We start from the raw sequence: 247,844 nt of genomic DNA, 5'->3' as shown, positions 1-247,844 counted from the left end.
CAAACCTGTTTTAAATCCCAAAGCCCAAATCACACATTGCCGAGGGGACCTCAACCAGACACCGTCATTTTAGACCCGGCTCTTTGGTCACCCTAGAACATCTTTCAGCCAGCATCCCGATTAGAATCTTGAGCCCACCTAATCTACCTAATCTGACTTCCTCCCTGACTTCTTCCCCAAACCAAGGTCTTCGAGCCATAAATTTAGTCTACATTTTCAGCCCCATTCAGCTTTATGTTTCCTCTATCTGAAGTATCTCCCCACATGCTTTCCCACCCAGAAAGACTTCCCTCCGGGCCTCCTAGTTGTTGATAACCACCACACTCGTGGTCACTATACCATATTCATCAAAGGATTCAGTACAAGATTCACAATCTTTCTGACTACATGCAGTCCTCCCAGCAATTTATAGCACTCTTGGCTGGGCCCAATATGCTCCAGCCACATGGCCTCTTTGTGTTCATCTTTGCATTAGCTGTTCCTTCTGCTTGGAATTCTCTCTCCCCGATGTTCACATGACTGCCTTTTTTTTTTCGTTTTTTGATCATTTAGAACTAAGCTTAAATGTCACCTCCCTCTCCCTGACCACTCAAGCTGTAGACACCTAGTTCTTATCCCATTGTGTTGGAGGAATTTATCGAGGAGGTGACCACTGGTTGACCTGAGCGCTGGAGCCGGCAATGGGTATCTCTGCACCCCTTCCCCTGTCTTTGGAATGTATGCTCTGCCCAATGTTCCCACGGCCAGAGCCATTTCAGGGACACAGCCTTGAGAGAGTAAAATGTTGTTGAGACCATCTGGACTGAACACATGACTAAACCCAGCTAAAGCCTCTATATAAATTTTTAAGATTCCAGTTGGTGGGTGCAGAGATCTACTCATCTTTCAGCTGTCCAAGACAAGCCTTGTATGTAAATTCCCTTGCTTGTTAAATCTGCCACCTACCAATCTGGGGCAGTCTGCCTCTATCTTTGGTCTCTCCATGCTCTCCATGTACAGGGGCCAATTTGTGAGCCAACATATTGCCTATTTGAATTCTCTGCATAGCACTTACAGACCCGTAATCTTTTTTCTAATCTTGGGGCCAGGTGTGTTTTGGAATTCAGATTTTTTTTTTAATTTTACAAAGGAAGACCTACTCTATATTACATAACTCTATATACTGCATATACTCTATACTACATAACTACTGAGAAAGGTCTAGAGCATCACTTACAATTAAACATTAATATTTCTAGAATGAAAAGTGTGAACATTATTAACATTGAGTGTGAATCAAAACTATAGACAGCCTCACATTACTTCAGGTCAGGTTTTGTCACCTAATGGGTTTGGGCTCCAAAGTATGCTTTTCAGAACTTTTGTGTCATGGAATTGTGCCTCAAGGCTTTTGAGCCTTGTCTAACCCAGTCTTATTTGTGTGTGCGTGCATGTGTGTGTTGTGTAGTTCTCTCCCTGCTAGAAGGTAAGCCCCACAGCGGCAGGATGTTGTCTTACTGGTTCACCACTTGGCTACCCAATCCCCAAAGCACTGCCTAGCATGTACTAGACACTCAATACTGATGAATGAATTGATCAATCAGTCAATCAGTCAATCAATCAAACAATCTTGGGAGAATATTGGGGCCCAGCTTCATGATTCCTTCATCTGCTTAACTCCAGGGACCTTCACCTCCTCTTGATTTTAACCACTTCTGTCTAGGCGACATTATTAACCTTGCCATGCCCTGGAATGACTCCCTCACTTCCCTGGCATCTACACACCACCATCTCTCACTCTGAACATGTTGTCCCAGTCATTTTGGCTCTCCTCCCTTCCACACTTCTTTTATCTCCTTGAACCCTGTTATTCCATGGGTCTTTCCATTTTCTTTCCACCTAGCAGCCTCTTCCTACTTTTCTTCTGGCCAGTGTAGACCCTCTCTCGTTCCCCTTCTCTCTTTAACCACTCTTGCTGGCACCCTCCAACCATTTGTCCCTTGACATCCTACTAATTCAACTTCTTCACTTTTCAGCACAGACTCTGAAGCCAGAAGGCCTGGGTTTGAATCTCAATTCCATCATTTACTAGCTGAATGACCTTGGGCAAGTTACTTAACTATTGTGCCTCAGTCTCCTCTTTCATAAAATGGGTATAATCAAAGCACCTATCTTGTAGAGTTGTTAGGAATAAACGAGTGAATGACTATATAAGAAAAAAGGGTACTCAGAGCAGTACCTGGCCTTTAGCAAGAGCTATGTAAATGTTAGCTATTGTTACTCTTCAGAGCAGTGTCTCTTAGCCTTTTTTAGGCTGTGAAAACCTCTGGCAGTCTGGTGAAGTCTAAGGAATCCCTTCGCAGAATAATGCATGCATTAGATAGGATATAAAAATAGGATTACAAAAGAAATATAATTACCAAAATAAAAAGAAACACATCTGTAATGTAGTAATATATGTGCTTCTTTATTTATACATTAAATCCCAAGCTCTATCAACAGGTCTCATGACTACCATGACTTCAAAATAGTGATGTTCTTTCAAGAGATCTGTAACAACTCTGATATGCTATGAAAATCTGATTTCCACTGGTAACAAAGCCACAGGTACTGCTAATACTATTGTAGTTTGTTACATCCCCTAGAAGGACATACTACACCTTGTGTTGATGATAGTGAAAATAAAGATGTAATTTCCCCCCATCCAAGTCCATGGGCTGCTTGAATTCTCCCTACCGTCTCTGAAAGGGCTGTGGACCCCGGGTTAAGAACTCCTGTGTTTAGAGCAAATGGAGGCCATTAAGTGAACACTTCCTCTCTCATCACCTCCAATAATGTCTCTACCCACACTATCCATCCTTTCCTTGGGTCTCAGAGGAGAGAGGTCCTGCTTGGGCCTTGCCCTTCCCACTGGGCTCTGGGTCCCAGCCCCTCCCATTTGCTTGGGTGTTTGTGCCATTGAGCATCCTCTCTCTTTATTGTACACAACTCTGTCTCAAGATCATTAGAAAATAGGGAACTGAGCAAACCCAACTTTTGCACACAACAGATAATCATCACTTTTGGGGTACGTGGGCGAGAAGTGAGCAAAGGAGCATGTCACCAGAACCAGCAACATCCAGCATTATCTCACAATCCCCAGGGGGTATTAACCCTACCAGGAGATGAGAGAAAAACAAAGGTGGTTTTGCCCCTGGGAGATAAAAACCACAAGATAACCCGTTTAACCCTTGTAGGTACCTGCCATTACCCCTGCAAAGACAGAGCTGCACTGGCTCCAGCTGACTCCGAGGTGGCATTGGAAAATATAAAGGATCCCAAATGATGAGTGTGGGGAGCATCCAAATGTGTGCCTGTTGGGGCACAATTTGAATAAATGGTTTAAATTCTGAAGGTGTGTGTGGAACATGAGAATGTGGCTAGCATCTGAGAGTGTGCTGAGGATGCATGCTGGCTGAGTGTTTACCATTTGAATAAATGCAACTAATGTCTGAATGAACTTGTGTGATTCCAGCCTAAGTTCATCATGACTTTACCATTGCCCAAATCGACAGCCATTGTTTAGCCTTGGTATAATCAGAACTTTCTGGCTGCATTTTGCCATGTTTGATCACTTCCTCTTCCTAGAACCCCCCCTCCCCTTGGTTTCCATGACACCTAACTCTCCTGGTTCTTCCTACTTCCCTGACTGTTCCTTTTGGTCTTCTCCCTGCACCCCCTTTTCTTCTGCACCCTGTCTCTGGGGAGCTCAACCGTCTCTTAGTTTTGATACTGCCTCTCTGCTGAGGATTTCCCAATCTCTGCCTCCAGCTCACCTTCTCCACTGAACTTCAGAATGAGGTAGCCAATCATATGCTGGCCCCCTACACCAGATGTCCCTCAGGCATCTACAACACATGTCCTAAACTAAACTCAATCATTGCCCCTTAAAACTTCTTTATCTCAGCTGGTAGTAATATCATCTCTCCAGGCACACAAGCTAGATCTTGGGACTGATGCCCTCTTCATTCTTTCTAATCAGTTACCAGATCCTGTTGATTTAACTCCTGCATACTTCTTGAATCTGGCACCTCCTCTTTCCTAGCTTCCAATTATCACCACCCCAAATCTCTTGTCTGTACTATTGCAACTGGTCAGATCTCACAATTATCCCACTTAAAAGGATCCTTCAAGAAGCCAGCAGAAGCCTCTTTCTAAAACTCAAATTTTGGGGGCGCCTGGGTGGCTCAGTCATTAAGCGTCTGCCTTCGGCTCAGGTCATGATCTCAGGGTCCTGGGATCGAGCCCCGCATCAGGCTCCCTGATCAGCCGGGAGCCTGCTTCTCCCTCTCCCGCTCCCCCTTCTTGTGTTCCCTCTCTAGCTGTCTCTCTCTCTGTGTCAAATAAATAAATAAATAAATAATAAATAAATAATCTTTAAAAAAATAAAAAAATAAATAAAACTCAAATTTTATTATGTTATCATCCTTGTGTTAAACCCTTTCAGTGGTTTCCCCTTGTTTTCGGTGCTCTCCATAGTCTGCTACCTGCTGTCTGACTTCAGTCTGTATAACACTGTACTTTCCAGCAACAATGCACTACTTGATGATGAAATTTGGAAGTTTTTGGGTTTGTGAGTGAATGGCCAAGAAAGAATTCTTGAGAAATTTTTGGTGCAAAAAGGCGATTTTATTATAACATGGGGACAGGACCTGTGGGCAAAAAGAGCTGCACTGGGATTGTGAGGAGTGACTGATTATATAGTTTTTAATTAGTGGGGGTTAGGGATAGCATAAGTCTTGAAGGAATTTGGAAGCAAGGCTTTCAGGACCTTGAGTGGCTAGCTGCTGTTAAGATAAGGTTACTTTTAGAAGACATACAAATGGCCAACAGACACGTGAAAAAATGTTCCACATCACTCAGCATCAGGGAAATACAAATCAAAACCACAATGAGATACCACCTCACACTAGTCAGAATGGCTAAAATTAACAAGTCAGGAAACAACAAATGTTGGCAAGGATGTGGAGAAAGGAGAAACCTCTTACACTGCTGGTGGGAATGCAAGCTGGTGCAGCCCCTCTGGAAAACAGTATGGAGGTTCCTCAGAAAGTTGAAAATAGAGATACCCTATGACCCAGCAATTGCACTACTAGATATTTACCCAAAGGATACAAACATAGTGATCCGAAGGGGCACCTGCAACCCAATGTTTAAGCAGCAAAGTCCACAATAGCCAAACTATGGAAAGAGTCCAGATGTCCATCAACAGACGAATGGATAAAGATGTGGTATATATATATATATACACAAACACACACACACACACACACACACACACATACAATATTTAAAAAAAGAAGGCTTACCATTTGCAATGACGCGGATGGAACTAGAGGGTATTATGCTAAGCGAAATAAGTCAATCAGAGAAAGACAATTATCATATGATTTCACTCATATGTGGAATTTAAGAAACAAAACAGAGGATCATAGGGGAAGGGGGGGAAAATAAAATAAGGCAAAATCAGAGAGGGAGACAAACCATAAGAGACTCTTAGCTATAGGAAGCAAACTGAGGGTTGCTGGAAGGGTGGTGGGTGGAGGGATGGAGTAACTGGGTGATGGGCATTAAGGAGGGCACGTGATGTAATGAGCACTGGGTGTTATATGCAACTGATGACTCACTGAACTCTACCTCTGAAACTAATAATACACTATATGTTAATTAATTGAATTTAAATAAAATAAAAATTTTAAAAGATAAGGTTATTTTAGTCTTTAATAAAATGGAAACATTAAGGCACTAAGGCAGCCATGAGTTCCTTGAGTAAGGTCACGCTCTGTATGTTTCTGGTATCTATCAGTGGGATGTAAGCTGTAAGGAGATTTAATTTAAGCTACATTTCTCTTGCCTTTGTTTCCCTCATCAATACCACCCACAGTAGTGCTGTTGCCAGATGAGATACAGGGTGCTCAGTAATTAAATTTGAATTCGGATGAACAAATAATTTTTAGTATAAGTATCTACCATGCAATACTTGGGACATACTTATATTAAAATTATTTGTTACTCATCTGAAATTCATATCTGAGTGGGTATCCTGTATTTTCCTTTGCTAAATCTGGCAACCCTACCCCACAGATAACACCCAAGATACCACTGGCGAGATACCCCTTATCAGGCTCCCACAGTTCTGTATGACCACCTCTGAACCAATACTTACCCTCCTGAGAGAACAGGGATCTCTTCCTCTTTTTTTTTTAAGATTTTATTTGTTTATTTGAGAGAGAGAGAGAGCAAGATCAGGGGAGCAGAGGGAGAGGGAGAAGCAGGCTTCCCGCTGAGCAGGGAGCCCGACGTGGAGCTCGATCCCAGGACCCCGGGATCATGACCCAACCGGAAGGCAGACGCTCAATCATCTGAGCCACCCAGGCTCCCCTCTTCCTCTTTTTTTTTTTAAAGAGTTATTTGTTTATTAGAGAGAGAGAGAGAGAGAGCATGCACGAGTAGGGAGAGGAGCGTAATGCATAAGTGTTGGAAATCATCTTGAAGGGTTGAGCCAGATAGCCTTACTGGGTACATCAAGTTTTTTTTTTTTTTTAAGTTTGATAGACAACAAAATACGAAATTTAAAACAATTATACAAAACAGAAGTAACATAATTTCAAACTGTGTGATGGTTCTACATCAAGACACTAGGTCTGAAAGTAGCCAGCTGAAATATCTATTGGCACTTATTCCAACTTAGGGGAGAAAGTTTCTCTTTATGAAGGCAAACCCAGAGTCATGTATGCCTCCTGGACATCTCTGCTTAAAGTGGCCATGAACACGGGATAGTGAATACTGCAAGAGCACACTGAAAAAATTAACTGAGTGTATTTGGGAAGATACAGTGCAAGTATAAACATGAAGCAACACCTGATGAACTTTTTGCAAAACAGCAAAACTTCAAAGACATTTTAAAACAGTATTATTAGAGGCACTTGGGTGGCTCAGTCGGTTAAGTGTCTGCCTTTGGCTCAGGTCATGATCCCAGAATCCTGGGATGGAGCCCCGCGTCGGGATCCCTACTCAGTGGGGGAGCCTACTTCTCCCTTTCCCTCTGTCCCTCTCCCCTGCTCGTGCTCTCTCTCTCTCTCTCTCCCAAATAAATAAGATCTTTTATAATTAAGAAAATAAAAATAAAACAATATTGCTATCTCAAAGAACTGTTTGGAACCAAACGTGCTATTGATAATATAGTCTGTAAGTTTGCAAATTCAGAGGCCATGCATTTGGATAAGAATCCAAAGTCAGTTAATAGTTCAGATGAAAGAAAGACTTTTGTGAATTCTGAACCTCCTAACCCTTTAGAAAAAGCAACTGAAAATTAACTTGTCCTGGGATCATAATGAGTTTGTTTCTGAAAGGCCATAATCAAAAGAAGAGGTTTCCTCCTTTCACAAGGGCTTGGGAAATGCAGACAAGGGCTTTGTCTTTCCACAGAAAAGAGAGAGGCAACAGTGAGAAAAAGGTATACAGGCGTAGTCTGGTCATCTTGGGAAAGCGGTCTCATCAGATGTCATCTCCTTCAATTCCAGGAAATCTTTACTTTCAGGTCACCAGATGGTGTGCAGGTCAAGGTTTGGTGCTTTGTTCAGATGCATCACATGAATCTAAGTGTCTATTCCCTGGAGTTTGGCAGCATAAGGGTTGGTTTGAAGTTCCCCATAAGGGCCTTTTCAGCGAGGTTGAAGAGTCTTTCTGGAGGTGCCTTTCCAACATATGAAATCTCCAGGTTGCAAGGTGTGATGCTTAAGGTTATCATTTCCCAAGAGTGCACTGTGAAAAAATTGCTCTAGCAAAGCACAGTTTTTTTTTTTTAAAGATTTTATTTATTTATTTGACAGAGAGAGACACAGCGAAAGAGGGAACACAAGCAGGGGGAGTGGGAGAGGGAGAAGCAGGCTTCCCGCGGAGCAGGGAGCCCGACGCGGGGCTCGATCCCAGGACCCCGGGAACATGACCTGAGCCGAAGGCAGACGCTTAACGACTGAGCCACCCAGGCGCCCCAAAGCACAGTTATTTTTAACAGAAGCAATTAGGCCTTCACAAAATGACAGTACCAATGACAGTGCTTTTGGCCAAAGTATTTGGAGGGTTGCTACAACTCATGCCAATTGAGTCTTAATAGTGACACTAGTTCATGTGACTAACTGAAGACTAGGGATGATAATGCACAGTGAAAGCAAACAGCACACACTTGTTGAAGCACCTGACCAGTAAAATGGGTTCCCTGATCACTCTGAAGTTAGAGAGGGGTTCCTCAGGTAGGGATAATCATTTCTCACAGAAGCAGCAGTGGCCTGTCTACAAGAGAAAGCTTTAGTCCAGTGAGAAAACATGCAAACCCTGACTAAAACATATTGATATCCATGAGATGGGGAAGCGGTATGAAATCCATTTGTATGAACAACTTTCCCTGATTTTTTTTTTTTTTTTGCACTGACGTAGTGTATGAGACCCTCCTCCCCACCCCCAGGCTACTTTTGACGTTGCAATACGCAGCGGGGTTTTAGCAGCTGGAAACCAGAAGGAGCATAGGAAGCCCCCGCCTCCCTCTCCTATGTGTCTTACCCCTGCGTGCTCTTCCTGGATAGCACCAGTCTCCCCAGCTGCGAGGTGAGACAGGACGGGAAAGAGGTCAGCGCCCCGGCTGCTTGCCCTCTGGCCTCTGGCGGGGCTTGGAGAGTTCAGCAAATGCCCCCTCACGTTCCTATGGCAGACACTGGGGAATGAAGGGCTGGCTGTGGGCCTGTTCCTGCGCTCAGGCAACATCCTGGAAAGCAGGGCCTCGTGGGGAAGAAACGTGGTTGCCAAGCCTCAACCAGTGACTGGATTTTTCAGCCGGTGTTTGCCACCTCTCAACCTCCCTTCAAACTCTACCACAAAGGCTGTGTCCTTGAAGGCCTCATCCTAGTTGGCAATAAGGCAAGGAAGGGGCTGAACAAGAGCACTCGCACAGGTGCTGTCCCGACAGCCCCTTCCCTCCCCTGTCTTCCCCCGGCTGCTCACACAGCAGCGCTGATGGCTCAGCCATCGGGCACACACACCCTTCCCTAGGCCCTCTTCACCACCACCAGCTCCCCCACTGCAGTCTCAGTGGTGACCACCAAAGAACACAATCTCCAAGCAACTTGGCATCCAGTTTATACTGAGCCTTACCCCTGTGTGGGTCAATAACAGTGTTCCCATGAGACCTTCTTAGCACTTAGGAATATGAGCTGGTCAGGAGGCAGGGGAAAATGGGCTTCTTCTCCAGGAACCTGGTCAAAAGTTAGCTTTACCCCCAGAAACTCTAAATACTGTCTGAGCACTCACTCTGCAGAGCTCGGCTCGGAAACGTGCAATCAGAACTCTTTGGTGACATTCAACGAAAAGGCAACATCTTGACTAGGCAGATACACTCCAGGGGAAAGAGCAAAACAGAAGGCGTGAACAAGGGGAAAAGACAGAGAAGACACTGAAAAGAAACAGGCCAAAGGGCAGGGCAGACAGGAACAGAAAACCTGGACCACAATGCAAAACACCAGCTCAGGCCAGTGCTCCACCTTCTCTATTCATTCCAGAAATATTAGCCTGGAGCAAGGGGGAGGGGAGGAGTAGGAGCAGTGTTTGGTAACAAAAATAGAAGGTTGGGTGAGAAAATAGGAGACAGGAGATGGCATTCTGATGAGCATGAAGTGACCGGGGCAATGACCAGCAAGATAGGAGGCACCTAGGGACCCCGTGAGGCACCAACTCCACAGCCCCGTGTTTCTAACGGAGAAGCCAGGGTCTGACCACCTTCACCTGCCCTGTCTGCAGCAGCACCTCTGGCTCAGACAGTGAGCAATAGAGAGTACATCCCACTTCATCTATACCTTCAGGAGTGAGCTCTGCAAATAAGTTCACCTTGGGGTTTAGGGCACTGGGCAGGACTCCGGCCTCCAAGTAGCTGATGAGTCCCCTCAGGGCCTATAAGAATCGGTCTGCCAGCATATCTGGACAGTCAGCCTCCTCCTGGGCCAAGGGGAAGATGATGTTGGTGAGCTGGCTGGCAGTGAGGTGGCCCAGAGCCCGAGTGGACTTGCATATGGCCTTGAGGATCTTGAGGCACAGAGACTGGCAGCCTAAATCGTCCTGGTCTAAAGCCCGTAGGTGTGCCCTCTCTGCAGGACCCTGGCTCAGCCACCGTAGGTTGCCATACGGTGCTAGCTGGTGTGGTCTGGCTACCAAGACGGTGTCGCCAAGAGTCCCTGATGGCAGGAAGTCAATGACAAGATCCCTGTCACGCTCATACTGCACTTCCAAAGTCAGGGCTTCTGGGGGTGGTGCTGGTCGGATCACATTAAGAAGTTTCTCCTCCAGGGACACGCAGAGTCGTGACTTCTTCAAGTCTACCTGGCCCTTCCCGGCCAATGGCTTGGGCCGGGGCGGGAAGAATGTACCCGTGTCAAAGGCTGAGGAGTCTGTGAGAAGGGTCTGCAGGGACCGGCTCAGGCCTGTCTTCGTGTCCTTATTCAGCAATGGGGGGCCGAGGGGGGGAGGGGAAGCCCATCCAGTTCCGTTCTTCCCAGCTCCTTCCCCCCCTCCAATGGCTTAGGCGGGTGGGGCTTAGGGGTACCGATTGCCCTATCGTACATCTGCTTAACTGCCAACATGGCCGCTCCACCCACCCCCAGCACCAGCCGGTCACTTGGAGAGCACAAAATCAATGGCTGTGCCAATGCCATTGTCATCCTTCTTGCCTTTGCGCTCACCAGAGCCTGCTCTCGCTCACGGGAGATGGAGGCAAGACAGAAGTCTCCATCAGTGTAGCGAAGCTCTAGACCCTGGCGCAGCAGGGCCCAGTAGAGACTGAGCACCACCTCTCAGCTCCGCTGGGGTATGGGGGACAGGCAGGGGCTGGGCGTCAAGCCACGGACTGCGCATGCGCGCGCACGCACGTGCACTACCACTCCTCAGGATTCGCCTTTCGCCCGGTACTTCTCCCGGGGTCACCCACCAACATGGCCCCTTCACTTCCGGGATACGACGTTGCGCATGGAGTTGAGGGGAGGGACTCAACTTTCCCTGAATTATACCTTGGACAGGTGGGACAGATGATAGAGGCACTTTTTGCAGATTTATTAAACTTTTCCCACCAACACTAGTTCATGAATGCCATCGTTTCCTCAAAAGACCCAATGGTTTGATGCATATATAGTGGAAATTTTAGAATTTCTGGTAGGGCTGGATTGGTGTTTGGCACAAACCAGAGTTCTCTCTTTTTTATCAAGCCAACAATTACTAGATTTCCAATGTTGTTTTTTTCCTCTCTGGGGCAAATTCTTGGGTGTCTTTTAGTCAATTTTTCCAAAATCATATGGCAGAATATTCCCTTAGACCAGAGGTTTGGCTATTGGTTTCCTTGAGAGTAGCAATTTTGGAGGAAATGTCAGTGAGGTGGTTTACTTTGGCTTCCAGAAAGTCAAGTCTGGAATGCCCAGGAACCTTAACAACAGCTAGAGCTGCCCACAAAAGTATGGCAAGCTAATAAATCTGGGGCATAGAAGCCATTTTTAAGTTCATCCCCATTGGAGGTAAGGCAGTCTCATTGTTTCCATAACATTCCAAAGTCACGAGCTACCCCAAAAGCATACCAACTATCAGTATAAATGTTTGCAGTTTTACCTTTGGCTAAGGTACAAACTCTTGTGAGGGTATAATTCAGCCTATTGGGCTGAAGTAACCAAAATGTAAAGGTGCTATTTCAATGACTTTGAAAAGGAAATATGCAGTAGCATACCTAGCACAATATTTACCATTTTTATCCTTTAAGTAAGAAGCATCAGTAAACCATGAAAAATCTGCATTGGTCACGAGTTTCCTGTAGTGTCATGGAGAGTCAAAAGGTAATCTGTCAATGTCAAGCAGTTATGAGGGGTTTCACCTAGGTCCAGTTGTAGCCCTTATTCTGAGATCGGATGCCCTAAGTATCTAACCTGAGCTTGAACGAACTAATTTTTCTTTGGAGACTTTATGTCCCTTTAAGGCCAAAAGTTTTTTTTTTTTTTACCTTGGAATTTTAATTATGTACATAAATAGCAACATGAGAAGGAGGGATTCTAAGGCTGGACATTATCTCTAGGTGAAAGGATTTTCGAATAGTCCACTTGTAGTATGGCATCACCCAAGATAACAAAGAAGCCTAGTATAGTTTTTCCTGAAGAAGAAAGCCAATTTACTACATTCAGTACTGACTTCTCTGCCATTTTTCTGTAGAAATATTGGTTTACTGCATGGAGTTTCCAATATTTACCTGTAACTGATTAAAATGGGCACAGCAGGGACGCCTGGGTGACTCAGTTGGTTAGGTGTCCGACTCTTTTTCTTTTTTTTAAGATTTTTATTTATTTATCAGAGAGAGAGAGAGAGAGCACAAGCAGGGGATGCGGCAGGCAGAGGGAGAAGCAGGCTTCCCACTGAGCAAGGAGCCTGATACGGTACTCGATCCCAGGACCCCGGGATCATGACCTGAGCCAAAGGCAGACACTTAACCAGCTGAGCCACCCAGGTGTCCCATGGGCATCCGACTCTTGATCTCAGCTCAGGTCTTGATCTCAGGGTCGTGAGTTCAAGCCCCGCATTAGGCTCCATGAAAAAAAATGAGCAGAGCATGGAGCATTCTATTAATTTCCAGGTGAATTCTTCACACTTCCTGGCTTTTGAAAGTTCTTCTTCCACAAATCTATGACTATGTATCCTCGTAAACCCCAGTCATATAATTTCTCCCTACTGACCTGGACAAATACGATGGCTTGTTGTGGATAATAAACAGAGGCAGCTACTCCCATGAACCCAGGGGGATACACCAGCTTCCTTATTCTTGAACCTCTAGCCAAAAGAAGTCCAACAATGCCAGCAAAACCAATAACACCAAGTCTTGGGAAAAAATCCAGGAGGTACATTTTGGAGATATTCATAGCTAACTCCTATTGAACCAAGCTCAGCATCTTGAGCTTAGTTTGAGTTGACACCAACTTGTATATGGCTCACAGTAATGTTGGAGGTGTGAGATGCTTTCATCAAGTTGGGTCCTTGGCTCCCCCACATATTTAGATTGACCCTCGGGAATGGACTAGAATGAAAGCTCATTAACCCTCACGGAAGTTGTGTGAGGTGAGTCCTTTTTAGATGATGCATAGACTCAAGGTGAGCAGACTCAGACTGGCTGGCCCCCAGACCTGAATTGCCTTAAACATGTTGCTAGCAGAGGTGGCTCTGGCGGGGTCCAAGGCCAAAAGTGTTAACAGGTGGATGCTGTCCCCTGCGAAGAGGTTTGAGTAAGGGAGCAGAGAGGCAAATCATCTATGTATTATAACAAGGTAGAGCCTGCAGAAAACTATATTGGGGCGCCTGGGTGGCTCAGATGGTTGAGCGTCTGCCTTTGGCTCGGGTCATGATCCCAGGGTCCCGGGATCGAGCCCCACGTCTGGCTCCTGACTCGGCGAGGAGCCTGCTTCTCCCTCGCCCTCTGCCTCTCCCCTGCTCATGCTCTCTCTCTCTCTCTGTATCTCTCTGTTTCAAATGAATAGATAGAATCTTTAAAAAAAAAAAAAAAAGAAAACTTTATATCATCCAAATGAGCTTTTAAAGTTTGTGAAAAGTAAGGACTCTGTAAAACCCTGGGACAGATGTACACCTATTAAGGTGTATTGCCATTCCTCCCGAGTGAAGGCAAAAAGATATTGGCTATCCTTATCATTTGGAATACTAAAAATGCAATGATAGATCAGTTACAGTGAATAATTTGCTTTCATTGGGAATGGATGTTAACAGCACATGGGGGTTAGGAACAACAGGGTGCTGAGGGATGACAGTATTATTTATTGTTCAGAGGTTCTGAACAAACCTCCATCCTTGGCCATTGGGTTTTCTCACAGGTAAAATAGGATTGTTACAGGTACTAGTGCAGGGGATAATGAGGCCCTGAGCCTTGTAATCTTCTATTATGGGCTTGATGCCCTGAAGGGCTTCTTTATTTATAGGGCATTAATTATGGAAAGAGGTTTTGAGGGATCTATTTGAATCTTGATGGGAGGTGCAGTGTGGATTCCACCAACATCAGTTGAGACTTTTGCCCATAAAGAGGATAATAGCTGATCCAATAGAAACAAATGATCAGTGTCCCTGGGCTCACCCTATAGTGGCATCAGAGACAGAACAAATAAAAGATGTCAAACAATCATTTAATTCCCCAAGTTGACTATTTTGATTACTACTGTCAAATTCTAGAATTATTTCCCCCCAACTGGGAGAAATTCTGGCATGATACTTTTCTAAGAAATATCAGCTCAATAAATGAATAGGGGCAGAGTAATGAAGGAGAAAAAGGATCAGTAGCTCTCAAAGGACCTAGACAAAAGGGATTAGGTTCAGAGACAGGAACTTGTTGAAGTTTATTAGAGATCTCCACTATTTGAGCTGTTTTAGGACTCCAAGGCAGGGGCTGCTTTTATAGCAGTGGGATTAAGCACCGAGGCTATAGCTCTGGTGTCAATAAGGACAAAGATTCAGTCCCAATCTGGAGAATGGTTTCTCTAGGCCAATTAAGAGGGAAGATTGAGATGAGCCTTGTAGTTCCTCAGAGCCCCAGTCACTGGGAATTAAGAAGACATTGGAAAGACTGACAGAGGGCGCCTGGGTGGCTCAGTTGTTAAGCGTCTGCCTTCGGCTCAGGTCATGATCCCAGGGTCCTGGGATCGAGTGCCACATCGGGCTCCCTGCTCGGCGGGAGGCCTGCTTCTCCCTCTCCCACTCCCCCTGCTTGTGTTCCTGCTCTCGCTACCTCTCTCTCTGTCAAATAAATAAATAAAATCTTTAAAAAAAAAAAAAAAGAAAGAAAGACTGACAGAAGGTGGAGGACAGAAAGTGCCTGGAGCACTTAAAGTTGTAACAATCTTTCTTTTTTTAAAAAAAGATTTTATTTATCTGACAGAGGTAGACACAGCGAGAGAGGGAACACAAGCAGGGGGAGTGGGAGAGGGAGAAGCAGGCTTCCCGCTGAGCAGGGAGCCTGATGCCGGGCTTGATGCCAGGACCCTGGGATCATGACCTGAGCCGAGGGCAGATGCTTAACGACTGAGCCACCCAGGCGCCTGTAACAATCTTTCTTTTTAATAAGAACATTATCTTGAATGTCTGGCTCTTTGCAATAATAACAGAAACTCGAAAGTTTTTGGTTTTGTTTAAGAGCCTTCATTTGCCAGAGTTGAAAATTGAGAATCGTAGCAGTCTTTCTTTTAGGTGACTCACCTAGGATGCAAGCAAGCTGGTTTGCCATATTAACTAAATCTGGAGTAGGCAGTTTCCCATTCTGTCCTGTTCCTTTTAACTAAAAGAGGAAGAGCCCAGTTCAGCCTGTTAATAAACGTAGAGTTAAATGCCACCCAGTGGATTCAACATATAAAGGAAGACCAGAATATTCTTAAAAAAAAAAAGATTTGGGGGCACCTGAGTGGCTCAGTCGTTAAGCATCTGCCTTGGGCTCAGGTCATGGTCCCAGGGTCCTAGGATTGAGCCCCGCATCGGGCTCCCTGCTCCGTGGGAAGCCTGCTTCTTCCTCTCCCAGTCCCCCTGCTTGTGTTCCCTCTCTCGCTGTGTCCCTCTCTGTCAAATAAATAAATAAAATCTTCAAAAAAATAAATAAAATAAATTTTAAAAAAAGATTTTATTTATTTGAGAGAGAGTGGGAGAAGGGGCAGAGGGAGAAGCAGACTCCCTGCAGAGCAGGGAGCTGGACTCAGGACTCGATCCCAGGCCCCTGAGATTATGATCTGAGCCAAAGGCAGACATTTAACTAACAAGCCTCCCAGGTGCCCAGACCAGAATATTCTTAAAGGACAATTTGGAATTCATTGTAATAGTCATGAACAGTTTCAAGCTTTTGTGTATAAGGCTGAATTTTGTTCCAATCAATATACTTGGGAAAAGTTCCTGTAACTGCTCGGTGGAGATTTCCAGCGAGTGTTCTAGCATCTTGACAAAAGTTAGTGGTTTGTTTCTCTAAATCCCCTTCGGGATGACCCATTGTGGCTAGTTTCATCCAATGTTTGGCTTGGTCCTCACCAACAAACATGTGGACTATTGATAGAAACCTGACAAACCAGGCTGATAAGTTTGAATAGCTATGTTAAATTCTTTGGCAAACTTATGGGCGTCCTCAGTCACTTTAGGAAATTCTTTATGGCTCACAATTTGGACCTAATCCAGGCAACATAATTTGAGGTTTATTTAGATCCTCAGAAGACTTAACTTTGAAAAGGTAGGTTTCAATAGGTTCAAGAGAGGAGCAAGAGGGGAAAGATTCAGAGGAAAAGGAAAGTTCAGCAGATAGAATAGAGGAAAATGGAGCCAGATGCAGGGACTGAGCATAAGGTGGCTACCATGTATCTGCAGGTATCAAAGAAAATGGGGGAAGGGAAAAAGAGACCTCGGAAGCCATTTTGGCTTCTTTCAATGGTTTTCCTCAGTTAATTTAGAAATAGTCTTTTGCAGAGACAAACTTAGAATCCTGAAAACATCTGGAAGCCTCAGGTACCACTTAAAATAGGCATTCCGTTTCTTCTTTTCCTCCTTTTTGCCCTTTAAAAAAATTTATTTCTTTTTAGGAACTGCAGCTTTCTGATTTAATTGAGGAAGCAAGTTTGGGGAGATCAAAAGCTCAAGATAATGTTCATTAAAGTTTTAAATTTCTTTGGTTAAGTCAGTCCACTGACTTATGAACGTGCATGTGGAGGAACCATAGTTTTTAAACATAAACCCAGCCAGAGTCTCAGTAGGGAGGAGCGCTCTCAAAGCATTTTGATAACTGGAATCCCATTTCTTAGAGGTTTTTCTCTAGAGCAAAGAGACAATTCCTCAACAGCACACTTTTGAGACGTACAGCCTGGTTCCAGAAGGATCAGGCCAAAGGTCAGCACAATTCCAGTAGGAAAGGCCCAGTTCCAGAGGAATTGGAACAAAGGCCAGCACAGTTCCAAAAAGAACAGTTCCAACCAGAACAGTCCCATCCCAAAATAGAGTTTGTCCAAAGTCCTACACATTTCAAACTGGCACCAGTTCCAACAGGAACAGTCTGGTTCCAAACAGGACTGAGACTAAAGGTCAGCACAGTTCCACCAGGACAAATGAGTACTGCCAGAGATTTAAAAACAACAACAAACAAGGCCTTAAATAGATCCTGAATAAATTCTGGAGAGCTCAGACACAAAGCATCCAGCTAGCAAACCAGGAGAAAACTTACTTTCAAAACCTCAGGGTCTGCAAGAAAGCAGTGAGCCCAATGGGCTCTGTGCATATAGATACCTATTTGCTCACTAGCCTTGGAGTTGTGGCGGGGAGGGTGTGTCTTCTCTGGATACCCTTTGGGGCCACCAAGTAATGTTAAACTTAAAAATAAAACTCTCAGGGGGTGCCTGGGTGTCTCAGTCGGCTGAGCCCACAACTCTTGGTTTCAGCTCCAGTAGTGATCTCAAGATAGAGACCTGGGTCAGCTCTGCACTCTGTGCAGAATCTGCTTATCCCTCTCTCTCCCCCTGCTGGTGCTCTCTCTCTAAAATAAGAATAAATAAAATCTTCAAACAAATAAAACTCTCAGTTATTTTACCAGCGAACCTCTCCTTGGTTTTCCAGACTGGCCTATGGTTTTGTCTTAGCTTGCTTGTTTTAGATTGTAATTCTCAGCTATTCCTTAAGAAATCCATTTTTTTTGCTGGGGGAGGAAGGAAAGAGGATGTGGACAGCTTGAAGGAAAGGCAGAGAAGCAAGCAGGTAGGAATGAAGGCTAGAAACAAGGAGCCAGCTGGCACCAGAGAAGTAGAGCCAGGCGGCAGGGGCCAGGAACCAGAGAAGGGAGGCTCTGGCAACGTGGGCGAGACCATTCTTCTCCCTCAAGGGGTGCCACACCGCCTCTCCTCCTAATGCAGGCAGCGCAGAAGCCCCCCACCCTCATGGGCAGAGGCACGCACGGGGCTTGGCCCTCTCTGGGCCTCCTAGCTCTCCAGCCTGGGAGTTTTGATGTGGGAAACAAAGGCAGAAGAAAAATTATTCAATTTCCTTACTACCTACAGCCCACTGACAAGTCCTTGAAACAGGTAGAGTGACATTCCTCTAGGGACTCAACTGCCTCAGTGTTGACACTTTGTTAAGGGAAAAGGGCAATCCTAGCCGAAACCTCCCCCCCCCCCCCCCCCCCCCCCGTCCCCCGCCAGGATCCTGTAAGCCTACTTTAATAAAAATTCTTTTGGAAACTTCCCTTATCTCTAACCCACCCCTCCCCCAAGATACATGTTGGCAGCCCACTGATATACATCTGAAGGGTCTCATGACTAAGGTTTTATTAGATGGTAATAAATGACCTTTTCCTTTTTTATTTTTTTTAAAGATTTATTTATTTATTTATTTATTTGACAGAGACAGAGGGAGCAGGAACACAAACAGGGGGAGTGGGAGAGGGAGAAGCAGGCTTCCCGCGGAGCAAGGAGCCCGATGCGGGGCTCTATCCCAGGACCCTGGGATCATGACCTGAGCCGAAGGCAGACGCTTAACGACTGAGCCACCCAAGCGCCCCTAAATGACCTTTTCCTAACAATAGCTAGCCCCCCCCAAGGTCCTGAAAACCTGGCTTCCAAAATATCTTAGAGACTTATGCTAACCCCAACCCCCTTCCAACTTGAAAGTATATAAATGGGCCACTTCTCATGACACCAGTGCAGCTCTTTCTGCCCACGGGTCCTGTCCCCGTGCTTTAATAACATCACCTTTTTGCACCAAAGATGTCTCAAGAATTCTTTCTTGGCTGTAGGCTTCGAACCCTAACGTCTTTCCTACATCAGTTTGACTAATTTCTCCAACTCCCCCAGCCCCCGAATTGGGTGGACTAGGGAAAGATTCTGATAATCCCCTCCCCTCCACAACTGGTGGAGTTTAATAAAGACTTAGAACAGAATAAATAACTGTGGGGGAGATGAGTCAGCCTGGTTGGGGCAGCAGCACCCAGAAGTGAGGGGCCCATAGCGTGGGGGTGCCCATTCCGGGTGGGAGGATTTAGAGGAAGTGTCTGTAGTAAGTCTTGACCACGCACCCACTAAAGGGGCATGCGTGGGACACGGGTTGTCTTCATCTCCCAGCCTCAATTTCCTCTTCTGTGAAATGGGAATATGAATACTCATTTGCTTTATCTGAGCCTACTATGTCTGCCATAAAAGGTGGTCGGTGAGTAGTAATGATCATCCTTACTGCTGTGCCTTCTACCTTAGTCCACTTACGCCATGTGAGACTGTCCCAATGGTGGGAGTGTGGGGCACAGTGAGGAGACCCTGATCCGTCATCACAGGGAGCCCAAAGGTGGCTCAGGCCCTCAAAAGGCCTGAGGGAAACTAAAAGTTCGGGTGAAGGGGCTTGGGCAGGCGGCAAATTCCTTTTTTATTTCTGCGACTTCCAGGTGGGGAAAGACGCCCGCTGTGGGACCAAGCATTGTATGGCGACCTACAGGCTGCACCCCCTCTAAGCAAAGTCACCTTAGATTCACTGTCCTTGTCACTTACTCATTTTATTAGAGGGACTGCTAGCTAAACGGAAGGATTCATACCAAGACTCCAATACGGGGCCCTCCTATAGACCTGAATTAGTGTGGGAAGACAAGACCCAGGGAGAAGAAGAAGGGCGGCAGGGGGCTCGGAGACGCACCAGTTCAGCTTGGCACGGCCACGCTCTCCCGCAGCGCCTTGCCTGCTGGAGGGGCGCGCGGCATCCGCGCATGCGCTCTCCGCCCTCCGACCGGGCCTTCCCAAGGGGTCGGGCCGTACTCGGTGGCGGTGCAGTCCGCGCATGCCTATCCCGCTCTCATCAAGTTCCCGGTGGAGTTGGGGGAGTCCCCTGTGGAGCTGGCGGGGCGATTGAGTGGGAGGACCGTAGCCCAGCCCATAGTGGGCGGCTGTTAGGGGATTTGGACGAAGGGGTGTGTGACAGCGACACGTTACAGACGGCGGAAGAGTTAAGTGCGGCCGCCAAGGGCGGTTTAAGCTGGCGCAGAGTGCTCGGAGGTAGAAGGGCACTTGGGGTTGCTTTTTTCGCCTGGATTGCACTTTGCAGTTCCCTGGAGGAGAGCGGAAACCAGAGGACTGAAAGGAGTGAGTGTGTGAAACCCCGGAGGAAACACCTCTGGATCCCGCCCTTACATCTCCAGGCCCTAGAAGGGACCCAGTCAAGTCTGGTCGCCCCCAGGTCAGCCTCCCCGGCAGAAAATCTAAATTTGGACAGTAACTGCGCTGCACCCCACCCCTAGTCTTCCAGGAAGTTCCAGGGCCCCGCCCCACACCCTGGGGGACTCTAAATAAAAAAGGGGGTTCCCTGAGGGCGGGGCAGGGTTGAAAGACCTGCGATGGAGCCGCCTCTGTGGCCTGGGAAGAACCCCTGCTTCCTCATCCGCCACTGGGCCTGAGGAAGACGCCAGACGGGCCTGGCAAGCGCCCAGAGAGTGACCTCAGACCACTGATCAGGAAGTGAAGCCTGAAGGAGGTGCGCAGAAACCCAGTGTGAGACTAAGTTAATGATTCTGATGCCAGACCCTTGTACAGAAAGGGAAAAGAGCCATTGGCTTCTCCAGCTGCAGGTGCAAAGTAACAGAGGCGTCGGAGACCTGAAAGCCCAATGCTTTTTATGAATGAGGATCCCGAGGTCCAGTCATACCATCTAACACTTGTATGCGCTGGGTCAGGCTCTGTTGTGAGTGTATTTACTCTGTTAATCCTCACAACAATCCTACGAGGTAGGTATTACAATCACCCCCAGTTTACAGATGAAGAAAGTAAGTCCTGGAAAGTTAAGCCTCTTTGCAAAGTCACATACTAGTAGAGAGCAAAGCAGGACCTCACAGTCAGGCAGTCAGACTCCAGAGTCGGCCCTTTTACGAGCACAAGCTTATATTGCTCTGGGTGAGATCACGTAAGAGAAACCCAGTAGAAGGTGAAGATTGGAAATCATTTTCTGAGCACCTGCTCTCACACTATTGTGTTTCTCTCACCTTATTTCAATCTTTCCAACAACTCTGGAAGGAAGGAAGTGGAGGAAACTGAGGCAGAGAGGTTCTGTATCCTGCCCAGGTCACGTAGATAGTAGCTGAATCAAGTTGATGAAGCAACTTGACTCCGGTAACAAATTAGTTAACCAAGACAACTGATGAGACTAAAATCTAGTTCTCCTGTCTCTCAATCTTGGGGCCTTTTTACTACATGCATTTTATTTTATTTTATTTATTTATTTATTTTTTAAAGATTTTATTTATTGGTGGTGCCTGGGTGGCTCAGTCGTTAAGCTCTGCCTTCAGCTCAGGTCATGATCCCAGGGGTCCTGGGATCGAGCCCCGCATCGGGCTCCCTGCTCCGCGGGAGGCCTGCTTCTCCCTCTGCCGCTCCCCTTGCTTGTGTTCCCTCTCTCCCTGCCTCTAAGATTTTATTTATTTATTTGACAGAGAGAGAGAGAGACAGCTAGAGAGGGAACACAAGCAGGGGGAGTGGGAGAGGGAGAAGCAGGCTCCTGGCCGAGCAGGGAGCCCGATGCGGGGCTCGATCCCAGGACCCTGGGATCATGACCTGAGCCGAAGGCAGACGCTTAACGACTGAGCCACCCAGGAGCCCCTACTACATGCATTTTAACAAACATTTATTTGTTCATTCAGCCAATGTGTGTCGGGCCAGGTGTTCTTGCAGGCACTGAGGATTCAGCAGTGACCAAAACGGACGTGGTCCCTGGTCCTTGAGTCTCTGAGGGAGGGTGAAGGTGGAGGGTGTCAACGACAAGCAAAACTGGATATTAGTTAAAGCAGTGAAAACACATTTTATTCAGTAACTGCTGCCAGTAGGGGAAAGAGCTGAGCTCTGTTCCAATTTGTGCAGGAGTGACTGGGTATTTTATTTCATTTTTTAAAGATTTATTTATTTATTTCAGTGAGAGAGAGAGAGTGGGTGAGAGGGGGCGGGAGGGGACGGGCAGAGGGAGAGGGAAAGCAGACTCCCTGCTGAGCGGGGAGCCCTACATGGGGCTCTGTCTCCGGACCCTGAGATCACGACCTGAGCCGAAACCAAGAGTTGGACGCTCAACTGACTGCGCCACCCAGGCACCCCGTGACTGGGTATTTTAAAGGGAGGATGAGAGAGGAGAGGGCAGGGGCTCAAGTAGAGTCAGGGAGGTGAAAAATGACAAAAATCGGGTAAGAAGTTTAGTCTGTATAAAAGCAATTAGGCCTGCTGTGTCTGCTAGGGGGCACTTACGGAAGTTAGGATGCTCTCCTCCCACAGAGACTGGGAGGTAGAGGCCCTAGCCTTTCTTATGATTACATTTCAAAGGAATGGCTCTCAGGTCCTTAAGAAATCACTTTCTGAGTTGTAGTAGATACATATACATCTCAAAGGGACAGGAAGAATTCACAGTTGTAAGCCATTTTTAGCAACTGCTCTAAGAAAGGGGGGTCATGGGCTCACCATCAGGCCCTGGCTAGAGCAAATGGGAAATTCTTTTGACAGTCCTGAGCTTTTTCAGACAGGAACTCAAAAAAGGGCTGGGCCAGTTCAGCTTGCAGCCTTAGGCTGCTAGAAGCCAAGCCAAAATTTCGTCAAATCCTTTAGTGTGGGGTAGGGGGAGTGGGAGTGTTTGAATGGAGGGTTTGTGCGGAAAGTTTTTGCAGTTCTCAAGGGAGATGGAACTGATAACAAACACGTAGAGAAGACTTTCAGGTAGTGACGATATTGAAGACCTGGGAGACCTGGAGAAGGAATTTACTCTATTGGTGAACTGAGAACCCAGATATGCCAAGGTCTGGGAAGGAAAGCAATCTGGAGGGAAGAGCAAGTGAAAAGACCCGGGGCGCAGGTAACACACAGTGAACGCAGCAAATCAGGGCAGGGCTGGGGAGAGTTGGATAATTAAGTCTGAGGTCTTGGGGACAGTCAGGGGCCAAATCACTAGTATTTATGTGCCAGCAGGCCCCCAGTGAGGTCACACAAATATTTACTGTACAGGACACCTTGTACTGAGGGAATGAGGACAGGAATCTCAAAGTTAACCTTTTCTGTGGTCACCCAGCTGTGCAGGGCTGCATCAGCCAGGAGAGAGGGGTGCCTTTTTCTAATAAGCACAAGCTGGCCACACTGTGAGCAGGAGGGGTGGTCTGCCCAGAAGGGCACCTTTGTCTAAACAGAATGAAGGTACTAGCCAGGCAAGCTGTGGCTTGTGTGCCAGGCGCCAAGCTAGTAGTTGCCAGGGTAGCAGACCGGGTGTAAGGTTATTGAAAAAGCTGAAGCATCTAAGCAGCTGTCTTCAAAAACAAAACAAAACAGAACAGTGCCATGAACAATGAATGTACGTTACCTGATTACAGGGCCCATAGTGGTAGTCCAGTGGGCGTGTTCAACCCCTCCATGGAGAAACAGCAGTGAGGACCGAACAGGGGAGAGTGTGATGCATCCGGGTACTCACTGATACTTGAGCGTGACTTCATTCAGGTGACTGAGCCCCTCTGTTTTTTTTTTTTTTAAAGATTTTATTTATTTATTTGACAGAGAGAGACACAGCGAGAGAGGGAACACAAGCAGGGGGAGTGGGAGAGGGAGAAGCAGGCCTCCCGCTGAGCGGGGAGCCCGATGTGGGGCTCTATCCCAGGACCCTGGGATCATGACCCAAGCCGAAGGCAGATGCTTAACGACTGAGCCACCCAGGCGCCCCGACTGAGCCCCTCTTGCCCCCTGCTGCATCCCCTTCCCTCTCCCCCTTCAGGCTCTTTCTGGGTCTCTCTTTCCCATTCCTTTTGTTTATTTCAACAGAATTGAGCATTCGTTACTTGGTACAGTGCATGCAAAAAATGTCCTCACTGATGTCTCCAAAATCAGGTAGAGGACACAGACACATTTTTCTAGATTTATGGAGTTACTAATTTATACATTTCTATCTTATGTAAAGGATTTGAAGTGGCTGTCAATTCCAAGATTTGTGTTTTCCTGCCACTATACTAAGGTGGACAATAGAATGAACCTAGGGCAAGATGATAAGAATCCCTTTTTATTTATTTCGCTTTATTTTTTTAAAGACTTTATTTTTAAGTAATCTCTACACCCAACGTGGGGCTCGAACTCACAACCCCCAAGATCAAGAGTTGCAGACTTCCAACTGAGCCAGCCAGGTGCCCCTATTTATTTTGCTTTAAAATGTTTATATTGGATACTTATGTTGGATATAGTTATTTTATTATCTTCTTTTCAAGTGTGCAGAAAGGCAGATGTTAATAAAAAACATCCCCGGTTTCATCAGATCTTCATGTTTCAGCATGTTTACTTCAGATTTTATTTTTTATTTTTAATTTATGTTTTATTTTTTAAAAGATTTTATTTATTTATTTTAGAGAGAGAGAGAGACAACATGAGCGGGAGGGGGAGAGGAAGAGAGAGAATTTCAAGCAGACTCCACGCTGAGCGTGGACCCCGACGTGGGGCTCGATCCCAGGATCCTGAGATCAGGACCTGAGCTGAAACCAAGAGTCAGAAGCTCAACTGACTGCGCCCCCGGGCACCCCCAGATTTGATTTTTTAAGAGATTATTTATTTATTTATTTGACACAGAGAGTTGTGGGGGGAGAGAGCACACAAGCAGGGCAGAGTGGTAGGCAGAGGGAGAGGGAGAAGCAGGCTCCCCGCTGAGCGAGGATCCTGATGTGGGGCTCGATCCCAGGACCCCGGGATCACGACCCGAGCCAAAGGCAGACGCTTAACCGACTGAGCCACCCAGGCGTCCCCAGATTTGATTTTTTAAGCAGAGAGCATTAACAAAGCAGTTGAACCCCCCTCTGCAATTCCCTCAGGTGCATCCCCTTTCCTTCCCCAGTTACCATTATTCTGAATCTGGAGTTCATCATGCTCATGCATGTTTTGTTCTCCAACTTGATGTGAATGCATCCATAAATGTTTCATAGTATTTTGTAAACACAATAGAGTCTTGTTTTGTGCCAGCGGTGTTAACACTGTATGGCCCCCATGTTGGTAGCAAAGTTCCAGAATTCTCGATATTTACATGGTGCTCGCCAGCACCCAAAGGACTTTAGGGTCCGTTATTTCCTGTGATTCTCACATACGCCTCCTGAGGAGGCAGACCAAGTGTTATGATCCCCATTTGACTCAAGAAGAAACGAAGATGGAGAGTGAAGGGACTTGCCCCAGGACCGCAAAGGGCAAAGGCCCAGGCTTACTAATTCCTAGCTCAGTGCACTTTCCACTACCCAGTTGCCATCCGGCTGATAATGTGAGTTGTGTCGTCAAGACAGTGTGAGCGACCAGAGAGCAGCAAGTGGGAGGGGGAGGAGAGGAGCGTGGAGATGAGGATAGGAAGGAAAGGTAGACAGGGGAGGAAGAAATAAAAGGGCAGAGCCGACGGAGGGAGCTGTATGGCTTCAAATCTACCAGTGATTCTCACTGTTGGCCACTCTTTGGGATCGCCTGGGAGCATCAGAAAACAATGATGCCTGGGACCCACCCCCAGATCTAATGTAATGGGCCTGCAGGGCGGCCTGAGCTGCAGGATGTCGAAAAGCTCCTCAGCTGGTTTTGAATGTATAGCCGAGGCTTTGAACCATTGCCTAGGCAAAGCAATTTATCAGGCAGTGAGTTGGTTGAGGAGGCGGTACTCAAAGACTGGTTTATTAACATTAATAAGATCTTAGACCTCAAAGCCTGGCTTGATAATGGGATGTAAATAAGGTATTGAGATCTTAGCCCTAGATTCTATGGAAAGAAATGGGCTAAAATGAAAGAGGTAATAATCCAGTTTCCTCAGTGCTGTTCATACTAGGCTTAGGCTATTGTGTTCAGTTACCAGGCTTTAACTTGAAGGGGAGACCAGCAATTTTCACACTGAATACCAGTAACCCCCTACAGAGTAATAGCATTCAGCAAACGTTCTCTAAGTACTTCCTTTATGCAAGGTCTGTGCTGCAGGGAAGTAAGAGAGATGGAAAAATCACAATTCTTGCTCTCAAGAAACAGACTCACAGGCAACCCAGGCAAATACAAGACAATTAACATAATGTGCTGAGTGCCAGTGATAAATCTAAAGTGCTAGGGAACAGAGGACAGAGAGAGGAGTCTTGGGGAGACTGGCAGAGGGGCTCAGAGTGAGCTTTGTAGGAGTGCTGCCCGAGCTGAGTCTTGAAGGGTGAGTAGGAGTTTGTTGAGGGCATTGTTGAGGCTGGGGGTTGGGGAGAGCACATGCAAAGGCTTAGGCGTAAGTGTGGTTGCGGAAGGGCAAATTGGTATGGTAGAAGCACCGGGAATAAACGTGTGGTGGAACAGAAGCGGGTGATGAGGCCGGAAATGTGGGCCTGTTCGGGTTTTACCCTGTAGGCATCAGGGAATCATCAAAGAGAAGATTAGAACGAGGAGGTCCTCATGGAGGAGAGGGCATCTAAATTAAGGCTTGGAAATGATAGAAACTCAAGAGGCAGAGATGTGGGGTGGAGAAGGCTTCCCAAGCGGGGCGGGGGGCAGTGTGGATGCAGGAATGAGCCTGATGTGTGTCAGCGCATCGAGGGGACCAATAATCTGATACAAATGAGTGAAACCATCTGGAGCGCTTTTTAAAAATATCCATGCCTGGGATCCAATGCCCCCCCTTCCCCAGAGCCCCAGTGATTCTGATTTATGTGGTCTGGGGGTGGGACCCAGGCATCAGTATTTTTTTTTTGAAATTCGTATGGTTGTTAATTACACGGAAATGGTTGACAAATACACTAGATGTGTGAGCCAGTTCATCACCCCGCTTTCTTTCTTTTTTTTTTTTAAAGCTTTTCATTTTAATTCCAGTATAGTTAACATACAGTGTTATATTAGTTTCAGGCGTACAATATGGTGATTCAACAATTCTATACGTGACTCAGTGCTCATGGTGGTAAGTGTGCTCTTTAATCCCCACTACCTATTTCACCCATCCCCCCACCCACCTCCCCTCTGGTAACCATCAGCTTGTTCTCTATAGTTAAGAGTCTGTTTCTTGGTTTCTCTCTCTCTCTCTTTTTTCCCTTTGTTCATTTGTTTCTTAAATTCCACATAGAATTGAAATCATATGGTATTTGTCTTTCTCTGACTTATTTCACTTAGTATTATAGTCTCTAGATCCATCCATGTTGTTGCAATTGGCAAGGTTTCATTCTTTTTGATGGCTGGATAATATATTCCATTGTATATATATGTGCCACTTCCTTATCCATTCATCTATCGGTGAACACTTGGGCTACTTCCATAATTTGGCTATTGTAAATAATGCTGCTATAAACATAGGGGGTACATGTAAACCTTTGCATTAGTGTTTTTGTATTCTTTGGGTAAATACCCAGTAGTGCAATTACTGGATTGTAGGGTAGTTCTATTTTTAACTATTTGAGGAACCTCCATACTGTCTTCCACAGAGGCTGCACCAGTTTGCATTCCCACCCACAGTGCACAGGTGTTCCTTGTTCTCCACATCCTCACCAACACCTGTTGTTTCTTGTGTTTTTGATGTTAGCCATTCTGACAGGTGTGAGGTGATATCTCCTTGTAGTTTTGATTTGCATTTCCCTGATGATGAGTGATGTTGAACATTTTTTCATGTGTCTGTTGACCATCTGGATGTCTTCTTTGGGGAAATGTCTGTTCCTGTCCTCTGCCTATTTTTTAGTTGGACTATTTGTTTTTTGGGTGTTGAGTTGTATAAGTTCTTTATATTTTTTGGATACTAACCCTTTACTGGATATGTCCTTTGCAAATATCTTCTCCCATTCAGTAGGTTGTCTTTTAGTTTTGTTGATTGTTTCCTTTGTTGCACAGAAGATTTTATTTTGGTGTAGTCCCACTAGTTTATTTTTGCTTTTGTTTCCCTGCCTCAGGAGACATATCTAGAAAGATGATGCTATGGCCAATGTAAGAGAAATTACTGCCTATGTTTTCTTCTAGGATTTTTATGGTTTCAGGTCTCCCGTTTAGGTCTTTAATCCGTTTTGAGTTTATTTTTGTGTATGGTGTAAGAAAGTGGTCCAGTTTCATTCTTTTGCATGTTACTGTCCAGTTTTCCCAACACCATTTATTGAAGAGACTGTCTTTTTCCCATTGTATAGTCTTGCCTCCTTTGTCAAAGATTAATGGACCATATAATTGTAGGTTTATTTTTGGGTTTTCCATTCCATTCTATTGATCTATGTATCTATTTTTGTGTCAGCACCATGCTGTTTTGGTTACTACAGCTTTGTAATATAGCTTGAAGTCTGGAATTGTGATGCCTCCAGCTTTGTTTTTCTTTTTCAGGATTGCTTTGGCTCTTGGGGGGCTCTTCTGTGTTTCCATACAAATGTTAGGATTGTTGTTCTGGTCCTGTAAAAAATGCTGTTGGTATTTTGATAGGGATTGCATTAAGTGTGTAGATTGCTTTTGGTAGTATGGACATTTTAACAATATTCGTTCTTCCAAGCCATGAGCATGGACTGTCTTTCCATTTCTTTGTGTCACTTTCAATTTCTCTCATCAATGTCTTAGAGTTTTCAGAATATAGGTTTTTCACCTCTTTGGTTAAGTATATTGCTAAGTATTTTATTATTTTTGGTGTAATTGTAAATGGGATTGCTTTCTTATTTTCTCTTTCTGCTGCTTCATTATAGTGTGTAGAAATGTGACAGATTTCTGTGCATTGATCTTGTATCCTGTGACTTTACTGAATTCACTTATCAGTTCTAATAGTTTTTGGTGGAGTCTTTAGGTTTTTCTATATATAGTATCATGTCATCTGCAAAGAGTATTTTTTCAGTATTTTTTAAACGGTCTTCCAGGTGATCCTACTATGCAGCTGGGCTTGAGAACCATAGGGAGCTGTTCAGTATACGGATGGAAAGTTAGTCTAGAGCCAGATAACAGAGATGATAAATTAGCTAATGTTTATTGAATGTTAACTATGTGCCAGACACTTTATGTGTATTAATCCATTTAATCCTCACAACCCTGTGAGTATAGGTACTATTATCCTTATGCTGCAGATGAGGAAACATGAATTTGACCAAAGTCTTGTATACTAAAAGAAGTGTCAGGCAGTCTGGCTTCAAAGCATATCCTAGAAGGACTTGTATTCCAGGCCAAAGAACTTGGGTTTTCTTCTGTAACTATCTTTATTAGTTTAGTGTGTATCCGTCCAGAATATCTTTATGCATATACAAGCAATACAAATGTACACTCCCCCCTCTCTTATGCAAAAGGTAGCATGCTAGATATACAGCATTGCATCTTGCTTTATTAACAAAATATCCTAGAAATCTATACATATCACTACACAGACAGCTTCCTCATTCTTTTTTTGCAGCTTCTTAACATTTGTCTGTGTTCATGTACCATAATTTACTTAATCTTGGGTTGTTTCCAGTTTCTAACTATAAAAATGCTGTAATAAATAATCTTGTATGTGCATCGTTTTGCATAGCCACAGAAATGGAATTACTGGGTCAAGGGTATATGTGCATTTGTAATTTCAATAGATATTGCCAAATTGTCCTCCATAGGTCTTGTACTATTTACCATTCGTACCTGCAGCATATGACAGTATGTTGGCACTTTTTTTTATGAAACAAGTTTTACTAATTATTTTATTATATTTTATTTTAGAGAGAGAGAGCGGGGGGAGGGGCAGGGAGAGAGAGAAAATCTTAAGCAGGCTCCACACCCAGCCCAGAGCCCAAGGCGGGGCTCGATCCCCGACCCTGAGATCCTGACCTGAGCTGAAATCAAGAGTTGGACATTTAACTGACTGAGCCACCCAGGCACCCCTTATTTTATTGTTTAAAGTATCAAAATTATTAATATATTGAACTTATTTTTTACCAAGTAACTTTTTGAATCCTACTTTTTTCTTCTTTCTTGCCTCTTCTTTTTTTTTAAAAAAGATTTTATTTTTAAGTACGCTCTACACCCAACATGGGGCTCGAACTTACAACCCTGAGATCAAGAGTTGCGTGCTCTATGGACCAAGCCAGCCAGGAACCCCTTAAAGGTCAATGAAATAGGAAAACTCCTAGTAGGACTGGTTGGGGGGTGGGGGTGGAGTGAGAATTCAAATTACTAACACCAGGAGTAAAAATTAGGAGTAAAGGAAAGAAGAAGCTCCACGTAAAAGTGAGGGAGAACAGAAGCCCCAATACCTCCAAAAGCCAGCTCCCACAGTTTTGAGCTCTTTACAAAAACAGAAGAGGGAGCTATAGAGCCATGAAGTTAGAAAAGTTTTCTTGAACCATGCCTCCCTTCTAAACATTCAAGAAAATTAATTCCATATAAAAGAATGGAGGTCAAATCTCGTGTAAAGTTATCGTAAGAAGAAAGAGGATAAGGAGCAGAATAACGTCCCTATAGGCAATGAGAGAATGCCAGAAAGACGTGCCTATAAAACAAATGAAAACTCCATCTTAGTATTTCCAAATGAGCTAAGAGATTAAGAAATGATGCAAGATATGAAAGAACAGCATAAATCAGAATGAGAAAAATTCAGAAATGAGATAATAGAATTCAAGAAAGAATTAGAAACAAACCAAAATTATTTCTTTTTTTTAAAAAAAGATTTTATTTATTCATTTGAGAGGGAGAGAGCACAAGCAGGGGGAGGGGCAAAGGGAGAGGGAGAAGCAGACTCCCCGCTGAGCAGGGAGCCCGATGCGGGGTTCAATCCCAGGACCCCGAGATCATGACCTGAGCCAAAGGCAGATGTTTAACCATCCGAGCCACCCAGGCACCCCAACTAAACAAAATTATTTCAGAAATGACTAAACTAGAAGGACCACCAGAGCAAAGAAACACAACAGATAATGGCTTAAGAGAAATACACGAAAAGGAGGAAAGTTTTATTTTATTTTATTTTTAAGTAATCTCTACACCCAATGTGGGCTCAAACCCACAGCCCTGAGATCAAGAGTCACATGCTCCACTAACTGAGCCAGCCTCCAAAGCCCTCCCCCCTCCTTTTTTAAATTGAAAAGGAGGAGAGGCACCTGGGTGACTCAGTTGGTTAAGCATCTGACCTGGGCTCAAGTCATGATCCCAGGGTCCTGGGATCGAGCCCTCCGTGGGGCTTCGCGCTCAGTGGGGCATCTGCTTGAGATTCTCTTCCTCTTCCTCTGCCCCTCTGCCACCTTGCACTCTCTCTTTCTCTCAAATAAATACATCTTTAAAAAAATAAATTGAAAGAAGGAAAGCTTTTTTTTTTTAATATTTATTTATTTGACACAGAGAGAGCACAAGCAGGGGGAGCGGCAGGCAGAGGGAGAAGCAGACTCCCTGCTGAGCAGGGACCCCCGATGCGGGACTTGATCCCAGGACCCTGGGATCATTACCTGAGCTGAAGGCAGACGCTTAACCAACTGAGCCACCCAGGCGCCCAAGAAGGAAAGCTTTTAAGATAAAAAATAAATGAAAAGACGTTTGGTTTCAACCTGGACATGTCAAGAACTGCAGAAAAAAACTCCCATCTTTACAAGAAAGATAGGAGCAAATAGATGACTGTGTAAACTCATCAGAGAACTGAGATCACAGGAGAGATGGCTATCCTGAAATCTGGAGAGAAACAAGTTGCCTGCAGGGAGACATAGGACCAGAGCATTTGCTCACCTGGGTAGGAAGCCACTGGATGCTCTGGATGCTATGTGAGCTAAGAAGAACATTAAACTAGAAGTTTTGACAAATTGCTGGAGACCAATTGGAAGGAGAGTGTGAAGCTTGTGGAGTGAGTGCAGGCTTTTACTCCAGGAACTCCACTAGGGTCTCACAAGAAGGATAACGCAGAATCCAGAGAAAGCTCCCTCCCTGCCCCCAGAGCTGGAGGAGGGAGACAACAGCCACAAGGCCAGACCGCCTAGACTGTATCCTTTATCTGTAGGGGGCAGTGTGAGGCTTCTCTTTGGTCCCTCAAATAGCCTAGTATGAGAGCTCATAGTTCTTTGGGGGATCTGTGTCCTAGAGTTTGGGGTCTGTGAACTGTTTGGGGTTCTGTTTCCCAGTATGTGAAGACTTTGAGTATTTTGGGTCTATGCTTCTAGATATTTGGGGTTGCTGAGATATTTGGGGTTGCTGACCCATGGCATGAGGTTCTGGATGTGTTTGGGAGTCTGTGTCACAAATGTAAGGTCACTGAGATGTTTGTGCTTCTTTGTCCCGGGCTGTGAACTCCTGGGGATGTTTGGGGATCTGAGTTTCAGAATGCCTCAGGTTATGAGGCTTCTGAAACCTTGGGGGGTTTTACTTCTCAAAGTGTGACATCTCATACTTCCTAGTATGTGCAATCTCTGAGCTGGTTTACTTTTGACTGTAGCATGAATTCTCTGAAGTCTTTGAGTCTGTTTCCATTATTGTGAAGTACTTGATATTTTGAGGGTCAGCATCCCTCACTGTAAACATCTCTGAATGTTCTCTCCTTGAATTTAAGGCCATGTTGCTATTCCAAGGTGTGTTTAGCCTTGTGACAGGTTTCTGAGGTGATTTAGCAACTATGTCCAAAATGCGAGGTCATTGAGCTTTTTCGTGTCTCTTTGCAGGATATTAAATGGACAAGTAATTTTTGGACTCTTTCTTCCAAGTTGTGAAATCTCAAAGGCTGATGGAGGCATCTTATCATATGGTGATAACTATTTGGGTGTTCTTCTGTGTATGAGGGTATGAGGTGTCTGAGCTGCTTGAGGGACTTTGTCCAAGTTGGGATATCTTTCATCTGTAGTCTAATCTGTAGAGTCTCTACACCATGGTGTGTGGTATCTGAGTTATTTGAGTCTTTGTTCCACGGAGTGAAATCTCTGAGCTCTTCTGTGGCCTGTGTCCCAGGTGTGAGGTCTCTGAGTTTTTTGGTGCCCTGTTTTCTAGGTTATGAATTCTTCAAGATGATTTGTTTATTTTCTGCCTGGATACAAGGCCTCTGAGCTCTTTGTGTTTCTGCTATCCAGGGTGTGGGGACTCTCAACCTTTGTGAGACTCTCCCTGATGGTGAAGATTTAATATTCTGTGGGTCTGTGTCCCTGAGTATGGAGGCTCTGGCATTTTAAGGTTTTCATTCCTTTTTTTTATTTTTTATTTTTTATTTTTATTTTTAAAGATTTTATTTATTTAAGAGAAAGAACAAGTGAGAGAGAGCATGAGTGGGGGAAGGGAGAGGGAGAAACAGACTTCCCGGCTGAGGGAGCCCGATGTGGGGCTCGATCCCAGGACCCTGGGATCAAGACCTGAGCTGAAGGCAGATGCTTAACCAACTGAGCCACCCAGACGCCCCAAGGTTTTCATTCCTGATTACTGTTCAGAGGTATGTTTCAGGCCTCTGAGCTGATTTAGTACCTACATCCAGAATTGAGGTCACTCAGCTGTCTGGGTTTCTGTCTGAGATGATAGCACCCAAGCAGTTTGTGGGTCTGTATCCCTACATGTGTAGTATCTAAGGCTGTTTGGGTGATTTTATCATAGAATGAGGTGTCTCTCTTGTGGGATCTCTTTCAGGATGTGTGGTCTCTGAACTCTTTGTAGGGTGGTGTCTCTAGGTGTTAAATTCTCTATTATGCCTTTGTGGAGATGGGCCATCTAATGATAATCTTTGAGCTGATTTAAAGTTTCTTGTTCTAGGATCTGATGTTTGCATTCTTTCAGGGTTTCTGTGTCCCAAAGTGTAAAGTCTCAAATTTGTTTGGGATTCTGTGTCCATAGCATGAGTTGTATCGGCTTCTGGGAGTCTGTGCCCACCATACGTAGTTTATGAGCTTTTTGTGGGTCTGTGTTTCAGAGTACATAGTTTTTAAGATGTTTGGGATCTGGTGTGTGGTGCCTCTGAGCCCTTTGAGGATTCATGCCTGGTGTGTGAGGTGTCTGAGGAGATTGGGGAGTCTCCTTCTAGGTTTTGAGGTCTCTGAGGTTTGGGCAGGTTTGTGTCAGGGTTTGAAGTCTCAGAACTTTTAGGGGGTATGTATCTGATGTATGAGGTATCTAAGTTATTTGCAGATATATTACAGAGGATGAGATCTGTGCTATTGTGGGGTCTGTGTCCCAGGTTGTGAAATCCCTTTACTTTTGGGGGTGGTCTGTGTCCCAGGGTGTGAAGTCTCTGATCCTTTTGGAGATTTGTGTCCAGTCTGTGACATACCTGAGTTTTGGGAGTTCTGTCCATGTGGGAGGTTTCTGAGATTTTCACAGATCTGTGTCAGGATTTGAAGTCAGAATGATTTGGGGTGATGTTTCCATGGCAAGTTGTCTCTCATATGCCTAGGTGTCTGTTCCATGGGTGCAAAGTCTCTAGGGTGTTTCACTGTCTGTTTTCTAGGGTGTGGTGATTATTACAGTTGGGGTACTAGAGAGAATGAGCTGAAACAACAGGAAGAAGTTGTCTGAGAGTGGGATGCATGAACTTAATACTGTACTTGTTCCAGTTTGGGTAACAATGTCAAGGTTATTTATATGGATGTGAGTGGATGGGAAGATGACTGGAGGAAAGAAGGTCAAAAAAGTGAGAGGCCAGGTCTATGTGAAGATGGAAGGTCATTTAAGGAGAAATGAAATCATCAAGGTTCAAGGGAGAGGTGGTATTGGAGACAGTGATAGTAATCTAGGAGCTAAAATTCTAGAGATGTGAGGGTTGGTAGATGACTGATAAATCAGGACTCTCATAACATGTGCATTAAAACTGAGGGGTTTTGGGGGCGCCTGGCTGGCTCAAGTTGGAAGACCATGGGACTCTTGATCTTGGGTTCATGAGTTCAAGCCCCACATTCAGTGTAGAGATTACTTAAATAAATATTTTTAAAAACTGAGGGGTTTGTGAGAGCTTTTCCCCTAAGGTCAAGAACAAGACAAATATGTCCACTCTCACTACCTTTATTCAACATAGTACTAGAAGTCTTAGCCACAGCAATCAGACAAGAAAAAGGAATAAAAGGCATCGAAATTGGTAGGGAAGAAGTAAAACTTTCACTGTATGCAGATGACACGATACTATATATAGAAAACCCTAAAGACTCCACCAAAAAATTATTAGAACTGATAAATGAATTCAGTAAAGTCACAGGATACAAGATCAATGTACAGAAATCTGTTATATTTCTACACGCTAAGAATGAAGCATCAGAAAGAGAAAATAAGGGGCACCTGGCTGGCTCATCAGTAGAGCATGCAACTCTTGATCTCAGGGTTGTGAGTTTGAGCCCCACATTGGATGTAGATATTGCTTGAAAATAAAAAAAATCTTAAAAAAAGAGAAATTAAGAAAACAATTCCATTTATAATTACACCCAAAATAATAAAATACCTAGGAATAAACTTAACCAAAGAGGTGAAAGACCTATATTCTGAAAACTATAAGTACTAGAAGAACTAAAATCAGAATGAAGTCAAAGAGGTAAAAGTGCTTGTCTATGGGGCTGCAGTATGGGGTGGGGATGGGCAGACAGAAATCTTGCTTTTCACCAAAATCCCCTTGGGATCATGGGACTTATTCCTATGCTCATGAATTACTGTGATAAAAATATTTAAAGGTCAAAGGGTAGAACCTTTCAGTTATAAGGTGAATAAATTCCTGGGATCTAATGTACAGTCTAGTGACTATAGTTAATAACACTGTATTATATACTTGAAAGTTGCTATGAGAATGGTGTCTTAATATCCTCATCATAACAACACAACGACAACAGCAAGAACAAAGTGGTAATTATGTGAGGTAAAGGAGGCATTAACTAACCTTATTGTGATAAGGTATATATGTATCAAACAGTATATATGTATCAAATCAATACATCGTACACCTTAAACTTACAGTGTTATATGTCAATTATATCTCAATAAAGCTGGAAAAGGGGCGCCTGGGTGGCTCAGTCAGTTAAGCGTCTGAGTCTTGGTTTCAGCTCAGGTTGTGATCTCAGGGTCCTGGGATCCAGCCCTGTGTCGGCTCCCTGCTCTGCATGGAGTCTGCTTGAGTTTCTCTCTTCCTCTCCCTCTGTTCCTCCCCCTGCGCTCATTCTCTCTCTCTCTCAAATAAATAAATAAATCTTAAAAAAAATAAAGCTGGAAAAAATGTCTGAAGGAAAACCCATTCTCCCAGGCCCCACCAGAGATTTGGATCCACCCCCATCCTTCCCTTTCTTCTTTTTCTCCTCTTTCTTCTTCCTTTTTGCTTTTTTTTTAAGTTTGTAGTAAAATTATTATAAAGTGAGCAATTCAGTGGCAATTAGTATATTCACAGTGTTGTATAGTCACTACCTCTATCTAGCTCCAAAACGTTTCCCTCACCCCCAAAAGGAAATCCTGTGCCCATTAAGCAATTGCTCCCCATTCCATCCCCAGCCTCTGATAACCACCAATCTGTGTTCTATCTCAATGGGTTTACCTATTCTAGATTTTTATACAGTATGTGACCTTTTGAGTCTGTCTACTTTCACATTACATAATGTTTTCAAGATTCATCCCCATTGTAGCATGTATCATGTACTTCATACCTTCTTATGACTGAATAATATTCCATTGTCTGTTTATACCACATTTTGTTTATCCATTCATCTGTTGATGGACATCTGGGCTGTTTCCACCTTTTGGCGATTGTCAATAGTGATGCCGTGAACGTGTGTGTACATGTACTTGTTGAGTACCAGTTTTCAGTTCTTTTTTGGGTGTCTACCTAGTAGTGGAATTGCTGGAATTGTGGTAATTCTGTTTAGGTTTTTGGGGAACTTCCACACTGTTTCCACAGTGGTTGAACCATTTTTCATTCCCGCCAGCAGTGCGCAAGGGTTCCAATTTCTCCACATCCTTTCCTACACTTATTTTGCTTGTTTGTTTGTATTATAGTCATCCTAGTGGGGATGGTACCTCACTGTGGGTTTGATTTGTATTTCCCTAATGATGAATACTGTTAAGCATCTTTTCATGTGCTTCCTGGCCATTTGTATACCTTTGGAGAAATATTTTTTTTAAGATTTTATTTATTTATTTATTTATTTGACAGAGAGAGAGAGAGCACAAGTAGGAGAAGCAGCAGAGGGAGAGGGAGAAGCAGGCTCCCCACTGAGCAGGGAGCCTGATGCGGGACTCGATCCCAGGACCCTGGGATCATGACCTGAGCCAAAGGCAGACGCTTAACCAACTGAACCACCCAGGAGCCCCTGGGAAACTATTTATTTAAGCTGTTTGCCCACTTTAAAAATCAGATTGTTGGGGCGCTTGGGTGGCTCAGTCGTTAAGTGTCTGCCTTCGGCTCAGGTCATGGTCCCAGGGTCCTGGGATTGAGCCCCATGTCGGGCTCCCTGCTCAGCGGGAAGCCTGCTTCTCCCTGTCCCACTCCCTCTGCTTGTGTTCCCTCTCCCGCTGTGTCTCTCTCTCTCTGTGAAAATAAATAAATAAAATCTTTAAAAAAAATCATTGTTTTTGTTGTTGAGTTGCAAGAGTTCTTTATGTATTCTGAATATATATTAGATATATGGTTTATAAATACTTTGCTCTGTTCTGTAGGTTGTCTTTTCATTGTCTTGATAATGTCCTTTGATGCACAAAAGTTTTTAATTTTGATGAAATCCAATTTATCTATTTTGTTTCTTGTTTTCTGTACTTTTGGTGTCATACCTAAGACTTCATTGTCAAACCTGAGATCATAAAGATTACTAGAGCCTTTCCTTGGGGTGAGGCTCAGCTCATGGCTCTCAGTATCTAGAAAAGTTTGACTTCGAGATGGACCTTGCTCCCCCTCGTCTTCACTTTCTGACTCCTGCCTCACCCTGGCTCTGGGCTCCATGGGAGGAAGCTACTCTGCTGCCTGGGATCCTCCCCTGTGTGCCCAATTGCCAAGTGAGCAGGACAACCCATTTCTGGGGTTTTTTCCCCCAAGATTTGGTTTGTGATCATCCATGCTGCTGCCTCTGGCAGCAGAACAGCTGCAGTGAATTGACCTAGATTTGGTTGACCACCCAGGACTAGAGTGAAACTCAAATTTTCCCAAATTCTCAAGAATTCAGCACATTGGTTTTTCAGTAAATTAGCTTTCATCAGTTGGGTTCTAGGAGGCTTGATGGTTTGGTGAATTGGCCATTTCATCTACTGGGTTTTAAAAAGAAAGTGTTGGGGCACCTGGGTGGCTCAGTCGATTAAGCATCTGCCTTCGGCTCAGGTCATGATGCCAGGGTCCTGGGATCAAGCCTCTTGTCAGGTTCCCTGCTCAGCGGGGAGTCTGCTTCTTCCTCTCCCTCTGCCCCTCCCCCCACTCGCGCGCGCGCGCGCGCGCGCGCGCGCACACACTCTCTCTCAAATAAATAAATAAAAATCTTCAAAAAAATAAAAATAGTGTTATCTTTTGATAATAAAGAAGAAATAAGAATATAGACATGTATTGGGGCACCTGGGTGGCTCAGTCGGTTAAGTGACTGACTCTTGGTTTCAGCTCAGCTCATGATCTCAGGGTTGTGAGGTCGAGCCCCTTATTGGGATCCATGCTTAGTGTGGAGTCTGCTTGAAATTCTCTCCCTCTCCCCCGCTCGCATTTTTTCTCTCTCTCTCTCAAATAAATAAAATCTTTAAAAAGGGAGAATATAGACATGTATCTGCTTATTTTTGCAAAGAAGAAACCTAGGAAGGATAAACCATAAATGAATGCAATTGTTCATCCCAGAGCCAGGGTAGGCAACTGAGCACTCTGAGAGGCCCTCCATCTCTGCCACTTTCAGGGCCGGGGGAAGGAGAGGTGGCAGGGCTACCCTCCCTAGAGGAACTCTGGGCCTGCCCCCCACCCCAGGCCACCAGAGGCTTCTCAGCTAGACAAAATCTCCATGTTGCTGATCTGAGCTGCCATGGTTAGGGCACCAGCTCCCCAGGTGTGAGGTCCCTAGGAACCAAGGCTGGGTGCAGGGAGTGTGCCCAGCATGGAACTGCCAGGTACAGGCTGGCCTGGTGCCCTTGACCTAACTGGTTCTGTGACTTCACCTTCAGCCAGTTCTGTCCTGCCCTCTCTTAGGGCCATTAGCAGTGAGGCCCACAGTGGGGGGCTGGGGGAGATTAGGGCCCACATCTAACACCAGGAGATCTTTTAATTCATCAATTCCTTATTGAGCACCTATATGTTCTAGGTGCTGGGGAAACCATGGTGAACAAAATAGGCCTAAACCCTTGCCCCAGGGAAGCTGCTGTTCTGGCAGAGATAGCAAACAGAAAACAAACAAGTCAGTACATTATATGTCAGGTGGTGATGAATGCCCTGAAGGAAATGAAGCAGGGAGGGTACTTACCAGTGGTGATCAGAGAAGGCCTTTCTGAGGTGACACATGAACTTAGACTGGAATGGTGACCTGAAGGAGCCAGCTGTGCACTGATCTGGGGGAATGGTATTCCAGGCAGAGGACAGTGTAAAGGTTTTGAGTTGGAAATAAGCTTGGCTAGTGACTAGGATCCAATAAGGGCAGAAATGCTTGGGGCTCAGGGTTTTGCCAGGCACACATTCCCGCTTGGCTCAGTCTGGTAGCACAGAGGGAGGAGGGAGAGGAGAGGCTCTCCTGGAGCAGGGCAGGTACAGATGGTGGTGGGAAGGGTCATAGGCACAGGAGGTAGGTATGGGTGTATGGCATTTCAGTGACTCTGCTGGGGATGGGGTCAGCATAGAATTAAGACTTGAGGGTAAGTCAGGGTTAGAATGGGGGTTCAGGGAGGGAATATAGACAGGGAGGTGGAGTATTCCTAGACCCTTTGGGGATACCAAGGGGTCACCTCACCTTCCTTCCCCTTTCTTTCCTTCTCTCCTTCCTGGGAGAAAGCCCCTCCTGCATCTGGGGAGAGCCTTGGGTACAGATGGCAGGTGCTTCTCACCCAGTGGATCACCTGTCTCCTGTAGTATATCCTGAGGCTGCAAGATGGTGACCTTGGCCTATGAGAGTGGGAGGGGAGAAAATTTTAGATCAGAGTCTTTTTGCTTGCTCTCTCTCTCCTCACCCTCTCTTTTCAGTCAGAGGCACAGACACATAGAAAGGGGGCAGCACAGGCACAGCCCCTGAATCACCCAGAGACACCCACCTAGAGTGACCATGCATTACTCATACACACACATACACACAACACAAACACAGATACAAGCACACATACTCTGACATATGGCAACAGCAAACAGAGACACATGCAGACACAGTCACCCAGGGACACCGAGTATAGTGACTGTCAGTCACTCACAAAGAGACACGAGTCACATAAAGACCCACATGCCATGCATAGACACAGCCCATGAACACCGACATGGGCAGAGCCTACACAGGCTAACATACAGGGATACCAAACCAGATCTGTGTAGACACAGTCACACAGGTACACACTCAACAAACAAAGGTACTGAGAAACAGAGGAGCATGCAGACTGGGGTCATATATACTGAGCCAGCCATAGAAATTTTCTTCAAACACTGTCAGACACAGGCACACAGAAGAGGACATCATCATGCACAACCAATGATATCCAGCGTGTCTCTTCTTGGGATGTAACAACCATTAGTGATCACTGCTTGGGTCCATGATTTCATTAGGAGCTAGGCTGGAGTGAATTAAATGAAGTAAGAAAGGGACACAGTTATGGAGCATAGAGTTTAAGCTGGGGTAATTGGGAAGTGAGGACATGAGAGAGGTATGGAACAGCGAAAAGGTAATAGAGTCAATAAATTCAAGATGCTAATGGGGTTGAAGTGTGTGATGGTTAATTTTATAAGTCAACTTGACTGGTCCACAGGGTGCTTCCTGTTCCCATGACCTAATGCTCTGAAGGCCTAGAGGTCTTGTTTCCAAAAGGTGGAATGCTTCTGCCAGGAGACACAATAATGAGTCCACTGAACCAGAAGTTGAGTCTGCCACCCAGCCCCCTTTGGGCTGCCCATGCCTCTGAATCAACAAGTAAAGAAGGGAGGTACTGTGTGACTGATCCTGACTACCCAGGGGAAATTGGACTGCTACCCCACAATAGAGATAAGAAAGAGTGTGTCTGGAATACAGGAGATCCCTTAGGGCATCTCTTAGTGTTACAGGGCCCTGTGATTAAGGTCAATGGAATAACTACAACAACCCAATCCAGGTAAGACTACTAATGGCCCAGACCCTTCAGGAATGAAGGTTTGGATCACCGCACCAGTAAAGGACCACAACCAGCTGAGGTGCTTGCTGAGGGCAAGGGGAGGGAATATGGAATAGGTAGGTGACGAAGGTGGTTATAAATACCAGCTACAAGCATATGGCCAGTTACAGAGCCGAGGACTATAATTTTGAGTATTTCCTCCTTGTTTTGTGCTATAGACTGGATTTCTGTGTCCCCTCAAAATACATATGTTGAAGTCTGTGAGATAGTAGAAAATATATATTGGTCTCTGTCCCTGGCTCCTGACACAGGCCTCCTGAAACCCATGTAATTTCCTGGGTGATAGGAGGAGTGTCTTTTATTCTAGTGAAGTGACTCTGGATGGGTTTCTGGATGGCTCCTGGATGAGGGCTGGTCACCAGAAAAACCAAACCATGATTAGAAACTTGGAATTTTCAGCCCCACCCCTCTATTCATTTGAGAAGGGAAAAGGGCTGAAAATGGAGTTAATGATTGACTGTGCCTACATGGTGAAACCCCCATAAAATCCCCAAAGTACAAGGTCTGGAGAGCATCTGGGTTGATGAACAAGGTGTGGAAGTGTTGAGAGAGTGCCATAACTGTGGAGAGGACATGGAAGCTCAGGGCCTCTTCCCACCTATCTTGCCCTACACATCTCGTCCATCTGGTAAACATAAGTAAATATTTCCCTGAGTTCTGTGAGCCACTCTAGCAAATTAATCAAACCCAAGGAGGGGGTCATTAGACTCTCATATCTACGGCCTATTGGTCAGAAGCACAGGTGACAACCTAGACTTGCGACTGGCATCTGAATTTGGGGGTGGAGCAGTCTTATAGGACTGAGCCCTTAACCTGTGGGATCTAGCACTATCTGCAGGCAGGTAGTTTTAGAATTGAGTTGAATCGTAGGACACCCAGCTGATGTCACAGGAAATTGCTAGGTGGTTGGAATGTGTATTTTGAACCCACCATTGATTTGGATTTTGAAATCACCAAGATTCTGGACAAGATAGGTATTGGAGAGAGTCACAGTGAGCCAGGAAAAAATCCTCAAAACCCAAAGGGGGGTGATGAGGGGCTTGGTAGATGACTGTAACAAAGATGCATAGAGGGCCATATAACCTGATGTTTGTGCCTCAAAGGAGCTGGGGGACTTCCTGAGGAGGGAAGGAGCATGGTCTTGGGTTGTGCATGAAGTTCAAGGAGGACAGCTATGCCTCCTGAATCACTGGTATGAGAGCTATGGGAGAGTATTCACTGCTTGAGAGAGCTACAGTATTGTCCAGGAAGATTCAGGTTCCCATTGGAGCAAGAAGGTGAATTCAACCTTTAGCGAAGAGGTTGAGGATGTAGGGATTCTGGTAATGACTGCGTGTGAGTTGCAGAAGGCAATGTCTCAGATGGGTCAGAAAAGAGAATTTGGGGACCTCTGTTTACAGCCATGATAAAGTAACAGGGATTAGATTTACTCTCCTGCCTTAAACAACTGAAAAACCAGATAAGATATATGGAACAATGGTTTCTAGACATTAGACAGCAGGACACACGGGACCATGATCCCAGAGAGAAGGCAAACAGATGAGTGAACCATATGACTGCCTGGAGAGAATTTCCAGGTGTGTGTGGGGCGTGGGGGCGGGGGGACTCAAAAGGAACCTGGTGGTCTCCTTGAGTTTAGAAGACATAGTAACAAACTATAGAAATGATCCCTGAAAGACATAGTAAGAGTGTGGAGGTCACAACAGCTAGAATTCTCAGAACAGGACAGAGTACTATGGAGAAGGAAGCTTCACAGAGAGAGAAAGCCCTGGAGATCTACAGAGGGTTCCCTTCAAGTCTTCAACCAAGTACTGAGCAGCAAACGTATGTGAGGAAACTGCCTGAGGCCAGGAAAAGTCCACTGAAAAGGATCAGGAGGAACAATCCTCAGAGGCAGTAGTCCATCGCCACACCAGTCTGAGTGGAAAAACCTACAAGGCACTGAATAGAGAACTCAGAAGGGTGTTGCCTCAGTACCAAATTAGCTCTAGACTATCAAATTAGCTCTGAACTAAAGACCATTCAGGTCCAGCTTAAGAAACTTAAAAGCAGGCCTCAAAAGGATCACATTAATTGTGCCCCAGAACTCCCCCCGTCACCCACACAGTGTTTTAAGTACCCCCCCCCAAAAATTCCACACTCAACAAGGTAAAATTTACAATGTCTGGCATCCAATAAAAGATTATCGGGCATGCAAAGAAGCCAGAAAATACAACCCCTAGTGAGAAGAAAAATAATCCCAAAAAATGACTCAGATGATAGAACACTACATAAATAACATTAAAACAGCTATTATAAATATAATCCGTATGTTCGAGAAGGTAGAGGAAAGCATGAGCACGGCTGAAATACCACACCCAAGGAAGACCCTACTCCACTCGCCAAAACTCAGAGCTGAGATCCAGTCCTTGTGGGAGAGAATATGGTTGTGGCTCATTGAATGAATGGTGGAACTTGCCAGAAAGCCACCCCCTAGGATGCCAAAGAAAGCTGTTCACGGGGAGCTGTGTCATCAGAGGCACTCTGCTACAGAACTACCTGAGGGAAGGTGCCAAGGGGAAGTCGTTGGCCACTGGGCGCTGCTGGCTGCTGTGCATTTCAGGAACTGGAAAATGAAGAAGTTGTGAGTGCTTCAGAAGCCAGAAGCAAACTGCTACTAACCCATCCGATGGTGGATTTCAGGGAGAAGCTGCTGGGTGCTGGGTGCTGGTGGTCACCATGCACTGCAGGAGCCAGGAACTGGAGAATCTAGGGGCACCCTGGTGCCGGAGAAAGCTGTGTATGCTGCAGGAACCTGCTGAGTGGGCACAACAGAGTCAGGAAGCAGAACCATTTTCCTCCTTGCAATGTCTCCAGTGCCCTCTACTGGCAAAGCTTCAGTGCCATCTGGCAAAGGAAAACTATTTAAATGGGCCAGATCCATTTTCACAGAGCGGGCATAGAGTGAATTTGAAGACAAGAGGAAATATCAGTAAGTGGCACAGTCCACCCCTTTGACTACTCAGCTTACATGTGCAGCCCTCTACACATATTTAAATTCTTATACAACAAAACAATTTTAGTTCTACCTATGTATGGCTCTCCTTCTCTTAAAGAGGAATTTATCATTCTTTCCCCAAAATGAGACACACAGTCCCAAGGGTCATTGTATCCATTGTTGCCTATATTAATTATTCCTCAAATTTAGTCACAGTCCCACTGCTATTCCAATATTGGAAGACTAAATTGTAAGATCAACTTCCAACAGCTATTTGTATATAAAATAAAAATGGGAAGGAGAGAGAAAAAGAAAATAGCTAGCATATACAGATAAACACATAAATATAACAAGCAAAAAGAAAATAGGCAAAGCTACAAGGGTACTCATTTCTGTAATTGATCACGAAGCTGTATTTCCTCTGCCTTCTTCCAGCACCTCAGGCGCTCTTTTTTTACTCTGATGGAGTGACCCAAAGTTTCATTTCTAAAGGGTCTGAGTCCTCCATCATCCTGTCTGTTGTGGGTTGCTTTAGTTCTCCATGAACTTTTACTATTGGGCATGCGTGTACTAAGAGGCACCCCAGATAATCCTCTGAGTTGCAGGCATAGTCTTCCTTGCCTCCATTGTGTAACAGCAACCTGATTTCAATCATTGGTAATGAAAATCAGTCATTCCAGCCAGTGAATTAACTCTACCTCCCCCCATGTTTATTTGCCTGTAGTTTCGCTGGCATAGGAGCCCAAAATGTCCAAAATGTCTCAGCTTCCAATTCAGTAGAACTGTTGTTGTGCCACCTGGTAGAGGCTTCTTCCATTGGCAAAGAATCACCAAAATTTAGGGGACAGTGTCTCCAGCTTCATTAGGGTCTTCTCACATGTACCCATGCCAATTTACAGGACCCTAGTCCTTTCCCATCAATGCCCTCCCTTTAACAGTAGACACCCTGCAAGGTTGCAAGTTCAATTTGCATTGTAATTCGGCCAATTGTAGGATGAGACTCTGCAGTCGATTTTCAGTAAACTCAGCTCTCCAGCTACAGGAGATTAGGGTCTTCTTCAGGGCACACCTAGATTTTAGGTCATTTATGTGGTGCTTGAGCTGGGAATTCAAATCTCTGAGCTCGGCCTTTTCTTCCTCTACTTTGTCCAGCAACATCAGGAGCAACTGGCCAATCCCATTATATTTGTTTTCTAAAAATGTTTGAAAGTATCATATACACTGTCACTGAGCTCTTTCTTATAAGAAGTTGATTAGACGTATCCAACGGATATATTTTCTGTATCTCTATTGCCAGATCAGGCCATGTTCTATCAGTGCTCTCTTTATATTGGAAATTGAGTCATTAACATCTTTAAATTTAATCAGATTAGAGAGCCAACTCCAGAAACTCCAGAACCAATTTAGAAAACTCCGCCTTAACATTCTGTTCATCTAACTCCACTCCTGGCACCAAAATCTGTATTAGTCAGTGTTCTTCAGAGAAACAGAACCAAGGGGATATTCTTATATATAAAGAGATTAATTACAAGGAGTTGGCTCATGAGATTAGGGAGGGTGAGAAGTCCCGAGATCTGTAGCCAGCAGAGATGGTGTAGTAGATAGTATACAGTAGTATACTGTATACTGGTGTGGTTTACGGGTGTAGTAGATAGTACACAGTACACAGTACATAGAATATAGAGTGAATGGTACAGTTCCAGTCCCAGTCCAAAGGCCTGAGAACCAGGAGAGCCAATGGTGTAGTTTGAGTCTGAGTCTGAATCTGAGTCTGAAGGCAGGAGAAGACTGATGTCCTGGTTTAAAGACAGCCAGTCAGTCAAAGAGTGAATTCTCTGTTACTCAGCCTTTTTGTTCTATTCAGGCCTTCGAAGGACCAGATGAGGCCCACTTACACTGGGGAGGCAATCTACTTTACTCAGTCTACCAGTTCAAACCTTAATCTCATCCAGAAATACTCCCACAGGCACACCCAGAAGAATATTTAGTCAAATATCTGGGCACACCATGCCTCAGCCAGGCTGACGCATAAAATTAACCATCACAGGGACATAGATTTCCAAACTAGCAGAGCTCAAAGTTGCCATGATGGGAAGCAAAAATTCTGTGAGTGGGTGCATCAGTGTAGATCCATACTTTTGGCTATTTCTTGCTCCAGACACAGTAGAAAACAAAATATACTGCTCTGCGTTCTGCTCACTGGAGAAGATTTTCCTTCACCACTGTCTTTCAGAGTCACCCCTGAGTAGAGCTGTTAATGCACATCTCCACTTTCAAATGGTGTAATAGTGAGAGGTGCCATTCCTACTCCTCCCCCTGGATTTCAGGGCCCATTTAAACTGGGTATGGGGGAAGTTAGCACCATATAATGGTCTCTGATCCAAAGTATATACTCTATCCTATAAAACAAAATCTCATCCTTTTGGGGTGTTGTTTCTTAACTAGCATCATAACTGAGTCTTCAAAGCCATGCCACCTTTCAATTAGGCCAGCTGTTTCCAGATGATGTGGTATGTGGTAAGACCAGTTACTTCCATAGCCATGAACCCATTGCTACACCTCCTTTGCTGTGAAATGAGTTTCTGGATCAGATGCGATGCTGTGCAAAAGAGGCCACCAATGGTGGTGTTGGCACGAGCATTATGGGTGGGAAAGGGAAACCATATCTAGAAAATGTGTCTGTTCCCATAAAAGATGAATCTCTGTCTCCCTTCATGATGGAAGCGGTCCAATATAATCAACCTGCCATCAGATTGGTTCCCACAAGGAATAGTGCCATATCAGGGACTCGATTTTCATCTCTGTTTGGTGGCAGTTAGGCACTCAGCAACAGCACTGACCAAGCCATCCTCAGTAAAGGGAAGTCCATATTGTTGAGTCCAGGCATAGTTTCTGTCTCCACCATTTTGTTCCTGGGCTGCTATGGACTGAATTGGGTCCCTCAAAATTTATATGTTGGAACCCTAACCCGCAGTGTGATGGTATTTGGAGATGGGGCCTTTGGAATGTAATCAGGTCATGAGGGTGGAGCCCTCATGGTAGGAGCAGTGCCCTTGTTAAAAGAGACATGAAAGAGGCTTCTCTCTCTGTTATATGAGGACACAGCAAGAATAAGGCTGTCTGCAAGGCATGGAGAGAGATCTCCACAGGAATGAAATCTGCCTGCACTCAGATTTTGGAACTTCTCAGCCTCCAGAACTGTGAGAAATAAATTTCTGTTGTTTAAGCTACCCAGTCTATGGTGTTTTGTTACTATAGCCTAAGAAGACTAGTACACGGACCCATTGTTTCTTTTACCAAACACTGGGGTGGCTGGTGAAAGAAGCTGACTGATGTGCACAGAGCCAAGAGTCTCCTCTGCAGTAAATGCCTTTTGGTGGGCATTCACATGGGATACACATATCTTCACTGTGTCCATTCAGATGTCCATCCACCTCTCTCTTCCTAGACTTCTTGGTCACTAATATTCCAGTACTATTCCTTCCAACTCCCTGATCACGTGCATCAATGTAGATCCATACTTTTGGCTATTTCTCGCTCCAGACACAATAGAAAACAAAATATACTGCTCTGTGTTCTGCTCACTGGAGAAGATTTTCCTTCACCACTGTCTTTCAGAGTCACCCCTGAGTAGAGCTGTAATGCACATCTCCACTTTCAAATGGTATCAGCATATCATGCAGGCCCATATATAAACCAGGCTTGAGTCTTGTCTTTTTCAGTCAACTCATCATAAGGAATGCCCCATGATACCATAGACATGGATTGAAGGAGAGGAGGCAATATTACAGGATTTGGTGTCAAAAGAGTCTGAGTCACTTGCTCATACAACTTACTTGGACCTTCTGGACCTGCCCAAGTTGGTTTTTTTTCCATGTGATAATAAATTGCTGCTATGCATGTCTAACCATAGGACTATGTGGGTCAGACAAAACACCCACGTGGGACTCTCAGGATGTACGGTTACCTGATACCTAACAGTTGGGTGTTCGGTCTCTGCCAAGGTCCAGTAGTAAGCCAGAATCTATTTCTCAAAAGGAGAACAGTTATCTGCAAAAGAGCGTACAGACTTGCTCTAAAATCCTAGTGGCTTACACTGTGATTCTCTCATCGGTGCTTGCCAGAACCTTCATACAGCATTCTTATTTGTCACAGACACTTCAAGTGCCAATGGATCTGCTGGATCATAAGGTCCCAGTTGAAGAGTACCTTGTACTGAAGTCTGAACTGCAGAGCTTTAGCTAGTTCTGGTCCCATTGGAAACTGGAAACCTTGTGGGCAACTCTGTAGATGGGTTCAAAGTCGCACACTCAAATGTTGCTTCCAAAATCCAAAGAAGCCTACCAAGGCGTCTAAGTCTGTTTGGGCTACTATAACAAAACATCACAGACTGGGTGACTTATAAACAACAAACATTTATGTCTCACACTTCTGAAGGCTGGAAGTCCAAGATCACAGCATTGGCAGATCTGATGTGTGGTAAGGGCCTGCTTCCTCACTGACGGCTCTCTTCTTACTGTAACCTCACATAGTAGAAGGCAGGATGGAGCTCTGTTGGGGTCATTCTTACTAAGGCATCTAAGATACTTGATACTTCCTTTTCACCAGATTGAATCAGCCTTTCATCAATATAGAAGCCCAGTGTGATGTTTTGTTGAGTGTCAAGATGATCAAGACCTCTGCAGACTATATTATGGCAGAGACCAGGAGATTTGGTGTATCCCTGAGGCAACACTTTGAAGTTATACTGTTGATCTTTTCTTTTTCTTTTCTTTTTTTTTTTAAGTAAGCTCTACTCCCAACGTGGGGTTTGAACTCACAACCTTGAGATCAAGAGTCACATGATCTACCAACTGAGCCAGCCAGGTGCCCCCAAGTTATATTGGTGTTCTTGGTAGTTAAGGCAAATAGCTTCTGGTAGTCCTTGAAATTTAGTATGGAGAAAAAGTCATTAGCCAGGCCAATACCTGCATACCAAGTTCCAGGAGTTATATGGAATTGTTCCAGTAAATATACTGTATCTGGAACAGCAGCTACAACTGGAGTCACCACCTGACTGAACTGATGATAGTCTGCAGTCATTATTGCCAGAACCTTCATACAGCAGACTTCTGCATAGGCCAAACTGGTGAGTTAAAGGGAAACATGATCATTATCACCACATTTCCTTTTTAAGGTCTTTTATGGTGACATTAATCTCTGCATTATCCTGGGGATGCATTATCATTGGTTTACTAACTTTGAAGCGAGAAGAAGTTCACTTTCACTTAGCCCCTTCTTACCATAATGGCCCTCATTATTATCAGCAAACTGATGTGGGGATTATGCCAGTTTCTATTTATTCCAATAATAAATTTAAGAACTGGGGAAATAACCACAAGGTGGGTTACTAGACCAACTGGCTCAATGGGAATCAGACCTGAGGTAAAATTCTATCACCTGACCACCACTTTGTAAAGTAAAAGTAAAGCCCCCACTTTGACTGTTGGGCCACAGTGGCATTTTGGGTCCCCAGGAATTAGTGTCAGTTCAGAGCCAGTACCTAGGAATCCTCATAAAGTCTGGGTATTTCGTTTTCCTCAGTGGGTACTCACTCTATTAAAAGGGCCACAGGTCCCTTTGGGGAAGGCTTGGAGAAAGATTTGCAATATGTTCTTGCAGCAATGATGCATGTTCCTTCCTCAAGGGAACCTGGCCTCCCCTTTAATCAAAGGTCTCTGGGTCTGCGAATTGACTTGAGACTGGAAACAGCAAGAAGTTGACTCTCCGCTATGGTGACTTGAGTCAGATTTCTGGTTACTAGATCTAGAACTTTTCTTATCATATAGATTAGCAATATTGTAGTAGGCTATTCATTTATTTCATAGCTAGGGACATCATGATCAGTTTGCCTATACATTCATACTACCCTTCATGGTAGATGTTCCCACCTGGTCTTTTGCAGTTAAGTGTTGCCACTTGGCCTCGGCTTCTCTGGGAATCTGTCATCCCCATTGAAAACAAGGAGCCTGTCTTAGTGTGTTCAGGTGGCCCTAACAGATTATAATAGACTGAGTGGTTTATAAAAAAAAAACAACAAATATTTACTTCTCACAGTTCTGGAGGCTGGGAAGTCCAAGATCAAGGCACCTGCAGATTTGGTGTCTGTTGAGAGAGACCTGCTTCCTCGTTCATAGACGGCTGTCTTCTTACTGTGTCCTCACATGGTGGAAGGGGCAGAAATCTCTTTGGAGCCTTTTTCATAAGGGCACTGATTCCATTCTTGAGGGCTCCACCCTCGTGACCTAATCACCTTCCAAAGGGCCCACCTCCAGATACCATCACACTGGGGGTTAGGTTTCAACATATGAATTGGGGGACACATTCAGGGTATAATTCTACCCCTGACCCCCCAAAATTCATGTCCTTCTCACATGCAAAATATACTCGTTCCAACCCAACAATCCCAAAAGTCTTGACTTGTTCCAGCATCAACTCTAAAATTTAAAAGTCTCATCTAAATATTATCTAAATCAGATATGAACCATGAGAGACTATGGACTCTGGGAAACAAACTGAGGGTTTCAGAGGGGGTGGGGTGGGCGGATGGGGTGGCCGGGTAATGGGTATTGAGGAGGGCACGTGTTGTGATGAGCACTGGGTGTTAAATGCAACTAATGAATCATTGAACACTACATTAAAAACTAACGATTTACTATACAGTGGCTAACTGAACATAATAAAAAAGTCAGATATGAGTGAGACTCAAGGTATGATTCATCCTGAGGCAAATTTGCTCTCCAGCTATGAACCCAACAAGTCATGTACTTTCAAAATATAATGTTGGCACAGACATAGGGTAGACATTCCCATTCCAAAAGGGAGAAATAGGAGAGAAGGAAAGAGTGACAGGGTCCAGGCAAGTCCAAAATCCAACAGGGCAAATTCCATTAGACCTTAAGGCTCAAGAGTATTCCTCTTTGGCTGGGGACTCTGCCCCCCAGGCCCACTGGGGTGGATGTCTTGCCTTCCAGACACACTGGAGAGAGACACATGGTGACAGGCTTACTCCACAGCTTTGCTGGGCATGGGTTGGGACCCTAAAGCTTTGGGCAGCTGGCCCCCAGGCGGTTCTCTGCTGGGACCCCATGGCTTTCCTGGCTGGGGTCCTGAGTCTGCAGCTTTTTTTTAAAAAAGATTTTATTTATTTATGTGAGAGAGAGAGAGACAGATAGTGACAGAGATAGCGAGAGAGAGCACAAGTGGGGAGGAGAGGGAGAAGCAGGCTCCCGCTGAGCAGGGAGCCCGACGTGGGGCTCGATCCCAGGACCCTGGGATCATGACCTGAGCCGAAGGCAGACACTTAACCGACTGAGCCACCCAGGTGCTCCTGAGTCTGCAGCTTTGCCTGGAGGCCTGGTCCATTGAAATCTGGGTGGAGGCACCTTGTTCCCATGGCTCTGCTGGGTGCAGTCCATGCCATCCTGGGCTGCCAGAGCTGTACCTGGGGCAGGTGGGGAGCTCGGTGCTGAGTGCAGGAGCAGAACTCACCACCATGTGAGGTGGGTTCTCCTTTGAAACCACTCTGTCCCCAGGGTCCTTGTACTCTGGGCCTATGATCAGAGAGGCAGCCCTGATGATCTCTGGATTGCCATCAGGGTCATTCTTCCCCTGAAGTCATACCTGGCCTGCAAAGGGAAACAACCACAGAGCTTCCAAGGATGCAGGTGCTCCTCTCACTAATGGATTTCTTAATGTCTTAATGTGAAGGAGGTGTCTTCTGATCCTTTTCATGGAACATGGTTGGGGATTCTGTACAGGTCATACATTATAAATCTTGTCCAGCATTCCCATCACCCTAAGCTTTTGGGTTCCCTCGTCCATATCATGCCAGGGCACCTCTGGCATCTCAGCTTCATCAATGTGGGCCACGAATGAGTTCCAGTGTCAGCCAATCAACAAAGTAAGCTCTTAGGGCCACCTTCAGCTGCATGTACTAACACATTAAATCCAGAATTTCTAGTAAGTGTACCCATATCGATGAATTTTGCCCTCCTTCATCGAACACCCTTAGAATCTGCCTCTGTGCAGATTTCCCAGGTTTCTGCCAATATATATTAGCGAAGTCTTACAATTCTTTTGGTATATAAGCTGTTTCTTCCTTAGTCATAGTGTGCATTTGTTCCCCTGGAACGTGCTAAGATTTGACTTTAGTTATGGTTCTATCAGCAATAGGGAGTGGTTGTGTTTGGTCTTGAGGAGAATGGTCATATACTTTCAAGGCATCTGGACCAGGTGAGTTTATTACAGGGTTTTTAAGGAGAGAAAGGCTAGACTCAGACACTGAAGGGCAAGCTACTTCCATTAGTAAGAGAGGCTCAGATGACTTGGTAGTTTAAGATTGTTAGTTTCATCTGGAACCAAACTGATGTTACCATTCCAAGTTTCAGGATCCCATTCTTTACCAGTCAATGCCCCAATTTTCACATGAGAAACTTGTCAAGACTGTGAAGTCAACTGTCATTGGAATTCAACAACCCATACAATTAAATATTGTACTTGATTTTCAGCAACATTAGCCCTATAGCTACAATAAATAAGAGCATCTTTTAGGCATCATGAAAGCTCTCTGGTTCTTAGACTGTGGCTTGAGCTGAGAAATTAATGGACCTAAGCTTGTCATTTTCTCTTTGTAAGTGCTCAGTGCACTCAAAATAATCCATCCCACATCACAGTCTTTATAGCCATGATTACTGCCATAATGGTCAAATGCAGCAGCTGTTTAGGCTTCCAAGGATGTGCTTCAGTTGGCATTTCAACACAATCGACCATAGTTTGATTAATTGTGATGCCACCGTATGCCATGGATTACAAGCATCCATTTCTCATTGGCAAGGACTGTGCTCAAGCCCAGAGGTGAGAACCAACCGAACCCAAAGTCTCATCTCTGCAGGTCTATTTCCTGGGACCACTCTTGGTGACAATTCTATATCAGCCTGAGTCCTATCTGGAGAGAGGAATGACACAGTAATACACAGTAACAGGGAAAGTTAATATAAGGTATTACGTGTAAGAGGGGATTGGAATAATGAAAGGTTGGCTAGGAAGATGTAAAGACAACTCCAAAGAATATAGGAATAGCAGATGTAAGAAGTAGTTGCTATCTGTAGGCTGAGATACAATGCTCTGGGGCTGAGATCCAGATTTTGTTGGAGAGGCATGACTGTAGCCCATTGAATGGCAGATAACTCACTGTGGTGCCACACTGGTGGAACTTGCTGGAAATCTTTTCTCTGGAACTTGCCAGAAATCTGCCTGCTGTGGGATTCACTGAGTGCTGCTGGCCTCTGTGCACCGAAGGAGCCAGGCCCTGGGGAAGCTGCAGGATCCAGAAGCACTCAGCTTGCTACCAAAGTGCCTGAGGGTAAGTGCTAGGGGAGGGAAAAGCTACTGATCACTGGGTGCTACTGACCGCCATGCCCTGCAAGAAGCAGGCCCTGGAAAAGTTGTGAGCACTGCAGGAGTCTGATGCTAGAAAAAGCCATGCAGAAGGAGCCTGCCAAGCAAGCACACAGGAATCAGGAAGGAAGCCTCTTTTCCTCTTGCAATATCTCTCCAGCACCCTCTACTGAGAAAGCTTCAGTGTCAGCTGGCAACGGAAAAATAGTTCAAATATGCTCCATTATCACAGAGCAGGCAGAAAGGGTGAATTTGAAGTTGAGAGGCAATAAATTGACAACCAGCACACCAGGGATCAAAGAAGAAATCATAATGAAAATTAGAAAGTATTTTGAATGGAAGTAAAATGAAACTATAATTTATCAAAATTTATGGAATGCAGCAAAATCAATGCTTAGGAAGAAATATATAGCATTAAACGCTTGTATTAAAAAAGAATGGTCTCAAACCAATGACCTCAGTTTAAGAAATTATGATAAAATGAGGAAATTAAACCCAAAATAAGTAGAAGAAAGGAAATAACAAGGTAAGAGCAGGAATCACTGAAGTAGAAAACAGAAAAACAACAGAGAAAATCAAAGAAACCAAAAGCTGGCTCTTTGAGAAGATCAATAAAATTGATAAACCTCTAGCCACAATGAAGAGGGAAAAGAGAGAGAAGACCCAAATGACTAATATCAGGAATAAGATATGGGACAACACTATAAATTCTACAGAAATTGAGAGAATAATAAAAGGATGTTATAAAGAGTTTTATGCTCACAAATTTGGCAATTTAGATAAAATCGACACATTCCTTAAAAGATACAAGCTATCAAACTCACTCCAGAAAAAATACAACCTGAATAACCATATGTTTTTAAAGAGATTTACTTCATAGTTAAAAACGTTCGTTTCCATAAAGAAAATTCCATGCCCAGATGGCTTCACTGGCCATTCCATTTGACCAAACAGGGAAGAAATAATAGCAATTGTACACAAACTTTCCAGGAGATAGATGAGGAACGTATTAATTTTCTATTGCTACATAACAAACTACTATAAACTTAATGGCTTCAATCAATATTTATTTATTATTTCAGTTTCTGTAGGTCAGAAGTCCAGCACGACATGACTGGGCTCTCTGCTCAGGGTGTAACAAGGCTGCAATCAAGATGCTGGCAATGCTGGGGCGCCTGGGTGGCTCAGTCGTTAAGCGTCTGCCTTCAGCTCAGGTCATGATCCCAGGGTCCTGGGATCGAGCCTCGCATCCTCTGTCTGCCACTCCCCCTGCTTGTGTTCCTTCTCTTGCTGTGTCTCTCTCTGTCAAATAAGTAAATAAAATCTTAAAAAAAAAAAAAAAAAAAAAAAAGATGCTGGCCATGCTAAATTTTTGTCTGGAGGCTCTGGGGAAAAATGTTTCCAAGCTCATTCTTTTTTTTTTTTTTAAGATTTTATTTATTTATTTGTCAGAGAGAGAGAGGGAGAGAGCACAAGCGGGGAGAATGGCAGGCAGAGCGAGAAGCAGGCTCCCCGCTGAGCAAGGAGCCTGATGCCGGACTCGATCCCAGGACCCTGGGATCGTGACCTGAACCGAAGGCAGATGCTTAACCGACTGAGCCACCCAGGCGTCCCCAAGCTCATTCTTGTTGTTGGCAAAATTGAGTTCCTTGCAGTTGTGAGACTGAGGATCCCACTTTCTTGTGGGCAATCAGCTGAGGCTGCTCTCATCTCCTAGAGGCCACCCTATCCTTTGCCATGTGGCCCTCCAGGTCTTCGAGCCAGCAACAGTGTGTCAAATTCTTCTAGTGCTTTGGATTTTGGACAGTTACATCTTCGAAATCCCTTCACAACAGTAACTGGATTCATGTTTAATTAAGTAAGTAGGAGAAGGTATGTGTACACCAGGGGCTGAGAATCTTGGGGGTCATCTTAGCATTCCACCTACCACAAGGAAGGAACACTTCCCAACATATTCTATGAGTTCAGCATTACTCTGATCCTGATATCTAAACCAGACAAAGAAATCCCAGCAAGTTATTTCACGGATATCAACAAACTGGTTGTAAAATGTATAATGGAGAGGCAAAAGACCCACAGTAGCCAACACACTATTGAAGGAGAACAGAGTAGGAGAACTGATACAACCCAGCTTCAAGACTTACTATAAAACTACAGTATTTAAGACAGTGTGGTGTTGCCAAAAGAATAGACATAGATCAACAGAACAGAAGAGAGAGCTCAGAAATATACCCACATAAATATAGCCAACTGATTTTTTTTAGAGAGGGGGGAGGGGCAGAAGGAGAGGAAGAGAGAGAGAATCATAAACAGGCTCCATGCCCAGTGTGGCTTGAGGCTCGAGGCTTGATCCCACAACCTTGAGAGCATGACCTGAGCTAAAGTCAAGAGTTGGACACTTAACTGACTAAGCCACCCAGGTGCCCCAAGTCAACTGATCTTTGACAAAGGAGCAAATGTAATACAATGGGGCAAAGATAATCTTTTCAACAGGTGCTGACACTTGTCAGGATAGCTATTATCAAAAAAAAGAGGGGGGGTAATACCTGGCTGGCTCAGCTGGTGGAGCATGTAACTCTTGGTCTCGGGGTCATGAGTTCAAGCCCCACATTGGGTGTAGAGATAACTTAAAAAACAAACAAAAGAAAAGTGTTGGTGAGGATATGGAGAAAAGAGTGGAACACTTGCACACTGATGGTGGGAATGCAAAATGGTGCAGCCACTATGGAAAACAGTATTGGGGTTCCTCAAAAATTCTAAAAATAGAATTATCATATGATCCAGCAATACCACTTCTGATTATATACCAAAAAAATTGAAATCAGGATCTCAAAGAGATATAAGCACTCCTATGTTCATGGCAGCAGTATTCACAATAGGCGAGATATGGAAATGACCTAAGCATCCATTAATTAATGAATAGATAAAGAAAATGTGGTATACACATACAATGGACTACTATTCAACCTTTAAAAAGAAGGAAATTCTGCAGTATGCGACATCATGGATAAAACTTGATGACAATATGCTAAGTGAAATGATCCAGTCACAGAAAGACAAATACTGCATGATTCCACTTGTATGAGGTATCCAAAATAGTCCAATTCATAGACTCAAAGAATGGAATGGTGGTTGTCTGGGCTGGAGTAAGAGGGAAATGGGGAGTTACTAATCAATGGGCATAAAGTGCCAGTCAAGTAAGATGAATAAACTCTAGAGAGCTGCTGTACAATATTGTACCTATATAGTCAGCAATAATGCATTGTACGTTTAAAAAAATTTTAACAGAGTAGATCTCATGTTAAGTGTTCTTATCACACACACACACACACACACGCGCGCGTGCACAAAAATGGTGCTGGAACAACTGGACACCCACATGCCAAAAAATGAATTTAGACACCAACCTTAATACCCTTCACAAAAATTAATTCAGAATGGATCACAGTCCCAAAAGTAAAATGCAAAACTATAAAACTCCTAGAAGATACTACAGGAGAAAATCAAGATGATCTTGGGATTGGCAATGACTTTTTAGATACAACACCAAAGGCATGATCCATGAAAGAAAGAATTGATAAGCTAGACTTTGTTAAAATTAAAAAAATTCTGCTCTGTGTAAGACACTGTCAGGAGAATGAAAAGACCAGCCGCAAATGGAGAGAAAATATCTGAAAATGACATATCTGATAGGGGACTGTTATCCAAAATATATAAAGAATTCTTAAACCTCAATAATAAGAAAATTAACAACTTAATGTAAAAATGGGCCAAAAATCTCAACAGGCACCTCACCAAAGAAGGTATACAGGTGGAAAATAAGCATATGAAAAGATGCTCCAAATCCTATGTCATTAGAGAAATGCAAATGTAAACAACAAGGAGATACTACTACATTCCCATCACAATAGCCAAAATTCAGAATGCTGACACCACTAAATGCTGGTTAGGATAGGGAGCAAAAGGAACTCTCATGCATTGCTGGTGGGAATGCAAAGTGCTACAGCCACTTTGGAAGACAGTTTAGCAGTTTCTTACAAAACTAAACATACTCTTGGGGCACCTGGGTGGCTCAGTCGTTAAGCGTCTGCCTTCGGCTCAGGTCATGACCCCGGGGTCCTGGGATCAGCCCCGCATCGGGCTCCCTGCTCGGCGGGAAGCCTGCTTCTCCCTCTCCCACTCCCCCTGCTTGTGTTCCCTCTCTCGCTGTGTCCCTCTCTGTCAAATAAATAAATAAAATCTTAAAAAAAAACCCAAAAAACTAAACACACTCTTACCATACTATCCAGCAATCATGCTCCTTGGTGTTTACCCAAAAGAATTTGAAAACTATGTCCACACAAAAATCTGCACATGGATATTTGTAGCAGCTTTATTTATATTTTCCCAAACTTGAAAGCAACCAAATTGTCCTTCAGTAGGTGAATGGATAAATAAACCATGGTATATCCAGACAATGGAATATAATTCAATGCTAAGTAGAAAGGAACTATCAAGTCATGAAAAGACATGGAAGAACCATAAATGAAGCTGATTAGAAAAGGCCATATATTATATGGTTCCAACCATATGACATTCTGGAAAAGGCAAAACTATGGAGATAGTAAAAAGATCAGTGGTTGCCAGGGGTTAGGGGGAGGGAGGGAGGGATGAAGAGACAGAGCACAGAGGATTTTTAGGGTAGCGAAACTACTCTTTATGATTTATGTAATGGATATATGTCCTTACACATTTGTTCAAACCTATAGAATGTACAAGACCACAAATAAACTCCAACGTAAACTGTGGACTTTGGGTGATTATAATATGTTAATGTAGGTTCATCAGTTGTAACAAATGTACCACTCTGATGTAAGATTTTGATAATGGGGGAGTCTATGTATGTGTAGGGGCAGGGGGTATATGGGAAGTAACTGTATCTTCTGCTCAATTTTGTTATGAATCTAAAACTGCTGTAAAAATAAAGTCTTTGTAAAAACACAAAGATATGAGAAAAGAAAACTACAGATCAGATATCCCTCATAAACACAGATACACAAGTTTTAAACAAAATCTGAGCAAATCAAATCCAACATAATACATAAAAAGGATTATACAGCATGACCAAGTAGGGTTTAATCCTAAGAATACAAGTGTTGGTTTAACACTTGAAAACCAATCAATGTAAGTCATCATATTAATGGACTAATATAGAAAAACCATATGATCATCTCAACTGACACTAGTAAAACATTTGACAAGACCCAACATACGTTTGTGATTAAAAAAAAGAAGAAACAAAAAACAATCTCTTACAAAATTAGAATTTGGGGGCTTCTTCAACCTGATAAAGAGCACCTACATAAAAACTACATCTAATTTCATTCTTTTTTTTTCCATCTAATTTCATTCTTAAAGGTAAAAGATAGAGGTGCCCGGGTGGCTTAGTTGGTTAAGCGTCCAACTCTTGATTTTGGCTCTGGTCATGATCTCAGGGTTGTGAGATTAGGGCTCTGAGCTGGGCATGGACCTTGCTTAAGGTTCTCTCTCTCCTTCTCTCTAGGCTCCTCCCCCACCCTCTCTGCCTCTAAAAGAAAGAAAAAGAAAAGACAGAGTGTTTTCACCCTAAGATCAGGAAAAAGGCAAGGATGCTTTACTCCCATCATTTCTGTTTCACATTGTACCGGAGGGTCTAGCCAGGGCAATAAGGCAAGAGAAAGAAATAAAAGTCAGACTGGCTGGAAAAGAAGAAGTAAAACTGGTTTTATTGGGGCACCTGGGTGGGTCAGTTGGGCGTCCAACTCTTGATTTCAGCTCAGGTCATGATCTCAGGGTCGTGGGATTGAGCCCTGAGTTGGGCTCCACACTCAGCAGGGGGTCTGCTTGAGATTCTCTCTCTCTGCCCCTCCCTGCTCCCTTCTGTCTCAAATAAATAAAAAAATCTTTAAAAAAAAAACTGTTTTTACTTGCACACAACATGATTACCTATGTAGAAAATCCTATGGAATCTACAAAAAAAAAAAAAAACAACCAAACCTACTAGAACTAATAAGTGAGTTTAGCTAGATTGTAGGACACATGTTTAATAGAAAAAAATCAATTGTATTTCTATATACTATCAATGAATGGTCAGAAATTGAAGTAAAAAACATAATACCATTAAAAGGTGAAATACTGGGGTGGGGGGGAGGGAATTTAGCCAAAGACTTGCAAGTGCTTTACACTGAAAAGCACTAAATATCACTGAGAGAAATTAAAGAAGACCAACATAAATGGAGAGATATAACATGTTCACGGATTGAAATACTCAATATTGCTGTGATGTCAGTTCTCATCAAATTAATCTATAGATGCAATGAAATCCTAATCAAAATACCAGAAGGGTTTTTTCGGGGGGGGGAGGGTAAAAATTGACAAGCTTATTATAAAATTCATATGGAATGCAAAGTATCTAGAATAGCCAAAACAATGTTATAAGAAAAGAACAAAGTTGGAGGGCCTGACACTACCTGATTTCAAGGCTTATTATAAAGTTACAGTAATCAAAACAGCATGATATTGGAATCAAGATAGACAGATAGATCCTTGGAACAGACTAGAGAGTCGAGGAATAGAAGAAGCCTAAAGGGCATAATGAGGCTGGATTACAACATGTGTAATTAGTCACCCACTGATTTAAATCGTCTTTGTCCCTTTCCTGCAATACTTTTGTGCTCATGCAATTCTGTACATCGGCAAATATGTCTGTAGTGTTAAAAATGGCCAGTGTGGTCAAATCCTGAAGGTGGAAGTTGATTGAAGGCAGGGGCTTATGGCCGCTTTGTTTTTTTTTTTTTCATAACTGCATATGCAGGGTCTAGGGCAGTGCCTGGCATCCAGGAGGTGCCAAACTAATAGTCCGTAAACTGATGAAACCCATGAGAGGCATGCCGAGATGTATGATCTCTGAAATGCTGGCAGCATCACGGCTGTGCACCCAGGCACATACAGCCCCATGTTAATACGAGCTGATGCTTAGCCAGTGCTTCCTATGGGCCAGGTGCTGTGCCGAGCCCCAGATAAGTATTGCTTCATTTTATGCTCCACCAAATAGAAATGATTAGGATTTGTGTTTTTCAGATGAGGAAACTGAGGAAGAGCGAGGTTCAGTACTTTGGTCAAGGTTACCTAGTCAGTAAGTGCCAGGATTTGTACCCAGGCCAGTTTGTCTAATTCCAGAACCTACAGGCCTGACTACTATGCAAGAGTCACACACAAGCCCAGAGAGACCCCGGGAAACACAGAGACAATTTTTGGCCATAAGAAAGCTAGTTCCAAACTCAGAGGCAATCCCATGCAGACATGTGCTTACATAGTTTCTCTCTCTCTCTCTCTCTCTCCCACACACACACACACACACACACACTCCCATGAAACACAGACACACTCACCGATGGCCCCTCTTCCATGTCAAATACGGACATTCACACTGTTAAAAAGGAAACCACAGGCCCTAAATGGAGTCACTTATGGTAGGCCAAGTCAACAAGCTGGGGCTTAATACCTAACCTAATTGTAGTTTCAACCTCCCCCAGACATGTAGTCTTAACCAGCCAGTCAGGAATTTTCTGGTCAGCACCAATAAGATATTCTGTCACATGGGCCCTCTCTAAACCCAAAAGGAAAACGAGGTAATCCACTTAATAAGACCCCTTTTCCCACAAAGGTTGTCACCTCACCTCAAATAATCTCTTTTTCTGTTTATGACCTCCTTGTCCTACCTTTAAAAAACCTTTCCCCTTTCTGTAGCCCTTTGGAGCCCCCTCTACTTGCTAGATGGGGTGCTGCCCAATTCATGAATGGATTAATAAGGCCAACTACATCTTTAAAATGTACTTGGTTGGGGGCGCCTGGGTGGCTCAGTCGTTAAGCGTCTGCCTTCGGCTCAGGTCATGATCCCAGAGTCCTGGGATCGAGCCCCACATCGGGCTCCCTGCTCAGCGGGGAGTCTGCTTCTCCCTCTCCCACTCCCCCTGCTTGTGTTCCCTCTCTCGCTGTGTCTCTCTCTGTCAAATAAATAAAATCTCTAAAAAAAAAAAACAAAACAAAACAAAAAAAAAATGTACTTGGTTGAACTTTCATTCAACAGATTTGGTGGCAGCATCAGGATCCAAAGGGAACTTCTGACAGCATTGTGGGACATTGAGAAGCACAGGTGTGGTGCCTGTGAACTCTTGAGTTCTCTGTGTTTCTCCCTATTTCCGAGGGCCATTGGTAAGTTTCTTTCAGTTCTGTGCCCTCCTTTCTTAGTGTTGAGCTCCCAATATTAATTGGCTTTCCACAGTGCCCTATTTTGATTGAAAAACCTTAATCCTTTCCCTAATCCCCAGATTCCACATTCGGGACTGTTGTTGGTTACTGGGCTGAGTTGGACTGGGTCTGGCTTAAAAACTAGACTGTGTCCAGGATCGGACTGGGTCCGATTTAAGCTGGAGGGTCCAGTACGAGGCCTCAAGTCAGTAAAATTTTATTTTAAATAAAGCCTAGAGGCGCCTGGGTGGCTCAGTCAGTTAAGCGTCTGACCTTGGCCGAGGTCATTATCCCAGAGTCCTGGGATCGAGCCCCACGGCTGGCTCTGCGCTCAGTGGGGAGTCTGCTTCTCCCTCTCCCTCTGCCCCTCCCCCTGCTCGTTTTCTCTCTTTCTAATAAATAAATATTTTTTTAAAAGATTTTATTAGATTTTATTTACTTATCCGACAGAGAGAGACACAGTGAGGGAGGGAACACAAGCAGGGGGAGTGGGAGAGGGAGAAGCAGGCTTCCCGCTGAGCAGGGAGCCCAAAGCCGGGCTCGATCCCAGGACCCTGGGATCATGACCCGAGCCGAAGGCAGATGCCCAATGACTGAGCCACCCAGGCACCCAAATAAAATATTTTTTTAAAAAAGCCACAAATGTTGATGGGCATGGGTCAAGCATTTAAAGACTGTTAGAGCACTTGCCACCTCAAGAAAACTGCCATGTAGCATAAGTTGGTCACAGAACAGGACAGAGTGACATTTGCCAACCTTAAGAAAATTTCTGTGCAACAAGGTACCCTGTAAAAGACCCCACAATCCCCAATCCCATGGCATGTCCCTCTTAGGTATTGGTTTGGCTCTGAGAAGCCCAAAGGTCTAGCTACAAGAAATAGGATCCTTTAAATTCAAAGAGTTGAGTGCGCCCCCTTCAGGAAACCTGCTTGTGTCTAAAACTTATAGTCCCTGAGGATGCAGATAGATACCCAGTAAAAGGGCAAAATCTTCCTTAAAGCACACTAGAATTACAACAGCCATTACGGGGAATGGGGAATGTTCCAATTAGACAAGATTGTTCATTTATGATGTGTACTTGAGGGCAAGGGATCCCAAATTAAACAAACAGAATGAGATACCTATTTTAATTGGTAGGCAGAAAGCTCCAAAAGATTCAAGCTTCAAGATTCCAAAAGAGTGGGGCGCCTGGGTGGCTCAGTCGTTAAGCGTCTGCCTTCAGCTCGGGTCATGATCCCGGGGTCCTGGGATCGAGCCCCACATCGGGCTCCCTGCTCAGCGGGAAGCCTGCTTCTCCCTCTCCCACTCCCCCTGCTTGTGTTCCCTCTCTCGCTGTATCTCTCACTGTCAAATAAATAAAATCTTTAAAAAAAAAAAAAAAGATTCCAAAAGAGCTTCATTAAGAGATTCATCACAGAAGGCTAATGAAAAATTAAAAGCACAAGGGATTACGTAAAACAAAGCACAGTAAGGCTGATGTGACCCCTTCTGCTCCCCTCGGTCCTTCTTTCCTTGAGCACTCACGTTTTACTAATTCACTGTCTGAACGGCCTGTCCACTCTGAAGAGACTATCAAACAGTTATCCTTTAAAATAAAATTACCTGAGGTGGCAGATGGACATCCTCAGCTATCTTTTACCCTTGGTCAAAGACTGAACTAAGGACCATAGTTAAAGAATTTCCTAAACCTAGGGAGGAACCCCCAAAATTTTTTGAAGAATTTTTAGTCATTATTGAGGCCTATGACTCCAGGCTGCCAGATCCTCAGCAGGTTGGACACAGGTTGGTAGGACCTGGTAAAGCCCCAAAATGGACTCAGGAAGCAAGATGGCAAAATCCCGAGGATGATATTCAAGATCCTCAATCTTCAATGTCTCAGGGACCAGAAGAAGCTCACAAAATAGCACCTGAACCCTTACAAGCCATTCGTAGGGTCTTCCTTGCCCACACTGATTGGTCTACTATACAAACTTGCAAACAAAAACCAGGTGACTCTGTGGAAGACTTTAAATCCTGTTTAGAAGCCCTCCTTCTACAGCATTTGGGGTTTCGTACAATAGATAAGATCACCCAACCTGCTCTAGCTGCTTTATTTGTAAATGAATTATCTCCTGAAATTAGTGGATTGATAAAAAGACAGAAAACAGGATGGGAGGCCACTGGACTGACTGAACTCATGACCATTCTGGAAGAACCCTGGAGCTAGACCACAAACAATAAGCTGCCAAGCAATTAGCCTTACAGTTACAACAGCTCAAAGTCAGAGACCTAAAATAGCACCTGGGCCTCTCAAATTGCACCCTCCTAGGGGTTCAGCATCAAGACACTGGCTCAAGGATCGATGTCTCAGCTATAATCACCTGGGACACTGGAAAAGAGATTGTCCTCAAAGGTCCTATGCAAATTTGTCTTGAAATGCCCTTATATGTACCTCCAGAGGAGGGTCCCCATATGTGCCCCTCCCACAGTTGATGGGACATTGAAGGGTTCTCCGGTAAACTATTACCAGTAATCCCCTTAAATAGCCAAGGGGGAACTAAAATTAAAATTAATGGGAAATCTTGCCAAATTCTAGTTGATACCAGAGCTACGCTTTCTTTCTTTCTTTTTTTCCCCAGAGCTACACTTTCTACCTTAAACCCCATCATCACAGGACAAATCCCTTGAAGTAATAAAGAAGTTTCCAGAGTGAGGGTATCTAATAAAATTCAGAGAGTTTCTATCTCAGCCAGTACAAATGACTCTGCGACCTTTCAATGAAAAAGATTCCTTTTTGATATGAGATACAGCCTCAGTCAACCTATTAGGTAGAGATCTCCTAAGTTAAAAGGGCTAATACATTTTGCCTCCAATGGAGACCTCACCTTGGAATTTCCCGACCAACTCAAACCTGATCTTTTATATTCCTTACAATCTGTCTTTGATGTAGAAGAGGAAGAAGTCCAACAAAAGTCCCCTAATTTAATTGAGGTACCCCAAAATCTGTGGGCTACTTCTAATACTGACACTGGGAGAATAGGACGTGCAGAGCCTATAAAAACTCAAATAGAGGGGCGCCTGGGTGGCTCAGTCAGTTAAGCGTCTGCCTTCAGCTCAGGTCATGATCCTGGGGTCCTGGGATCGAGCCCCACGTCAGGCTCTCTGCTCAGGGGGGTCTGCTTCTCCCTCTCCCTCTGCTACTCCCTCTGCTTGTGCTCGCTCTCTCACTCTCTCTCTCTCTCAAATAAATAAATAAAATCTTTAAAAAACTCAAATAGATAAAACTAAGCCTCTTCCTAAATTGCCTCAATATCCATTAAAGTCTGAGGCCAAACAAGGCCTCACACCCGTAGCGTAAGACCTACTCACCCAGAGGCTAATCATTCCCGTACCAGCCCCTGTAACACGCCCATGGGGCCCTAAACCTAATGGGTGGGGATGGTGATTTGTCCAGGATTTGAGAGCTATTAATAAGATAGTTATTCCCCATTTCCCAGTTGTCCCAACCTGAACACCTTTCTGTCATAAGTCCCACCAGACTCAAATGGCTCACTGCTGTAGACCTTTGTTCAGCATCTTTTAGTAACCCTGTAGACCCCAACAGCCAATATCTATTTGCCTTTACTTGGAACGATCAACAATACACCTGGACAGTTATGCCTCAAGGGCTCACTGAGGTCCCTTCTTATTTCTCCCCACGTGCTCCACCAACATTTAAGTACCTTCCAATTCCCCAGGAAATCGAGCCTTTTACGATATGTAGATGATTTCTTGCTGTGCTCAATTACCAAAGAGGTGTCCATAAAGGATTCCATTTATTTGCTGCAACAGTTAGCTGCAAAGGGATATAAAGTCTCTACGGAGAAATGGCAATTGTCTTTAAATTCTGTTCATTACCTAGGTCATAATCTAAGCGCTGGGGGAATCCAGCTATTTCCAAAAAGAATTAAACTAACCCGGGGATTTCCTAGGCCCACAAGCAACAGCTTCACGGGTTTCTGGGCTTGACTGGCAATTGCAGATCATGGGCTCCTAATTTTTCTCTGTTAACTTCTCCACTGTGGGAACTTACGAACATTTCAGTCCCCGAGCCCCTTCCTTGGGAAGATAAACGTGAGCAGGCCTTCAAAAGCCTAAAATAAGTACTACAAGAACTGCCTGCCTTAGGGCTACTTGACTACTCAAAAGCTTTCTCCTTATTTGTACAAGAAAGGGATGGATAATCAAGCCCTGGGAATGCTCATGCAAGAACGTGGTAATGAACATATGCCTATTGCTTATTATAGCACATAACTTGGTTCGCTTGCTTGTGCCTATCCCAGCAGTCTCTCTTTTTTTTTCTTTCAAGATTTTTATTTAAATTCTAATTAGTTAACTATCCCAGCAGTCTTGAGGCTATAGCCGCAGATGCAAAGTTAATAGAAGCCTCGGCAGATCTAACTCTAGAAAATAGTGTCTATTTACAAACTCCTCATTGTGTCCAGAGTTTTCTTAACTCTGAATTGACTAAACCATCTTCTCTGCAAGTGGATGAACCTCCTACCTTCTGCTTTCACTACCTCATCTACATCTTAAAACACTGCAACGTCCTTCATCCTGCAACGTTACCACCCCTGCGCAATGAAGGCGAGCCCCATGATGGCGAGGTGGTAACATCCCATTTCATGACACTGCGGCCTGATTTATGAGACACCCCTTTAACTCACCCTGATTTAATCTTGTTTGTTGACAGGTCATACTATAGACATGAACAAGGGAATCTCCAAGCTGGTTATACTCTTACTATCCAATATTAACTACTGAAAAGGGGAACCTCCCACAAGCGAAATCAGCCCAATGAGCAGAGCTCTGTGCCCTTACCAGAGCATGCCAGTTATCAGGACAAACTGTTAGTATTTGTACTGATGACCAGCAAGGTCTTTGGGGTTGTCCATGATTTGGGGATGTTATGGAAACAAAGGAGTTCTCTTACATCCTCTGGGACCCCAATCAAAAATGGGCAGGAAAAAAAAATGGGCAGCAAGTAAATAACCTTCTTACTGCTATTCGCTACCTTCTGAAATTGCTGTCATTAAAATGGAGGCTCATACTAAAAAGACTGAACCTGAATATCAGGGGAATGCCCTGGCTGACTCCCATGCAAAGGCAATTTCAGCCCTTTCTGCTTCTGCCAGACTCTCATCAGGCTGCTCTCCATGCCAGACTTTTGCCATCCTGATGTCCTTACAACATGGCAGCAGTCAGAAGCAGAGACATTAAGATGGGCAAACAATGCTTGTAAATTAAATGAACAGTCAGAGCTATGGGAAACCCCAGATGGCTACTTGGTTCTTCCCGGCTCCCTGGCAAACCCCATTTTTCAGCTTTTACATTCCTTCACCTACTGTGGTGCATTTGAGATGACTCAAATTATAAATAGACATCAGCGGAGAGACTTCTGTAAAATTGCAAAAACAGTTTACCACCAATGTCTGATTTGTCAGGTCCTCAATCTTGGAAAAAGTGTTTTTGTTCCCTTCCTCTGGACCCTTTGAACACCTGCAGCTGTATGTCATTCAACAGCCACTTAGTATGAAGTATCAATATGTTCTTGTTACTGTATGTATGTTTTCCAGATGGACTGAAGTGTTCCCCTGCCACAGGGCTGATGCCCTCACAGCGGCAAAGAAACTGTTTAATGCGTTTTCCACTTGGGTTATACCTTCCATGATCTCCAGTGATGGAGGCACCCACTTCGTTGGGTCAACCATACAAGCTTTAACACAGAACCTTGCAAACGTCTTGGAATTACCACTGTCGTATCACCCTCAATCATCAGGCAAGGTCGGGAGAACTAACGAGATCCTCAAACTTAAAATCTCTAAACTTGCTGAAACTAGCAGACTCCCTTGGGTTAGGTACCATCTTTAGTCTTGCTGACTCTTCGTAGCACCCCCTTTGGAAATCATCAACTCACTCCATACGAGATAGGCACCAGTAGACCAATGTCTATTGGCACAGACTTTCTGCTGATCCCTTACCTCAAACGAGTAAGCTACTGTAAGTCCTTAATGTCTTATGCTCAAGCCTATCAACAAGTTCAAGAAGCTTTCCCATATTCCAGTTCAAAGGATCCTACTGGTCACAGTCTAGAGCCTGGTGACTGGGTAATCTGGAAATATCATCAGAGTAAGACAGCCATCCAGCCCCACTGGAAGGGATCTTCCTAAGCGCTCCTGACCACTGACGGTGCTGCAGAGCTAGAAGGCATTGAGCTTTGGGTACGCATCTCACAGCTTAAGAAGGCTCCGCCTGACAGCTGATCCTGGGCAGCCACTGGAGGCCTCCAAATCAAACTGACCAGGAAGAGAAGTAGCTGACATTGGGGTAGACCGCTCCTGCTCAAGACATCAGATTGAAAAATAAGGAAAAACAAACAAACAAAACAAAACAAAAACAAAGAAAAATAAGGAAAAACAAGCAAACAAACAAGCAAAAAAAGACATCAGATCAAGATTTCATACTTTAGCCATGAAGCCCTTTCTCCTTTATTCCCTTTCCTTTACTGGAATTGGCCTGGAAACATAATGCCCTCCCCTGCATTTCCTAGGTCATTGCTAAGAGGGGGGTAACCTTTCAGATTGCTGGATTTGTTATCCAACATAGCAATCTACCCATGATGCTAGAGACCCCCCTCATCCTCCCTGTGACCAATTTCTCTTCTTAATGTCCCTTCAACTACAACTGACCGCTCCCCACCCTTAGAAGTCTCTTACTGAGTTCAACTCTTACGGCCAGAACATCCAGTGCCTTGTTTTGACCTCTCTCCAATTATAACTGTACATACCCAATTTGACACAACTCCCTACATAAATATTAGTCCATTTGCACTCCCACGTTCCCATGGTTATCTAGATCAGATCTGCCCCATCCGCAATGAGACCGCCCCAGCAGCACCCACCTTTGCCAGGCATTTAGAAGGACTCTTTCAGGCTCAGGGATTCTGTTCCCACATGCACTGAAAACCTGACTGACCACTGGCTTGAATGAATAAGTGCAGCAATCCCTGTGAATGAGTCTATTAACAGGACCACCCTAACAGGAATGGTCTGTGCCCTGACAGGGTTTGTCTTTGTCTGTGTCATTCTCTATGGGCCTATGAATGCCTAGATGGCCGGCACATAACCTGGCAATGCCTTTTAGGTTATCTAACGGTGCTCCCAACTTTCCCCAAAGGAACTAAGACACCTCATTGGTCGACTCCCCTGTATTTACATCCCTGAGTTAGAAAGGACTTCCCAGGAGCCCCTCGTGACTCAGAATTCACTGAACCAGGGCCCCACTTCTCTGGCTAGGAATAAATGTAAACGAAGCCATGATCACGAACCCCTCCTGAACTCTTGAAGGTATTGCAGATTCTGTTGCTAAAACAGTAGTTGCCCAAAAAAGATCCTTAGACTCTATGGCCAAAGTAGTTCTTGATAATAAGGTAGCCCCTGACTATCTTTTAGCTGAGTAAGGACGTGTCTGTGCTGTGGCCACCACCACCTGCTGAACTTGGATTAACACTTCTGAGGAAGTTGAAACAATTAACCTAAGATCGCTGAGCAAGGCACTTGGCTTATAAAGGAGACTCCTTCAGCAGGGTCTTTCTTTTTTTTTTTTTTTTTAAGATTTTATTTATTTATTTGACAGAGAGAGAATGAGAGAGAAAGCACATGAGAGGGGGGAGGGTCAGAGGGAGAAGCAGACTCCCCGCTGAGCAGGGAGCCCGATGCGGGACTCAATCCAAGGACTCCAGGATCATGACCTGAGCCGAAGGCAGTCGCTTAACCAACTGAGCCACCCAGGCGCCCGAGCAGGGTCTTTCTTTGACTTATTTGATTTTGATTGGTTTGGGTCTTGGGGACCATCACTCCAAAGTGCATTCCAAACACTGGAAATTATCCTGGTCATTATAATCACAACAATCTCCCTGAGGCATTATATTCTTTCAAGAGCTCTAAATGCGGGTTGGTAGCTGCTCACCGCGAAGCAAACGATCTCCCTAGGACTGGAGTGTCAGAAAAGGAACTAAGAGAACGACCGACTTAAAGATTGTGGCCCTGAAATTTCCATGACTTGTGAATATCACAAAGGTTAAGAGCTGTGGATACCGCACAAAAAGAAAAACAAAAACAGCGAGACCTTCAGAGTGGTAGCTGGGAGTAGTGCTAATGCCTTAAATTTTGATCACATCTCTAAATTAAGCCCAGAGTCTGACCAAAAGGGGGGAATTATTAAAAAGAAAACCACCGGCCCCACATGGAGTCATTTATGCTAGGCCAAGTCACCAAGCTGGGACTTAATACCTAACCTAATTGTAGTTTCAACCTTCCCCAGACATGTAGTCTTAACCAGCCAGTCAGGAATTTTCTGGTCAGCACCAGTGAAGAAACCTGCCACATATGGGCCCTCTCCATTCCCCAAACGAAAATGAGGTAATCCACCTAATAAGACCCCTTTCCCACAAAGGATGTCACCTCACCCCAAATAATCCCTTTTTCTGTTTATGACCTCCTGGTCCTGACTTTAAAAACCTTTCCCTTTCTGTAGCCCTTTGGAGCTCCCCCTCTACTTGCTAGATGGGATGCTGCCCGATTCATGAATGGATTAATAAGGCCAATTACATCTTTAAAACTTACTCGGTTACATTTTCGTTATTTAGCAACACAATCACCCTAACTCAAGGCACCAGATCCGGGCCACGCGCGCGCGGTCACACGGTCACACCCCCACTTCTGGAACGACAGACGCACAGTTAACCCCCACAAGCCCGTTTGGTTATGCACAATCAGCAATGCGCACAGTCATCCGATCATTTGCAGTCAGACCGCACACAATCTCCCCAACACAGCAACAATGCCTCCTCCCCTAAGCTGTCCAGTGACACTAACCCAGAGTCACACCCACGGACTTTTCAGGAAGGGGAGTGGGGAGGCGGTTCCGGGGTGGGGCCTCAGGCTGAGCCGTCGCGGGCGGGCCCTGGGGTTGCCGGGCAGAGCGCGCCTGGGCGCCACGTCCCGCTCCGCCATTGGCCGGAGGCCCAGTGCTGGGGCGGGGCTTGCCGCCCAGCCTTTTCCCTCGGCGACCAAGGAGCGAGTCGGCTTGGGGAGGGTGACCCACTTGGGGACGGTGAGCAGCTGTCCTGGTTGGCCGGGGAGGTGGGATTTTCGGTACTGAAACCGGGGAAGCCCCCGGCAAACCAAGACGAGCCGGGCGAGGCTTCCCTGCGGTGGGGCGTGCCGGGCAGGGTGGGGCGCCCCTAGTTCCTAAGGATGGCGTCGGGGAGGGGAGGGAGCAGGGCGTGCCCACTAGAACTAGGCTATTTATTTTCAGTTGTAGAAATACGCGCCCACGGTGAAAAACAGACAAGGAAATCGTCATCGCCATCGTCATCATCATCCAGAGGAGGCTCTGGCTCACCTTAGGCCCTCAGTCCCCCTTGCCCTTTAACAGTGCTTCGTTTCACCCAAGCCTACAATAAACCTATTAAGGACTCTTTTCAGAGTCCCTGCCGGTAACTCGTGAAATGCGGGGAGAGGGCCTCGGCAGCCTGCTGAGGCTTCCCCGGCCTCCACGCCGGCCCCTCCCACCTGCTCTTGGCGAGCAGTAGGGAGGTCTGCTTCACATCTCTTCTGTGCAGTGCCCTTGGGTAGTTCCCCCCTTACTCAGAGTAGAAGCCTGGGATCTGACTCCTGTCTATCTCTCTGACCTCAGCACCTAGGACACTTCCCGTCACCTACCTCTCTAGAACCACCCTGGTCCTCCTTTCGGACGCCATGCGAATTCCCACTTGGGAGCCTCTACACTAGCTGTTCCGTCTGCCGGGAACACGAGTCCTTGAGGTCCTCTGATGGCTTATACCCTCGATTCTTCCAAGCAGATCTTCTAAGCGTAAACATCATCTCTTCAGAGTGGCCTTCATCTGACCACCCCAGTTAAAATAGCCTCCCCCTCAACTCTCTTTTTATGTGTATTTTTCTTCAGAAAAGAAAATATGTCACTCACTCCCTGACATATTTATTGTCTGCCTTCCCCCATGAGAATGTCAGCTTCATGGTGGCAGGAATTTACGTCTGATGTGTTCACTGCTGCAGCCCTAGCCTGACACACAGTACATGCTCAATAAGTGTTTGTTCAGTGAACAAAGCAGGAAGATATAATAAGGATGGTGGAGACTGTGGGACCTGGAGAAGATATGTCCACCCCAAACCATTCACATTAACACACACCCACGCATACCCTCACACGTACACCGGGTTGTAGTCTGCAAGCCAAAGAGTTTGGGCTGCCAGTTTCCATCTGAATTTATAAATATTAAAAAGCATTAACAGGAATATAGGATACATGCCAGTTGGCACATTACTGTGTATAGTTTAAAGTTCTTCATAGTGTCAGTACCCCAGCAGCCCAAGGTCAGGAGCATGAACCTGCCCCGAGTAAAGAAAGTTGGCAGTGAGGGGGAACACACAGCATGGGGGACTGTGGGGTATCGCAGTAAGAGAAAAAGGTATCCTAGGATTTGGGTTTGTTAAGTGATTTGGGAACATTTCAAAGTGAAGTTTTACTCTAGATTGAATGCTGGGGGTAATTTCATGATTTGGTATGTTAACACATTTTCTCTATAGAGAGGACAGACTAGAAAGAGGCTAAAGCTATAACTGGCTAAAAAAAAAAGCAGTCACTCATTAATCAGGATAGGGGATGTTCAGTTAATTTAGGTGGTTTAGACAATGTCTCTGATGTTTTGTCTGTGTTCAGACATGATTTTGAGGTGGTCTCAGTTTTGTCTTAATCCATGACGGTTACAGAATAGCCTTCTCTGATGTTGATATTCTGTGAAATTGTTTATGTTCAACAGAAGAACACCAACGCCTAACTGTGAATGCCAGGCCGGCTCCCAGAAGTCAGGGGCTGCTTCTCTCTTTCTCAGTAGACATTACAAAACTACACATCAGAAAGGTGGTGCCAGTTTCTCAGCACTGTATAACAGTGCCCATTTCTTCACATTCTCTCCCACCTGTGTTCACACACACACACACACACACACACACTTGAAGTTTTTATTTTAATTCGTTAGTTAACATAGTGTTAGTTTTAGGTGTATAATATAGTGATTCAAAATTCCATACGTCGCCTGGTGCTCATCACATGTGCACTCCTTAATCCCCATCACCTGTTTAACCCACACCTTCCCTCTGGTAACCATCATATATTTCAATTTGGTAAGTGGTTTCCACTGGGTTTTTAATGTATCTTTATTACAGAGGTAATAATTATCACAGAGGTAAGCATTTATACTTATTGCTCATTTATATTTCTTCTTCTTTTGTGAATCACATTTTCATATCCTTGCATGTTTTTCTGTTGGGGAGTTTGTTTCTTAGTAATTTGTAAGTTTAAAAAATATATATATTTTAAAAAGTATGTATGTAGGGTGCCTGGGTGGCTCAGTCGGTTAAGCGACTGCCTTCGGCTCAGGTCATGATCCTGGAGTCCCAGGATCAAGTCCCGCATCGGGCTCCCTGCTCAACAGGGAGTCTGCTTCTCCCTCTGACCCCCCTCTCATGTGCTCTCTCTCATTCTCTCTCTCAAATAAATAAAATCTTAGAAGTATATATGTATCTATATATATATATTAAGGATTAACCCATTGCCTGTTAGAGACATTTTTCCCCCTAGATTGTCATTGTTTTTTTTTTTTTAATTCTGTTCATGGTGTTGCCAACATTTTAGTAGTCAAATATATCATTATGATATATTTTCCATTATCATGTCCTTGTAGATTTTAGCCTTAGATTTTCCATATCCCAGATCAGTTATTATTTGCCCATATTTTCATTTTGTGCTTTAAAAAATCAGTTCATAGTTTTCACTCTTGAATCTTCCATTTGGAATTTATTTAGTGTGAAGTGCAGGGCAAAATTTATATTTTTTACCCTCCCAATACTTAGGCAAGTTTCCTGACCTTAACATTGACAAAGCTATTCCTTTCCACAACTGGCTCTTGGCGCCTCATTTTTCACTGCCGAGGCCATTCTGTCAGGTCTATTTCAACTCCCATCTTGTTTAGCGTTATCAGTTTGTCCCCCAAAGCCTCAAAGCCAGCTATACTTGCATTTTTATGCAAGTGGACACAGTATGTCTCTTCATTTATTTGCCTCTTTTATGCTTAATGATGAGTTTTGCCATTTTTCTTTCATGAGTCCTAAACACTCCTTGAAGTTATTCTTTGGTATGTTATTGTTGTAAAGATAATCTATTTCCTGTTCATTCTCTAACTGGTTATTGCTTGTACTTGAGAACATGTTTAATCTTGCTACACCTGCCTGGTAAGTCTCTGTGTACCCATTGCCCCCTGTAGTTTCCTAACACCTGCCTCCTTCCCTTCACGCAGAGCCTTCTCAGTATTGTCAGTACATGGTAAGTGCTCAATGGAATTTTGTTTATTAGGGGTGATTGTTTCTCCAGCCTAGACGGATACACATCCTAAATATAGAACCATACATTATAGTTTATCCAGTTTGCCCCTGTGGCCCAGCATAATTATTAATAGCACCCTTTTTATTAAATTTTTCCAACTTTGAATGATCATTACATGGTCACCCTGATTATAAGAAAAGAGGACTATTTTAATAAGGAGATAACCCATGGTAATCATAACGCACAGACAGATCAGTGGAGGGAATTACTCGGGGGCAAAAAGAGACATGTTTAATCACGTCATGCAAGCAGCCTTCATGTAGAATCAGGCCTGTTATTGACTCCCCTGCTACCTACCTCAAACTCATTGTGAAATTTAATAAATTGTCTATCTCAAAAACATTATGAAATATCTCGTGTTATCATAATTTATAGCATTATAAAGAATGCCCACGTGTCTAGCACCACCCAGCCTAAGAAATAAACATCACCAACGTGGTTGAAGCTCTGTGTGATTACCTCTTCCAAACTGCATCTCCTTGTCTCCCACAGCTTATCCTGAACATTGTGCAGTACTTTGTCATACTCATGCACGGATTTTCACTCTTCATATGTATGGATGTAGTTTTTCATGCTCTTGGTACATATGCTATATAGTATTGTTTTGTAACTTTTAAACAGGCCTCGTACTTACATTGAGATTATGCATGTTGATATATGGGATACATTTTTACTGCTACACAGAATTCCATGGTATGTATTATTTATTCACACTTGTTGGGACAATAAATGTCGACAAGAGTGAATACTTTGTTCATTATAACCAGTCCTCTTGTTGGACTGTTTTAAGTGCTAGTAACTTTTGGTTCTCTTTGGTTAGCAGTTTCTGCTTTACTGAAGTGGTTAGAACTGGCATAACAGTGTTAATAGTGGTAACTGGCCACCTTATGCTTCTTGTGTGATGCTGGCTGTTGGTCTGAGGCAACCTTATCAAGGTAGTGTCTTAAGTTACCAATAATAATTATTGTTAGCAAATGCCTTGCATCAGTTGACAGGATTTTTCTTATTTGACATTGAGGTGATGAATATTACACCATACACATATCCCAAAGGCAAGTCATGCTTGGACACATTAGATTTTTGTAGTATGCCACTGAATTAGATTCACTTTTGTTTTCTTCAGGGTTATTCCATCTGTACTCCCAGCTTCCACACCCAACTCCCAAACCCTGTACCTCCCAAATTTAAATGTTAGGTTTTTTTCCTACTTTGATTTTTCAAGGAATCCGTTCTTAAGCTTATTTATCAATTCTACCATATTTCTTATTCTTTTCATTTCAAAGCCCAGCTGGACTCCCAGCCTCATCTCAGGCCACCATCCTTTGCTCAAGCTGTGCCATCAGCTGGACTCCTCCTGCCTTGACCTAGATTACCCTCCCCTCCTTAATCTTAACTCCCAGCTAGGATTCAACTCACGACTGCCTGACAAATGGAAAGCCTTCCCCAATCTTTCAGGCTAGGTCAAGGACTTCCGCTCCGGGAACCTAGGGACCCCTTCCTACATCTGTCACAGAACTACTCAGTCTCCTTCCCCCTTGACTAGAAGTTCAATAGCAGGGACAGGGTCAGTCCATCTGTCTTCTCAGTTGTCAGCAGGATGAGGCATAGGCAAGTGTGAGTATTTAAAAAAAGGGAGAAAATGTCTAGCAGCCATTTGCATCAGGACCAAGGGCAGGGGGATTAGGTTAAGGAGAAAATCTTTACAAAATAGAGCCTCAGAAAATGAGAAAAACCACACAAAGCAAGCATCATTTGGGGTTATTTTTCTAACTAAACCTTTATTTTTTTCTTCGAAAGCTGGAACCATCAAAGTCCTTGGATCAGCTTTAACTGCTGGATGGAGTAAAAACCACGAGACTACTGGTTGATCTGTGAACAGACTGGCAGATGACGGAACAAAACCAAAAGGGACGGGAAGACTGTTCTGAGAGCTAGTCAAATTACTTATTGAAATTTGTTAGAAAAAAACTAAAACATTAAATGAAATAAAAATTTTAAACTAAGCTCTACACTTGAGACTGTTATAAAGGCTCATCAAATAGAACTGTCAGTTGGGTTGAGTTCTCAGTGTTTCTTACAACCTGCCGATTTGTTCCCCTCAGGCAAGGTGATGCTTTGTCCTTGGCTGCAAACTGTTAACACCATCACCACCCTCAAGTGCAGATCCCATTCTAAAAAACAGGCTCCCCTCAATTCCTGGTGGTTGCTGATCTCTCCTGACAATGGGGAAACGGACTTTGAAGAAGGAAGATGCACCAGTGGTGGTGGCAGAGATGGTTTTCTGGAGAGTCCATTTGCATCTTTTCTCCAGATGTCTAGCATATGTTCAAGAGTTGTTTCTTTTAAGTTTGAAAAAAACTCCGTTGTGAAAAGTGAGTTATGAAGAGTGCTCTTTATTTGAAACCTCCACAACACAGACGCCAATCTTGTCTCGCATTGAATCATTAGCTGTGCACATCAACACATTCCAAGCACAAATTAAGAAATGCAAACAGAACAAAAAAATATATATATATATAATTTTTCCCCTATCCAAAGGTTTCAAGTCTCAATGCAGCAAATCCTTCTGAACACAGAATCTGAGGAGCACACTGTTCAAACAGTTGGGACAAACAGGTCCCTGCAAAGGCTAATGCCTTTTTAACACATGGGCTGGGGATCATGGACGGCATGGAACAGGGAGGAGGAGGTGAGGGAGAGAGGGAGAGAGAATGAGCAGGAGAGGGGGAACGGGTATGCGCTGGGGAAGATGGGGAAGCTGGGACACACACATGGTGAGTTGGTGGATTTCATTTATTGGTTTTTGACATTTTCTTTCTGGTTCTTTTTTGTTTTCATTTCCCCCCATTCCCAGGTCCAACAATGGTAGAAAACCCCCACAGTGGTGGGCGGGGCCTTATTAGGCCAGCCCAAAGCCTTCAGAGCACTCCTGGATGGCCAATAGTAGCATGTGTCGGAGCTTCTCAAAGCTCTCGTAGGCAGGCAGGTCCAGCTGATTAAAACTAGAGAAAGAAGAAAGATCAGTCTGTGACAAAAGATAACCAAATCCCTGTGTTCCCATGGTGCCCACTGACCTTTCCTCCCTGAGGAACCTACTCCTCTCTTGCAGACTTGAAATCTTGTCCTAGCCTGGTCTTCCCTCCTCTCATCTGGCCCCAATACTGGCCATCAAGCACCTAAAACATAAATCTGACCCTGCCACTCCTTAAAACATCACAGCCTCACCTATGGGTTAATGTGCAAGCAGGAGGCATTTGGGGTCACTGGTGATCCAACTTCTGCTGATCCAACCTCTTTAAGCTTTCTGTTCCCCGCAACTCCTTGCTCCAAGCTGGGCCCTGGAGTACACTGTGCTCTCCTGCGGCAGTGCTCACCTGCAATGTCCCCCCCCCACCAGCCTCACTGTGAATCTGGGCCAGCTTCTCATCTCAAACATCACCTTTTCCACAAAACCACCAAATTATGAGCTACCACAGGTCTAGCACAGCTGGGGCCAGATTGGGGTTCCTGCCCTTGGTTAGGGGTCTAGAAGCAACAAATATGCAAGCTCAGTCTGAATGCTAAAAAGGAGAACAAACTCTTCTCTTACCACGTGTGAGCTGAAGGCAAGCGATCTGTGGACCTGTCATCTCGATGGATCTGAAACTTCTGAATGCCATTCATGCCTTCAAGGGCAGCAAAGCCTTGCAAGGGCACCTTGGAAGTACCTGTGACAAACTGGAGGAACTTGGCACGGTCAGCTTGGTCGAAAGAACGCAATGCTCTCCAGAACCACTGGATCTGTGGGAAAGGACACAAGAAGGCAGTGTGAGGTGGGATGGAATCTGGAATCTTAGGCAAGTCCATTCTGTGAAATGGGCTTCAGTTCTTCCATAAGAGGAGCAAGAACACCCCTTGAAAACGTGTTCCAGAGGATGAAGAGTTAGGTCTAAGTAAGTTGTCACCTATATCCCCTTGCCCCCTAAGAGTGCTGGTTTATGTGGTGTCATACCAACTAGCACTGCTCAGGGATATGGGGAAGGATGCCAGCAGCAGCTCACCTGAATAGAGTTGGACTGGTACTTGTGGTATTCAGTGTTGGATTTCAAATCATCAATGTCGATTGTGGGCAGTCCTGATATGAGCAGCTCTAACTCCTGCTCAGTGAAGATAGAAATGAGGCGCTTTGGAATGATCTCATAGAAGCCTTCTAAGAAAGCTGCCAGCTGTTTACGGATGGCTCCTGGGGAGAGAACCAACAAGCCATGTGGCAGCTAAACTCACACAACTGTTAGAGGTCAGGGATCCTCAATCTGGCTCCTGCTACAACTAGGATGCTGAATGGTCTGCCTGCCTCACCTAACACTGCTTCTGGCCCTTGAATGAGGGTGGGTGAAGGGAAATATTTTTTGGTCAGGTGTTTGTGGACTCTTTGTGCAAGGCACTTGTGGCTGGCACAGGGGAAGAGAAAAAAAAACAGTATCTGTATGATTGAGGCCTGACCTCTTCCATATGAACAATAAGGGGTCTAAAGGATATTTCCCCTACCTGTCATCCTCATCTGGCACACCAGGTGTACATATTCCTTCTTATTCTCTTCTGTTACCAAGATGTTGGCCCCATTGGGTTTGAGGTCACGAACTTCACACACTCCAAACTCTTGGACCTAGAACACCCAAAACACCAATCATTCCTATCAGGCATGATCTAGGATGGGATTTATATAGATACCTCGGAATACTTGAACTCTCTGCCATGTCCTGGGCAGAAAGACGAACCAAGGTCATAAAAAAGTGTCGTTTCTCATGAGCGCATAACTTTGTAATAGGGAAAAGCCAAGGGTTTGGCCCCAAAACACTTAAAGGCTGAAAGTAAGGCAATGGTCAATGGTGAAAGGGAAAAAGGCATGGTTAACATGCGTAGCGACACAACACAATCTTTATGGAAAACAATTTGGAGAGTAACCTTAAAAAATTTTGTTTTTCATTTATATTTCTCTGTATAATGAACTACTTTTGGGAATGAAGAATACTATACTAGAACAGTTCTTTTTTTTTTTTTTTAATAAGGAGAAAACTAGGAAACACCCTGGATTGTTTTACAAATCCTGGTTTTTCTGTTTGTGATGTCTCATACAAATACCCACTGCTCACTGCTAGATGGGGAATGGGGCATGAGACTTTATGCAGTGCCAGTTTAAGGGCAGTCCCACAATGGGTTTCTTGGACTATCTAGGATGTGCTGTGGTCAAAATTTCTCGACTTACCTCAGTGCTGAAGGTGAGGTCGTAACCTAGTGTGGAGACGTCATTTTCCAGCAGATAAACCAGGCCCTGGTAGAAGTGGTAATCTTCACTCTCCATATCCGTGTATCTAGAAAAACACAATTAGGGTCATGGGTTAGGGTAGAGGAGAGGAAGTATGGGGGTGGGACACAAGAAAAGGACCTGTCAAGTGAGAATGTGGATCCTGTGCCACATTCCTCACCTGACAGACTTGCCCAAGATGTGTTTGTAGAAGGACCGAGTAAAATAGCACTCCAGGAGGCGGTTGTCATATACAGCTTTGGCCACAATGCGTCCAACAAACTTGAAGTAGCTGAGGTGGTTGGGGTTGCAGTGGGAAGATGGGTTGATGGTGTAGGTGACCCGATCACCGGGTGAGGTACGGAACAAGGCATACATAGGGTTAAACATCTCCCGAGAGATGATCATATACCACTCCCGCAGGAGCCCTCCAGCATCCTGCCCTTCTTCTCCTTCAAACACTATATACCTGCATAAGAGACCAGAAACAGATGTGCAGAAAGCCCAGGATAAATCCATTCTTTTATGCAGCATGAACCAAGTGAGTGAGTGAGTGAGCGAGTGAGTGAAGCAGTGGCTGGGGAGTGCAGGATCAGAGAATAGAAGTGAATGCAGAGTGCCAGGAAAGCCCAGAGGAAGGGTGGGAATCTGGGACAAAAAAAGCATCGATAGAAAAGATGTCCTGAATTATCAGTAAAGGCTTATCAATATTCCAGCAAACAGCAATAGGAAAGGTATAGAGGCTTAAATGACGGCCTCACTTAGGGAAAGCAGGGAGAGGAGTTGTTAAGTGGTATCAGAGAGGGCTGAGTTCAGCCTGATGTCTGTAAGGATTTGGTGGTGGAGGAGCAGGGCCCAGTCTGTCTCAGAAGCCTGACTTCCTATGTGATAACATGGATGGTGAGCCAATGCCACAAGGGAGAGGAGAAATCAAGTTCCTGAGCTCAGGAGTATCAAACTACTCCAACAGGTCTATCATCTCACTGGCTTCCATGACATTTAGTATCACAAACTGCTGATCTCCTCTAGGTGGCTTCAGGATCACCAGTGAGTGATTATTGATTTGGTGAGGTGCCACTCATGCAAGTGTGGTCCCCCCCAAGCCAGGATAGCATTTGCTCAGCAGGCTTCCTATTCCTACTATAATAAGAGAAAGCTCTCTGCGAAGCCATCAGGTCTATCTTTGTAAATGCCGAGGACTCTTCTCTCTGGGAATTGTGGGTAGCTCAGCCCAAGGGCCAGCTAGCCAGTAGAAGACCAGTGTCATGAGACCAGGCCGAGGAGACAGGAGATAGCTCAGTGAGATTATCTATACCAGGTTCCTATTTGGAATTCCTTTGGAGTTCCCCTGCACATCTGGCACTGGAGTAAGCCTTCACTACCACGTAGGACAGTCCTCCACCCTCCCATCCTGTCTTTTCTCTGTTCTGGGCTCTTACAATCGATTCTTCATTTCTTCAGGGGATTTCCGGTGCAGTTCACGATAGGAGTCTTCAAACACATGATCACGGCGGACATGCACAGCCATGTCTTCTTTCCGGAGTCCCTCATCCAAACGTTCCAGCTCTTGGCGGAAATATCTTGGGAGGTAGGGAAGGAAGGAAAATAGGATTGGGGGTGGCAGAGTAAACTTCTGCTAGCTTGATTAGGATGAAGACCTACAATGATGCTTCTCCCATCTTCCAAACATCTGTTCCCCAGGTGAACCTGAAGGTGCCCAGTAGTTGGGAGAAGCAGGTCATTCATTACCAATAAATTTTCCCATCTCTACCGAATAAAGGCCCACAGAGATAGTTACACAGAATATCTGCAACAAGCAGGTAGTATGCGTAGGTGCACAGAAAAGAAGAGTAGGGATGACAGGAGTGCTGTGGCGCCCCCGCTGCCGGAGTCCTGCTATAAGTGTACTACGGCTACCCGCACCTCCTGCATGACCCCAAAGAATGGAATAGAACTTTAGAAGTCATGTGACTGAACAAAGGCTTGCATTTCTCTGATGAAGAATGGAGAAGGCCAGGGAGTACTTAGGTATAATGACTGTCAGTGGCACAGATGAACCTCCTCCCTCCCATCCAGCACCATTCCAAGGCCTGCCACCAAGGGAGACTTCTTTTCCCTGAAAATACTCCTTCAGGAGGAATTTTGGCTCCTTTCTGGGAGGAGAGATACCATTTGAAAAGTTCCCATCCCACAGCCTCCAGGACACATACTTGCGCTTGACATCAAAGTCGAGGACACGAATGTAGTCTACCAGGACAGCAAAAGGCCCATCAGCGAGGTGGGTGGTGGACTGCCGTAGGATCTGGTTTAACACAGTGCGGTGAGTCTCTGAGGAGAGAAAGGACAGCAAGAATCAGCACATCTTGGCTCCCAGAAGACTACATGACCGCCAACCAGACAGCAACTCTCTTTGTGTTTCAGGGAATAAAGACAGTGTGGCACAAAAGGGCTTTCAGACCCAGTCCCTACATCACTAGCTTCATTCTCTCCCTCTCTCACTCCCCTTCGTCCCCCCCGCCGCCACACACACACACACACTCTCTCTCTCTCACCCCTCTCCCCCATGAAACACCTAAGGATAAAGTGTATGAAATGACCCTATAAAAAATGAAGCCTTCTTTATTGGGGGCCTAAGAGTTTCCTGTACCTGCAAAGCGAAGGAACTTCTGTGTGTCAGGGGGCAGGCTTGAGGAGATGTGCATAGACGAGGGCTCCCTGGAGAAGAATGGGTCAAGGGAGGAAGGAGTAGCTGGGGTTAAGGGGGCAGGGGAGAGTGGAGGAGGCTCGTCCTTGATGTGTGCCAGCTGGCTCTCACGGGTGTCTCTAACAGGAGGCTTGCTCTCCCGCTCTGTGGCATGGACCAGAAAGAAGGCCTCGACAGCAGGCTGTAGCACTGGGGGTAGGAATGACAGGAAAGTGATATTTTACTTTAGAAACTTCAACATACAAACCTCTTCTCCTTCATAATCAAATTACAGAAGCACAATATAGAAGAAGAAATAATGAAAACTTATAGGAGAAATATAATGGTAGCTAAGAAAAATAAAGCCACAGAGGAAGTCTGAGCTTCCTTGAAACTTTAAAAAAAAAAAAAAAAAAAAGGAATAGGCAACCGGTTATAAAGATTCCCCTGGTCTAAAAAGTGAAAAGATACCAGCTACTAAAAGAGAGGACAAATCTTTTTTACTGATACTGAAGTGAGAGAAAAAACACCTCTCCTTTAAATTCTCATTACAGAAACACTGAGAGACAGGGATGATCTGGAAGGAAGAAAATTAAGCGGGCAGAAAGGGCCTCAGAGCAGATCAGTGGGTTGGGACCTTGGCCCAAAGGCCACAACTCACCTAGCACCGCATGCTGGTCATGGGATTCCTCCAGTTCCTTTAGACACTCTCCTAGCATGTCCCATAGCTCGTCCAAGCTCAGCTGCTCACTGAGCAGGGGTAACTCAGGTGGCCTCTCCTCCTTCTCCCCTTGTGGGGTTCCATCTGAGCCTACAGGCCACACAAAGGAGAGACAAAAAGTCTTTGAGGTTTTTCTTTCATTTAGCTTTTTCCCAGACCAATGTGCAGGCCATTAATCAATGGCCTATGTCCAATGCGAGATCAAGTAGACTGACCCGCTGGCTACTAAGTAATACTGAGCAACACCTGAAAGCAAGCTCTAGTCCTACACTGGATGACATTTAAATTTAAATCAAATACAATTAATACAATAAAAACTTTGGTTCCTCAGCTGCAATAGCCACATTTTAAGTGCTCAATAGCCACACGTGGCTAGTGACTACTAAAGTTCTACCAGACAGTGCTGATTTACCCATTGCCTCATTAGCTCTCAGAGAACCTGTGGATTATTAAATGATTTAACGTATTTCAAAAATGGATGTCCTATGCCAGCACTATTCCACAGAAATGTGTTAAGAGGGCATCAGAAAGTATTCTACATACAATTAACTTTGAGAAATGCTGCTACTAATAGCATCCACTGTGTGCCAGGTTCTGCTTTAAGTGCTGTGTGTGTGTGTTAACTTGTTCATTCCTAACTATTAACACCCCTATTTTAAACAAGGAAACTGAAGCTAAGAGAGGTTTGCTTCAGGTCCCAGAGCCAGTAAACAGGAGAGCCACAACTCAAACATATGCTATCTCCATGTCTAACACCATCACATCTCAGTTTCTTTAGGAATTATAGCGTATGCTACACATCTCCAGAAAGGGTGAGGTGGTGACAGTTAGTGATCTTGGTTGGTAAATGCCTATTAACATTTACAAAAACCAGTGTTCACTGGAACAAACTGGAAAACACTGAGCTTATGTATGTAGAGAGCAGGGGATCCAGGAGACATTCCATGAAGACTGGCTCTCTCTTTTGCTGCACTGGAAATAGGAAGTAGTACTGACCAATGGACTGAGTATCCTGAGCACTGGGAGATGGCTGGTCTACATCCATGGGTGACTCCTCCCTCCGGACAGAGGCTTCCGACTGGCTTGACTCCGACTGGATAAAAGGGAGACAAAGTCACATAAAAGGGTGCAACTCTGCTTTCCTCAGGGACAGGCTAGAGGCTGGCTCTACCCATTCTCGCGCATCATAAGCTTGGAAAGCTTGGAAAGATAAAGCTTCCTTTATCTGGTCAAAAAACTGCAGCTTTCTCGAACAAAAGAATGGTCTTTCCACCTCCTTTGCTGTCCTCCACCCTGAGCTAGCAAACTTCTCCAAAAAGCTCCCTGGATGCCTGCATTGTCTCCACTCTACTCCAGACCTATGTCTAGTCAGACACCAGCCTTCTGGATACAGACTTGGAAAACTTCTTCTAGGGACAGATTACATACATATACACATACGTAAAAAAATCAGGTGAGCAGACTGTAGATTTGGCTGTTTCTGTTTGCTTGGAAAAGGGGAAATAAGGGACAACCTTTGATGGGTGGGATTATTCACAAAGCCAACATCTGTCCTTTTGGGTATGGGAAAGACGGGGCAGAAAATACTCCAGAATAAGAGTTGTTTTCCCTTTCTGCCCTGTTGGGAGTCACAGCCCTCAAATTCTATGATGTTCTCAGCATGCTCAATGAAATCATACTGTGTAATAGTAATCATATGCAAAGAAAAACCAGGCCTCAGGATACCTTTATTTCCCGGATCTTGGGAAGGTGACTTGCATGTTGCAAGGACAGGAAAACAATGAGAGAGTGCCACAGCATACATACAAGATGCCAGGCTTTTCCCGAAGCCCCTCTGTGCTGGGATCCCAACAATGAGTTGGCTATCTAGGAACCTGAAGGTTTCTTCCTAAAAGTGCCTGAGTGCCTAGGTGCCAAGGTGCCGAGAGAGTATGGAGAACAGAAGCAGAGGCCAGGGTAGATGGACCAGCCATTGCCTAGAAGAGGCTGCGTGGGATGTATACCAAGCTTGGGGAATTTCAAGGGCAGGATTCCTGATGTACTTGCATTATTCCATGAGACTGAAAAATCTTCATCCCACACCCCCTCAGAACCCAGACACTAAGCATTATGCAGTTTGCAAAAGCGCCACTGTTGACTGGATAGCTGGGAGTGGGGTATGATGGCCAAGCTTTAAATCATATCAGTCCAAAACAATGAACAAACAGTAGAGAAAACACCAACAGAAAGTAACCCTGTTGTCCAGAAGCATTCATACAGCAAACTTAATGCAAAAGCATACAAGGTAAGGGCAGTGAAACCCCACTGATGATGTGGTGGGGCAGGGGAGAGAGACAAATGAATGAGGGGCCACAGGCATCATGCTAACCGTTGCTGCTTGTTGCTGTCTCCGCGCCCTTTGACCCTCACGTACCATTTGTATAATGGCATCAGCCTCAGCCTCCAGCTGCCGAACAGCTGCCTGGATGCTGCTAGCTGAGCCTAAACCGGAAGAACCTGGGAGAAAGAAAAAAGAAGGCAAGATATAAAAAGTAGAAAGAGGGAATGCCCAATATTCTCTCTCCCATCTCCTGGGCTGCCACAGGGCATCTTGCTGAAGTCTTTGACCTTTAACTCAGGCAGCTTCAGAGTGCTCTTCACCAGGCACTAAGAGCTACCATTACAAGTAAGGGCAGGGGACATGGCGCTAGGCAGATGGATAGTGGCAGGTGGAGACGGTTCTGTGGGACAGGAGGAAAGAGGTAGGATTTGGCAGGCCACAGCTGAGGCAACATGGCTGCAATGTTTTAGTCAGGAGTGATCAAAGCAGCAGAAAGGAGACACACTCAGTGCCTTAAATCTTGTTCAACAAAAGATCTGCCCCCAATTTCTTTGCCGGATTTCCACTCCCCCTTAATTCTCACTTGCCCTAATGAATTTCCTATGCAGACACCTTGACTGAGATACAGAACGCAGCCATCAACAGCCTAGGAAAGGATCATCACTTCCTTTTTTGGAAAGGTTAAGCAGGATGGAGACATGACATTAAGTCCCGCCCTCCAGGGACTCTTTGAGTTTGCCACCACCAACCCTGCCCCTCAACTGGACACTCCAGTTTCATACCTAGCCTGCCTGTCTGCTTGGCTTTCTTGTTAGCTCGGCGTGTGTCGTCCCGGAGCTGGATGATGACCTGTAGTACTCTCAAGAAGAACTTCTGGGTAGACGTCTTGGATGTCAACATGGACATAGAAGGCAGCTGGAGCTCCCGGCCACCCAGAGGTCGCTTCTGAGATGCCACAATTACCACATTCTCAGCCATGTCAAACCTGGATAGTGTAGAGGTGGCTTGCGTATACTGACAGCATCAAAGCATAAACATCCAGAGCGAGCAGGGCTTTTTGGTGTCAACCAGAGGGTTAAAGACTCTCAGAAGGAAATCCCAAAGGACAAAATAAGGTCAAGTATGTATAGGACAGATAAGAAAATCTTCCCAGAGAGGGGAAAACAAACAAAAACCCACCACCAACAACCAGGAAACCAGCAACAGCCACCTTTTAGAATACCCCAGATTCCAGCCCCATAGCCAAATGGGTGGCAACCACCCACCTGCTCTGCATTTTGCCTTTTAGCTTGGTGGTCTGTGGCTGCTCCTCAGGCAGGCCATCAGGAGAGAGGGTCTCACACTGGGCTCGTCGCTGCTGTTCTAGGTTGTATTCCCGTAACTCAGCCAGAAGGGTACCTGGTCAGGTAGAGGAGCCAGCAAGTGTTCAGAGACTCCCCTAGTGAAGCAGCTGAAAGCCAAACCTTTCCAAGAAACCTGCACAGCCTATCTTCTTTGCTCAGCTGCAGAGAATCTGGAGTGAGCAGGAATTTTGCTGTTCACCTTACTATGTGTGTTCGTGGATCAACCATCCAGAGACTACCAATCTACCCCACTTCAGCAATCTGTTGAATCTACACAAAATGCAGCTCAGTGCAGAGGGGAAAATTATCGGTTTCTGAGGCGATCTCAGGCAAATTGCTTAACCCCCTCTCCCAGTTCACTTACCTATCTTAATAATTAGACTAATACTGCCTAACCTCACAAGGCAGTTTTGAGAATTAGGAGATAACTGCAGTAGAGTAGGTGGGACACTGCCTGGCCCACGAGTGTTGAATGGTCGGAGTCAAGGAAAGTCAGAGACTGGCCAAATTCCTTCTGGAAGAACCTTATAGTTCTCATGTAACAAAGAATACCCTGGTTCATACAGTCTAACCAATACCCTTATCACCTCAGCTCTAGGCACATTTGTGAGAAGGAGATAACTACGCAGGTAGCTGAGATCTAGGGAGATCCATGACTGGGATAGGAGTGGGAGAGAGCAAGACTCTCTGTGCTGAAAGAAAATCTGGCTCTACTCCTCAATTCAATCGCTTTATCACCCTGGGTTTTAGTTTTCTTCTTGGTAACAACAGGAAGGAAGACTGAAACTAGACATTTGCAAGTGTTTTTAGAACTTCTGTACCCTTACAACTGCACAAAGGCAGAGGGTACCTACCATCTGGACTCCCAATTCTTGAGCCTAAGTGAAGTGCAGGTGCATCTCTGAGGTGGTGAAGCTGCCTCAGCAGGCTCATCGTAGGGCTCTTATAAGTGCCCAGAATGGAGAAGCAAGGGAGTACTGCTGGTCCTACATGTGCTCATTTTCCTTTACTAAGCACTGATTACAAGGCATGTGCCAGGCACTGGCAATGTAGAGAGAAGCCCAGCCTCGCTCTCCATGAACAACTGAGCAGAGGAAAACAGATGACAACCCAGTATTATCAGTGTTGCAACAGAGGAGACACAGGGGCTGTGCTACAGAAGCACAGAGGAGTCTGATTCAACCTGGAGATTCAGGGAAGGCTTCCATAAAGAGGTGATCCCTCAGTGGAAGGTTTCAGAAAGACAAGATGCTTTACTCCCATTATTACCTATCTGTTTACAAAGAGTATAACCCAGATGGCGAGCTCCATTCAGTAGCAGCTTGAGAACAGTGTCCCGGGTTGCAGGGTCCCCCCGAGAGAGCTGCAGTAACACATTGGCTGCATCCTCTAGACCTTCTTCAGAACAAGAGTGGGATGTCAACACCTGGGAAAAAAGAAGAGAAAGGGGGTAAGCCTCAACTTGAGAACTATAACTTTATCTATTCCTATCTACCTTTTCTCCCCCAATCTTGGGAATTCAGAAGAACTTGGACTCACCTCCACAGAGAGCTGTAGCTGGTTTTCAGTAAGGCCAGAGGATACCATCTTAAAGTCTGCACTGCTGCTGCCCCCATCACCCAACTTTGCTGGAGATTTGCTGGCCTTAGTAGTTGTAGAAGCTTTGAGGAATCAGATGGAACACTGTAAGCCTCTAAAACTCACATGCCAGAACCAAACAATGACTAAACTGTCCAGGGCTTCAATGTGGGAAAGTAGTGCAAATGAAAAGCCACCTACCAAAGCCAAATCCAAATGACTTGGGATGTCAAGGACTCTCATGACTGTACCTTCTAAAGTGACAATCTCAAACATTTCTCAACTGTTTCCCTACCATCAGAGGCCCCTCTTCAAAACGTTTTTTTCAAGTAAATCTTACTAGTCCGCTATAGGGCTCGTTCCATTTACTTCCTAGGATAGCCTGGCTAGTCTACCCTGATTCACATGGTATCCTGCCTGCTCTCAAACTTTTTCCTAAGACTGGGTCCCTCAACTAGGCTAGAAAGGCTGGGAGTTCTTTGAAGACAGGGACTTTCTCTCTCTCCTCCTTTTGGTGCTTAGCCTAGGGAAGCCACATTCAGTGAATGCCTGCTGGTCTTCACGAGTGTCTGTGTGGGTGGGTGGATGAGTGTGGGGAGGAGAAGGATGGAGAGAGAGAACTGGGACTGAGGAGGGCAAGAATGAACACATTTGGCTCTTGCAAACACAAACCAAGCCGACTGCTATTATTTAGGGAGGAATACCTGGATGGGGGAGTGGAGGGTGAGGTGGGTGTCCATACCCCAAAGCTCCCAGCCTACATCCACACTTACTTGAAACAGTAGTGGTAGCAGTCGTGGGGGTAGTCACCGTGGTCGAAGCAGCTACGGCAATGGTGGATATAGCCGTGGCAGCGACCAGAGCTGGAGCAGAAGTGACAGGGGTGGTTGCAGCAGGGGGAGTGGGCGTGCTGGAGGCGGCAGTGGTAGTGGTGGTAGATGTGGTTGAGGTGGCAACAGTGGTGGAGGAAGCACTGCTGCCAGAATTAGCCTGTGCTTCCGACACTTTGTTTTCTGGGAGAGCAATTGAGATGAGAGAAAGGAGTCTGAGGAGTTTCTCAGTTAAGAGAGAGCTCCGGCGGATGACTGGGTGTGACAACATGTTCATGAGCTGCCCCAGTGGAGAGGCCTCGAGGCTGTATGGGGAGGTTTCCCCCTCACCACCAGCGCTCACTGGCACTGACTTCACGGAGTTCTTGCCTTTCCGACTGACATTCATGTTGTCCAGTTTTACCAATAAGTCCCAGAAGTCTGTGCAAATGCCACTGCTGGTGGACTGTGAAGAGCATGGGCTGCAGGTCTGCTTACTGCCCCTCTCCCGATCACTCTCACAGTTTGTTTCTTTGGTCCGCTGCTGTGTAAAGTGGCTGGGAAATACCTGCCGGCAAAAGGAGGACAGGCTTGGTCTAGGGGGTCTACACAGAAAAGAGGTCTTCCTAACAAGGAAAGACAACTGGTTCCTAGATACTCCACTCCTCTGAATAGCTTTGCTGACATGGGAGAGACATCATACAGGAGTTTTATCTAACTGATGGTGAAGTGGCCTAAAGAAGCAAACAAGGGCTTTGTAGGGAGATGATTAGCTAACCTCTGAGCATCGGTCTCTGTACTTATGAAATGGGGAGCACCATTATGCTGTATCAAAAAATTGTCGAGATTAAAGGGGATAATGTATAGTACCTGGCACAAGGCAGGCCCTCAACAAATGGCAGCACTGATTATTAAAAAGAAGACTGAACAGGGGTGCCTAGGTGGCTCAGTCGGTTAAGTGTCTGCCTTTAGCTCAGGTCATGATCCTAGGGTCCTGGGATCGAGCCCCACATTGGGCTCCCTGCTCAGTGGGAAGTCTGCTTCTCCCTCTATGCCCCCCCACTCGTGCTCTTTCTAATAAATGAAAAAATTCTTAAAAAAAGAAGACTGACCTAAGTTCTAGGCCCAGCTCCATCACTTACTAGCCCCATGACAAAGCCACTAAAAATTTCTGTACCTTAGCTTCTTCATCTATAGAATGGGGATCATACAGACCACTGAGAGTTGTTTTGATAACCAAATGTGGTAATGCACAAAAATTATAAAAAGTGAAAGTAAAAACCCCACAAAATTATTTACTGGACAACTCCCAGAAACAATACAGGCTTCAGCACTAACAGTGAAGAAAAGACCTGCTAGCTTTCTTAGAGTTCAGATTTCATCTAGGCTGTGGCTGCGACCTCTCTTCCATCCCCCAGGGTTGGGTTCAAGCTCCTCACCTTGGCCAACTGAATGAGCGTGTCCAGAACGTGTCTGCAGACAACAGGAGCAGCCTGGGGGTGGATATGGACAGTGGAGCCACTGCTTGCATGCTTCTCGGTATGTTTGCGACCCCCTGAACGTTGGATCTGGAATATATTAGTCCTGCAGCCTAGGGCTGCATCCATGGATACTGACAGCCAGGAAAGCTGGTTGGAGCTCTTAGACTCCATCTTGTGTAGGAGGTCCAGGGGCCGGTTCTCATGGCTGCTTGACCCACAGCTTTTGCTTGACTTTTTGCCCTTCTCCTCACTTGAGGAGAGCTTGGGTGTTTCAATGCATAGTTCACTCTCACTGCTGCGCTGCAAAATGGAGAGCAGACTGCGGATGACCCAGTGGCGGGTCTGGGCATGGTAGCAGAGATTTCTCAGTACTCGGTGTAGACGGCTAGTATTAAGCTTTGGCTCATCCACAAAAAGTAGGACCAGGAGACAGGATAGGGCTTCATGGTCCAGGAGGAGCCGTCCTCGGAGGCGAAGGAGAGTATCCACATTACTGCCAGAAGGCCTGGAACAGAGCATGATTTCTAGGTAACGCTTCAGCTAGAGCTCTGGGATTAGGTATAGGCCTAGGGAAGGGGAATGAGCTGCATACCTCCAAGGAGGCATAAGAAGGGAGAGTGTCTAGTCTAAGGGTTCTTAGTAACAAGAGCTGCCCTCTTGTGTATCTACTGGGTATCAAGTACTCTACAGTCTATAAGACAAAAGAATTGCCTATTTTTGAGATGATGAACAAGAGGCTCTAACAGGTTAAGTGACTTGCCCTACACATCACACAATGTCTGTATTATCAACTGGTAAAACCAGACTGCACCTAAGGTCTTAAAAAAAACCCCCAATGCTTATTTCCTGCCTTCTCTAGACTACCAGGGATTTGCCTGCCTCATTGGGACTGATCACTCCCTTTACATTTTGGCATGTTGGGTGCAGTCAGCTTCAGCCTGGGTAGTCATGAACTCTTCTTCCACAGCCTATGTTATAAGCTCAAGTAGCTTTGCTTATTACAACCACAGCTAGCACCTATTGCCAGTCTGCCTTACTTTGTGATTATGGTCTACGGTAGCTACACCAACCCAAAAGTGTGGCTTTCTGAAGGGGGAGTCCAAAGATCTGGCTCCCCTACTCATTCAAGGCAATACCCTAGAGAGGTCAACCAGTCTCTCCACCTATAAATTAAGAAAGCTGGACTAGCCAATAGATATGAGAAGTGGTATGGCAAGGTCAAAAAAAACAAAGGTACCTGTTATGGCTGCTGCTACCCCCCATCTGGAAGGTGCCACCTCTCTGCACAGCAAGGCGAGTGTACTGGACTCCACGGTTGCCACTGAGGCGACTGGTGAAAGCTGGAAGGAAAGAAAAAGGAAACTGAAACTGGGGAGGTGGGTGGTATGCTGGGTCCAATAACAGAAAGGGGAACAAAGCCTCATGTGGCCAAAGCCAAACATTTCAGAGCCCTCCCACTTGCCTCCCTCTGTACCCGGGCTTCGGAGGATGGCAGAGAGTGCAGAGGTGCTGCTGTGGCCAAAGAGCCGCTCATGCATGAGTTGTCGCTGCCGGGCTTCCTGCTCTCGCCTCAGGGCTTGAGCCTCAGCGGCAATGTCAGGTGGCATCACAGCCAACACACTGTCCTCCATGTCCTCTAGGACACTACGGCGCAGGTCTGAGGGTAGGGTCTGGATGAAGGTCACAGGGTCCATGGGGGTGTCTGAGCTGGCATTCTGTGCCAGTTCCCGTCGCTGTTGCTCAGCTCTCTGCTGTGCCAGCACCTACGGAGCAGAAGTCGTCAACGGGGGCATACCCACAGCTAGGCAGCCTAGCCCCACCAGCTCCCTGCTCACATACTTCCTCCTGGATGGCTGGAGGCAGGGCAGCCAGGAACTCAGGGCTCACTTCGGTCACACCAGGATTCCCCACCACTGCAGGAGCTGAGCTATTTGTTGAAGGGGCAGTCCGAGTTGGTGGACGGATACCCAGTTGGTTCTGCAGGACTTCCCGGCGGATGTCATCAGGCAAAGCAGCCAGAAAAGAGGGGTCCACACCTTCGGGTAGACTGATACCTGAGGGGAGGCGCAAAATGTGAAGGGACTCCCATCTCTACCAACACTTAAGATGTACTTGGGAGTAGAGACCCATGGCCTTGTTTGAGGGAAACGAGCCTTGTTTGTCCTCAATGCATGCAAAGGACAGAAGACACAAAGAGGCCCACTCACCTTCCCTAGGCTCAGAACAGCTCTTGTTATGTGCCAGAGTCTGTGTGTATGCTGTCACTTAATCTTCATCAAGACCCTACCATGCAGCTATTACCACCCCCCCTTAGAACAGATGAGGATCAGAGAAGTAATGGTCCCAAGTTCTGAAGGTAGGTGGCTGCAAAGGGGGTAACCTGAGCTTAAGATCTGTTTGACTCCATGGCCTGGGCTCATTCCATCATACAGCATCAGCACCCCCTTACTGCTGGTCCTCCTCCCATATGCATGCTGCCTTCCATCTGGATGGAACCATTTAACTGGCGGACATTTCCATGCCAAAAGCTACTAGAAGCCTAAATAACCCCAGGATGGCCTAAGCACACATGGAGCTCACCTGCAAGGGGATCTTCTTCTTCACTGCTTGTTGAAGGCAGTGGCTCTTCTAGGATTCCCCGGGAATCTGCTCCAGAAATGGCCACAGCAGAATCTCTGGTGGAGGAACTCTCAGAGGATGCAGGAGGAGAGCTGAAGAAAATAATTTCCAGGTTGTTCTTGGTATTAATGTTTTCCCATTTATAAAATACTCTTGTAATAACCAGTTCTCACAGAAGCCAGGTTGATTTCCCCAGTGCACCAAACATGTGCAAGAGTTAACAAGTATGCATGTAGCTTGAAATACCCACCATCACATCCTGCCTTCCTCTTACTCACACAATGCTTACCTGTCCTCAGGGGGCTGGGTAGGTTCCCCTGACCCATCGCCCCTGCTTTGCACTTCTGTCACAACAGGTGGGGCATCCCCAGGAGTGGAGCTGCCTGCTGTGGGTTGCTCAGAACTGCCAGCTGCTGAGGTGTCACCCACAGCCTCCTCCAGGGTACAGGAAGCCAGGCTACTGGTGTCCATGGGAGAGCCTTCCAGTTGACTGCTGACAGCTGTCAGCGCATCAGAATCTTCAGCTCTCTCTGGGGAAAGAGAGGCTAGGAGGAAGTCACATGGAGAGGTTAGATCTCTGCCTAGAAGATGGGGGCCGAATCAAGATGCAGCCAGATTAGACTTCTCACTTCTCTACCATCTCGCTGGCCTGACATTCCCCCTCAATCTCATATGCTTTATATAAAGCTCAGCTCAAATCCTCATGGTGTCGTTATGCCTGTGAAACACCTTTCCCTAGGCACCCCAGGTAAGGGAGTCTGTCACTTTCAGATTCCCTGCAGGCACCATTTGTACATGCATGCTGGTTCTATTTATCTAAAGGCGGCTCCTTGAAAGAAAAAACTCCTACGCCTTAAGGTTTTTCCAGAGCAAATCACAGGCAGCATGGTACAGAGCAGGAATAGCAAACAGGTTTCAATTTACCCTGTTGGAACACTGCTGAGAAGAATTCTGAGGCCCCACTTCAAACCAGTGGGAAATAGTGCCATGAGATAAATGGTGTTTGCCAGGATGGGAGAGCTGTGTGTGGGTGGGTGGGTCATGTGCTTGCCATCCCTGAAGGATGCTGAAGGAGAGCAAGCTTTAAAGTCACACAGATCTGGATTTTTATCTCAGCTCAATCACTTACTGAATGGTCTTGGGCTAGTAATTTCACATGCGTTTCAGTTTGTTCATGGAGATAACACTACCTACTTTGGAGGGTTGTTTTTGTTTTTCAAAGTTTACTTCTTTATTATTTTTTAAAGTAATCTCTACCCCCAATGTTGGGCTCAAACTCACAACCCCGAGATCAAGAGCTGCTACATGCTCTTCCAACTGAGCCAGCCGGGTGCCCCAGGAAGGTTGTTTTTAAAGAAGTAACAGGCCTGCCATAATAGCCCAGGAAAAGTGATTACCTCAATAAACTGTTGGCATCATCACCTGTATCATTAGACATTCAGATATATGATCACTTGAGTCCACAGAGAAGAAACCTCAACTTTAGCTAAGAAAGCAAATGTGCAAGCTGAGATCCTACTGTTTGAGGACCCGAGCTGCTATTATTTAAGGAGAGTAAAGAGAAACTCTAAAGATGTCCATTCTTCCCTCCTGTTATATCACCTCTCACCCACCACCCAAACCTTGAAATTCTACTCACTTATAGTAGGAGCTGGGGACAACTCCATCTGAGTCGTTTCTGCTTCTCCACTTGGCCTTGTGGGGCCCAATTCCTCTGGCTCTACAGGCATCAATAGCTGTGTAGAGCTACCCCCTTCTCCAGCTGGGGACTGCAGCTCTTGAGGAATCTCTCCCAAGGCTGGTGGGGGTGGGAGTGTTTGTTGCTGTTGTGAGGGCTGCAGAGTGACAAGGGTGTCCTTGGACTCAGATGTAGCTGCATCAGTTGAAGATGGGGTTGTTGGGTAGCTGTCAGGCATAGGAGTCCCATCTTTCTCGGAAAGAATAACAATGGGGGTGTTAACGGACAATCAGCCAAGAACCTAGGGAGCCACTCAATCAGCACATGTGGCCTGACAAGTATCCCCTCCCCACCCCAACCCCCGAGTGTTCCTAGGAACAGCTTGTGGCTGATCTGGTATACCCTGGATGAGGGCTAAGGCACAGTGCTATCTTAGTCTCAAGAAATGGAGATCTGAATCTTTGTAGATCCTAAGAATTAAATCCTTTCTGTGCCCTGGGTGGAAGGGGAAAGAGTTCAAGTCACTTTATAATGTTATTTGCCTCACCCTAAATATCACCTATCCCCTTCCACCTCCCTTCCAGTCCTGATTATCCCAGGAACATCTACAACTCTGATGGAGGCAACAGTGCCAAGACTAAGTATGAATATGCCCACACCAGGGAAAGTAGTAAGTTGTATAGTTATCTTCTAATTGGGGCCTAAAATCCCTACCCCGCAACAATACAACTTACTACCTCACCCCGGCATGAGCAGAATCCTCTAGCAAGGGCAGCAGACAAAAAGCCATTTTACCTGATAACAGACCCTTTCAAAGACCTTTTGCTAAAGGCACCAGGACACCTACCACCCACTTTCACTGCTTTAAAAAAAAAAAATACTGTGTAGGCTTTAGTATCGTCATTTTGCAATTCAAATGCCAAAGGAGACAGAAGGCATAGGGAAACAGAAGAAAGTTCTGAGGAAATAGGGGTGGGGGAGACATAATACCACGTGGATCAGTTATTAGAACCATGAAATAGCTGACATTAAGATTAGAAGGAGGAATACAAAACATACAGTAGTAATACCATTTAGCCCAGATGCCAAAAATAGACTGCTAACATCCCTAGACTTTTAGATTCCAAAAACTCACAAAGTTTATATAAAAAGGAAAAAATAGAAAGAGATTAACATTGGGTTACCAAACCTAGGTTTAGCCAAATAAGAAAGAATCCTGTCAATATCACTTAATAAAAATATTTTGATACTAAAGAACTAGGAAGGACATAATCTCTATAAAAACCAGTCCTTTAAATTGAATAAATTCAGCTTTCTGAAAAACTCATTTAAACCCTCTTTATTTTGTTCATTTCCACTGAGGGCTGGCATTTGGGAACCACCGCCATCAGATATTCTCAGGAAGTACCACACCACGGTGGTCACCAAAGGGGTAGGACACATGGCCTGGCTACACATGCCAGAATGCAGCACAGCATGATCAGAGTGAGACCCTGAACAGAGCACGTCGGAGGGGAAGTGTACCACCGTGGGAAAGACAGTAGACTGTATAGTTATCTCCAAGATGGGGTATGACCCTAAAACTATACAATCTACTACCTCATCCCACAGAGCACCAGTGTTCATCTTCAGCCCACCTGGGCCAGCTACTTGAAAGGGTCAGGAAAAAGAACCAGTTAGCAAGAAGGTGAAAAGGGGGGTAGAGTTACCTGAGAGGTTCTGTTCAGTGGAGTCATTTGTCTTAGATGCAGTACACTGGAAAAAGAAGGGACAGACCAATGTGGGACTTTCGCAAGCACATAAGACAGGGGTCAACTATAATAGCTACCCTCTCCCCCCCCACCCACATAAGCCACTAGGAGTTCAAGGACCTGGATGAAAGATGAACATTTTAGTGTGCAAATGTATCTCTAATTTCTCTAATACATACTTGTGTTGAAGGATGGCTTGGGAACAAGGGGAAACTGCCAGGAGGCTGACTGAATAATGAGCTGGGCTGGGCAGAGGACATGACCTAAATATAATCATAAGACCAGCAAGAATTCCTCAAAGTTTCATTTCTATGTATTTCCCTTCTTCGGGCTCATTTTGTCCATTCCAGCTTTTTTTGTTTAAGATTTTATTCATTCATCTACTTGAGAGAGAGACCAGCGAGTGGGGGTGGAGGAAGAAGGGGCAGAAGTGGGAGGGAGAGGAACAAGCAGACTCTACCCTGAGTGCTGGGCTCCATCCTACAACCCCGAGACCACGACCTGAGCCGAAACCAAGAGTTGGACACTCAAGTAACTGAGCCATCCAGGTGACCCAATTGTCCACTCCAGCTTTTAAAATCATATGCCAGGCTTGCTTATTTTCTATCCCTTTTCATGTGTTTGAAACAATGCTATTATTTATCAGGTAAAACTTTCATACAAAAGTATTTGTTAAATCAAGTTTGTTATCCTAACTGAACATTTTCAAAATCCTCAATCTGACCTAACTGCTGAGTGGGATATAATAAAGTCTTTCACTCAAGTCTTTTAATTTCTTCGTATTTTTTTTTTTAAGATTTTTAAATTTTTATTTATCTGACAGAGAGAGAGACAGCGAGAGAGGGAACACAAGCAGGGGGAGTGGGAGAGGGAGAAGCAGGCCTCCCCCTGAGCAGGAAGCCCGATGCAGGGCTCGATCCCAGGACCCTGGGATCATGACCTGAGCTGAAGGCAGACGCTTAACCAACTGAGCCACCCAGGCGCCCCAATTTCTTCATATTTCTATTAGCTTTTACTTCATATATTTTAAAGCTAGTATTGTTCAACTTCCCAGAAATTTCAAAATAGGTAGTTTCTTTCCAAACCAAAGTCATGCTAGAGATTTTACAAACTGAAAATCAAGCCTTAGAAAATGACATGTCGTGCTGGGGTTCAGAGCATGAATATTTCCTGACTGAATCCTAAGCCTAACTTACCCAAACGATGGAATGGGGTCATCTTGGTAAGGATTCCCCACACTTGGTAAGTCAATCCACTTCCACTAAGTGAAGTGCAACCGAACCACCAAGAGCATGGGCATAATCAAAATCATTCTTCTTGTCTAGCTGCAGTCACTGAAGGTAGAGACTACACAGTGTGACTGGTAAGTCAGGAGCCACTCTGGTTCTTGCTCCAGTTTTCCCCAGCAAGAGACAGTGGAGAAATAATTTTCCCTCTGGGTTTGAATTCTTTCCCCTAAAAAACATGTGAATGTAGGGTGCATTTGGAATGAATCATTTCTCAGGTTCAATGTGAACATCTCAGGATTCTTTAATGACTGGTGCTATACGTATGCCAAAACCATATGAAAGTAAAGGAAGACACAGCCAAAGATGAATCCTCCCAGCCCTTGCAAATCACCTGTGCACTCTGATCCCTGTTTTCCTTATCTTCTTTGCCTTTGTCAGTTATCTTTGTTTCTTCCTCAGCCAGTTGTTTCCTGCGTTTCTCCCGCCTTTCTTCCAGCTCCTCATCCCTCAGGAATTCCAGGTGATTAACAATGGGCACTTTAACAACTGGATCAAAGAGGCAAAGATCAGAGGTTGCTCAGGGGAGGTAGCCAAGAGGCAGAGCTTGCAGCCAGAGAATGAGGGCAACAATTCCCATGCACTCATCCCAGCTGTGGAAGGTGCACTACTGCTCAGATAACCAAGCTGCCACATACCTGAAACACAGTCATGCATGCTCTCAGCATCAAGAACTTTGCATTCCTCTGTCCAGCGGGTCAGGGCTGTGGGGATGCTGGACAGGGTCCCTGTAGGGGAACAAAAGAGTGAGATTCTTGGCATGTCATATGTCATCTGATCCAAAAATTGCCGTATTTCTCTAACAGGACCCAAAGTCCATCACAAGGTTTGGCACATCACAAGTATCCAGAGATAGTGAAGGTTTTGTTGATCTTGGCTAAATTATCAAGTGGTTCTGGCTCCAATAAAATGTGGTTTCTCTAGGCAGGGCAGATATTGCTCTGCCTTCCCTCAGCAAGGGAAGAGTAGAATGTGAAAAACTGTACCCTCCCTTTTACCACACAAACTTGCCTGCTTGGCTGGTAGCTGTGCTCTGGTCATGGAAAAAGTCATCCAGCAGTTCATCATCAGATCTGGCAATGATGTGGACATCATCATTGCCTACCAGGAGGCGGGCTCGGCCACGGCTTTGTAGGGGAAGGCTGCTGCTCAGCTGAAGGATGTCAGCAGCAGCAGAAGGACCAAGCAACCTGTAGGGTGATGGTGGGGTGCCATGGTCACTGTAATTCATAGGGGGTCCCTGCAATCTGTTATTGCCAGATCCTTTCTGTAACCTCTTGGAAATGCCTAACACTATTATGGACCTGATCATATTAAGCATAAATCTTTTTTTTTAAACTTTCGTTTAAGTAATCTCTACACCCATCATGGGGTTCTAACTCATGACCCCAAGATCAAGAACTGCATACTCCTCTGACTGAGCCAGCCAGGTACCCTACTAGGCATAAATCTTAGTTACGTTTCTAACTACTCCATTAGTTTGCGAACTTTATTTGGGCTGAGGCTGCATATTATTCCATAGTTGTGTCATTGATAATGCCAGGCACTGTGTTAGGGTATATCACTCTTGTATACCCACTGTAGCCTGTACATTGACCATTATGACACCTATGTCCTTTTCCCTCATTTTAAAATTGTTTCTTCCACTAAACTCATAAGCCTGAGGGCAGAAATCCTGTCCTGTCTACATTTAAAGTGTTAAGTGCTTGGCACATGAGATGCTTTACTGATTGCTGAATGTATGCATAGGAGGACACTTACGCAAAAAGACTGTGTTATACCATTTAGTATTCCCCAAAAGGCTGCACATACAATCCAAAGAAATGGGACAAATGTAACTCACCTCTGGAGTATAAGAGGAGGGTTGGGCTGGCGATTCCCAGGGTAATGAACGTGAATGGTATGGCCTGTATTGGCCGTCAGCTGCCTTAGGGTCCTCTGACTGCGCCCGATGCCTTGGGTGAGACGCGTTGTGGAGGAGCCACTGCCCAACGTCAGAGAACTGTGGTCTGCATGGCGTACCATCAGTGGGTGAGTGGTAGGGATATTTCCTGGGGATGGGGGGATGTCTGCTGCAAGGACAATATGTAAAGGGGTCAGTGCCAAAAAAAATCTCTTCCATGGTTGTTCCAACAGAACCATGTCTCCTGGGCCTTACTTCCTCACACGGAAACCTGAGCTTTGTCCTTTCTCCCTCATTCCCACGCCTCATCTATAATCACTGACACTACCATAGCTTATGCCACCATCTCTTACCTAGATATTTCAACAGCCTCCTAAATAGTACCTTCTCCCAATCCATTCTCCACACTATAGCCAGTGATGCTTCTAGGCCCCTCAGAAACATGCTACTCCCTCTACCTCGAAGACTCCGCTCCCCCTTCTTCACCTGCTCTTTTGTTCTTGGCCCAGATGTCACTTCCTCTGATTCTACAGATTGGCTTAATAATCCTTTTCTCTGGGCTTTCTTACCCATACTACAACGTGACGCCTGCTTACTTATAATTCCTAACAGACCATAAGCTCCTTTCACGGAAAAGGACTTTTCTTTTTCACTGCTGTATCCCGAGTACCTAGGAAACAGTAGGCACTCCTCAAATATTTGTTTAATTTGCTAAACGAAGGGAGGCTCAACAAAAGGAAGACTGATGGAAATCACAAAAATGCAAAGAAAATCACAGAATAGAAGGCATCTTGAAAATTATGTAATACAACCCATTTTTTTTCTTTTAAAACTTTTCATTTACAGGTGACAAACTGAGGCTCAAAGAGGTAAGAGACTACTTGGCCAAGACAATAGACCAGAACAGTTCAGTATTTTCTGCTATATCATGCTTGTGATTTGGGGTCAAGACCTGCCTTCTCAAGACAGCTTGATTTTAAGAACTAGATGCTAAAAGCGAACTTTGACGTTGATGGGGGAGAAGGGAAGAGATTCACTCTCTCCTCCGAAAAGATGCGTCCTTGATGACCAGAGTGAATGTGCTCAAATCTACTCCCCAATGCCAAGCTCAAAGGTGTTCATCCAAACTCTCAAGATCCAGTGTTACAGACATAAGAGTTATTGATTGCCCTGTCACTGTAGCATGCACATGGGTGCCTGATGCAGTCAGCCTTGGTCTCACTTAAAAAAAAAATTCAAGCAAATCATCAAGTTGTCCAGGCTCTAAAATGGCTGCCTGTTTACTGAGGTGGAGAGAACAAAAGCAGCCTCTCACAATTCTTTCTTCTAAGTATACATTTATTGAGAGAGATGGATTCAGATATCCCTTGCCCCAGGAAGTCAGCATAGGAAAAGAAGTGCTGTCTGTATCAGATTGATAGCTGCTCTGGTTCACTGCTTGGCTTACCCTAGAGAAGGGTATAAGAATCAAGAGATAAAACCCAGCTGAGCCCCTGTATCTTACTAGCACTGGAGAACATGTTGTCAAACTCAATGATGAGATCATCCTCCCGGTCAAAGCGCTCAAATCGGACCAAGGGAGAAGCGTTCATATCAGGGTAATCCTCATCCAATTCCATTTCAGAGCCATCGTCGTCATCGTCTTCATCTCCCTCTTCACCTTCATCATCCTCCTTAAGGGGAAAATAGGAGATGGAGAATTGCTGGAGGTAAGGGTTTTCTGAAGTCTGGTGTCATGGCCACATTTGCACATGAGGGAGGGAGGCGCTGAGGCTAGCAACCCAGACTGTTGGTTTTCTCCAGCTCTGTGTTCCCATGGAAGAGGTTGTCTGAACCAGCCCAAACACAGTCCCCCCTCACCTGATCATCTTCCTCATCTTCCTCCTCCTCCTCCTCTTCATCCTGACTATCATCCTCATCCTCGTTACTGCCACTGCTGTCCTCTTCCTGAGTGTGCTCCTCCTCATCCTCAGGGTCCAGGATATTCATGGAATCTAAAACAAAGGGAGCACATTGGAGGACTATACTGAGTAGCTAGCAAACAGGCTACTGTGCAGGCCGGCAGACTGAGTGGGAAGGCGATGGGGTATCTGACTCTAGGAGAGGAAGAACCAGATCTGGGGTGATGTACAGACTTAGTGAGCCAGCCCTGATTTCCTGAGAGTGCCAATCAACGCATCAACACGCTGAGCAGGGTGGCTGAATGTGGAGGCTGGCTACAGGGTAGTGCTTCAGGAGCCATGGTCTAGGACTTGGCCAAGTCTGCTGGTGCCCCCTTGCCTTTCCAGCCCTACTTTGCTACTGACTGCATCCTGTTGGTAAGAGGGAATCTGGAGCGATGATAGCAGGTGGGTGAGAAGAAAGCGAACCAAGTAAGAAGTGACAAACTTTTGGGCAAGCAGTAGTAACATGTTATTTGAAAAACTGGCTGAGGATAAAGTGGATGGTGTATGTCAGCGCATGCAGACAGATGCTTCCTTATTCTGCACATGTGGGCAGCTGCCTCCAGGAAAACCCTAGTGTAGTGTCTGTCAGACGTGCAGGGCAAGAAGGGAGGCCTTTCTGGCCTCGGCACTCTCACCTTCTCGGTTGGCCTGCAAGGTGGAAGCTTGGCTGAGGTTGGAAGGAGCTTCATCCATCAGCACGTCCTCTTGTGATTCATCCTCTCCACTTCTGCTCACTGAAGGTTACAGAGCAGAGCCTTCACTGAACAACAGAGGACTTCCCTTTCCAGATTGGGTGCGCCTAAAGTAGCTATGTACACCCAGCAGATATCCACTTTTTTTTTTTTTTTTTTTTGGATGAGGGAGAAGACCTATGTTCTCTGCTGTCGACTAGCTAGGTGAGCTTGGCCAGTCACTTTACCTGTCTGAGTCTCAGTTTCCTCATCTGTAAAATGGGATGATCACATCTGCCCTGCCAATCCCACTAATTGTGAAACCACAGAGGATAATGGGTGTGAAAAAACCTTGTCAAATTTAAGAATACATGTCTACTTCCGTTTATCCTTTGATTTCCTTCATCAGTAAAATAAAAACAAATAACACATAGACCCTTGGAACCAGGTGACAGTAGGGTACTTTTGCCGTTTTCCCTTTGAGTTGTAAAAAGGGCCACCCTTAGGGAATGATCACTCTTTTTACACTACTGAGACTCAGAGGCGGAAAGCCCCTGGATTTTGCTGAAAAACTGAAAGGAAAGCGCTTTCTCACCCTACAGCCTCTAAAGCCTCCTCTAGGCTTCCATGAATAACACTCTTGATGTGCCTCATGTATCATCTATACTGATGGCCACCCCCTCCACCTCCCCCACACAGGCAACGCTTCAGACCTGCCACCACAGGTCTGTAGATGGTTTGTGAATTTCTCATCTGTAAGACCATCAACATCAAGACAAGCAGCAATCTAGGCTGGCTATGAGCCCTTAGGCAGAGCTGAGCAAGCAGATGATGAGAAAAAGGGTCCTCCCAAGAGAGACTGAGGCAAAGGAAGAGGCTATACTCAGTTCTGGGGCTCTCACCTATAATTGTACTGTTCCCAGATCCGCCATCCCTCTCAAGCAACTCATCTATCAGGTCCTCCAGCTCATTCTCAACCTGGAGAGAAATAGAACATATATATGGATGCACACAAGTCTATCATTGTGCTAGCACGGAAACCCTAAAAAAAGCCAGCAAGGGAGTATATATTTCTAGGATAACGTGTGACAGAGCATGTTGCATAAAACACCACACATTTGGTGCTAAGAGCACAGAAACTACTATGTGCTGCCAATCCACACTCAGACTGTCCTTCAAATGGATTCATCCCAGTTATCTCAGACCAGGTTAGTCGTTATACTATCCAGGAATACATGCAGATCTCCTCAGAGCTAGCAGCTTAGGACTGTAGGCCCCATTTCTTACCACTGCAGCTCCAGAAATTACAATGCTTTCTTTAGGGTCTTTAGAAAATAGCCGTTTGAATGCTCCAGTGAGACCAGGTGCTATAGGCACAACAGTGATGTTAAGGAGTTTCCATTAATGACCAGAGCCAAATAAATCAAAGAGCTTGGGCCCAAAGGACTCAGGCCAGTTTTCTACTTCCACATCTCACCTGTGCCTAAGTTTTCCTCTTGGGATCTATTCCATTTCATAGTACATGGATGGCATCCTGGCCCTGCCCCCGCCCCTCATTTAATACAATTCAAACACATTTACTGAGCATCTACTACTAAGCATATCATCTGTGCTCCTCTGCAAAACAGACAGCATTGAGGCAAAGATCTAAAGTACTCACCCACCCACACCGCTTGGGGGTTTGGTTCAGCGCCGCAATAGGGGTATGCTGGGTGATCTGCCTCCCTACCTGCATCTCTTGTGAACTGAGCACCTCAGGCTGCCCAGCAATCACCACTGAGTCGGTTTCAGCCTCCCCATCCATGATATCCCCATCTGCCACCTCTGTCTGAGTGACATCATGATCCTCCTCCTGCACTTCTGCTTCCCCAGGCTCGCCTGAAACAATCAACCAACCAGCAAAATAATCAAAGGGTGCCTATGTGCAGGGCACCACGAGGCAAGCATGAAGACAATAAGGTCCCTTCCCTGGGCAAATTTACAAGTTCTCAGAAAATAAATGAATGGGTGACAAAGGAAAAGACAAGGCTACGTGTGAGGATAGCCAAATAAGGCTGCAATTTTAAGGAATTCTTTGTGGGGCAGATTCCCACGCCACTATGACAGATCTCTGGAAGGCCAGCAAGTTCCCAGGGAAACAATACCAAGCCAGAACAGTTGTGATGCGATGCACCCACAAAATAGCTATGCCCACCCAGCCAGCTCTCCAGTCCATTGGCTCTGATTCCCTACCTGGGTCCTGCTGGTTGCTATTGGAGTCTTGAGCAGCTCCTTGGGCATCCTGCTCAGACTTGCTCTTGCTAGAAGCACTCTTGCTGCCAAAAAGGCTACTGGGCTGGTTCACAATTCGGGAAAGTGTTTCCAAAGGCTTCAAAGCAGCATTGACTGTGTTAGCCATGTTTGGACTGAGATAAAGCAAGATACAGAGATGGACTTAGCACAAAAATCCACACTAAAAGGAACCAAGGCTCATCAGAGTAACTGATTCCAGGGATGGGGCATGGAGGGTACAAGGTGAGTCTGGGACATCTTGTTGTGCCAGAGGCTTTAAAAAATTAATGGGTCGTCATTACCGCAGGCCAAATTTGAGATCATTGAAGTATCAAAAATAATGATGGTAATGGTATTACATTAAATATAGAAAGAATCCGCAGCCACAGGGATACAAATAGGCAGAAGGAAATCTTCACTATAAAAGAATGCCTGCCTGCTAATAAACAGCAATGAGAAAGTCAGAAATCATCACTTTTCAAACAGCAATATAAGTGGTCCAGGCAAAGATCACCAATAAATGCTAAAACTATGGAGTTAAAAATCTTCAGGGCATAGGATATTCATATAATCTTCTTAGTGTAAAGAAAAAACTCATAAAAAACTTACTAAGTACAAAGGGGGACAGCTAACCTTTAACTATGTGATCAAACTTAGCATTACCAATAATGGGACAAATTAGCATTATGTGTCTCCTGTGATGTACCAATAAGGGCAAACATCACCTATGTACTATTCATGCTGGAAAGTTTAACCTGAACCTAAATATAAGGAAGCAGTGGACAAATCCAGACTATGGAATATTCTACAAGACATTTGGCCTTCTGGATTCTTCAAAACAATCAAATGTCATAACAAGAGACATGTGACAATCAAATGTAATTAGTGATGCTCATTGGATCCTGGATCAAAACACTCTACCCTCAAGGTATAATACTTAGAATAACTGGGGATATTTGAATATGACATACAAATTGAGTACTGTTACATCAATGGTAAAATTTCTTAGATGTGATGATATTCTAGCCATGTAAAGGAATGTTTATTTTTAGGAGACACATGCTGAAGTATTCACAGGTTAAGCATCATGTTGTTTGCAATGAACTTCAAATGATTCAGCTCCTAAAAGTGGGAAGGAAGGGGGAACTCAAGCAAATAGGACAGAAATGATAACCACTGGTTAATCTAGATGAAACATACAGTGCTCACTCCTGAGTTTGAAATTTTTAAAAGTTTTAAAAAAATTGATGAGCTTGTATCAAAAGGACAAAGAAGTCAACCTGAGGAGGCCCTATGGGCCAAAGGTATAATGAAAAAGAATGACTGCAGTGATCCAAATAATTCAATCACTGATTAAAAAAATCAGTGAAAATAGAAAATCGAAAGCCAGAGAAAGTTGCATTTGAGGTGGTGATTAAATCTATTGATTACTCTAAAAATTGGTGACTTAAGAAAAGAAAGTTTTTATCCTGCCTTTTCAGTAGGAACTGTATTTCAGGGTAACCAGACCCCCCACCCCCTTGAACAGGGACTTTGTCACACAAAAATGTGAGCTAATAGTGTAGAAGGAATGACAGAAATTATAAAGTTGTCAATGATAATCCCTGAAGAAATTGGCACAGGAGAGGATTATCAGTTAGTGTTAAGATCATTAATTAGGTATATGGCTGACAGGAAATCAAACATTTATACAGTGCCAAAATACTAACAGATTACTTTCTAGTAAGAAAGGGGAAAATATAACAGTACAATGATGATTATCACTCTAGTAGTCAGTTTTACCATGATTTTTGATAGTTCAAAGAGATGTGTCTCCCCATGACAGAATATGAGATATATATCATTTATGATATATCTTAACCAATAATTTTAAATTGCTCCATTAAGCTCCTAGATCTAATTAGAAGTTTACAGAAAACAGGGAGTAAAGGAACAAATTAAACGACACTGCAATGGACCAAATCGAGAAGGCAAAACATTCTGTAGGACAGCAGGCCTGATCACCTCAATAAATTAGTGTTACTAATAGAAATAAAACGAAGATTAAAAAAATTAAGGTTCTGTGTTAGAATAACAGAGATTCAGAGGACATAACCAGATGTAATGCAAGGTCTGTAACTAGATTCTGGTTTGGACAAAAATTTTTGAATATAGATTTGGGCATTATATAGGATGAAAAATTACTTATACCAGAAGGTAGAGAGAGTAACTGGAAAAAAAAAAAAAACACCCAAAAAACCCTAACCCAACCCAGGTTACACAAGAACATATATAATATCGTTTTAGTAAAAAAATACATTTTGTATGTATGTGAAGAAAACCACTCAGAGATATGTGGTAAGGTAACAGTGATATCTGAGTGGCAGAAATATGGTATCTATTTTTGCTCATCTGTAGTTCTCATGATACACATATAATCTTATAATAATAGGTTATTTTTAATTAAGGTGGGGGAAACTTGGAAAAAAAATTATTCATACAGTCCAACTCTTGAGTTTGCAGCAAATGAGAAAACTAAGGCCTAATGAAAGGCAAGTGCCTTGCTTAACCACAATACTAAGAACTCAGGTTCCCACCTATATCCAAACTTTTCCTATCACACTGGCGGCTCACTACTCATCTGACGAGGATACAGAAAATATAAGCAAATGAAGAAATAAAAGCAGCATGACTAAAGAGAGGGCAAAAGCCTGTAGCTGGAGTTCAGGAATAATTTTACCTGGACAGGTCCAGGCTGTGAGGCACTCTTGCCAGGTCATTAACCAGTCCCTTCTTTAGGAAGAGTCGAATGATGTTGTTCATGCCGTTGTGCTGGGTCTTGGCTGTGGCACTGCTGTAGAAGCTGGAGGTGGAGGGGCAGGACTCCATGATAGTACTGATGATACACATCACTGCCTGAAGCCTGGGAGAGAAGTTTAACACCTCTATCATATGAATACTGCCTGTTCTTTGGTGTCTTCACTAACTTGCCTCGGATAACCCTCCTGTGCCCTCAGTGTTTCCTTCTGGAAGTAACATTGAAACAGGTGAGAGCTCACTCCCTGAGTGGTAGCATTCTTAATTTTCTTTACACTAATTTATTTTTATTTTTTTAAAGATTTTATTTATTTGACACAGAGCGACAGCGAGAGAGGGAACACAAGCAGCGGGAGTGGGAGAGGGAGAAGCAGGCTTCCCGTGGAGCAGGGAGCCCGATGCGGGGCTCGATCCCAGGACTCTGGGATCATGACCTGGGCCGAAGGCAGACGCTCAACAACTGAACCACCCAGGTGCCCCTCTTTACACTAATTTAAAAAGTGAGACTGAATACCCTGCTCAACTTCTTCAAGACCTCGAAGTATAATGAAAACATTCCTTTGCTTTTTTCTCTAAGCTGTACCCTCCTCCAAATGTAATCAGCACTCTAGGTATTTGGAAGCACTAGAACTATTTGAGAGGACCAGAGAATACACAGTGCCAGTGGGACCAGAACTCTTGTTCAAGTGCAAGGAATCCCATGGACAAGGAATGGAGTAGGGGATGCTATTGGTTATTAGCACTACGTCAGGCATGGATTTTACCTGGCATGTTTCTCTGTACTCTCAGCCATAGCCAGTGCCCGTCCCAGGGCTGCTTTTACTTCATTCACAAGGGCCACTTGGGCATCTGTGCCACTCCCTGCAGCAGCCAGGCTTGCGAGGAATAGGCGGGCCAGGGCAGGTGTGTCCTTGTCTTCTGCATTCTGGGTATGTGGGAGGAGGTGGTCCAGAACAAAAGCTAGCACACTGCAGTCCTGAAAAGTCATTAATCATGACATTTACTCACAAGCATAATTATGCCATATTGTCTGCATATCAACAAGGTACAAATACACAAAGTTGATCCTTGAAGTCATCCAGTCAGTGATTATCAGGTCTACTTTATAGATGAGAAGACCAAGGGTTGAAGGTACAAGCTAAGTGAGTAGCAAATCCAAATTTTATGCTTTTAAATCCCATTCATTTCTCACTACACAGTTTATGCACCTTTATTTATATGTCACTTGGTATTTCTCAAAACATTTATATGTGTGATATTTGATGGAACTGTTCACAGTAAACCTACAGAACAGTTAAGCCAAGTTCAATATTTTTCCCATCTGACAGATGGGTAATCTGAGGCCCAAAGAAACATGGCCTGCACAAAAAACTTAGCCAATGGCAAGGATTCAAATCTTGATTCATAATTGAGTGCTGTAATTCCTTCAGTATTCAATTAAATTGTAATATTTACCAATACCTACAATATGCTAAGGACCCTGGGCTAAAAATTGGCAGGAGTTGAAAGAGAAACAGCACAGTCACAGATATGGATATGCAAACATATTTAATGCAGAGTTATACAAAATAGCAAAAAAGGCCCAACAAGGGAAGGAAATTAAGTGAGACTTGTTCCTTCTCTCTAACAATGATTTCTGCCCTGGTAATTCCTTATATTAGAAAGGAACTTAGTTCTGTTGTCATTTAAGCAGATTTTAGAATTAGAAAGAGATGATGGCTGCACAACAATGAATGTACCCAATGCAACTCAACTATACACTTTAAAATGCTTAATTTTATGTAAATTTTGCCTCAATAACAAAAAAGCACTGAAAAATTCTAAAGTCTGGATAATTAGATAAGGTGACCTGGTTAAGATGGAACTTATTAGAAATAAAAATTCCCCAGTAGTGAATAAAATATAAAATTGTATAAATATGTTATAGGACATTATTAGTAAAAACTGGAAAAAAAAGCTTTGCAATTTGGGAAAGCAGTATGATGTAGTAAAGAGACTTGGATTTGCAATTAGAGACCTGGGTTCCAATTCTAATCCTGCTCCTCTGCAGCTGGCTTTGAGCAAGCTAATCTTTCTGAGCCTTCTCTACTTCTCCGTTAAGGGTAGCAATACCAATAACCTTCCAGTGCTGAGGTAAGGATCATCAATTGCATTTGTAAAGCACCTAGGAGTACCCAGTACCACAAAGTCACGTGACACATATTAAACACACACTTAATAAATTTGCAATTAAATGTCTTATTCCACGAGTAACTACAACTGGCATAATAATTAAAAGCTTTGAAATAAAATGCCTTATATTTAATATACATAACTCCACAAAAGACTTATATCCAGAATATGTAAACAATTCAATAGAAAACAAGAATACAAGACTTGGACTCGTCACAGGAGAATATCCAAATGGCCAATAAAGACAGGGACATATTAACCACAATGCAATACCACTACAAATCCATTAGATCAGCTAAAATGAAAAATGAGAAAAATACCAAGTGTTAGCAAGGAGGTGAAACAACCTGAACTCCCATATGCTGTGCTTGGTGATAATATAAATTGACACAACCAATCTGGAAGACTTTTGCCACCATTTGCTAAAGCTGAAGACACTAGCAATTCTATTCCTAGGCATATACCACCTAACAGAAACACTTATAACAGTTGATCCTTGAACAACACGGGTTTGAACTGTGTGGGCCCACTTATACGCAGATTTTTTTTGATAAAGTACCATACTGTAAATATATTTTCTCCTTATGATTTTCTTAATCACATTTTCTTTTCTCTAATACATATAACCATACAAAGTATGTGTTAATTGACTGTTTAGGATATTGGTAAGGCTTCTGGTCAACAGGAAGCTACCAGTGAAGTTTTTGGGGAGTCAAAAGTTATATGCAGATTTTCAATTGCATACATGGAGGGGGGAAGGGGATGGGGTGTCGGCAACCTTAACACCCCGTGTTGTTCAAGGGTCAACTGTATATGCTCACCAAGACATGTATAAGAATGGACTGTAGCAACACTACTTTAATACCTGTAAATGGAAAACTATCCAATAATCTATCAGCACTAGCATGGATAAGACTGTGTTACATTCACACAGTGGAACTCTATACAGCAAATAAAACTACAACCGCACAGGAAAATGAATCTTGCAAACATCTTAAACAAAAGAATCCAGACACAAAGGAGTATGTACTATAAGATTCCATTTATATAGGGCAAAACTAATCTATGGCAATAGAACTCAAGATAATGGTGACCTTATGGAAGCTTAAAGGGGAGGGGAAGATGTACAAAGGCATGAAGGGGTAAGCTTTTATGGAATTTGTAACATTTTAATTTGGGTAATGGTCACCCAAGAAAAACTGATGAATTATTCAGGAATTGTGTATTTTTGTATGTATTTTAAAAACTTGGATTACAGTCACAATAGCTTAAAAAATGGCAGCTGCTTTCTTATTCTTTGCCTGCAACATTATTGTCCCCACTCCACTCTCAGACCCTTTACTGCTTACTAACCATAAAATTACAATGTGACCCCCCCACAAAACAAGGTCCACTTTATGAAAAATACAAAACAAAACCAAACCTCCCTGGGCACCCCTCTTACATATATAGGAACATGATCCAGTTTCTTAAAGTGTCCTCTCACTTGAAAAATCTAACTTAAAGATAATTCCCTATCAGGACATATAAAGTATGACTTCATTCTTTCTCATAGCTCTGATAGACATTTAGGCTTTCCTTATATTCCACATTACAAATACTATTAACCACATCAGTTGTCTCTGCACGGGTGTGAGTATATCTGGAAGATAAACACCCATATTCTTGTGTATTTGGCTTATTCTACTGTCCCCTAGACACCCTTATGCAGACAAACCACAGATACTTTTCAAATTCTACCTTCACTCTTCAAACCATTTCTTCTTCTAACATAAAAGGAATAGAAAACCCACACAACAACGAGTCCTTGATTTTGTCTTCGTCTGCCAATTCTTGTCTATTTCTACCTTTAAAACATCTCCTCAACTCACCCATTTTTTCCTGCAACTTCACCAAGATCCTGTATTACCTAGATTGCTATCTAGATCAGATTCTTAATTGGTTTGACTCCAAACCTTGCCTTTTGCAGTCGCCACACTGCAGACCAAGTGGTTTTCTACGAAACAAATAACAAATGGCACCAACTCACTCCCTGTAATGAGCCTGATAGCACATCACTGGAAAACGCCTAGCTTCTTCAATGTTATTGCAAGAGGCCTCTGCCTTGCAACACTGGGCTAGCATGCATAGGTTCCTAGCAAAGTGTCTGACACATTTGTATCCAAATGATGACAGTATAAAATCTTAGGCAGGTTGGAAATATTACCTCTTTGATCAGCTCAGACTGGCCCACAGTGTAGCTGTAGTTGGCAATCAGGGTAGCAATACCAACATAGGACCTCACCAACTCTGCCAGAAGACGAAGAATAGTGGAGGTGGGCATTAAAGGTTTGCTGCCCTTGCCTTTCTGCTTGCCTTCCTCAGAGGCCCGGTCCCCTTCTTTCTCTTTCTTCCCATCCCGAGACTCCTCTGGAGTTGATGCTGTTGAGAAAGAGCCAAACTCTGGTTTAATTTCATACTGAAATATTGGCAAACATCAAGCCTCATGTGCAAAGAGAATATTACTTCTCCACTTTAGGACACTGGTACAAACTGAATGTCCTCATCACAATGCGGTGGAAGGACAGAGAGCTAGGATGACAGGTCTCAGACATAATATGTAGATATAGTACAGCAGGGAGGCTATGTTCACGTATCTTCTGTCACTCCCCTTCTTTTACACATAATTTTATGCTCCAGAAATACTGTACTAATAGCTCTCCAAAGATGCCTTATGCACCCTTTTACCTTTTCCTTCCCACATGTCTCCCTGGCACATATTTACTTATCTAGCTTAGCTCAAAAGCTGATCTCCTCTATGAATGCTTTCCTGTCTCATCCAGGAATACTGAGATGCTATTATATCACGTGCCCTCTATACTTTATCCCAGCATGCCTCCATTCCAGCAGTTGTATCAAGTACAATTGTCTCCTTGCTTAGATCTCAAAGATCTTCCCTATCCAAGAAGCAGCAGCTCTTGGAAGCTTCCACATGACATTTCTCTAATTGTTGGCTAAGCAGCCAACGGGCTCTGATGACACTGCTAGAAGGCAAGAATCCACCACACAAACCTTAGAGCTAGAATTGTGTCACTGGCACCAAAGCTCTATAAACCAGCATGAAAGCCAACAAAATATATGGGGTGGTTTAAAGAGTAGATCTGAAGGATCTTACCATAGAAACCATTACTTGGTTAAGTCACAGTTTTATTAATTTTAGCATATAGAAACCCTTTATTTACAGAACACTGAGCTCACTCTTGAGAAAAGTTCACTTGGACAAGTAAATGCGAAAATTATGCCTACATTCCCATACCCCCTTGCCCAGGATACCCAGTTTCTTTGTCCTCTCGAGAAAGAATGAGAGAGAGAAAGTAAACCATTACCTTCTCCTTGGGATGTCCCAGATGTGGAAGTCTCAGTGGAGGCACCATCTGCAGCAAAGACCTGACTCTATGGAAGAAGAATACTCCTGAGCCATTATTAATTTCAAAGACAGTTGTCCCTAAATGGTAGGATCCCTTCCCAGGGTACTCATTGTGAATGCTACAGATTCTCTTTGGCTGATCTTTTAATCACCTTTACCTGCTATATACTATAATCTGTGGGAAGCCATCATTATAAACAGTGACTGGGAGAATGGGGAGCAGGGGCAGAGGAAAATGAGAATGAAAAATGAATTTAAGGAAATGTTTCCAATCCAAACAGAGAAAAATCCCAGGGACACCTTAAATTTATCTTCATTTACAGGCCACAGATAATTTACAGGTACATCAAAATTAATACCTTTGAAATTTCTGTAGCATAACCCTAAATATGGAGAGAACATATAGGTATCGGAAAGGGAAAAGGAAACAGGAGGTTGGAATTGACTTACATTAATGGAAAAACCTGACTGTGTATCAAAGTCACTGCTCTGACGAGTAAGTGACCGGTACTGCTGGTATACATCATCCCCCATGTCTTGTAGGAGTTGGCCAACCTCTTGGGTCATACCCCCAGGTTTAGGGTCAGATTTCTCTGCTAGAAAAACAAACAAACAAAAACAAAACTCATTTGTAACTGTGCAATGTTAATGCCTATTTGGCAGCTTGGTCAAGTTCACTCCAACTTACTATGACTATTTATATAGTGATATTGCCAGGCTTTCACTTAAGAGGAGAAATGTAGTATAACCAAGAGAGCATGGTTGAAAGGCTCATTCTTTCACTAGTTTTGTGACCACAGGCAATTTACTTTCCTCAGCTGTCACTACTAAGCTTAAATGAACATAGCTGGTATTATGCCTAATGCAACGGAGATCAATAAATGGCTGCCCTAGCTATAATTATTTTTTGGGGTGGGGGAGGATACATGAGGTGGAATAAAGGTTCTATGGTTGTAGAAGAAGCAAGGAGCTATGGATCAGAGTGCTGAATGGATGAAAAGCACCAAAGACTCAGATTTTCTTGACTTAGTAAAGACTATATTCATCAATTTTTGGCAATTCTGTGGGACCTATCAAATAAATATGTCCCAAATAAAATCCAGAAGGATATGACGGGAATGAAAGCTAGGTTCCAAGTAATTCATTCATGACTTTCCCAGTACTTACAAGCAGCACCTTAGCTAGGAATAAAGGTGGATTGGGATGGTGCTCTCAAAGGTCAGAAAGCCTAACCACACCTTCTAATACTGATTCCAGTTTTTTGGGAGATAAAGATGTTTTTGTTTCTGAGAATGAAAACATTAGAGACTTCTTGGTATTTAATTTTCTGCCTACAAGATATTATCTCCTCTTTAATCTTTGTTTATTCTTCCCTCTGTAAGGGATGGACTCTCGTTATGTCAGCATTCTCCTCATCCCTATCATTTAAAACTTATTTCAGAAACCACTTGTTCTAAGAAACTTTCCTACAGGTCGCAACCCCCACCAGGTCAGGTGCCTTGCTCTACAACTCACCACTATTTCGCCATCTGTCATAATGTATGACCACTAGTTTTTTCAGAAAAGGGCATCATATGTCTTACTCATCTTGATTCCCAGTACATGGACACATAGTGAGTGCTCACTAAGACTGGTTGGTTGAAAGATCCTGGCAAAGTGCCCAGGCTCCTGAGGTACATTAGCTACGTACCTTCCTCTGGAGCATGGTATGCAGCCAGGGCATTCAGCATATCATAGATCACTTCCTTGATAGTATCAGGAATGACAGGCAGAGGCGAGGGCTTCAAAGGGGTTGTCTTCACCAGCTGTACAGCATTAGGACCTTTAATTCTAAGGTTCTCAAATTCATCATCGGAAGCTAAGCCAAAGTGAGACACAGAAAAATCAGTCAATGGTGAACCAGTACCTACACTTGGTTACTGATAAAGACTCAGAAGGGGGCTCGTATAAACATTGTGTAAGCTTGGGACAGAAGGCCATTTATGGTGTTTAAGTAGCCTACTAGAAAATCTGGCTTTTACTTTCCCTAAATCCCACAGGACTTATTAGAGCAGTACCAAATAGTAAAAATAATATAGGCAAAAAAGAGTATATGGGGCACCTAGGTGGCTCAGTTGGTTAAGTGCCCGACTCTCTTGATTTCAGCTCAGGTCATCTCAGGGTCATGAGATAGAACCTTGAATCAGGCTCCACGCTCAGCGGGGAGTCTGCTTCTCCCTCCCCCCCATGCACACAAATAAATAAATATATCTAAAAAAAAAAAAAGAGTACAGTCTTTGCAGTTGGGGAGACTTGGTTTTGAAATCCAGTTCTGTTACAGGATAATGGCCAAATTACTTAAATAAACCGTAATTTTATTTTTTTCATTCCTAAAATTTGAGGATTAAATGAGATCACACATGAGATCTGCCCAGCACAGAGCCAGGCACATATCTGAGGCTCCCAAGATAATGAGTCCCCCTTCCCAACCTACCTTTTATTTTAAAAAGAAAACCCATAACCCTACAGAAAAGTTTAAAGGTTAGTATAATTAACACCCATGTACTTTTCATCTAGAATCACCATTTGTCTACCCATAAATTTATCTACCTGCACTTAAGATCAAAGATATTTTTCTACATAACCACAATACCATCATAACACCCAAGACATATTTAACAAAGATATAATTATCTGACTATATATAGTCAGTATTCAAATTTCTCCAAATCTCTTTATCTGGGTCCAGAATCCCATCAAGGTTGATAGTTCTTTCTAGTTTCCTTTTAAAACCTAGGAGAACCTTGCATTTTTCCCCCTTTATAACAATATTTTTGAATAGTCTAGGTTGGCTGTCTTACAGAATATCTCACAATTTGCATTTGTTTCCTCATAATTAAATATAGGCCAGACATTTTGAGTAAGAACACATTGATGATACTGTGTACTCCCTACTGCATCAGGTGGAGTCATCACATGTCCACTTGTCCCTCAATTACCACTCTATCTGTAAACCATTCACACTGTATATAAGCTCTGCTGTCACACCAAAACAAATTCTTTGAAGGTAAGGACTAGACTGAATGAGTCCTTGGTATCTCTGGCAGGGATTACCACAGGGCAAGTAAGAAGCTACTGAGTACTTCTGAATTGGCCCACATGACCAACTAGTCAATGTCCCAACACTTGCCTAAGGAGGCTTTCCAAGTTATAGATCTCCTCAAAGAAAATCTCTGGGGTTATACTAGGCCATAGACTTCAATGTCTCAAAGGCCAGGAGAAGGGGAAACTCACCAGTTCCTGAGCCTCGAGGGGCAGGAAGGGCAATGCGGATACAGCAGTTGGCTACTTCTGTGAAAATGTCTGGATTGCGGCATGCAGCTGGCCCAAGGACACGAAGGATGTAGTTGATCTCCCGAGAACCAAGGCTGCCGGATACAACACCAGAGGTCGTGCTACCAGCTCCACTTGTAGCTGCTGAGCGAACCACCTAGTAAAGAGAGGAAGAAACACTGCTGATTAAAGGCCACTTTCCAAAAATACAATTGCATTCAAGGAAGAGTTACCAAGGATTAAAATACTATCCAACTCTGCCTCCAGACAGTGGATAACAGCTTTAGATTTTTGAGAAAAGATGCACTTGGTCTTTTAAGTCCCATTCCTTCCTGATTATAAAAAAAGTTAGAGCATTCGGCATATCCCAAAACTATCAATTATTACACCAGATGGCATGTGATCTTCATAAAAATTGGGAAATGTATCTAGACCACTGATCATCCATCTAAATTATAGCTCTCACATATAAGTGCCAGCTCCTAGCCTTCCCAAATGCTGTCCCAATTTTAAGCCAGAATGGTTCAAACTCTAAAAATATGCAATACGGTATCTTGGTGCTTAAGAACAAAATTAAACGTTTTCTTTATGCCTCAAAGTCAATTATCAGTCTCAGATAGCCACAGGAAATATCAAACTATTTACAAACTATTGCTCTGATACTACAGGGCTTACACATAATTATGCTTTTGGTCTTCTCATAAAAGGACGGATCAATCAATAGAAAATACAGGAAAGAATAAAGAAAATAACTCCACTGTATTTTCCATTATTTATTCCTTTGTGAGCTATGTTCACAAAGACAAACATCTTTTGGAATCTTAACGCTTTTCTTACCAAATCAGTCATGCTCTTTAGTTTAATGTATTAACCCCTTTATCTTGCCTGTAAGGCTACAATTATAAACTCTCATTTTTTAACAGAGAAGTATAATTTCACTATAAAGAATGTGCTATAATTTATCCAGTCCTCTGCTGGACATTTGATCTCATTTCTTGTTATTACAACCAATTCTACAGTGAACATTCTATATGTGCCTCGACATACTTGACTTCCAATTATCAAGTAAATTCTTAGCCATAGAATTTCTAGGTCAAAAGATATCTTAAACTGACAGTACCAAATTGCCCTCCAATGTGGCTGCACCAATTTCCACTCCTACCAAAAGTAAGAGTATGCCTGGTTGTCCACACCCGTACCTGCAATGGATATTATCAAGCATTTACATTTTGCCAACTTGATACGTTAAAACTGCCACTGATCTTCCTTTGCTCCCCATACCCCCAAATACAATTAAGCTTAGAAAGTTCTTTTTTTTAAAGATTTTATTTATTTGACAGACAGAGACACAGCGAGAGTGGGAACACTAGCAGGGTGGGTAGGAGAGGGAGAAGCAGGCTTCCCGCGGAGCAGGCAGCCCGATGCGGGGCTCGATCCCAGGACCCGGGGATCATGACCTGAGCCGAAGGCAGAGACGCTTAATGACCGAGTCACCCAGGCGCCCCAGAAAGTCCTCTCATCCTGAACCTGTATTTTATTACCTAGCATTTTTTAAGTTGTATAAACTTTAAATAATTCAAGTATTTTGTTTTTAAGTCAGAATTCTGTCTGTATATAGTTGTTTCTTCCCTATTGGGCTGTCTCTTGCCCTTGGAATAATGTATATGCAGCTTTTAATAGCACTCCTTCTTTTGATTTTGCTCATGTCAGATGAAATCAAAAAGGCTGGGTAAAGAACTGAAGAATGTGAGATGTATACTCACACACGTGGAAGTATAAAGTGGTACCCCCTTTCTGGCAAGCAAGTTAAAAAATACTTGTACATTTTGATCCAATTTCTAAGAATCTCTAAGAAAAACAAATCTTAAATGTGACAAAGCTATGCACAAAGATGCATATTGCAACATTACTTATAAATGTGGGAAACAATGTCCCAAAAGAGAAAAATGGAAGTCCAATAATATTCACATGATGACTGCTGACAAAGAATTAGGAGGAGGAAATAAGACATTTGTCTCCCCTACTCCTCCCTCTGATGTCTTAATGTTGATGTTAAAAACATTTTCATTTTTTCTAATTGCTATGTCATTTCTTCCACTGCTTTATGTTTCCTAAAATGAACATACATGCCTGTTTTCCAATCTGCACAATTGGTATCTGTAAAGAGCTTATTAAAGTGTCCGGTATATCATAAATATTTCCAAAACTTTACTACTTTTACAACCCCAAAATACAATGTTTGGAAAATAGGCTCATGGGTGAACACATGAGAAATACTCCTATAAAGTAATTAAGACGTGAACTTGGCAGAAGGTATCCCAGTTCCTCATTAACAGTTTTTGCTTCAAGAAACCCATATATATTGCCAAAGAGGACTTTATAGCTAAGATTTATTACTATAGTAAATTTAAGAATAGAAAATCTTATGTTCTACTTTTTAAAAAAATGTCATCCAATGGGACAATCTACCTTACCTAAGCAAGCACCTGATCACATAGTTGGTAAAGTTTGCCAGACAAAGCATATAGTCTATATATCTAGCTAGCTACACACACACACACACACACACATACATACACACACCTTATGAAGAACCAGAAGTGCAGCTGTTCTGAGACCAAGGAGAACAAAGGTATGATATAAAGCTAAACCAGCTTCTGACACCACAAAGACTTACCTTTTCCATGGTATGACGGAGGGTGCAGGGGTCCTCGATGATGTGTCTTAAGAGAAGGGTGACCAGGGGAGTAAACCCATTGAAGCCTGAGCTCTGGGTCAAATTCAAGATCATGCGGGTACTCTTCAGCTCTGCAAACATCATGGCGTATTTGTGGTCTCGGGTGAGCCTCAGGCAGAGGCGAAGGGTGGCATGCAAAGTGTCTGGGTCCACAGGGACTCCTAGCATGCTCACGCAGGCCCGGATTAAAACAGTCACCATATCCTCTGTCAGGCCCTGGATCAGGATCTCCCCAACTTTTGTTTCTTCCAGGCTCGTCTCCTTTTCAGTATTTGTACTCTCTAGGGCCAAAGGAGTATCTACAAATAAGAAAGTAAGAGTTCAGACAGTTTAACTTGACATTTCTTCCCACATCTCTCCCTCATAGCCAGGTCAAGCACCTGGGTCCTATTAAGAGAGACATACAAAACATCAATTCCAAGACCAGATGAAAGGGCATTTAAAAAGGACTGCTGATCTTTAAGTCACCAAGCAATCTGATGGATAAGAAAATCACTCTTGATGAAGTTGTCCAAAATTTAAACCATAAAGGTACATTAAGCTTTATGTAACACACCTTGAAAGATTCAAAACTAAAAGTCTATACCATTGGCTTTATTTTCTTTACGTTTGATATCCATTTCTTTGCTTTCTTCCAGTGTCTTCTCTAGCTCCTGTCCATTGCTATTTTTCGAGTTTTTATTCAGCCGTGGTACCCTCAGGAGAGTCAACATCACAGGGCGCCGGTTCCCTGTTTCTTCATTAACCTAGAAATTCAAGAAGACAAAAAAAATCTCTACAAAGAAAAGAAACTGTAAGAAGGGTTGGAACTCCCAGGCAAAATCCTGTAATAGGAAGGAACCCTGACAATTTATCCCATCCCTATCATTTATAGAGAGAAAGCCTAAAGTCCCCAGAAGGAAAGTAGCATACATAAGGCCCTATAACAAACTGGAAACTTTCCAATAGAGCAGATACCATCTCTAACACTTAAAATCATTTCTGGGTGGGACAGTATCAAATTGCCACAGACTGACTCATGGTCTCACTAATGACTTTAGGAAGACACTGTTCTCTGTAAATTATACCCAATTTAGTAGTGGTAATAGCGCTTCTTAGAACATGTGAGGACTGCTGGTTCAGGAAGAAGCAAACCAAAAGGCACACCCAGTACCTTCCTCTCTTCAATAAAGTTTATGGCACTGAGTGAGCATGTACCTGCACCATTGTAGTGAACTGGACAGTGTATCTTCTTCGGCCTGCAGTGAAACGCACACTTGTCTCTCCAGATTTCCAGGCAGAATCAATAGTGCTGTTGTTGCTTGCACTGTAACTACACCAACGCCCAGAGCGGTCATCAAACCAGCGCCAGTTGTTGTTGTTGGACTGTAGATACTAAACATAAGAACACAAAGTTTCTTTGTATTTCCTACAAGGTTGGTTTTGAGAAGAAATAGTAACTTCATCTGTTCACTGCTAAAGCTAACCCAGGAAAAAGAAGTAACACTGAACATTTAATGAAATTTTGAGAGCCAAGAGAGAAATTTTTGTATGCATTAACTCTCAAGTTCCTGAGCCCCTCCATAGGTGCAAAACCCTCTACACCCTTGTCCTGCAATCCTCAGCTTTCCTTTTGTTTCCAACTGTTTTGTACAAATGGGAAACAATTTGGATGTGCAGGAACAAAATTTCTGTTTCTGAGAAGGCACTGAGATAATGTGGCATATATGATTTTCGTATAAAGAGCCACTTGGCTTGGGGCGCCTGGGTGGCTCAGTCGGTTAAGTGTCTGACTCCTGGTCTGCTTAAGAGTCTCTCTCTGCCCCTCACCCCTCCCTCTCTAAAATAAATAAATAAAATCTTAAAAAGAAAAAAAAAAAAGGAGCATTTGCCTTTTGGAGGAATTGCTGCACACTCAGTCCTTCACATAAAAGCCACTCCCTCCTCTGGAGATAGCACACTCCTTTAACATTTACTTCCAGGTAAGTTCTTGGGCCCTTTCGCAAGCAGCTCCATAAAAAAGTAATTCCAACTCACCATTCAGAAGAGAAATCTAGAGTTACTAAGATTCCTCAAGAGATTTACGTCTTAATCAGGGAGCTTTCCCCTGATTTTTTACCACTCTCTCATATTCTCTTCTGGTCTATTCTTGCCCTGAGAAGCTTAGCAGTTTTATCAACCATATTATTACATACCTTAGTCATTTGGGCTCTTCTTTTAGAGGAAATGGCTGTCTTTTCATAGAAATCTATCAGGAGCAACACTGGGGTGATCCACCTAAAAAAGAAATGATTTACTCTGGGAAAGCCAGAAACTTGCACAATATGGGAAAACTTACCTTGATTTCATTAGGCACCTCAACTATTTTCAAACCACAAAAGGTACCCAAGATTTGCCCCATACATGGTCCAGAAAAGTGCCTGATTCAGGCCCTACACTTCATGGCCCAAGTCTAAGGGGAACAGAAGTGAAACCAGGTGAGATAAAAGTCACTCACTTTGGGGTCTGGACCTCCTTTTGCTCCTTGGCGGCCTGTAGGCAGGGCTGAACTACTTCCAAGAGTTTGATTAGGACATTAAGGATGCCACTTGATTCAACGACCCAGGCACAAGGTAGCTTCAACTCCTAAATGATCAAAGAAAAAACATAAATACCAACCTCTACTCAGTATTAAGGATTAGCACAATATAGGAGAACACAGAGGTGAACACTAAGAGAACTGGTTGAATTCAAATTCCACCTCCGCCACCTACCAGCTGTGTGATCTGAGATGAGTTACTTAAATTCTCTAGGCCTTGGGTGTCTAGACCCCCAGGGGTCACAGGAAATAATTATTTCTACCTCCAATGTTAATTGTGGTGATTAAATGAAGTGTGTGTGTACGTTTGCTCACTCTAATGCCCAACACAGTGCCTGGCACATTAGTATATACTTAATACGGAAGCTGTTATTAATATCATTAATATCATTAAGGACCGTCATCTAGGCTACACAGTCTTAATTATGTTGAAGTTGAAAAGCTTCTGATTTTCAGAGAACCTTTACATTCTTTCCAGGAAGATGGAATAATTAAACATAGCAATGATTAGTAGTTCCCCTATAGGGTCTACACTAAAGTAGTTCCTTTACAGGGGCTGCACTAGAAGTAATTTAAATGTCCAACAACAGGCAATTACTTAAATAAACTAGTAGATATCCAAAAGATGGAATGTACACATAACTTGGGAAAATATTCATAATATAATATAATACTGAGAATACGGGATACAAAAGTTTCTTAACAGTCTGATCCTAATTGTTTAAATGCATAGGAAAAAGACTAGAAAAAAATATAAGGCAGGTCCTTTGATTTTTAAAAGGGAGGGGATTCATGAGTGATTTCTCTCCATATTATGTTACTGAGGACCCCGTTCCCATAAGTATCCATTCACAAGTGCTATAGTAAGAATTACCACTTCCATCAAAAAGGAAAGTCAAGACTGTAAACACACAATTGACATATATTGGACTTAATCTCTTCAGCTGTTGTAAAGGATTTACTCCATTAAGTTCAGGTTTTACTATTAAACATGAGCAACAAATGAAGAGTCACTTGTTCAAGGTCAGTTGCCTCCTAATTCCTGAATTGGTTGGAACAAGAACATGTCCTGGCCAAACCACTTTCTTGCCTAAAATAATCTGCTGACTGACCAGGTATGAAGGAAGAATCAGATTCTCTAATGCCTATTATCCAATTTCCACATTCCCCATCTCACTCTTTGGCTGCCAGTTAGGTTTCTTCAGAGATGCCCAAATTATTCCACAACTATACTATGATGGTCATTCTAAAAACCTTTTAACTACCACCCCCCAAATCCTCTACAACACAATTCAATTAATTAACACTTGTTCTGAGAAGCTTTTTCCTCATTATCCAGAAGTGATGCATTAGCCCTCCTCCTGAACTCAGAGAAAATTCTTTGTTATTTATGTGGCATAAAACATTGCATTTTGTACTTAATTACATGTCTTACAGCCTATCAGAAACTGTGAGCTCATGGAATGCAGAGATCATGCCTTATATTTCTATTTTCTTCAAGGTCTCAAATGGTAGGTATTTGATAATTCTTCAGTGATGAATCATAGGAACCAAAAAATCTAAATCTTACCTCAAAAAGCAGTGTTAAAAGCAAGATTCTAGTAGCCAAATTGGAAGCTTGGGGCAGGGTGGCCATCTGACTGATCCACTCTGACACAGTTTTTGTGTCACTTGTTGTCAGGGGAAGAGCAGCTTTGATCAATACATCAGCAGCTTCCCATACCTACAAAAGCAGAGAAGTGACCAAGTCAGGTAACTGTAGATAGAGTATGATAAGGTTTGTCAAAACATTCTCAACCTTGTAAAATACTCCCTCTATCCCTAACACGTTTGCTGAAGGAGGGTAAGTAAATAGTAAAACATTTACTATAGGGATTTAGTGCCTGCATCAAAAGATGTATGCTATGAAAGGAGCACCTCTAAAAGATTATTTTCCTAGGCTAGATTACAAGAAGCTAAGAAGCTAGTAAGTTAAAGGAAATTAGTATTTAAACAATTTCTAGGGAAAATAAATTCCAGTACATAGAGTCAACCCCACAAAGCTTCTACCAACTTACACTTCCATCAATAATCTTTTACTACATCTGCCTCAGAATTATTAAAAACAAACCAGAATGTCAGAAATGTTGGTCTTGCTTTAGTTTGCATGTTAAATTTCTTATAAACAATTGCTCTAAGTTTTTTTTTTTTTTTTTAAAGATTTATTTATTTGACAGGAGAGAGAGAGTACAAGCAGGGGTAGGGGCAGGTAGAGGTAGAGGGAGAAGCAGGCTCCCCGCTCAGCAGGGAGCCCGATGTGGGGCTTGACCCCAGGACCCTGGGATCATGACCTGAGCCGAAGGCAGATGCTTAAGGACTGAGCCACCCAGGCGCCCCAAGTTTTAGTTTTCTTAAAATAATTTCTGTAAGCTCTTTATATAAAGATAACTAAACCTGGGTCTTATCTTGTGTAGAAAAAAAGGTTTATCCAGTTTGCCTTTTACTTTTGTAATATTTCCATATACTAAAGTTATGCTTCCATATATCACTTTGATTTCTTCCTCTGCTTCTTGCCTTTAAAAAATACGTAAAACAAGATTCCAATGATTTAAAACCATGAATAGTAGGGGCGCCTGGGTGGCTCAGTCTGTTAAGCATCTCACTCTTAATGTTGGCTCAGGTCGTGATCTCAGGGTCCTGAGACTGAGCCCTGCTTTGGGCTCCATGCTCAGCTCGGAGTCCACTTTAGATTCTCTCTCTCCTTCTCCCTCTGCCCCTCCTCCTGCTTATACGCGCTCTAAGTAAAAATCTTAAAAGAAAAAAAAACCCATGAATAGTAAAAAAAAGTAGTAATGTATACAATTAGTATACATTAATTTCAGAATGAGGAAAACACTGTTTAAAAAAAGATAAATAGGGCGCCTGGGTGGCTCAGTTGGTTAAGCATCTGCCTTCGGCTCAGGTCATGATCTCAGGGTCCTGGGATCGAGCTCTGCATCCGCCTCCCTGCTCAGCGGGGAGCCTGCTTCTCCCTCTGCCTCTGTCTCTCCCCCCTACTTGTGTACTCACTCTCTCTGAAATAAATAAATAAAATCTTTAAAAAAAAAAAAAAGATAAATACCAGGTCACAGCTATTCATTATGATGAGAACTTTTTTTGTCCAAGTGATTGTTACATAGGAGAGGGAAAATAAAACATTTATTCACTGTTAGTCCATGGGACCTAACTTGGCTCAAGTCACATTTGGGACATTTTAGATGAATTTCAGAAGAGATGCCTAGAAAAAGAGAGCTTTGTTTTTTCCTTTCAAAGACATTTTTTGCGAAGTAGTTTATTCACTTTTTTTTTTTTTTTTTAAAGATTTTATTTATTTATTTGAGAGAATGAGGTAGAGCGAGCATTAGAGGGGGGAGGGTCAGAGGGAGAAGCAGACTCCCTGCTGAGCAGGGAGCCCGATGCGGGACTCGATCCCAGGACTCCAGGATCATGACCTGAGCCGAAGGCAGTCGCTTAACCAACTGAGCCACCCAGGCGCCCGTTTATTCACTTTTTGCACGGAGCACTCAAGAAAGAGTGAGACTACCAAATCTAAAGAATTCAAAGAGAATATATCCGTATCGGATTAAAAAAACCAAAAACCAAAAACTAAAAACCAACCCTCCCCGAAACAAAACGAAAAAAGGTTTCATTTTTTTTAATCAGAGTTTGATGATGACAGAAAAACACACTCTTTTTTGTTTTAACTTTAAAAAAAAAATTATGTTCAGTTAGCCAGCATGTAGTACATCATTAGTTTTTGATGTAGAGTTCAACAATTCATTAGTTGCATATAACACTCTCCTCTTCTGGGTCCTAGAGAACTTACCTGATTGACTACTTGCTTGAGAATCATATCTCGATAGTCAGCTCCATTACGTTTGATTGCGGTCATGATCAGATCACACACCCGGTACACTGTGTCCGGCAGCTCATCAAGAAGGTGAAAGCAGCCTGGCAACATGGTATCTGTGAATGTGTGGAGCTCATCTTGTTCCAATGGATCAGCATCCTGGAACTTCTCCAGACATTTAGCTTCTTCCTCTTCCTGCTTTTCCCGAGCTTTCCGTTCCTCCTCTTCCTTCCGACAAGCAACTTCCTGGAGGCAGGGAAGGAAGAATGATAGCATACGGGAGAGTTAAAGAAAAATAGGGAACACTCTAAGAATGTACTGGCCCTACCATACTGAATACCCACTACCTTCTCCTCAAGCAGGTGATAGGTTCTTCAGCGTGTGGTAATCATTCATGAGGGCAGCCTCAAAGGCTAAGGCAAGGCAGGAAAAAGCAGAGGAGGAGGACGCTTCCAACCCCCAAAGTACTGCCAACTTATTTACAGCATCCTATATCACAGCCTCCCACAAAATCATTTGGAGACACTGTCCTGCATTCTCTGCCAATATTGTAAACTGAAGTAATTGTTACCTAAGAACAGACAGCCAAAATTGGCCTAATGAACACTACCAAGTACATTCTGGGTCTCTTATTTGACAGTAAAAGGTTCACATTTCATGGGCCTCACTTAAAGCTTCAGGTCAATTAAGTGTATTAGTGATGGCAAGGTTGGGATGAATGAATACTCCCATGTCGTTCTTTAGATATTAATTCCTCCAATTATTTTGCAGCAGTAGCAGAATGTTCATAAAAATACTAAGATTAATGTGTCAAGACCCTTTTGGGTGTCCTGTTTCCTAGTTACCTCAGGTGACTCTGCTCTTTGATCCATTGGGATATCCTGTCCTAGAGACATGGCAATTGCTCTCATCATCTGGTCCTCTTCGGACATACTCAGATCCTACAGAGAAACAACAGAAAGTCCAGCAACAAAGCACATACCAACTTATAAGGAATCAGACATCCTGTGCTCAAGCTTTAGAGGAGAAGGTGCTCTGAATGCTGCTAAGAGTCAAACCCACCTAGGCTTATCTGGTCACTACAATAACAGACAGGGAAAATCACAATGAAATTAAGCATAGGAAGGAGGCTTCAATGTGACCACTTATTCTGCAGCTCAGAAAGGGAAGTTTCTTCTATTGCTTTCTGACTGTGGATAACTTAAGAGTTCTTCTGGAAAAAAAAAAAAAGTCCAGTAATTTGCATGGCTGGGAGACAGGAAGCCTCTGCTCATTACATTCTAGAACTGAGAGTTATCACAAAATGAAAATACTGGCATGCAGATGTCTGAAAATGAAAAGCAGTTTTAGAAGGGAAGACCAATGATGGAAGTACAACAGAAGAAAAAACACATCAGCAGCCAAACCAATGTCTACAAAATTAGAGCCCCCTGAGCCAACTTACCCGAACAACTCCTCCCATGATTGGGGGAGGATGGGTTAGAAGGTACTCTGTGGCCTGCTCCATGGTGCTGGTGTTCAACAGGGCCTCCATAGCATGTTCCCTTGTGAAGCCCATGTCCATGAGCTACAGAAAGAATGCAGAATCTCAGAACCATAGTAAAAGAGAAATCCAAATTCATTTTAAAAAGGTAGAAACCCTTCCAAGATGGAAAGAAGTTTTTCTAACTTCATATGAACTGAGAACATTAATAAGCTCAGGGAATTAGGTAAATGAACAATCCTTTCCGTTTGGTGCTTCCACAGTATTCAAACAGAGCTACACATTGGGGCAGGAAGCCAAGGTGATTCTCAATTCTGTCCTCTAAGAAAATGGGACTAGATGGTTATTAACATTAATAGGATTGTTCTAATTCAAAGACCGAGATTTACACATAGAAGTAAAAATTGGACCCCACTTTTCTGGAAAACAAACTGGCAACAGAACAAGAGCCTGAGAAGCTGACCTAGGAATTTTGTTGCTAGGAAATAATGAGATGTACAGAAAGATTTGTACAAAAGGAAACTACAGCACAGCTTTACAACATCAAGTAAGAAAACCAATATCCAGTAATAAAAGAATGACAAGAAGTTAAAAAAGCGTTTTCTTAATGACAGCACAATTCTACATATTGTATGTTAATTATGTAAAAATTAGGCATAAAACTAAGTGATGAAAAACTATCTTGTGTGTTGATGTTATAAATGACTTTAAAAATATCTTGTTGTATTTCCAAATTTTCTTAAAGTGAGCATTTATTGCTTATAATAAAAATGTCGCATGAATATGTAGAAGACATATTTGAAGAGGACTCCAGACATAAAAAGAACATACATACACACACATAAATTCCCAGAGAAATACGCTAAATGCTCTGTGAGACTGAAAAGTCAGGATCATAAGTGCCTCCCCCCTCCACTTCTAGCCTCCGATTTTCAAAATGTGGTTTATGTATTTACTTAAAAACAACAAATAAGTTTTGTAGGTAAGGTTTCAGAGAGCTCTTGTTGGAGAATAAATTTGGGTCATGATACCCTTAACCATTCCCTCTATAGATAAATCAGTAAATAGCTGAGGATAGTTTACCTCCAAAGAACAAGGCAGCCACAGCCTACTGAGAATACTATAAAAGAGTTTTAATACTAAACAACATGTTTGGGAGGACACAAATCTTATACCAGTTAAGAGCACTGAAACTACACCTCAGCTTTCTCAGAAGAAAAAAGCAATGCTAAGAGGGAACAAATTTAAACCTATCTCCTGGCTAAGAGCACCAAGCACTTTGTGGCATGTAAACATAGAAAACTCACAACCCACTTAGTGGCATGTACACTTAGAATATACTTGTGGGTTTGTGAGTTTTCTATTGGCAGCAAAGTCTGGGCCCTGGAGTGGGGAAGCCAGGATCCTACCTGTTGCAGTTGCTGCTGGTTGACTTGAGGTTCTCGGCGAGAGCCACCTTCCTCTTGCCCTGTGTCCTCTTCTCCTCGAGATCCCTCCTTCTCTTTGCTCAGTCTCTCTCGAATCACAGGTTCTCCTCGGAGGATGTGGCATAGGATAGCCAGCATGGACTCAGCCATTCGCCCGCCATATACCTTCAGGGGTTTCCGATTCCACAGGTTCTTGATGCAAGTAAAGGCTGCCTAGAAGTCATTTGAAAAGCTGTGTGAAGATCATTTTATCTCAATTCAAAGCCACTGGAGGAATAAGTCAAAGACCTATCGGATAGTCTTTCCACGAAAGGTCAGTGCCAACAATAAAACCCTAGGTCAGTACTGAGGAGGCCTAAAGAACCACAGAGAAGGGGCATTTAACCCAACCTGAAATACCAATCTCAAATGTACAGTTAAAATATTTACACTACAGGAAATTCTCCAGTGGTCTCTATCCCGTTCTGTAAGGCAGCCCTATCTGGGAGTAGGATCCAATGGTTCTCCAACAATCAATGTTGTTGGAGTTAAGGAGGACATTAAGGAGGACAAAAAAGAGGGAGAGCTACCTAGTCAGCATGAGAAATCCCTCTTGGTTTCAGAATGCTTAATACTCACTTTCTGAGTTACCACAAGGAAGCGGAGGGCACTGAATTGTGGAAAGTTCTGGACACCTCCAGGCAATTTGGCAGGCAGTGAATGTGGAGATTCAAGCACCGTGGTGGGATTCACCATCTTCTCCACTAGCATTAGCCAGGCATCTAGGAATTCTCCTGTGCCATCAGGTAAATCTGAATGCTCTAATCCCTCAGCAACAGGAACTTTGCCTCCCATGGACAGAGCCCAATTGAAAGTTCTAAAATTCAAATAAGAGAAAGTATGGAGATAAAATATTAGTATTTTAGATTGGGGCGGGGAGGGGGGCATTCAGAAGGTTCCCAGTATCTACATCAGCATTACATGTCCCTCCTCTTGGAGCTACGGCTGCTAATCTGTCCAACATCTGTACAACATTTTTTAGCTTTATCTTGTTTTGAGGGGAGGGTTTATTCCAGATTTTTTGGGGTATTACTGACATATAACAGATGTAAGTTTAAGGTATACAACGTGATGACTTGATACACATATAGAATGCAAAATTATTACCACTTTTAGCTTTCCTTTTTAAAGCCAAAATGAACAAACAGAAAAACCCAAAGTGGCTGTTGCCAGAGGGAGCACAGGGGAGTAGGGGGATGGTTGAAATAAGTAAAGGGGATTAAGAGGTACAACTTAGTTATAAAATAAACAAGTCACAGAAATGAAAAGTACAGCATAGGGAATAAAGATAATAATACTGTAGTAACTTTGTATGGTAACAGATGGTAACTACACTTATTGTGATGAGCACTGCATAATGTACAAAATTGTCAAATCACAATGTTGTACACCTGAAACAAGTATAACATTGTATGTTAACTACTTCAAAAAAAGTGAAACTCTGCTTAGAATCTTCAGATCAAGAGAAGCAGAAAAATTATCAGTCAGAGAAACAATAGAAAAGGGTAAGTCTATTAAAAAAATATGTATACCTGGCACTAAAAACCAGATGAGGAAAAGCAGAGACCCTTACAAACACCTCTAGGACAAGCTGAATCCCACCCTCCAAGGAAGACTGAGACAAATATGGCTAGTTCCCAGAATGTGAAAGGGTACAACTAACAGCTGCCTCTATGTATCCCACTACTACAGGATAGGTGATTTAGAAAGTTGTGTGCTGCTAAGGCACACAGAAAGACCAAACTCCAAGAAATGCTTCTCTGTGAAGCAACTTGATTCTTACTCAAAAAGAGCATTGTGGCCTCCAGAGCAGAGAAATTTCTGCAGCATGAGGTGGTAGGGATACTTCCTCTCATCAAACAGCATTGGGGATGTAAAACCAACTGAACAGATGAAGAATGTCAGCCTGAAAGAGGGGAAAAAGCAAAATTTTAGCCTTCTCTGAGGCAGTCACAGAAGCGGTGGGAATTCATGTAGCTGCCTAGAGTAAAATTTAACATTGCACTGAAGTGACTAAGAGACTGACTGGAATTCAGGTGGGTGGCTGGCTAGTCTGGTTATTAAAACTTCTAAGGCAAAAAAGGTGATAGTTCTCACCTACTAAAAAATACAAGGTTACTGAAATACAGTTTGATCATAAATACTTCAAAAATCTCTATATTCTAGACTAAGAAGAACCAAGACAAATACATTAAACTGCATGTAGGCTACACATCTAGAGTTAACAGGGAACCTTTCAAGTCCTCTAGTTTAGTGGCTCACTCTCCACTAAGTAGAAAAGGAACCAGTTAGATTCCATATCTCAAGTAGAACTCACCTGAAGCGGGGAGTAGGTGTATATGGTGGAGGTTGCCAAGACAAGCCCTTTGTGAGGAGCTTAGTGAGGGCTGAGGCTGTGGATCGAGCAGCAGGTGTTGGTGCTGTGGTGGTGCTGGCAGCATGATGGCTCCTTCTCTGGCGGACAGGAGACCCCACACAAAGTTTAACAAGGAGTCCAAAAAGCTCAGCGAGTGCTCGGCCTAATCTGGAGGATGCTGGAAACCCAGTCAGAATAAGGCATGAGAGTATGCTGAGAATGGTTTCATTATAACTGAATAACATTATTACCAATACATTTTTATGACTGACCACTTCCTCCCAACACCACCTGGGAAACACCTGGACTTGTTTCTACATAGGACAATCCAAAAAGGAAGTTCCACAGAGAATAAATGCCTCTTTTGAAGGCAGGAGACAGAGAAGTATACTGGCACTTGATATATAATAAATGTGAAAGACAAATAAGATAAACACACTGTTAAAGGAGGTATAGAGTTGAAACCACCTTTGTAGAAGCATCAATATGAACCAGTTAAATGAACAGAATCACTTAAAATGCCTACAGAACTTTAAAAATAGCAAAACTGTTAACCACTTAGACCAGGAAAGAACATCGTATATATTATCTCATCACAACATTAAATATACGATCCCCAAAGGAAAAAAGATCGCTAGGAAAAGCATAAAAATTTTATTAAGTGGCTTTCTTAATATTAATTATAGAGAGACTGCGCTTGTGTACGCACGAGCAGGGGAGGGGCAGAGAGAGAGGGAGAATCCCAAGCAGGCTCTATGCCCAGCACAGAGCCTGATGTGGGGCTTGATCTTATGACCCGAGCTGAAATCAAAGGTCAGACCCTCAACCAACTGAGCCACCCAGGTGCCCCACCAAAGGCCATTTTCTGCTTGCTTTGGGGCAAAGCTCCAGATTCCCAGGAGTTAGGTCTTCACCTTCCTCTACATTAAGTTGTCGGAAAGTGGCAAAAGAAGACAAAGATCAGTGCACATCTTTAATGCAGTCTTATATCATGTTAATGTAGTCTCCGCAGAGCTGCCCAAATGACATTATTAAAACATGAATCAACCATGTCATTTGCCAGCTGTATTTAAGGGACAGAGAAAGGAAAAGGAGACTGGGTGGAGTAGCCAAACAGGTAAGAGGAAAGCAGGAGAGTTTAATACCACAGAAGCCAAGAAAAGAGCATTTTGAGGTGATGGGCCGACTATCATGTTGCAGACAAGTGAGAAGGGGACTGAAGAGTATCCAATAGACTTAGCAACAGGTCACTGGTGAGTCATTTCAGTGGAATGGTAAGAGCAGGAGCCATTTGCAGTAGTTGAAGAATGAGTAGCAAGGAAGGAATTAAAGATACTGCTTTCAGGAAGCACGTCTCTTATCCCTGTATCCCTAGAAGTTAGTACAGAGCCTGTCACATAGCAGATACCACCTGAAAATGAGCCACCCAAGTTTACAAGTTCTTTAAAGGAAACAACAGAACCATACCAACTGAATTTGTCTAAGAACTGGTTAAGGCTCTGAAAGCCAGAAAAGGGCATAGAATGAAGAAAATCACTCACCTGACAATAAAGGCTTGATCTGCTTGATTCTTGCAGCCATAGCAGGTGTGATTTTAGATTTGCCTTTAGAGTCTGAAGCAGTAGGTTCATCTGTCTCCATGGGAGCCAATGTGTCACCATCAAGTCCAATGCCTTCTAATAAGCCCTGGGTAGAAGCATCCATACTTGCAGCTGCTCCATCCTGTTCCCCATCTGTAGACATAAGAGGGGAGCAATAAGACCATGTTGAGTCATCACTTACCTGGTTCCCTGTCCTGAGAGTCACAAGAAAGAGCTACCTATGGTGCTTGTTACTCTTTAAAAATGTCCATAACTTCCTAAATCTGAAAAGGAAAAACAAAAACAAAACGTAACTACTGATATGCTCCTCTCCTTGGAGCCCTTCTAGGTAGCCAATACTGACATCTTCCAGCAGGAGCATATGAACTGTTTTAACCCAGGGCTACCCTGCAAAACCGTAGGCACTGTATGACATAGGGAGCACCATTCACATAGACTACAATGTGCGTGGTGTACCCTGCCCTCCAGCCAATGCTGTCAAGGTGAATATCCTTGAATATGGCTTGTCAATAAACTCAAATTAAACATCACAGATTGCCACTGGAGAAATATATTTTATGACATTTAAGATTTTTGTGTATGAATGTGAGATGTATCTTTTTTTTGGTGGAGATATGCATGCTCTTATAACTAATAATCAGATTTAGACAAACTTTTAATAAAACACATCACCAAGTTTTCTTTGTAATGTTCTAAAAAAGAACTAGGTGGAAATGGAATCATCTTTTTAAATGTGTGAAAGAAATTGCTGGAAAAAAATATATCCAGATTGTTAGGTGAAGCAATTCTTTGACACCGAATCTAATTTTATTCATACTTCTTAGTAAATTATTTATTCTTTCCTTGATTCAAATTTGGTTTATTTTGACTAAATATGAAGTTCTAATTTTTGGTTTGGCCCATTTTCTCCAAATTTAACCGGACCAAAGGTTTGTGTTTATTAATTCTCTCCGCTCTCCCATAATAACTAGCTGTCATATAAATCCTTTATCTGTTCCTTAAGCATTTCCCCTATGTTTAGTAACCTAAATACAATTTTTAAGCATATCCTATCAGTTTTTATACACAGAATTGTCTTGTTTCTTTAACAGTTTATTAAATTTATTTCTTCCTTGAGACAGAATATAAGGGGAAAAGTTTTTATTAATTTTAGGTTTGTTGCATTAGAGTCTGAAAATTGTGTATAGTTTCTGCTTACTGCAATTTGCAACTTTACTGTGATATAACACAAAAGCTATTTTCTAAAATATCACTGTACAGGGGTGCCTTGCTGGCTCAGCTGGAAGAGCCTGCGACTCTTGATCTTGGGGTCATTGAATCTGAGCCCCATGCTGGGTGTAGAAATTACTTAAATAAATTAAAAAAATTAAAAAAAACAAACCAAAACACTGTACAAGGAGAAGAAAGATGGCAGAGTAGGAGGACCCTGAGCTCACCCAGTCCTACATTTACAACTAGATATCATCCACATCCAAGTCATTAAACTGAAGAGCAATCCGAAGGCTGGCAGAACAAACTCCACAACTAAATATAGAGAAGCAGCTGCATCTGAAAGTTTAGGAAGGTCAGAAAGGCAGAAGGAGGCTGCCCACTGAAGGGAGGGAGCTGGGCACACAGCAAGGGCAGAGAAACGGGCACTTGCACTAAGAAGCTCAAACGGGGAGAGTAATCCCCATAATCTGGCTTTAAAAATCAGAGTGGCTGAATTCCAGGAGTTTGTAAAACCACTGGGACTTGGGAGTCTGGAGCTTTAAAAGTAAGACGACTCAGCACTGGGCCAACTATCACTGGGTCACCACCCTTAAAGAGACAGCAGTCTGTATGAAGAAGTAACATAAAAACGGCAGTTTAACACAATGCTGAGGGCAACCGAGAGACAGATCTGTTGATATTGATTTAGGAGCATGTTGGGGGATTTCTCTGAAAAGGAGAGAGCTGGTGGGAGCCATTCCCCACCCCACCTCCCTGCCCCCCAGCACTAACACAGAGCACCCTGCAGGAGGCGAGGCTGTACAGACAAGTGCTACCTAACTTGCTAGCAGTGCACCACAGCCACGAGGTCTCCTGAGGACTCACCTACTCAGGGCAAATTCTGTTAAATCCTCACATACCCCACCCAGGCATGCCCCTAGCTGCTTCAGTGTTTTGAGGAACCTGGCACAGGACTAGTGGTCCAGTGCACATTTTCCTAACACCACCTTCCAGCTTTCAAGTTCACCAGTGGACATGCCCCTCAGAGCTAGCCTGCCTAGGTCCCACTAACACTAGAGAGCAAGTACAGCTCACAAAAGGCAGAGAGTCAGTGCAAATGGCTGCAGAGACAGGAAAAGTAACTTAGACAAAACAGCAAGACATAAGCAAAATATACAGGATACTCTCCTGAAGTACCATGTTCTGGTGAACAGGGCACACTGCACTCCAGGGCATTCTAGGACTGCTTCTTCATAAAGTCACTACTTTCAAGAGCAGAAGACACAGCTGACTTTCTTAACACAGAGAGGCAGACAAAATAAAGAGACAGAGAAATTTATCCCAAATAAAAGAACAGCTAAGGCCATGGCCAAAAATCTAAGTGAAACAGATATAACATGCCTGATAGAGAATTTAAGGCAATGATCATGAGGATATTCACTGGACTTGAGAAAAGAGTGGAAGGCATGAGTGAGACCCTTAACACAGAGATAAGGAACAACACAGGAGAGATAAAGGGTTGAATAAATGAAATGAGAAACACGCTTGATGGAACAAACAACAGTATGGAAGAAGCAGAGGAACAAACTAGTGACCTAGAAGACGAGAGCAATGGAAAGTAATCAAACTGAACAAAAGAGAGAAAAGATTTAGGCAATAGGAGAATAGATTTAGGGAACTCAGTGAGTCCATCAAACATAACAACATCTGTACTATAGGAGGCCCAGAAGAAGAGAGAGAAGAGAGCAGAAAATTTATTTGAAGAAGTAATAGCTGGAAACTTCCCTAATTTGGGGAAGGAAACAGACATCAAGATCCAGGAGGCACAGAGAAACCCCAACAAAATCAATAAACACACATCGACATCATGACATACTGTAATTAAAGTTGCAAAATATAGTGATAAAGAAAATAATTTAAAAGCAGCAAGATAAAAGAAATCATTAACTTACAAGGGAAAACCCAGAAGGCAAGCAGGAGATTTTTCAGCAGAAACTTGGCAAGCCAGAAGGGAGTGGCATGATATATTCAAAGTGCTGAATGGGAAAAATCTGCAGCAGGAATACTCTATCCAGAAAGGCTATCATTCGGTTTGAAGGAGAGATAAATAGTTTCCCAGACAAACAAAAACTAAAGGAGTTCATGATCACTAAACCAGCCCTGTAAGAAATATTAAAGAGGACTCTATGAGTGGAAAGGAAAGACCAAAAGTGACAGTATCGAGGAACTCACCAAAAAAAGGATTTAAAATATAGTAATACATACCCTAAAATGCGGGGAGGAGAGAAGAACGGGTTCAAACTTAAAAAACTGCTATATGTAAAAGATGTTATATACAAATATAATGGTAACCATATATCAAAAACCACTAGTAAATATACAGAGAATAAAGAGAAAGAAATCCAAACATATCACTAAAGAAAATGAGCAAACCGTGAAAGAGAAAGAGAGACAAGAAAGGATCAGGGAAAATCTCTGGAATCAACCACAAAACAAGTTAATAAAATGGCAATACCTACCTACCTACCTATTGATAATTACACTTTGAATGTAAATGGACTAAACATTCCAGTCAAAAGACAGGGTGACAGAATGGATAAAAAAGGAAGACCCATCTATATGCTGCCTACAAGAGACTCATTTTAGACCTAAAGACACCTGCAAATGGAACATGAGGGGATGTTTGTCATGCAAATGGTTGTCAAAAGAAAGCCAGAGTAGCAATACTTATATTGGGCAAAATAGACTTTAAAACAAAGACTGTAACAAGAGACAAAGAAGGACACTCTATAGTAATAAAGGGGAAAATCCAACAAGAAACAATTGTAAATATTTATGTACCCTCATAAGAGCACCCAAATACACAGATAATAACAAACATAAAGGAACTGATCAATAGTAATACAATAATAGTAGGGGACTTTAACACCCCACTTACATCAACAGATCATCTAAACAGAAAATAACAAGGAAACAATGGCTTTGAAATCAAACACTGAACCAGATGGATTTAACAGATATATCCTGAACATTCCATCCTAAAACAAAACAGAATACATATTCTTTATAATTACACATGTAACAGTCTACAGAACACATCACATATTAGTCCAGAAAACTAGGCCTGAATAAATTCAAGAAGATTGAAGTCATACCATGCATATCTTTTCAGACCACAATGCTATGACACTAGAAGTCAACCACAACATAAAATCTGGAAAGATCACAAATACATGGAGGTTAAAGAACATGCTACTCAACAATAAATGAGTCAACTAGGAAATCAAAGAAGAAATAAAAAAGTAATTGGGAACAAATGACAACACGATGGTCCAAAATCTTTGGGATGCGGCAAAAGCAGTTCTAAGAGGGAAGTACATGGCAATACAGGCCTACCTCAACAAGCAAGAGAAGTCTCAAACAACCTAACCTTACACCAAAAGGAGCTAGAAAAAGAACAAACAGGACCTAAAACCAGCAGAAGGAAATAATAAAGATTAGAGTAGAAATAAATGATACAGAACTAAAGAAACAATAGAACAGTTCAATGATAGCATGAGCTGGTTCTTTAATCCTCTGTCAGACTGGTTTAAAAAAAAAAGGCTCAAATAAAATCACATGAGAGAGGAGAAATAACTAAAACCACAGAAATACAAAAAATCATGAGAATGTTATGAAAAATTCTTTGTCAACAAACTGGACAACTTAGAAGAAATGGATAAATTCCTACAAATATATCAACTACCAAAACTGAAACAGGAAGAAATAGAAAATTTCTGATAACCAGCAAAGAAATTGAGTTAGTAATCAAAAAACTCCCAACAAACAGAAGTCCAGGACTGGATGTCACCTGTGAACTCTTTAAAGAAGAATGCCAGCATTACCCTGATTCCAAAACCAAAGACTCCACTAAAAAAGAGAACTACAGGCCAATATCCTTGATGAATAGAGATGCAAAAATTCTCAGTAAAAATACTAGCAATCTGATTCAACAATACATTAAAAAAAAAAAATTCACCAGGATCAAACCGGATTTATTCCCGGGTTGCAAGGGTAGTTCAACGTTCACAAATTCAGTCAATGTGATATATCACATCAATAAGAGAAGATAAGAGCATATGTCATTTTAATAGATAAAGAAACAGCACCTGACAAAGTACAATACCCATTCATGATAACCCTCAAGGGGCACCTGGGTGGCTCAGTTGTTTAAGGGTTCGATTCTTGATTTCGTCTCAGGTCATGACCTCAGGTCCTGGGATCAAGCCCTACATGGGGCTCCATGCTCAGGGAGGAGTCTGCTTGAGGATTCTCTCCGTCTGCCCCATCCTGCAGCTCATGCTCTCTCAAAATAAATAAATCATAAAAAAAAAAATCCCTCAACAAAGTAAGCTTAGAGGGAACATACCTAAACATAATAAAGGCCCTATATGAAAAACAGAGCTAACATCATCCTTAATGGGGAAAAACTAAGGATATTTCCCTTAAGGTGAGGAAGACAAGGATGTCCACTCTCACCACTTTTATTCATCATAATACTGAAAGTCCCAGCCACAGCAATCAGACAAAAAAAAAAAAAAGGAAAGAAATAAAAAGGCATCCAAATCAGTAAGGAAGAAGTGAAACTTTTACTATTTGCAGATGACATAATACTATATATAGAAAACCCTAGACTCCACTAAAAAATGCTGGAACTGCTGTACGTATCAGTGAAGTCACAGGATACAAAATCAATGTACAGAAATCTGTTGCATTTCTATACACCAATAATGAAGCAGGAGAAAGAGAAATTAAGAAAACAATACCATTTAGAATTACACCAGAAATAACATACCTAGGAATAAACCTAACCAAAGAGGTGAGGGACCTGTACTCTGAAACCTATAAAACACCTATGAAAAAAATTCAAGATGACACAAAGAAATGGAAAGACATTCCACGCTCACAGATTGAAGAACAAATATCGCTGAAATGGCTATACTAACCAAAGCAGTCTACACATTTAATGCAATCCCTATCAGAATACCAACAGCATTTTTTTACAGAACCAGAACAATCATAACATTTGTATGGAAACACAAAAGACCGTGAAAGCAATCTTGAAAAAGAAAAAAAAAAGCTGGAGGCATCACAATTCTAGATTTCAAGTTATATTATGAAACTGCGGTAATCAAAAAAGTATGGCAGTGGCACAAAAACAGACACACAGATCAGTGGAACAGGGAAGAAAACCCTCAATTAAACACACAACTATATGGTCAATTAATCTTCAACAAAGCAGGAAAGAACATCCAATGGGAAAAAGACTGTCTCTTCAACAAATGCTAATGGGAAAACTGGACAGCAACATGCAGAAGAATGAAACTGGACCATTTTCTTACACCATATACAAAAATAAATTCAAAATGGATTGAAGACCTAAATGTGAGACCTGAATGTATAAAAATCCTAGAACAGAACATAGGCAGTAACCTCTATGACATCAGCCATAGCAACTTTTTTTCCAGATAGTCTCCTAAGGAAAGGGAAACAAAATAAAAAACTATTGGGACTACATCAAAATAAAAAGTTTCTTGCACAGTGAAGGAAACATTCAACAAAACTGAAAGGCAACCTACAGAACAGGAGAAGGTATTTGCAAATGACATATCTGATAAAAGGTTACTATCCAAAAAATGTAAAGAACTCATACAACTCAATACCCCAAAAAACACATAATCCATCTAAAAAATGGGCAGAAGACATTTCTCCAAAGAAGATATACAGATGGTCAAAAGATACAAGCAAAGATGTTCATCATCAATTACCATAAAGGAAATGCAAATCAAAACAAATAATAAACAAAAGGTGTTGTTGAGGATGTGCAGAAAAAGGAACACTCATGCATTGTTGGTGGGGATGCAAACTGGTGCAGCCAACTGTGGGAAACAGTATGGAGGTTCCTCAGAAAGTTAAGAATAGAACTACCCTATGATCCAGCAATTGCACTAGTAGGTATTTACCCAAAGAATACAAAAACACTAATTCAAAGGGATACATGCATTATAGCAGCATTATTTACAATAGCCAAGATATGGACTGATGAATGGATAAAGTGGTGGTGGCCTATACATACAATGGAATATCATTCAACCATAAAAAAGAATGAAATGTTGCCATTTTCAAGAACATGGATAGACCCAGAGAGTATAATGCTAAGCAAAATAAGTCAGAGAAAGACAAATACCATATGATTTCACTCCTATGTGGAATTTAAGAAACAACAAGCTATGGGGGAAAAAAGAGAGTGACAAACCAAGAAACAAATTCTTAATTATACAGAACAAACTGATCATTACCACAGGGGAGGGAGTCAGGGATGTGTTATATAGGTAATTGGGATTAAAGAGTGTACTTGTCCTTATGAGTACTGGGTGATGTATGGAATTGTTGAATCAGTTTATTGTACAACTGAAACTAATATAACATTGTATGTTAACTGGAATTTTAAAAAACCTTAAAAATATACAAAAATGAAAGAATAAAAATAAAAATTTAGAAAAATATATTAAATATGTAATCAGAAAAATAGCACTGTCCAACAGAAATAAGTGAGCCACATATATAATTTTAAATTTTCTAGTAGCCACATTAAAAAGTAAAAACAGATAATTTTTAATATACTGCTTAACCCAATATAGTCAAATTTTTATTTCAAGATATAATCATATATAAAAATTATTGAGCTTACATTTTTATACTCAGGATTTTTAAAAAAACAGGTATCTATATGAAATATACTTAGAGTACATCTCAATTCAGACATTAAATTTTTTTTTTAAAGATTTTATTTATTTATTTGACAGAGAGAGACGCAGCTAGAGAGGGAACACAAGCAGGGGGAGTGGGAGAGGGAGAAGCAGGCTTCCCGCAGAGCAGGGAGCCCGATGCGGGGCTCGATCCCAGGACGCTGGGATCATGACCTGAGCCGAAGGCAGACGCTTAACGACTCAGCCACCCAGGCGCCCCAGACGTTAAATTTTCATAAAAATAACTGACCTACATTTATTTCATGCCATTTAGTTGAAAAAAAAAAATACATTCACATACCAAAGTTGTTCTAAACATACTTAAAAGCCTTCTAACAACTGTACAGAATAACAGTAGTTATATAAAAATTAAGAATTCAGTTTTTTTCATCCAATCTATCACCCCATCTTAATTACATCTTTAACAACCCTATTTCCAAATAAAGTCACATTTTGAGGTGCTGCGGGGGGAGTTAGTGCTTCAACACAGTATTTTTTTTGTGTGGTGGGGAGACAGACACACAAATCAACCCAATATACCCTCCCCCTTACAAGAGGAAATAAAGAAAAAAAAAGAGCAAGTGGGAAGATAGAAAAGGAAGGAAGGAGGAGGGAGGAAGAGCAAAAGAAGAAAAAAAATCCAATTTTTTAGTTATACTGGCCACATTACAAGTGTTCAACAGTCAACACGTGGCTAGTGGCTACCATATTGAACAGTGTGGTTCTAAAGTGTTCCACAGCCACTTAAAACAATCATCTGCCATTTTTAACAGTAAAATTAAACTTCTGAAAAATAAGCATACAAAAATTAAGAGTCCCGCCATACCCTTCAATACAGTAATTTCTAGGAATTAATTTTCCATTTGCATAAAACTATATAAAAAGATACTCATATTTCAAAATAGTATGTTAGAAAACTTAATAGGGAATGGTTATTCACAGACCCTTTATGTGGCACTTAATGTTAAGTAAAAAGAGATCTATAAAATATTATCTCTAAGATAGATAATCACAACTACACTAATAAAATGTATCCCTAGGGAAAAAGATTAGGCATATAGTTCCAAAATATTGTTTATTTGTGGTACAAATGTAAGTGATTCTTTTTACTACAACTTGTAATTTTTACCATTGTGTATATACATTTTATAGAGAAACTGAGAATAATTTTAAAATAAAAATGAAAGGAAAAAAATTGAGGACTAAAGACAATAGAGCTAACTTAATAGTCACAACAGACCTATAAAGACATAGAGATAAAACTTAAGAGAATTAATGACTAAGATTTTAGTTTCTTGGAGTTACCTGATCTTTTTCCGCCCTGGGTCGTACCTGCCTTCTCATCCTTTGGAACCAGTTTCTGCATGTCTGCCTGGCCAAATTCACACCCAGATGGTAGGCTGCAACAAGACAAACCATGAGTAAAAAGAACCCTGATAGCTCATTTCTTAAGTTGTGCTCGGTCCCTAATCTGCTTGGCTGACAATATCCCTCCTATAACAGGGAAGTGAACCTAATAAAACATGTATAATGATCAAATTCCTGAGGTAGCACTCAACAAGATTTCCAACTCAACTTTAGATTTGGCTAACAAATTTTAAACACCTATCATGCTGACACAGAATTAGGACATAAGATCAAAGATGCAGAAGATAACAAACACTGTAAGCATGTGCCTAGGCTGGTAAATGGGAAGGACAATACTGTGGAGTGAAAGCTTGTGTCCCCTCAAAATTCGTTTGTTGAAATCCTAATGACCAACGTGATAGTATTAGTAGGTAAGGCCTTTGGGAAGTGCTTAAGTCTTGAGGGTAGAACCTTCATGAATGGGACTACTGTTTCATAAAAGATGCTCCAGAAATATTCCTAGTCCCTTCCACTATGTGAGGATACAATGAAAAATCTGCAACCCAGAAAAGGACCCTCACCCAACCATGCTAGCTAGCACCGTAGTCTCAGACTTCCAGAACTATGAGCAATAAATTTCTGCTGTTCATAAGGATCCAGTCTGTGATATTTTGTGATAGCAGCCTGAATAGATTAAGATAGACAAGGAACCCTCTGAACTCTTTAGTAATAGCCTTCTGTTCTTGACCAAAGCAATTCTCCAGGATCACTGAACTTAGTCCTCTATTAAGAAAGACAACAGAGATAATAAAGAGATGACCATTCCCTTACCTGTTTGGGGTACACAGGGAGAGAAGGACAGTGCTTTCCCACACCAGGGAACAGTATAACTGGCTCAGCTTGCTCAGAACACTCAGACCCAACTGAGAGCCCCACTGGTTTACGGAGATGGAACGAATTTCACTCTGCAATCAAAGTAAACAGAAGCTGATCTTTGGGATGCCCTCTGCAACATTTACAGTCTGTATCTAACATCCCTTCTCATTTTCTTCTCATTGCTTTTTGTAAAGCGAAAGGCAATGGTCATAGGCAACTCTTTTTAAAGAAACAGTTTTGCAGATTCATTGACAGCCTTGTAATTTTGTTAGGTGGTACGGGACTTGCTATTTCCCTTATTTCTTAACTTCAATAAATATTTAGATTTATCTAATTCCTTGAAGTGAACATTTCACCTTCATTTAATAAAAAGTCATAAAAATAAATCCCAAACCTATGTTATGTAATTGAATTATTTTCTAAATAGTTTATATCCGTGCTTTTCTTTTTTTTTTTTTTTTAAAGATTTTATTTATTTATTTGACAGAGAGATACAAAGCGAGAGAAGGAACACAAGCAAGGGGAGTGGGAGAGGGAGAAGCAGGCTTCCCGCTGAGCAGGGAGCCCGATGCGGGGCTCGATCCCAGGACGCTGGGATCCTGACCTGAGCCGAAGGCAGACGCTTAACGACTGAGCCACCCAGGTGCCCCTATATCCATGCTTTTCATTTAATTTGATACAAAGAATATACTCCTGGCTCAACAGCATAAAACAAGGGTGTTAAAACATTACATCATTAATCTTTAGAATTGATTACTTGAGGACTAAAAGTTGTAAAACTGTGAGCACACACACAACCGCCCCCCTCCCCATCCTTCTGGAACCACAAGAGGAACCTCACATGGCTTGCAGGCATAGGGTTTGATATTTAGGTAATCTTTACTAATCTCTGTTAATTACCATTGACTTAAATGTACTATGGTCGAATTTCCTTCCTGCCATCTCATTCTCAGGCCTACATGCATTTGTACAAAGATTAGGAAGTAATAAGGCCAGATGAGCACCCAATTCAGGCTTGCCCACTAAAAAAGGTGACTATATACCCCAGTTGGCCTATGTGGCTGCTACAGATCTAATTAATGCCTGTTATTTTTTTAAAAAGATTTTATTTGATTGAGAGAGAGAGAGAGAGAGAGAACAGAGGAAGAGTGAGAGGGAGAAGCAGACTCCTCACTGAGCAGAGAGTCCAATGTGGGGCTCGATCCCAGGACCCTGAGATCATGACTTGAGCCGAAGGCAGACGCTTAACCGACTGAGCCACCCGGGTATCCCCATTAATGCCTATTATTTATAATAACCTAATAAAACATGTGCAATGATCAAATTCCTGAGGTAGCACTCAACAAGGTTTCCAACTCAACTTTCACTCTCAAGAAAGTCTAGTTCACAAAACAGATTATGTGGTCACCCAAATTCTAATAAAAAAAAACAAAACTAAGGGAAAATGAAACTAGATAGCATCTTTTTTTAAAATTTTTGATGTAGTGTTCCATGATTCATTGTTTGCATATAACACCTAGTGCTCCATTCAATACTAGATAGCATCTTGAAGCATAAACCTGCATCCCCCACCAAAAGAAAAATCTGTTCTTTGTAGCAGCTAGCCCAGGTAGAACTTTTTTTTTTTTTGAAGATTTATTTATTTGACAGAGAGAGACATAGTGAGAGCAGGAACACAAGCAGGAGGAGTAGGAGAGGGAGAAGCAGGCTTCAGGAGAGGGAGAAGCAGGCTTCCCGCGGAGCAGGGAGCCCGATGTGGGACTCGATCCCAGGACCCTGGGATCATGACCTGAGCTGAAGGCAGACACTTAACGACTGAGCCACCCAGGCGCCCTAGAACTGCTTCTAATAAGCATAGTTAAGATGCCCAGTATGTGCCCTATGTATTTTGCCGGCTTTAAACTAACTTGTTCACCCCCAATTCTTACCTGTCCAACTCTGCAAGTATGAACAAACATCATGATGTAGGCATGGGCAGCAGTGAGTGCATGCAGTAGAGGTGTGGCCTGAGCTGAGAGGGTAGCATCAGCAACATTGCCAGCACAAGCCAGTTCTCGCAATAACACTGAGCCTCCAGGGGATTCAATTGGGCGGTGTAAGGGCTCCAAGGATGAAAGGATGGAGTCCAACTGAAGGAGACCCTCCTGAAGGACTTTGGGTTCATGTGACAGTGTCTGAAACAAGAATAATAATTAAAGCATTAATGTACAATGAACTTCATGTACATCATGTCTTTAATAGTCACAATGGAAGAAGTAGAAGACAAGTGTCACAAATTTCGAACCTGGCCATGGTAATCCCATCTGGTAAATGGTAGAGCCAAAATATGAATGCAAGTAGGACATACCCCAATGCCTCCTTTTAGAGCAACACTTTACTTCTCTCAAGTGAGAGGCTTTCAAATGTGGTAAGTCACTCATTTAAAAGCCTGTGATGGCCAAACTGAAATACTATTATAGCAAGGACTCCATACTATAAGATTATTGTAAATTTTACTCAACAGGGAGCAATATTAGGCAAGGTTCCAAAGCATGGAAGTGAACCAGTATTACAACTGTTTTTTTCTTCCTAAAATAGAGATGATTCTAGAATAGGCATCAGGTAGGCAATTTCCTTTTTTATAAGACAACTCAAGAATTATAGGACATGGCCTTTATAATTGCTTTTTGAGTCTGCAGAAAAATCTCACAGTAAAATACTATCACTTGCCTTTCAAAGACAGGAGAAATTATGTGCCTTTCCTGAGGCTTTAAATAAATCTATCTATTCTCACACAGTATCTTAGAGGCAGGATAACGATGAAGCACAGCCTCTTTTACTCTCTCATAAACAGCACTTAATATTGCAAAGAGTAAGGCAAAATAAAACATTAAATACAGGTATGTCACAATTACGGACTTTCCAAATGCAACTGGATTACTGATTTTTAGCAGAAATTACTTATCACTGCCCAATCCAGCTCTAATGAAGGAGCTTCATAGATTTAATGCAATCCCTAATAAAATTATCAATGGCTTGGGGGGGGGAGAAATAGAAAGATCTCTCTTAAAATTTGTAAAAGAATCTCAAGGGACCCCAAATAGGTATAACTATCTTCAAAAAGAACAAAGTTGGAGGTCTCACACTTCCTGATTTCCAAGCTTATTACAAAGCTACAGTAATAAAAAAAAAATGTGGTACTGGCATAAAGACAGACAATAAGACCAATAGAATATAATAAAACCCCAAAACAAAGACTTGCATCTATGGTCAAAATATTTTTAGCAAGGGTGCCAAGACATAGGTGCAACAGGGAAAGAACAGTCTTTTCAACAAATGGTGTTGGGAAAACTGGATATCCACATGCCAAAGAACGAAGTTGGACTTTACCTTACACCATATAAAAAAATTACTCCAAATAGATCAAAGACCTAAATGTAAGAACTAAAGCTATAAAAACATGTAGAAGAAGCCACAGGGTAAAAGCTGTATGACACTGGATTTGGCAATGATTTCTTGGATTTGACACCAAGAGCACAGCAACAGCAGTAAAAAAAGATAAAATGGACTTCATCAGAATTAAAACCTTTTGTTCATCAAAGGGCACTATTAACAGAGGTAAAGGCAAACCACAAAACAGGAGAAAATATTTGCAAATCATTTATCTGATAAGGAATTAATATCCAGAACATAAAGAACTCCTACAACTCAACAACAAAAAACAAACCCCACTAAAAAATGGGCAAAGGACTTGAATAGACATCTCTCCAAAGATACACAAATAGCCAGTAAGCACATAAAAAGATGCTCAACATCATTAATCATTAGAAGATGCAAATCGAAACCATGCGATCTCTCTTCACACCTATTAGGTTGGCTACTATCAATAAAAAAGAAAAAGAAAGTAAGTGTTGGTGAAGATGCAGAGAAACTGGAACCCTTGTGCACTGCTGATTGGAATGATGTGAAATGATGGAGCTGCTATGGAAAACAGTATGGTGGTTCCTTGGGGGGAAAAAAAAAAAAGAGCTACCATATAATCCAGCAATTCTACTTCTGAGTATACAACTAAAAGAACTGAAAGGAGTCTTGGGTATGCTCATACTTTTATATGCAATCTAAAGAAGTCAAATTCATAAAACCAGAGAGAATGATGGTTGCCAGGGGCTGGGGGAAATGTGGAGATGTTGGTCAAAGGGCAAACTTTTAGTTATGAGTAAGTTGTGGGGATCTAATATACAGCTTGATGTCTATAGTTAATACTATATTGTATACTTGAAATCTGCTGACAGTAGATCCTTAAGCGCTCTTACTACACACACACACACAAACACACACACAAAGTAGTCTTGAAAAAGTATTTGCACACCCGCGTTCATAGTAGCACTATTCAAAATAACCAAGAGATGGAAGCAACCCCATGGTCTATCAATAAATGAATGGATAAACAAAATGTGGCTTGTACATACAATAAGTCATAAAAAGGAAGGAAATTTTGACATATGCTACAACACGGGTGAATCCTGAAGACATTATGCTAAGCAAAATAAGCCAATCAAAGAAAGACAAATACCTTATGGATTACATTTATATGAGCTACCTGGAACAGTCAAATTCAGAGAGACAGAAAGCAGAACAATGTTTATAAACCAGGGGCTGGGAGGGAGAGAGGAATGTAGAGTTGTTGTTTAATGAGTATAGAATTTCAGTTTTGCAAGATGAAAAACTTCTGGAGATTGGTAGTGCAACAATGTGAATGTACTTAGGACTACTGAACTATACACTTAAAAATGGTTAAAAAGGTAAACATCATTTGATGTGTATTTTACCACTATTAGTAAATAAAGCACTTAATTTTTTGATAAAATTTGAGCAATAAACTAATAGGTCAATTATGCTTAAAATGCAGGACTATCAAGCTTGAAAAAGGAAAAAAGCTGTATGACTAAACAATACCAGATTGTGTTAAAAAGCATCCGTGAGAGGATGACACAATAAAATAAACCCAGTTCCAAAACTTTCTTCATCTACTATCCCTTCTAATAAACTCAAATGTTTGAACTATATACCAAACCTAGGAACAATGAACAAACACTTCAACTTTTCAATGAGAAATAATGTGACACACTATTTATTAGTCACTTGATTCACTTGTAGTACATAACCACAGATTTCTTCATTATTTTTTAGTTGAAAGTAAAGGGAGACCACAGTAAAAACATGTATACAGAAGTATTGCAAAACTATTCCTAAAAAGAAATGAAAATATTTGGCCAGAAGCTCTTACCAATATGGATTTGCAGACACCTGCAACAGCCTGACAAGCCGCAGATGTGGGAAAGTCAATGGGGAGATTGGGAAGACCCAAAATGGTAACCAAAGGCAAGAGTCCTTTCTGATTCACAAATTCCTGGCAGTGGTCATCTGTTGTATTGTTGCTCAGAATAGATTCCACAAATTTCATCTAGGTAATGAAAATTAAAAAAAAAAAAGTTAGAGCCTGACACCTGGAACTAAAAGGCCAGCTTGGAATAAGGACAGGGGTAGCCCTGTAGTCATGAAATCAGTATTTTCTGGAATACCAAAACCTCAAGTAAATAGGGACAGAGATACGATATGGACCCTAAACATAAAAACAAAAACAAAAACACCACACATGAATAATTACTTCTTCCCAATCTACCTTTTTGGCCACATCTGAAGTCACATAATTTGCGAGAATAGAGAGGATAAATGACTTGCTCAGGGCCACACCCATGAATTAGGGGCAAAATCAGATCTGATCTCTTAATTTGCTTCTTGCATGATAGTGTGTTGCCTCTCCCTGTAAGCAAAAATGGATACTTTCCCTCAATGTGTTCATAAGGCAAATGAAAGCCAGAACTCTAGAAGAGTGATTTGGACCAAACAAAGCATTTTTTTAAGGGAAGAAAGTAAAATGTGGGCAAGAAACACACAGGCACAAGAGAAACCATCTCTGGAAGTCTTGGACGTGCTCAGTGGGCTAGAACAATTGCTACGTGGGCTTCCCCTTATAGAGAAACAATTCTGGGAAAAGTCAAACTCTTCCCTTTTCTCTTGTGAAACACATGGGAAGTTAAAAGAAATAGCCATATTACTATTTTTTTAATATAAAAGAGAAGTTAATGGGAAAAATAGCAAGTAATGGGAAAAAATACATGTTGGACACATTCAAAGAACATAATACTGGGTTGTCCTAACAAAGCCCACTCTTTTGTTTGGATTCCAATGGTGAATAGTAACAATGAACAGGAAATTGGGAGTATCTAAAAAAAGGGAAGAGTGTTGTCCAATTTTTGGCAAACCAGTCTCAAAGAACAAGGTTTGCACATCTTTCCCCACTGATCCACACTTTAAGGGTCCCAATGAAAATAAACGTGGAAATCACTAGACTATTTGGTAATCCCACACATTTTCCAGAAAAACACACACCTTTACTCAGTTTGCCCTACCATGAATCTTACCACATTAAGGATGTAATCCATGAGGGGAATAGGAATACGTTCCTCTGTACCAACAACCCTGTTAAGGGAGAAAAGAGTGAGTTACACACAAATTCACAATACCAGTGCAAGAGAACAAAGTGAGGAAAGGGAAATAGCATGAAATTCTAGGTCCTTTCTCTAAGTCAGACTTCTAGTCTTTAATACAGCACAGGAAAAAAAAAAAAGAGCTGAAATCAATTCTGAAATTAGCTTTTCTAGCCTGATAGGTTGAGAGCACAAAAGGAAAAACCAAGCCTTCACAAACTCAGCATTTACACATACCTCAAAAGAAACTCCTATCTTAGGCAAACTATCATTGGAGGAATTCATCAATATGAAAATACTAAAAATTAAGTCAGTTTGATTAAGAGACTATTGAAACATTTGCTTGAAGACAAGAGCTAGACAAAGAAACAAATACAATAAACATCTTACCATGTTCTTGCATCAGGTTTAAAGTTATAATAGAGAGCAGGAAATGGAATTTAATTTTGTTCAAAATTCATGCTTAAGATTGACAAACCATTCAGAACAAAGTTAATCAAAGATGAAGCCAACACCCAAGGCCTCCTTTCCTAATAATTAATACTTGTATCACAACAGTCCCTGAACTATCCAAAAACTGATCAGGTCTTTTGCTTCAGATACTTGAATGCTGCACTGCAGATGAGAAGGCTGTAGTAATGCCAGAGCTGCAGAAAATGTAGCACTTAGCCCCGTCTTGGCTTTTTCAAGAAATAAACAGAGGAAAGAAAATCCACAAAATATCTTAAAATGAAACAAAATCTACCTCAAGATAAACCCTAGGAAGGAACAAAACTTGAGTCTAATAAGGAGCATTCTGGATATAGGCCCTTGAAGACATTTGGGGGGAAGGGGCAGAAATAAAAGGGAGAAGTAGGAGGAGAGAGAAAGCAAGAGAATTCACAAGAAGTTAACAGTCATTGTCTCTGAGCAAGATAAGATGTAAATAAAGATTTGCCAGGTATGAGGGCACTGACAGCAAAATGGAGACTAGACCTAGTGGAGAGGCATCATAAATGGCTTCAGTGATGAAATATCCAGAGCTAGGGTTTGGCAAGGATATTGTGAACACTCTCAATGAAGAATTTAGGGAAGAACTCTGTACAAAGGCAGGACCTATAAGCCAGGAGTGGAATGATTCCATGGCAAGACTGCAATATTTCCTTGACCGTAAAGTTCCTTCTCAGAACCACTGCAGCATTCCCTGCTACTTACGTCAATCATCTACCCCAGCTTCATTGCACCTCCTCGGAAAGAACCCAGAAATCCATCTCTACAGCTAAGGAGTGCAGGTGTGGCTCTAGCCCAAATTAAACACTTGTCCCTTTGTAGAAACCAAAGAGCCAAAGTAGTATCATGAAATGGGACCAAGGTACTTCCTTCATTTGCTAGATAGAAGTTAGGGAGAACGAGAGAGAAAACAAACCAACAGTTTCTTAATCCAAATCTAGGAACAAATTTGTTCAATAACCACTTTTTCATTATCCTCATCTTTTGGTTTCCAGGCTCAGAACATCATACAGGAATAGTACCATATGATAAACTCTCCCTAGCAGAAATCCCCCTATCAACTGGTTTTAAGAAAAATTGTAATCTTAACTTCATATGAAACTTGGACCCATAGCATCTTTGAAACAGTTAAGACTGCATTCCCATGATGAATAAAACAATTTACCTTAACTGTCAAATTAAAAACTTCCTGTCTCCCCTTTCACTAAAACACACATATTCCCAGACTCAATTTTACATGTGTATTTATGGTACTAGAGCCCTTAATCAGAAGTACAGGAGAAAGATTCCAATTGAGTGTCATAGTACAGTGTATAGAACAACAGGTCTCATGGAATTTTTGGGGTGTGGGGTGTGGGGGATGTCTTTCTTCCAGCTCTTGAGGAGACACAGCTGCCTTTGGCAAAGGAGTCCTCCCAGTGAACTAAAACTCAGGAAACAACTGCTTTTCTACATTTGCTGCCTTTAAAGCCCAGACACTTGCTATTCAAGTTCTAAAGACCACATGGATTTATATATCCCATTTCTTTCAAGTTTTTCAGGATAGGCAGTTAAGTTAGGCAAAGTAAATTGAATCCATCACAAAATAAACCACGGTGCATCAACTAAAAGCCCTGGTTACTCACTGGCAAGTATATTCATCCCCAGCAGTATCAGTTTTACTGACATCAAACAGTTTAGAAGGCAGAAAAAAGAGGCCAAAATACAAGTATTTAGAGTTACTTGTGAATGTCTCTGGATGTAGAACAAAACTCCATGTATTTGGGGTAGACTGTAGTGCCTGAATTTCCTTATTCCAGATTGAGCACAAAACCACGTCTCAAGATCATATATAAACACCATTTTCAAATACAAGCTGATTTTAGAAAAAATAAGAGAAAAATAGTTTTAGCCTGGAAAAACCTGGAAACTCAAAAATCCATCCACGAGAGTGGATTCATTCAATGAAACACTACTCAGCAATGAAAAGGAACAACCAACTGATAGATGCAACAACATGGATGAATCTCAAAAACACGTTGAACAACAGAAGCCAGATACAAGAAAGTACATATATCAGATATGATACACACATAGGACTCCATCTATTGTATTTTTAGGATATTCTGGAATAGGCAAATTTATTCAATGATGATTAAAGTAAGTAGGGGCGCCTGGCTGGCACAGTAGGTTAAGCGTCCAACTCTTGGTTTTGGCTCAGGTCATGATCTCAGGGTTGTGAGATCGAGCCCCGTGTTGGGCTCCGCATTCAGTGGGGAATCTACTTGAGGATTCTCTCCCTCTGCCCACCCCCTGGCAATGTGCACTCACCCTAAAATAAATAAATCTTAAAAAAAAAAAAAGAAAAGAAAGAAGTAGCTGCCTCGCTTTAGGGTAGAGAAATAGGAATCTCAAGATCTGTGTAGTTTATAGAAATTAAACCTCAATAAAAAACATTGGAAAAAATTTACTCATGTGTTTATTTAAGGCACTGGACAACAGATGAGGACATGTGAGACTGGAATTCGTTTGGGAGTCCCACTGAAGAATTTTGCATTGGAGGGGGAGTTGGGGGATACAAATAAGACTTCTGGAGAGAGAGGATGGCACACACTGTCAATTTTTATAAGCCTCTTCCCATACTGGCACAAAGTACAAAGTAACTCCCACCATAACTACCACCTGGGATAAGGAGATAAAAGAACTCCCTTTAATATATTGTGGCTTTCGAGATGAAGGTTGAGTTTAGGCAGTTTCCTGCTTTTCCTTCCAGCCTTAATAATCCACAGAGTGACCCAATCGAGGCTTCTGAAGGTGGTAGAAGTGGGAAAGTGTATGTGTCAATATATGTGAGACTCTTAGGTATGTTATGTGAATGAGGTAGTGATGAACACACAGACCATGCAGAGTATAGGAAAACATCAATACCATGGAGTACCAAGTACTAGGATCCTCTGTAGCTTTAGAAGCTACATATGACTAACTCTATGGTAGAGTATTAATGCTGTGGGTGCCTACATTTTTACTATGTCTTCATTCTCATTCATGTTTCATTAGGACCCACCTCTCTTGGCATTTAAGGCTCAGGAAATCCTTCATCTAATGCTCTTGAGTTATTCCATCAAAGCACCAAACGAACATTTACTGACCGATTATCTGCTACATACAAAGTAATTAGGATACACTGCAGTCAAATGCTCTACCCCCTGAGCTATACCCCCATAATTAGGATACACTGTAAAATGAGACATTGTCCCTGCCCTGGAGGAGCATACAGATTAATGGGAGAAACCATCACAATATATGAATAATTCTAACAACACTTCTGGAAGAACACAAAAGACTGACCTCCCGTTTGGAGGTAAAAGGAAAAGCTCCTTTAAGAATGTGACATTTGAGCTGGCTTTGCAGGAATTTGGTAGATAGAAAAGGAGATAAGATAATTTGGGGTTGGGGGGACAAATATGGATAGAACACAGTGACACATATCCCAAGAAAAACATGGAGTGAAAAAATACAAGGGTGTGAGAAAACGTCAATTTACTATGACAGCTTAAAATCTGGGCACATTAGATCTAAGGTGTCTGTAAGATATTCAGGTAGAGAAAAAGTTATATGCAGATGAACATGCACAGCCTCACTCAAAGCCATCCTCCCACTCATCAAGTTTAAGAAATCCTTCCCTTGTCTTGTAGTCAGGAAAGGAAACCATATCCCAGCAGGGTGGCTGACAATCAAGGGTATGGCAAGTAAGCACAGATTCTGACTCCTCTGCATATAAAGTCTTGCTTTCTTTCAGGCGTCTTCCTTTTCCGGAAAGAGAACATTTTAATCAAATCAAAATAGAAGATGCTGCTAGAATGAAGGTAGAGTTGCCATCTCAGACAAGGGTAAGACATCTGCTCAACAAAGCAACGTATTTAGTAGTTAATGCATCTCCTCAAAAAAAAAAAAAAAAAAAAAAAAAAAGAGAAAAAGAAACCCTCCAAACAAACCTCATACCAACAGGCTCATCACTTCCTAGAGCTCCAAGATGGCACATCAGTTTTGGAGTCTAGGCCTTTGCTCCTTCTATGTATTCTGCCATAATTTTCTCAAGTTCCAAGCCATCCTTCAAGACCAGCCCAAACCCAATCATATCCACACCTAAAACATTCCTGCTTTTCTCAGAACTAGTTATCTATAAACCAAAAGAACACTTATTAAATGGATAAATGCGTGACAGTTCAGAGGGATCACACCCTCCTCTAGCATGAATGTGATTAAGAGTTACAGCTACAAGTTACGTTTCATCCCTTGCATGTGAACAATATAAGCTCAAAGAGCCTGGTAGACTATCCACTACCAGCCAGCAGTCTTTAAGCCAATCCCCATTTCACCATCCAGGTAGTCAATTTTTATGTAAAAACAAAACTTAAATAAATAATCTACTGTGCCCAGTTATAATCATATAGTACATTCCAAAGACTTCTTTTTTTTTTTTTTTTTTAAAGATTTTATTTATTTATTTGAGAGAGAGAGAATGAGAGAGACAGCACATGAGAGGGGGGAGGGTCAGAGGGAGAAGCAGACTCCCTGCCGAGCAGGGAGCCCGATGTGGGACTCGATCCAGGGACTCCAGGATCATGACCTGAGCCGAAGGCAGTTGCTTAACCAACTGAACCACCCAGGCGCCCCATTCCAAAGACTTCTAATTTATCTAGAATAAACTGATAGTAATCAAACAAAAGCAAAGACCAACCAACAACAAATCCCTGTAATTTTTAAAGACTTAGGAAATAGGCTTCAAAAATGCAATGTTTCATTACGTACTCACTTATGGAAACAAGCAATGATGCAAATACCAAATCAACAATGGGGAAAAGTCCTCTGAGAAAAGCCCATCAACTTGATATAGTGAATTGATTCAACTCCATGAACAAATTTTAAAGAAAGACACCTTGCTAAGGCAACGAATACAATTAAATATGAAAGCATAAATGACACACAATGGTCAAAGAAGGAAAAAACTAGACTCTTAGGACTTGAAGAACCTTATAATGAACCAACATCCTCGCTTTTATGGACAAAAATGACATGCCTAAGATCACAAGACTAGGGAACCTGTCTTGAGAACACTTACTGCTGATTAGGCTCGGTTTCATTCTGTTGGGTAGAATTAAAGCTCTGCATGGCCTGTACTTCCTCTTCCTCCTCATCCTCACTAGAGGCCTCTTCTGCAGCATGATTAGACCTTGGAGGAGGAGCAGTGGCAGTGCCATCTGCCTTCTGGATTGATGGCTTCTGACAGATGTATTTAGGGTCTCTTCCAAGATTACATATTTCTTCAAGTAACTGAAAGACACAGGAAATAGGATTATTTATTAGTAAATAAGAAATGGGGGACAACTAACATTTTTGGAGCATTTTCTATGTGTTATACACAGAATTGCCAAAACACTTTATACACATGTACGTACGTATGTATGTATGTATCATACATCACTCCTGGAATATAGTCCTCAATCCTATTTTACAAACAAGGGAACTGAAGTTCTGAAGTTAAATAACTTGTTCAGGGTCACAAAGATGTTAAGTGACTGCATGACTAATCTGACTCCATGTCCTAATTCACAAGCACCAGGAACTCATACACTATATACAGGCAATTGGCAGGGATACTAAATGTGAAAAAAAAATCAAGAAACAAAGATTAGAAAAAGTAATACACTTTTACAAATAGAAGCTAAATCCTGGCAACTTGTTAATATCCTATAGAAGAAAACAATACTTAAGTGACTTTTTGGGGGAGGGGGACAAAGGACCAACCCAAGGACATGGAGAAAATAAGGCAGACATAATCCTCTTCTAGGCCTAGCCCAAGAATCCAAATGACCTCCAGTAGGCCAAGTTTTTTTTTTCTTAAAAACCCCCTTAACTGCTCTCTCATGCCCATGGTCAGTCTTATCACTTCCCACCTTGATGATCGCAGTCGTTGCATCTGTTTTGAGGGTGGGCTGATGTCTCATGAGCTCATCAACAGCACTCCCCAGGTTAGATGCAGTATCCCCTTAAAGCAAAAAACGAACTGTTAGAAAGACTGAAGAAAATAGAATTTGAGCTATCTTCTCTGCCAATGAGGAGGAAAGAAGAAACTGAGCTGGTGGTTGTGATTTTTTAATGTCATGCTTTCTCAAATGAATTCACACCAACTTCTGAAAGCAAGTCATTGGGGAGGAAGAAAACCTCACCAGCCTATTGAGCATATTTTAAAATAACCGCGTATACTATATTCTACCCTGGCAATCTCTACTGCCAAGGTCTGAAGTAGTATTGTAAAGAGAGAGAGAAAAGAAAGAAGCATAAACCATTAATCCTCTGGCTGCCCCAATAGAGAATGACAATGGCTAGAATGCTACAGTGGTGGCTGAAAGGACAAAGCACACCTGTGAAAACTGGATTCTTTCTGGAGCCCTACCTTCTCACTATTCCTTAATAATCTGGTCTCAAATACACTGAGAAGGAAATCTATTCATTTGTGACTATTTTGGGGCCTTGGATATTAGAGCAGAAGATTACTAAGATCAATAGCTCAGTACTTCGTATCTCTTGTTGCTACTCCTGGAAATATACTGCCCCTAATACCCGTTTCTCACTAGCACCATGACAGTACATCTAACAATGAACTGTTGTTGACAGTCCGAGGAGCACCACCCCTTATTTGCCGACATCCAAAGGTCAGTGGGCGCAAGTCCTTAGTCTCTCTCAAGCTCTGGCCACTGAGACGTCAAAGTGACATTCTGTGGAATGGTGACAGGTGGAAATTTGGACTCCCAAAGGAGACCCATTTCCCCTTGAGCCAGACCCTGAACCCTAGGTGAACTTGCCTCCAAGATCTCCACTGGATAATTCCTGCTCCCACGGGTAATCCCACTGAGGTAGCGGTGTAGTGTAGGTCCCACCTCCTGGGAATCCACGTGGGAATCCTGCCCTAACCCAAGAGGAGGGGGCACAGCCTCTGTGAGTCACTCTGCTACAGTTTAGCTTCTGACCCGCCCAAATGCTACAGCCAATTGGAGTGTGAGGGCATGGCCTGGAGGTACTGCCTGAAGATCTGCAGCCACTCAGGGCACCTGGGACGTGATCTAGTCCCTTCGGTGGCCCAGGAAGGGCAAGGGCAAGGTTTCTATGGCCAAAGTTTGGTTTTCCCAACACTTGTACAAATTTGGATTAAAACTTTGAACTTTTGAAAACACACACACACCCACACAATGAACTGTTGAGAAGCATGAAAATATTATGGGCAGAGGATAAGGGTGAAGTATTCTTTTTACCTGCAATACAATATATATAGTGCTACAGTGATAACTATAGTGATAATTCCCATTAAGCTTAGCACACCTAGCCAGAGAAATGATGTGAGGTCAAGAAAGGGTTTTCTTACCAATTGGTGCCTTGATAATCATCTAAAATCTTGGCACAACAGTAAACCAATTATTTTAAGATAAATCCTGGTGACTTACCAAGAGGATCAGAACTCCTCCTCCTTCGCATGGCTGGGAGGTAATCTGGAGACAGAAGAACTTTGAAAAGACGTTCAAAAGGCTGACACTGTACAAATGACTGAAGACCTCGGGCATTCAAGCAGAGTGCACTGAATACATTTGGGAGGGAGCCAAGGACTTCACGGGTAGCAGGAACCTAGAAAGAAGATCAAGTGAGTCTGAAGACCTCTGAAAGTGTTCAGGTGTAGATGCCACGAAACTTTGACCAGGGTATTGCACAGAGAGATAGGAGGGGAGGGATATATTGTGGGGAGGGGTATGCACAGAGCATTCTTTACAGAGAAGCAGTAAAGGACTCACATCTTTGATAAGCAGTGCATGAAGCATGACATCTGTTAATCCATTGTCCTGGAGTGAGGATAGCAGTGATGGTTCTTGAAATACAAACACAGTCACCACTTCAGTAGCTAAAAAAGATGAGAAATAGGAGAAATTGAGAGATTCTTCACAGGTATTAACAATAAAATTCCAAAGGCTGAAAAAAAACATAATCTATGTACAACAATTTAAATACTTGTACTTACTCTGAAATGAACGCCCCTAATACTGCTTCATCAGAAGGTCACTATTAAGAACTAGGTGACAAACTTTCAAGATTTTTATGGGCAATGTACAGGTATAATGATAATTAATAATACCATATTGAATACTGAAAAATATACCAAGAGAGTAAATTTCAGTGCTTTTATCAAGTGAAAAAAAAGGTAACTATATGAGATGATTTGTTAATTAGCTTGATTATAGAAATCATTTCACTACATACACCAGATCATGTTCCACTAAATACATGAACCACCGTGGATATAAACCAGTCCAAAATTATGAGAACTGATAAACCTAAAAACACATCCTTTTTTGTTTAAAATGCAGGGAAAATATCTAAGATGGGGGGGTGGTTTGCTGGATTGAAGTGAATGTAAACAACTGATGGAATGGACAAAATGTCTTCTCAAAAGCCTTTTAGCAATTTTAAAATACCACTAGCAATGTTAAGAGTTCTTAGGTATGTAATCTGACCAATTTTTGACAATATGATATTTAACATGGCCTTATAGACTATTATCAGTGCTCAAGGGGAAATTAATGCATTCATTAAAAGGTAACCAAAAGTGAAGCTAGAAATAATAGAAAAAAAAAGTGAAACCGCAAGCAAAAAGCACGAATAATTAAAACCAATAACTAACCCTCTGAAAAGACTGAAAAAGCTTACAAGCTTATGGGAAATCCAAGAAAAGCAAGCAATATGTCAGCAATGAAAAAAGGAGATCTAACAGGATTCAGAATAAATAAAATTCTTTTACAAACTGTATGCTAACAAGTGAAATGCAATGCTTTTGTAAGAAAATGTCATAAAAATTGACTCTCAAGAAATGATAGCAAAGCAGACTAACCTAATAACCACAATAATTTCTTAAAAAATACCAAGTAACAGAAAGGCACCAAACCAACAGTTTTATTACTTTTAAAAAAGATTTATTCATCTGTCAGAGAAAGACAGAGAGTGCGCACGTGCACAAGCAGGGGGAGTGGCAGGCAGAGGGAGAAGCAGGCTCCCCGCTGAACAAGGAGCCAGATGCAAGACTCAATCCCAGGACCCTGGGATCATGACCTGAGCTGAAGGCAGATGCTTAACCGACTGAGCCACCCAGGTGTCCCTAAACTGACAGTTTTACATGTGAGGTTATTAAACCTTCTAGGAGCAATTAAGACAAGGCTTCCCAACTCATTGTATGAGATTTAAAAATTTTGATTTTAAAACCTGACAAAGAGGGTGAATCTACTCCAAATGTCATTGAAATAGCAAATATATGACAATTACTGGGGACCAACAGTTGTCAATGGCCTGATGGACTATAAACTTATGGAAAATACAGTCCTTTTTTGGGTTCCTACTGGTATATAATACAACCTTCCATAGACTTTTTTTTTTTTTTTACAAATGTCTAAATTACAAGAGGTTACTAAAATTGAGTATTCATAAACTAAAATTAGTGTTCTACTAGAAGTTACTAAGACATCAAATCTGTTATTTTACCATGGTCTAACTATAATGCTGTCATAATGCTACTGTGCAATGGGACAGTTTAAACCCTCTTTTAAAATTAACAGATGACCAAATATTAGAATTTTTTTAATTTACTCCCCCCCCCCAAATATTAGAATTTTAAAAAGGAAACACAAAAACCAAATGGCTCCATGTGGAACCTAGCAACTATAAATTAAGTAATGAAAGATAACTCTTAAAAAATTAATGATAAAAATCACATTCTAGAACCTACAAAATCCATAAAACAGCAATAATGTGTTAAGACAAAGGGTCCCTTAGATCTTGCCATTTGCAACGACGTGGATGGAACTGGAGGGTATTATGCTGAGCGAAATAAGTCAAACAGAGAAAGACATGTATCATATGACCTCACTGATATGAGGAATTCTTAATCTCAGGAAACAAACTGAGGGTTGCTGGAGTGGGGGGTGGGGTGGGAGGGATGGGGTGACTGGGTGATGGACACTGGGGAGGGTATGTGTTCTGGTAAGCGCTGTGAATTGTGCAAGACTGTTGAATCTCAGATCTGTACCTCTGAAACAAATAATGCAATATATGTTAAGAAAGAAAAAAAGAAGAAGAAGAATGTAGCAGGAGGGGAAGAATGAAGGGGGGGAAATTGGAGGGGGAGAAGAACCATGAGAGACAATGGACTCTGAAAAACAAACTGAGGGTTCTAGAGGGGAGGGGGTTGGGAGGATGGGTTAGCCTGGTGATGGGTATTGAGGAGGGCACGTTCTGCATGGAGCACTGGGTGTTATGCACAAACAATGAATCATGGAACACTATATCTAAAACTAATGATGTAATGTATGGGGATTAACATAACAATAAAAAAATTAAAAAAAAAGACAAAGCGTCCCTTAAGAATAAGGAAATAATTAGAAATTTACAAAGTTTGTAAGAAAAAATTAAAAATTTGATACTGCAGTAGGCATCTTGAAAGATTATACAGAGAAATTCTCTCAGAAAGTGACATGAGATCAACATGGTAGGTGTACTAGCTATACAACAGGGTTTCCAAGAGAGAATACTTAAGTTAAAAGGAACCACAGGAATTTTCCTGAAGCAAGAAAAAAATTATCAGATTTTAAAAAGGGCCTAACCAAGTGCTATGAAAGAATACTGAAAAGAAACAGAACTAAGTACGTCCTGGTGAAATCTGTAAACTCCTAGAGCAAAGAGAAAATGAAGTTACCTACAAAGGAACAAGAACCAGTTTAACATCATGGTTACCTAAAATATGTAACATTAAAAGACAATGGAGAAATGTCCACAAAATTCTGAAAGGAAAAGAAGTATGACACTTTAAAAATTACCCGAAGATGTACTCCAACAAAACTGAAACATGAATCAGAAAAGGAAAGTCAAAGAGTTACTAAAAAAGACAATGAAAATGATGAGAAAGGGGTGATGTGAAGGCAGGTTGAAGATCTTATGTTGTCCAGTCTGGCAGAAGACAGATTAAGAAATTTTTGAAGTTTAGATGTCAATAAAATGTAAGAGTAAAACCATTACCAAAAAAGGAGTAAAAAAGCTAGTGTAAGATTCAGAATATGAAAAAAATTAAGACACAAGACTCTAGGAAAAAGAAAAACAAACATATTGGTGATCACAAAAAAAATACACCAACATAGAAAATTCTTCCTTTAAGATAAAAAGGCACAATACTTTAATAAATCATTCTGCTGAAAACGACTAAAAGCTGGATTAAACACCTAAAATATCTTTTAAAATGTGAAGAGCAGACAAAGTAAATTATAGTTAAAGGTCCAAAATAAGTCAAAACGTGAACTCACAGCCTCCGGCTTTTGTCTTAAAAGCACAGGGACACACCTTCATTGAATAGGAACTCCAGTAGAAACAGAGTCCATTTATGTTACAGATGGCAATAACACTAATCACATGTGATGGAACCTGCTGGAAAGTTGCTGCTTTCCAACCCATGACCAGGTCACTCCTGATAAAGGATGGGTCTTCAAGAGTCAGCCCAACTAGAGAGCAGACCACAGTCATTTTGGCACTGGAGGACACCTCAATCAAGGTATGACCATTGTTCATATTTTTATAGACTCCCAGATGGTAGCTAACTGGGTAGCCTTAGTGGGTTGTTGGTTGATGGGCTCAAAAGTTACCACATTCAGTATCATGCCCTATCAGGCTTTCTACATTGGGAACATACTGCTGCTCAGACTTCACGTATTACAATTAAAGTCTGATGTCTCAACTCATACCAAGGTTGCCACACAGGAACCTCATTTTTATGCCCTAGCTGACTAACTTGTTCACACTTCTCAAATAAGCTCAGATATTACTCCCTGCCCTCAGCTCAACAGGTCCCATGAGACTTCCAGTGATCTCAGTCTCCAGACCCTTAAAATTTGGGCTCAGTGCCATAGCATCCAATGCTACTGGCCCTGGCCCAAACGCTAGCCTACCAATGTGATCTTTGCACCCTGTCCTGCCATTGGTATCATGGTCAATGGGAATCCATACAAAGGGGTGAATAACTCCTTCTCTGACTGGCAAATTCATTTTATTAAGCCACTGCCCCAGTCTGCTGGTGCAAGTTACTATTCCCTCACAAAGATTCAATGTTACACAAGCCTGCTCTTGGTTTATCCCTCCTGCCATGCTACTGCCAACACTTAATATAGGCCTCACTAAATGTTAGTTTCCTTTTAGCTTCCAAATAACTCTGACCTGATGTGGGTACACATTTTATTCATTCAGTCTGGGCACAGGCAATAAAAACAAGGCATCACCTGGAACTTCTGATTTGTCTTATCCTCTGCAGACAGCAGACCTAACACAAAAACATAATAGCCTACTTAAGGGCATGCTCTTAAATTTAAAAAAAATGGACAATGGTCTCCTAAATGGGTCTTTTACCCACTTTATCTTAGTTATCCTGAACTCTCAACCTTTTAAGTCATATGACATCCTAACAAAATGCAACAAGGACCTCCCTATTCCTTTTCTAGCCGTAAAAGGAACACTTTCCATGTATGAATCTATAATAACCAAACAGAATCCCTTCTCACTTAAAGACACTGCCCCTTTTTTGATCTTGGTGCAACCTATGCTAGATTGGTGCCTGTATTTAAAGTGGGTAACAGAATGGGATCCACTGAAAATTGAGGGCCTCTGCCCTTTCAGACTATTCTGTATGCCACAAAAAAGGTCTTTGCTAAAGTCTTTTCCCAATATAATAGTTTTAAAGGTTCACTAACTGGAGGTCCCTCTTTGTAAATGGAGGTCTCGGTGCCTGCCTGTTCCCACACCTACAATTTTATGGTTCTTCTAAAAAGTAAAGGAAGATCTTAAATTAGTTCCCAGTACTAACATTCTTAAGTAGGGATGCTAGCTCTGGATCCACCCTATACCACTACAGGACCTGGGATAACAATGCCTGTGACTTCCATAATAAACCGACACCTCCAACATGCCAAGACCTACAGATCTCAACAGGTCTGAAAATATTATGGAACACTCTGGTTCTGGTTGGCCTAGCAATGCTAGATTTGGCTCATGGCCTGCGTCTGGGAATCTACCATTCCGACTCAATGCCAAACTACTTGGGCTCCTTTATCCCCATGCTGTGACCTCAACTGTTTGGGGATATTCAATCAGTCCATAGTTCCCAGTAAGAAATTACTCTGTAACTCCTAGAGACAAAGGAATACTCAAAATCACTTCTGTAATTATTTCTCAAATGTATAAAACCTTCCATCAAAGTTTTGGGGTTAGGCCAGGACTCCCATCAACCCACTATCCTAGATGATGACTTCAGCACAATTGATAATCCCAGCCTCAGTGGTGACAGCCCCTGTAATGGGTGGCCATATCACTCGTCACAATTCCAATGGCCCCATCAGCTGACTTTCCTTAATCTGACAGTCTCACATTTCACTATCCATTATTCCACCATCACTGCACCAAGATTTCCCATCTTCCTCAACTTGAAAGACAGTATTTATATAATGGTAACAGAGAAGGTCACCTGAGCACTAAAACTCTAGCAATGCTAACAGATGCCCAAGCCCAGGCAATGTTATACAAATAACTCTTGTCCCCTGGGAGGTTTTCAATATTCATATTGACTATATGCCATCCTCTCTGGTTAAATAACCACCACCATGGCGTTGGCATCAGCTAGTCTAGGAACAGAAACGAGAGAAGGAAAGGCAGCTGGGGAAATTAGAAAGGGATACAGTTGGGTATAAAAGTGGGGTAGAAGAGTCAGAGGTTGAATTTGGGAAGAGTCAGAATCTTTATTTGGTTGGTTTTATCATAGAACTGTTGCAGCAGGACAGCACAACCTCAACAGAGCTTCCTTACTGACTTCATGCCCTTCCTAGCCTTCCCCACCAATCCGGAGTCTACACAATGATGTCCCTCTTGTTGGGACTATTCTGCCCTCGCATGTCTGCTCTGATATAATTTGGCCACTAGAAACTCCACCCTCCAGGCACCTTGGGCTACTGGATCTCCTATGACACAACTCCTATTCAGCAAGGTCATACACTCTACTCCACCAACTGCTCCCTTCTAATCCATACACCCTGACCTGTGTCTTAGGGGTATTTAGTATCTAGGTACCCTAGATCCAACCAGAATGTCCAGCTTGTTCATCAAGTCTTGCCACAAAAGGGAGCACTGGGCCATCTTTTTATCTTGTATATTGGGCTGCATCACTGTCTTTGGTGTAATGGGCACAAGATTAGGTGTTTTTAATTCTGTGACATAGATGCTTCCTCTAGAAGCTAACCACACAATGGCACAACTCCTGGCCAACCACATAAACCAAACAGCTCAAGCCTTCTTAGAAGCCCTTAATGAGGGAAAAAGAAGTCTAGTTGCTATAACTGGTAAAAAAGATTGGGGCTGCCTGGGTGGCTCAGTTGGTTGAGCATCCGACTCTTGGTTTCAGCTCAGGTCACAATCTTGGGGTCGTGGGATCAAGCCTTGCATTGGGCTCCACACTGAGTGCAGAGTCTTCTTGAGATTCTTTCCCCCTTCCCTCCCCACTCTACCGCCCGCTTGTGCATGTGTGTGCACTTTCTCTTTCTAAAATAAATAAAAAAATAAAATCTTAAAACAGATTGGTATTAAACTACTGTTATTTTAAGGTGGCGTTTGTGCCTTAAAGGGGACTTCCTCCTGCATGTGGGTCAGTAATACAGATTAAGGTATCCAGAATAGTTCAAATAAAACAAACAAACAAAATAAACAGCCAACTACACTAAAAAATGTGCCAAGAGATTCTCAGGCCCCCATTAATTTTTTTTCCTGGCTGTCTCCTTCTGGCTACAGTGAAAGGCTCTACACTATCATTTATGGAGCTACAATAATAATTGTTGGCCTAATTATTTTGAGTTGGCTTTGCAAATTTGGTCCCTCTCAAGTACAAGTTATTTATAGTAAACCAGGAAGGTTACTATGCTAATTCAAACAGCAAGGATGAATTAAGACTCTAGAGAAGGAATTTTGACCTCCACTATGTTTGCTTTAGTGCTCTAAGTCTCATTTCTGGCTTCCTGTGTCATTCTGAGGGCTCACCTGCTCCCTGCCTCCACCCCATAAGCACACATGTCCTCTTGCTGCCTCCTTTAAACTTCCCCTTGATGACTGTGCACTTGCTTTTCTCTCTGTTTTGGGACTTTCTCCCAGAGAGAGCCATCCTTCTTCCCTGCATCTTAACTTGGGACTTCTCCACCTGTGTAACAAATCTTCAATCGTACCAAAGACTGCTGTCATGAGTTCTGCCATATGAACCTAAACTTGGGAGGGTGTCTCTCCATGTCAAGATGGAGTTGCTATAGTATAAGGGAATACTTCCTCAACCTGATAAAGAGGAACAAAACCTTCTGCTAACCTCAAATTTAGTGATGAAATACTGAATGCTTTCCCCTGAGTTTGGGAACAAAGTGAAGAGGCCCATTCTCACCACTTCTATTTGGCATTGTATAGGAAATCTTTGCCAATGCAGTAAGCCATAAAAAGCAAAATGATTATTAAAAGAAGAACTATTTGTAGATGAGAAGACTATACAGAATATCTTAAGAAATTAACAAAGCAATTATGAACTACTAAGTGAATTTAGCAAGGTCATAGGATATAAACTTAAAATATAAAAACCCGAATCTGCTTCAGCAAGGGAACAAGTACCTAAATTGTAGTAGCCAAAACTACTCCCTCCAGATACCCCAAAGTATTAAAAAAACATGTGCTACTGGTACAAGGAGGTTTTATTTCTACACTTCCCACTACATTCCTTTAGTTTTAAGGAGAATTCTAGAAACTGACGTATCTCACTGTCCTGAATATGTATGGCACTCAATAAATGACAATTAATAAAAATGAAGTTTTAACAACAGCAATACGCAGAATATTGCCAACATAAAATTGCAAGGCATTTTTACAAATAATTACAAAGTACCCACAGCTTCCCAAACTGCATTTTCTACAGCGAGAAATAATTTTCTATATTACAGTTTGTGGATCTGACATTCAGTGCTAAGAATGGAAACCATGCTGACTGAATTTTCCAGACCAAGATTGGGACTAACCATTGAATAAAGACATGCTTATCACACTTGCAATGTTAAGTACAGCACAATGTACAATATTACGTATCACAAATGATTTATAATATACTGCTTATAGAAGGTATATTTGGCATTCAAAGAAATGGATATTTGAAACTGAATTCTGACCTTTATTTCATCACCAACTAGAAAGATACATAACAACACAGAGGACAAAGGTGGACAGTAAAACACTATAAAGATATAAAATATACAGAGAACGCTGCCCAGTTATTCCAGCTTGGTATAGCCCAACTATCAATACCACTTACCTAGGAGGAAGAGTGATGGGCCATAGTATTCTGCATTACTGATGATGTGCTTCAGGGAGGTAGGGAGAGAACCATCCATCACTAAGAGAAAAGAAAAGTGAACATCAAGGAGAATATGATCAGTCCAGAAGTAGTTTGATGGGTAGAGATGATGGAGCAATATATTATATATACCACCACTGTGGTAAACAAACTCCTGTGTTGATTCCAGTCTAATGGTTTCTACTTCACTCCTCCTCATATTCTATTATTTATTCTTTGTCCATGAAATAGCCTCTTAACAGTGGGTCAAAGAACAAAAGAATACAGACACAGACAAAGTGGAGGAGCAGGCTGGAAGTGAGCACAGAGTCAAAAGCTGAAAAAGGAAAAAAAATGGGTGAATCATTATGAAAATAGCTAGAGAATCCTTAGGTCTAGGAAAAGTGACACTAAATGACTAAAAGCTATTCAAAATGGCATGCCTTTTCTTAAGCCTGTCTTACTACAAGAGTAGCAACAGTATCAAAAGAACTAATCTTTGGAGAGAGTCAAACATCCTTCAAGAAAGAATTTAAAATCAAATACCATGTCGTATGCCATCTGAGAAAGCAGGGTCTTGAATGGCCTTCTTGAGGAAATTCAACATGGATTTGAGAAGTGCTGCTCTTTGTGGAATACACTGGACTCCTGGCAAGGGAGAAAGATGGAGGATTATACTGAGTTCACCATTAGACCACAATGAGCAGGCACATAAAACAATTTTTTAAGAGATGCACATACACTATATCAACACTAGCAGACATTCGAAGTGAAGATCTCTGGATATTGGGAAGCTTTGAAAACTGGGAAAATAAATCACCAAGAACTACACAAAACTAATACTAAAATGAAAAGACTGAAGTAAAAGTGCAAGTAAGAAGATTAACTCTCTTGATCCTCAATTCCTCTTTTAGATATTATCTGATCTCTGACATGGCTGCTTTGATAAAATAATGTGTGAACAGTTGGAAAACTATGAAATAAATGTTAATATGAGAAAATGGACACCAGAATGGCAAAGTAACATGTATAGTCCTAAGAAGCAAACCTCCAAGCGTACCACTGAAGCTGCTCCCAAAGTACCTTCTTGACTAGTTTAGTAATTCAGTGTGAAAGACTGGGTATCTACTTGTCTACCCACCAGGACGGGGGCCAGGGCCAGAGCCAGAGGAGAGGCTAGTGCTGCTACTAGAACTTGATGCCCTTAATTCAACATCTAGCCGGTGCTCCATAGAGATGGATGAGCCTGGACTAGTTTCCATAGTCACATCTGCAACTAAAGTAAAAGTTATGATAAAGAAACTAGTTAGAATAAAAGCACCACCAAAAGAACGATTGAGAAATTTTTTTCCCATTAAGGCGAGATAAATGATATAAAAATGGTGACAGATTATGATACTGAGACCCAATATAAAAATGTAAGCTTTCCACAAACAAATAGAAAGGTATTTAACAGCACTAGTTATTTAAGACATGCAAGTTAAAAACATTCCTTCAAAAGAAGTCCCCTTCAATATTTCTCAGCCACCAATGTGGGAGGAAAAATAGTGGTAAGTAAAACATGCAATTTCACACACTACTGGTGGGTAGCAGACTGTAGGTAGAGCTTTTTCTAATTTTAATGAAGTACAAGATACATAATTACTTCTTACAATTTGTAAAATATAATTAAGCTCCAATAGTAATAAACCATTGTTTATATTTTGAAATACTTTCTTCCAATCTTTTTATACATATACAAACATACATACTTGTGCCTACTTATATACAGGAAGCACAAACTCATAGTTTTGTAACCATTTTATTGAATATAAAATTTTCTCTACAAATACATCAGAATCACCTAGATTGGTTGTTAAAAATGTGGATTTCCTGGGGTGCCTGGGTGGCTCAGTTGTTTAAGCATCTGACTCTTGTTTTCAGCTCAGGTCATGATCTCAGGGTTGTGGGATCATGCCCCAAGTAGGGCTCTGCACTCAGCAGGGAGCCTGTTTGAGATTCTCTCTCTCCCTCTGCCATCCCCACCCCCTGCTTGTACATGCTCTCTCTAAATAAATAAAATCTTTAAAAAAATTTTTAAAAACATGGGATTTTCCTGGTCTTCACTTGCACACTTACTGAATCAAACATTGCAGATGGGGTCTACAACTTTTTAAAAATTTTATTTATTTTGAGAGAGAGAGCACGAGTGCACAAGCGGGGGGAGGGGGAGAGGGAGAGAATCTCAAGCAGACTCCACAATGAGTGCAGAATCTGATGTGGGGGGTTCAATCTCACGATCCTGATATCATGACCTGAGCTGAAATTAAGAGCTGGATGCTTAACCAACTGAGCCACCCAGGCACCCCTGAGATCTACATTTTTAGCAAGCACTTTAATTTATTCTTATGCATATTCAAGCTTGACAACACCTGATTTATAATAAACAGGCTTTTAAATAGTCTTCTATTTAGATGTCACATTTTAATCAACACTCTGGGATCTCACCCATTAACTCAAATGCCAGCTTGCCCACAATAAACCAGAGATAGAAATTGGGTAAAGGAGCTTCTAGGGACAGCAATGCATGTAAATAACTGTGTTCAGGAAAAACAATAGAGAAAAAGGAACAGCTTCCTATGGGTATTGAGTATCAAGAATGAAAGCATTATAAATTTTAGTACCTTTATCATAAGCATGATAACAGATTCATGTAATGACATCCTGGGTCACCAAGGTAAGAATTTAAATTCTAAGAAAGCTGTTTTAGGGAACTTTTTTTTCTTTATTACTATTATCATGAACTATGCATGGGGGGGCAGGGAGATTAAAAAAAAAAAAGAACACACATGATGATGCACCCAAAGATTAAGAATATCTGGTTGCCTAGCTTTTTGACTTCATGATTTAAAACATGTTGCCTATTCAACAACTTCGTCACCTCTCCTCTTCCTTCTCAAAATAGCCTGATAGTTTCATAAGGTCCCTAATGAGTCTACATTCTCCTTATCTTTCCCAAACACATATTTAAACACCTACAATATATCAGGCACTGTTAAAGAAAGAGCAGTGAATAAAACAGTACCCTGATCTCATGGAGCTTACATTTTAGTGGGAATAAGAAGATAATGAACCAATACTTAGAAAACAGCTATTAAGTCTTGAAATAAAACAGATTAACATCCCACAGTGATTGGGGGGGGCTCTACTGCAGCTCTACTATCTGCTTCACCTTCCATCACTATTCCCAACAACTTGTGCCTCCTCCTTTTATAGTTATCCTCATGAAAAACAATACACAAATCATTTACATAGAAAAACACTGTTCTGTTGCTGAAAATACACACTCAAGTCACTTGTGCACTTTGGAATTTATGAGGAGGAAGAATGAAAATTCTGACTTAGTAACTGTTAATTACCATCCATATCAGTTTCCATTTCTTCTCCTTCTTGTGTAGTACTGGGTCTCTGGATCTTTGGCTTGATCACAAATGGACATTCTTTTCGACACAAATCTACTTCATGCTACAATCAAGGGAAAAGTAGTAAGAAAATCCTACATATATACCAGGAGTTAAAAATAATTATAATGAAAGAATGTCACAGGCAGATTATAAAACTGGTTTCTAAAAACAGAAAAGGGCTAAGATGGCTCTTTAGGGTTATTAGGATACTAGGATTCCTAGGCTCAGGTCTTACTGGGTATGTCTATGCAAAGTGCTCCTTGTATAATAATACCTCAAGTCTATAAATGAAGATAGAAAGTCCACTATGGGATTGAAAAGCTGCCATGTCCAGGTTGGTGATGAGGTCAACCACTCTGACAGCTCTGGTGACAAATGTTATCTGGTCCTGTTCATCACCAAGAAACTTTATGACCTATTGAGGAGAGAAAAAAAGGCAAAGCCAATCAAATGAAAAGACACAAAACTGTGAATAATTATTTTGGAAACATGCAGTCCAGATCTCAGGGAGGCAAGTACAGTGTGGGAGAAAAGAAACAGGTTTGTCAAATGATAGCTCTATTACTTCTGGGACTGAACCTCCTGAGATAATGGGGACATAAAATTACTTTTCAGGATTAAATGAAATATTCAGGGAGAAAAAAGCCAAGCACACAGTAAAGCCAATTACCTTAATAGCACAATTTACGAAGTACCTTTACATATTTTTTCTTTAGGGTAACAGCCTAAGGTCATAATAAGATATGGCTAGTCTTGACTAGTAACTGGAGCCTGACTCTCAGACCATGTTAGACTGATCAATTCTTATTAATGGAGATAGCTACACTTAAAAATTGTTAATGAGACAGATAACTAGAATGCCAAACTAGAAAAATTAAGAATAACATTTTCTGGGTCAACTTTCTTATGCTATCTGCTCTCACTATTAACCATTCCAAACCTGTAACTCTACACCCTGCTCTTAGTTGGTTTCCCCACAAATGTATTTAAAAAAAAAAGCAGAGCACCTTCAATAAGGCTTCCATCATTCCACAGGAGACCAAGGCTTCACCACCAGCATCGTAGCTGGCCAGATGGTATAAAAAAGAGAAGAGAGCAGTGGCAAACTGGTGAGGGTATGGATCCATGGAAGGATCTATATGGGAGGTTGGGAGAGACAGAAAAAAAGTAAGCTCAGAATTTAATGTTAAGATGGAAAGATGTTAAACAAAGACTGACAAAAGCAAGGGTGAAGTTCTTGCTACCTAAAGTAACAATCATCAAAACTTACCAATCATGGCCTGGATACAGTTCCGCACAAGTACCGGCAAAAATCCATGGTAAGAGGCAGTTCCAGTACAGTCAATAATACTGCTGAGTTTGGGAGTTCTCTCCAAGTGGACAATTGATGTTAATGTTCGTAGAGAAGCAGCTTTAATCTCCTATGAAAATGGAAGGTAAACATGTGATGTATTAAATAAGTAGTAGATGACTGGGGGCACCTGGGTGGCTCAGTCAGTTTAAGTGTCCAAATCTTGATTACGGCTCAGGTCATGATCTCAGGGTCATGATATTGAGCCCCGTGCTCAGTATAGAGTCTGCTTGAGATCCTCTCCCTCTGCACCTCCCCCTCACTCTCTCTAATAAATAAAATAAATCTAAAAAAAAAAGGTAGATGATTGAACCAAGTTGCTAATACCCAGAACTCAAAATTAAAGTCATTCTACTGATAATGGTTTGGGGTAGATGGAGGTCTGTTGAGACTAACACTGAAAATCCAGCACTTAACTCTGCAGCTAAATATCCAAAGAGGAAGAGTAAAAGAGCTAAGCTTCCCTCTTGGGGTTCATTCTAAACCCGTGGGAAAAACCAAAAGGAAAATAAATACACATGAGCCTGACATACACAGGAGAATGTTAATACTTACCATAAGCTGCTTATCTGTTATCTGAAGGACATCTACCAACTCCTCTATCAACCCATTATACAAGATACTGTTTGCTGACTCCTGCAAGGCATTGGAATACACTGCAAAAGGAGAAATAAACACTTTAGGCAAGAAGGCAGTGGTCAAGCCACTGCCTAATGACAAACCTTTTGGCACCTACTGGTTCTGGGAAAAGATTCCCTTCCAACCAGCACTGGAGGGCAGAATCACTGAATTCTAGAAGATTGATCAAATATGGTGGTAAGCCCTAAATATTCTCCAAACTACAGACTCTCCTATTAGTACTGGTTGTCATGAGCAAGGATTTTTGGAAATGGAAGTGTGAAGAGTTAATTTTTTATAATATCACTACTTGATATAGTAACTATTATGCCTTGGATATAGACTTCCATTTTCGTCTCTTCATGTGCTGCTTCTGTTTTTCACTGGAAACACTTATACAGGCTGTAAAGAACAGAATTTGGACTACTGCAGACTAAGTCAGAAACATATGACACTGTGGAGTAAAAGCTGAGAATGAGTGTAATCCACTTTCAGTGTATCTCACACAGAGGTAATAGTAGACATAGTCTCCTGAAGTACAAACTAAGGGATTTGAGCACATTCATTTAGTTTAACAAACATGTATCCATTAACGCCCCAGAAGTTATGCTAGGTGTGAGTACAAAAAGAAGAGTTATGAATTTCACTTCAAGGAACTCAGTTTAAAAGAGGAGACAAACAAGTAATAACGTAACTAAAGCTGGTAATATTAACAGCAGCTACCATTTTATACCTTCTATGTGCCTAGCTTGTGCTAGGTGCTTTACCGGTTTTCATTTAACCCCTGTATCAGCCTATAAGGTTAAGTGCTGTCCCAATATTAAATGAAGAAACAGGCCAAAAGCATAAACATGTAGCTAATCATCTGCAGAATCCGGATGAGAGCCCAGGACTGATTGCAAAACCAGTGTCCTTTCTATTACTCTAAAGTAAAATGCACAGTATTGACTTAATGAATACCTTGAAAATTAACTTTGAAATTATACTACTGACGGGACAGAAGAGGAAGATGAAATGACAAGAGGAAGAATAGGGGCCAGGAGAGAGGACTACCTGAACATCCATCTAAAAGAAAAAGGGCCAAATCAAGACTAAACCCACGTGATAGGTCTGTAAGTATTACACTGTTTTCTAATACAACATTAAGGAGCTCAAGAATGATGAATACAGTGAACATTAGAAATGCAGGCATAATTTTACAATTTAACTTGCCACCTAGATAACTACAATAAGCCTCACAGGAACAAAGACACAGATGAAGCTCAAAGGAAATCATGTCTAAATTGCCTAATCAGGGCCTGTTAATTGTAGTGTTATTCTCTTACCTAATATAGATATTGCATGCAGCCTGGCTTGAACAGCTTGCAATCGTTTCCTGTGATTAGAAAAGCCATGGGCCAGCCGTATGTGTGTAAATAACAGCATCTGTAGGAATAAAGGCCTAAATTAGGAAACCAATGAAAACGGTGAATGTACTTTCTGAGGGCTAAATCTTACCTATTGGGATATTTGGTAAAATGGTTTACTGTTGCTATTTGTTAAGGTGTCAAACAGAACAGTTCTACTCTGTGGTTACCTGACAAAATGAGAGCCACAAAACACAGGCTCAGAGAATCCCAATATCCCAACATAAGCCAAGAACTATCACTATACTGATAGGCAACAAGCTGAAGACATTTGGCACAAGTTCTGATTGTTATTAATCAAATCAAATATTTTATCACCGTAACAATGAAAAAAACCCCACAGAACTAAATGTTTTCTCCTTTCGTCTGTAAAGTGTTGAGATACTAACACCAGATTTGCATGAGTAAAGCAGCTTATGTCTTCCTCAATCTCTCCTAAGAACCTACCTAGGAAGTTAGTAGGTGTTGGTCTCATAAAACATGAGGAAACGAAGGTTCACAGAGGCTAATTTACCCATGATCTGACTCCTTTCCTTCTGATATGCTGTCTCCCAGCCCAGCAAGTATCATTAATCTACATGGGTAACAACCATACCCTTTAGATAAATATGAGGACCTATCATACCTGCTTATCCTTAGGAATGCTGTACATTTTGGTAAGAGATTCCATGATTTCAGAAGGGCTTTCTGAAATCTACATTAGAAAAAAATTGGTTAGGAACAAAAAGTAAACTGAATGTTAGGAAACTAGCCAACAGTCAAATATTCCTCTTACCTTGTCAAGTTGCTCTATGTGAATATAATGTAGTGTGTTACTACTTGTCTGAAATTAAAAAGATAGAGTTGTTAGAAGTCACTGTTAATACCTTAGCTTCCCTTTCCATAAGACTAAAAGAGAGCTGTCTGAAAACCAAGATGTCACCCTAGGTTGAAGCCTAACTGAATGCTCTTAAAATCAAGGTAACTTTAGAGTCCCCCAAAATACCCATTTTATATATAGAATATTTTCAAGAAAGCTTCTTTGAAGACAATAGTATCAAAATATAATGCACATAGTCAGACACATTTAATATTCCTTATCCTTTTTAAAAAAGTTTTGTTATTTTTAACTGAAGTATAATTAATATACACTGTTATATTTGTTTCAAGTGTACAGTATAATGATTCAGCACTTCCACATTACTCAGTGCTCATCACAGTGAGTGTACTTTTAATCCCCTTTATTTCACCCACCCCTCTACGCACCTCCACTCCAGCAACCACCAGTTTGTTCTCTGTATTTGTCTACTGTTTTGTCTCTTTTCTCTTCCTTATCCCTTTTTAAACCTAACTTAATTCCCACAGCCTCTGTATTCATAGCAAAGACCAAATCCATGAAAATGGTTTCCACCCTAGATATGTACTACAGCTGTTTTCAAGGAGCCATAATCTAGAAAGATTATTTATTATCCTATAGGTAGGGAAAAAATCTTACTCACTAAGCTACTTATAAACAAAACTGAATTTTATTGTCTCCTCAAAGAATATGGAATGACTAGATAACTGAAGCAGGACCCTTGTAAGCAATATATAGACTTCTTACAAACTGGCTAATAGAGAAAATTGAGTGATCACTATCCAGACTATTAAACTGAATGTTGGAATTCTCAACTGAGACGGAGAAAAACGCACAAGTCATGGCAATGCCTCATAGGGGAGTCCTATCTTTCAGCAGCTCCAATATAAGATCCAAACCTATGAAGAGTTATTCCTGAGAAGCTGCTAGGTATATTTAACTTGGGAGGGCAGCAATGCAGCTCAAAACCATCCTCTCATTTAACTGAGGAGTCCTAGAAGTCCATCACAGACTCTATCAGAACAAGTCTGAATGAGACTCACCCTTTTCTCGATTTTGACCTCGGCCCCAGGGTCTGCATAGAATTCAAAGTGTAGTGTAGTTGCACTGGGTGGGTATTTCTGTGTATAAAGCACATGAAATAATCAGATACCATCTTCTCCCCAAATCATCCTTCAAAGTCCTAACCATTTGTCCAACTCATTGTAGCAGCAGAATGAGCAGTGTAGTCAGCAGCTATAGCGCCTTCACCCCTCGTCTTAGCAGAACTCAGATGTCCTATAACAACACAAAATCAGGAGGATGGAGCCCAGAGCTCCAAAAGCCTTCACATTTCTTACTGATAAGTTATTGGTTGCTCTTTCTTTCAAGAGATCAATTCTGACTGTAGCTATTTTCAAGAAGAAAAAGAGAGGCAAGTCGGCCAAGCAATAATGAATAAGAATCCAAGAAAGGATGGAGAACAAATACAAGGCTCTAGGTACCAACTTGGGAATAGAAAAGAACATTGTTATGGAAACTTTAGTGTATACCATCACCTTTTGAAATATTTTATTCAAACTATGCTTCATTAGTGTACCTTCTTAATACTCCCTTTCATACCATTCTACACCACTTCCCATGGTATCAAAATGCTTTTCTGCACAGGTAAATACCAAGTCAATATGAACCAGACCCTGACAACGAATCCTCTTTAACTCTAGAAAAGCAAAGACAAAATTAAGACGACAACAGCATGCCCATTAGAATGAATCCTTAAAACAAACCAGTAGCATAGCATGGTTGCTTCTGAGAATGGAGAATTACTGAATTATATTTACATAACACATTAATTTTAAAAATTGATTATTGTATACAATTTTGAAATTGCATGCATATGTATTTCTAAAAACATGCGTATGTATTACTTCCTTTTAAAGTACACATCATATGTTTCAAAGTCTCACTGATATACCAAATATCAATAAATAAAAGGATGTGCGATTTCTTAACACAGACTGGGCCCAAGACAGACATCATACAAACTTAGTAGAGTGTATCATACTGTTTTGACAAGGGGTAAAGAACAAGCTTGATATACAAAAGGAGGCTCAGAATTAACCAACTTTAAGACGAAAGTCATTTTCTCATAATTAGAATTCCAAACTGAATACTCTTTAAGATTTATGTACCTTTATTAAAGAGACAATACTTACCTCCCGTATTACCCAATATTCATTCATATAACGCACACTAAAGAACGTATACCAACTAAGGTGGGAAAGTAATTTGTTTTAATTTGTAGTTTTCTTTGACCAGAAAAAGAACCATTCTCCCAGGGAAAAAAGGCTTGCTAAGATAAATTCACTGAATTTCATCGCAGCTATTTGTCCTATACACGACAAACTGACAAAAAGAGCAACATCTGCTGGAAAGTATGTTGCTTCTTGGCACAACTGTTTTTAACAAATCCAACTGTACCCTGTAGTTCCAAAACAACGTATCAAAGCAGAAGGGAGGATGGCTTAACCTTCTAACCTAAGCATGGATGAAAGGTATGAACAGGACAGGGCATGAGGAGTAAACATGGAAAACACACAGAACATTTTAAGTTCTCAATAACCTTCATGGCAGGACTGTTCCCCAAGCATCCATTCTTAAAAACCACACCATACTGCCCAGAATTCCAATAGTTTCAGTGAGAGAACGCAAGCAAATACCCTTTCTGGGATTTTTCAACACTTTCAAACGGATTCACCAAATACAGCTTCCTACTCAAGAGCTGGGTATGAACATATACTGTGTTTCTGAGATTGTTCCTACTGTCAGCACACTGAGGACCTAAGCATTTCTAGACAAGATGTGCTATGTCTCAATTGATCTCAGGTTCCTCAAAGGTCCTGATGTGAAGTGGCAACTTAATATACCATATATTCATTGTAAAGTAAGGCTCAAAAAGAGACCACACATAGCTCTGCCAAAAGATACCCATATCCCAGAGTTACTTACCATCATATGCAAGTCTCTGCAACATTCTGCAAGTCCAAAGCCATTCTCCTTTCCACCCCAGCTCTAAAAAAGGAAAAAGGCAGTGTTAGTGCTTAAAGTAGCCCTGTGTATAAAATATTTAAGAGTATGTGGCTGCTTGGAATACGGTGTTGGCATTGAGAAGACATCCACTGTGAAAGTCCAACAAAGACAGGGAGCAAACAGAAGCAAGGACTTAAGACTCAAGGTCTGCCTAAAGGTGATTTCTCCAACGAGATCAATTTCACTGTTCTGTGAGGATGCTACTGGGAAGAACATAAGCAACTATAAGCAATTATACATGCCTTCAGTCATACCTGCTGACAGGTCAGTCTTATCCCATCAGGCCTTCAGTACTATATTATGCTTTCCATGCTCTCAGCCTGTTCACCTTCCTCACTACAGTGAGGAATCACATGCTCTACAGTTTTTTCGACATGAACCAAGTTGCAAAGCAGAAGACTCTATATTGCCTACTCCTACTATACTCTGTCACCACAAAGTCTAAAAACTCATCAAGTACTAGCCCCTAAGGTAATGGGGGAAAATGACTAAATTGTGCACTACTACTGGCCTCCAAATCCAAACCTCCAGCCATATATTCTTACTTAATAAACTCACTTGCATTTTCAACAGTGTTTGAGATATCATTTTTGCCTGATTCGGAATGCTCCCAAGGGTGGGGTGAACATTTGTTGAAAACATTAAAAAGCAAATGCATTAATCCCTGCTTCCTGGGACAAGGGCTAAACAATAGACAAACTGGAAAGTATGGGGGGGAAATGGCTGGGGAGTGAGATGCTTTGGAGAATAAGGGCTTGGAAAAGTTCCACAGACTCCTGGGAATCTAGAAGGCCACATGTACGCCCAAGGTTAAACACATTCTCAGAAAAGACCCAAGAAGGCCCCAAGTTCTACACGCCTGGGTGATCATCAGGCTCTGTGCAAGTCACAAGTGAAGGCTAAGGCATAGTTATAAACATCCTGGTTGAGTAGTGAAGATAGGAGTATTGCCACTGAACATACACACAAAACTTACCTGCAAAGACTGGGGGGGGGGGAGGTATGTATTTTCTTGTTTAGGAGTTTAAGGGAAATCACTAGCCAACCCCTAAGCTAAGAGCATTAATGATCACATAATTATGAAATCAGTTCAGAAAAGTCTAAAGAAACAACAACTGGGCGCCTGGGTGGCTCAGTTGGTTAAGCGACTGCCTTCGGCTCAGGTCATGATCCCGGGGTCCTGGGATCGAGCCCCACCTTGGGCTTCCCTTGCTCTTTGGGGAGCCTGCTTCTCCTTCTCCCTCTGCCTGCCACTCTCCCTGCTTGTGCTCTCTCTCTGTCAAATAAAATCTTTAAAAGGTACAAACTTAAAAAAAAGTAAAATAAAGAAACAACAACAAACCATAACAACAAACCCTGGGGAAGAGTGAGAATTTGATTTCCAGAGTTGCCACATTATATTAAAAATGTCCATTATTCAAGAAAAAAACTATGAGGTATATACAAAGAAACAAGACACTATGAAACACACAAAGGAAAAAAAATTACAGCAACATGAGCATGAGCAGTGATGTTAGCATGATGGCCAAATAAGACCTATCTCACTGCCCCTATGCAACAATTTGGCATCCATCCATGGACAAAAGTGCCTTTGTTGGAGTTGGGGAACCTAGCCCCATAAGCCAAAGGATGGGGGGGGTAGTCTCACCCACCTGCGTATTGGGTAATAGACCTGCATACTGGTCTCAGCTACAGACCCTGCAGTGGCCTATGAACCAGCTACAGCCACTCTGAGGAGCCCCAGGAGAACATGGTCTTAAAGAATCACCCATGGGCAAAGCTACCATCTGTGGGATTATGAATGAACACCTCTAAGTCAGAATCCCGCCCAGGCAAAACGACAGAGCAGTGCCACGGGGCCTCAGATGGCCTCAGATAGCCGGTCCCCTACCGCCCCTGCCGTGTGTCGGGACCAGGGTCCGGTGCTCAGAGCCCCTTGTCCCGGGAAACAGGGTGCGGCCGGAAAGGGGGCCGCCCCCTCGCCTGTCACGCAATGCACGTTCGTGGGGAACCTGGTGCTAAACCATTTGATGGTGCTAAACCATTTGAAGATGATCTGCTTCTGGGTCAGGGTTTTGTACATAGCAGAGCAGCACCCTCACTGTGATCTATTGAAAGTCAGCCCTCGACACAAGGGTTTGTAAAAACAAACAAAAAAAGGAATCACCCATGGATGACAAAGTTTAAAGGACAAAAATATTAAAAATGGTAAGAGCTAAAATAATTTGTTAATGAATATACAATTTAAAAAGAGGTAAACTGAACATTAAAAACATAAAATGAGGTTGGGGGGAGTAAAAGGGTAGAGTGGGTGTGATCAAAGTTGTTATTAGCTTAAAAAAGACTTAGCTATAAGATGTTTTATGTAGGCTCCTGGTAACCACAAAGCAAAAACGTAGATTAGATACAAAAAAGATAAACAGAAAGGAATCAAAGCATACTACTATGGAAAACCATCAATTCACAAAGGAAGGCAGAGAGAGAGGAAGAAAGGACAAGGAAAATACAAAACTGCCATAAAACAGTAAGATGGCATTACTAAGTCCTCGCCTATCAATAATAACTCTAAATGTAGATGTATTGATTTTCCAATTAAAAGGCATGGAGTGGCTGGATGGATTAGAAAAACAAGACCCAATCAAGAAATGGGCAGAAGACATGAACAGACATTTCTCCAAGAACATCCAAATGGCCAAAAGACACATGAAAAAGTGCTCAACATCACTTGGCACCAGGGAAATCCAAATCAAAACCACAATGAAATACCACCTCACACCAGTCAGAATGGCTAAAATTAACGCATCAGGAAATGATGTTGGTGAGGATGTGGAGAAAGGGGAACCCTCCTACACTGCTGGTGGGAATGCAAAATGGTGCAGCCACTCTGGAAAACAGTATGGAGGTTCCTCCAAAAGTTGAAAATAGAGCTACCCTACGACCCAGCAACTGCACTACTCGGTATTTACCCCAAAGATACAAATGTAGTGATCCGAAAAGGCACCTGCACCCCAATGTATAGCAGCAATGCCCGTAATAGCCAAACTATGGAAAAAGCCCAGATGTCCATCGACAGATGAATGGATAAAGAAGATGTGGTATATAAATATATATATACAATGGAATATTACGCAACCATCAAAAAATGAAATATTGCCATTTGCAACAACATAGATGGAACTAGGGGGTATTATGCTAAGTGAAATAAGTCAATCAGAGAAAGACAATTATTATATGATCTCACTGATATGTGGAATTTAAGAAACAAGGCAAAGGATCATAGGGGAAGAAAGGAAAAAATGAAACAAGACAAAACCAGAGAAGGAGACAAACCATAAGAGACTCTTAATCATAGGAAACAAACTGAGGATTGCTAGAGGGGAGGGGGGTGGAGGGATGGGGTAACTGGGTGATGGGACATTGGGGAGGGTATGTGTTGTAATTACACTGGGTATAAGACTGATGAATTACAGACCTGTACCCCAGAAACAAATAATACATTATATGTTAATTAATTGAATTTAAATAAAATTTAAACAAACAAGACCCATGGACTCACTTCAGCTTACATGGACTCACTTCAGCTTTAAAGACACATGTAGACTCAAAGTGAAGGGATGGAAAAAGATATTCTATGCAAAAGAAATGAAAGGAGAGCATGGGCAGCTATACTTGTATCAGACAAAATACACTCTTACTCAAAACGTGTAACAAGAGACAAAGAAGGTCATTATATAATGATAAAGGGGTTAATTCAAACAGCATGTAACAACTGTAAATTATATGCACACAATACTGGAGCACCTAAATACATTAAAAGCAAATACTAACAGATCTGAAGGGAGAAAGAGATAACAATACATAATGATAGGGGATGTCACCACCCTACTTTCAACAATGGATAGATTGTCCTGACAGAATATAAGGAAATTCTGAATTTAAACTATACGTTTTTTTAAAGTTTTTATTTAAATTCCAGTTAATATACAGTGTGATATTAGTTTCAGGTGTACAATATAGTGATTCAACACTTCCATTCAACACCCGGTGCTCATCACAAGTGTACTCCTTAATCCCCATCACCTATTTAACCCATCCCCCCATTACCTCCCCCATGGTGACATCAGTTTGTTCTCTATAGATAAGAGTGTGTTTCTTGGTTTGCCTATCTTTTCCCTTTATTTGTTTTGTTTCTTAAATTCCACATATAAGTGAAATCATATGGTATTTGTCTTTCTCTGACTTATTTTGCTTAGCATAATACTTTCTAGCTCCATCCATATTGTTGCAAATGGCAACCTACCAGGAATATACAGAACATTTCACTGAACAGTAGAATACACACTCTTCTCAAATGTACATAAAACATTCTCCCACATAGATTACATAGTAAGTTACAAAACAAGTCTTAGCAAATTTAAGAGACTGAAATTATACCAAGTATCTTTCCTAACCACAATGGTATAAAACTAGAAATCAATAATAGGAGGAAAACTGGAAAATTCACAATATGTGGAAACTAAACAATACATTCCTGAAGAACCAATGAATCAAAAAAAGGAATCAAAAGGGAAATTTAAAAATATCAGGACAAAAAACAATGGAAACACAACATATCAAAACTTACGGGATGCACCAAAAGTAGTTCTGAGAAGTTTACAGGGATAAATGACTACGGTAAGAAACAAGAAAGATCTCAAATACACAACCTAACTTTATAACTCAAGGATACAAAAGAACAAACTAATGCCAAAATTAGTAGAAGGAAGGAAAATGACCACAGCAGAAATAGATGAAATAGAGACCAAAAAAAAAAAAAAAAATAGAAAAGCTCAATAAAAGTAAAAGCGGGTTTTTTGGAAAAGATGAACGAAATAGATGACATTTTAGCTAGAAATGAGGAGACATTACAAATGATACCACAGAGATATAAAGGATTAAGAGACTACCTGTGATTTCACTTACACGTGGAATTTAAGAAACAAAACAAAGAAAAAAAGGAGAGAGAGACAAACCAAGAAACAGACTCTTCACTATAGAGAACAAACTGATGGTTACTGGTGGGGAGGTGGGGAGGGAGATGGGTGAAATAGGTGGTGGGGTTTAAGAATACACTTATGATGAGCACTGAGTAATGTAAAGAATTGTTGAATCACTATACTGCATTCCTAAAACTAATATAACACTGTATGTTAACTATAGTGGAATTAAAATTTAAAAAATAATAAAAAAGAAAACTACATATGAACAAATTGCCAACATATTGGATGACCTAGAAGAATTGGATAAATTCCTAGAATATCAATAGTGGATAATGAAGAAATAGAAAATCTGAACAGACCAATAATGAGTAAGAAGATTAAATCAGTAATCAAAACATACCCAATACAGAAAAGCATAGGACCAGATCGTTTTCCTGGTACATTCACCAAACATTTAAAGAATTAATACCAATCCTTCTCAAATTCTTACCAAAAAGTTGAAGAGGCCAGACTTCCAAACTCATTTTAAGAGGCCAAAATTACCCTGATAGCAAAGCCAGATAAGGACACTACAAGAAAACTACAGGCCATCATTCCTGATAAATGAAGATGCAAAAACTGTCATCAAACTACTAGCAAACGAAATTGAAACAGCACATTAAAATGATCATACACAATTATCAAGTGGGATTAATCCTTGAGATGCAATCATTGTTCAACATATACAAGCCAATAAATATGATATAACACATTAATAGAGTTAAAGACAAAAATCATATGATGTCAATAGATGCTGAAAAAACATTTGACAAAAAGTCAATATCCTTTCAGGATAAAAACTCAAAAATGAGGTATAGAAGGAACACAGCTCAACGTTTTAATAAAGGCCATATGTGACAAGTCCATCGCTAACATCATACTCAAATGGTGAAAAGATGAAAGCTCTCCCTCCCTCTAAGATCCTGAACAAGACAAGGGTACACACTCTTAACACTCCTATTCAATATAATACTGGAAGTCCTAGCCAGAACAATTAGGCAAGAAAAAAAATAAAAGGCATCCACTTGAGAAAGAGGTAAAACTGTCTTCATTTACAAATGATATTATCTTATGTATTAAAAAAAACCCTAAAAACCCCACCAAAAAACTGTTAGAACTAAATCAGTCACATTTCTATACATTAACAATAAACTATATGAAAAAGAAATTAAAAAATCCTGGGGTGCTTGAGTGGCTCAGCTGGTTAAACGTCCAGCTCTTAATTTCAGCTCAGGTCATGATTCTCAGGGTTGTGAGACTGAGCCCTAGGGCGGCTCCGTGCTGGGTGTGTGTAGACTGCTTAGGATTCTCTCTCTCCCACTCCCTCTGCCCCTCCCCACCCCACCCTTCCTGCTCTCTCTCAAAAAAAGTTAAAAAAAGAAAACAATCCCATTTATAGTAGCACCAGAAACAGTAAAATACTTAGCAATAAATTTAACCAAGGTGAAAGACCTGTACATTGAAAACTATAAAACACTGATGAAAGAAATTAAAGACACAAATGGAAAGATATCCTGTGTTCATGAATCACAAGAATATTGTTAAAATGTCCATACAATCCAAGGGCCATCTACAGATTCATGTAATTGCTATTTAAAATTCCAATGACATTTTTTTCAGAGAAATAGGAAAAAAAATCCTCAAATTTATGGAACCACAAAAGACCCCAAATAGCTAACGCAATCTTGAGAAGGAACAGCAAAGCTAGAGGCATCACACTTCCTGATTTCAAACATTACAAAGCTAGAGTAATAAAAACAGTACGGTATTGACATAAACACAGACAAATTACACCAACAGAACAGAATCAAGAGCCCAGAAATAAACCCTCACATATATGGTCAACTAATATTTAAAAGGGAGCCAAGAATAATCAATGGGGAAAGCAGACTCTTTGATAAATGGTGCTGGGAAAACTGGGTAACAAAATGCAGAAAAATGAAAATGGACTTTCTTTTACCACTCAAAAAATTGAACTTGAAATGGATTAAAGACTTCAACATGAGACCAGAAACTGTAAAACTACTAAAAGAAAACAGTAAAAGCTCCTTGACACTGGTCTTGGTACTTTTTTTGGATACCAAAAGTACAAGCAACAATGGCAAAAACAAGTGAGAGAACAGTAAAAGAATTCCTACAACTCAGTAATACACACAAAAAATGATTTAAAAAAAGGGCAGAGGAGTTAAGTAGACATTTTCCCAAATAAGACATATAAATGGCCAACAGGTATACGAAATAGCGTTCAGTATCACTAATCATCAGGGAAATGCAAATCATAACCACCATGAGATATTGCCTCATATCTGTTAGAATCTAGACTATTATCAAAAAGACAAGAGATAACAAGTACTGGCTAAGATGTGGAGAAAAGGAGACCCTTGTGCACTGCTGGTGGGGATGTAAATTGGTATAGCTACTATGGAAAAATGCTATCCTCAAAAAATTAAAAATAGAACTACTATACGATCCAGCAATCCCAATTCTGGGTATATATCCAAAGGAAATGGTACCAGGACATCAAAGAGATATCTGCCCTCTCCTATTAACTACAACATTATTCACACTAGACAACGTATGGTGACAAACTAAGTGTTCATCTATGGATGGATGGATGAAGAAGATGACACACACACACACACACACACACGAGTATTATTCAGCCATGAGAAAGAAGGAATTCCAGCCTTTACTGACAACATGGATGGACCTTGAGGGTATTCTACTAATTGAAATAAGTCAGGTGAGATAGAGAAAGACAATCACTATATCATATCACTTATATGTGGAATTTAAAAAAGCTGAACTCACAGAAACAGAACGGTGGTTGCCAGGGGCTAGGGCTTGGGGGAAATGGGAAGATGTTGGTCAAAGGGTACAAACTTCCAGTTATATGATAAGATCTAGGGATCTAATGTACAGCATGGTGACTACAGTTAACAATATTGTATTATATACTTATCAGTTGCTCAGAGTAAATATTAAATGTTCTCACCACAAAAAAGGAATGATAACTATGTGAGGTGATAATCCTAGTGTGGTAATCACTTTGTAATATGTTAAGTGTATCAAATCAACATGTTGTAAACCTTAAATTTACACGTTATATATCAATTATATCTCAATAAAGCTAGAAAAAAACAGAAACTATTCCTAAATCCAGATATTGGACTTAACAGGCAAAGACTTTAAATCACTGATTTTAGATACGCTCAAAGGGCTAAAGGAAATCATACACAAAGAACTAAGGGAAACCATGAGAATGGTTTCATCAAATATCAACGAAGAGATTATAAAAAAGGAAGCAAATAGAAAATACAGCACTGTAAAGCACAGTAACAGAAATGAAAATATTCACTTTTTGAGTGTTTCAACAGCAGATGTAAGCAGGGAGAAGAATCAATCAACTAATGTAATTAAATATACAGAACATCAGATGGTAATATGTGCTATAAAGAAAAATAAAGGCAAAAAGGGTGACAAGGAGTAGACAGTGTTCCAATTTTAAAACAGGATGTTAGGGAAGACCTTCCAGAGACAGTGGTACTTAAGACTTAAAGATGAGGGAGCAAGCCATAGAGACAACTGGGAACATAGCTGTGTAGAGGTCCTGCAGGAAGAGTGTACCTAGCACTGTCCAGGAAAGGAAAGGGACCAGGTACATGGAATAGGCTAAGCCTAGGGGAAACAAATGGGAGGAGAGGTCAGAAGTTTGATATTGTACACATTACAACTATTAGATATCCAGTAGAGATTTTTGAGGCAGTAATTATATAAGAAAGCCCAGGGTGGAGCCCTGAGCCACTCTAACACTCAGAGGCTGAGCACAGGAAGAGGTAGTAGCCAAGAAGACATGGAAGGGCAGTTCTGGAAACTCAGGAGGACCAGGAAGTGGTTTAGAAGCCAAGACTATGGTCTAGTCTTTAAAAATTACATTTTCTTTTTTCCTAAAAAGTACTAAAGCGAATTTAACTTTATTATTTTTTAAATCTTTAAGTCAACACATTTTATTTATTCATTTTTATTTTAATTCCAGTATAGTTAACATACAGTATTATTTTCAGGTGTACAATACAGTGATTCAACAATTCCATATATTATTCTGTTCTTATCAAGAAGTGTACTCTTAATCCCCTTCACCTATTTCAAACCCACCTCCCCCCACCTCCCCTCAGGCAATCATCTGTTTGGTTTTTGGTTTGTCTTTTCCCCTTTGTTCATTTGTTTCTTAAATTCCACACGAGTGAAATCATATGGTATTTGTCTTTCTCTGACTTATTTTGCTTAGCATTATACTCTCTAGGTCCATCCATGTTGATGCAAATGGCAAGATTTCATTCTTTTTATGGCTGAATATTATTCCATTGCTTATCCATTCATCTATCGATGGACAGGTGCTGTAGTCTGGCTACTGTAAATAATGCTGCAATTAACGTGGTGCATATATCCTCTCGAATTTGTGTTTTTGTATTCTTTGGGTAAATACCCAGTTATATGATTACTGGATCACATGGTAGTTCTATTTTAAAAATTACATTTTCAAAGAAATATTTAATGCTGTGACAAGATACCATGGGTTATGTGGAGGGAAAAGCAGCATATGAAACACAATGCTATCAGTTATTTTTTGTACATGATGGTGACTGAAGACTGTTACTTCTTCTTTACAATTTTATGTACTTTCTTACTTACAACACTAAACATGAATTACTTTCGTAAAAATTCTGAGACAAGTATATTTGCAAGTAAATATTGGAAGGTGAAAAAAAAATCAACAAATCTGAAGCTAGGTTAATTGAGATCACCCAGCTGGAAGAGTAGAAAGAAGGAAAATTAAAAGTAAGTCTAAGAGATAATGTGGGACTCCATCAAGTGTACCAACATATGCATAATCAGAGTCCCAGAAAGAGGGGAGAAAGGGGAACAGAGAAATTATTTATAGAAATAATTGCCAAATCATCTCAAATTTTGACCGAAGACATGATCTACAAATCCAATTCAAGGGAATCTTGAAGCAGCAAGAGCAAGAGAACTTGTTATGTACAAGTGATCCACAATAAGATCAATAGCTGATTTTTCATCAGAAACCATGGAGGTCAGGGTACAGTGGGAAGACATATTCAAAGTGCTAGAAGAAAAGAATTGCCAATCAAAAATTCTGGATCTGACGCAATTATCCTCCAAAAATGTAGGAGATGGGGCACCTGGGTGGCTCAGTCGTTAAGTGTCTGCCTTAGGCTCAGGTCATGATCCCAGAGTCCTGGGATCGAGCCCCACATCGGGCTCCCTGCTCAGCGGAAAGCCTACTTTTCCCTCTCCCACTCCCCCTGCTTGTGTTCCCTCTCTCACTGTCTCTCTCTCTCTGTCAAATAAATAAAATCTTTAAAAAAAAAATGTAGGAGAGGGGCGCCTGGGTGGCTCAGTTGGTTAAGCGACTGCCTTCGGCTCAGGTCATGATCCTGGAGTCCCGGGATCGAGTCCCGCATCGGGCTCCCTGCTCAGCGGGGAGTCTGCTTCTCAACCTCTGACCCTCATGATCTCTCTATCTCATTCTCTCTCTCAAATAAATAAATAAAATCTTAAAAAAAAAAAAATGTAGGAGAAATTAAGAATTCCCAGATAAAAGCTGAGGGACCTTATTGCTGGTACAATGATTCAAAAAATGCTAATTGGAGTCCTTCAGGTTGAAATGAAAGGGCACAAGACAGTAACTTGACTCCATATGAAGAAATAAAAAAACAGTAATGTAGCTACATAGGTAAATTATAAAAGTCAGTATTAATATATTTTTAGTTTTATAACCCCTCATTTTCTGTGTTTTAAAAGACAACCATATAAAACAGTAACTATACATCTATACTGATGGGCACACAATGTATAAAGATGTAATTTGTGGCAACAACACAAAATGGGGGGAACAGAGCTATACAGGAGCAAAGTTTTTGTGTACTATTAAAACTAAGTATTAATTCAAACTAACTCTTCATTACTCAACTGTTAGTCTAATCCAAAGGGCAGATGTTTATAATTAGAGACAAAAGATAAACAAGGAAATAGAAGAACATTAAATCAACTAGACCTAACAGATAAATATACATAACAATCCACCCAACAACAGCAGAATACACATTCTTCTAAAGTACGTATAAAACATTCTCCCAGATAAGACCATATGTTAGGCCACAAAACAAACTTCAAGAAATTTAAAAAGAATAAAACCATACAAAGTTATCTTCTCCAAGACAATGGAAAGAAATTAGAAATCCAAAACAGAAGGAAATCTGGAAAATTCACAAACATGTAAAAATTAAACAACACACTCCTAACAACCAATGGGTAAAAGAAGAAATCACAACGGAAATTAGAAAATTCCCCAAGATGAATGAAAATAAAAATATGACATACTAAAACTTATAGGATTCGCTGAAAGCAATGCTTACAGGGAAATTCACAGCTGTAATTACCTACCTTCAAAAAAAGAAAGATCTAAAATCAGTAACCTAACTTTCTACCTTAAGGAACTAGGGAAAAAAGAGCAAACCAGACCCAAAGCAAACAGAAAGAAGGAAATGATAATAATTAGAGCAGAGATAAATAAAACAGAAAACAGAGATATAATCAAGTAAACCAAATTTGGTTCTTTGGGAAAAAAAAAAAAAAGAACAAAAATAGACATGCCTTTACCTAGACTGACCAAAAAAAAAAAAAAAAAAAGTATGTTCTTGCTTTCCCTTGCTCTTTTTCAAATGTACATACAGATAGGAGGAACCAGTGAAAAGGGAAAGATTTAAGGCAGCTGGCTATTATGTTCATCTTCAACAGCTGGATCAAGCTACTCAATTTTTTTGACTTATCTCAAAATTGAGCTTAGGTATAAAATTGAGAAAATGATGCTTACAGCATCTTTTTGATGATTAAATGAGACAAGAATGTGTAAATTACAAGGTCCAACATTAAGAACTTAATAAAAGCATTTGTTACCAAATATTGATGCATTAAAGATATTCACTGTGGCATTATTTACAATAGAAAAACACTGAAAAATAACCCAAACAATGAGAAATGTTCTGTAAATGGAGGTAATATGATGGCATAACTTCAGAGTATTTAAAATATTCACTTACAAAAGGCATAATGCCATTATTTTAATATCAATTTCTTCTCTGATGGTATTGGTTTCATTCCCCAAATGACTGCCCACCCCAAACAACATAAGAACACGTAGTTATACTTTCTTTGAATGCTTTTAGCTTCATGCGTTCAACACTCAACTTTTTAATACATCTTAATTTTACTTTGATGAGGTAGAATCTAATTTAATTGCCCCAGTTAGCCAGTTCTTATATAATATTATTCATTGAATAATTCCTTTTTCTGTTAATGTGAAATGTTGTCCTTATTATAAATTCAACTCCTACATGTTGGATCTGTTTGTGTAAATGTTCAACTGAATTCCACTGTTACTACCATGCTACTTTAACTCCTACAGCTTTATTTAAAAAGTTTAATACCCAGTAAGAAAAATACTTCCTCGTTACATTTTCTATTTTCTTGGCTATTCCCAGGACTTCTGGTGAAGAAACATGGAATTTGCTGATAACCATGAGGATAAAGGGTACAAACATTTGATGCCACATAGAAGAGACCAAGAATGAGACTGAGGATCAAACCAAGGATCTGAACCTGCAAGGCAGAATAAGCTTGAAAGGCTGTACACCTTTACAATTGTTTCTTTTGTTTCTTCTGTTGTCACAACTAATTGTTTTAGCATACTTCTATTATCTGTCACCAGAAAAATCTTTCCATCTTTTGTAATCTGATAAAAATAGAGCACCAATGACTAGAGAGGTGTGCTAAACTGGAATCCTTAAAAAACCATGTGCCAAACCAAAACTGATCCATGAAAGTCTGTGACACTGTGACATTTATGATATTACCATTATACTAAACACAAAGAAACATTTCTTACAAAATTATGCAAAGTTAATTGGGGAAAACACTAATGCTAGTACATTAAAATCATAAAATTATATATACTATGTGTTCAGTCATGTAAAGAAATATGCATAAAACAAAGACGAAGAAAATCTACCAAAATGCTTAGACACATGGTCATGATAAATTATCTTCTGTACATTTCTAAATTTTTAGAATTTCTAAATTCTAAATATGTACTGAGCACATATTTTTATTATGAAGAAAAGTTTCTTTTGCAGCCAACAAGGTAAATCTATGGAATGTTTGAGATTCTAGGCTATTTATTAGGACTACTCAGAATAACTAGTTCTTTGTCCTTTTTATTATGCACATATATCTGCTTTCTCAACTACTATGTAAGCTTTATAAAGAAAAGAACATGTTTTGTACTACATCCAGCACAGGGTTGGTCATATATTTCTTAAATGGTATCAACTGGAAGGTTTGGGTGTGGATTCAAGAGCTGCATCTCTGACTGACACACCCAGGTTTGGAATAAAAACCAAGCTATATAGCAACCCCTAACATCTAAGACAGTAACAGCAAATAATACATTTTACACTTCATCAGAGGCTAAGAGCCCAAAGGCTTTTCCCAAAAATAATATAACTTCTGAATCTCACTATCCTCACCTACCTTGTAGTGTTATCATGATTCTAGCAATTAAGCAGACACCCAATAAATATTTTACCATCCATGCCATAGAGGCATATTTGACCCCACCTCACTAGATGGGATTTGCTAAAGAGTAAGTATTCAGACATCAGGAGAAAGGCTTGATGTTCTTTGACATGGAACTGTAAGAATTCAGTAAGATTTCATAACTTTACATAATAGGATAGACTAGACCAGTGGTTTATAAAGTGTGGTCCCTGGACCAGCAGCCTTAGTATCACCCAGAAATTTGTTAACAACGCACATTATTGGGGCACCTGGGTGGCTCAGTTGGTTAAACGTTTGCCTTCGGCTCAGGTCCTGATCCCGGGGTCCTGGGATTGAGGCCCACGTTGGGCTCCCTGCTCAGCCGGGAGTCTGCTTCTCCCTCTCCCCGCCCCCTGCTTGTGTTCACTCGCTCTCTCAAATAAATAAATCAAATCTTAAAAAAAAAAAAAAAAACCAACAACAATGCACATTATCCGGCCTTGTCCCAGGCCTACTGAATCAGAAACGGGAGGGGGAAGGAGGTAAAGGGGTGTGAACAGGGGAGGGAGACCAATAATAAAATTACTCATACATGCTCCAGTTTGAGAACCAGTGTACTAGACCTTCACAAAACCAACTGGCTCAAAATGGATGAAAGACCTAAATGTGAGACAGGAATCCATCAAAATCCTAGAGGAGAATACAGGCAGCAACCTCTTTGACTTTGGCGACAGCAACTTCTTGTTAGACACATCTCCAAAGGCAAGGGAAACAAAAGCAAAAATGAACTACTGGGATAAAAAGCTTTTACACAGCAAAGGAAACAATCAACAAAACTAAAAGGCAACCTACGGAACAGGAGAAGATATTCACAAATGACAGAGAAAGGGCTAGTATCCAAAATCTATAAAGAACTTATCAAACTCAGGGCACCTGAGTGGCTCAGTCAGTTAAGCGTCTGCTAAGGCTCAGGTCATAATCCCAGGGTCTTGGGATTGAGCCCCGCACCAGATTCCCTGCTTAGCTGGGAACCTGCTTCACCCTCTCCCTCTGCCCCTCCCCTCTTTGTGCTCTTTCTCTCAAATAAATAAATAAAATCTTAATTTTTTTTTATTTTTAAAGATTTTATTTGACACAGAGAGAGAGAGAGAGAGCACGAGCAGGGGGAGCAGCAGACAGAGGGAGAGGGAGAAGCAGGCTCCCCACTGAGCTGGATTTGGGGCTCAATCCTAGGACCCTGGGATCATGACCCGAGCCGAAGGCAGACGCTTAACCGACTGAGCCACCCAGGCACCCCAAATAATAAAATCTTAAAAAAAAAACTTATCAGAATTGGGGTGCCTGGGTGGCTCAGTTGGTTAGGCAACTGCCTTGGGCTCAGGTCATGATCCTGGAGTCCCAGGATCGAGTCCCACATTGGGCTCCCTGCTCAGTGGGGAGTCTGCTTCTCCTTCTGACCCTCCCCCGCCATGTGCTCTCTCTCAAATAAATAAATAAAATCTTAAAAAAAAAACCTTATCAGACTCAACACCCAAAGAACAAAAAATCTAGTCAAGAAATGGACAGAAGACATGAACAGACATTTCTCCAAAGACGACATACAAATAGCTAACAGACACATGAAGAAATGCTCAACATCACTCAGCATCAGGGAAATACAAATCAAAACCATTATGAGACACCACCTCACACCTGTCAGAATGGCTCAAATGAACAACTCAGGAAAAAAGAGATGTTGGCAAGGATGCAGAGAAAGGGGAACCCTCTTACACTGTTGGTGGGAATGCAAATTGGTGTAACCACTCTGGAAAACAGTATGGAGGTTCCTCAAGACATTAAAAATAGAGCTATCCTCCCATCCAGCAATTGCACTACTAGGTATTTACCCAAAGGAAACAAACGTTGTGATCTGGAGGGGCATCTGCACCCCAATGTTTATAGCGGCAATGTCTACAATAGCCAAACTATGGAAAGAGCCCAGATGTCCATCAACAGATGAATGGGTGAAGAAGTTGTGGTACATATATATACTGGAATATTAGCCATTAAAAAGAATGAAATATTGCCATTTGCAAGATGTGGATGAAACTAGAGAGTATTATGCTAAGCGAAATAAGTCAGTCACAGAAAGACAAACACCATATGATTTCACTCATATGTGGAATTCAAGAAACAAAACAGATGAACATAGGGGAAGGGAAGGAAAAATAAAATAAGATAAAAACAGAGAGGGAGGCAAACCATGAGAGACTCTTAACTATAGTAAACAAACTGAGGGCTGCTGGTGGGGAGGTGGGTGGTGGGATGGGGTAATTGGGCAATCAGCATTAAGGAGGGCACTTGAAGTAATAAGCACTGGGTGTTATACGCAACTGATGAATCACTAAATTCTACCCCTGAAACTGATAATACACTGTATGTTAACTAAAAATTCAATTTAGGGCACCTGGGTGGCTCAGTTGGTTAAGCCACTGCCTTCGGCTCGGGTCATGATGCTGGAGTCCCAGGATAGAGTCCCACATCGGGCTCCCTGCTCAGCTGGGGGGGGGGGGTCTGCTTCTCCCTATGACCCTACCCCCTCTCATGCTCTCTCAAATAAATAAAATCTTTAAAAAAATAATAAAACAACAACAACAAACCAACGGGCTTTTAACAATTCAATAAGTCTTGGAGAACTTTCTCTACATTTGCAGTTAACCAACCACTACTCATATTCACAACTGGCCCACATCACTGGGTTAAGGGAGTCACTAAAAAACTATCATGAGAAAAGATACACATAAAAAGTCATTTTTCATGAAGATCAAAACATGATGTTCAACATTTTTTCTAGAAGCCATTTACCTTTTTTTGAACCATTTTTTGAAAATATGTACATAAACACAATAAATAAAAACATCACAAAGATTTGGGGGAAAATACTTTAAACAGAGACAAAGGGCTAATATCTCCAACAGAGCTTTTATAGAAAAACACTAAACCAAGAGAAAAACGGGCAAATGAACAGACAATCCACAAGAGCAAATCCTAATAGCCAAACATGAAAAGATGCTCAAATTCATTATTCATCAGGTAAGGGCCAATTAAAGTAAGATGGAGATTACTGGGACTCTTACACAGAATCAAAATTACCAATAAGTAAGGGCATATATATAAGACTGCTTAACGTAGCAATCATTGTTCATAATAGGAAAAAAAGAATATGCATTAATAGGGAAATAGTTGAATAAATTATGGAACATTCAAACTATGGAATTATGATGTAGCCATTAAAACAATGACATAGTTATACAAGTGATTTAGTGAATTTTTAACAAACCATTAAATAAGAAAACTGAGATGCAAAAATGTCCTGCCTCTGTAATTCAAAGACAAAAATACCCTAAACATGTCAATATAATATAAAGATAAAAATACATACACAAGGATACATTTTAGGTTGTAGGAAGATGACCAAGAGAAAAAAAGACTACACCAAAAAAAACCCCAAACATGTGGCAATATGTATTTATGCAAAATAATGTATATATAGTTTTTAAATAAAGTAAATATAAAAGGGATTTATCATGTAGTTTATGTGCTGACAACCATCTTCAATGATAGCTTCCATTTATTATGTGCTTTCAATGTGATCAGCATTAAACCTAGGAACTTTATGACTCATTTAGTTTACACCTAAAAACTATGAGGTAGATACCATAATCCCCAATTTACAGATATATAAACTGAGATTAATTTGATCTGTTGACAGAATTAGATCCTTCTAAACCCAAGTTCTTAACCACATGCAAGTGAATACATGTAATTGTTGCACAGGGCATGGATGACAAAAAGAATTCAGATTCAGGAAGCAGTCTAAAAAACGAAGAGACATGAACCAAAATGTCTATTGAAGACCACTGTTATAAGAACTGTCACATTTCAAAAGAAGATGTAGGAGAAAGCAACCCACGTCGACAAGTTACATTTTTGAGAAAAATTAAGTTTTAAAATTTTAATAAGAGAGTTTGAGTAATTGTAGTTACCACTACTAAACACCTAGCATATTATGTCTTATCCCTTGAAAACCTTAAGATGCTCTTATTTGTAATAACAAAGCATCAAGCACATAATATAGTAACAAAAGCTGCAATGTACTGCACCCATCAAGATTGTAAATTGTCTGGGACTTAAAAGTCAACCTTCCATCTACAGTCTTTATGTTAGCCCAATTCAGAGGAAAAAGGGAGCACAAGTGTCATACAAGGTAAAAGGAGTCCAAAACGCTTTCTATGGTTTTAGTTACCCACAGTCAACAGCAGTCTGAAAGATGATCCTCCTGACATATTGTCAGATGGTCCAAAAGCAGACCAAGGCTGTATCATGATGACTACATGACAATGCCTAGTCGTTCACCTCACTTCATCACATAGGCATTTTATCGTATCATAAGATGAAAAGTGAATGCAGTACAATAAATTATTTTCAGAGAAACCATATTCATGTAACAGTACAGTATACTGTATACTGTAACAACTCTTGTTACAGTATAGATAATCAAATAACCTCAAAGTGGGGTGCTATGATCCAACAAAATATTAATTCTGATAGGTGCTGTTATGGCTCTACACAAAACACCAAATTTACTAGAGTACTCTTCTTCCATCTCTAAATGTAAACCTTGTTCTGAAATCTGAAAACCATTCAATATGGCTAGAAAGGTTATGGCTCATATAAGCAAATAGATCAGGTTTCAAACCCCAAATCACTGCCTGATTATGGGAATTATAAGCAAATCACTTCACCTTGCTTAATATCATACTCTTCATCTGTAAAATGAGGGTAAGAATTCCTACTCTCAGAGTATTAAGGGGATTACATATAGTAGGTATTAAATCAGGTAACAACTATAGCACAAACAATGGAATGTTACAGTCATTAAAAATACATCTACAAAGTCATTACAAATTCTCACATTTAATTATAAAATATATAATACATTATAGCTATAAAACATTTAAAGTAGAGAATATAAAAAGTGAAACTCACCCATCATCTTTTCCCCCAATTCAATTCTCTAAGCTTACAATTAAGATATGTAACTTTCTGTACTTCATTAATATAGTTTTACTTTTGGACTTCTAAAAAACCATAAATGGGGATCTTCAACTAACTTTTCTTGCTGAGATCCTTTCATCGAGGAGCTCTTTTAGGGTCATACATAGGCTTATGCCTTGTTAAATATGATATTTCAAAATTTTTTTCCAAACAATGTGGTGCAGTGAGAATACTTAAGCATAATTTTTATGCACACTTGAATATATTTCTAACATAATTTCCTTAAATTAGAACTACTGGATGAAATAAAATGTATACATTTTAAAATTAAAGGTGCGGCCAAATAACCCTACAGCAGGGCATTTTTACACCAACAGTTTGTAAGTACCTGTTTCCCCACAACCTAGCCAATTGTAGATAATATTGACAATCTAATGGTAAAAAATGATCTCACATAATGTACATTTCCCCATTATTCCTAGTGTAATCTTTTCATGTTTTCTTGACCAAGTTTAAAAATTATTTCATATTCCTTTATGAATTATCTGTCCACATACTTTTGACGTTTTCTTACTGGGTTATTTACATTTTTAAGGATTTGTAAAAGCTGTTTACATAACGTGTTACTCCTTTGTTGTACACAGTGCAAATACTTTTTCCCAGTTTAAGAAGTCATCTGCCTTTTCTTTATAACTATTATTTTTACATAAAATCTGTCAATTTTTAAAATGGCTTATAGGTTTCCTGACTTAGGAAATCCTTCCTCATGAAAGATGTTAAAGAGCTGCCTATGTTTACTTCTAAATATGTTTGTAGGATTATGTGAATAGTGTAAAGAAATGATCTAAACACATTTTTCCCTCAAATAGTCAATTGTCCCATTTTTCTTTATAAACAACACGATGCTTACTATTTCATTCTGCAGACATATTTGTCTATTCCTATGCCAATTAAAAAAACTTAAAACATATTGAATAACGCATGCTTGCAATCACTCTTTTGCTCCCACCAGTTATCTGTATGTGTACCAAGCCAGGTGTTTGTCTCTAAACTCATTTATGTCAGTTGTATATATTATAAGTAAGTTAAAATATTATATAGAACAATGATTTAAACTGAAAAGGGAACTATTTTTATAAAAACTAATCTGAATGTTTGGCAAAGGCTAAAAAGGCAAGATGTTAAAATAAAAAGTGTTAAATTAGGGAAAAGAGATTCGGGATAAATTATAAAAATTTCTAATTCTGTATTCAGGTTCCTTTACAAACTGAAGTCTTTACACCGTTGTTGCTCTACTTTAAAGAAATCAGAGATGATAGTTGTAGTTTATGTAAGTAAGAGAACAGACTATTTCTGACTCAAAGTAGTGTCTGTGGCCTTACATTAGAAAGATAGGAAAAGAATTGACATTTGTGTTTCAGTTTTTTAAAAAGTGGTATGTATTGGGGCGCCTAAGTGGCTAGTCAGTTAAGCGTCAGACTCTTGGTTTTGGCTCAGGTCATGATTTCAGAGTCATGGGCTCTGCGCTCAGTCTGGAGTCTGCCTGAGATTCTCCCTCCCTCTGCCCCCTTTACACCCCAACCCCCGGGCTCACACTCCTCCTCTCTAAAAATAAAATCTTTTAAAAAAGTGGTATGTAGTAATGACATTTTTAAAAAGATCTGCTTTAACATTTTTACAATAACTAACCTAACAACTATTGACCCTAATTTGATCAAAGAGGGCTTCTACTATATTGTGTCTTCCCATGCAAAAAATGGTATCATCTGTCTCTGCTCACAAATTTAGATCATCTTTTAATCTGTAAATAAAGGTTTAGTTTTGTTCTAACAGATCTTAAATACTGCTGGTTACCTTTATTTTCTTTTACTTATTTATGTAAACCATCTGTCTGATTATTGCCCATTCACATTCCTTTCTCCTTGCCAAAGGCAACACTTTTCACTTCTTGTATCTATAATTTTTTTCAAAATTTTATGTTGCTCTGTGTGTACATTTTTAAGTTTCAGAAATGGTACTGAGCAATAAACATTTTTAACCACCCCCCAGCATTATTTTTAAAAGCTACTGATGTTGCTACATGTACTATTTGGTTCACTGCTTCTAACTGCTACATATTCCATAATATGCATGCAGCACATTTTACTTATCCAATCTACTAACTGCCACAATGATGCAGTATTTTCCCAGATGTTACCTTATGGAATAATGTGAAATCATCTTTGGGATATATACCCAGGAGTACCAGTCAAGAGTTCCTATAGCCTCACATGCTTGCTAACACTTACCATTACATAGTTTTCTAATTTGTTAATCTGATAGTTTTATAAGCTGTATTTCTCTAATTACTGAGTTTCAACATCTATTAATGTGCTGAATTCCCTGGTCTGTGAATGATCTATCCATAGCCTTTGTTTATCCTGGTTAATTTGGAGGTGTTCCTTAAATATACTACAATGACAGAGTCCCTTGACAGTTTTTAAAAAAGATTTATTTATTTATTTTAGGGGGAAAGGGACAGAGGGAGAGAGAGAGTGTCTCATGCAGACTCCACACTGAGTGCGGAGCCCAACATGGGGCTCGATCCCATGACCCTGAGATCACAACCTAAACCAAACCCAAGAGTCGGACGCTCAACTGACTGTGCCACCGCGGCACAACACCCCTGACAGTTTTAAAACATGGCTAAACACTTATCCACCTATCACTACTCTGTTAAGTTTTATTGTTGTACACAGGCCAGCTGATATTCCACCAATTGTTCGAATGTGGTATTGGTCCATGACAAAATGAGTTTGCACCAGAATGTTAGTCAACCATATCAGTAAGTACACTGTTTATTCCAACTGATGTTTTTCTTGTTCAAGGAAGCAGTGTGCTGATTTACATTCCGATGTGAGTGCCTATACTGCAGTGAGTTACGATGTTTTTCAATGAAAGGGAAGTCTTAATTTTGTATTATCAAATTTAAATTTTTACGATAAGGTTTATGCTTTGGGTTTTTTAAGAGTTCCTTCACTACCAGTAAATCACAATATAACCTTCTCCATTACCTTCTCTTAATGTATGGTTTTACCCATTATGGCTTATTTTAATGTACTCGTTGATACCGTGAATAGGGTCTTTTTTCTAATCATCTAACTGGTTATTACTAATGTATAGAGGAAATATTTGTTTCTGTATAGTGATCATTTACTTGGCTACCTCACTATACTTTTATTAGTTCTAATAATTTTATACTGTCTCCCCAGAAATCCAAAAGCCTCAATCCTATCACCTTCAAATAGTAATAAGTTTTCTTTAAGACTTTATTTGTTTGAGAGAGAGAACACACACGAGCGGAGGGAAAGGCAGAGGAAGAGAGAGAAGCAGGCTCCCTGCTGAGTAGGGAGCATGATGCGGGGCTGGATCCCAATACCCTGGAATCATGCCTTAGCCGAAGGCAGACACGTAACTGACTGAGCCACAGGCGCCCAAGTTTTCTCTTTTAATATGTATCCTTCATTTCTTCCTTTTCTCTTGTATTTGTTAGGACCTCTACTATAATTTTAAGTGGCAAAAGTAATAGCATTTTTGTGTGACTTTTGAATTCAATGGAGATGCTTCAGTTTTTCCATTATGACTTCCGGTAGATGATTTATAAATTTAAATTTTGTCTTCCTAGCTTTCTAAGAGTTTATATTAGTTTTAATTAATGTGCTGAATTTTATCCAATGCTTTTGAAGCATCTATTGAAATATGGCTTCTTTTTCCTCGTACTGTTACTTGGAGAGCCAATACTGAACTGTCTTACATTTTTTAATAACATGAGAAAATTATGTTAACAGAATAGGTCGCATATCTGTATATACATATTTGCAAATACAATTAGAAAATATACTCAAATTTTGAAGGAAGCTCCATCTGGATGAATTAAAGGTGATTAATATTCTCTTTATACTTTTCTGTATGTCCCAGAATTTTCACAATACATGTTATATATTATATCATTCAAAAATGATTTTTAAGGAGGGGTGCCTAGGTTGAGCATCCAACTCTTGGTTTCAGCTCAGGTTGTGATCTCAGGGTCGTGAGATTGAGCCCTGCGTTGGGCTCTGCACTCAGTGTGGAGTATGCTTGAGACTCTCTCTTCTGCCTCTGCTCCTCCACCCCCCACCCCTGGCTCTCTCTCCCTCTCTAAAATAAATAAATAGATTTTTTTTGGGGGGGGGAAGATTTTTAAGGAATCATGTACCTAAAAATAGCCTGAAACTTGAGTTATATTATTTATGATGTAATCATTAATTGGCTTTTAAAAAGTCAGCCTTACCAACTTTCTTTTTTTTTTTTTAAAGATTTATTTGAGAGAGAGAGCCACAAGCAGGGGGAGTGGCAGGTAGAGGGAGAGGGAAAAACAGGCTCCCTGCTGAGCAGGGAGTATGTGGGGTTCGATCCCAGGACCCTGGGATCATGACCTGAGCTGAAGGCAGTTGCTTAACTGACTGAACCACCAGGCACCCCTCAATTTTCTTCTAAGAAAGCTTTCTAGCAAAGCTTTCTACCTCTCTCAAACCCTAAGTACATATGATCAATTTGTCTCTAGGAACACTGGACAATAGCTTGGTTGAGTTACTTTTATATGAGAGTGGTTTTTTTTTTTTTTTTGCCTTCAATTATAATTACTACCATCACAAACCAATTACTGAGCGTAGCACTAAGTACCCTACATTTCATTTTATTCTGAAACTACTCTTAAGGTAGATATACTAAATTCCCAGAGAGAACTGGTATCAGAGCTAATAAGCAGGGACAAGACTCAAATCCAGATCGCACCCTACTTCCTTCCTAAGTAGAATCTGATTATGAACTTTCTTTCTAGAAAAGCTGTTGCCATTTTTGAACAGAGTGATTCTGCTTTGTGAGTAGAGATTCATGAAATCCCTCAAAATTGCTCCGTAACAATTGAGAATACTTCTTAGGTTTTGGGGGGAACTTAGTTAAGGGGCCCCCATAATTCTATTCAATTAGGCCAGTAAACTTAGGGATAGTAATCCATTTTGACAATGTAAAAAACACCTGTGAAAAGGAACTATATGGTCCAATTTTTGTGCTCTTCCACTCTTTACCCATGACTCACCTCTGCCAAGTGTTGTAGCCGGGTTAGCAGTGGGGTTCTCTTGTCAGATCCAAGGCGTGTGATATAGTTTGATCTTTTGCTAAATACATAGAGAAGATTAAGGACTGCCAGCACCACTTGCATATCAGAGGAAGCCAATAAAGTTGTCAAATGCTACAGGGAACAAAAAGGGCAAGATTATGGTATCGGGCACACTAGGCCTTGAAAACTTAAAATGCCTATGTAGTAATAGATTTGTTCATATACACAAAGCTATCAAGAAGTTTAATACAAAAAACTATTTATGAATATTTGAGCACCTACAACATGCAACCTTGTCCCCAAGCAGCTTATAATCTGGCAGCAAGCCAGAAAGTCCAAGTTTTTTTAAAAAAAAGAAAAAAGTGAGCAGCAGCTCAAAATTGCACAGGTGTCCCCATGGGAAAAAACAGATTACAAAAGAGACAAATGTGATATTTTAATACAAAGTGGAACTTAAGAACATTAAGTCTCCAACTAGACTAAAAGTATTGTGAAAGAGGTAATTTTATGCTCCTTCTGTATCCTTTGACAAATATAAAATTGGAACTAATTAAAATGCAGGGTCCTCCATATAGAAGCTAAAGATAGCAACAACAGCTGGTGGCATTTATGACTGTTACAGTATAGTGTATGTAACAGTAACCCAAAAGTGACTAGATTTTTTAATAAAATCAAAGTTCATCAATATATTGAAGCATTTGGTCAGTGTTAAAATCATTATGTCACTTAGTTGGCAAGAAACCTAGGTATTTCTGGTTGCTGATAATCCTGAAGGCTATGTAGTTCCTTTTGCAACTAATCTATTTTATCTTTAACAGACTGCTTATCCGTTCCTCACTTAAAACCGTGGGTGCTATACTTTAGTTCAGTTATTCCACTTTTCCCAAGCCATTTCCTTTCAATTCTGATCCTATTTCTTTACCAAAGACTTGGGAAAATAAACCTAACAGGTCATTTGGGCAATGAGTAATGTTCTAATAACCTGGAACAAAGATCAATTTTTGCAAATTCCCAAGAATACTTCAATACATGTATTACATTCTCATTAATTTCTTGAATCTGGAAAGGCAGAGTGAAGGTGACAATAAAGAACCTTCCCAGCAACCTGTGAAGGGTATCTATATCCAAAAAACATCATCGTCTTTGACACCGAAAACCCCAGACCTCCATAATGAAAAGGAAAGAAGCAATTATCAGAAAGAAATAGCAATTTCTTTATCTCTGGACATGAAGAGATCACATAGGCCTGAACCTCTCCTACCTCTATGGAACTGTACAGATGCCGGGAAAAGCTGTACTCAATGAGCAAGGCTGTGAAGTTCAACACAGCCAAGAGAAGCATTTTCAGTTGTTCTCTTTCCGGCCTATCACATACGAGCATCCACGACATATTCTCCACTGTTTGTCCAGCATCTGCCAGGATTCCATCAAAGCGGTCCAACAGATCCACCCAGTGGTATAACTCACACTGGAGAAGGGAAGAGAAAGAGGAACATCGGAGAATAAGGTACTAAGTACTATGTGGGTGCTTTGCTACAATTGATTGCTGAGCGTGACACCTAGACGAGCTCACTTCCCACCTTTGCTTCTCTTTAAAACCCCCCACCAGTACAGAAACCTGTATGAGAAATATCATACTCTGAGGCATATAAACCTGAGCTCATTATTACATCAGTGCATCAAGTACACATGTGCTAACACCAGTAGACACCTTAACTAGGTCTTCAGAGAGAGAATTCTGGCTACATTCTGAGGTCTACAAATACAATGACTCTCCCTGCCAGAACCCATTTTATCAGAAGTGTTCATTTTTAGAGTTACCTAAAGAAGATTCTTTTAACTATCTCAAACTCATATTGTCAAACTAAAGGAATTCTGTGGTTGAAATTCTTTATCACCACCTGTGTAAACATTCTTCATCTTCAGCTAGCGAAATTTTCTTTCACATTTTTCAAAATTTCCTTGGTGTTCACAAGCTAAAAGTTACTGGTCTAGAGCTGTATTAGACATACACTAGATACTTACTAAGTAACTGATGAATGATGCTACCTCACTGTGGTTTCTCTTTCCATATCAGAGAATACAAAATGATGTACTAGTCCAGGGAGCCCTGTCTTTTGGGAGCATGGGTTCACATACCTTCCCAATGTTCCATGTTTTGATCTGCTGCAGTTCCAAGAGGAGTTGCTCATCATTACAAACTTTGAGTTTGTCTATTAAGGCTCTGCAGTCTGCAGGCTGAGAAAAACAGGTATTCACAAAGAGTGTTTTGGAGGATGAGGGATACACAAAAACAAAGAATGGGAAAAGGAATCTTTAGGCCAACACACTTAGCAATTTAACTTCTGAAAGAATATACTATAATAGAAAATGGGAAATTTGCCAATCACTTGGGATTAAAGGGAAATATTATAATAAAACAATCCATCTGTGCATTTTTAACTTGGATAAACTTGTACATGTAGACAATCTACTTGGAAGGGTACAGACAACAGAAATAAAGGAAACGAGCTAGACACCAATAAAAACAAAATGAAAGAATCTGTACCACAGTCTGAAAGTTAACTAAAATGCCTGATAAGAAATGTTGAATCAGAGGAACACTGAAAAACCCTAGTGAATTCACAGTTAAAGGTGAAGATTAGCACTGGCTGTATTTCTCTGCAACATTAAACCCTCTAACTGTAGGAGGACAAAGACCTTCTGAACTTTGTAATACTGGGACTTCATTCTTACAGGATTCCCATTGCCATATATTCCTGCTCTCTTTTACTGATGAAAGGGCCTGTTTTTCAGGTAACAAGGCGTGGATTGAGAGCTTATAGTAAAGTTTCTGAAAGTGGAGGAGGAAGAAGGCTAGGGACTGGGACAGAGAAGTCTTCTATTAATGGATGGCAGCTGGAAATGATTACACTGGCTTTTTTTCTCTGTAAAGCAATATGGTATCCTGGAAACGGGCCTAGATCTGCAACCAAACAAAACTGGGTTCAGTTCTTAGCTTGATGTTTAATAAGCTGTTTGATCATGAGCTAGTCCAATCTCTCAGCCACAGTTTTACCAGGAAAAGAGACCTAATAACTACCTTGGTAATGTGAAGTTCAAATGTTTGCCACATACTAAAGCACTTATTTCACATAACAGGGGCTTAAATATTGAGAGACAGCATACTACTACAAAGAGTATGGGCTTTGGAATTAGATAGTTGGTAAGCTACCTCTTTGAATCTTAGTATCCTCTTCTGCAAAATGAACTACCACCACCTATTTATCCAGCAACGTTGTTGTGAGATTTAAACTAGAGGTATTTTCAGTACCCAAAACACAACATGGAAAAACAGGGGTTTAAAGGTTTTCTTTAAGCTAAGTCCCAAACCTTTCTCCCTGAGGAAGCATTATTAAGAGCTACCTGAAATTTTTGTGGTAATTAATGCATGTAAAATCCTTGGCATAAAATCCTTCCATAAACTGGCCTGCACTTTTTTCTCCTCTCCTTGAAGTCATATACATTGAGGGAGAGGTGATGAAGCAAGAGAAACATAACATGGGAGTCTGAACCACCTGCTCATGTAATTCACTTGCGCCTTCTGGACCTATTCAGGCTTAGTATCTAATATACCACTTCAATGTCTAATGGAATGCAGTTATACAGATCCAATTTTTTGATTCTGTGGGTTAGATTACACCCAATTAATGATGAACATCTGAATCCTATAATCACTTGATATCTCAATCAGGCATTCAGTCTGTATCAAGTTTCAGTTGCAAGCCAGAAGCTGCTTTTCTGAATGTTAGAATAGTTGTTGGCAGACAATAGCCTTGCCAAAATTCTAGGAATCTCAGCTGCACTTCTATCACAGCTTGCCAGAGGCATCTTTGGCTGACACCTAAGTCAGACATCTCATTCTACTAGGTCAAAATGTCCACATAGTAGGGCAACTTATACCATAACCTGAACCTTTCCCAGACTCTTTTCTAGATCCAGACCTCACTATCACTTTAGAGGTTATCCAGTAAATGAATCAAAACAAGCCCAAATTTGATGTATGCTGGTTCCAAAATCCAAAGAGGCACCTCATATGTTGTTCCTCTGTCTTCATGGTATATGGTACAAGGCACAGCAATTCATCTCTCACTTTAGAAGGGAAATCTTGATATTTCCCAGACCTCTGAACCCCTAGAAACTTTCCTGATGTGGAAGACCCTGAAGCTTCAAAGGGCAGTCAGTCTCTGGCATACGTATGTCTAAGGCATCTAAGGTACTTGCGTTTTCTGCTCACAAGATACAGTCAGCAAAATGGCATCAATTTAATATACCAGCATGATGTTCTGTTTTATCAGCAGTCTCAAGGTCCCTACAGACCTTGTGGTTTGCAGAATGCACCAGGGACAAAAGTCTATCTTTACCATCTTGTTCCTGCTACATAAATGCAAACTGATTGTTATTTTCCTTCTCCAGGTAATGCAAAAGAAAGCACTTGCCAGTTCAATGGATGCATACTAATTGCCAAGGTTCACATTGATTTGCTCCAATAAAGATATCAAATCTAGGGGAAAAATCCTTTGCACAGTTGCTGATATACAAAGTGATCAATAAATGTGTTTCTTGTGTAGCCACTATGGAAAACTGTGGAGATTCCTCAAAAAAATTAAAAATAGAACTACCATATGATCCAGCAATTCTACTTCTGGGTATTTAACCCAAGAAAATAAAACAATAATTTGAAAGGATATATGCACCCCCACGTTCACTGTACCATTATTTACAATAGCCAAGATATGGAAACAACCTAAGAGTCCATGGACAGATGAATGGATAAAGATGGGGTGTACATATACAGTGGAATACTATTCATCTTAAAAAAGAATGAAATCTTGCCATTTATGACAACATGGATGGACCCTGAGGGCATTATGCTAAGTGAAAGAAGTTAGAGAAAGACAAATACCATATAATCTCAACTCATACATAGATTCAAAAAACAAAAAACAAATTTAAAAGACCCAAGCTCGTAGATACGGAGAATAGACTGGTGATTGCCACAGGTGGACAGGTGGGAAAAATGGGTAAAGGGGGTCAAAAGGTTAAAAAAAAAAAAAAAAAAAAAAAAAAAAAAAACTTTAAATGTCCTTAAAAATAATACCTAGTATTAACCACAGTACAGAAAATTGGGTATGCTGCTCAAGGAAACTAGGCATCTTCAAGCCTTAAAAATTTATAGGGAGGGGCACCTGGGTGGCTCAGTCAGTTGGTTAAGTGTCTGCCTTCGGCTCAGGTCATGGTCTCAGGATCCTGGGATCAAGCCCCACGTCGGACTCTCTGCTCAGCAGGGAGTCTGCTTCTCCCGCTCCCTCTGTGCTCTCTCTGTCTCTCTCCCTCTCACTCTCTCTCAGGTAAAAAATAAATAAAATCTTTAAGAAAAAAAATGTATAGGCAATGATCTAAAAATTCCAATTCCAGGACTTTATCCTAAGTAATTTGCTAGGAGCTATCAAATGTTGTGAGCCAGGAATGTGTGCATAGGTGTGACCCCAAGAACGTATCTGTACCAATCCACTAGGTAAAAGAAGAAAAAATTTGCATTTCTCTGATTATCTACAAGGTTATTCTGGAAGTTTAATGAATTTGTTCTTTTCTGAAATGACCTATGTCCATTTTGTCATTGGGATATTCATCTCTCCTACTGATGTAGCTACTACAGTTCACTGCTGAACGACATGGGGGTTGGGGTGCTGACTATCCCCCATGCAGTAGAAAACCTAAGTAGAATTTTTTTGACTCCCTAAAACCTTAACTATTAATAGCCTACTGTTGACTGGAAGCCTTACTGGTAACATAAACACTCAACATATATTTTTATGGTATGTATATTATATACTGTATTCTTATAATAAACTAGAAAAAGAAAATGTTATGATTTTTAGAAAAATAAATATACATTTACAATACCATATTTATTTGAAAAATATCCATATATAAGTAGAACTGTGCAGTTCAAACGCATATTGTTCAAGAGTCAACTGTGTATTAGGTTACAAATATTTCCCCCAGCTCGTCATGTGCCTTTTTACTTTGGATATATTACTTTACGCTTCTGTTATTTTTTTTTCCCCTTTGTTTTAATGCTTGGAAGGACCATCCCCATCTAACACCAGGTAAATATTCATTTATATTTCACCAAGAATTTATTTCTTTTAAAAATATTTGACTTTTAATTTATCTAGAATTTCTTCAATAATAGTCCCCACTCCTCAAAAGTCAAAATAATTTTCCTGACACAGTTTCTTGATTAAAATTGTCCTTCCCTACCAACCAATAATTCCTGTAATTATCATATGTTAAGTTCTTACGCACAGGTACACTAAGATCCTTTCCTAGGTTATCTTCTTACACCGATGCCACAGTTTTATTTTTTTAAAGATTTTATTTATTTGACAGAGAGAGCGAGCGTGAGCATAAGCAGAGGGAGCAGGGGAGGGAGAAGCAGGCTCCCCACTGAGCAGGGAGCCTGATGCGGGGCTTGATCCCAAGACCCTGGAATCATGACCAGAGCCAAAGGCAGATGCTTAACCAACTAAGCCACCAGGTGCCCCGATGCCACTGTTTTAATTTGTGTAGTTTCTTAAGGCAAGTTTTCTTTTTGCTCTTTCGTTTCCAAAATAATTTGGGTATATAACTGTCAAAAATCCAAGATGCCAAAACACATCAAAAACAAAATCAAAAGGAAAGTATCCACAGATATGAAAGTGAACATACTTGATATGTATGGCACTCAATAAAAAACCTGATATTCCAATGTCAAATACAAAATGACCAGCATGAGCAGACAACCAATATAAGGCCAATAAATTTGAAAATATATGTAATTAAAGCATGAAAATTAAAACCATGAAATATTTTCCCCCCACTTATTAACAAAAATCTAAAAGATAATCTGTAATGTTGATAAGGGTATGAGAAGACAGCATTTCTCACATTCATTAGTATAATGCTTAACAAAAAAGGGCGGGAGAATGTCCATGCAATAATCTTTTAAATATGAGAAGAAATATAGCAAAATGTTAATAGTGATATCCATGGTGATACTTGCCAGGTAGCTACAGTTTTTAAAAACCAAGTGGCTTGTATTTAGAAAATGAACTAATTGATTATGTGCCAGATACTTTGCTAAGCATCTGCCTCACATCAAGGAAAGAAAAATTATCAACCCTGTTTTACAGCTGTGAAAACCAGGCCACAAAAATCTAGTGATTTAAACTCATGTCTAATTCCAAAGCTCGTGCTCCTTGAACTATAGCATAATGGGATCCACAGGAGGGTCATAACAATGCAATACTTTCTTAACCTCAAAATGCATTTTAAGCCAGCTGACAGAATATTGGACTAAACCTGGGATTTCTACTGCTGACATAGGATCAACTGACATGGTCAACCAATACACAGGTTAATACAGGCTAAGGTGAATTGTATGATTAAGGATCTATAATTTTAAAAAAGCTACAACACTGGCCTCACAAGAAATCTAGTTAAGAAAGGTGTTACCACTTTAATTTTTGAGAAAACAAAATTGAAAAAGACCCCACAAGTACAGACAGAATTTGAATCCACATCTGCTCTTTCCATTATACCACACTGCCTTCCAACACATAGAAGACAGCAGCCAGGGAGCCTACTTCAGGTACACAAAGCTACAAAGAGTTTAGTGCTCACTTTCCACTGGTGACTAGCTTATTCACTTTTTTAATCAAGGGAAGTTCAAAAGTAAATTTGACCATTTCAAGACAATTTGCTGTTTTATTGCACTTTGTATATATAAGTGATGACATAGTTTGAAGATCAGTATGGTTGAACTGATTGCCAGGACTTTTTCTGAAATGAAAAAATAGAGCATACTTCTGGATACTTACAGCCTCAGTAGGTGTCTTTTTCAGTTTAGTCCTGTCTACTTTCATGTTTTCGATTTTCTGTTTTATGATCTGAAAAGAAATTTCCCGAAAAAGTGAGAACTTAAAGTTGCAATCTTAAGTACTATATGCTTGACATAAACAAGAGAGAATGAAGAACATGCAAAATCCTTAAAGCAAAAACTCTGGAGTTATGATGCCATGCCAACTAGAGGCACAGCTATGAGGTAGGGAAGAAAAAGGAATCTCTCCAGACAAAATTGGCCCACATCCATATGTTGAGTAAGACTGCAATCAATTTAAGCCAAAATTAAAACACTTTTTTAAAAAACAAACCTCTCAAACTCATAACTGAAAATAAAAGATCATAATGTTTTTAACACACCTCAGGATGGAAAAATTCACCATATCCTTGTAGTTTTCTGGAAAATTTAGCAATTCTACTTCTGGGAATTTATCCAAAGAAAATCATAAGGATGTACACAAATATTTAACCACAAGAATCTATACTGCATGACCATATGTAATAGTGACAAATTGGAAAGGACCAAATGTCCAAAAAGGATTGGTTTAAAATGAAATATTACACAACTGTTATAAACACTGCACACAATTATATAACAAAAAGATGTTCATGGTGAAATAAAAAGGTTATAAAACGAACAGTATAAACCTATGTCTAAACTGCTTAGAAGGGGTATGCATCAAAATGTTAACTCATTGCTAACCAAAAGGATTATGTATACGCATCTCTGTATCTTTTATTGTTTTAACCAATAAAAATATATTAGTTGTGTTAGAAAAACAAAGGCAACACAACACTTTTATTTTTAAATTAGAAAATGATGTATAAGACTCCCACTAGAAACGTCCTAAGCACAGAACACATCATTTTTACTAAGGCCATTTAATTTAGAAGGCACAAAAGTGGGCAACCCACAGTATAAACCTATGTGATCTTTCATGGCAGACAAGGGACAGAAAGAAATAAAGGTTTCTCCCATTAGCAACTAGGACACCTGGACAGAAGTAGAGGTGAACTGAAAGCTCTTTACACACCAAGGATTGTCCTACTAATGTTATTTGCTACACAGCAGTAACTGAAGGTCAATGTCTCTCCCCCAAGAAGGCTGTCATAGTATAAAGCTGACCAAGCACAAGTATAAAATTCAGGTAGCTTTTGGCCTCAATTTAGTCCAACATACTCAGTACTGTGGAAATAAAGTGTTATTTGCCTACACGGTCGGCATCTATTTAACCAATGGACACTTCAGGAAGAACTGGTGAAACATCCAGAGTATATTCTAAAATGCTTTTGTAGAGACAGACACACACACACACACACACACACACACACACACACACACACACACAGTTTTCCCTCTACGGTTCACATGTTAGGATATGAAATTCCAGATTACTTTTTAAAAAATTACCTCAGAATATAAAAGAAAATGAACAAAATGCCTGCTGCCTACAACTTCCAAATATCTAAAACAAGACCAACAGGATTCTGGCAACAATCTGATCCATGTAGTGGAAATTTAAGTGAGCTACTTGTATTCAGTTTCGGCTTTTTCTCACAAAACTTCTCACACTCATTCCCTAAAACAAGCAGCTATCACACTATTGTGGCTGCAGTCATTTGCTGGGAGGCTTTGAGACTACCTCTACTGTGTAGCAGCCAGCCCCAACACCATACAACCCAAATCACTGAATGCCTTCCTTCCAAAATTAGGAACAAGGTAAGGATGTCCATTCTCACCACTTTATTCAACACAGTGTTGGAAGTTCTAGCCACTGTAGTAAGGTAAGAAAATGAAATAACAGGTATATATATCAGAAAGGAAAAACAAAACTCCCTATTTGCAGATGACAAAGGATTAATCTAGTAGAAAATCCACCAATGTACAAAAAAACCACTCCCAGAACTAATAAATGATCTCAGTAGAGTTGCAGGATCCAAAATAAACACACAAATCAATCTATTTCTATATACTGGCAATGGACACATAAACTCCAAACTTTAAAAGTATACCACCACTCACAATTGCTCAAAACAAAACTCTAAAATACTTAGGTGTAAATCTAACAAAGCATGTATAGGACTTGTATGTTGAAAACTACAAAATGTTGATTTAAGAAAAACCAAAGAGCTAAATATATGAAGACATATACTATGCTCATAGGACTCAACAACACAGTAAAGAAGTCAATTCCCCTCAAATTGACACATAGGTTTAATGCAGATCCTACCCAAGTCCCAGCAAGATTTTTTTTGTAAATAAACTGAGATTATTCTAAAATGTATATGGGGTGCCTGGGTGGTACAGTCAATTGAGCGTCTGACTCTTGGTTTCAGCTCAGGTTGTGATCTCAGGGTTGTGGGATCAAGGCCTGTGTCAGGCTCTGCACTCAGCACAGAGTCTTCTTAAGATTCTCTCTCCCTCTCCCTCTGCCCCTCCCACCCCGTGGACTCACCTGCACGCTCTCTCTAAAATTAATAAGTCTTTAAAATATATATGGAAAGACAAAGGAACTACAACCGCTAAAATAATTTTGAAAAAGAGGAGGAATCACTCTATCCAATTTCATGACATACATATATATCTCCCTACAAGAGTTAAGATATATAATATATGTAGTATTGGAGGTGGGATAGATGCATATATCAATCAGAACAGACTCAAGAAATAGACTCATTCAAATATGCTCGACTGATTTTTTTTTTTTAGAGAGCAAGCGAGCGCGGGGGGGAGGGGGAAGAAAGAAGGAATCTTAAGCAGGCTCCATGCCCAGCATGGGGCTCGACACGGGGCTCAATCTCATGACCCTGAGACTGTGACCTGAGCCGAAATCAAGAGTTGGGTGCTTAACCAACTGAGCCACCCAGGCGTCCCTACCCAATTATTTTTGACAAAGTTGAAAAAGCAATTCAAAGGATAGTTTCATCAACAAATGGTGCCAGAGCAAGTAGATATCCATAGGCAAAAGATGAAGTTTGACCTAAGCCTCATTCTTTATATAAAAATTAACTCAAAATGAATCATGTGGTGAGAATGTGGAGAAAAGTGAACCCCTGTGCACTGTTGGTGGGAATGTAAATTGGTGCAGCCAATATGGGAAAACACTATGGAGGTTCCTCAAAATATTAAAAATATGATCCAGCAATTCCATTTCCGGGTATTTAGCAAAAGGAAAACACTAACTTGAAAAGATCTATGTATCCCCATGTTTACTGCATTATTTACAATAGCCAAGACATGGAAGCAATCTAACTGTCCATTGATGGATGAGTGGATACACATACACACACACACACACACACACACACACACAGGAGTTATTAGTCAGCCATAAAAAAGAAGGAAATCTTGCCATTGTGACAAATGGCTGGACCTTGAGGGCATTATGCTAAGTGAAATAAGTCAGAGAAAGACAAATACTGTATGGTCTCACTTACATGTAGAGTCTCAAAAAACAAACAAAAAAGTCCCAAAACACTGAACTCACAGAACAGATTGGTAGATGCCGGAGGCAGGGGTGAGTGAAATGGGTGAAGGTGGTCAAAAGGTACAAACTTTTAGTTATAGAGCAAACAGGTTATGGGGATATAATGTGTAGCATGGTGACTATAGTTAATATTGTATTATATACTTGATAATTGCTGAGAGTAGATCTTAAAAGTTTTCGTCTTAAGAAAAAATTCTGACTAGACTTACTGTGATCATTTCACAATATATACAATACCAAATCACTATTCTGTACACCTGAAACTATTATAATGTCATGTTATTATCTCAATTTAAAAAATGCAAAGTAAAAAAAAAGGATCACAGACTTAAATGTAAAAGTATAAAAGGGAGAAAATATTTGCGACCCATATATAGTATCTAGAATATATAAAGAACCTCACAATTCAACAATAAAAAACCAAACAATCCTCCAAAACAAGAGCACTGATTACCTTGCATTAATAAACAACTCCAACTCTTTTACTGACTTAAAAAAATGTAGATGAGGTCACTGGCAAATCTTCACACATGTGTCGCACTTTAACCACAGCTGTTTTGACTTGGGATTCTGTACCAGTCAAGGGTCTGGGTTGAGAAAATAGACTCTGACTAAAGCAGCAAAATGACTTACTGGAAGGATAACAGCTTAGGGAATCAATAGGAAGGCTTATAGATCCACATTCAGAAAATAGGAGGAACCAAGGAAGCTACGCTGCCTTGAACTTCAGCCAAGGACCTCCCACAGCTTAGTTGGGGGCGCCTCTACTGCCAACACCAGACTCTAGATGCCTGGAAGGTACTGCTGTGGCAGAATGATTTCTGAACGGTCTCAGGTTATTTGCATCAGCGGCTCTAGACACAAAAAAATCCCAAGTGTGAGTATCTAATCGGCCAAGGGTAGGTCCTAAGCCCAGGCCCAGCTGTCAAGGTTTGGGGAGAGCAAGTACATTTGGCTTTTTCCGTTTCCAGTGTTTGGGCCCCAAACTTTTCATAAACAGATTCAGATGATAGGCACCCAATTAAATAACCAAGCCAAAACAAATGAACGAACACACACATTCCCCTAACAAGTACAACGTTAACCTGGTTTCTGTAATTTTGTTGCAAGAAACATCTATAGTTTAAAAAAGAAGAATAATACTGTCCATGAGACATCAATTAAGAAAATTCAAGTTTTTTTTGTTCCTAGTTATTCTCTTTCTAAGCTGGTTTCACAGTGGGAAGGAAAGTATTTTTTGAGCACTCACTACAAGCCAGACAATGAGTTGGTGTTTCCTAAAGCATTTTAGAGCATTCTGCTCCATGAAGGAAGACAAGGGTCCAGTAATTTGGGAAATGTTAAAAATGGAATTTGTCTTCCTTTAGGATAGTCAAGTGGCTGATTGACATTACTAACAGCTCCAAGAAATCTTGGGTACAGGAAACTTATTAGGGCACAAAACCATTTTTTTCAAGGGTTATTTACTAAAAGCCCACCACTTTAAGTATCCCAAAGAACAAACTTTGAGACATGCTGCCCAAGGGGCTTCATGTAAGTCTTTCATACAATCCTCACCACTCAAGCCAAGTTTTGTCCCCATTTACAGATAGAAAACTGAGGCTCAGAGAAATTAAGTACCTTATGCCTAGCTAGTAAATGCCGGCACCAAGATCTAAATCCAGGCCTCTCTGGCTGCCACGTCCATGCTTTAACAACATGCTTTTCACTTTATTTACTAGTTTTATTACAATAAATCCCTGTAGATGAAAATACATAGTTGTGACAGACTCTTTTACACTGTTGGATCCTATGTTCAGAAAATTATTGCAAGAGAGAAAGCTGGGGCAGAAGGTAAGGTGAGATACTGTCAAATCACACTAATGATGGGAACAGTAACCACGAATGAGTTCTACCTAATGTTTAGAAGTTAAATGGGTGAAAATCCCATTACATAAAAAAGCCTCTAACAAAAAGAAATTAGTTCTAAACAAATTCCTGGAAATGGCCTACTGCCTTTGTTGGGTCAGACCAGAACTCTGAGCACCAAGCAATCTTTACATGTAATGAAGATTTCTTCCTAAACTTAGGTTAAAAAGATCAGCTTTAAGGAAATTAAGTAATTTTATGAACCACCATCCACAGCTATACATTACTTAAATACTTCTATTTAATTAGCCACTTTTTTCCCTTCCTCCTTTCCCCCAAACTTCATTTACCTTTGAGGTTCGAATCTTGGTTTTGTAGGGTTTACATCAAGACAAGTGTGTTCACTTAAAATATATTGAGGGGAAGTCGCTCTTGAAAGGGTAACTCACTCTGTAGTAATCACCTCCAGTTGACCAAATTTAAAATGACTTTCAATACTGAATCAGCTTAAGGGCAGAGGACACCTGTAGTTCCCAAATCTGGCTCAATAGAAGTTGAGTGTAGTGGCAGGTTAGCTTTACAATTCAAAGTATGGTTGAAGGATCAGCAGCACTGACATCACCTGGGAATTATTAAAAATGCAGAATCTCAGGCCCACCAGACCTGAGGAATCAATCTGTATTTTAATGAGATCTTCAGGTGATTAATATATTTTAAGTTTGAGAAGCACCAGATCAGAATACAGGCTCAAAATCAGGAAACCCAGGTTAGGATCCCTGCTAGATCATCTACTCACTGTATGAGCATGGACAAACCAGCCTCTGTACACTTCTGTTTCCTCAACTGTGAAATAGGGATAACTGATCTCCCCACTTCCACACTTACTTTTATCCAATCCATTTCTCCAGAGAGCAGCAAAAGTAATCTTCTTAAAACATAAATCAGCTCATGTTACTTCCTTGCTTAAAACCTTTCAACAGTTTTCCTAGAATTATATCCAAACTCTAATCATGACTCACAGGGTCCTGGCATGATTTGGCTGCTGGAACTCTCTCCAATCTCCTCTCTGCACAACTACTTTAGTCTTTCCCTTTAGTTTCTAGAATGCTCTAAGCTCCTTCTGTCCTCTAGACCTTTACAAGTGATATTCCCACTGGAATGCTTCTACCCCACACTCCTATTTCTTCCTATAGCTAGTTCCATTTGAGGAATGACTTTAAGACCCAAAGTGGCTTCCCAAGGCAACTCACCTAAAGCTAGTCTGTTATTTTTCTATTACACTACCCTGCCTATTTCTCTCATAGCATAGTTTCAATATAACTAGTTTGATTTTCTACAGTATTAAGCTCTTGGCATCTAGCACAGCATCTACTACATGGTAGGTAGGCAAATATTTGCAGAATGGAGTTCATGAAAGAAGTATGAACTGGGAATAAAAATCTGTGATTGTCAGCATATAGACAGTATTTGAAGCCACTGGTCTGGAGATGATGACTCACAAACAAAGGAGAGGCCCAGAACTGAGTTCCTACTTGATCTTACATTTAAAGGTAAGGAAAAGGAGGAGAACCCAGAAAAGGAGAGGTTGGTGAGGGAGAAGTAAAACTAGTTCATCATGGTATCATGAAAGACAAAAGATGGCAAGACTGATCAATTGTGTCCAATGTTAAAATGAGGTATGTCCAGAAAAATGTATACTGAAATTGGGAATAGAGATAACTTGACCAACAATAGTTTCAGTGGGGTGGTGGGAAGGGAAGCCAGACTGGAGTGAGTCAGGGAATCAATGGAAAATGAGGCAAGGGGCACCTGGGTGGCTCAGTTGTTAAGCATCTGCCTTCAGCTCAGGTCATGGTCCCAGGGTCCTGGGATCGAGCCCCGTGTCGGGCTCCCTGCTCAGAGGGAAGCCTGCTTCTCCCTCTCCCATTCCCCCTGCTTGTGTTCCCTCTCTCGCTGTGTCTCTCTCTGTCAAATAAATTTTTTTAAAAATCTTAAAAAAAAATGAGGCAATACAGATGGCATATGTAAAAAAAACTCTTCTGAAGATGTTGGCTGTCAATGCAAGCAGAGAATTATGGGGTCATTGAAAGGTAGAGGGGAAGAGGAGATAACAGAAAGAAAATTCCTAAGAAAGCTGAGGGTAGGGGACCCTTTAACCTCTATTTCACCTTAACATAATGAACACTCATGTGGGTTTTGAAAGCACAAATACTAACCAGAATTATGACTACCCTCTACCTAATCTCTTAAAACTTGACTGAGTGTCCCTCTGTATGTGCTTATTGTACCCTGTACCTATCACTTCCATGACTACTAATGAGAAAATGTTTGCCACAGGGTGAGGAAGTTTAAAACAAGCATACACACAAAACCCACACAAACCCCCACAAACCTGGGAAGGGAAAAAATATACATTATCAGTGGTTGCCTCTAGGTGGCAGGATAACACAGTTTTTATTTATGCTTCATGCTTTTCAGGTTCTTCCAAACTTTTTATAATCATACATCCATTTATGAGAATTTTCCTTTTGTACAATTTTTCTTAAGGTAGAAAAGAGTGGCCCCTAATCCAAACAGTACGCATCAAATTAAGAACGATATCATCTAAACAAATGCCTTGGAGTGGCTGCTGCCTGCTCTTGGAGCTTCTTTTCTATACCTTCTGCTGTTTAATCCTGAAGTTTAGCACACAGCACACACTCAGTATTTACTGATTTATTATTGGTAGGTTAAGAAATGCTGCAAACACATCTTGGAGTGTGGATGAATCCAAGTCAGCCTAAAATTCCCACTGAAATCACGGAAAAGCAATTAGGCCGCTTTTAAATAAAAAGGCTTTTAGAGAACACTAAACTCCAACCTGCCACAAAGCAAAAGCCTTTGCCTCTATGAAGTCTCTGAAAGAAAATTCAGGTGAGAACTGCCCAGACCATCCATTATCTCAGGAAGCAGCAAACAATCTTAAAACCCAGCCTGCTATATACACTATTTGATTACAGAGGCACAGAAATCACATTAACGGATATCTTAAAGGGAACACATTTCCATCCAGCCTTGCTTCTGATTATTTACATTAATATCAACCCAACAAATATTCAGAGAACCCATTTGTCATTATAACAGCTAATATTTACTTACCACCTAATTATGCATTATCTCTAATCCTTTCACAACTTGAAGATGAAGACTGTTTCCAGTTTACTAAGTCCAAGGGTAGCCACATACCCAGTAAGTGGTAAACCTGGACGAAACCAAATTTGCTCCATGATTCTACAGTACACAAAATGTCTATATGCACACACAGTCCACCCTGCCACCCTCCTCCTACAGACACCAATATCCTTATCCTTGAGCCATAGTTAAAACATGACCCTGAGGATTGGTGACCTAGATTTTATTGGACTGATAGTAAAATGTAATAATAAAGCAACCAAAAAACAGCCTTTATTCACCCAAGACAAATCTGGAAATTATCTACAGAATTACCTTGATAGAGCCTCCTTCAAAATCTGTGAACACTATACCTCAGGTAAGTGTATATCCTTGCTCTCCTTGCTCTGTCGTATATTCAAAGAAAATCTCTTGCAGGGATACCAAGGAGGAGGAATCTGAAACCTCCAACACTGACTTTGGAGGTAAGAATGATGTCTGAGAACGCATCCCCTATATATGCTCTACCTACAGCCCTGGGAAGCTGCAGATCCAGGAGTTACCCCTTAGGTCATTACTTCCAATTATTTAAGAGAGATAAACTGGCATCAGAAGAATCAGGCAACAAAATAGGGCTCACCAAAGCTGCAGATCAGTTTTGCCAGTAGAAAGGAAAGGGCAACATGCCAAGTAGCTCCTTCTTAGCATTCTGAACAACAAACAAAAACAAACAGCAATGTCTATGTGAAAATTATGCAAATTAAGGAGGAGAGGAAGAGATTCCTTGTCTACACATTTTTAGCTGGTGCTCTGGAATAATCCTCATCTACCCTCAAAGACTGATCTGTCTCCCGTCCCCTTCCTCACTTGTGGCTGGATTTGGTGCAAAAGATCAACTGTAACAATGGTTATTCCCTATGTCATCACATCCAATTTCAAAGATGCAAATGCTTTTTCAGTCTTGCCCACCCCTAACAGAAAATGAAGACATCAGCCTTTAAACTAATACTCTGGTTATTCAAACTAATGTCAAGAACTTAACCATAGAAAAGCCTACCTCTTTCTAATAGGCGAACTTCACCCAGAAGGGCCACAGTCGACATTTAATGAGTTCAGGAAAAACGTATTTGCCAGAAAAATCAACCTACTTAAAAATTATCTTCAAAATAATTTACTTAAAAATTAAATCCAGAGTTCTCAACTCTGGCTGTGCAGTCACCTGACACTTACTTCAAAAACAAAAAATGTCTGGCCATACAAATATCTGACTTAGTAAATATGAGGTGGGAACTTTTTTTTTTCAAACTCTATAGGTGATATAGCTGCACAGCGAGACTTGAAAGCCACTTTGTTAGGTATTATTAATTATCCTTTGCCTATTTGTGACTCACTGAGGAATTTTCTTTAAAAGAATGGGGGATAGGAGTGCCTGGGTGGCTCAGTCGGTTAAGTGGCTGCCTTCGGCTCAGGTCATGATCCCAGGGTCCTGGGATCGAGCCCCCTTGCTCAGCGGGGGGCCTGCTTCTCCCTCTCCCTCTGCCTGTCGCCTCCCCTGCTTGTGCACTCTCTCTCTCTCTGTCAAATAAATAAATAAATAATAAACAAATAAAATCTTAAAAAAAAAAAAAAGAACGGGGGACAGAATGGGGTATAAAGCAAGAATAGCCATGTGCTGATAACTGTTGAAGCTGGGTAACAGGTACACTGGGGTCATTATACTATTCTCTAACTTTTGTGTATGTTTGAAAATCTCAGAAATTAAAATATTTTAAATTAAGACTTTATCCTGCCAGATCCCTCCATTCCATCCTTCACATTACTACCAGAACAATCTCCCTCAAACTCAAAATCTACCTACATCATCAAGTGCAAACTCCTTACCTAACCCAGCATCCAAGACTTCTAGGACCTGGTACCTGCTCACCTCTCATACCAGGGCCACAGCATTACATAATATTCCCCTTGGCTCCCCACATACTTTAACCACGTGAGGCTTTTTACAGTTCCCCTAACATTCAAGACTTTGACTACCTTGACTCAGATTGCGCCTTCTGCTAAAATGGCTGCTCTCTGCATATCCCCTAGAGCTCAGCTTAAATGTCACCTCAATGAGGCCTTTTCAGATACCCTCTCCCTCAGAGAAAAATCGATCACTCCCTCCTTTGTGCCCCCCACTGTGTCCCGCATATACTCTCAATCAACTCACCTATTTACACGTCAATCTCAACACTAGGGTGAATTCTGCATGAGTGGGATTGTGTCTATTTATTTTTGCATTCCTGTCACCAGCATAGGAACTGTCACTTAGTAGATTAATGAATGAATGAATGACTATCCAGTAAACGTTTAAGGAAGCTTAAAAATCCAAGTCACAGACTCTTGGTGAAATTTTCAACTGAGAAAACCAATTTATAAAATTCACCCAATTTGCATTTTTCTGTTCAACATATAGGTATGAACACAGTATATGCAGGGCATTGCAAAGGGTGCTATGAGATAGCCAAGTATTCAGAAACATAAATCAGAGGAAAAAAGAAAACTAGAAGCAATGATAGTATAAAAACAATGCAAAGTCAGTATACAAAACACAATCAAATTATAGCACACAATCAAATTACAACTTCCTAGTGGCCTAAGCAAAGCTGGAAACGCAATTACAAGAGATCAACAGAATACATAAAATAAATCCTTATATAACACCAACCATAATCCTCTTGCTTTTTAAAAAAAATTTGGACTTTTAGAGATTCGAGTTGCATAAAAGAGAGTACAGTTTTAGCAAAAGTGAAACAATTAGCCCAGTTTCATTTTTTGGGCATAGTGCTTTAGTCTAGAAAAGTACATATACAGCAATTTGGACATCCTTTTAAAAAATGTGAAGAAATCTTTATAGATTTCTTGTCCTATACTGAGGGATGTCCATAAAAATTTTTAAGTTGTATGGAAAATTTCTGCATATGTTGGAATTTTTCTGAGAAAGGTGATAGCTTTCACTGGCTTCTTAAAATGATCCATGACCTGCAACAGTAGGAACCATCACCCCACAGAAAGATCTCCAAGACTTAGTACTTAGTGACTACGATGTTTTCACTTTCACTTATGAAACACAGGCATATGGTATTTCCCCTAAAGCCACATGACAGGCTACTGTCAGATACAATAAAGACAGTACAGGAAACCAAAGAAACAGAATCCCAACCCTTGTGCATTATTCAGCTCCAATTGTCTCATATCCCTGGGTTTAAAAAGAAATATGCAGCATCTCTCAAGATTAAACCTCCTCTGTGTAAGAGGGAATTCTGTATTCCTGGGTAAAATCCTCTAGTCATGTATCCTGAAGAAAGGTAGAAAAGGCCCAAACCTTCTATCAAAAGCCTAGATTAAGTATATTTCTAAATAAAAGCTAGGTTTTAATACCTTAAAATATTCTGACAAAAGATATATCTGTATGGGGAGAGGGTGAGAGTCCTTAGTAATGTATTTACTTGCTACCGTATATTGTGGATTATTTAAGTTTAAAGGTAGAGATTGAGGAATACAACTGGAAGAAAGTCAAAATGAAGTAGAGGACAAAAGCATAGTGGAAAGGCCTGGGAGTTGGACAGAAATGGGTTTAAATTCCATTTATTAGCTGTATGATCTTAGACAAGTTACTATGCCTCGCTGAGTCAGTAACCTCTGTAAAATAAATAACACAGTCCATCTCAAGGCAATGAGTAAGCCATATTATTATTTGTTCTATTTCTTTTAGCTCCAGATTAATCTAAGGGCAGCAATCTTATGCTGGCTATTCCATACACACACACACACACACACACACACACAGATCAAAAGCAAACAAGAGCTGGTCTTTTCAAACTTTCTACATGTTATCTGCATATGAAAGAACATAAAGCATGTACTGATCTCTAGACTGTTAGCTTAAAGTACTGACAAGAACCAAAAAGTTAAACTCAACTTTGATCATGAGACTGGGAAGCTCTGGGTCTCATTCTCAGTAAATTATAGTTCTCCAAAGGTTAAATAGTCTACTAAATACTGTCTGGGCCATACAACTTAAGAATCAGAGATTTTAAGTGTATGTGAACTATTTTGAGCTGGTTCAAATGAATTTGGAATGCAGAGAGACCAAGATTCTTCTATATGATTTAAAAGAACAGTAGTAATTAGGGCAATTATCAACATGACAGCAAACTTCTTTCAACATGAAGTAACTCCAACTGCACAGGTTTATTATGAGGCTAAAATTAATTCACTGACAAGAAAACTTTAAAACAACGCTTTTAGAAAAAAAATATGTCCCAACATATAGACAAAACTGGCTCTGTTTGAGTAAATTTAACAGCACCACACACAGCCTGGCACATACTCATTTCCAATGTTCTTTAAATAAATGAAACAATGTGAACAATCTGCTGCTTTAAAACATTTGTATCTATAACATGAAAGATGTTTGCTGAAAAAGAAAGAAAAGTATGCAAAGGTACTCTAGTTCCCTGCCACCAACTGACTTTGTGATCTTAGGACAATCTGAGCTTCAAACATGTAAGATGAAAATAAAGTAACTAAAATCTCTTAAAGCACTGTCTATAACACTTTGCCTTCAGTTCAAGACAAATGTTAAGTATTAAACATGAACAATTTGAATTATTCTCGAAAACTAAAAACCAAAAAGTACCCAAGCTGGTTTTCTACTTGGCACAAATTCCAACTTTTTTTGTTTTAACAAACTACATTTTTCCAAATTTTAAGCTGAGCATGTATTTAAAAATCAAATAGTCTCTCCCAAAACAGGAACTACTGGTTAACCATTTGGACAAAAATAAAAGCACACACCTACTTCACACCATTACTTAAACATAAAAAGCTAAACGGTAAAAGTGTTCTTAGAAGATAATGCAGATAAATATTCTTGTAATCTTGGCAAAGAAAAGATCTTCCAAGAAAGATACACAACCTAGAAACCATAAAGGAAAGAAAAAACAAAAGGGCAGATATGACCATACAAAAATTCCAAACCATAAATACAGAAAACATTTTTAAGAGGATACAGAAAGGATTGGTATTTCTAATATACAAACAACTCCCAAAACTCAGTAAGACAATCTGATCGAAAACCAAGTAAAAGCGCACAAACTTGCAATTTGCAGAAGATCCTAACATTTGCTCATCCTCTCTAATAATTACAAAGATTCTAACCAAAGCAAGGAGATGTTATTTCTCATTCATCAGACTGGTTGAAATTAAAAAGATCAACAATTATCTTGTTTTGGCAGATATAGGTAGAGAATGAATTCTACTTCTAAGGATCAACAACAGGGAATGATTAAATTATAGTAGATCCATGCTTTGAAATGCAATGCACGATTAAAAAGAATGGAGCTGAGCTATATGTTTTAACATATAAAAATATACATGACAAATGAATAAGCACAGTACGTAAATGCTAAAAAGCATAAAAGAATATATACAAATTATCAACAGATATGAAATGTGGTATGAATAAAACAAGACTATCATTTGGGGAGGAGGGACACTAATTTTTAACTGTTTATTTTGTTTGAATCTTTGTTTTTAACAGCAAACACTTCTATAATTTAAAACAAATGAAAAGGGATAAATAGATGGGCTTGGGGGAAAAAAAGATGGGCTTATAAAATACCATTTTAATTTGAAAGTTTTTTAACAGGAAATTCAGTCCTAGCTACAGGCTTATGGCATCCATAAACATGCATGAAAACACATGGCCAAATTGAAATGTCCCATGAAAGAGCTCAAAATTGACTCCATGTTGAAAAGTAACAGCCATAGTCAAAAGGGCAAAGAAACTGAGTTTTTGGACTTTTTCTCATTTACCTTTTTACTCCCCCTAAAATTTCCCCATTTTGGGGGTAACTTTCTTATAGGTTGGGCCCACTTATTCTGCACTTCTATGGATGACACCTGATGGCACATTTAGAAACAGATTAAGTTCAGTTTTAAGAAAAGATACAGCATAATGAAAATACTGGACTAGGTTAACCTGGGTTCAATGCCCAACTCCACCACTAACCAGCAATGTTTGTTACCTTGGACAAATCATTTCCCCTAATCTGGGCCTATAAAATAAAATAAAAGGAGTTTGATACAGATAATATCAAATATAGGCTCTTATTCAGCTCTTCTGTTGGACATGGAGAAGACTACCATTTTAAAGCCACTGGTAATTTGCTTTGCTAGAGGTAGAGATTTGAATTAACTATGCAGGTAGTCTGCCTTTACTTTTAAAAAGCAAAAATCTAAAATACTCTATGTAAAAGGTTGTCATTCAAGTGATATCTACATCCCTCCAGACTACACTTCCTCTTAAGGATGGCCTTGCCAAGACAGTTAAGGAAATTTGAGGAGCAGGGAAATGGAACCCCAGATTAGGTCAAAAGACTACAAGGCACTCTAGGTTGGAGGAGTCAAGCCAGCCCCTACAAAATATGGCAGTAGGTATAGATGTGAGAGCCATCTATATCAATGATACTGCATCTATCCAGGTTTATGCTCTTTTCTAATACTAATGTATCAAGGCTTACCCTGAGGTGCTGTCATACTGTAAGTCAACATGGATTATATACTAAACATACCATAGTGAATAATGCAGGACAGTCTTTTTAAAGGGCAATTTGATAATAAGTATCAAAAGCCTTTTATATTTTTGCATTCCAGTTCTAGAAATTTCTAAAGAAAGTAAACATAATGTCACAAAGACTTCTCATTCAGATGTTCTTAAGCTTCTTTCCTTTATTCAATACTTATTCCTACTGCGTGCTAGGAAGCATTGTTTAAAGATCATGGAAAACTAGAACTTAAAGGTTTGAAAATAGGGAATTGGTTAATAAATGATAAATCATGTACACAATAGAATATAATGCAGTCATCAGAAGTATTATATTGTCATATTACATTATGACAGGAACAGAGATCAATATATTAAGTGGGAACAGCAAATTTAAAAATACCATTTCTATACTGGTTTGGAGAAACAGCTTTAAAAAAAGACAATTTGGGGACAACTGAGGAAATGTGAATATGGACTGGCTATCAGATAATATTAAGGAAAAGAACAAATTTCTTAGGTGCGATAAAAGGTATTGTAGATATTGTAGGTCCTTATTAAGACATGCCTGCTGAAGGATTAAAGGATGAAATGTCACTTTTTTCTTTTAAGGATGAAATGTCACTCTTACTTCATGTGCTTCAGAAAAATTAAACACACATATGTACATATAAATCAAATATGGCAAATTTTAACTATTGTTGCATATAGCTGGTGATACACTGATGCTCAATGTGCTATTCTTTCAGCATTTTTATGTTTGAAAATTTTCACAATAAAAAGTTGAAGGGAAGGTTATGAATTACATTTTTAAAGAGTAAAGTTTTGGGGAAAAAAGTATGTGTATGCTACACAGGCATAAAGAAAAGCCTTGGAAGAATATATTGTGTACCAGTATACTAATAGTATTTATCTGAATGGCAGGAGATTTCTGTGCTTAATTGTGTATTTTTTCAACAATAAGCTATGTATATCGCTATAATCATGAGAAACGTTACTTAAAAATAAAGTCAGGAAAGCATTTTCAAACAAGAACTACAATAAAATGAACAAATGACTAATGTCCCACTCCCAAAGCATTCTTATTAAATGATTTTACAAACTTTAAAGAAGTATGCAAATAATATTACACAAGTAATAAACTGCTGTGTGAACATCACAGTTTTTCAATTTCTACTTAGATGAGTCATTTATACCATTCTCACAGTATAAAAATTCAAGCAATTAATGGTAAAGATCATAGTGGGGAGGGGAATACTGAGTTAAAGTACTTAAGTATATCCCCTCATATCACACCTCCCCACTAAAAGATTTGAGGCAAAAATAAATGTTAAAGATGATCAGTTCAGGGGTGCCTGGGTGGCTCAGTCAGTTAAACGGCTGCCTTTGGCTCAGGTCATGATCCCAGGGTCCTGGGATGGAGCCCCGCATCGGGCTCCGTGCTCAGTGGGAAGTCTGCTTCTCCCTCTCCCTCTGCTGCCCGCCCCCGCTTGTACTCTCTCTCAAATAAATAAATAAAATCTTAAAAAAAAAAAAGATGATCAGTTCGGGGGGGGGGGGTAGGGAAAGGGTTTTTGTCATATTATTCTCTGTATTCTTCAGTGTATTTTAAGTTTCTCAGAAAAAGAAATGCAATTACAGAAAAAGCTAAAGTTCCCCTTGACCACTCCTTCCAAATAATCAGTTTACCCTAGTTTTTAAAAAATATATAAATAGCACCATATAGTACATACTATCTTGCAGCTTGCCAAGTATCTCCACATAAATAGCTGTATTAACTTATACCACTTGTGGGCAGTATTCTAAGACCATATTTATCCCTGTATTTTTGCCATGACTTGGTATTACCTAATTATTTTTTTGCCAATCTAATGGTTAAAAAATATCTCATTTTAATTTGCATTTCTGGTATTTAGTTTGAGTATCTTTTCTTGTTACCAGACAGTTTTAGTTCCTATTCTGGGAAAGCCTGTCCCTAATTTTCTACTGCTTTTATTTTTAAAATGTTACTCTTATCATTAAGATGGGAACACACCAACCAAAATGTTAATGATGACTGAATATTTTTGTGGGAGTAGGAATCTTTTCCCAAAATAAGAACACATTTTCTAGTTTTTCCTAAATTAATTCAGTAACAGAAACTAGAAAATGATAAAAGTGGGTGAAAAAATCCTTTTAGATGCAAGTAGTACTTTCAGGATACCCTATTATAGGAGCACATAACACCCTAGAGGAGCTCATAAAATCCAGCTTAAAGAAATAAACACATCTAAAGCACACGTCTTATTAAGAAATGAAATACTGGTTGAGGCTATTGATTCATTTGGGATACATTTAACTAATTTCATTTTTATAAAGCATTTTTTGAGTTCATGATGTACTTTTTTTCATGTATCTTGTTTAACCCCAACAAAATTCTGGGTTACATCCTTGACGACCTCCTATAAATGGCTATAGCACATTCTGTTCACCCCTCCTCATTGTACCGATCTCTCTTTTTTTTAGAGATCTTATTTATTTGACAGAGAGAGACACAGCGAGAGAGGGAACACAAGCAAGGGGAGTGGGAGAGCGAGAAGCAGGCTTCCCGCTGAGCAGGGAGCCCAATGTGGGGCTAGATCCCAGGATCCCAGGATCATGACCTGAGCTGAAGGCAGACGCTTAACGACTGAGCCACCCAACGATTGAGCCACCCAGGTGCCCCGTACCAATCCCTTTGACTGTGATTTACAAGTCTCCTTCCCCTAGTAGACCATGCTACCCTCCCTCTCTCTAGTTGCTTATCTTTGAATTTCCAGTATCTGGCATTATTGAGTATGTCCTCAAATATTTGTTGAGAGAATGAGATATCATCACCCTCATTTAAAGGATGAGGAAACTAGCTCAGTGATGAAGTAATTTGCCCAAAGTAACATAGCTATTAAGTATTTATTTTACATAAATTACAATCGCCTTATCTTTGTAGTATACTATATAAACATTTTAAGTAATACATCATCTCACTTTAATGCTCACAGCAACTTATGAAGTAGGCTTTTTGATTACCATTTCCTAGGTGAGAATGAAACCTGAGGCACATACAAATCCTAGTTTATATGAAGTACAGCTGTCTCTTTACATACTTTATAAATCACTAATTGGGTATAGAAGCCTCTATCTTTATGTAGTAAACATCTTGGGGAATGATGGGGGGGGAGGGAGAGGACGGAAGGAAGATAGGTAAAGCAATAGGATAGAGACTGAAAAATCAGTTATAGGGACATCTTAAGACCATAAACTGATACTGTAGTGTCAACCACGTGCCACTTTTGAAATCCAATCTTGGCCCAAAGGTTTTTCTTGATATTACCCTCCATTCATAGAAGACAACTGCAGGCTTTCTCACAGATCAGCAATCTCAAAGGCTGGGGATATAGAGCTAAGGAGAGCTTTGAAAAACAATAGACAGGTTATATCACACATGGACAAAGCAGGGGGAAAATGACAACCTAAAGGAAAAGGCTAAGGAACTTTAAACATTATCTCAGTCCTTAAATGGACTGTGAGTTTCTCAAGTGAAGAAACCAACTCTCATTCATTTTATGTCCCTAGCTCCTTGTACTTAAAAACTCAGTAAATGGTTACTGGACTAAAAAGAGGTTAAGATGTGAGGAAAAAAAGATAATATTATTAATTTAAAAAACAATGGCTTTGCATTTATTGAGCACTTACTATGTGCCATGTGCTATACTTCAGATAACATACAAAATGTTAAAAGGGATAATATTTACCTCTTTTCTAATCTGCTATATACGGTGCTACTCAAGTATGTTAAGAGTGGTGATACTGATGACCATTAGGAAGACTCATTATGGGTTAAGGTTACTAAGGTTACAGCAGAACCTTGAACAGAACAAAGTTGAACAGCAGGGAGCTATGTAGAGGTAAGGAGATCAAGGCAACCAATGTATTACACGTCACCACAGAAGTGGATAAGACCATTTAGAGGGTATGAATGTGACTCCTAATGCTTGGCAAAGTGAAAAACTACTCTGGTGGAACACCCACTTATCTAGGGCCAGACAGAGTCAGCCCCAAAATGACCAAAGTACAAACCCCTTTCCTCCCCACCACTGATGATCCCAACACAGACCTGAAGGGTCCAGACAGGCTTTGCTAACTGGCCATCACTTCACCACCGTGACTGCCCATCTCTGAGCTGTTGGAGGGGTTAAGTGAAATAGTATGTTAAAGAAATGACCATCGGCTGACCACACAGAGTGTACTAACAACCTACATTTCCCCATATAACCCCAATAACCCCACAAATAAAGTATTTTCCCCAGATGAGGCAACGGATAGGTTAACTTGCCCAATGTGACAGAACTATTAAGTGGACAGAAAAAAAATTAAAAATTCAGCACTTGTCCTACCCTTCTCATACAAACTGTATCACTGAGTAACCTTATAAAATTCCACCTAATATACAAAAACAAAATGACAGAGTTAGAACATCACCATTTTGACATTCCCAATAAACTAATCAATCTAAGCTTAGGCAGAAATGGCTGTTAATATTAAAAAAAATACAAGACATCATTACAACTTAACGAATGTTGTGAATAAACACACCACCGCCAATTCTTGCCAAAGGACATGAACCTGAATTTATAAAAGCCTCTGGATCCACTGTGAATTTGCAGGAAATATAAAGGACAGAGGAACTTGTAGTAACTGTACCGAGTATGCAATAAGCCAATTCAGTCTGTGGGAAACTCCACAGGTCAAACGGCCTGAGTTATTCAACAAATACAGTGTAAGGAAAAGCAAGAAAGGGAAGTTACAGGTATTTAAAATACGCCAAGTTTTAAAAAGTAGATAAAGCAAATTATACTGTCCAGGGATGCACACTTGGATGATAAAACCAGAACAATACAAGTGATTACTATAAAGTCAGAAGAGCAGATACTTTCTGGAGAGGGAAGATGCTGTGATTGGGATGCGCACATGGAAGGACTTATGGTGTAACAGGCAAAGTTCTATTTCTTGAGTTGGGTTATGGTCACAAAAGTTACCTTAAAATACCTTAAAAGTTGCCTTAAAATAATTTATTAAACTGTAAATTTGTTTTGGGGTGGTTTCCCCTATCTGTATTCTATCTGTACAAAAGGAAAACACTTTAATCACATTAAAGCTGCTTACGTATGATAGGATTCTATTTGTATGAAATGCCCAGACTAAGCAAATCATGGAAATATCAAGTAATTAATGGTTGCCAAAGGCTGGGGTGGTTGGGAGAGAGAAGGGGAGTCACTACTAATGGGTACTGGGTTTCCTTTAGGGGTGATGAAAATGTTTTAAAATTGATGTGGTAATGGTTGTACAACTGTGAACACACTAAAAACCACTGTATGCTTTAAATGGGTGAATTGTATGGTATGGGAATTACATCTCAATAAAACTGTTTTAAAAAGTCTAAGACACCCCAGTTAAGCCAAGACACACTTTTAAAATAAAGCCTGGGGTGGAGCCCAAGATTTTGCATTTCTGACAAGTTCCCAGATGCTGCTGCTGTTGATCTGGGGACCACATTTTGAGAACCACTGCAACAAAAGATTTCAAAACTGCTTCTAGCTCAAAGCAGTACTAAACAGCACTGGAAAGTGTTTTACTCAGGGACTGAGAAAACAGTCCAGAAAAAAAAAAAAAAGAACAGTTAACACTCTGCCAAGCATTGTTCTATTCTAACTGATTCCCTGACCATCAACATCAGCATCTCCTGGGAACTTGCTGGAAATGCAAATTCTCAGGCCCCTCCCAGACCTATAGGATAGGAAGCTCTGGGGCTGGAGCCCAGGATTGTTTTAGCAAGCCCTCTAGGTGATTCTGACGTTCCCTGAAGTTTCAGAGCTACTGTTCTAAGCACTTTATATGCATTAACTCAGCTAAACGTCTCTAAAACCCTATGACGTAGGTAACACTATTAGCATTTTACAGATTAAGAACTGTGGCACAGAGGTTAAATAATTTGCACAAGATGACAAATGGTAAAAAAAAAAAAAAAAAGAAAAAAGTGGGGGGGGGGGGAGTCAGAACTTGAACCTAGGGAGTCTGGCTCCAGAATCCATGTTCTTAATCACTATGCTGAAAAGATCGTTCCACCTATAAGAACTCAATTGGCAGAATGCAATAATGAAGAATTAGTGGAAGAAAAAAATGCAAGACCAGGAGAAATACGTCTCACTATAAACACAGGCAAATAATAAAATAATTACAGCAAATAATGTTATCATTAAAAAAGCAATCTTCCAAAAGCATTCCAAAACATAAGCAAATACAATATATTCCAGTATTTCCAGAGCAATTATCTCAGGTATCTAATTATAAGGACTTAAAATCTGGGTTATGCTAAAGATGGTACATAAATTCATGGCAGTTATGTTCACATTTACCAATCTTTAAAATCTAAATGATTATACTAAAAGGTCATTCCAGAATAATTTGAATCTCCCTACTCCTAGTCCCTTTTAGTCACTATACTATCAGAATCTAGGGGTTGAAAAAGAACTTTCACATTCCTCTAGTCCAATCAGCAATCCAGACTGAATCATCTACAATACTGATCTCCATTTAATATTCATTAAGCTAAAACAAATTCCAACTTTTTATAAAATCACATTCTGGGATCAATCCATGTCACCACTGTAATTTTTAAAGCCAAATGATTAAAAACTTTTTAAGGGCACTAAAATGTGAAAACACTCAGTATTAACAGCCCAAACAAAACCTACAGTTGTTTTACTCATAGAGAGCCACTCTTTCACACTATCTGAAAGCATTTCTATAACCAGAAGACCAAGCTGGTTAACAAGTACATCAAGTTTTAGCAACTCAACCCCTATGACACATCAAATGAGAGGGCTTCCAAAGAATCTTCTGAGCTGAATTATCCCTGCCATTAACATATAAACATCTGGTAACCAGTCATTGAGGAAACAAGTCAGAGAACAATACAGCAAAACACCCCGAGCCCAAGTACTTGGGACTATCAACCTTATAGATAGTGAGATCATTGCAAAGCAGCCTAATATGGTTACAGCTACACATCAGATTTTAACAACTTAATGTAACAGCAGGAAATGTAACCTGGAATGTGAAGGGCACACATTTTCAAAGCAACCAAGTTTGGCATTTCAATAATACTTTGAACCCATGGTTGAAAACACAACAAAAGAGAAAAAAACCAACAGCATTTCCATTATAAATTTGTAGCTGTTAAGAACTCTGGAAACAATTCAAATATTGAAATGCCTACTGCATAAAGCTCTGTTCCAAAAATCTAGTTACCCCAGATTCAAAACTCTGGATTAGAAGGTGTAAGTGACCTTATTCAAACTTCCTAATAACTACAGAAAACCGAAGACAGGAGTAAATATCTAACGATGATATCCAATGCTCAAAAATTTTTTGTTGAATGAAGGGACTTCACTGGAATTCCCAAGAAATCACTTCTTTTAAATAGTCACTTTTCAACTAGCAATCTGATTTCTCCATTAATGAATAAAGAACTGAAAAGCCTGAATTCATGATCCACAGCACTGGTGATTCAAAATCATGTTTCATCTGAATACCTCAAAAACTTTCATTCATGACCTCTACCCTCTCTCAATTTGGAATCGCTCTCATTTTAAAGGTAGGCACAAGTGGCCTTGCTCTGCCCACATTTGTGCTTAAGTCAAAGGCTGGCTGGAGCCTGTATGTCCAACTTCCATTCCCAGGTTTTGACTATGGAAGGGACATACAGTAGATCCCAAGATAAACAATTCTGCACAAGGAAAGAAATGAACAGTTTAAAGGACTTTATGCCGTGGATCACCATTTCCAAAAGAAATAAAATGAGGGGCGCCTGGGTGGCTCAGTCGTTAAGTGCCTGCCTTTGGCTCAGGTCATGATTTCAGGACCCTGGGATCGAGCCCCGCATTGGGCTCCCTGCTCAGTGGGAAGCCTGCTTCTCCCTCTCCCACTCCCCCTGCTTGTGTTCCCTCTCTCGCTGTGTCTGTCTCTATCAAATAAATAAAAAAATCTTAAAAAAAAAAGAAAGAAAATGAAAAATAACAACAGAAAAACTATGGCTGCATATTAATAGCTGAAAATCAGGATGTAAGTGGAAGCTCTCAAAAATTGTTTAGTACTGCCATTTCAAAAATTGTATTATAGCCAAAGAACTCATCACTAAGTCTTAATAGCTTAGAAGTTATGGGTCAGAGCAGCTGAGATACCAACATCAAAAGAATAAAAAGCAACATTGTAAGATAGTATAAAAATAACTAAACCACCTAAGGAAATTGAAACCATGAAAAATCCCAAAGGCATACTTAGGTCATTATCTAGGAAACATTAGCTTCTTCCATAAGGAGGCCTACTTTTCATGTGGAGCAGTAAGCAAGGCCAAGACATGGAACCGAGGTCAGGTATCAATTAAATCAGACTCTGCCACAGAAAAGGGAATCCATGACTAGTTATTTTGGGATAGTGCCTAGGCCAGCAGTATCAACTCCCAACTGGGATACAGGAGATTATTGCCTTTGTTCTATTATAATGGGGGTCCTCCAGGGTCTTTAACATAACTAAGAATGGGTTAGATACCACTTCTGGGATACCATCACCAAATGTGATGGAAGTTGCAGAACAATTTCTTCAACAAATAAATCAGAAGAATAAAAAAGGGAGGGAGCCTGCAGATTAAAATAGACTTAAGAAATACACATCAATCCACCTTTGTGATAAATGGATTTTCTTTGGACCCTAATTCAAACTAAAATATGAACATGAGCTTCATATTTGCTATCTTCAAAAATCATTGTGAATTTTTTGAGTTGTGATAATGGTTTTAAGGTTATGTTTAAAGAGCCCTTCTCTTTCAGACATATAAATATTTTGCAAGTAAAATATGACAGCAGGGGTTTATTTGGCGCCCCAGCAGGGGTTTATTTCAAAATAATGGGTGGGGGCAGTTGGTAGAAGTACAGATGAAGCAGAATGGCTACAAGCTGGTAACTGTTAAAACTGGTGATGGAGGGGCGCCTGGGTGGCTCAGTTGGTTAAGCGGCTGCCTTCGGCTCAGGTCATGATCCTGGGGTCCCGGGATCGAGCCCCACGTCTGGCTCCCTGCTCAGCAGAGAGCCTGCCTCTCCCTCTCCCTCTGCCTGCCACTCTGCCTACTTGTGCTCTTTCTCTGTCAAATAAATAAATAAAATCTTTAAAAAAAAAAAAAACTGGTGATGGATACACAGGGGGATCATTATACTATCTGATTTGTGTATGTTTGATATTTTTCATAACTCTGAAAAAGAATTGATTAGACATAATATCTTGCAATTTTATTTTTTGAATGGTGCTTTAGGGTGATTTAAAAATCATGTACAGATGGAATTTATTTGAACAATAACACGAGAAGCAGCCAATGCCACATCAGATCCAAACAATGAAAGAAACCAAAGTAGCTCAATTACAGAATGGAAATACATACCCCCCCCATTCCAGGAAGTAAAATACAAATACTACCCAAAGATCTACAAAAACTAACCTAAAATCACAGCCAATCATACTCATCCTGGTGGGAAATCCCAACACTTCTCCAACAGCTTCCTGAACCTTCCTGACCAAGTTGGTCTGCTAGTTCCTCTGGAGTACTAACCCACTCAGGTCAGACTATTGGAGGACCTACAAAAAAAAGTGGGGAGAAAACATTTATTAGGGTGTGGGGGAGTTTACCATTATATCAATGTTCAAACATGATCACAGTTGTTATTTCTTAAGCAATAGCCCTCACATATCAATTTGCATTTTTAAGGACCTGCTTTAAGCAGTAACAAGAATTCAGAACCAACAGCCAAACCAATTATTCTATTCTGACATTTAGACAACACCCCTGAAAACTCAACTCAGTCCTCAACCCAAATGAAATGATAGAGGAAAGTAGTTACAATTTTATATCCTCACTATAAATTGATACTAAGGCAATGTTAAATTTATTATTTTTTTGTGAAAAAAAAAAAACATTAAAAACTACTTTTCACCTTCACACATGCTTTTTGGCCATAGTGGGAGACAACTGATAAACACCTGGGAAACTCAGGTTGAACTCTGTCACTGAACCCTAGACAACACTTTTGACTGCTATTGCCACTCCTTCCTCTCTTCTTAGAGATCTACTAGAATAAATTAAACCTTTTAGGTCACACCTAAATTATCATTCCCAGGTTTATTCTAGTTCTGAATGACAAGAATCAAATTAAGGTTTAATTTCTGATTCACTGCTTGACCCACCGTAAAGAACTCCAAGGCAGTATCTCAAAACAGTGATCTCCTGTCCTCCAATGAAAAAGGGAGTATTCTATTACCTCCAAAGCACTTTAAGTTGAACAAAGCAAACCCTAAAGCTCAAAACTGGTGTCCACATGGTTAATTACCAAATGGTTACCCATGGCAAATCTTTAATCCTAGGTAAACTTTTCACCATCATATTCCTATTTCAAGCCCCATCACCTGGCCAAGGTAATAGTAATAGATGAAAGTGTTCAGTTTAATATTGGTCTAATCAAAATATTAACAGTAAGAAAAACTACCTCCAAACTGAATACACTCACTTCTATTTAAAAAGAATGCTGAAAAATATAAAATGGCAAAACACAACAGGAGATGGTGTATTAAAGAACTGGCAGTAATTCGTTATGGGAAAGAAGCTTGGTATTCCAAACAACTTCCTAAATTCTCTCAGATAGGAATTACCCTATGTAGGTATAGCCAAATAGCAGATCCCCACACTGATCTGAGGAACCAAAGAAAGGAGGTAGGGGTAAAGCAGTATGAACACCTGAGAACTAGCTGGCAGAAGTTCCCTTGATTACTGTGGAAAGCATGGCAACGAATTTCATCTTTGAGTGAATAATAGGACAAACTCTTTTTGAAGCATTGGAAAGAGGGAATAGGCAAGGGATGAGGCATCCCTTCTAAAAGGCACCTGGGTGTGGTTCTTGACAGGAACCTTAGGGCCAGTGGTCATTTCAAGATAGTGACTTTGCACTAAAATTCCTAGACTAGTTGATTAAGACAGGTGGGAATCACAATCAAACATCATGAACCACTGGAGATAAAGAATTTGGCCCATGAGGAGGAAAAAACTACAAAAATGACAGGGCTGGCCTAGAAATATACACTAAAAACTTACAATTAGAAGAATAAAAATCTCTTATTCTTTCCCAGATCATAAAACTACCATATGACACAGATCCATCTTCCAACCTATTCTTATACCTAGAAAAAGTAACAATTTATTGTGTGCCTACCATAAGCTGGGCACTTTACAAATTGTCTAATTCTAGCAACTATAAGCGCTACTATCCCTATTATACAGATGAAAAAACTGAGAATCTGAAAATTTGCCCAAGGTCACAAAGTTTGATGTGAACCCAAAGCACACAGTTATTTCCACCATACCAGGGTGCCTCCCTTGACTGGAGAAATGTTGAGGTCTCCTCAATCTACGCAACATTGGGTTTAACGGAAAATGCCGAACATGTAATCTACAAAGAAAACATGATAGGGAATCATCTATAGTAATGGTGGAATGGGGGAAGGGAAGAGAAAAAAGTAGAACAGGGCAATGACTGAGAGTCAGAAGATAATCAAAACTATTTTATTTTCTAGCACATGGAGGACGGGAAATGTAGTGGAGCCTGACAGGAGGGTATCTCCTCTCTAGGGGATTCAGCTCTTGAAAAAAGAACACGGTGTGGGGGGGATAAAAGAATTAAGTGAGAAACATGTTAAGAGGTGGTTAGCAGCGAAGACAGAGGTCCACCGACCAAGAGGACTCAGGAACTCAGAGCAAGGCAGGGAAAAGGGGCGGTTCCCAAGCCTGCAAAGAGGGATGGCAGGGCACAGAGAAGGACAAAAAGTTGGTTTACTGGAGGATTATCCTCTACAGCCTTTTCTTTAGTGTTTTTTTTTGGGGGGGGAAGGGGCGTTATGAGGAAGGGAAGGCTAAGAGCCCCAAGAACAAGAGGTCTGCAATCATCCAACCACCAACCCATTCACTGTTCCATCTAAGAGTGGTGGAGCAGTCTGCAAAGTTGCAGAAATCTGTCCTGTACTCGAATCAGGGTCATACAAACGTGAAGACCTGAGGAAACGGAAGGCTACTGTATAGTTCCGTCCACAAAGATGGAGTAAATGCACGAAACGGGAAAGGCTCTACTCAAGCCTTGCGTCAAGGGGACCAATAGAAGAGGGAGACAGGACTGGCTAAGGGGCTTGGGCCAAGCTCATCCTTAGTAGGGCTGGGGAGGGGGTGACAGGGAAAGCTTTGCCTCCCCCTCTTAAATACGAGCCTCAAATATCCATGTGGATGAGGACAGAATTAGGGAAAAAGGGGGAGGAGCACGTCAGAGACACCAAAGCTTGACCCCTAAATCTTAGTTCAAAGACCAAGGCAGCTGGGAAAGTGGAGCCCACCTCAAGAAAAACTAGATTCATTTGGGCCGCTGAAGGGGCGGAGAACAGAGGCAGGCCTGAAAAAAGGTATTGGGGAGGGAACCAGTCGTCATAGGTTGGTCCCCTTTCCCCCACCGCCCAATCTAACCCCCAGCCCCACTCCCTAACTAACTCCAGGACTCCCTTCCCCCCTTCCCAACCCGCCCACTGCGGTGGCAACAACGGAGGCGTTGACCGATTGGTGGGGCAAAGGCGGGCCCACACGCGACCGAGGCCCGGGAAATGGTGTCGCCTCAAACAGAGACGGCGTGGTCTTTGCCTCAGGTTCGGCTTACCAGCACCTCGGTGTTTCGCCAACAGTCACCTCCTTAACGTCGGGTGCCTGGGAAGCGTCACAAACGCGGACAGCCAACACCTCAGTCTCGGGTCCTGGCCGGACAGACATCAGCTTCCGCCGCCATCTTAACAGCAGGCGGACCGACCCTAGTCACTGCCCCCCCTACCCCAAGCTACCTCCGCCACCGCCAACGGATCCCACGAGGACGTAACCCCGCTCGCGCGAGAACTCACCGGCTAAGAACAGCACGAGCCGAAGACGCTGCTGCCGCCTCCGCGGCTGCTGCAGTCCGTAGCCGAACCGCAGCTGCCTCCGCGCGATCCCGCGAGAACCTCTTACCGGACGGGAAAAGCCTGAGCCCAGCCCTTCCCAGACCCCTCCTCCCACCAAAGCCGAAGTCGCTACGGCTCCGCTCTCACCCTACGCGAAGCGAAAAGCAAATGACGCACAACCTCACGAAGCACCGAGGGGCGGAGCCAACCTGCCGCCACCGGCTCCCGCATGCGCCGAGAGAACTATCGCGATATTACGTTTTAGTCTCTGCGAGACCTTCGAATTCACCGCAGGATGCCGCCCGCGCCTCGCCTTTAGGAAACACTAGATCTCGCGAGACCTAGTGCACGCTCCTAAAAAGGAGAGAGGCGGGGTTTCATGAAAATGACTGGGAGTTTTTCGGGGGAAGGGAGGAACCTCCCGTCCTGCAGGGATCTCGGCTACCACGAGGTTTCCGACCCACTGCGGAGCTTGCTGCCAAACCTCGCGATGACACAGCTCAGCGCCAAATCTCGGCCATGTCCTGAAAACTGCCTCCGCCCCCGATCTAAGGTGTCTAGAGCCTAGTGCTTGAGGAAAATTTAAAAAGTCAACCTGTTTATTCTCACGCTTCCGGGCAGAGCTGTACCAATTAGCCAAACTCCGTTCTGGAAGAGGAGCAATGGGTCTCCCATTGTTACCTGCCTCCAGTAATCACATATTATCCTGGACTAACACATAAAAGACGTTCAGTCTCACAATAAGCTCGCAAATGCAAATGAAAACAATGACATAACAATTTTTGCCCATTAGATCGGGGAAAAAAATCTTTAAGACATAGTATCCTGACTCCTTCCCTCGCCGCACTGCAGGCTAACCTGAATCCATCTTAATGTAACGAAGGGCTCACTCATATCGTTAGTTCTAGCTCTAAAGCCACTAATTTTTAACTCCTGACGCTTTACCTTGGCATAACCAAAAGATCCAATAAAGTGGTTTTCGCCAAACAAAGGAGTCTGCCCTCAAAGGAAAATTCAAGCTGGGGGGGGGGGGGTTGCGTGCTTGCAGTTTTTAATATGGCAGTTTTTCCACGTCTAGCCAACAATGTTTCTCCAATAAATCTTGGATCCAATCTGGCTCGATTTGTGGGCTTTTCTATTCTAATGCATTGTTCTGTCTATTCTAATTTAAATATTTTTCCTTTAGAGTACATTTTAATAGCTGGTAGTACAAATACCCCCATCTTTACTTATCTTTTAAAATATTTTCTCGGTTATTCTTAGCCATCTTTTTTCTGGATGAACTTTAGAATCATATTAAGTTCCAAAAACTTGGCATATTTATTGAAATTTCATCAACTGTATAAATCAACATAAGAAAAATGGGGATCACTACAAAATTGAGCCTTCTTATCAAGAAGCATGGTATCCCTTCTCCATGTATGCGAACATTCTTCTATTATATACCTCAATAAAGTTTTGTAGTTTACTTCTAGGGTTTTTTTTCATTTTTCTGCTACTGCGAATGGGGTTATTAATATTAAATTTTTGAAATGCTTATTGCTTATAGATATTTCATATTTGCCTATTTACTTTTGTAATCGGACAAATAAAAAATATGTTCAATTTCACTGGTAATCAGAGAAATGCAAATGAAAACAATGACATACCATTTTTTGCGCTTCAAATTGGCCCAAATTATCAAAGATTGATAATAATTCATGTTGGCACAACTGTGAAAAAATGGGCAATATTGCACAACATTGGAGAGTGTAAATCAGTATAGCCTTTTGGGAAGGCAATTTGGACAAATCTATCAAAATTCAAAATGCATATACACTTTGAGGAGCGATTACTCTTCTAAGAATTTCTCCTACGGAAATACTCATACATGTGCATGAAACGTATATATACAAACCCATTCATTATAGCATTGCTTGTAATAGCCCCCTTCCCCCCCTTCAAAGGGAAACAAGCTAATGTACATCAATCGGGAAATGGTTAAATAAACTGTAGTACAATCGTACAATGCAGCTGTTTATAAATGAGATAAATTTAGATTCCCTGATATATGAAGATCTACAAGACATATTAAGTTTTTAAAAAGCAATTAGTCGAAATGAATGTTTGTGCGTGTGTGTGTGTAGTACCATTTAGATACCAAAACATACATATACAACACCTAGTAGTTACCCGCGAAACCTGCCTGCCGGCCCCTCACCTTCCCCCTCCTCTGAGGCCGCCTTCCGAGAACCTGTGAGAGAAACGCCGAAGGCCCGGCCTCTACTCCCTCGCTAGGGCCACTTGGCCACGACTAATGCCGGTACCTCGCATCCCCACTGTCAGCACTGTCAGCCGCTCTCCCGCCGCGCTGCCTGCCGCCCCGCTGCCCCTGAAGATGCGGCTAGCTTTCTGCTGGCGCCGGCCGAGGCCTGGGGGAGGGGAGAGAAGGCGGGGTTGAGGGAGGGCTGGGGCAGGCCTCCGGGCCCCTACACCAGCCTCTCCGGCTGGCTCCCCAAGGCCGCCACCTCCACGACTCCGCGCAGAGTCCCGTGGGATCAACCCTCCGCGAGGAGCCGAGGACGGCCTCGCGAGCAGAGCCCGCCCCCTAACCCGGGGGAAGACGCTCACCTCGGTGGCAGTAGCTCTGCGGGGCCCGCAGGAGCGCGCCGGGTCCGCGGCCCTGCTTCAGCCTTGCTCCCCTCGCTCGCCCTCCGCGGAAAACCTACCCCTCAGGCTCTCCTCACACCCGATCTGAGGCTCCACCCCCGCCGCTTGAGAAGCCCCGCCCCTGCCCCTCGGGAGGGCACTCCCTCCGTGGTGGAGCAGAGTCCCCTTTAGGGGACTGCGCCTGAGCTATTCCGGGTCCGACATACTCAACGGTAGAAGATAGTAGGGTCGCTAAGGAATTGGATTTGATTCGAGGCACGATGGGAGCCACTGAAGGGTGACGTGATTTGATTTGATTTACGTTTAAAAATTATTCTCTCCCGCAGCCTTGTGAAGAATGGGGGGCAAGAGGGCAAGCAGGGACACGGTGTGGAGGGCTGGAGACGACGGGGACGCCAACTACAGTGAATCCCCCGGCAAACCCTTAGAACACTTACTCCAGGCACATAGTAAGCTCTCAACAAACATTCTCTTTATTGTTCTCCTTGGTATTATTTGGGGTGGTAGTGCAACTGGCAAAGAGTTTATAGAGGATTTGCACCTGTATTTACTTAGGAATAAAAAGAATTACATAGGAATAAAAAGAATTTTGTAGGAGATACCCCTAACTATTAACTGTGCTTCATCTGGGTTGCAGAATGAGATTAGAGGTGCAGAGGAGAGGGGAGCTTTGAATTGCAACTTTAGATACTTCGGTAAGGTTTGAATTTTTTTTAAAAAATCATGTATTAACTCAGTATTTTAAAGTATAAAGACAAAAGCACTATCCAAAGTACTCTTGAAACATAGAGGAAATAAAAACTGTAATTACACCTTCCAGTTTTAATTCTAACCCTACAGAACAGTGGTTCATGCCCCGAATTGCGAATCTGATGAATGGATCCACTGCCCGCCAAATACATATTTACACAAAAATGTTGTGTATGATCTCGGCTTTATGGAGGCCCCTTTTGAGAGAGATTGATCCATATTTTTACAGTGTTATTTTTAATGGGTGAGTGTTACTCCATTAATGTTAATTATTTAACCAAGACTCCATGTTTAGGTCTTTTTTTTATTAAAAGAAATACGGACATGAACTTTGATGTAACTAAATATGTACATATTTCTAAGATTTCTCTCAAGAAGAAATTTGTAGAAATGGAGTAGATAGGGTCAAAAGGTCACTCCTCCCAAAAAACACATGACAGGCTTTCCAGAACAGTTGTAACAATATAAAGTCCCACCGGAAATATGTAAGAATTCCAGTTTATTTGGATATTCCCATATCCTCACCAACACTGCTATTATAGTCGTCAAAAAATTTTTTAATTTAGTAAGGCCTTTGACTCCAATTCCAATGTCTCACAGCATCTGCATTAATTCTAATAATCCATGGGCTCTACACCTAATTCTAACCCCTACATTTCTACTGTTAATTCCTAGGCCCCATAAAGTCTAGTTTTCCAGCTCCTAATTCTAAAATCCCACATACCCCACGATCTTCATTATAATTTCAATCTGTAGCAGTCTTCAGTTTTCTTGCCAATTGCACTCCTTTTATAGTCTTAATTCCAACCAACATCCCCCTACACACACACACACACACACACACACACACACTTCTATTTCTTATTGTAGAATATTCAGAAAATATATGAAAGTATAAAGAAAATACCAAAAGATAAAAAACTTGTAATGCCACCACCTAGAGAGAACCACTATTAATGCTTTAGTTTTGTCCTCTCAGCCTTTTACTATGCATTATATATGTATTTATAGTTTTAAACAAAAATATTATCATAGCATGTGATTATTTAATAACCTAGTAAATATTTGCCATGTGATTAAGTATTTGTCTATAACATTTTATTTTATAACATCATTTTAATGACAACATGAAACATTCCTTTCTTTAACATGTAATTAGTTTTGTTTTTGTTCTTTTTTTCATTTTAAAAAGGTTTTCCTAATTACACATGAATGAGGACATTATTGCGAAACACTTAAACAGATGAATTTAAAGTTCCTCTTACATTCATGTACACATATAGAAATACATAGCTTTGTTTTGTATTTTTTACTTTTTAAAGATATAAATGGCACCTTATTTTGTGTATTGTTCTGTTAATTGCTTTATTCACGTTCCATGCTTGAAGATCTTTCCGTGTCAGTATATGTAAATCTATGTCATTTATTTTATGTACTGTATAGTATTCCATTGACTGAGTGTACTATAGTTAACTATTGATACAGTCACCTATTGATAAATATATATTGTTTTCAATCTTTAACTATTAGAGTGTTATTTTTTCTTACTATTAACAGTGCTGCAGTGAAAATCCTTGTACATTTTTTGTGCATATGCTAAAATATTTCTGTAAGACAAATATGGAAAAGTGAAATAGGTAGCTCAAAGAAAGCACATTTTGAAATTTTAATATTTAATGCCAAATTGCCTTGTAGAATGATTCAGTTTACACCTTCACCAGCAGTGAATAAGAATAACCATTTCCCTAAATTTTATCCAATTGTTTTTTTAAAATTTTTTACTTAAATTCAATTTAGTTAACATATAGTGTATTATTAGTTTCAGGGGTAGAATTTAGTGATTTATCAGTTGCATATAACACCCAGTGCTCATTACATCAAGTGCCCTACTTAATGCCCATCACCCAATTACCCCAGTCCCCCACCTACCTCCCCTCCATCAACACTCAGTTTGTTTCCTTTTTTTTTTTTAAGAATTTATTTATTTGACAGAGAGAGAGAGAGAGAGCACAAGCAGGGGGGAGCAGCAGAGGGAGAGGGAGAAGCAGGCCCCCACTGAACAAAGAGCCAGATGCAGGACTCAATCCCAGGAACCCAGGATCATGACCTGAGCCAAAGGCAGACCCTTAACTGACTGAACCACCCAGGCACCCCTCAGTTTGTTTCCTATAGTTAAGAGTCTCTTCTGGTTTGCCTCCTTTCTGTTTTTATCTTATTTTATTTTTCCTTCCCTTCCCCTCTGTTCATAGTACACACACACACACACACACACACACACACACACACACACACAGGACTATTACTCAGCCATCAAAAAGAATGAAATCTTGCCATTTGCAATAACATGGATGGGACTAGAGGGTATTATGCTGAGTGAAATAAGTCAGTTAGAGAAAGACAAATACCATATGATTTCACTCACATGTGGAATTTAAGAAACAAAACAGATTAACCAATTGTTTGAATATTTTGCCAATGTGATGGGTGAAAAATGTCTCATTATTTGCATTGATTGTTAGTGAGGTTAAGGGACAGTTTCATACGTTTGTTGGCTACTTGCTTGTGGTTTTTTGTGACTTGCCTGTTCATATCTTTTATCTGTTTTCCAGTTGGATTGTTTGGCTTCTTGTTATTGAATTATGTAGTCTGGATGTAAGTTTTTGTTACATGTGTGGGAGATGTTTTGCAGACTTCTGCTTATTTTTAAACTTTGCTCATGGGGTCTTTCTGGTATAGATGTTTTAAATGTTGATGTATTCAGATTTACCAATAATTTCTTTTATGGCTTTTGCATTTTGAATCTTGCATAAGAAGACCTTTCTACTCCAAGATTAGGAACATTGTTCTGTATTTCCTTGTAATATTTTAGAATTTTTTATGTTTGGCTCTTTAATTATCTGGAATTTTTTGGTAAATATTTTTCTAAGTCATTAAATATTCTTACAATATTATGCTTAATAGATGACTATTATTCCCTTGTAATGCCAATTACTTATTAGTATTTTTCATTAGGACTTAAACATTTATTCAACAGATCATTATTTCCCTTTATCAAAAATCAAATGCCTAAGTATATATATGGGTTTAGACATAAATCATCAGTTCAATAGTCCTAAAATCCATACCAGCATCAATACCACATATTTTTAAGCACTTGAGCTTTAAATTATTATTTCATATCTGCTAGGGTAAGCCCCTCTGTCTTTTTCCCCCCCAAATTTCTTGACTATTCTTGTGCATTTTCTTTCCCAGATGAATTTGAAAATTAGCTTGTAAAGTTCTATAAGAATTTCTATTGGGCTTTTGCTTGAAAAAGTTTATTTCTTCAAATGGGTGTAGGATATTATATTTGACAAACCAGTCTTCTATTGCTATACAATCATGTTGTTTCTTTCTTTCTTTTTTTATTATGTTCAGTTAGCCACCATATAGTACATTGATCACCAAGACAGCATGGTATTGGCACAAAAACAGATACATAGATCAGTGGAACAGAATAGAAACTCCGGAAATGGACCCTCAACTCTATGGTCAACTAATCTTTGGCAAATCAGGAAAAAATCATATTGTTTCTAATTGTCCACCGTTATAAGCAGTTCTGTAAAGGATATTCAGAAAAATCTTTGCTCACCACTATGATTATTCGACTGCAATAAATTTCCACAAGGCAAAATCACATCCACATTTTAGGGGCCCAGTGTACTTTAGGAAAGATTTTACCAATTTACATTCCCCTGGGGAGTATGGGTGAGCCATTTCTCTATCTCACTTGCATGACCGGGTCATTAAAGGGTTTTGAACCTTTGAAAATTTGATAGGCTATATATCTCATTGTTTTATGGATATAAAGTATTTTGTATTTTCTATTTTTGCATAACAAATCACAGATTTAGCAGTTTAAAACAATACCTTATTGTCTCACAGTTCTGTATGTCAGAAGTCTTGTGGGCTTGACTGAATTCTTGCTTAGGATCGTACAATGCCAAAATCAAGGTGTCCCCAGACTTGGCTTTTATCTGGAGGCTCTGGGGAAGAATCCATTTCCATATTCATTTAAACTGTTGTCAGGATTCAGTTCCTTGCTATTTGGTAGGACTGAGATCCCCATGCTCCCAGCTTCTAGAGGTCACCCACACTTTCTTCTTACTTATCCGTTTCCATCTTCAAGCCAGCAGTGGCACGCGGAATCCTTCTTTTGCTTAGAATCTCTCTGCCTTTCTCTTCTGCCACTAACCTGAGAAAACTCTCTGCTTTTAAAAGGTTTATGTGATTAGATTAAAGCCATTGGGATAATCCAGAATCATCTCCCTATTTTAAGGGGGACTTTAATCTGCAAAATCCCTTTGCCAGGTAATGTAACATAATCACAGGTATGATCACATTCACAGTCTGGAAATTAAGGTGGGAAATCTGGGGAAGGGGACATTTTAGGATTTGGCCTACCGTAGATTTACTTTCCTTTTTTCAAACAACTACATGAATCATTCTGGTTGTAAAAGATTCAAATATCCCAGAAGTGTTGAACATGGAGCAAAACACGAAAGACACCTTTCTTCTCACTACCACCTCTATTTGGAAGTAGCCCTTTATATTTTTGGGGCATAACAGGATATCTTTTTTAACTGGTCACCCTACTTACCTTCCTTATCAGTTCTAATGGTTTTTACATTCACTCTGGTTTTCCAGGTAGATCATGACATCATCTGCAAATAATGATTTCCCCTCTGTATAATATTCATAATTCCTGTATGCATTTACTTGACATATTACGTTTTATTAAATTTCTAGAAAAATGTTAAGTATAGAGGTAACAGTGGGCATCTCTGTTATTTTCCTGGTTTTAATGAAACTTCTAATGGAATGTTTCTCAAACTGATGTTCTGGATGGTAATAGATTTTTATCTATTTTATTATGAACATTTTCAAACATACAGAAAAGTTGAAAGAATTTTACAGTAAATATCTGCATACCCACAACATAGATTTTACCATTAATGTTTCAATATACTTGCTTTATCATCTATCTATCCATCAATCAGTCTTATTTTTTGATGCATTTCTTTCTTTCTCTTTTAACTAGACTATAGAGGTTTCTCTGTTTTGTTGATATTTTCAAAGAACCATCTCTTGGATTTATTTTCCTATTCTACCATTTCCCCCCACTCTGTACTTAATAATTATTTTCAGCTTTTATACTTATTAATATATTCCTCTAGTTCTCTAAAGTTGATTTTGCTGCTTTCTGTGTAATGGTTTAAATGAAATATGTGGTTTATTCATTTTCAGTCTTTCTTATTTATTTCTAAAAGCACAGAACTACCCTACGATCCAGCAATTGCACTACTAGGTAGTTACGCAAAGAATACAAAAATACTAATTCAATGGGATACATGCACCCCAATGTTTATAGCAGCATTATCAACAATAGCCAAATTATGGAAAGAGCCCAAATGTTCATCAACTGATGAATGACTTAATGTAGTCTTTTTTTTTTTTTTTTAAAGATTTTATTTATTTATTTGACAGAGAGAGACACAGAAAGAGAGGGAACACAAGCAGGGGGAGTGGGAGAGGGAGAAGCAGGCTTCCAGCGGAGCAGGGAGCCTGATGCGGGGCTCGATCCCAGGACCCTGGGATCATGACCTGAGCCGAAGGTAGACGCTTAACCGACTGAGCCACCCAGGTGCCCCTTAATGTATTCTTGACATTCTTTTTTGTCCATGTATATATGTCTATCTCATTCTTTTAAACTAACCTCTGGAGCTGGCATTTATACAAAGTGCCTGGCCCATCACCATCTTTCTTTTTAATTCAAATATCATTTCAGAGAAGCCTTCCCTGACCCCCCAAAATTGGATCAGGGCACCCTGTAATACACTTTCATGATACTCTGCTATTTTCCTCCCCAGGTACCCAAGACAACTGTACAGTTGTGTGATTAATGGCTGTTCCTTCTCTCTGCCCCCCCACCCCCCCCACATACACCCTACACTAAACAGTGAACTTCTTGAGAGCAGGGCCCATGTCTTTTTTGTTTATATTTGTACCCCAGCACCTAGCATAGTGCCTGGCAATTGTATCTTTTCAATAAATATTTTTTGAAAGACTGAATGAATAAAAAACTCTGAGGCAAGTATTATGATTATGCCCATTTTAGTCACCCTATATGAAATCCCTTGAGGATCCTCAGAAATAAGTGGATGAGATAACACTTGATTATGGTTTCTTAATATGTCAATACTTAAAGATATACCTTATTTTTTAATTAGTTGCATGGGGTGGATGCTTCTTTGGATTGTTACTGAGTTTTCATTATAGAATACTAAAATGAATATCCTTGTAAATAGCTTTGCACATGTATGCACTCCTGTAAGACAAATGCCTGAAAATGGAATTGCTGCAATGGGTATGCACATGTTACATTTGGATAAACATTGCCAACTCTCCCTCCAAAAGAGATTATATACATTTATATTCCTAGTACCAGAGTATGAGAATGTTTGTCCCCCATACCCTTGCCAAAGCTGTGTATTTTCCCTCATTTTATCTTTGCTAATCTGGTACAAAGTGATATGTCATTGCTTTCATTTTCATGCTTTTAACTTTTTGGTGAAATCAAGCACCTTTTAATTTGTTTCTTAGCCATTTGAATTCTTCTTTTTTCAAATGTGTAGCCCGTTTGTGTTGCTTGCCCAGGTTTTTTTATTGAATTTAGTATTTTCTTATTGATTTAGAATAGCTCTATTTATATTGTGGATGATAATACTGTGGCTTCCTGTCACAAATATTTTCCTTAGTTTGTTATTTGTCTTTTACCCTTGTAAATTTCTTAGAATATACAAATTTAAAATATTTTATATAATCAAATTACTGATTATTTCATTTGTAATAGCTGGCTTTTGTGCTGTACTTTGAAAAGCTTTCCCTACCTAAAGATTATAAAACTCTTTCTCTATGTTTTCTTCTAGCACCTTTATGTTTTTAATTTTTGCCTTTAAATACTTGTCCCATATTGGTTTTATTTTGATGTACAGTATGCATATAGGTTTCCAACTTTAATTTTTCCCAATAGCTACCATTATTTCTATATAATTGTTGAATAGTTGATATTTTATTCATTTGAAATCATACTAATCTGGATATTTTGGAGTCCATTTCTAGAATCTTCTGTTCCGATGGGTAATGATTAAGAGTGCAAACTTTGGAGCCAGGCTACCTGGGTTTGTGCCCTGCTCTGCCATTTACAGCTTGTACATCTGTAAAAAGGGGATAATAGTATCCACCTCATAGGGTTGCGATTACAAAAGTTTGTTTATGTACAGTAATTGGAACAGTCCCTGGCACATAAGAAGTACTGGTATTTTTGTAATATTTATTATTGTAGATTTTTATTATTGTTTTACCATTTTTCATAGTTATATGATCATATCATCTGCATGTAATATTTTTGTCACCTTCTTGTAGAATGACTTCTAAGCAACTTGAAAAATTTGCAGGTGACCTATAACAACTCTATTTATCCTCTACTCTTATATTTTATCTGAATTAGGCAGCTCAACTCTAGACAGTTAGGGAGGGAGAGGAGAAGAAAGGAGGGGATGAATAAAACCATCCCTATTCACAGATGACAACCCCAAATAACACACACACACACACACACACACACACCTAGAACTAATAAGTGAATTTTTGTAGAATACGAGGTCAACACACAGAAATCAATCA

General features: G+C 41.1%; 1 protein-coding gene and 2 pseudogenes across 9 annotated transcripts; all 3 read right to left on the bottom strand.

Moving 5' to 3' along the window:
- Positions 1 to 8,823: 8,823 nt before the first annotated feature.
- Positions 8,824 to 10,643, bottom strand: LOC116628099 (annotated as a pseudogene).
- A 2,010-nt stretch (positions 10,644 to 12,653) lies between these two features.
- Positions 12,654 to 13,226, bottom strand: LOC116628098 (annotated as a pseudogene).
- A 63,481-nt stretch (positions 13,227 to 76,707) lies between these two features.
- Positions 76,708 to 239,552, bottom strand: HUWE1 (HECT, UBA and WWE domain containing E3 ubiquitin protein ligase 1). 9 transcript variants are annotated; one of them, XM_032398204.1, is made up of 85 exons: positions 239,331 to 239,551; positions 239,027 to 239,131; positions 233,203 to 233,339; positions 208,544 to 208,612; positions 202,779 to 202,877; positions 201,901 to 202,107; positions 200,619 to 200,771; positions 176,748 to 176,810; positions 174,803 to 174,880; positions 173,700 to 173,747; positions 173,550 to 173,618; positions 172,844 to 172,943; positions 171,456 to 171,556; positions 170,820 to 170,970; positions 170,557 to 170,684; positions 169,824 to 169,964; positions 169,505 to 169,610; positions 167,248 to 167,382; positions 166,653 to 166,754; positions 166,086 to 166,166; positions 157,477 to 157,583; positions 157,135 to 157,312; positions 155,590 to 155,681; positions 154,755 to 154,966; positions 149,099 to 149,156; positions 147,901 to 148,077; positions 144,563 to 144,808; positions 142,590 to 142,723; positions 141,717 to 141,811; positions 132,373 to 132,564; positions 130,793 to 131,009; positions 130,259 to 130,381; positions 129,055 to 129,292; positions 128,419 to 128,649; positions 126,971 to 127,093; positions 126,372 to 126,467; positions 125,503 to 125,772; positions 123,229 to 123,381; positions 121,578 to 121,705; positions 121,276 to 121,357; positions 120,299 to 120,475; positions 119,688 to 119,847; positions 119,042 to 119,400; positions 116,326 to 116,521; positions 114,743 to 114,910; positions 113,503 to 113,648; positions 113,012 to 113,078; positions 111,853 to 112,067; positions 108,239 to 108,450; positions 107,398 to 107,580; positions 104,640 to 104,812; positions 104,137 to 104,285; positions 103,310 to 103,385; positions 102,372 to 102,470; positions 101,651 to 101,784; positions 101,295 to 101,463; positions 99,731 to 99,959; positions 98,899 to 99,077; positions 98,526 to 98,615; positions 98,222 to 98,376; positions 96,560 to 96,605; positions 94,812 to 95,099; positions 93,462 to 93,717; positions 93,134 to 93,264; positions 92,393 to 92,607; positions 92,028 to 92,316; positions 91,791 to 91,893; positions 90,512 to 91,058; positions 89,037 to 89,640; positions 88,225 to 88,346; positions 87,955 to 88,111; positions 86,608 to 86,740; positions 86,125 to 86,327; positions 85,391 to 85,518; positions 84,019 to 84,115; positions 82,963 to 83,112; positions 82,266 to 82,511; positions 81,829 to 81,946; positions 81,058 to 81,198; positions 79,800 to 80,087; positions 79,580 to 79,685; positions 78,862 to 78,979; positions 78,375 to 78,556; positions 77,924 to 78,114; positions 76,708 to 77,336 (listed from the first exon to the last, which is right to left on the bottom strand). In XM_032398204.1, exons 4-85 carry the CDS (start codon positions 208,586 to 208,588, stop codon positions 77,234 to 77,236), a joined length of 13,257 nt encoding a protein of 4,418 aa, XP_032254095.1. In that variant the 5' UTR covers positions 208,589 to 208,612; positions 233,203 to 233,339; positions 239,027 to 239,131; positions 239,331 to 239,551; the 3' UTR covers positions 76,708 to 77,233. The 9 variants fall into 9 exon arrangements, with proteins under 9 accessions (XP_032254095.1, XP_032254101.1, XP_032254102.1 ...); XM_032398210.1 differs by having other exon boundaries at positions 77,109 to 77,336; positions 141,744 to 141,811; positions 239,331 to 239,552; XM_032398211.1 differs by having other exon boundaries at positions 77,109 to 77,336; positions 85,436 to 85,518.
- Between the last annotated feature and the right edge of the window lie 8,292 nt (positions 239,553 to 247,844).

The sequence above is a fragment of the Phoca vitulina genome, unplaced genomic scaffold, assembly GCF_004348235.1.
Source record: "Phoca vitulina isolate PV1807 unplaced genomic scaffold, GSC_HSeal_1.0 scaffold111, whole genome shotgun sequence".
NCBI lineage: Eukaryota > Metazoa > Chordata > Mammalia > Carnivora > Phocidae > Phoca > Phoca vitulina.
This window is presented reverse-complemented; position numbering and strand designations above follow the sequence as displayed.

Bases quoted from the DNA above. Each gene is read 5' to 3' on its own strand.
- HUWE1 (XM_032398204.1), bottom strand. From the start codon at position 208,588: ATGAAAGTAGACAGGACTAAACTGAAAAAGACACCTACTGAGGCT. The intron at 142,724-144,562 runs GTAAGAATTGGG...CTTTGATTGCAG, and splicing joins ATACTTGCAGAGTTGGACAG to AGTGAAATTCGTTCCATCTC. The intron at 83,113-84,018 runs GTCAGTACTACT...TGTGGCCTGTAG, and splicing joins TCAGGATACTCAGTCCATTG to GCTCAGATGGAACCCCACAA.